This window comes from Canis lupus, chromosome 1 (assembly GCF_048164855.1).
Source record: "Canis lupus baileyi chromosome 1, mCanLup2.hap1, whole genome shotgun sequence".
Classification (NCBI taxonomy): Eukaryota; Metazoa; Chordata; class Mammalia; order Carnivora; family Canidae; genus Canis; species Canis lupus.
This window is the reverse complement of record NC_132838.1, coordinates 107,363,218-107,598,647: the sequence shown is the minus strand read 5'-3', so window position 1 is coordinate 107,598,647 and position 235,430 is coordinate 107,363,218. Positions and strand designations below refer to the sequence as shown.

Sequence of the window (235,430 nt, the reverse complement as noted above, 5' to 3'; positions counted from 1 at the left end):
GCCTGTGTCTCTGTGTCTCTCATGAATAAATAAATAAAATCTTTTTTAAAAAGTGTGAAATGTTTTAAATTGTGGTATATCCATCAGTGGAAAATTATACAGCAGCAAAAAGAATGACCCATTGCTATGCGATGAATCTCATAAACATAATGTTCAGCAAAATAAGCCATAATCAAAAGTAGTTACTTTGGAAGGTAATGATTAGGAGGTGTGAATAAGGCTTCTGAGTTGTGGACAATACTCTCTTTCTATATATAGGTGGTTTCATTAATGTATTACTCTATACAAAATTTTTTAAAGATTTTATTTATTTATTCATGAGAGATACACAGAGAGAGGCAGAGACACAGGCAGAGGGAAAAGCAGGCTCCTCACAGGGAGCCTGATGTGGGACTCGATCCCCAGATCCGGGATCACGCCCTGAGCAGAAGGCAGATGCTCAACCGCTGAGCCACCCAGACAACCCTCTATACAAAAGTTTTTAAAGATTTATTTACATACTTAAGAGAGAGAGAAAGTGCATGTGGTGGGCGGGGGGCAAAGAAAAGGGATAACAGACTCCCTGCTGAACAAGGAGCCTAATTTGGGGCTCAATCCCAGGACCTTGAGATCATGACCTGAGCCAAATCAGATGCTTTACCGACTGAGCCACCCAGGCACTCCTACTCTATACAAATTTAATTGAGCTATAGCTTAAGATTTAACACTTTATGTATGTTACAACTATATATAATTTTTTAAAGATTTTTATTTATTTATACATGAGAGACACAGAGAGGCAGAGACATAAGCAGAGGGAGAAGCAGGCTCCATGAGTCAATGGCAGATGCATTCAACCACTGAGCCACCCAGGCATCCCAACTATATATAATTTTTTTAAAGATTTTATTTATTTATTCATGAGAGACACAGAGAGAGAGAGAAGCAGAGACACAGCAGAGGGAGAAGCAGGCTCCATGCAGGGAGCTGGACGTAGGACTTAATCCCGGGACTCCAGGATCACGCCCTGGGCCAAAGGCAGGCGTCAAACCGCTGAGCCACCCAGGGATCCCCTATATATAATTTTTAAAAAAATTTTAAGTCTTATAAAATTACCCACAACTCAACAGAGGAAGAGAGAAAGGGAGGTAGGGAGAGAGGAACAAGAATACTGAAGAAATAACAGAAAGAATGAACTTACACTAATAAAGCTAAGGAGTCCACCACTTGACAGCCTGTGTTAATAAAATGCTTGGCAGGGACGCCTGGGTGGCTCTGTGGTTTGGCACTGCCTTCGCCCCAGGGCGCGGTCCTGGGGTCCCAGGATCAAGTCCCACATCGGGTTCCCTGCATGGAACCTGCTTCTCCCTCTGTCTATGTCTCTGCCTCTCTGTCTCTCATGAATAAATAAATAAAATCTTTAAAAAAAAGAAAATACTTGGCAAAAATTCTTATTGAACTCTCAAGACCCCATGAGGTGCATACTATTTGTTCCCATTTTAAAGAAAAAATTGAAGTTCAGAGAGGTGAGGTCACTTGCCAAAGTCACATAGCAGTGGCATTGGTTTTCTGATTCCCTATCTCACCCTTTTAACCACTCATCACGCCACCTGTCAAACAGGTTCTTTCCCAGACCTTATGACAAGTCACCATCTAATAGCAGTGATAATAACAATTAACAGCGATTATCACCTTAAGTGCTCAAGGAAACCTAAGAAGCAATTATTATCTCCATTTCTGAGAGGAAACCTGAGTCTCAGAGAGGGTAAGCCATTGTGCCAACAAAGTTAATAGAGCCAAAATTCAAACCCAAGAATGTCTGCCTCTGGGCTCACAGCCTTGTCATAAATTCTATACTGCCCAGTAGTTAAGAGGTTTGGATTCCATCCATTCCTTCACTTATTCATTCAACACTTTTTTTTTTTTTTTTGAGCCCTCACACTGGGCCAGGCATGTTGTAGCCCCAAAACAGCCTCCTACTGCATATAGCTCACATTCCAGTGGGGTGACAGTACACAGATATACATGTCACGTTGTGAGACATGCCATGAGGACCACTAAGAAATTGTAAGTGTTTAGTGAGAAGGGGGCCCAATGCAGCAGTGTGACCGGGGAAGGTCTGAGGACGTGACAGCTGAATGAATGATGGTGGGATGCAACCTTTTCTGTGTCTCTGCTAGCAGAAAGGCAGACGGATGGCTGGCACATCTTATGTCCCAAATCCCCCTTCTTGGGAGTCAATTTTGGGTGTAATTCTCTCTTGTCTGATGGGAAAAACAGGGTATTTTCCTCCCCCACTCTCTCCTATAAAGGATGAATGAAACGGTTTGAGAAAGACTCCTTCAGGGATTTATTAATATATGGTGTCTGGAGCCCCAGAGGGCGCGGGAGTGCTAGAGCAAGACAGGGCAGGACATCATTGTGATGGTGATGGGCAGCCTGGCACAGAACAGACGGCAAAGGGGCATGACTTAGTAGCTGATAAAAAGTAGGGGATGGACAAGAGGTGCCTCAATCCAACTCTCCCTTACTTGGGCCCATTACACTCAAGCTTGAGAGGAGAAGACCCCAGCGCAGAGGACGCAGGGACACCTCCGGTGCCCTACCCGCGGTAACCCCCGCAGCCTTGACCCGCTCGGCCAATACGCATGCGCCCGCTCCACCAGGCCGGGTGCGCGCCCCGGTAGCCCTACGCATGCGCGGCCTCGCGGTTGCAGGTAACAGACAGGAGCGAGCGCGGTGCGCGCCTGCGTCGCGAGGAGGAGCCCAGGTGGGGCGGGGTTTAGACACCACGCGCGCTCTCGGTCCCGCCCCGCCCCCTGTCTTTTCCTGGTGGCACGGCGCACGCGCACCTCCGTGCTACCCAATTGCCGTTGGTCAGTCGTGGTCTCCCGCTGTGTCCGGCCGTACGTGGGCCCAGGTGCGCCCCGGCGGCGGCGAGGTTCCCGAGAGAAGCCCTGTTGGAGCTCCTGAATCGTGGGGGAGCATCTCCGATATCAAGGCCTTCCAAAAGGTTTTCCTGAAATCCTGACCAAACACCCTCAGAAATACTGAAAAGTACTCTCCAGGAAATCCGATAGACGACGCCTGAAATCTCCTCAGAATCTTCTCGAAATTCGGTCAGACTTCTCCCTCAGAGCCTGCCGAGCTACCCCCCCCCCATACTACTATTCCTTTCCCAAATACTATCAGGGACACCCCCGCCCTGCCCGAAGTCCTGTCAGAGATCCCCAGAAGTCTCGTCAAACCCGCCAAAATTCTTGTCAGAGTACCTTCCCAGATCCTGTCAGAGACCTCTGGAATCCAGTCAGACACCCCCAGAAATCCAGAGACGCCCCAGAAACCTGCTCAAAGACCCCTTTAAGACCCAGACCCCCTTAAATCCTGCCTGTGTCCTCCTCCTGCTCTAGCCTGCCTGTCAAAGACCCTCCCTCACTCTCCCTCCTCCCCTCAAGTCCCTATCCGGGGCTACCAGTGCCAGACCTTTCACTACTCAGGCCCCATAGCCATCACCCCCACCTCCACCCCGACACCCCTCCAGCGTTGTCCAAACCTGGAGGTCTCCCTTCAAAGACCGCTTTTTCTAGGACATTCTAAAAGTTTCCAGGAAGTGTGCACTCCATGGCTGTGGAGCCGGCTGAGGCCAGGGAGAGCAGGGTGTAGGGAGCACTTGGAGAGGAAAGGGGTGACGAGCGGGTGGGGTGAGGACAGACAGGCCCTAGGTGACCTGATGTTGACCATCTGCCCTAGTGTGCCCAGTTCAGCCCCGATGGGCAGTGTTGTCCGGCGTAATTATTAATAGCACCATTCTTGCTCTTGAAAGTGTCCTGGCATTGGGACAGTAAGTCATATAGTCAAGCTGGTTATAATGGAGGCAGGACAAGTCATTGTCAGGGCACAGAGGAGGGAGTCCCTAACTGGTCCGGGGAGTCAGGGAAGGCTCCCCAGGGAGGCTGTAAGCCAGAGCAGGGGCCACAAGTGCCATAGTTGTGATGAGGGTGAGGGCCCTGGAGGTCAGCCAGAGGAGAGAAAAATGACAAAAAGAGACAAAGAATTGCAGAGAGCACTCTGTCCCACACGAGCCAGAAGGGCTAGGACTTAGTCCTGAGGGCGCTAGGGATCCATGGCAGGGATCGGAGTAGGAAAAAGATGGGGTCACATTCACATGGGAGCCAAACAGTTCCTAAAACAGGCTGATATAGCAGAATGTCAGTCACCCAGGGCAGTGTGAGAATCCAGACACAGCAGCTCATTCGGAAACATTTTCCCAGAGTAGGGGGATGTGAGCCAAGACAGGAAGGGCTGGAAAGGAGATTGTCCCAGGCAGAAACCAGGGGCGGGGGGCGGGGTGGGGGGGTGGAAACAGCCATGCCGGTGTGGGGGAGAGCATGCAGTTCAGAGCTGCTGGAACTGCAAGTGTGATTTGGGTTTGCGGAGGTGGGCAGGGCCAGGCCATGAAAGGGCCTTCGATGCTGGGTCCAGGGTCTAGGTTCTGTCCCTGGGGTACTGGGGAGCCATGGGAGCAGGAGAGGGGCAGGTCAGCTCTGGGGCCCTGTGGGGATGCATAGGAGGGGAAAGTCTGGAGACCGGGAGGCTTGGGAGGATGGGATGAGGGTCCAGGAGGAAAGGATGGGGCCTGGCCCAGAGATGTAGGGAAGGAGAGGAGTGGACAGGATAAAGTCGTAGGGCAAAGAGAAACCAGGTTAGGGACTTGACAGGAAGAGTGGAAGGGAAGCAAGGAGGGAGTGACCCCCACCCCCAGCCGCTCTTTGATCTCTGCTGCCCACTCCTCGCCCCCCCCCTTCCCCAGCCCACACCTCCAATCCATAAAACAGGTCTGAGCGGGAGCTGCTCTGGTGGAAGCAGGGGTGGGCAAACAGGTTCTGGGAACCCAGAGCGGCCTGGGGCACAGGTGGGGCGGGGTGGCTGGTCTGAGGAGGCTATGCCCATTTGTCCTTCCAGGAGCTCTCAGAGCCTTCGAGCCTTTGTCAGCCCCTCCCAGGGATGGAGGCAGACTTTTAGTTTCTCCACCACCTGCAGAGCGACCGGGGTGGCCCATGGACGTTCCAGAGGGCCAGGCAGGTGGCCCTGCTGCAAAAAGTAGGTGGCTATCCCCTTTTTATCCCCATGGGAGGATGAGGAGGGAAGCAGTTGGGGAGTGGGTGCCACGTTGTGCCTCAGGGACTTGAGAGAGGTGGCTTGGGGTGTCTGAGCCTCCACCTTGGTGCAGGGTTGGAGTGGGAGAGTTAGCTGTCATTGAAGGGCCCGCTGTGTGCCCACCTGTGTGGACACCACATCTTGTCTGCTCTGCGGAAGCTGGAGCAGAAACCTTTGCACTCGCTATATGTACCCTCTGCGAAGGGCACCCTTCCCTAAGGCTTTCCCCTCACTTCATTCAGATCTCTCCTTCCTTTGAAAAGCTTTCTTTCACATTCACTCCCCTCTCCTGCTTCTCCTCAGAGCACGGACAGACATCTGTTTGTCTGTTTTTTTCTCTCTCTCCCACTAGAACATACTTTCCGTGAGGTGAGAGTCTGTTGTATTCACTCTGGTTCCTGGTCCATAGAGCAGTGCTGCCCAACTTGTGAGCCATAATTGTGATTTTAAATTGTTAGTAGCCACATTTCTAAATTTTTAAAAAAGATTTATAGCCTTATTTGAAAGAGAAAGTGGAGGGGAGGGGCAGAGGGAGAGGAAGAATCTCAAGCGGATTCCCTGCTGAGCATGGAGCACAATGTGGGTCTCTATTCCATGACTCTGAGATCATGACCCGAGCTGAAATCCAGGAGCTGGTCGCCCCACTGACTGAGCCACCCAGGAGCCCCTAGTAGCCACATTTTAAAAAAATATTTATTTATTTGACAGAGAGAGAGAGAGAGTGCGCAGTAGGCAGAGCAGCAGGCAAAGGGAAAGGGAGACGGAGAAGCAGGCTCTCTGTTGAGTGGGGAGCCAGATGTGGGGCTCGATCCCAGGACCCTGAGATCATGACCTGAGCCAAAGGCAGACGCCTAACTGACTGAGCCACCCAGAAGCCCCTTGTAGCCACATTTAAAAGAAAAAGAAACAGGCAAAATGAACAAGAATAATTTTATTCAACCTAATATATCCAAAGTGGTATCCTTTCAGCATGTAATTAATATAAAAATGTATTGGAGATATTCCTTTGTTTTTTCATACCAGGGCTTCAAGATATGGTGTGTAGTTTATACTAACAGGGTGACTTAAGTCTCACCACAGTTCAAGCACTCAAGAACAGTGTGTGGCACGTGCCTGCCCTGTTTGGTTAGTGCTGCCCTAGAACCATGTATGACTCCAAGGAGCTCAGTTATGGTCCTTGATTGTTTGGATGGATGTACACCCAAATGGTGTGAAAGCCAGCTTCAGAAGTAAGAGGAAGCGGGCAGCCCGGGTGGCTCAGCGGTTTAGCGCCACCTTCAGGGCATGATCCTGGAGACCCAGGATCAAGTCCCATGTCGGGCTCCCTGCATGGAGCCTGCTTCTCCCTCTGCCTGTGTCTCTGCCTCTCTCTTTCTCTCTGTGTCTCTCATGAATAAATAAATAAAATCTTTAAAAAAAAAAAAAGAAGTAAGAGGAAGGGAGACACTGGGTGGTCCTCTCTAAAATTCACCTGCTAAGTGGGAGAGCTTATTGTGATGGGGGAAGAGGCTCCCACCCTAGGGGAGAGACAGGACTGCTTTCTTTGAGGCTCCCAGGGTCCAGCAGCAGGGCTTGCATCTTTTCTCCAGGCTACGGGCCTGGACTCTGGCCTCAGGAGGCTTTCCAGAGGGGAAGGTAGGAGGGAGACACCTGGGTGCAGGGACCAAGGGCAGGTGGACCAAGAGACTTGCCACAGCAGCTTCATGGACACCAGCAGAGGGCGTGCAGCCACCAAGGATCCCGTGGGCCAGGGCCAAGCCAACTGGGGAGGCTTCTGAAGGAAAGGGAAGGACACACCCGGGAGAAATGGAGACAGACCCAGGGAGGGAGGGGGCAGAGATGCTGAGACTGTCAGGCAAGGAGAGAGAAGGCTCGGGGAACAGAGAGTCACCGAGATAATGGGAAAAGAAGCCCAGAGACAGAGAAAACAGAGAGGCAGGGCACCGGAAAGAGAGAGATGGGGAGGAAGATGGAGAGAAGGAGCCAGAGAGAAAACTAGAGAAAGGCAGAGACAGAGAGAGATAGAGACACTGAGGACGGAAACAAAGAAAAGAGAACAGGAGAAGCAGTGACATGTTCCTGGGGGACCCCAGGGAGGGACTGAAGACCCGTATGGATCCCCTGAGCCAGACAGTCCCCGGTTGACTCTGGCTCCACTCTCCCTAGCTGGGCAGCCCCAGGGAGTGACCTCTCAGGCTGTGATTCTCACTGGGCCTCAGGGTGCTCCTTGGTTACCTGGGGAGCACAATGAGAGGAGCAAACAGGAGAGTTCAGGTAAAGCTCCAGCAGGGGCCCTGGTGTCCCCCAACTGTGGGTTCCTTCCCCCTTTTCCTAAGAGCATGGGTTCAAACCTGAAGGGGCTGAATTTTAGCTCTCTACAAAGAATCCCCTGAGACTAAAAAGAATTAGAGCAATCATGGACACCTGGTTGGCTCAGTCGGTAGAGCATGCGAGTCTTGATTTCAGGGCTGTGAGTTCAAGTTTCACATTGGGGGGCAGGGAGCATACTTAAAAAAAAAAAGAAGAAGAAGAAGAAGAAGGATTTGTATGTTGAACAGGTGACCTGGGGCAAATTCCTAACTTCTCTGTGCGAGTCTCCTCCTCTGTAAAATGGGGCTAATGATAACAGCCACCAGGGTCCATACAAAACCCCCAGAAGAGGAAAGGCATCCACTAACTGCTAAATAAATGTTCAGTTCTGTTATTTAGCCTCTACCACATGCCAGACCTTCAGCCCAGGGCCTTTCTAGATTTTTTTTTTTAAGAATTTTATTTATTTATTTGACAGGGAGCGAGCACAAACGGAACATGGCAGGCAGAGGGAGAGGGAGAAGCAGATTCCCCTCTAAGCAGAGAGCTTGATGAGGTCTGGATTCCAGGATCCGGGGAATCATGACCTGAGCTGAAGGCAGACACTTCACTGATGGAGCCGCCCAGGCTCCCCAGCCTTTCTAGATTTTACCTCACTTCCTCTCTGGGAGGGAGGAAACAGCCCCATTTTCCAGAGGAAGAAACTGAGGCTCGGAGAGTCTATGCTCCTTACTAGGGTTGCCTCTTGGGTCTGTCAGACTGCTGCCCATGCGAGACCTGCTGCCATACCCGGTTGTTCAAGGGCAGGACAGGGAACCTTGAAAGTCACCTCTAGTTCCAAAGACGCAGAGTCCAGTAACTCCTGGGGTGGAGGATCTCCTCCTGTATCTTGGAGCATTTATTGAGTGCTTACTATATGCCGGTACAATAGATACAGAGATGAACAAACAGTCCTGGGGACATGCACATTGTGTATCTCTGTTGGGAGGGCTGTTCCCATACACAAACCTACTGCTCCCAGTCCTGGTAAGGGAGGGAGGGGGATCAATACCCACTCATTTTACTGGTGGGGAAACTGAGGCTCCAAAGGGAGAATTGACCTGCACACAGTTGCGTAGCTGGGCTCTGAGCTCCTAACCACTCCCTGACTGCCTACCCTGCCTAGATCATTCACCCCTCTCATCTCAGGCCCGGGCTGTGGGCACCAATGACGCCAGCCTCGCCTGGGGATTCAGGTAGGAGAGAGACCCGGCCCCCTAGACAGGAGATGCAGCCGGCAGAATTGATCCAGGCTGCCCACGCCTTATTGGATTGTTCCTGGCTCCTGGGCTCCCCTTCACCCTCAGCTCCTCCCGGAATCCTCTCTTTGCCCTCCTCCGCCCCTAGCCCCCTCTGAGCAGAGCCTGGGCGGCAGGAGAAGAGAGGAGGAAAGGGCAATCTCAGAGCTTTTGTCATTCTGGGTTCCCAAGTGGCTTGGACACAAAGGATTAGACAGCAGGGGGCACCTCCTGGCCTGAAAGATGGGACCCGCATCCCCAGGGTGGGGAGCTAGGAGGCCACTCAAAGACCCTTACATTGCTGTCCCCACTAGCCCCAACTCCAGGTAGTTGGAGTTCCTTCCCTGCTGCAGGAGCACAGAACCTAAAGCCATTTCTCTCCTGCCTTCTCATGGGTGGGCAATTCCTCTTGTCTCCCCAGTGTACCTCTGGGACCAGCTGGAGGAGGGGAGCCTGGGGACGCTGCTGAGCTTGGAGGAGCAAATACTCAACTCTATGTTCGAAGCTTGTGACACCCAAAGGACAGGTTGGGAGGCTGCAAGGGGGGGCCAGGCAGCCCTGGGCCTGTAGACACACAGAATAATAAGGGATTGGGGGCAGCTGGAAACTGGGGAGCCTTAGAGAGAGGGATGGGCTAGGAACCTTTCTTGGGGGGCCTGCAGGATGAGCTGGGTGATTGTGCGAAGCTTTGGGAAGGAAGTAGGGGAAAGGGATGGAGGCCATTCAGGGCAAGGACATTAATGGAATAGGGCCTGGGGAGAGGGAGAGAGGGCAGCCCCCTTAAGCCTGATAGGGCACAGCAGGTCCTCTCTGGTCTACCTTGTGAGTGAGGATGGCTGGGCTCCCATTTCCAGGTGAAAAGGTTGACTCAGAGGAGAGGAAAGACTTGCCCAAAATGTCTCTGTTAAGCCATGGTGCTGGGGGGATTGTGGGGGGGGGCTCCAGCCCAGCCACTGGTGTCCTACTTTCAAGCTATCACCTGTCCCTACCCCCCACCTGCCCCAGAATCCCTCACATCATGGTCTGTCCCCAGGCATTGTGGCTGTGACCCATGTGCTAGCCTACCTGGAGGCTGTGACAGGCCGTGGCCCCCAGGATACACGCCTCCGAACACTGGCCTGCAACCTGGACCCCAATGGGGAGGGTCCTCAGGCCACTGTGGACTTGGACACCTTCCTTGCCGTCATGCGAGACTGGATCGCTGCCTGTCAGTTGGATGGGTAGGTCTCTGCACCTCTAGCCCTCCCCACCCCCGGAAGTCCTTCCTAAGATCTAACCTCATACCTGCTTACTGCAGCCAGCACCCTTTGGGCAAAGAGGCCTACTGTAGTTTGAAGGAGACTGAGAAGGAGAGAAAAGTGAAGAGATGGGGTTGGGAGGATGGGGTGGAGGGTCTGAAGACAAAGTTCCTGCGATGGGGGGAGGCAGAAATAAAAGGGACTGGAAGGGGGAGGAATGAGGGTGCTGGGGGGCCGGCAGAGGCCTCTCCCCACCCCTTCTCCAAACCCAGTCCTTGCCCTCTTCTGTTCTTCCATCTGGCCCTGGGTTCCTGCCATCTGGCCTTACCTTCCTCCCCATGGTGGGGCTCTCAATGCTCTTGCTCTCACCTGACTCGGCCCCTCCTGCCACCAGCAACCCTCCCTGCGAAGCGAGGCCAAGCAGGATTGGGGGTGGCTGCAGGGGGCTCTAAGCCTCATCCCTTTGATACAGGGGATTAGAGCTGGAAGAGGAGACAGCCTTTGAGGGGGCCCTGACCTCCCAGCAACCGCCATCTGGTGAGACTACCATATATAGAATAAAGCAGGCAGGCCCAGGGTCAGACAGTGGGGGGACTTCCCACCAGGGGACAGAGCCAGGGGCATGGGGTGGGACCCCTGGAACATTTGCTCTAGTCTGGAGCTGTGAGTTTGGCCTTCCAGGCATCTCTATGGCTGCCTCCCCCACCGTCCCTGAGCTTTGGGTTTTTTTTTTCTTCAGGGCTGGTTCCAAGTCCTCCTCCTAACTGCACCCCTGTCATAGAGGCCAGGGAGCCCCGGCCCACCTGTCCTTGTCAGCATAATGGGCTCCTGTCTACTCTCTAGTCTTTGATCCCACAGGCCTACCTGCCCTCCAGGGTCTTTCGCTTCTGCGATTCTCCCTAAAACTTCCCACAGCTGGGGAAGCCCCACCTAGGGAAGCCCTGGGATGCCCCAGGCTAAGGTCCCTGGCTGTCCAGGCTCACTCACAGGACTGCCTGTCTTTCCTGGAGAAATCTGACCATCTGATTGAGTCACTTGCCCTGCTATTTGGTTAGTTGAGCTGTTCCCAATTTTATCCCTAGGGCCTCACATGTAGCAGGTGCTCCATAGAAAAAGCTCTCCCCTTATACCTTACAAAAACAAAACAAAAGCAAATCTACATGTACAGTTTTCTTGACATTCCCTTGAACCTCTTCCTTTTGGGCTTGGGGGGCCATGGGAGGGGCAGGTAAACTCCGGTTGAGATAACACCCCTCCCAAGTAGGGGGAAGGTCAGGATGTGAAGGCTGGGGAGGAGGTTGTGGGTCCAGGAGGAGAAGGAGAAACCTGAGCCAAGAGAGTGGAGCAGAGTCAGGGAGGAGGGGTCAGGGCCTGGACTCCAATGGACTGTGGGGATGAGGAGGAGCGAGGGAGGGAGGACAGCCCTGTGGCTGGGTGGCTGGGTGGCTGGGTGGGAGGGAAACCAGGAAGAGGAACAGGTTTCAGGGCAGTTGAGGGGCTGCCACCGCCCATGTCAGGTGTGGTGAATCCAGGGCTATGAGAAAGATCCAGCTTGAGCTCAGGGTACCAATGAACAAGAGGCCTTTCAGATAGTGGATGTAACCATAGCCCCAGGGGCAGATGAGATGACCCAGGGCAAATGTAAGGGTGAGGCTAGTGGAGGCCAAGGCCGCAACCTGGGGGGGCGCCAAGGCCGCAACCTGGGGGGGCCCCACCGCCTAAGGTCACCAGGAGCCTACCACCCTCTGTCTGTCTCCCTCCAGGATGCCCAGAAGCCGAGGAACCAGCCAACTTGGAGAGCTTCGGAGGCGAAGACCCCAGACCTGAGATGTACCAATGCCCCCCCACCTCCCTTCCCCACTGCCCACGCCCTCCAGCCTCCACCCTTAGAGCTTGGGGTCCTTGCGGAGTGGGTGAGGGATGGGATGGGCCATGCTCCCAGAGAGCGGGGCAGTCTCTCTATTGTTTCTCTTTCTCCAGAAGAGCCTCATCTCCCCACTGCAGCCACCCCCTACCCCGCCTGGGAAGGTGGAGGGTTGTGGCCTGTGACCAGCCCTTCCCTGACCTCAGGCCCGCCACAGCTGACCTGCTGAGCAGCCTGGAGGACCTGGAGCTCAGCAACCGCAGGCTGGCTGGGGAGAACGCCAAGCTCCAGCGCAGTGTGGAGACAGCTGAAGAGGGAGCCACACGCCTGGGCGAGGAGATCACAGCCCTGCGCAGGCAACTTCGCAGGTGGGCCAGGGGCCTGTGTCCCTCTTACCGCAGCCCTACTCAGCTCGCTTTCCATGTGTTCTCCCTGCACTTCCTGCCCTGTCTGTGACCCCACACTGTCCCTTTCTGCACTTCCTCTTTCTGTCCCACCCCCTTAGTCTTTTAGGTAGAAACTGGGTCTCTGTCCCCTGCACCAAATTCCTCCCCTCCTTTCCCTCTGGATCTCTGTACCCAACCCCTAGGTCTCTGTCTAGGATTTTCTCTGTTACTTCCCGCTTTCTTGAGTGGAGCTATCTCTACGGTTTCCCTCTCATGTGGCCTACCTGCCCCACCCCCACTCAGTACCCAGCAGGCTCTGCAGTGTGCCAAGGCTGTGAATGAGGAGCTGGAGGACCTGAAGACTCTGGCCAAGAACCTGGAGGAACAGAATCGCAGGCTCCTGGCCCAGGCCCGGCAGACGGTGGGTTCTGGGCAAGGGGCACAAAGCTGCTCTCTTCCTTCCCCCTTTCTTGGAGTCTGAGCAACAGAGCCTGACCATGGAATAGAAGTTACCCTGGCTTCCTCTCTGACTCCAGATCCTGTTTGCCCAAGACTTAGGGTCCAGATCTATTTGCCACTCCTCTCATGACAGGGGGGACAGCAGGAGCCATCAGGGCTCCCAGACTCATCCTCCCAGCCTTGCTCCTCAATAACCCAGATCCAAGATGTATTCCCAGGTGTGGGAGAAGGCCAATATGGAGGCAAGGAGGCCCCAAAAGAAGCCTTTGTCCTCTCTCTGGGGTTGTTGTTCAGGAAAAAGAGCAGCAGCATCTGGTGGCCGAGATGGAGACTCTGCAGGAGGAGGTGAGCTGAGGCCTAGTGCCCATCCCCACCCATTCCCCAAGCCTCAGGACCTTCCCACTCTACCCCTGCTACCCTCAAACACCCCAGGGAGCCTACACCCAAACACCCTGATGGTCTGTAAAGGGAGATCCCAGAATCCCAATAACATACAAATGTCTCTGAGGGTCTTATCACTGCGTGTAAGTATGGCCCCGGTTCAAAAGAGTGAGGACCATGGGGCAGACTGCCTGAGTTCACGCTGGGGCTGCTTACATAAGCATGGGCCAGTACATCCACTCCCTGTACCTCAGTGTCCTCACCTATAGCAGTGGGCAAAATAACAGAACCTCCCCCATTGGGCTGCCTGAGATTTGAACAAGAGGAAGCATGAGGCAGGATGAATGGGAAGTGCTCACTGAAAGTTAACCAGTGTTGTTCATATATTAGCATTTTTTTAATGGTGGAAATTTACACAGGCCTTGAAATCAACCCTGAGTTCACATCCCATCTCTGCCACTTATAAGACAGCTTAATATCAGGCATGGGTCCTCCCTCCCTCTGGAGCCTTTGTTTTATCCTCTAAGAATGCTAGGAGGCTGTTTGGTGGGGTTGTTATAGAAATAAATGCCTGCGTTCAACCCCAGGGCCTAGCACGTGTTGTCTGAAATGGCTCAGTTCAGCCGCATGTCTGATTCAAGCCCCATCCCATCCAAGAAAGAAATATCATCTCAGTAAATCTGGGTCCACCTAGGCCTTTTTAAGTGGAACTGAAACTCCTCAATTGATGAAACTCATCACTGGCCCCCTGCAAGGTGGCATCTAAGTGTTCCAGGGATGGCAGTCCTCGCTCAATGTCTGTTCTCTCTGCTGGTCACAAGATTGATGTTGATCATCCCATCTGGTCTTCAGCCTTAGTCACCACCACACGTTGGCATCCACTGGGAGGCTGACATTGCCTCTGGTCTCTGGACATACAGTCCTCACTGCATCTGCTGGTGGTGGCCCTTGAATCCCCAACACACGAGGGCCCCTAAGGCTCTCCCTCAGCCACTTCCACACCTTCCAGGGCCACAGAGGAGGCTTGGCTGCTTTCCTGAGACTCTTTGTGGCCACAAGTGGCCTCTGCCTCCACTCCTCACACAGCCACCTCCAGTCTGTTACTCCCGGGCCTTCCTGTTTCTGAGGGCTGAGCTGAGAATTGCCACCCCCCCCCCCTTGGATTCCCAGACATCCCAGGGGTTGCATGGTTCAACTACACCCTTCCTCTCTACCCCTAGCAGCTAACCTGGGGCTTGGGGCTGATTCAGGGCCTGCTTTCCCTCAACTGCTCTCTTCTTTGACCCTCCCACAGCCTTCACTGCACTAAGGATCTCTGCCCAGTCCAGGCAGTGATACTGATTCTGTCTGATGTCCCCAAATCTCTTTGTCCTACATCTGTATTATAGCTTTTATTTTTTTTTTTTTTTTTTGTATTATAGCTTTTACATTTAAATCCCAAACTTTTCCACTGTTGTTCTCTGACTCTTATGTGAAAATTCTGACCTCTGGACGATAGGAATCTCACCATGGGATGGCTGTTATAGTGTGAGGCATGGAGTGCAGACAGGATGAGACTATATTCTTCAAGAACATCTCTTTTTAAGAACAAAGAGAAATTTTTCCCTAAAGCCCCAAGGCAGAACCTCCCCCCTTATATCTTATTGCCAAAGTGACATCATATGATTATAGCCAAACCGCTCTCTGGCATGGGTAATCCAACCTCGAATGGGCCAGAATCCTTTCAGCTCCAAGGAGAGGACCAAAGAATTGGTGGCTTCAATCCGAAGGACGCTCATTTCCTTAACAAGAGGCTTTAAAGGTCTCTGGGTTGATTTGGTGACTCAGGCTTGTTCCTCAGCCTGTGGCCTCGTGATCACAGATGGCTGCAGCACCTCCACCTTCGTGGTCTCATTCAAAGCAGGACAAAGAGGGGAAAGGGGGTCCAGTTAATGCTCCTCCCAACACCTCTTTTTTTTGTCAGAAGGAAAAGGTTTTCCAGGAACACCCCCACTATACCCATCACCCCAGCATACCTCTCTTCCATCGCACTGGCAGGAACTGGATGACAGGACACCCCAAGCTGCAAGGGAGGCTGGGAGAATACCTGACCTTCCTCAGCCTCTGGAATGGGAGATGAAAAAGGAAGAAGGGACATGAATGGCCACTGGGTTAGCTACCCAGCCAGTTCTCCTGAATCTGCTGCAAGTTCCCTCTTATTCACCCCCCAGGGTGGGGCTAGGACCTGCCTGCCCACGTGGAGGGTAGACCCCCAACAAAAGCAGAAGAAGGAATAAGCAGGGTGTATGGCAGCCAGCAGTCTCTGCCGCTTCCCAGCCCAGAAGGCCAGCTGCCAGGTCAAGTGCCTTGAGCAGCGCCTGGGACATCCTAGGCGCTCGATAAACCAGAGCTATTCTTGGTTGCCTCCTCCCCACAGCAGCCTACAGAGCATCTATAGATTGAGTTCTCAAGTTACAGTCAAATAATGCTGGAATAAGGGACACTCAGACACTCGGCTTTCCTATGGAGAATCTACAGAGTAGGGCTCGGATTACTGCAGAAGAAGGCAGGAGAGGCTGAGTAACCAGGTTCCCTGCAGGGTGGCCCAGGATCCAGCCTCCAAATCCCTGCCAGGTGGACAGATGTTGACACAGCATTCCTGGCCTGTCCTTCCTCTGCCCTTCACCTGGCAGCGCAGGCCCGCTGAGACCAAGAGGGAGGGATGGCTGATGGAGGACTTGGAGCCCAGCCAGCTGAGAAAAGGGAGGAACTGGCCTTGGTGTCCCCAGGGGGACTGGGAGGAGGGGTGTGGTGAGGAAAGTCCAGAGCCTCTCTGCCCTGAAATGCTTTTGCCCGTGGCTACTTCACATCAAATCAGGGCAAGTTGCTAAGTTTCTGGTCCCTAGAAACTCTAGTAGACTGGATTTGGGGCCATTTTATTGTTAGATCCCATTTCCTTCTTTTCTGGGATAATTCTCACCCTGGAGGACTCAAGGTGCCCCCGACCTGCCTCTTGAGGAAGTCCCTCATCCAGGCTTCCACAGGGCCCAGGCCCTAGGCCTCATCAGAGTCTACCTTCGGCATTGTTATATCTGCTTCTGTACCTGTCTCCACCTCTAGCAATGAGCTCCCTGAGGCCAGAGATGAAACTGGTTCCCTACTCTCACCCAGGGTGCGTCTGGCTCAGAGTCTGGTTGTTAGAAATGAAACCTTTAGAGTCAGATCTGGGTTTGAGTCCATTCACCATGTGACTTTGGCCAAGTTTCTCAGCCTCTCCAATCCTCAATTTCCTTTGTAAAATTAAGAGGTGGGGGAGGGGTGATGCCAATAAAAACATTAACAGTTGGGACAACCAGACATTACATTCTTCCCGAATGGTGCAATATGACGTGTACAGCACCCGTGAAATCTTCCTGCCAAAAGATTGAACGGGAGCCTGGTCAGGGCCCTGGAGCTACCCACTTCTGCAGAGGAAGTAAAGAGGTGGGAGGAATGTGGTGAGCATCCAGCACAGAGAATGAGAACTCAGGAAGCCAAATCCTAATGCACCAACTCCACAGGACAAATAACCTGATTTCCTAAACAAAAGAAGGGCCCCCAAAATGTCGGGGAGGTGAGCAACCACTGTCAGAGGAAAAGAACTGAGACATTTCAGCCAAAAACCACAGCAGACCTTGTTTGGATCCTCATGTAAAAGACTCAATGTGAAAAGATCTTGTGAGACAACCAAAATGAAAAAAAAAAAAAAAACACAAATTCTATATGCGATAGTAAGGAATTATTACTTTTGTTAAGAGTGATAGTTGGTATTGTGAGTTTGGTAAAGTAAAAAATTCCTTAAGCAGGAAATTAAAATGCCGAGAGTCGTTCCAGATAGAAATAATAGAATACCTGGCATTTGCTTTAGAATCATCTGTGAAACGAAACAAGACAAAAAACCTTGGAGGAGGGCAGCCCAGGTGGCTCAGCAGTTTAGCGCTGCCTTTGGCCCAGGGTGTGATCCTGGAGACCCAGGATCGAGTCCCACGTCGGGCTCCCTGCATGGAGCCTGCTTCTCCCTCTGCCTGTGTCTTGTCTCTGCCTCTCTCTATCTCTCTCTCTCTCTCTCCCCCTGTGTCTCTCATGAATAAATAAATATTTAAAAAAAACAAACAAACAAAAAAAACAAAACAAAAAAAAAAAAAAAAACAAACCTTGGAGGATAGGGAAGAAACCAGGGAAATGTAAATAATTACTGAAGTTGGCTGATGAGTAGTGGGAGTCCATTATACTGGTATTTTTACTCATGTGTGTGTGAAAAACATGAAGTTTTGAAAATATCTTAAAAACATGTATTTTACATTTCCTGAACATCGTTCCATAAGTGCAGGGTGCTATTCTGAATGCTTTGTGCTTAGTAGCGTGTGTTTGCATGAATTACCACCTGTATGACTTGGGGGGTGGGGAAGCAGGCGGTGGGCTAGGGGTGGAGGTTGCTCAACCTGTCTTTACCTTCACAATACTGCAGAAGAAATGAGGTAACACTTGCAAGGTGTTCAGGACAGGCTAGCAGATACTGTTACCAGCCCTGTGAAGTACATTTGTGTACCCAATGATGCACAGAGAAATCAAACTGGGACCTCATAGGATGGGTGGAGGGGTTAAATGAACCCAAACCTATAAAGTGCCCGAGGCCTGTCATGGCATGTCAGCGGTTGAGAAAATGCCAGCTGTGGGTACTAATATTCCCATTGGCTGAAGTGGACTTGACCGGTCTTTTCCTTCTTCCAGAACGGGAAGCTGCTGGCTGAACGGGATGGAGTCAAAAGGAGGAGTGAGGAGCTGGCCACAGAGAAGGAAGCTTTGAAGGTGCCACCCCTCCCTGGTGGCCATTTTATCAGTTTCAGCCCCTCTGGCCTCGTGAAAGCCGGGGCCTTCATCCAGCCATCAGGCTCCCAGGGCTCTGGGCAGCTCAGCTGCAATCCCTCTTGGGATAGCTCATGTCCAGAGACATCGTGGGAGGTTGAGAGGGGCTTGGGAGAGTTGGGTGGGCTGGGAAGGGCAGCAGCACTAGCTGAGGCCAGTCCCAGGAGGCTGGACAGATGGACAGGCTCCTTCCTTGGCAGTGGCAGCTCTGTGAGTGTGAACGCCTCATTTGCCAACGAGATGCTGTCCTCTCCGAGGTGAGAGGCCCCAGGGGGTGGTGAAGGACATTTACCTCCCATGTGCTCCCGGCTATCCCCTGCCCCTGCCCCAAGGTCTGGAAAGGGAAGTCCTGCCTGGGTCTCATCCCCTGGATAAGCAGCCTGGAGGGGTCAGAGGGTTCCCTGCACCCAGGGTGGCAAGTATGTCCCTGCAGGATTTAGAAACCTGGCGCTCTTCCCCCTGGCCCAAGCTCTTCCCTCAGACTCACCCTGCCAGTCTCCCCTAGCCCTGCCTCAGCATCTTTGCGGGGCTGGGCCCAGTCTCAGGGGGCTTTGGGCTTCTCCAGCGCACTCACCACGCTGAGGGTCTGGCCAAGACGTTGGAGGAGTACAGAACAACCACCCAGGTACCCGACTGCCTTCCTGCCCACCTGTGGCCCCCTGCCTGGCCCCACTCTTCTGCCATCTCTGTGATTTTCTGCCTCCTCTTGCCCCTGTCTCTCTTTTTCTGGAGTTGTGTGTGTCTCTCTCTCTACCTTTTCACTTGCCCTTTGTTTCCTTCCTCTCTCTCCCACCCTGCGTAACTCCATCTCGGGTCCAGTTTCATTCTCTGGGAGGGTCTTGTCACCACTGCATCTCCCCTGCTTATCTTTCTGTGTGCCTGCCTTTCTTTGATCTAATCTGTCTTTAGGGATAACTCTCCCCTCTGTGGGTTCTGAGGGTTCTGAGTCTCTTACTCCTCATGAGTCTTTTACCTCTCCGTGAATCTGTGGCCATGTATCCTGTTTTTAATCTTCCTGGCTGGTGGGCTACCCTCTGGGTTCCTGCTGCTCTCTAGCTCTCTTTGGCTTCCTGAGTTTCTGTCACTGCTCTCTTCCCCTTGTCCCTGGGCAAGACGCTTCTGGAGGAGCCCAGGGAAATCAGGGGAGTGGAACTGACTGTCAGAGGAGCCCAAGGCTGGGAGATGGAGAAGAACAGAGGGGCAGGGGTCCCCCACTCCCTCCTTTGCAGGAACTGAGGCTGGAAATCTCACACCTGGAAGAGAAGCTGAGTCAGACCCAGGAGGGGCCAGACGAGTGAGTGGAACATAAGGGGTAGAGGAGGTAGGAGGGGAGCCCCAAGGCCGGGAACCCTGACCTCCAGCCCCAAGGTGGGCAAAGTAGCCACCCCAGAGGGGGTGTACTGATGGGTAGTGGGCAGGCACAAAGAGAGCCTTCCCCTCTTGACCATGTGCCCAGGCTATCAGAAGGGGCCCAAGTGAGAAGAGTGGGCTGGACCAGGCTGCTGCCCCCATCGCTGGGTGTAGAGATTGAGGCCATTCAGCAGGTGGGCCTGGCTCCTGGGGAGCACCCCAACCCATTGCCAGCCCCGGCTCTAACCCAGCCCTGATTCTCACCGTACCCCATCCTCCCCCAACGAGGACCATCTCAATCCTTCACCTACATCATCCCCACCCCCATCCTTGGTCCTGCTGCCAAACCCTTCCCAGGCCCTGCCTCTACCCACTTCCCAGCCCAGCCTCACACCAGCCCCTTGTCTCCTCCCACCCCATGCCTCAATGCCTCAGCCCATCTCCATCCCCATCTCTCACCCGACTTTTGCCTTCACCTGGCCCTCCCTGGCCTTAGAAAGGACTTCTCCTCTCCCAGAAACAAGAAGTGGCAGCCGCTGCTCTCTCAAGCCCTCTGTGTGGAGTGTGGCAGTGGGAGGAGGTTGCCATTGAGATGGATGAGGAAGCTGAGTTTCCCTCTAAAGCCCCAACTGGGGCACAGGTGAGCATGGGAAGGGCTCAGAGACCACTGGAGTCCAGGAGCTGGGAAGGGGGCCTGGGACTCCATGTGCTAGGAGCTCGTTGCCCATCCCATGGGCACATCTTCTGGACACAGAGCCCAGGCCAGCCAGGAGACCATCCTTGCCCTCTAGGGACTGGCCCATGAGGGTAGGAGACAGGAGCAAACAAAGCAAACCCAGACTGCATGGTGGTAATTTTGTAGTTGAGAAAATGGTATCAGGAAGCACTGCATTTACAATGGTTCTGCAGCGGGAAGGTAAAAAGTGCATCCTTCTGACAAATGCCGTAAAAATACAGTAAGCTTTTACTTTTTGGATCTGAGGCACTTTTAAGAACAGCTTAGCCAGCCCACTGTGAAATCTGGAACTCAACCATAGTGGTTGTTTTAGGACTTCTGTAATTACCTGAGCAATATTTCAACATCCTTTGAAACAACTGAGACAATTCATCTTCATTGTCCACAAGAGAAAAGTGAGATTTTAATCTATCAGCACCAAAAGTCTCTGTCTCCCTTTTTTTTTTAAAGAAAATATTGCTAACAGCTCTGTAACTGCATTGTCTTGAAAATAACAATGCTTCAGAATTATACTATTTCCTGTTCTTAAAGGAGAAACTCATTCCTTTGCTACTTTCTCCCTGGGTTGAGAGAAGCTTCTGTGCTTCCCTTCAACACTAGTGCTGTCTGATTTTTTTTAAGTTATTTATTTATTTGAGAGAGAGAAAGGGAGGGAGTGTGAGTGTGCGGAGGGGCAGAGCAAGAGGGAGAGAGAGAGTCTCAAGCAGACTCCACACTGAGAACGGAACCAACAGGGGGCTTTATCCCAGGACTCTGAGATCATGACCTGAGCCAAAACAAAGAGTGGGATGCTTCGCTGATTGAGCCACCCAGGTGCCCCTGATTTGTCATTTACCTCCCCTGATATCTCTGCGAGGTAGGCATCCTCATCCCTCATCCTGTTACCTATGGGAAGCTGAGGCTCAGAGAGGTCACCTGTCTCCAGCCACACAGCCTGTGGGTGGCAGTCACATTCCTCAGAGGAGGTATAAATCAGAGTGAATTCTGCTGTGAGCTCTCAGACGTGCCATCTAGGGGACTGCTGACCTAGGCCTCTGGGGGTCACCAGCTCTCAGTCCTGGAGCTACTTTGTGGAGCCACTCAGGGCCCAGTGGGGACATGATGCAAAGGGGCCATCCCCATGCAGGGCCATGCATGTGCAGAGGTGGGGGCAGGCCCGGAGGGAGCCCAGCAAAAAGGGGACCTGTGTTGTGTGGGAGACTGGAGAGGGGGTCACAGGAAAACTGTGAGTTTATTTTGGAGAAGAGGGAGAAGTTAAGTGGTGTGAGGAAAGAGAGGCCTTGCTGGCAGCAGAAAGTACAGGCACAAGGATGTGGGGTGTGAAAGCACAGAACATGCTTGGGAAATGGAGTGGTGAATGGCTAGGGAGCGATGAGACCGGATTGTGACAGGAATTCCTTATCAAGCCGCCCAGGGCAGGCGGCTGGGGGTATGGTCAGCTTTGAATGTAGAAAGATCCCCAGGGGGACCGGCTAGAGGCAGGGAGGCCAGGGAGAAGCTGGGGCAAGAGTCCAGAAGATGAAACTTGAGCCAGGCTAGGGCCTTGGGATGGAGTGAGAGGAATATGCAAAGGGAAGTGGACAGGGGAGATGGGGCTCTGGACAAGCAGGCTGGAGGCGCAGGGTGCCCCCAGAGACGCCAATCTTATCTTGCAGCCCAGTAAGATGGGACCCTGAGGGACATCCAGTGGCTGCACAAGCCTCGTTCTTGGTTCTGCTCCTGGGGCGAGGGAGAACCAGCCCCAGGGAGGGAGTCCAACAGGTTCTAGAAGTAGGTGGTGAATTCTTGCAGGTGTCACAGCCCCGGAGACCTAACCTTTCCTTTTCCCACAGAGAAACTTCCAAGGAGAGCCAGCACACCCTCATGGAGGAAGACAGGAGCAATCAATGTGGTAAGAAGTTTGTCCCTTCCAAAGCCGTCCCCCTGCCTTGGGATGACACTACATTCTTTGACAAATTCAAATAGCCTACAAGGGTTGAAAGAGCCCCAGGGGAGTGGCAGGTCATTTACTCCTTCATTCATTCATTCCCTCACACTGAAGTGACCCTCATCCTGTGAACCTGGATGAGCCACCCCCAGCCCTGCCCTCAGTGTCTCCTAGCCTAGAGGGAGACAGACTCTGACCCAGCCGGTTCTGGGAGGACATCTGGCATTTCAGGCCACCTGCAGAGCAGGGGGGCTTCCCGGGGAGATGATGCTTGAATGGGGTCCCGTAGGAGCAGTACTCAGATAGGAAACTCCTAGACAAGAGGACAGTTGGCTAGCTAATGGGACAGCTCAATCACTTTGTCACTGTCACTGAACACACCTCTCCCAAGGCCAGGGACCCCTGGGATGGATGACTGAAACCCAGACTGACCCATGGAGAACCCAGGGAGTCAGGAGACAGTGGAGGACTCTGGACTTGGACACCCTGGGTTCAAAGCAAGCCCCAGCTTGCTTACTTCATGATGGGGGTGGTGTGAGCATTAGTGCCACATAGCCCCAGCCCTGGGATTGTGATGAAGCAGGTGCAGGCCTCTAAGGGGACCTAAACCACTGGATGTCTGGGCCCACCCTCCCCTGGGGCCTGGCCTTGGGGCCTGTGGTTTCCTGTGGTGCCTCCCGCCTGCTGCTGTCCCCCCTTCAGGCTCTCGGCTGTGACAACTAATGAGGCTGCCTGCCACTGGCCTCTAATTGGACTTGTCTGAGAAAGCTGAGATTGGGCAGGAAGGGGGCTCCAGAGCTATGACCTCCCCCTACGTCACCAGGGAAGGGAAGGGAGGGGGGCTGAGTAGCAGTGAGGGTGGGGGCTGGATCCTGAGTTTCCCAGGATCAGGGCAGTGTGACACCGGGAAGCTGGAAGCCAGGGAGGCAAATCCTGTGCCCCCTAAAGGTGGCAGCTAGGGGTGAGAGCTGTGATCTGGAGAGGGGCCGAGAGAGGAGCCCCCTGGAGCGCAAGTTGAAGTCCCAAGGGATGAGACAGCTGTGTGTCTGACTGGGCAGCAGAGGCTGGGGGCTTACCAACCTGGACACCTTTCTGGGTGCTAGTGAAGACACAGCTGTGTTCTGAGGGTGTCAAGGTACTGGCAGCTGGAGGGCTGGATCCCTGAATCCCTTGCTGGATCCCCTACAAAGGTGGTAGCCAATGGTATGACCTCTGGGTCTCTCAGGGGTACTCGATCTGGGCCGCTTGAGGTCTGAGTCCCCAGAGAGGTATTCCAGGGGCTCAGGCAGCTGCAACCCTCAGAGGGGCAGAAGTTGGCAGCTTGCACACCGAAGAGAAATGATTTGTGAGGAGAGATGTTCACAGTTGGCTTCTGGAATCTTGGTCCTAAAAGAAGACTCAATAAACCTGAGACTCACTGAAAAAGACACAAACCTCACCCCCACCCCCGCCCCGCAGGCATAAAGTGGGGGGTGGAGTCCACCCCTGCCCTAGAGTCCCGGAGAACTCTGAGTCTTGTTTGGGAGAGTAATTGAGCAGAAGCCTCAGCTCCTAGCTAGGGCATCAGCTGGAAAACAGCAGAAGAGAAAACCGGTTTGATCAAGAGACCCTCTTACCCTTTGGGGGGTCACACACTCTTTTGCTGAAAATTCCCCTGTGAAATATGCACACTGACCTACACACAGCAGTTTCCTCATGGGAGGACACCTCCAGACCCCATCCATTTAAGAACCCCTGCTTTAAAGGTTCATACAGCTCCACGGTGGGCGAAGGGGAGCCAAGCCAAGCAGTATGACTCTGTTGTCCCCTCAGGTTGCCCAGAAGCGAGAATGAGGAGGAAGTAGAGCCCCAGACCACGGTAAGCAGTCCCCACCCACTCCAGGCCCTTGAGGAGGGTGATGCAGTGACAGCTCCTCCCAGCCCTCACCCACACTCCCACTTCTCTTGAGCAGACAGAAAAATCATTTGGCCAAGAGATAACAAGGCCCTTGCTATAGCTAATGAGAGCGGACAGCGTCGTGGGGGAAGGCCTGCAGGCCAGTGGGCGGCCAGAATGTTCCCAGGGGACCCCCCAAGCGCATACATGGGGCGGCAGCCGCTAAGCCACAGGCCTCACAGACGTGGCTACACCCCCGGAATGCGAAAATGCACACGCACATGCACCCACACACAGGAAGGGGCTGGGCCCTCCCCAGCCAACCCCAGAACTCCCTGGGGCACACACCTGTCATGGCTCTCCCTCCTGGCACCACACACACCAGCAGCTTTGCGCCTCCAAGCAGCAGGGTGAGGTGCAGGTACCAGTCTCATTCTCAGGCTGGGAAAGGGAGTGAAGCTCAGAGAGGAGAGACAGGGAGCCCATAAGTCCTCAGGATGGGAATGTGGGATCCCAGGTATTTGCCGGGCATCCAGGCCGCTTGGAGTCCAAAGCATCCAAGATGGTCTCTCTGAGCAGCCTGACCGCAAAGCCCACCTCCCACTCCCCTCTACGGATACTGGGCCCCACCTCAGTTTCCTCCAAGCTGACTTGACCATGATTTCTCCCTAGTATCAGAGTGGGGGCGGGGAGGGCTAAGGGCCATGTGAAAGCCCCCATGCCCCCCCCCGCACAGAGCAGGCACACAGTAGGTAGGTGGCAGTGGTGAAGGTAGGGGCTGTGATTCAGTAGGGTCCGGTGGTCCTGTGATTCCTTATTATTGCTTTTACTGCCATCATCAGCATCCATGGGACGAAGATGTGGGTGGGAAAGCCTGAGACCAACACAGGGGGTGCCCTTTCAGAGAGACATGGGGGATGAGGTGGCCCCTGGAGGGAATATTTGGGGCTTTCATCTTAAAGCACCTGCAGGTTCTGATGCAGGCAGAGAGCGTGCCCACACTGGACTAGGCCCAGTACAGGGTTAGACTCATGGAGAAGATGGGGTCTCTGCCCCCACGGAGCTTGGATACTTCCAGAATCAGATGCAAATGGAAATAGTAGTATTGAACAGCTCACATAATTATGGAGTGCCCACTGTGTGCCAGGCACAGGGCTCTGCTCTGAGAGCCCTCTGGCTTTTTGGCTTTTACCTGCATTCCCTTCTGCAGACTCCGCTTCAGCCCTGTGAGGAGGGTACTGTCATGGACCCTGTCCAGCAGGTAAGGCAAGTGGGCCATGGAGATGTGGGGTGACCTACGGGGCATACAGCTGGAAGCTGGCAGAACTGAGAACCCAACCCGGCAGGCTGTCTCACTGTGTTCCACCCCTTTCCATGTGGTCACTTCTGTCCTGGTTCAGTGGCCTGAACCAAGGGCCTCTCCCAATCCAAGACCTGAGAGTTCCAAGTTTGTCTCCTTTGTCCCTCCAGGACAGTCTGCCTATCCCTCTGGGGGACCCTCATCCTGGAGACATCCCAGGAAGCCCTCCTGAGAGGTAAACGGGACCTGTGGGGACTGGAAGGGACTTGGAGGCACAGGAAGGGTCCAGCATGACTGCTCTGCTCTCCTTTCTGTCCAGCAGCCCTGCTGAACCAGAGCTGCAGCAAGCCCTGGTGCCTGTGGTAAAAGAGCTGGTCCCAGTCAGGAGGCCAGTCTGGGGCCAGGTCCACGGCCAACTCTGCCTGCCCACCATGTACCACCAGCCTCTCAGGTGCGCCCCAGAACGTCTCCAGAAGGAGAGTGGCAGTCACACGGTGGGGCTCTACACCACCAGCATCCCCTGCACCTTGCTAAACACTGGACTGCCTCCCACCAGGGTCCCTCGGCACCCGCTGATTCCGGTACCCGTCCTGGGCCTGCTGCTGCTGCTCCTGCTCTCCATCCTGCTGCTGGGCCAGTCCCCGCCCCCCACCTGGCCCCACCTCCAGCTCTGCTACCTCCAGCCTCCTCCAGTGTGAGGCGCTCAGAGCAAGGCCTAGGCAGAGAATCCTCGGGGGGCTCTTCCTACTGTTATTACCATTGTTGTGCCACCATGACCTGGGAGGACCCAGGTCCCGGAACCCCAGATACAGTGCTCCAGGACACACACCCCTGTATTGGGTTTTTATGTGAAGTCTTTTGTTTTTTTTTAACATCAGTGACCACAATTCTTAACAATACCAAAACACACCCAATAATGGATTAAATGCTAGGGGCTTATTTTTGAAACCAGCCTGGAGAAGAACTGTGGGTCCACAGCTCTGGATCTCCACAGCCTGGGGGTCAAGGGAGCTGGGATTCTTTATCATCCTCCTGGCCCTTCCTCTTGATCAGGAGGTGGCAGACATAGCTTCATGTGTCACATCTGCAGGAAGAAGGGGACATGTCCCTTTGTTTATAAAGAAAACCAGTAGCCTTCCCAGAGCCAACCGCAGAGCCGTGTTTCTGTCTCATTGGCTGGAAGTGTTTATTGTGACCACTCTTAGCTGCAAGAGAGGCTGGGAGACAGAGCACCTCTTTCCTCTCCTGGCAGAAAGAGGGAGAGATACATGTGGGTCCTGCACACATCACAGATGTCCACTGCAGTGCAAACAGCTGGCAGGAGATGGACCAGTGTGCCATTTGTTCACTCATCACTAACTGCTCATCCATGTGCCACAATTAGACCTTAGAAGATAAAGCTGTAGGGGCATCTGACCTCTGCTCAGGTCATGATCTCGAGGTCCTCGGATGGAACCTCACCTCAGTCTCCCCACTCAGCAGGAAGTCTGTTTGTCCCTCTGCCCCTCCCCCCATGTTTGTGTGCTCTTTCAAATAAAATATTTTAAAAATTCATTAAATTATTTTTTTTAAGGAAAATAAAACCGTAGAAAAATAGGCCCCTCCAATGCCAGCCTGAGGAGCACTGGTTTTCTCCTCAGGATAATGGGAGCTTTGGGAGATTTTATTGCTTGTTTTTTTTTTTTGTTGTTTTTTTTTTTTTTTGGTTGAGTTTTAATTGAGATGTAACAAATATAAATGGACATGCTCGCTTCATTAGCACATGTACTAAAATTAGAACCATACAGTTAAGTGGACACATCTTAGTATCAGGTGCATTAGTTTTTGCATAATGCAAATACCCACAAAACCAAAACTCAGGTCAAGATATAGAATAGTTGCAGCACCACAGAGGCTTCATTCGGAGAGTTTTGAGCAGGGGAGGGTCAGAGTCACCCTATTTAAAACCAGATAGTGATAGAGGTAGCTTCAGGCTCCAGGGGAGCCCAGAAAATGCATTAAACCCGTCCTAGGAGGATAGGAATTTTGTCCCAGTTAGGTGACATCTGCGTGCAGTCTTGAAAGATGAGTGACGTTTGTTACAGTGAGCAGGGACTGAGGAGGGTGTCATGGGCAAAGGTAATAGTGTGTGTGAAGACCAGGTGGTGGGAAAGAGCCTGTGTGTGCAGAGAGCCATAGAAAGCACCATGTTACTGAGATTTAAAAGGGGGGGAGTGTTTGGGGGCCAAGGAAAGATTTGAGGCTACAGACTGGTGAGAAGAGAGGCAGGCAAGAGCCCACAAAGCCTGAACTTTAATCCCAAGTGCCCAAGAAAGGGCTGTGAGCAGGGAAAGGGCAGTATCAGCTCTAAGGGGGCACCTGAGTGCTCAATGGTTGAGCATCTAGATGCCTTCAGGTCAGGTCGTGATCCTAGTGTCCTGAGATCAAGCCCTGCATCAGGCTCCCCGCAGGGAGCCTGCTTCTCCCTCTGCCTATGTCTCTGCCTCTCTCTGTCTCTTGTGAATAAATAAAATCTTAAAAAGAAAATCAGCTCGGGATCCTGGGCTCCCTGTATGGAGCCTGCTTCTCCCTCTGCCTGTGTCTGTCTGTCTCTCTCTGTCTTTCATGAATAAATAATCTTTAAAAAAAAAAAAAAAGGAAATCAACTCTAGATGGGGAATAGAGCTTCTGATCCTCCATGCAGGATGAATGTGAAGTGACGCAGGAGGTGGGGAGAAGGCTGGGGTCATGGTCCACATGGGAGAGGATGAGGCCTGAGCTGAGCTGAGCATGTGGATGGAAAGAAGGGGAAGGGCAGAAAGAGGCAGAGCAAGAAGGATGGAGCCAGAGACTGACTGCCGTGAAGGAGGATGAAGAAGGATGGGGCAAGGAGAGCACGTGGGTCTGACCCAGTGACTCGTAGACAGAGCATTTCCAAAACGGAAACCCATGAGAAGAAGTGGGTTTGGGGAAACACTGAGCTCATGTGGGATGAGGTAAGTGTCAGGGTTCCAAAGAGTGGTTGGAGCCCTGAGCCTTTAGCCCGAATTCTAGAGATGGGGTCCTGAATGTTATTACCTGTGGATGGTCATTGACGTTTTGGGAATTGCTGACATTTCCTAGGAAGAGGAGAGGAGAGTGGGGACGGAAGGGCTTCCAGACACCATTTTATGAAAAGCTTCAAACGCTAGGGGAGACATCTAGGGAGGAAGTATGGAAGGAGATCAGGCCAAGACACAACTACCAGGCCCTCCAGCCAAAAGCCAACAAGGCTCTTCACCAGGATGTTGTGAGGTTCAAGGAGCCCATAGGAGTGCAATATTTAGAGGAGTGCCTGGCATATAATAACTGTTCATAATTCTTTAATCTCATTTCTCCACGAGTGTAATGGCAAGATCTAGACTAGAAGTCACAGATCTGGTTCCAGTTACACTTTTGTCCTTTACTGGAGCTGACAACTTGGGGAAATTACTCTGGACTTTCAGAGTCTTACTTGCGAAATTTGGCCAACTCCAGATGGAGTTGAGGAATATAATTCCTTCAGAGAAGGAGGTCCACCCCTACAGCCTAAGGCCAACTAGGACGCCGTCCGCCTCCCAGAAATACGACTGATGGGAGAGCCTGCAGGTAGCCCAGCGACGGCCCCGCCCCTTCCCCCTCGAACCACGCCCCCAGCCCCGCCCTCCTCGCTAGACCAATCAGCGCTCGATCCGCACAGGCCGCGCCCCGCAGAGCCCTCTGCTTGCCCCTCCAGGTACGTTGCCATGGTCACCATTGAGCGTTGGGACCCAAGGGCTGGCGGAGCCGCCAGTGAGAGAGAGACGGAGATAGAAACAGAGACAGATTCCGTCGGCTGCTGCTTCGCTTCACCTGCGCCCCAGCCCTGTGCCCCCGGGAGCTTGACGCCTCATCTTTTTGTCGTCTCCTCCCGCCCCAACGTGGCGCGCCGATGGTCTCCCGGGAAGGGCGCATTCAAAAAACCCTGAACAAACTTCTGGAAGTTGCTGCTGCTGCTGCTGCTGAGAGACAGAAACCCTTTTCTAACAAAAGCCTTTTGCTTCGTGAGCGCTGTGATGAAGTTTTCTCTTGGTGCATCTGGGTTAATCCACAGATGCGGGGGTAAAAAAAGGCTCAGAGGTTAAGCAGCCCTTCCCAATACCACACAGCTAGGTTCGGGGTAACACGGTTTGAATGGCAGTTATATCTCACCCTAGAGTCACCCGCGCACACACACACACACACACACACACACTCATCTTTCGACGCAGAGAGAAGTTGGGAAGTGAGAACAGTGCAAACGGCGAAATTCGGAGAAAATGAGAGCTGGAAGAGGGAGAGGGAAACAACAAAAGAAAAGACATGAGGGAATCAGAGAAAAAAAGAAAGTGATTAAGAATGGAAGGAAGGTTGGGGATCCCTGGGTGGCTCAGCGGTTTAGCGCCTGCCTTCAGCCCAGAGTGTGATCCTGGAGTCCCGGGATCGAGTCCCACGTCAGGCTTCCTGCATGGAGCCTGCTTCTCCCTCTGCCTCTCCCTCTCTCTGTCTCTTATTAATAAATAAAATCTTAAAAAAAAAAAAGAATGGAAGAAAGAGTTTCAGAGGCAGAAAGAAAAGTAGAGAGAGGAAGCAGAGGGTTAGGAAGCCAGGAGGGTGGAAAGAGAAGTTTCAGAGACTCAGAGAGAAGGCAAACAGACACCCAGAGAGGGACAGAGACACAGAGAAGGGACAGAGACTCGGGGAAACTGAGACTTGGTTGCAGAGAAACCCAGAGAGGAGGACAGAGACCCGCAGGTGGGGTTGGAGCAGAGGTGCGGGTGGGGAGGGACAGAGGCACGGAGTGAGCGGAGGGGACAGTGCTGGGGCATGGAGGGGGCGCAGAGCAGAAACGCAGAATACGAGTGTAGGGAGGGAAAGATAATTGGGAAAAAATGGGATGAGGAGAGAATATCTCGAGAGAGGGAACTGAGGGAACGAGAGACGCCGTAGTGGCGACGCAAGCCCCGCCCCTGGATCCCGCACACACACATCCCGCCCCGGGGCGCAGGAAGGAGGCGGAGACCCGAGCGCTAGGGTAGGATCTTTATTGAGGGGAGGCGAGCGCGGCGCTCAGCGCGCGTCCAGCACCAGCAGCTTGTGCATGTACGAGTTCAGCCAGTGGCGGCGCTCGAGGGCGGCCAGCAGCCGCGCGCGCTCCCGGAAGGCCGCGTCGTCCGCCAGCGCCAGGCTCCGCCGCGACAGCGGGGTGGCCGGTCCCGCCCAGGCCCGGCCGGGGGCGCGGAGGCTGCGAGGAGACGGAGAGATGCGGTCACCGCGGGTCCCGCCCGCCCGCCGCCACCTGTACCCCACCCCCACGGTCTAACTCGCAGCCCTGTCCCTGCGCCGGCTGCAGAGCGGCTCGGTGACTGTCCCCACCATCACCACCCCACCCCGTCTCCCTCTGCACGAGTCTCTGTTCACCCGGCTCGAAGCTCCCCGAGGCAGGCGTCCCCCGCAACGCTAAGCGCGCGGCCCGACACCCACGAAGGACCCAATAAACTTTGCTCAAGGAACGAGTCCACGGCTGCTTAGGCTCCTTTCAAATCTCTCAACGCCCTTCTCGGGATCTTTTTGCACCTTTTTCCCGTGCGGATCCCCTGCCCACACTCCACCGCTCTCTACCCCTGGTTCTCTCTCTCTCTCTCTCTCTCTCTCTCTCTCTCTCTCTCTCTCTCGTCTCTGGGCCCCGTCTCTCTTTGGGTCTCTCTCCGGATCCCCGCCCCTCCCTGGGTGTCCCGGGGCGCGGCACGTACCTGAGGACCCCAGCGGGGGGCAGGGCGACTCCTGAGGCTGAGCGGTGGCCCCAGGGCACCAGCAGTAGCAGCAGCAGCAGCAGCAGCCGCATCCGGGGGCTCCTGGGCACCTGGCGGGTCTCCATCACCTGTGGAAAGACAGAGAAGAGCTCAGTGAGGCCCACGACCTGGCCCCGGACCCCAGACCCCACCCCCACCCACCTCCTGCGCCCGCTTGCAGGGCCGGCTATCGCGCAGTGGGCTCGGCCCGCCAGGCTGCAGCCCCCTTATATCGTCTCCACAGCCCCCGCAGCGGGCAGTGACGCAGACCAGGGGGCTGGGGGCGCCGGGTCAGCCCCCCCCAACCAGGCTCATTAGGAGCCGCCAGCGGTAATGAGGAGCCAGGAGTGGGGGCCCTGCCTCTGCCTTGGCAGCCACCAACTAATTGGGACCAGGAGCAGGGACCCGAGGGGAAGCAGAGGGGGAGAGACAGACAGACAAAGTGGACAGGAGGTGTGTCAGAGGGATAAAAATAGAGACCGGCAGAGGGACCGGCAGAGCAGAAGCCAGAGACACAGAGAAAGAGAGAAAGCAACAGAAGAGGGACTGTCGGGGAGAAGCAGAGACACACAGATGAAGTAACCACGAGAGGGAAGGACAAAGAGTGACAGAGGAAAGGGCCCAGCGGAAGAATGGGAGCAAGAGAGGAAGAAGGAAAGAAGAGGAAGGAAAGAGAGGAGTGGGGAAGAAGAGAAAGAACCAGCTAGAGATGGAGGGAGGAGGCTCTGAGAAAGACCTGAGATAGGACAGACAGCCAGCACAGCGATGCCCAGAGATTAATCCAGGCAGCAGGGAACCAGAAAGATAAGAGTGAGAGATGGAAGGGGGGGAATGCAGGAGAAGGCAAAGGATATGGGGCACAGGGGTAGGGGGGTGAAGGCAAATAAAGTGGCGGACAAGACTGCAAAGAGGGGAGAGACAGACCCGGGCCCCCAAGCTACCTTGTGGAGGGTCTAAGGCTTCCAGGGGAGGAGTTTGGTGGTGTTGTGAAGGCCCATCCACCTGACACTGGCTCTGAGGAGGGTGTTCTCCACACTGCGAGGGAGGTAGGCCAAGGTTAGGAAGTACCAAGGGCCAGTAGCAATCTGAGTGTGACTGGCAAGACATGGCCCTGGACTCCTAGTTCCCCAGAGAGGAGGGGCCTGGGAACCTGGGTTCCTGGATCCGAGGAAGAGACCTGGAGGCCCAGATTCCTGGATCTGGAAGTAAGAGGGCATCAGGGATCTAGACCCTTGGGTTTGCATGGAGGAGATGGCAGATAGCTTTGGACTCCTGGTTTCTTTTCTTTTCTCTTCTTTTCTTTTTTAAAGATTTTATTTATTTGACAGAGAGTTCAAGCAAGAGGAGCAGCAGAGGGAGAGGGAGAAGCAGGCTCCCGCTGAGCAGGGAACCAGACTCAGGGCTCAATCCTAGGACCCCAGGATCATGACACGAGCCTAAGACAGCCGATTAACCGACTGAGCCACCCAGGTACCCCCGGACCCCTGGTTTCAAAGAAAAGAGAGCTTGGTTGGGCCACATCCCTCCACCAAATAGATATGATCCAATCCCTAACTCCCTCCCCCATTCCAGAGATGATGTTCTTTATCTCTGTCCCTTTAAGAGCACAAGCCTGTAGCCAGGCTCCCAGGATCCCCAGGGAGAGGGTCAGGTGCGTCACCTGGTCACCTGCACCCCTGGGACCCTACCTCCTGCCGCCCCGCCCGGAGCCATTCTGCAGCGTTCATCGATCTCTGCGTCCAGCTCTGTTCACCTGCTGTTATCTTGGACCTCACTGAGCAGGTAAGAGACCCCAGGCCCCAAGTGACCTTGTCCTATCCAGATATCTGCCACCCCCACCTCCACCTCAGCACAGATGGAGGTGTCTCTGCCCCAGACCAGTCATAAGAGCCTAGGATCTCAGCTCCATCCTCAATAAACAGAGGGACCAGAGTCCTGCCCCACAGTTGCTCTCCAGGCAGAGGAATCCAGAACCCCACTCTGCTATCTGCTGAGGACCCAAGAGTCAGAATGCCCAGTTCTCTAGAGTTCAAGCCTCCGGTCTCCTTCCTCTCCTGTAATCCAGCCCCCCTAAGCTTGCTCCCTCGAGAAATTCGAGGCATCTGAGCCATCAGGCCTCTCCTCTCAAAGGAACCGGGAATTTAGACCCACAGTACCCTCCACCCTCTGGAAACTGGGGTGAACCCCCAGCAGCCTTCTCGCCCTGGTCCCAGGAGTCTCCCTTCTCCCTCAGATTAAGGCATTTCAGGGCCCCAGCCCCCAGTCATTCCTTCTGAACCTCCTCTGGTGTAAACAACTGTACAGGGAAGGGGTCCACGGAGCCCTCAGAGAGGAAGGGCTCCTGTGTCCTCTTGGAGGTCTACACCCTCTGCAATAGAAGTGGGGGAGGTCTGAGAGCTTGGAGAGGTCGGTCTTTCTCAATTTTTCTGGGACCCCCCCTCGGGGAAACAGATAAAGAAATTAACTACGGCTCCCAAGAAGCCCCGCGCCTCAGTCCCCCTTAGCTAAGGCCTTCAGGGTATTGCAGCTGGGTTCCCCTCCTTTCCCGGGCGCCATTCTGGGCAGGATTGTGGCCCACCTGGGGACCAGTGGGCGTGGCCTCCGGGCGTGGGCGTGGCCTCGGGGCTCGGGGAGGATTCCCGGGAGGCTTCCAACCTTAACCCCTTCCTTCCCGCTCCCCCGCAGCTATAAACGTCTCCCAGAGCTATGAAATCCCTCGGCGCGATCTTCCTCCTCCTCGTCTTCCTCCTCGCCTGGCTGGGTTCCAAGGCTGACCCTTCGGCCTCGCCGCTTACAGTCCCCGACTTCCCAGAGATGGGCCACCCTTCTCAGACCTCCGCTCCTGCTTCTGAGAATTCCACTCAAGACCGGCCTAACCCTGATTCTCTTGCGACTGCTTATCCTGAGCCCTCCAAATCACCTCATGCCGTTTCCCCTGAGCCTTCCCGCCTGGACTTCACTGAGACTACCAACCATGACCTCGGAGAAATCCCACACCCAGAGTCTTCTGAGAGCCCTAAATCTAACTCACTCAGCACCTCAATAGCAGACTCTCTGGAGACCCCCAAAATTAGCCCCTCCAAAATGACCCTTCTAGAACCTTCTGAGATCCCCAAACTTGACCCGACTGATATTCCACACTCAGAATCCCCTGAGACCCTCAAAACTAATCCCTCCAAAACCTCACGCCCAGAATTTCCTGAGACCCCAAGCCCTGACCCTACCCAAACTTCACACCAAGAATCCTCAGAGATTCCCAAACTTAATTCCACCAAAATCCCACATGCAGAAGTCCCTGAGACCCCACATCTTGACCCCACCAAGATTCTTCACCCTAAATCTCCAGAAACCCATAATCCTAACATCACTGAAATCCCAATCTCTGAATTTCTCCAGACTCTCCACCTGGAGTCTACTGAAATCCCCCACCCAGAATCCCATGTAACCCATAACCCCAGCCCCACTAAAATTCCCCAAACAGAATCCCCCACAACCCACTACCAAGATGCAACAGACAATCCCATGACCTCTGACCCTGAGATCTCTGCCAGTCCTCAACCAGAAATGACTACATCTTTCAAGGACAAAACATCTGCCCTAGATGAGCTGTCCTTGAGTCCCAAATCAGAAACCTCTGCAGTCACCCAGCCTGACTCCCTTAAATTGCCCACCTCAGATTCTCCTGAGGCAGTTGAGCCAAAGGCCTCCCCAAATTCTAGCTCTAAAGGGCCTGACGCCTTTTTTCCCTCAGCCCGGATTGCGGGCCCCCCTGCTCCACTGGGGTCCCCCAGTTGGCCGGCCCCTGCCACTCCACGGGCCCCCCAGCGGCGCAGCCGAGGTGACAGAGTCAGCACTATCATCGTGGTGGAACGAGTGGAGGAGACTGGTGAGGGGCCAGGACCCGGACTCCTGGGTCTGAGGGAGGAGGAGGCTGGGGGTCCTGGACTCCTGGGTCTGAGAGTGGAGGGGGCTGGGGTCGGGGCTCCTGGGTCTCCGGGAGGGCGGACTGCAGACCCGCTCCTTAGTCCGAGGCAGGAGGGTGCTGACGGCTGTCATGTGGGGTCTGAGAGTGGAAGGAGTGGGGGCCGAGTTCTTGGGTCTCGGGAAGACGGGGCTGGGAGTTTAGATTGCTCAATTCCTGGGCCCTCCTCCTTCAGGCGTGACCCTGGTGGGGCGCCCCCGGGGCGCGGCGGGCGGGGCCCTGTGCCTATTCCTCGCTGGGACCGGACTGCTGATCGGCATCTTCCTGCTGCTGTGGTGTCTCTACCGCCGGGCGGCTCGACACCGGCCCTTCGCACACCACCGCCTTCCAAACGACGGAGATGAACCGGGTGAGCGACCCTCACAACGTCCCTCCCCTTGAATGACTGCGTGTTTCCTTAACGCTGTTTCGCCTGCACCTTAGGGCGCCCTGCCAAAAAGTACAGGTCCTCCATCCAAGGTCAATAGAAGCCGGGATCCCTCCATGATCCTTCCCCCAGTTCTCCGAAATCCCTCGAAGCGGTCCAGCGCCGCCTCCAGCCCTGCTGGGAATTGCAACAGCTGGAGAGCGGAGGGTCCCCCAAAGCCCCGCCCCTTCCCCTCCTCGTGGAGTCCTACGCCACGCCCCTCCGTGGCAGGCCACGCCCCCGTGGCCCGGAAGCCACGCCCCCTCCGGTTCTGGGTGCCTCGCCCTTTGATTTGAAAACCCCTTTCCAATGAGCGGTCGGAACCTCCTTCCCGCCTCCTCATTGGCCATAGACGCAGCACAGGGAACAGGCCCGGGTCAGCCTGGGGATGACCTCGCCCCTTTGCTCCCACAGTTATGCACTTGGAAGCCCCGAAGGACCCCTACGACCTCTATTTTTATGCCCCGGATGCCTGGGTCCCTTCACACATCGCCACCAAACAGCCGCCACCCACTCCCCCGCTGCCACCCAAGCTGCCCCCGCCGCCCCGCGGAAACCGCCCGCAGAGCCTGGAGCCGCTCTCCCCCGCCACGCTACCCAACAACTTCGTGTAAGCCCCACTCGCGTCCTGCCAGACCTGCGCCATCCCCAGACGGAGGAAGGACCCAGAGGTCCTGTCCTCCTGGCATGCTATGCTACATAGTTAGTCCTCTTGGATAGGAGGTCCAACACACCAAGACGCTTTCGCTGTGACCGGAGAACACCGTTTGAGGCCGAATAAATCAAGTGTTCCCACGGCTGGGCCCCTACTCTGGCTTGCGTCCTGGGAGAGGAGGGGGCGGGGGTCTTAGGACTTTGGGGCCCAGGGAGGAGGGAGCTGGGGGCCCAGGCTCCTGTGACGGCCACCGCCAATGACGACTGAGTCTGTACACCAAAGCATTTTATTGGGAGTGGGGCAGGGCAGGATTTACAGTCACAGAGACACAAAGACACAACCCTGCTCCAGGGAAAAACATCCCTCTCCCCCAGCCCCATTCCCTTTCCTGGGATTCTGTGACTCCTCCTGCATATGCTCCCCAAATTCTTAGTCGAAACAAGGGAGTCTGAGAGGGGGAAGGATCCCAGATTTTGAGTCATTTAGCCCCTGAGGGACACAACAAATGGCCACTGAGAAAACAAGAGTAGTTCGGAACCACCCAGGAGAATAAAGTGCAAGGAATTAGGGGGAAGAGGGGCATCTTGAAACCACCACGGGGAAGTTCAATAATGGTGGCTTCACACCATTGAGTTAATGGACTTGAGCAGCCACTATTCAGACCTGAAAACGTGTCAGAAAAAGTGCATGGGGGTGGAAAGAGGCATAATGTTAAAACCACCGTCTGGTTTCCCTAGACATTGTGCTAAGCTAGGGAGAAGGTCTTGGGAAATTTGGTGCTTCAGCAGCATCTGCTGGTGGAGGGAAGGGGCGGGGGAGGTGGGGCGGGGTGGGGGGGGTTGTCTTGAAACTGCCATTCTCCCTCAGAAACGCTGGTGAAAATCGATCCCTAGAATGGCAGGGATGGACAGTTGGTTAAACCAACCTGGGAAATGCAAAATGGAATCAGGAGAGGTTTGTCATTTCTAGAGGAAGACCTTGAATGTTTCTTCTGAAAGGCGAGGAAGGCTGAGTGGTCTCAGGGGTTAGCCCGAGAGTCCCAGGGGTTCAAGGAGAGGGTGACGGAAGGGTGCCTCAAAACCACAAGAGAGTAAAAGATTGAACTGTCCATCCAAATAAAGCCCTGAAAGGAGAGATTTGAAACCACTGAGGCAGAACAAGTGGAGAAGGAAAATCTTTAGGAGAATTTGGGTATTCTCGAAACTGCCAGTCTGCAGCTTCACTACCCCTGAGAGGTGATCGGGAAGGAAAGAGGATTTGACAGCACTGGGGAAGAGGGCGAGTGCTTCTTAGGCCTGCAGCAGGACAGAGAGAACTGGGATTCCTTGACAGCCACTCAGGCCAGTGATGTGTGGAATGGAGGTCCTGGAAACTGCCATTCAGTGGGAGGCACATGGTCAGTAGTCCCGGACAGGGGGTGGGGGTCTTGGGGGCTGGACTGTGCTGTGTGTGGCCCCATAGGAAGGAGGGGGAGCGGGGGGAGCCCCAGGAGGCTCAGCCTCATCCTCCATATCGCTTTCATCGCTGCCAGCCAGCTGGTCGTGGCCAACGAAGCCACACTTCTCCTCACTCATCTCCTCAGGCTCGGCCCACGGCTGCTTCTCTCCAGAAGCGAAGACCCCGTAGAAGATGACACCCCCATAGTGCACCAGGGAAGCGATTAGGAAGACGTACTGCCACTCCTCCCGAGTCTGCGGAGGGGAGGACAGGGGGGAAGTGAAGTCAGAGGACAGAGAAACAGAAGGTGGAGCGAGAAACTGAGTGCAGAGCAAGGGAGACAGGTCCAGAGAGAAGCAGAAAGAGACCAGGAGAGGGCAGGGATGGAGGCCAGCGAGGGTGAAGCCCAAACTGGGAGGGCGAGCCGGTCGGGGCCAGCGCACGGACCTTGTGTTTGGTCATGGCCCCCACGATGATGGGGCACACCATGCCGGACAACGTGCCCACGCCGTTGGAGATGCCCATGAGGATGCTGGCGTAGCGCGGCGCGATGTCCAGGTGGTTCACGTTGAACCCTGGCGAGGCAAGTCAGAAGGCGACACTCCGACTGAGCCTCCCTCGAGTGACTCCTGCAGAGCCGCTCCTCCTCCCCCCATCGCAAACCCCACCCCCACCCCCGTCCCTCCCGCTCTTTCCAGGCCACCTTCCTGAGCCAGGAAGTTCCCCACAGAGCTGTCCAGAGTCCGCCAAGCGCGGAGGCGGTTCTCACCAGAGATGGCGAAGCCGCTGAAGCCCACCGCGAGGACCAGGAAGGAGATGGCCACGCCCTTGGAGTGCGAGTAGCCGACCACCAGCAGCAGCGTGGCTTCCATGCCGAAGCCTGCCGAGGGCCGGGCGACCGTGTCGTCTGAGCGTCGGCCGCCCCACACCGCCTCTCCTGCCCGCCTCCATCCGCCCAGGCCGCCCCCCCACACCTGTCCCTGGCTTGGTGCGGGTTCAGCCTGCCCAATCCCTCATTCTGCCCGCGCCCGCCCTAACCCCGACCCTCACCTCCCTAATCCTCCCTAACGTCCTTGACCACGTGCGCACAAGAGTCCCCACCGCCCCGGCTGGGCTCTCCTTGGCCCCACTCCCTGATGAAGCCGGGCCCTGAAGACGCAGGGTCCGAGCCCCACCCTTGCACCATACGCACCTTCCCTCGGTTCTCATTGATTAGTCACCGCGCCACCCAGACCTCTTCTCTCCGGGTGCCCCCCTCGCACAGCCCCTCTAGATTACCTAGTTCTGGTCCCGCTGCTCCCAGTCGCGTGTAGGCCCCGCCCTGCCAGGCCCAATTTGGTCTCGCTGGTGCCCCACTCGGATCGTCACACCCACCTTGCCCTTCCACCCTGCGGGCCTCGAGAGGGCAGCGGGAGACCATTCCATCCACTACCGCCTCAACCCGGCTCCGCCTTTTTGGACACGCCCCTGACCTCATCTCAGTCCTCCCAGGGTCCTGCCGCACAGCCCGGCTGCCCCGTAACCGGCTCGCGGCCCCGCCCCACTCACCTCCGCAGTTCATCAACTTGCGCACGTTAGTGGTGGACATGATTCGGCGGCTCCTCAGGAAGTCCGCGATCTGGCCGCCGATGGGCACGATGATGGTCATGACCAAGTGGGGCAACGCTGACACCAGGCCCACCTGCACCAGGAGAGTACAGAGCGAGGCTCGGAGGCTGCCGGCCGGGCCTCTCCACACTGTTCGTGCACCTCTGGCTCCTCCCTGTCCCCCGTTCCAACCTCTTGGGATCCAGGCCCGCCTGCTCCATCTCCCCCTGCAGCGCCCCCTGCCTTCCCTTCCCGGGCCCCACCTTGCTGATCTCGAAGCCGAACACCTCTTCGAAGTAGGCGGGCTGGGAGATAAGGAGTAGGTAGAACGTCCAGCTGCGGCAGAAGTTAGCCACGATGATGGCATAGACTGGCATGGACGTGAAGAAGCGCCGCCAGGGTGTGTTAAACTTCTGCAGGGCGGGGAATGGAGAGGAGAGGCCGCTAAAATACAGACGGGGGGGGGGGCGCTCTCCTCGTCCCTTCAGGGACTCAATTATAATCCCACAGAGACCCAGGATTTCCAACCTCACGGTGACACTTTAGGGCTGCAAGGGTCCGGACCCCGCGATGACCCTCAGAGACCCGTCAATGTGAGCCCAGAAATCTCTTTCCGTTCTATTATGCCCCCTAATTCCAGCCTCACTCACCCAAAGGTCTAAGCAAACTCCCCACATTCTAATCCCGATTCTGCTGGTTTAACCACGCCCCATAGTGGTTCTGGGCACTTCGCGACCTATCCCTGCCCTCAGCACCTGCTAATCCGTCCCCCCCCACCCCGCCCCGGGCTTTAGCTCCGCCTCCTGGATTCTAGCCCCGCCCACTGCGCGTCCCCATCCTGTCTCCTCTGAGAGTCCACAGGAACCCACCACCATCTACACACTGTGGAGGTTCGGAGCCCCCTTTTCTCCTGCCTCCCTGCCTGGATATCTTTCCTTACCCCACCACCCACCCCCGGCGGGCTTGGGCCCTGACCGTGACTGGGTTCATGAGTTTGGCGCTCTCGCCGATGGCGTCCTCGATATACTTGCGCTCCTCTTCGGAGATGCTGGGGTGCAGAGCCGGGGACTCATAGGAGACGAGCAGCCAAAACAGGTACCAAAAGATCCCGAAGCTGCCTGGGGGGGGGGGGGTCAGGAGGGGGATGAAAGCGAGGTGACGACCGGCCTCGCTCCGCCCCAGCGCCACCCGGACCCAGGCGTCAGGGCCCCTCACCGTAGACGTAGAACACAGAGCTCCATCCTGAGTACTGCACCAGGACCCCGGCGAGGGGCATTGCGACCACCGCCCCAGCATAGGAACCTGCGAGGGAGGACGCAAGATGCAGAACAGGCTCATCTATTCTCAGATCCGGGAACGCGGCCTCCCAGCCCCTGCCATTCTGGGACATAGAAGTACAGGTCAGGGTCCCTCCTCCCTTAGACCCGCAAGTCTGGATCCCAGCCCCTTCCTCTCACCGCAAAAGGCTGTTGTTGCCAAGCGACTCCGCTCTAAGGGCGGGGCCCATTTGCTCCAGATGCCGTGGCAGGCAGGGTACGTGACCCCCTAGGAAGGAGAAAACCAAAGTCAACGAGAAGAGGCTGAGTCAGAATAGGCACAGGATCATATGGAGCAGGGCTTTACCTCTACCAACCCCTGCAGGATCCTCACGAAGATGACACAGCCATAATGGACTCGTGCAGCCGAGGGGATCAGCATGTTTAGAGTGGATGTGGCCACAATAGCAAAGCCGAAAACCCTGGTGGGAAGAGTCCATAGTACGATAACAGGGTCCAGCTATCCCGCCAGAGCTAGGATTCTGTTCTTTCTGCCCACAGTGGGCCAGGCCTTGTGTTTCCCCAGGACCCCTGCCCCCACCTTTGTATCTCTTACCTTCCACAACCACAAGTCCCGCCTTTCTCTAAGACCCCGCCCCCGAACTCAGGCTCCTCCCACTCCTCCCTCCCAGGCGGCCACGAAATGCCAGGCCACACCTGTAGTCTACCCACACACTTGTAGCTCCCGCCCACCTCGGGACCCCAGCCCTGTACCTGTTGGCTGCGAATTTTTGGCAGATAAATCCTCCAGGAATCTGGGTGACAATGTAGCCCCAGAAAAAGGAGCCGTGTATGAGGCCAACAGTCTCTGGATCCCAGTTAAATTGAGCTTTCTGCGGGCCAAAAGGCACATCAATCCAGCGGCCGGACCCCAGGCTCTACCCCTCCACCAATCAGCGCAAAGATATTTCAGCCCTCAGCCAATCAACAACAAGGACCCCTCTTGCGCCCAAACCCCTGCCAAGTCGTCCTCCCTATTCTGCTCACCCAGGCTGCCAGGGCTGTCCTACCCTAGCAACGGGGCCTGTCGCTGCCTAAAAGCCTAGCTCTGCCTGCTTCCTTGCATCGGTGCCCCTTCTTTGAATGTGGAGGGGCCCATCAATAGGGTGGGGACTCTGTCTCCACTTACTTCTCTTAACCAACTTATCACCTGTTTGCGGAGTGACTGGGTGGGGTCTAGTCAGGGACAGGAAGCAGCCAAAGGGGCAAGGTAGGCCAGTGCCTAAATCAGACATTTTTCCTGAGGCAAGGGCACCGCCTACACGGAATTAAAATAAGGAGAAAGTGGGAAGCCTAGGTGGCTCAGTCGGTAGAGCATGCAACTCTTGATTTCGGGGTTGTAAGTTTGAGCCCCACCTTGGGCGTAAAGGTTACTTAAAATTTTTATATCTTTAAAAAAATAATAATTAAAAATAGGGAGAAAGTCTGAGATAAGGTGGGCTTTAGGTAAAGTCCAGAGCAGATGAAGCAGGATTTAGCAGCGACTAAACTTCAGAAAAGCCCGGATCAAAATTCAGGGTGGAGCCTGCGAGGGGACTGGGATTAGGATGTAACACCGGGACAGGCGTGGGTGGCAGATGGAGCAAAGTTGCTAGGAGGCCTACAATGGAACAGGGGCAGCACGTAGGAACTCTAATACCAGGGCAGAGTCTGCATTTGGAAATCAGGGACCTGAAATAAACAGGGGCGGAGCTTCATTTAGATCAGGGCCGGGCTTAGGAAGGGGAGAGCCGTGAGGCGGAGGAGAGCCAGGTGGGCGCACAGTTGCGCCGGGATGCTCAAGCTGGAGTTGGAAGGGGCTCGGCGGGGGGCCTCGCCCGGCGGAACGTGACATCATCAGCGGGAGTGGGCAGGTGGGCCCCGCGCGCCGGGCCACGCCCCCAACTACCTGCACCACCACGTGGCCCCCGCGGTGGGTCGTGCTGTTGTTGACCATGGAGACGATGGCCACGCCTAGGTTGCAGCGGATCCCGAAGCTAATGCAGAAGCCCAGACCGCTCATGATGGCGATAATGTAGCGGCGAGGGAGACCGAAGCAGGTGCAGTCCACTACCGGCGGGTCCCGGGTCTGCGTCGTCACGGGGCGCCCGTCAGCACTCAGCTCCAGCGTCTCTGCACCTTCCTGCCGCTTCTCCAGAAGGCTGCAGGGCCGCAAGAGTCAAAGACTCCCTAAGTCCAGGCCCCTGGCCCCCTCCTCCCCATGACACAGGAGTCCAGGGCTTTTCAAGACTCCTAACCCCGCACTCCCTCCTTCCCCAGGAGTCCAGCCCCTAGTTCCCATCTCCCCCCAGGATCCAGGAATCTGGACCCCCTCTCTCCATCCCCTTCAGGCCAGGAAATCACACTGCTGCAGACTCAGGTGTGGAAGCCCTCAATCCCCTTTTCCCCCAGCCGCGTTATCTCTCAACTCAGGAGTTTTAGACACTTTGTGATTCAAGGGCCTCTGCCCCCAGCCCCCACCCCGAGGCCCAGAGACTCTCTCGGGCTCCTTCTCCCATATATGAGTCTATTTGAGGAAGCAAAAGGCGCTAAGGAAATGCTTCAGCAAAGGTGTCAAAAGAACAGATGCTTCTCAGCCACGTCTGCTATATATACACCGACCGCCCTCCTCCCCTGCCCCCTGTGGCATTCCCTTCCCTGTTTCCAGGACCCAGGTGTGGGACAGACATGCAGTCAACTCCCTTTGAACACGGGAAGCCCACTCCCTGAGGGTGGGGAGAAGTCAGGCTCCCTGGAGTCCAGCAGCCCAGCCAGACAGCCCTGGGGAACCTTGAGTTCAGGCTGTCAGCTAGAGGGTAGGGAGGGGGAGTGGCAAGTGGTGTCCTGGCAAGGGACAGATGGCCCTGGTAGGGGGATTGGCTCAGTCCCCAGCGAGGCTCTCGCCCCCGCCCGTTCTGGAACCAGGATTGAGTCTGTGATGACGGAGGGTATTTGGAGAGCCACCTCACACCCAGAGAGAGGCTGCTGGGAAAAAGAGGTGCCCTGAAACAGGTGTGGAAAGACCCAAAAGGAAGAGGGCGACAGAGATGAGAGATGAGAGGGGAGCAGAGGCTTTAACATGGGTGGAGACAGTAACCTGAAAGAGAAGACATAGATGCAGAGACCCAGGACACTGAAAGATGGAGAGACCGGAGGACAGAGGAGAGACAAGCTGGGGACGTGATTTGTGAGATGCGGCCCCTCTCTGAGGCGGGTACGCAGCCAGGGGATCGGGCTGGATCCCAGGAAGGGGCTAGAACAGATGGAGGCGAGGGAGACTGGGACGGGGGAGGAAAGAACAGCCAGACGGTCTGGGGGGGAGGCGGGTGGAAGAGATGAGAGAATACAGCCACCCTTCCCATCCTAGAACTTAAGGAGGTTGGGGGGGCGGGGGGGTGGCTAAGAAACAGGGGTTGGAGAAAGAGACTGGGGGAGTGGATAGAACCTAGGAGGGAGGAGGAATGAAAGCCAGGGGTTGGTGGGAATAGATGACCCAGAATGAAAGTGCAAGGTGGTAGGGACTGCCCCCCATCCCGCATCAGAATGGGCCGCCAGTGTGATTAGACTTGGTCAGTGCGATTAGACTTTGACCCAGGCCGCTATCAGGTGCTATTTGACCCTGAAACTCAGGAGGTGATGGCAGCCCCTGAAATTTGATACTCCGTGGTTCATACTCCAGTGTGTCATATCTCTGACCAAGGCTTTGTAAATGGGATGTGGCAGGGGCTCCGGAATCCCCCATCTATAAAATGGGGGCAGGGGTAGAATGTGAGGTTACAATCAATGAGGGAACTTCCAGGTGATACTGATCATCTTGGGATAAGAGAACCAGGGAGGATGTGGCCCAAGGGCTTCCCAGAAGACAGGAACAGAGACAGGAGAGCCTGGAGGGAGGTCCTCCTGCCCTTCCTGGGTGCTGGAACTCAGGTCTGAGGACTGGAGGAGGAGAAGCTGCGCTTAGGAAGCAGTGCACCAAAATGGAGGTGTCGCAATCTCTCTGGGCCTCTGTGTTTGCTCCTCTGGGGTTCTCTGTCCACTCCCCGTTTCCCCTAGGCCTGCCTTTATGTCCCTGGGTACTCTTCCCATTATACACCTAAGGAAAAACTGAGGTTCAGAAAGCAGGAGTAGCATGTCCAAGGTCACACTCCAGAGTCGTAGTGGATCCTGATGGTTTCCTGGCCCCCAGTATTGCCCCATCCAAGGCCTGGCTCTCTGAAAGGAGGCACATTGGCTCCTGTCTCTCCTGCATCCCCCTTCCTCCCAGGTCCTGATCCCAGGTCGCTCTGGGTTAACATCTGCTTCCTGGGCTGAGAGAGTTCCCCACCCACTCTGGGATCCTGCATCTTGAGGAAACCAGCCTCGAAAAATGATGGCACTTGTATTTATCCATGGATTTCTCCCTCTTCTCAAACTAAGCCTCAGTTTCCCCAGCTTTGTCTAAAGGATTCAATGGAATCAGGGCGCTATGTCCAACATGGGGCATTCCTGTCTCTGTCCAACTATCAGAGTGAACCGCAAGGTTCAGACGCAGTGTTCTTCTCAAACTCCAGCTCTTTGGTGCGTGGCCTGGTGGGAGCTCTGAGCTCTGGGGTCTCCAGGGGCTCAGGAGGCAGCTGGAGAGGTGAAGGCACAGAGGAAAGAAACCCAGACACAGATGAGAAACTGAGAAGCAGGGACTGAGGGAGGGGGCCTGAGGCACGCATCCCTCCTGCCACCACCCTCCTTCCAGCCCCCTCCATCAGCACGTCTCTCTCCCTCTTCTGACTTCGCACTGATGTATTTTGAGAAACTCGTGAAAGGAGGCGAGAAAAAGGGTGGGGAGGGGCTGGAAGATTAGGAAGAGAAGGGGTGAGGTTATCTCCACTCCCCCCTCCCCACTGCATCATCCTCCTGCCCCCTCCCTTCTGTCCAGCTTATTCCCATCCCTCCAGTTCCTAGAGGGTGGGGGACCTATGGAGCTAGGAGGTGACCTGCAGTGAGCAGGACTAGTGTTTGTCTCAGAGGACTTGCATGGTCTAGGGAGATGGACAAAGGGTCAACTAAAGATGAGGTCGGGGCCAAGGGGACAGGGTCCGAGAGAATGGCAGCAGGGGCATGGTGCTGATGGGGCCATCTCCTCCCCGCACTGTGGCCAGATATTTTTAGGCTTCTCCGCAGCTGAGTAATTTCTCTGACTTGGAGCCAGGGATGGGGTTGGGGGTGAGAGGCTGGGGTGGGGAGGTGTTCAGACTGCCCTGGGGACACCCAGGTCACTGGGGTCATCTCCCTGGATGAAAGGAAGTCCTTCTTCCCTCTAACCTATATCCTCTGGAAAGTCTGCCATACCCCAGGAGCCTAATTTCTGGCCTGCAACTTCTTTCTCCTCCAGAGACCCAGGATACCCTGCTTCCCCTCCCAGCTTAGCTCTCCTCAAGGACAAGGACCAATGGGCCCCAATCCGCTTTAGCTTCAGATTAAACTCTCTGAGAGGTGGAAACTGAGAAGACACAGGAAGATGGAGACACCCAGGGTGGGGGATAAAAACCCAGAGCGAGGGCGACAGACATCTGAAAGGGGGGGAGGGTCAGAGACCCACAGAGGGGGCAGAGGTCCGACAAAAGGAGACAGAGTGAAGAGAAGTGAAGAGAAGAGACCCAAAAGTGGGGAAGGGGGTTAGAGACCCAAAGAGAAGGAGATAAGCAGTCCAAGGGAAAAAACGGGAAGAGTCTGGGATGGGGTGGGGCAGAAAAATGAACGAGATGATGGATGAGACCGGACCAGGGAGAGGGTACGGGAAGAAAAGAAGGGAGAAAACCGGACAGATGGGTGGAACCCCCATCCATGAGTATAGCCTGTCCATCTGTCCGTCTAGGCTCAGGTGGGAATGTGTGCCCTCCTCGGACACTCGGGCTCTTCCCCGCCCAGGACCCTCACCACGCTCACCGGTGCAGCCTCCCGAGGGCACGACCCGCTAGCTTCCGAAACTCCTCCTGACGGAACTCCATGGTGGCTGCCCTGCCGCCGGTCCCCCTGCCAATCCCCCCGCCCGCGGGCCCGGGCGGCCGCGTCCGGGTTCCCGGGGTCCGCCCCGGCCCGGCCGGCCCCGCAGCTCCGCTCGGGGGGGAAGGAGGCTGCGTGTGCTGGCTGCCTAGGGGCTGTAGCGGGACTCAGCGTCGGGGGCGGGGCGGGGGGGCTGCGAGACCCCGCCCACCCACGACAGACCACGCCCATATGGCTCTGGCCCCGCCCCTCGCAGCCCTCCAGCTCCGCTCTGGCCCCGCCCTTCCATTCCAAGGCCACGCCTCTGGGCTCTGAACTCGCTCCCGTGAGTTGCATCGCCCCAATTCTCTCCCTTCCCGGAGTTACTACCCCCGTCCTCCATCCCCACCCCCCAGCTCCTTCTATCCCTTTTCTCTCCTCCCGAGCTCTCTTGTCCACCTGAGGTTTCCCTCTCCTTTTTAGTTCGCCCTAATTTCGTCCTTGCGTTCTCGTCCCCTACGGTTCCATCTCCTGCGTTTTCATCCTCCCAGCCCTACCCCTGCGAGTTTCTGTGCCCTCCAGTTCCACATCCCGCCCCCCCCCCGATTTCCATCCCCATCCATCCCGCACCATCCTCAGTTCCAACTTCCTCATCCAGAGGGTGCTTTTCTCATTCAGGGGATTCTTTCCCTCTCCCCCCCGAAATCCGACCCGCATTTCGATCCACCCATCGTCCTCTCTAGTTCTTCCCTCATCCGGTTTCTTCCCTCTTGACTTCATTCACCTGTTTCCATCTTTTTAAAATTCTGTCCCCTTCCAGTTCTATTTCTCCTCGGGGTGCATGCCCCCCCTCCCCGGTTCCTTCGTCCTGGATTTCTTTCCCCTCTAAGTTCCAGCCCTGATAGTTCCACACCCGACCCCAGTAGCGAGCCCCATAATTCCCAACCACCCTGGAATCTGTATGGCCCTTTGGGGTTTGTCCCTCTCTCCCGAGTACTCTTCCTGCCCCTTGAGGTCTCACCCCTCCCTTGGGATCTGTCCCTGCCCTAATTTTTGCCCCCTTCCCCTGGAATCTGTCCGAGTTCAGTCTCCACCCCCCCCCCCAGGTTCTTTCCCTGCCCCCCCCCCAGTTGTATCCCCTCCTGCTGGGGGCTGGCCCCGCCCTCTTACTCCATCTCTGCCAGCCCTGCCCCTTGGGGATTGAACCCAGACTATTTCTCGGGTTCTGGCGGACAGGCAGGTCCTGCCTCTGCTCCTTTCGCCACCCCAGCCAGCCATGCTCCCCAGCGCTGAGTTCCCCTCCAGATCCAAGCCCCAGGAGGGTGCGCTGCTTTCCTCACCACCTCCCTGAGTCGGGCCGCAAATGCATTTGGGATTAAATTTTCATGATGTGGCATAAGCCCTCAAGGGGGTTGGGCGGGAGCAGCCGGCGCGGCAGGCGGGCGCCACGGACCCAATGGCTCGGTAGTCACTGCCCCACCACGGCCTCCCGTTTCACGCCTTGTCCCCGCTTGGGTCTCTTGGTCTCGCAATTTTGCCTGTTTGCGAAATCCCCGGATTCTCAGGGAGGGTGTGGCTGGGGGCTGCGACCCCAGGGTCTGAGGCAGGAGGGGCTGGAGACCCGGACTCTTGGGTCTGAGGGAGGAGTAGCCCGCGGAGCCGTCCACGAGCGCCACCCTGTGGCGGCAGAGTCCCCGGCGCGGGTGCGGAGGCGGCGGCCGCGGCTCCGGGCCAGGTGTGAAGGTGGAGCAGATGGTGAAGAGGAGGGAGTAGGAGGGGAAGCCCGGCCGCTGCCAAATCCCGGGCCTTCGTCGGAATCATCACCATGGAGACCGAAGAAGGCGGAAAGGACCCAGCTTCATACTTTTTTGGGGACCTGGGAATGAGTTCCTCGGCCTCCCACGGAGGGTCCCTGTGTGAACTACAAGTCCCAGCGGCCACTGGACCTCACCGTTTGCTTCGGAAGAGCCGCGCTCACCGAGGGCTGCTAGGAGTTGTAGTTCTGAGACACCAGGCTAAGGCTGCAAGGCGCCCTCTGGTGGACACGGCGCCACTTCGCTCCTTCACAGGTCCATCTGAGCCCTACCTTTTCACCTCCTCACCATCTACCCCTACCTCCCTACCCAATTCAGTCCGTTCTAACCTCACTGATCTCGCTGTTCTTGCAATATTTACCACAGAGGCTCCTCCATTTACCTATCCTCCCAGGACTCATTATGGAAGGAGAGAGTTGTCAATCATTGATTAATGCAACATTCACTGAGTTCCTACTAACTCTAAAGCGTCATCACACCACAGGGGCATACATACAATGAGGTAACAGTGGATACCAGACACTGATGGAGTAGGATGCTAACTCAGCCCGGGGAGATCAGAGAAAGCTCACTGAAAGGGATGACTTGGGAGGCAGGGGAGGGGGCGTCCACAGTACTTGCAGAGTCAGGAAGTGGGATACAGTTTGTGTGATGGTGATGTGAAAGCACCATCCCAGGAATGGGAAGCTTGTCAGGACGAGAGGTAGGAGAGGGTAGCGATGATGATGGCATGCATCAGATCACCAAACGGACTCAGGAAAGGGCAAGACAATTCGACGTTTCCTGGGTTTTACTGGAAGAGACAACACTGAGTAGAGGGAACAGCAGAAACTAAGAGAAGGTGCAAAACACAAATGTGGTCAGGATACCCTTCAGTGTGATGGGACTGAGTGAGAGGAAGAGTGGGAATAAATAAGGCATAGGGGTGTCTGACTTCAGCTCAGGTCATGATTTCAGAGTCCTGGGATAGAGCTCTGCATTGGATTCGCTGCTCAGCTGGGAGTCGGCTTCTCCTTCTCCCTCTGCCCCTCCTCTTGCTTGTGCTCTGCTTCTCAAATTAAAAAAAAAAAAAAAAATCTTAAAAAAAAAAAGGGTATAAAGAGGGCCACACCAAACATGCCCTGGGTGCTAGGCTGAGGTGACCTGAAGAGGAGAGGGGATGTTAGCTCTGGGACTGTGTGGGACATGAGGGGAGAGACTGGAGGCCAGGAGGCCAGAGAGAGGATCTAGAGGGGAGAGGCTGAGGCCATAGCCGGGGCAGTGATTTCTCTATGACTCCAGGACACAGTCCCATGTCCCTCTTCCCTCCCACTCCCCACATATTCCTAGCCAGACACAGAACAAAGGCAAAATCTTTTATTTCAACTTTAGAGAAGCCACTGCCAGCCTCTTCTCCACGTGGAAGCACGGAAAGAAACACAGTCAAGAAGGCACCGACAGAAGAGGCATGGCCACCATCAATTGCTGAGGAGAGGCAGGAGAAACAGAGAACGAGGATTCAGGAATCTGGGCCTCCCCAGTGCCCCCACTTCCCTGCACACCTCCTCCTATCTCCCCAGGTACCTTCCTCTTCCTATGGAAGGCTGCCTTGCTCTCCTCAGAGTTGATCCGCAGGGGAATATAGGCATCGAGATGGTAAAGCTGCTGGGGGCCCCCCATCACCAGGCGGTTCTCCCCAATCTCCAGCGACAGCCCCAGAGCTCCATCCTGGGAATATAGTGAAATAAGCCCACTCTTCCCTGCCCAGCAACAGGACAAAAATAATACAGACCAGGGACCAAAGACTCCTGTGTTGGGATGCCATATTTAAAGGATCCAATCTGGGATCCCTGGGTGGCTCAACGGTTTAGCGCCTGCCTTGGGCCCAAGGCATGATCCTGGAGACCTGGGATCGAGTCCCACATCAGGATCCCTTCATGGAGCCTGTTTCTCCCTCTGCCTCTCTCTCTCTCTCTCTCTCTCTCTGTCTCTCATGAATAAATAAATTTTAAAAATCTTTAAAAAATAAAAAAATAAAAATAAAGGATCCAATCTCCCAGGAGAAGGGTGGTGAGAGATAGGAATTACAAGTCCCCATGACTGAGGACTTAGAGTGTCCCAGGCACCCTCAGGGCAGCTCCAGATGTCAGCCTGAAAGACTCATGGGGCAGACAGCTGTGCTAAGGGGGCAGGGCTAACCAGTCTCGCACAGGTGTGATGGGGCCCCCTGCTCATTCCCCCTCAGAGACCACCAGACCCTTCTAGATCTCATTCCCCAGCACTGGCCAAGCACGCACTCACCAGTTTGGGGAGGTCAATTTCAGCCAAGAGGAGGTCAGGGGCTTCCAGCCAAAGGTTCAGGTGAGGCTTTTCGGGGCTGAGGAGGAACAAGACCCAAAGTTGAGGAGAGCCCACCAGGTCCTTGCCGGGGCTAATCCTTCCCGAAATTTCTCCCTCCTATGAGCCCCGCTGCCTTGCTGGACTTTCTCAGTGGGAGTCCTGCTTCTCCCGGTCCCCAGAGCCCCAGGATACTGCTTCCTACGGGGAGAGAGAGACAGGAGAGAGAGAACCCACGGAAGGCCCACCCTTCCTCAGGTCTCAGGGAGTCAGGAGTATACAGGTTTCCCAGCTCCTGGATCCGAGGACGCTGCTGGGAGCGGATATTTTGCTGGGAGATGGAGCCCAAGAAAGGCCGGTTCTTCAACATGCGCCACTCTGCGGGTAGGAAGTTCAAAGTCAAAGGTGGCACTGGTTAAGGGTTCCCTTCTTTCGCTTCCATAGGGGGTCTGGCATAGCAAGAGCTTCCAGGGAAAGGCTCCGCCCCTCCGAGGCAGCCAGGGACCTGGCCACACCCCGGCCTTCACAGGGTATTCTTTTTTTTTTTTTTTTTTTTCCCCCCAGAGTATTCTCAAAAAAAAAAAAATCTGTCCCCTGGAGATGCTCCTGGTTCCGCCCCCTGGCTACCCAGACCCCGCCCCTTTTCTGGTTCTTGGGCCAGCCCAACCCTCGGCCCCGTCCCCAACCTTGGAAAGTTTCCCCTTCTCCCAGTCGTCCAGAGCCTAGGGACCAAGAAAATCCCCGCCTACCCTAGCCCCACCTTTCCCAAGCCCCGCCCCCTAGCTCCCGCCGGCCAGGCCCCGCCCCTCACCTGGATTCAGCTGCAGACTGTATTTGTCCTCAAGGCCCTCCCTGGCGATGGTGACCACGAGCTCGCGCAAGAAATCGCTGTTCTAGGAGTGAGAGAGGGAGGCTGCGGGAGGGCTCCGGGTGGAGGCAGAGGCCCCGGCCCAGGCCTCACCCGCAGCCCCGCCCCCAACCTGCATCCTCCGGTAGAAGTCGCTGTTGACGGCTACGTCGTAGGCGGTACAACCCTGGCCTTCTGTAGGGAGAGAAAGGGGGTGAGACCCCCAGCCCTCCGAGGGAACCCCACCGCCGGATACAGACAAGGCTAAACCAGTAAAGGCCAGCAGCCGCAAGAACCAGGGAGACCCGGAGACAATTACAAAGTAAGGCCTCAAGACTCGCACTTGTCAAGTCTGACTCATATCACTCTTGTCTCTTCCTCTCGGGTCCTTTCCCACCACGTCCCAGCGCTGACCTCGCCCCTTCCCTGCTCACAGCCCTCCCATGGCTCTCCAGTGCTACAGATAAAGGTCAGTGTCCTTCTGCGTGGTGCAGTGTTGGAGGGCCCATGTGGTCTGCTCTCCCCACCTGGAGAGATGCTCACTCCTCTGTTAGATACCTGGTCCCTTTAAATTTCTTCTACTATCTCTCCATTACTGACCAACCTAATTCAATCACTCTCCAACCTCTAGACTTCCCTATCCCCTCTGCCTAGAAACCTCTTGTCTTGGCCTGATGAACTCCTCCTGTGCCTTCAAATCTGATGCCTCCTCCTCCAGGAAGCCTTCCCTGACCCCCCACGGTATGGGGTGAAGCGCCCCCTCCAGACCAGCACAAATCACACCATCTTGCAATCGCATCTGTTTCCTCCACCCTCAACTAAGACTAGGAGTGTCTCAATGGCACTACCCAAAGCTTGGTCCCATGAGGCTTCGGAGGGAATATGTGAGGGCATATGGAGGACATATGTGAGTTGAAAAAACGAGCATATTGAGACAAACTCAAGCGAGACAGGTGAGTCAAGGCATAGAAATAGAGATGGGAAGAAAGGTGAAGGAGCAAGATTGAGAGCTGGTCTGACACCTGCCCAGCTCTCCCTTACCATGGGGTAGGGCAGGGGAGAAGTGCCAGCTTGGGCAGGTGGGCAGAACCCAGGACTGCCCCACACAAAAGGTACTGGAAGCCCAGGAGGCTAAGTATATGTCAAGGGAAAAGGATAAGGACAGGAGGGCCAGATTTCTGAGTCCTGAGGAAGGAGTGTCCTGGATCTTGGATCCTCGGGAAGAAAGGATCTAGGGAACTAGATCCCTAGGTCCTCCAAGGGCACTGACTTGCATCCAGTTCAGCATGAGGCTCTCCCAGGCTCATGGGGATGCGAAACCCAGCTTGGTCTTCTTCCAGCATTTGAAGCAGCTCATCCTCAGTCATGTCAGCCGGAGGAGGGATGGAAGGAGAGTGACAGATGTTGATGAAAACCTTCCCTTCGGAAGAGTTGGTCTTTATGCAGAAACCTGGTAGAAATGGGTTTGTCCTGAGTGTCTACATGAATCTCGATTTCCAGCCTTTCCCTCCTCAGTCTCCATTCTTCTCTTGATCTGTTCTCTGCTTTCTGGGTCGGCTCCCTACCCCACCCCTGGGATCTCTTTCTCTCTTTGTGTTTCTGTCCTCCTAGTCATGCCTGTCCTGCTCCTCTTCCTCTCTTTCAGATCTTGGTTCCTTCCCTGCTCTCTCTGGATTTCTGTCCCAAGCCCTTTCCAAGGCCTCTGTACCCCATTACTGTGCCTCTCTCTTGCCTCCTGTGTCCCCTGCCCCCAGTCTTTGTCCACCTCTCTCTGAGATTCCATCCCTCTCTCTCTCTCTCTGGGTTTCTGCCTTTCTCACCAGGTTGAGGTTGGATCTGTGTAGATTCTGGTCTGCTTGTCTGGGCTTGTTGGAGCTCCTTGGAGGCCTGTGTAAAGGAAACAACAACCTTCAGGCATGGCGTCTGTGCTATCAGACCCTCATTTGTTCTTCAAAGTTTTAACAGAAAATTTTATGCATATAAGATACAAAAAAAAATGAAAAATAAAACATACCATGTCCCTCTCCTCCTTTGGGGACCCCTGAGAACAACCCTAGGCCCACTTGCATTTCTTCCAGAGCCTAGCAAACCCACAATCCCCAGTAAGTTGAGCATCCACAATCCCAAGTTGAGCAAACCCACAATCCCAAGTAAGTGCGTTCTGGGCATGAAGTTCCATCTCTGAGCACCCGCGGGCATGCATGTGCGTGCACACACACACACACACACACATCCCCTGAACACTCAAAGACCCAGGAGCCCATCACTCCGCACCTGCAGGAGCAGCTCCTCGAAACGCGCGGTGTCAGCACCCATCTTCTCTGCCTCGCTCAGCTCCGGCACCAGCAGCTTCGAGTCCGCCATGGCCCTACAGGAAGAGACCTAGGCGTCCTCAGCAACCCCGACGTGGCGCGGAAAGCCTCGCCGGGATCAAACTGTGGCCTGCGGCCAGACCCACAACCGACTCCCGTGACACCCACTATTCTGTATGAAAATCTAAGAATCCGTCCTGAGACTATGATTCCACTCAGCCCAGATACGGTTGTCAATCTGTTGGGAGTCAATAGTTTCAGATGCTCTCTAAGTCCTATGTGCTAAACTTGTAAGTGACAGCCAAACTTCCAGTCTGTAACCAAGGACTTGGGCAAACCACGCTTCCGTCTACGGCGAAGGCTCAGACATCAATCCCACAACTTCATTACGTCCCGACCAATCATAGTCTAAGGCTGAAGGCACGCCCCTCACTTCAACCAATCAAAACGAAATTCTGAACCTAAATCTGAATGCCACACTTCCTGTGTCGATTAAAGCCATACTTCTCTTTTCCACACATCTTGCCAAGCTACTGAGCAGTTCAGGTTGGCACACTTTTAAAACCTTAATATCAGTGTCCATCCTAAAGACTCCCTTCTGATTTCTGAACTATCGCTTCGTCCCAGAGCTCGACTAGGTTCTCTAGCAAAGGTACTTCGGACGAAAAGCTTAAATTCCTGCCCTCCATATGAACAGAGTGGAGAGAAGACACCCCAGTACGGCCGCCCTCCTAAATCTGGCGCCTTCCTATTTGCAAGGGACCCACATTTCCGTCCCGTCCCAGCTCCCCGCCCCGCCTCGGTTTGAGGACTGCGCATGCTCCAAACCACATTTCCCAGCTCGGGCGCATGGGCGGGGTCACCGGACCCAAGGCGGGATTACACTCTATCTCCTGTAGCCCCGCCCCCGGGCTGGAGGGGGCGGTGCCGCCCTTCGACCTCAAAGTTCCTCTGGGCAGAGCGCCCCGCACTCCTTGGTGGAAAGCGGCCCGCCCGGGTGATGGCTGCAACGCGTGCAAGGCCCAGCGCCCGAGAGATCTTCGCCACGCTGGAGTACGGACCCGTGCCTGAGAGCCACGCATGCGCACTGGTGAGGGCCTGCCGTTCGGCGCTGCCCATCCCCCCTCCGCAGGCCTCTGGGTCTTGTTTTGCGCGCGGACTCCCGTGATCCACCGCGGCAGCCCAGCAGCTCCGCCCCTCGGCTCCTGTGACTCCGGCCGCCGCTTAGGACCCACCCTTGAAGGGCGTTCCCTTGATCCTTTGCGGCTGCCCCCCTCTTCACCCTTGTTTCGGGGTAACCCTCGAACCCCCTGCGCCGACCTCGGGGTGGTGTTTCCCCCATTCCTCAGAGCCCCGGGAGGGGCTCCTGTGATTCTTCCGGGCCCCCGCAAGAACCTCCCGTGATCCTCCAGGACTCGGAATTCCTGTGGGGCACCCCCGCTCTTTCCAGGGACCTTGGGAATCGCCATAGACTTCCTGTGATCCCTCGGAACTTCCTGTGGCTCCTGCGCCCCACCCCGCCGAACTCCCGTGGGGGCCCCCGTGATTCATCAATACTTGCGGGGCTCTTAGGATCTTAGGAGCCCCAGGGTACCTCACAACTTACCGTCATCACCCGCAGCCCCTCCGAATATCCCCGTGGGGCTCTGGGGCTCCCATGATCCTCCAGGACCTCTTCAAGTCCTCGTGAGGCTCCTGTGATGCCTGGGGTCCCCCAGAACCTCTGTAGTTCCTGTGGATGAGTAGGGTGCTTCGCATTCTGTAATTACCGAGGCCCTTCAGAATCCACCCCAACCCCCAAGGGCTCTCCTGAACTCCCTCCTCCCCCCCTCCCCCGGGGTCTCCTAGCACTCCGGAATGAGCAGCTTAGGCTTCTCTCTCTCTCTCTTTTTTTTAAGATATTTATTTATTTATTTATTTATTTATTTATTTATTTATTCATGAGAGACACAGGCAGAGGGAGAAACAGGGCCCCCACCCACCCATCAGGAGCCTGGACTTGATTCCAGCACTTTGGGATCACGATCTGAGCCGAAGGCAGACGCTCAACCACGGAGCAACCTAGGTGCCCCCCTTAGGATTTTCTTCAAGGAGAGAAGAGGAGGCTGGAACAAGGGTCCAAGTGGAAGATGAGGCCAGAGCCTGGAGCGGACTGTGATGGATAGGAGCACCTCAGGCAGAGATAGAGGAGAAGCCGTGTGGGGGGTGGAGAGGGCAAAGCAATGTTTGGGGTCTGGCTGTCTCTGTCCCCCCTTCCCCACCGCCATTACCACCAGTAGTGAACCCAGGAGGGCAACGGTTCCAAAGAAGGGCCTTGAGCTTTATTAGCGCAAGGTGAGAGTGTGAGGGACCCGGGGACAGCCTCAGGCAGGAGTCACATGCTACTTGGGCTTGTGTCTTCACCTCTGGAGACAGGGACCTGGGAGTCCCCAGTGTAGAAAGATAGCTGAACAGTGAGAGTGAGGATCTGGGATAGAGAACAGACAATTCTCACACTTGGAGGTTGGCTAGAGATGGAATATACTGAAATAGGGATAATGTGATCGTAGCTTATATTTCCTGGGTGCCCTCTCTGTGCCAGCTTCTGTGCACAGTGTGATCTCATTTAATACCCAGAACAGCTGTGAGAGGGGATTATTGTTATTATTTTAGTGATAGCACACAGAGGCCTAGAAGGATAAGTAATGTGCTCACACTCAACACAGTTTAAAAGGGATAAAGCTGAGATTGGAACCTGAGCCCTGGGATTCCACAGCCCACAGTTCCCACACCACCTCCCAAGAAAAGGTCTCAGACTTAGAGTGTGTGGGCCAGAGCCAACCAACAAACTGTTTTCTTTGGCCTGCACTTTATTTTTTTAAATGTGAATTAGTGGTCAAGCCCCTGCAAACATCCAGATTCCAGCTTCTTTTGAAAATAAAATCCCAAAATTTGGCAATGTTTGGCTCACATTCCCTGACAAAAATCATCTGGATTCAATAGTGACTATCTTTTTAGACAAACCGTGTGTTCCCAGTTTCCACCAGCCCCTCTTCTCACACTAACATGATGTGCCAGGACTGTGGACATTGTTTTAGGGTTTTGTTTTTCTTTGGCAGGGGCAGGTAAAGTTTACAAACTTCCACAGGGTACTTAATACTATAAACTACTTCTTACCTGTCACTCAGCTTCAGGAATCACCAACATTTGGTCCAGTGTTGTCTTTTGTTTTTTTCTGGAATGATTTAAATCCCAGATGTCATGTTAGTTTCCCAGAAATATTTGAATCCCCATTTGTAACACATGAGGACTCATCTCATGACATAACTATCTAGCCTTTTTTTTTTCTTTTGAGAGAGAGAGAACACGCACCAGAGAGCAAGCATGCAAGCAGGGGTAGTAACAGAGTCTTAAGCAGGCTCCACACCCAGCACAGAGCCTAATGAGGGGCTCAATCTCGCAACTTTATCCTGAAATCAAGATTTGGATGCTTAACTGACTAAGCCACCCAGGGCACCCCTTCCTAGCTATTTCTTACTGTTCACATTAGTGGTCATTCTTTAATATCCTCCAACGGCTAACTCAGATTCATACATCCCCAACGGTTTCAAAAATGTGTCTTTCTCTGGGGATTTTTTTTTTTTTTTTTTTAGATTTTATTTATTTGAGAGAGTGAGAGAACACAAGCCACAGGGAGGGGCAGTGGAAGAGGCAGAAGCAGACCCCCTGCCTGCTGAGCGGGGAGCCTGACTCCAGGCTCCATCCCAGAACCCTGAGATCATGACCTGAGCTGAAGGCAGACGCTTAACTGACTGAGCCACCCAGGCACCCTCTCTGGGGGTATTTGGATTTGAAACTTCTGACTCACCATTTTCCTTCAAAGAAAAATGAGAGAACCAATTGGCAGGGTAAGAGGAAAATTGGGAGAATGTGGCTTTGGGATGCTAAGAAGAGAGCAATTGTAGAAGGAAAAAGTGGAAAGTGTGTCTTGGATTTTTCCAGGATTTAGGGAAGACAGGATCAAGGGGAGAAACATGGAGCAGACATGGAAGGCTAGGTGCAGTAAGATTAAGAGGAAATCCTACATGGTGCTGCTCTGAGTTTATTATGTGCACTGATGCACTTAATCCTCGCCAGAGCCCTGTGAAGTAGGGAGGGGCTGTGATTATCCCCATCTTCCAGATGGCTTAGCCAAGGCCAGGGTATTATAACACCCTGGCTAGGGTTGCACAATAGTACCAGAGCCAGGATTCAAATTTGTAGCTCTAGGGACTTCATAGCAGGCTTACCATGCCTGTGTGCTGTGCCTTGGGCTCAGGTAGACACATAACAGCCAAATAAGCTGTGCCTGGCAGGCCTGTGTCTTCTGTCCATATCTCTCCTCAAAGTGATGACTGCTAAGGGGGGAGAGAATGGCATCACACCATTGGATGCATAAGCCACCTGGCTTAAAAACCCCACCTCCCAAAAAAAGGACCTGATCACTGCCTGATACAGTGTTACGGGCAATGCTTCCAGGGTTGTGACAAGGTATGTGCCCAATCCCAGGAATGCAGAGCACTCCAGAAGGCCCCAATGCCTTGGCTTCCCACTGATATCTATGGCGTGTTCTCAATTGTCCTACTCAGGTGTGGTGGACCATTCAGGGGTCACTGATGACTGGTAATGCAGCTGAATTGTCTCAGGTTTCCTGAGAAATAGAAACCTGACCTGAGGTCATTTCTCCATGGAGGAGAAAGGGTTTTATTTTATTTTATTTTATTTATTTATTTATTTTTTTGAGAAAGGGTTTTATTAAGCCACATTTCAAAGTCAGTAGGACAGCCATTACATGTTGCTGGTGAGAGGGTAAAACTGTGCAGCCACCATGGAACCCAGTTTGGTGGTCCCTCCGTAAGTTATACATGACCCAGCAATTCCCTTCCTGGGTACATAAGCCCAAAAGAAATTGGGACGCTTGGGTGGCTTAGTGTTGAGTGTCTGCCTTGGGCTCAGGGCGTGATTCCAGATCCCTGGATTGAGTCCTGCATCCGACTTTCTGCAGGGAACCTGCTTCTCCCTCTGCCTGTGTCTCTGACTCTCTCTTTCTGTGTCTGTCTCACATGAATAAATAAATAAATAAATCTTTAAAAGAAAAGTGAAGACAGGTGTTCAAACAAAAACCTGTACATGCGTGTTCCAAGCAGTACTATTCACAGTAACCAGAAGGCAGAAACAAACTGAATATGCATTAACTGGTGATAAATGGATAAACAAAATGTGACCTATCTAGACAGTGGAATATCATATAGTCATAAAAAAGGAATGAAGCCTTTTTTAAAGAGAGAGAGCCGGGAGGGGCAGAGGGAGAGAGAATCAAGCAGGCTTCCAGCCGAGCTTGATCTCAGACTCTGAGATCATGATCTGACCTGAAATTGAGAGTCAGGTGCTTAGTTGACTAAGCCACTTAGGCAGGCACCCCAGGAATGGAGCTTTGATACAAGCAAATCATGGATGAACCTCAGAAACACTGTGTTGGATGAAAGAAACCAGTCAAAAAGTCACAGATTGTAAGGTTTCATTTCTGAGAAATAATCCAGAGTAGGCAAATCTGGAGAAACAGGAAGCAGATTAGTGGTTGCCAGGGACTAGTGTCAGGCGGAAGGGAGACTGAGTTTCCTTTGGAGGGGATAAAATGTTCTGGAACTAGATCATGGTGATGGTGGCACAATGTTGTTAACATACTAAATGCTAATAAATTATATGCTTTAAAATGAGGGGTGCCTGGATGGCTCAGTCGATTGAGCATCTGCCTTTGGCTTTGGTCATGATCTTGGGGTCCTGGGATCAAGCCTCACTTCTGACTCCCCACACAGTGGAGAATCTGCTTCTTCCTCTCTGCCCCTTCCACCTACTCATGCTTGCATGCTCTCTCGCTCTCTCTCTCTCTCTGTCTCAAATAAATAAAACCTTTTTAAAACATTTTTCAAAACTTTTTAAAAACTTAAAATGATTAATGTGATGAATTTTAGATTATAATATATTTTACACTTTTTCTTCTACACAGGAAAAGAATTAGGGGGGCAAAGGGGTGCAGGTATCCCCCTCCCAGAGGATTCTAGGTGGGAATTGAGCTCCCCCATATGCCTCCTAGAGCCCTTTCCAAACTGTCTTCACCTCCCCCAGGCCTGGCTGGACACCCAGGACCGACGCTTGGGTCACTATGTGAGTGGAAAGTGGTTAAAGCCAGAACACAGGAATTCAGTGCCTTGCCAGGATCCCATCACAGGTATGAGGTGACCCCCAGGGGGAGAGAGGCATCTGTATCCCTGGCCAGCCTTACCTCCCAGCAACCCCCCATTCCCTTTGCTCTGAAGGCAGGGTGGAGCCAGTGGGAAAAAAACGCTCTTCCTATTAGCAGTCATCCTAATTACGTTCTACGTGCCTGTCAATGCTTTTTGAGATCACTCTCTACTAAGATCCTTTCCTTGATTATGGGGGACAAGCTTTTCTGCCTTGGGGCGCACCTGGGCTCTGGAAATCTGAGCCCCCTCCAGTTCTGACATGGGATCCCCCCACTCGTCTCATCTGGGGTGCCTCCATTCATCCCCCCAGGAGAGAGCTTGGCCAGTTGCCTCCAGGCACAGGCTGAGGATGTGGTGGCTGCAGTCGAAGCGGCAGGGAAGGCTTTCGAGAACTGGAGCGGACTCCCTGGAGCTTCCCGGGCCCAGCATCTGATCAGGTGATGGAATTGAGGTTTGGACCATGGGAGGTGGGAAAGGACTTCATCCTCCATCACCCACTTGAAACTGTGAGGACCCTCTATTTCCCGATATCTCACTGAGTTACTGGGTAGCTCAGGCTCCTATGCCCAGCATGCCTTGGTGCCTTTAGCAGTGAAAACATCCATACACCAGGACTAGTAATGAAGAAGTTCTAGTTCCCAGAATATCCCTGGGGTTTATCGAGGCTCCATCTTCCAGCACACTCTTGGGCCACCTAGAGACAAACATTCCATTTTCTAGAATACGACTGAGATTAGAGGTTAAACTTCAATTTCCATGCACCATTGGGGGTTGCGGGTGGCCCATATCATCACAGGGCACCCTCAGGCTTTGTGTTTTTTGGACTACGTTTCCCATGAGTCTTTGTTGCTCTCCCCCCCTGGTAAATGACAGGGATGCCCCGGGAGATCATAAGGATTGTAGTCCAAGTACAGAGGAGGTGTTCTGGGACTGTGTGATGGAAGGGCAGTGGGAAATGACTATCCCCCTGGCTTTCTCTGCAGGCTGACCAAGATGATCCAGAAGCACCAGCGGCTGCTCTGGACCCTAGAATCCCTGGTTACTGGGCGAGCCGTTCGAGAGATTCGAGACAAGGATGTCCCACTGGCCCAGCAGCTGCTCCAGTACCATGCAGTCCAAGCATGCACCCAGGAGGAGGTGCTGGCAGGCTGGGAGCCCATGGGTGAGAAGCAGGAGTCCTGGCTCCCAGCGCCTTCCTCCCTCATGACCTAGCAGTACCTGTCCCAGTCCTCTTATTTATTCTTACAGGAGTGGTCGGTCTCATCTTGTCACCCACATTCTCCTTTCTTGAGATGATGTGGAGGATTTGCCCTGCCCTGGCTGTGGGTAATTGATGGGCTGGGTCTGAGGGAGGAGAGAGCTGGGGGACTGGACTCCTGGGTCTGAGGGATGAGGGGGCTTGGGGTGAGGACTTCCGTGTCTGAGGGAGGAGGGGCCTGGGGGCCCAAACTCCAGGGTCTTTGAGCTGCCCACTTTTTCCAGGCTGTACTGTGGTGGTCCTCGTGCCCCCAGCCTCCCCGACACCCCTTCTGCTGGCCCAGCTGGCAGGGGAGCTAGGTTCGTTCCCAGGAATCCTCAATGTGATCAGTGGCCCTGCATCCCTGGGCCCTGTCCTAGCCTCCCAGCCTAGAGTCCAGAAAGTGGCCTTCTGTGGAGCTGTCGAGGTATTTTCGGGGTTAGGAGGGGTACAGAATGTGGCTGGGAGGCCCGGAGGCCCCTCCTTCTACTGAATCTGGTGGGGGTCCTACAGGAAGGACGTGCCCTCCGGCGGACCCTGGCAGGTAAGGGTGCCGAGCTGGGCCTGGCCCTGGGGACCGAGTCACTGCTGGTGCTGACAGAGGCAGCGGATGTGGACTCCGCGGTGGAGGGTGTTGTGGATGCAGCCTGGTCCGACCGCAGCGCGGTGAGGCCCGTGCACCTGTGGGCCCCCAAGTCCTGGGACCCATGCGTGTCCATCTCCAGACCTCAAAGCATCATGTCTCTCCATTGATTGTAGTTTTTGGTTCTTTGTGTCTCATATTCTCTCTCTGCACCAATACATGTGTGGAACTCCTTATCACTTTGGGTTTCTGAATCTCCATGTCCTGGCTCTCCTGTTTCTGCAGGAGGCCCATGTCTCTTGTTCTTAAAGATTCCCTCCATTTTTCTGAGTGTGCATGTCCCTAGTTTTCCAACCTGTCTGCATTCTGAATCACCAACTTCTCTAACTCTGCCTCCTGCCTGGATGTGGGGCCTTGGTGAGTCTCTAGGGTCCCCAGCCATCCCTCCTTGACCCTCCTCTGATCAGTGGACATCCCCAAGTCTCAACCCTCTGTGGGGGCACGTTCCCTCAGTGCTGGCCCTGACCTTACCTGCTTTGACATCCCTTCTCCTGACAGGGGGGCCTCAGGCTCCTGATCCAGGAGTCTGTGTGGGACGAGACAATGAGGCGGCTCCAGGAGCGGATGGCACGGCTTCGGGCCGGTCGAGGACTGGATGGGGCTGTGGACATGGGGGCTCGAGGGGCTGCTGCACATGACCTGGCCCAGCGCTATGTGCGTGAGGCCCGGAGTGAGGGCGCACAGGTGGGCAAAGGTCACAGACTCCAAGGTGCCAGGGAAGGGGGAAATCTGACTCCTGGGTCTGAGGGTAAAAAGATTGGTGACCTGGACTCCTGGGTCTGATGGAGGAGGCTGGGGGCCTGGACTTCTGGGTTTGAGGGAGGAGAAGCTAGGGATCTTGATTCCTGGGTCTGAGGGAGGAGAGATTGGAAGTGAAGTTGTAGATCTGTTTCTTTCTCTTTAGGTGTTTCAGGCTGGTGACGTGCCTTCAGACAGCCCATTCTTCCCCCCAACTTTGGTCTCTGACCTGCTCCCAGCTTCCCCATGTAGCCAGGCAGAGGTAAGCCCTCTAGGGCCCTAGAGATCCTGTTCCATCCACCCATGTGCAGCCAGACCTGGGCAGCAACACCATACCTGCAGAGGCCCCAGTGGGGACTGGGTCTGGGGGCTGCTGATGATTGTTAGCCGGTTCCCTAATGGGTAGGGTGTTGGAAGGAGGAGCTAGCCAGGCCACCTGAGCTCCATAATCACCTCTTCCAGGTGCCCTGGCCTGTGGTGGCAGCCTCCCGATTCCGCACAGCGAAGGAGGCCCTGGCCATGGCCAACAGGACGCCCCGAGGAGGCAGTGCCAGTGTGTGGAGTGAGAGACTGGGGCAGGCCCTGGAGCTGGGCTACGGGTCAGTCAGCACCCACTGGGGCATGAGAGGCAGCCTGTGGGGGGGCCCAAGCTTCTGCTCCTTCTCTCAGCCTTGAGGTCTCCATCACATTCTCTCCGAGTCTCTGCCCACCCCAGCTCTGACTCCCAGGCCCCTATACCTTTGTTCCTGCTCATGTGGTATCCATACCCCCTCCTCCCTGCCCAGGCTCCAGGTGGGCACAGTCTGGATCAACGCCCACGGCCTTAGAAACTCTGAAGTGCCCACAGGTGGCTGCAAGGAGAGCGGGTCTTCCTGGCACGGGGGCCTCGACGTGAGTGAACCCCTCCTCCACCCCATCATCATCCCCTTTATCCACCTTGTGCCCACCTTGTGTGCTTTTGACACTACCCCTCTCACAGGGTCTGTATGAGTATCTGCGGCCCTCAGGAACCCCTGGCCGGCTGGCTTACTTTTCCGAGAGTATGAACTATGACACCTTTGGTCTCGCTGTCCCCTCAACCCTGCCAGCTGGGCCTGAAATAGGACCCAGGTGAGCTGTTCCAGGGGCTGCAACTCCCAGAATCCCTGGAGATGTGGAAGGGGAGAAGGGAAGTTATGGCAGGCTCCCTGGGGCCTGGAGGGCGGTTTGGTAACACTGTCTTGAGGGCTCCCTGGCTGCTGCCCAGAATTGCATTCTGGATCTCTTGGCTTCACCACCTGTGCCTATGAGAGCCTCAGTTCTGCTAAATGATGGACCGTGCTCTCCCAGAGGCTCACTGGGGTAGAGCATGGGGTATGAGTGGACCAGGCCCCAGGACCCACCTCCACACCTCACCCCAATCCAGCCCAACAGCCCCCTATGGGCTCTTCATCGGGGGCCGATTCCAAGCTCCTGGGGCCCGGAGCTCCAGACCCATCCAGGATTCACAAGGCAAACTCCACAGCTATGTGGCTGAGGGTGGAGCCAAGGATATCCGAGGAGCTGTGGAGGCTGCTCACCAGGCTACCCCTGGGTAAGAGGAATCACATGGGAAAACCCAGAGGTCATGGGGCATTAGAGAGGGTGGTCTGAGACCCCCAAGGACTGATGGTATATGGGGTCTGGGTCCTGAGGACTGGTGGGCTATGAGATACAAGCTCCCAAGGCTGACACCCTTGCTCCCTTCCCCAGGGAGTTGGGCCATGGGGCCAGAGCCCCATGGCAGAGGTAGCAGATAGAGGAGGGATAACTGGAAAGAGCCAGGACCAATAAGCTAACCCCTAACTTGCACTGTCTCCCCTCCACCCCGAGCTGGGTGAGTCAGTCCCCAGGGGCCCGGGCGTCCCTGTTGTGGGCCTTGGCAACTGCACTGGAGCGCCGGGAGTCTGCCCTAGCCTCGAGGCTGGAGAGGCATGGAGTGGAGTTCAAGGCCGCCAAGGTGGAGGTGGAGCTGAGTGTGAGGCAGCTTCGGGCCTGGGGGGCCCGCGCCCAGGCCCAAGGCCATGTGTTGCAGGTGAGAGGGTTCTGTGAATGGGCAGACAGGGTGGCAGTCTAGGGTAGGGGTTAGAGCAAGGACTTTGGAGTGAGGCTGACTTAGGTGGAGAGAATGAGAGAGAATACGAGCGGGAGGGCAGAGGGAGAGAGAATCTCAAGCAGAGTCTGTACTGAGTGCAGAGCCTGACATGGGGCTCAATCTCACAACCCTGAGATCATGACCTGAGCTGAAACCGAGAGTTGGATGCTCAACCACCTCAGCCACCCAGGCACCCCTTATTCCTAGGTTTTAATTCAAGAACAATGAAAGCATATAATCCATACAAGGATTTTTTTTTAAGATTTAATTATTTATTCATGAGAGACAGTGAGAGAGAGAGAGGCAGAGACACAGGCAGAGGGAGAAGCAGGCTTCATTTAGGGAGCCCGATGTGGGACTTGATCCCAAGACACCAGTGTCACGCCCTGAGCTGAAGGCAGGTGCTTAACCTCTTAGCCACCCTAATTCCTAGGTTTTAATCCAAGAACAATGAAAGCATATAATCCATATAAGGATTTACACTCAAATTTTATAGCAGCATTATTCACAGTAGCTAAAATCTGGAAGCAATCTAGCAGCTTATGGCTGGCTGAGTCAGTAGACCATGTGACTTGATCTTGGGGGTAGTGAGTCTGAAGCCCATGCTGGACATAGAGTTTATTTTTAAAACAAATAAATACAATAAGTAAAATAAAAAGCTGAAGTAATCCAAATGTCCTTTGATAGATTAATAGATAAACAGTGTGGGGCGCCTGAGTGGCTCAGTGGTTGAGTGTCTGCCTTTGGGTCAGGTCATGATCCCAAGCTCCTGGGATCGAGTCCTGCACTGGGCTTCCTGCAGGGAGTCTGCTTCTCCCTCTGCCTGTGTCTCTGCCTCTCTGTCTCTCTCTGACTCTCATGAGTAAATAAATAAATCTTAAAAAAAATTAAATAAGTAGAGTGTGCTACATCTATAACAGTAGCCTCCTACTCAGCAGTCCTACACTGTGGATGAATCTCCAAGTCACTGTGCTGAGTGAAAGAAGCCAAATAATGGGCAGCCTGGGTGGCTCAGCGGTTTAGCACCGCGTTTAGCCCAGGGCCTGATCCTGGGGACCCAGGATCGAGTCCCACATCGGGCTCCCTGCATGGAGCCTGCTTCTCCCTCAGCCTGTGTCTCTGTCTCTCTCTCTCTTTCTGTGTCTCTCATGAATGAATAAATAAAAACTTAAAAAAAAAAAAGAAGAAGCCAAATTTTAAAAAAATAGTGCAGAATATATGATTTTGTATCTAAAAAATTCTAGAAAATAGAAATTAACCTATAGTGAGTGGAAGCAGATCAGTGGTTGAGGACTGAGAGGGTTCAAATAGTCAGGAGGGAAGCATCACAAAGGTGCAGATGAAGATTTTGGGGGGTAAAGTTCATTACCTTGATTGTGGTGATGATTTCACAGATACAGATAGATGTCCAAACTTATTAAATTGAGGGCATCTGACTGGCTTAGTCGGTAGAGCATACAATTCTTGATCTCAGGGTCGTGAGGTCAAGGTGTAGAGTTGCTTTAAAAAAACTATCAAATTGTACTCTTTAAAATGTGTGTGGTTTAGTGAATGTCAATTATATTCAATAAAGGGGGTGCGTGGGTGGCTCAGCAGTTGAGTGTCTTTCTGCCTTTGGCCTAGGGCATGATCCTCAGTCTGGGGATCCATCCCCACTTCAGGCTCCCTGCAGGGAGCCTGCTTCTCCCTCTGCCTGTGTCTCTACCTCTGTGTGTGTGTGCTTCTCATGAATAAATAAATAAAAATCTTTTAAAAAATTATATTCAAAAATAAATAAAAAATAAAAAATAAATTAAAAATTATATTCAATAAAGTTTTTTTTAATAAAGATTTTATTTATTGATGAGAAGCATAGAGAGAGAGAGGCAGAGACATAGGCTGAGGGAGGAGTAGGTTCTATGCAAGGAGACTGATGTCGGACTCGATCCCGGGACTCTGGGATCACGCCCTGAGCCAAAGGCAGGTGCTCAACCACTGAGCCACCCAGATGCCCCTCAATAAAGTTTAAAGAAAAAAAATCACACACACACACACACAGAAACCAACCTGGGTCATGTTCTGAGCCCTCTACACACATTAACTTATTTCTTTTTTTTTTTTAAATTTTTATTTATTTATGATAGTCACACACAGAGAGAGAGAGAGGCAGAGACATAGGCAGAGGGAGAAGCAGGCTCCATGCACCGGGAGCCCGATGTGGGATTCGAACCCGGGTCTCCAGGATCGCGCCCTGAGCCAAAGGCAGGCGCTAAACAGCTGCGCCACTCAGGGATCCCAACTTATTTCATTTTAACAATAAATCTCTGAGTTAAACACCATTAGCCTCATTTGAAAGATGGAAAACTGAGGCCCAGAGAGGTTAAGTAACTCACCCAAGGTCACACAGCTGGTGAGTGGCAGAGCCAACCATCTGTCTCCAGTCCACTCTGTCTTGTTATCTGGTGAATCATCATTAGAGTTGTTACAGAGAAGCAAAGATGGGGAGAGGAAGAAAGGGGCAGATGATGAGGCTCCTGTGCCCAGCCCATGACCTCGTCTGCTTGTCCCTGCAGGTGGCAGAGCTGAAGGGCCCCGTGCTCCGGCTGCGGGAGCCACTGGGCGTGCTGGCCATCGTGTGCCCTGACGAGTGGCCCCTGCTTGCCTTCGTGTCTCTCCTGGCCGCCGCCCTGGCCCACGGCAACTCTGTAGTCTTGGTACCCAGCGGGGCCTGTCCCATCCCCGCCCTGGAGGTCTGCCAGGTACAATTGCTGCCTTCCTGGTGCTGCTCCCAGCAGTCCCTGGGGCAGCAGATGGGTGGAAGGTGCCCTAAGGCCTGCACTCGCCCCACCCCCTTGGTAACCGTGGTAACCCCAACCCCCGTGGTCCAAGCCCGCATTGTTCATGGACCCCGTGACTGTTCTGTCCAGGCCTCAAGCGTTCGCCAGTCATGATCCTGATCTCATTCCTTCCAGGAGCCTCAAGGGCCCTCCCTGGATGCTCATTCCTCACCCAGACTGTTGCCTCCAGGGTCTCTGACACCCTTCCCCCCACAACTCTCTCTCCCATCCCCTAGGATATGGCCACCTTATTGCCAGCAGGCCTGGTAAACGTGGTGACCGGAGACCGGGACCACCTGACCCGCTGCCTGGCCTTGCACCAGGACATCCAGGCCCTGTGGTACTTCGGATCTGCACAGGTACGCTTTGTTGTGCTGTCTCTTCAGCATCTTAAACCTCACCTACAGCCTCTTCCTTTTCTGGAAGCAGAGCAATGCCCCCTCCAAGCTCCCATTGCTAAGGAGGAGAGACTCCTTGGCAACCAGGTTCTGAGATCCCGCCCCTTTAGAGCCCCATTGCTAAGGAAGGGGATCTCCTTAGCATAGCAACAAGGGCCTGGGATCCTGTGCAGCCTAAAGACCTCATCTCATTGGACAACCCATTGCTGAGGACCACACCCCAATAGCAGAACCAGAGGCCCACAGTCCACCCTCTGATGGTAACAGGGGAACTCCTTGTCACCAAGAACATCAGGCAGGCCCCATTCCTTTGAATGTGGGCTGTTAATGGGGAGGAAATCCCCTAACCACAAAGGTCAGCCTTGTTTCCCTCAGCATCTGGAAGGTCTGCCGGTGACAGTTGAGCATTGTAAGCAACAGAACCTAGGTCAAGGGGTCAGGCCCCTCAGTGATAGTCCTTATTGTCAAAGAAACAGTTGCTTGGCAAGAAGCTTATGGAAGTGCCAATCCCCCCCCCCCTTCTCATACCAGGGCTCCCAGTTTGTGGAGTGGGCCTCAGCAGGAAACCTGAAGCCGGTGTGGGTGAACAGAGGCTGCCCTCGGGCCTGGGATCAGGAGGCCAAGGGGGCAGGCCCAGAGTTGGGGCTGCGGGCAGCACGGACCAAGGCCCTGTGGCTGCCCATGGGGGACTGATGCCCGAGTGCCACCTGCTCCATCTTGGACACGGGAGAGATGGACCCTGACAGACACCAGAAGCCTGGAACTTTCTTTTTTTATGACTCTCATGCCCTCCAATAAACTCTGACCAACCTTGGCTGTGCTTCTGAGGGGAGGAAGTGGGGGAGTAGCAACTTCTGGTCTGTTTGAGGCCATTTGAGTTCTGAATCTCGGCAGCCGGGTGGGCTGGCTCCAGTACAACACAGTGTTTGTGCAACAGATAAAGGGAACTCTGAGAAGCCCCGGGCAGGGCCCCAGGGCCTCTTGTTTCCCCTGGTCCTCTCCATCCTGCCACTCTTGCTCTTTGACTTTCTCTGCCTACGCGTTATTTCAGGACCCATGGTGTGCTGGTATAAAATAAAACACAGTGGCTCTCTGGGATAAAATAAAAGCCCTGGTAAGTAACATTTGCCAATTCCTGCAGTGTAAATGCTCCCATCATGTCCGATTGCAAGCTCTAGATGATTCAACAACAAACAAGCTGACGGAATTCCTGAATTTTTAGCAGTCACTCCATGAGCCAATCTGAGTGGCTCTGGCACATCAGTCATAGAATTCTTTTGGATGCAAGGCACCCACTCCTGCTAGCTTAGGATAAGAGGGAATTTTCTGTAAGAGACATCTTACAGAAAATAGAGCAAGACGCACATCTGAGGTGCCCCAGGTTCCTGAGAACCCAAATGTAGGCAGGAACCAGAACCAGTCTTTTGTGGGCACATGATCTTTGGGGTCTTTTTTCTTTCTTTTTCCTCTCCTTTCTTTCTTTCTTTTTTTTTTTTTTTTAAGATTTTATTTATTCATGAGAGACCCAGAGAGAGGCACAGACATAGGCAGAGGGAGAAGCAGGGAGCAGGTGTGGGGAGCCTGATGCGAGACTCGATCCTAGGACCCCAGGATCATGACCTGAGCCAAAGGCAGACTCTCAACCACTGAGCCACCCAGGCGCTCCTGTCTTTTTTACTTTCTTAAGTAATCTTTATACCCAACCTGAAGCTTGAACTCCTGACCCCGAGGTCAGGAGAGTAGGATGCTTCATGGACCGAGCCAGCTGGGTGCCCACCTCTGGTGTTTCCAAGCCCTACCTATCTGCCTCAGTCACTCCTTTCAGCGATGTGACTTTATAGGAAAACTGCTTCACTGCTCTGAGCCTGTTTCCTCATCTGTAAAATGGAGCTAATAGCTCCAACTGGACTGGTTGACTCCACGGGTACACGGGACTTGACCTGCGTAGTGTTGCTGTTAACTAGAGGTTGATTCGGTCACGAAGCTAGTGAGAATAGGCAGCCTCCTGTCAGCATCTGAGGCTGGACTGAATAATTACCCTTCCCAGGATCTGGACATTTGTTTGGAAAGAAAAGACACCGGGATGGCAACGCTGGAGGAAAATCCCTGGAAGGTTCTAGTTCCTATAGTTTGACAGTTCCCGTTAGGATCCAATGGGCTGTCTCGGTGTCCTTCCTAGGAATCCCATTGCTTTAACAAGGCAACCACCAGGGGCCACACACAACACCCTTCTCCATCCTCCTCCTCCTCCACCACTACTGACAGGTATCTGTGGAAGTAGCACGGGGAATCTGATTGGGCAGCGTGAGTCAGGCGTCCACCTCTGAGCCAATCATCTCTGGCCAGGGCAGGAGCTCCTAGTCTGTGCAGCCCTCCAATTGGACAGCAAATACCCACTGAGCGTCCACTATGAGCGAGGCGCTGTTCTAGGTGCTGAGGGGACCCCCAGGAGCAAGACCACCTGGCCTCAGGAGCAGGTGATGTCCCAGTGGGCCAGAGGTGTATCAGGCTCCTGTCGCTGCTATAACAAAGTGACTTAAGTGAAACAATACAAATGTTTATCTTGCAGTCCTGGACATCAGCCATCTGAAATGCGGCTCAGTGAGCTAAAATCAAGGTGTCAGCAGGGCTGCGTTCCTATCTGGAGCACAAGGGGAAAATATATTTCCCTACCTTTTCCAACTTGGAGAGGCACCTGCTTTCGCTGACCTGTGACCTTACGTCACTTTTTTAAAGATTTTATTTATTTGAGAAAGTGAGAGTGAGCAAGAGTAGGGGGGCAGGGCAGAGGGAGAAGCAGGCTTCCCACTGAGCAGGGAGCCCAATGTGGGACTCGATCCTGGGACCTTGGGATCATAACCTTAGCGTAAGGTAGACACTTTACCAGCTGAGCCACCCAGGTGCCCGCCCCCCCATCACTCATTGCCAGCGATGGCCGCTCCCAAGGCATCACTCTTTTTTTTTTTTTTAATTTTTATTTATGATAGTCACACACACAGAGAGAGAGAGGTAGAGACACAGGCAGAGGGAGAAGCAGGCTCCATGCACCGGGAGCCCGACGTGGGATTCGATCCCGGGTCTCCAGGATCGCGCCCTGGGCCAAAGGCAGGCGCCAAACCGCTGCGCCACCCAGGGATCCCCCAAGGCATCACTCTGACTCTGATCCTCTCGTCTCCTTCCTTCACTTACAAACACTCAATCCACAATCATCTGCCCATCTCAAGAGAAGTAGGCCATATCTGCAAAAGCCCTTTGGCCATGTGAGGGAACATTCACAGGTTCTAGTGGACATCTTCAGGGGGCCATTATTCTGGCCCCCCACCATGAGAGGAGACAGATTGAAAACAAGTGAATAATAGGGAAACGTCTCTTCAGTGTGGTGAGGAAGGTAAGCAGGCTGAACGGGGCAGCCCTGGTGGCGCAGCGGTTTAGTGCCTCCTGAAGCCCGGGGTGTGATCCTGGAGACCCGGGATCGAGTCCCATGTCAGGATCCCTGCATGGAGCCTGCTTCTCCCTCTGCCTGTGTCTCTGCCTCTCTCTCTCAATCTGTGTGTCTCTCATTAATAAATAAATAAAATCTTTAAAAAAAAAAAAGGCAGGCTGAACAGGAGGTGAGGTGCGGAGGGCAAGGGGCAGAGATGGACTGTATAACAGGATGGGTCATTCTTTGCTGCAGTAACAAAGACCACACCTCTTGTGGTCGACAATCACAAAGTTCATTTCTTGCTTCCACTACCTGCCCATCAGGGGGTGGCAGGGGCCATCTGTTCATCAGGGCCACACAGGGCTGACGGGAACCCCATCTCCATGTGGCTTCGGCCATTAGAGTTCTGCTCCCTGACCCGGTAATCCTCACCCAGAAGTGACTTTTGTCACTTCCACTCTTCTTTCATTGGCCAAAGCGAGTCATGCGACCAATGCCTGAACTCCACAGGGTGGAGTCTCAGACTCTTGCAGGAAAGGAGGGCCAGCGGATGGTGTGGACCAAGCAAGAGATTCAAAGAAGCGCAGATGTAGAAGGACCTTATAGTTTCTCATTTGCCACCTCAGCCCCCATTTTGGGGTTGAAGAGATTGAAGCTTAGTGAGGATAAGGAGCTGGCCAAGCTCCCACAGTGACCCAGCCAGAGCTAGAAATAACACTTGCCAGGCCTGATGCAATGAGACATATCCCCTGAGTCCTCTTGCGTTCCTGGCCCTAGAAGGGCAAAGCTGGAGGCCCAGAGAATGGTCAGACTCAGCAATGCAGCAAGCCCCCAGCCTGTACTGGGGAGACCCGTAATCTGTGCAACTATGGAGGGGACACTTGGGGGACCTAGAGGAGGCCTCGTGCCAGGCTGGATTTGGAGCTGAGGATTGAGGATCTTATTAAGGGTTTTGGAGGGGGGTAGGGGATGGGGATCAGATAAAGTGGACAGGGTGGCAGAAAGGCTGGAAATTTGTCCTAAGGGCAATAGGGAGCCACAGAACGTGTGTGAGCAGAGGAGAGGTAGGTTTAGCTCTGGGTGGAAGACACAGACATAACCTAAGGTGACATGTACTATAATAGAGGAAGCTTGGGGCACTTGGAGCACCCAGAGATGGCACTCTACCCACAAGTGTGTGTGAGGGAGGGTAAGAGGGGTGGCAGCCACCTTCCCAAGGAAGATGCCATGTGTGTTGAGGGTTTTTTCCAGCTTTATTGAGGTATGATTGACAAAGAGTATACATAGTTCAGTTGTACAACATGCTTTTTAAGTGTATACAACGTGATGACTTAATATACCTGTACATTGTAAAATAGTTACCACAATTAAGTTAGTGAACACATCCATCCCTTCACAAGGTTACCTTTTTGTGCCTCATGAGAACACTTAATATCCACTCTCTTAGTTCAATCAAACTGGAAACAAAATTCACATATATCCAAAAGCAAAACAAAGATAAGCTTCTCTCCTAGGGAATTTCAAATATACAATACAGTATTGATTGTTTTGTTTAGAGAATCTTCTTTATTTTTTGAGAGAGAGAGAGTGGGAGCAGGAGGCAGAGGGAGAGGGAGAGAGAGAATCCCAAGCAGGCTCCACGCCAGTGCAGAGCCCAATACCGGGCTCGATCCCACAACTCTGAAATCATGACCTGAGCCAGAATGAAGAGTTGAATGCTTAACCAACTGAGCCACGCAGGCACCCCAATACAGTATCATTAATTATAGTCACCATGCTATACATTAAATCCTCAGAATGTACTCATAACTGAAACTTTGTGCTTTTTTAAAAGACTTTATTTATTTATTCATGAGAGAAGCAGAGAGGCAGAGACACAGGAAGAGAGAGAAGCAGGCTCCCTGCAGGGAGCCTGCAGGACTCCATCCCAGGACCCCGGGATCACGGCCTGAGCCAAAGGCAGACACTCAACCACTGAGCCACTCAGGTGCCCCAACTTTGTGTTTTTTTACCAAAATCTCCCCATTTCACACACACACATACACACACACACACAACCTCTAGCAACTACTACTCTACTCTGGCTCTATGAGTCTACTTTTTTTAGATTCCATGTATAAGTGATACCCTACAGTATGTGTCTTTCTCTGTCTGGCTTATTTCACTTAGCATTATGTCCTCCACATGTTGCTACGTTGTTACAAACAACAGGATTTCCTTGTTATGGCTGAATGATATTCTATTGTGTGTAAATATCACATTTTCTTTTTCTGTTCATCTATTAGCAGTTAGGTCTTATTTTGCTGCAGTGAACATATGAGTGCAGAAAACTCTTTGAGACTGATTTCCTTACCTTGGGATAGATACCCAAGAGTGAGATTGCTGCATCATAGGGTAGGTCTCTGATTTTTGTATTTTTTGGAGGAAACTTCATACTGTTTTCCACATTAGCTGCACCAACCTACCTTCCCAGCAGCAGTACCCAGGGTTCCCTTCTCCCCACATCCTCACCAACACTTCTATCATATTTTTTTAATTTTTTTCTATCATTTTTAAAAGATTTTATTTATTTATTCATGAGAGACACAGAGAGAGGCAGAGACACAGGCAGAGGGAGAAGCAGGCTCCCTGCAGGAGCCCGATGTAGGACTCGATACCAGAACTCTGGGATCACGTCCTGAGCCAAAGGGAGATGCTCCGGCAGCCTGGGTGGCTCGGCGGTTTGGCGCCGCCTTCGGCCCAGGGCGTGATCGTGGAAACCCGGGATCGAGTCCCATGTTGGGCTCCCTGCATGGAGCCTGCTTCTCCCTCTGCCTGTGTCTCTGCCTATATGCCTCTAATGCATAAATAAATAAAATCTTTAGAAAAAGGGGGGGGATGCTCAACCGCTGAGCCACCCAGGCATCCCCACTTCTGTCATTTTGACGACGGCCATCCTAACTTGTGTGTGAGGTAATATCTCACTGGGTTTTTTTAAAGATTTTATTTATTTATTCATGAGAAACAGAGAGAGAGAGAGAGAGAGAGGCAGACAAAGGCAGAGGGAGAAGCAGGCTCCATGCTGGGAGCCTGACTTGAGACTGGACCCCAGGATCAGGCACTGGGCTGAAGGTGGTGCTAAAATGCTGAGCCACCTGGGCTGTCCCCCCATTGTGCTTTTGATCTGCATTTCCCTGATGATGAGTGATGATTGGACTGAAGCTTTATTTTAATTTTTAAAAAAGATTTATTAAAGAGAGACACATAGAGAGAGGCAGAGACACAGGCAGAGGGAGAAGCAGGCTCCATGCAGGGAGCCCAATGTGGGACTCGATCCTGGGTCTCCAGAATCAGGCCCTGGGCTGAAGGCAGTGCTAAACCGCCAAGCCACCCAGGCTGCCCTGAATCTTTTTTTTTTTTTTTTAAAGATCTTATTTATGTATTTGAAAGAGAGAGAGAGCACAAGCAGAGTGGAGGCACAGAGGAAGAAGCAGGTTCCCCAATAAGCAGCGAGCCCAATGCAGGGCTCGATCCCAGGACTCTGAAGTCATGACCTAAACCAAAGGCAGACACTTAACCGACTGAGCCACCCAAGCGCCCCTGCACTGAATCTTGAAAGGACCATGAGGCTTTTATGTGGCTGGAGAGCATCTGCAGCAGAAGGGACAGCATGTGCAAAGGCCCAGAGGTGGGAAACAGCCTGGCAGGAACTGTACTGGTTTGAATGGTGGTCCCCCGAGAGATATATCCACATCTCACCCCTGGAACCTATGAATGTGACCTTATTTGGAAAAACAGTCCTTGCAGATATAATTAAGTTAAGGACCTTGAGCTAAGGTTGTCCTGGGTTATCCAAGTTGGCCCCACATCTAATGACAAGTGACATCAAGAGGAGAGACGCTTCTAGAGAAGAAAGCCAAGTGAAGACAGAAGCAGGGATGGAGTTATGCAGATACACCAAGGAACCCCGGAGCCCCCCAGAAGCTAGCTTTGCCCACACATCCAAGGCGGAGGTGGGGCTGTGCCCGAGGGAGCAGTCCCGGAGGCCAGGGCAGAGCCGCAGCAACAAAGGCAGCAGCAGGGGGGGGTCAATGAACCCAGCTGGGGGTGGGGGTGTCCTCGGTTGGCTATGTACCTGTCACCTGCCCCCCCACCCCAGCGCCAGTCTGTCTCTCCTTTTCCAGATCCCATTCCGCCCCGGCCAAAGCACAGCCCTCCTCCTCCTGGCTCCCGTGTGCATCTCGGACCGGCCTTCCCTGTTGGAGGCGAGGAGGAAGGGCCCCAGGCTGGCCCCCTTCCAGCTGAAGGCAGCCCCCCACTCGCCTGTGTCCCAGCCTCGACTCGCCTCATTGCTCTGGGGAGCGAGTCCCGCGGAGGCGCCCTCAGCCGCGTGAGCCGCCACCTGTCACCACCAGGTGGCGCCCCATGCCTCAGCCAGATCCACCCCAGCTCTCTATCGCCCCCCAAAATTTCCTTTCGCTTTCGATCTCCGGCTGTCACCCGGCCTGGCCCCTTCCACGCCCAGCTGGGGCAAGCCTGGTGCGTGCGGAGAAACGGACTCCGGGTCCCCGAGGGGCGGGGCTGGGGTCCCCCTCCTGGCCGAGGGAGGAGGGATGGGGGTCAGGTCGCTGGGTCCCTGGCCTGGGGAGGGTTCCGGGGACCGGACGTCGGGGTTCTTAGAAGGGGAGATGCGTTTTCACCGTAACTGGGGCTCACGCAGGAAGCCCGAGGGAGTAGGAGGCGGAAACTTAGCCACATCAAGGAGTCAGGGGAGGGGTGGGGAGGTGAAGGGGCGGGTGAGGAAGGGGCTGGGGTGTGGGGGTCTGAGACTCCCTCTTCTGTCCCTTCCAAGATCTGACCATAGGCATGAGGGGCCTCCGGCCGAGATGATAGTGCTGGCGCCAGCCTGGAGCCCAACTGTGCGTATACCCGGGGGACAAGGCGGGGGACAGGCAGAGCGCTACCGAGCTGGGCAGAGCTGAGAGAGCAGACGGACAGAGGTGGGGGACGTGCGCAGGGGGGAGGGAGAGATGGGCAGGGGTGGGGACATGGGCAGAGGACCGGGACATGGACAGGAGTGGAGGACATGCGCAGGGGGCAGGGGTGAGGGACATGGGCAGGGGCGGGGGGGGCATGGACAGAAGTGAGGGAGAGATGGACAGGAGTGGAGGACGTGCACAGGGATGAAGGACACGGGCAGGAGCGGGGGACACTGGCAGGGGTGGGGACATGCACAGGAGTGGGGGACATGGGCAGGGATGGGGACATGCACAGGAGTGAGGGACATGGGCAGGGGGGACATGGGCAGGGGTGGGGTCATGGGCAGGAGTGGGGGAAAGGAACGGAGGCGGGTGGGTACACGTGGGGAAGGCAGGCCCCGGCGGCGGGCGGGGGCCAAAGCGGACACAGGGACCGAGAGGGCCAGGTGGGCGGCGGAGGGAGCCGGGCGCGCCGAGGTGAGCAGAACCGGGAGCCGACCCGGGAGCCCGGGCGCCGCCGGCCGGTGCTGAGAGCAGGCGGGGACGGGCGGCACGAAGGCAGAGAGGGAACCGGGGAGGAACCGGGGAGGAAGCGGCGGGGGCCGAGCCGGGACCGGAGGGAAGAGACCTGGAGAGGGCGGAGGGGGCAGGTGAGGACCGCGTGCGGAGCCAACAGGGGGCGCCCCCACCCCGCAGGCCTCCCTGTTGCTGCTGCTGCTGCTCAGCCCCGGCCTCCGCGGGACCCCCGACTGCTCCTTCAGCCACAGCCCCATCTCCTCCACCTTCGCGGTCACCATCCGCAGGCTGGTGAGGCCCGGTCCCAGCCTCCCCGACAGCCTCCCCGACAGCCTCCCCGACAGCCTCCCCGAGGCCCGGGTCCTGGCGCGGGGACCGAGCTCCCCTGGCTCCGTGTCCGTCTGTGCGGCTCCCTGGGCCCCCTTCTGGGTGCCTGTCCCCACCACCACCACCACCCCGGTCCGCTCCCTGTCCCTCACTCCCTGGGTCCCTGTCCCCTTCCCCCTGGGTCCCTGTCCCTCACTCCCTGGGTCTCCATAGTTGTGTTTTCTCCTGTCTTCGGCCAGGCCTCACCCTGTTTTCTCCCGCAGTCTGATTACCTGCTTCAGGACTATCCAGTCACTGTCGCCTCCAACCTGCAGGACGTGAGTCACAGATGGGAGAGGCTGGGGCAGAGGTGGAAAGGAGAGACTCTAGCACACCACCCCTCAGGGGGCCCGGCCTCCCCCGGGGCTGTGGGACTCCTAGCCCCAGCCCCTCACCCTCCCAGCCCCACCAGTCCAAGCTCACAGTCCTCTCTGCTGGCACCTCCCTTGACCCCTTCTCCCCACCCCTACTGAGCTGGGCGGTCTCTCTCCCAGGACGAGCTCTGCGGGGCGTTCTGGCGCCTGGTCCTGGCCCAGCGCTGGATGGTGCGGCTCCAGGCTGTGGCTGGATCCCAAATGCAAATCCTGCTGGAGGCTGTCAACACGGAGATACACTTTGTCACCTTCTGTGCCTTCCAGGTCAGCCCTGGACTTGGGGGACAGGCTAGGGGAGCGGGTTGCCTTCCTTAGGGCCTGAAGCTCTGCTGGACATTACTGGAGATTTCTTTTGGCTAGCAACCCGAGGGAGGTGCTCTAACCCGGTCCCGCAGGTGGTGGGGGTGGGGTGGGGGGTGGCGTTGGGATCCTGGGCCCAGTGCACCAATTCTGAGTGTATTTCCTAGCTGGACACCACAAAGAGGTCCTCCCTTCTGAGACCCAGCCCCCCCGCCCAGGGGACCCTGTAGGCGTGGCCAGGCAGGGAAGGCCCTGGCCTGAGCAGACAGCGGGGGTGATGCCCTGGTGACATCTCCCTCCCCTGCCCCCAGCCCCTCCCCAGCTGTCTTCGCTTCGTCCAGACCAACATCTCCCACCTCCTGCAGGACACCTCCCAGCAGCTGGCCGCCCTGAAGCCCTGGATCACCCGCAGGAATTTCTCCGGGTGCCTGGAGCTGCAGTGTCAGCCCGGTAAAAGCCCCACTCCCTGGGCCCCCAACCCCCACCCCGCTCACCCCTACCTTCCCTAGCTCACAGCCCCTCACGCCCTCTGCTCAGGCCATCCCAGACCCGCCCTGCTCCCTCTGGCTGTGTGGCTTTGGGCAGGTTCCTCTTAAGTTTAGGCCTCAGTTTACCCATCTTGGGCAAGGGTAATTGCTGCCTGCTTCTCCGAGACAGCCCTGTCAGATAGAAACATAATGATAGCCACGTGCTTGAGTGGAAATATTCTAGTAGTCAAGTTGTTTGTTTGTTTTTTTTTTTTAGGTAAATTCACTTTTTTTTCCCCTGGAATTTTTTTTTTTAATTTTTTTTTTTTATTTTTTTTATTTATGATAGTCATCATAGAGAGAGAGAGAGAGGCAGAGACACAGGCAGAGGGAGAAGCAGGCTCCATGCACCGGGAGCCCGATGTGGGATTCGATCCCGGGTCTCCAGGATCACGCCCTGGGCCAAAGGCAGGCGCCAAACCGCTGCGCCACCCAGGGATCCCTCCCCTGGAATTTTAACGTTCATTATTTTTGGTAGCAAATGATTGGTTGTTTTAGTTGTATTTATTTTTAAAGATTTTATTTATGTGGGGCAGCCGGGATGGCTCAGCGGTTTAGCGCCACCTTCAGCCCAGGGCATGATCCTGGAGTCCTGGGATCGAGTCCCACATCTGGCTCCCTGCATGGAGCCTGCTTCTCTCTCTGCCTGTGTCTCTGCCTCTCTCTCTCTCTGGGTCTCTCACGAATAAATAAATAAAATCTTTAAAAATAAACAAAACAAAACAAAGGAGGGTACAAAGAAACGTATGAGGAGGTCCCGGACACCCTTTCCCCAGCCCTCCCCAGCCCCAGGGTTACATTTTGCTTAGTGTTGCTTACAGCACGATAGCAAAACCAGAAATATGACATGGGTCGCAGTCCATGCATATAATCCACAGGGTTTATTCACATTTTACAAGTTATGTGGGCACACTCGCGTGCACTTGTGTGTATGTTAGTTTGTTAGGGCTCCCCTAACAAAGTACCACAAACTGAATGATCTGAACAGAAGTGTTTGTTTCACAGTTCTGGAGGCCAGGAGTCTGAAATCAATGTGTGGGTAGCATTGGCTCCTTCTGAGGCCTCTGAGGGAAGGTTCTGTTCCAGGCTTCTCTCCTTGACTTGTTGATGGCCATTCTCACGTTCACAGGGTGTTCTCCCTCTGAGCACACCTTCACATCTGGATTTCCCCTTTTTATAAGGTCACCAGTCCTATGGGACAAAGGAAGTGCCCTGATGACCTCATTTTAACTTGATTATCTGTATATATACCCTATCTCCCAATAAGGTCTCATTCCAAGGTACTGGGGGTTAGGATTTCAACATAGGAATTTTGAGGAACACAGTTCCCTTTTCTTTTTTTTTTTTTTTTTAAGATTTTATTTATTCATGAGAGAGGCAGAGGGAGAAGCAGGTTCCATGCAAGGAGCCCCATGTGGGACTTGATCCCAGATCTCCAGGATCATTCCCTGGGCTGAAGGCAGTGCTAAACTGCTGAGCCACCGGGGCTGCCCCACAGTTCCCTTCCTAAAAGTGTATGTGTGTTTTTGCAGTGTTATCACATGTGTGGCTTCTTGCAATCAACCACCACAATCAAAATACTTTACTGGATCCCTTTGTAATAATTCCCATCCCTAGCCCCTGGCAACCACGAATCTGTTCTTTATGATGATGTTATTGGACTTAATCATTTTATAATCACTCTTCATAATTAATCATTGAAATCATACATTTTTATTTAGCCAAACATCTCTTAAATAGCACTGTTTGAACACATAGCTAATATTGTATCTTTGATTTGATTCTATTTTTCTTTAATTTATTTTTATTTTTTATTTTAAAGATTTTATTTATTTATTCATGATAGTCACACAGAGAGAGAGAGAAGCAGAGACACAGGCAGAGGGAGAAGCAGGTTCCATGCAGGGAGCCCAACGTGGGATTCGATCCCAGGTCTCCAGGATCGCGCCCTGGGCCAAAGGCAGGTGCCAAACTGCTGCGCCACCCAGGGATCCCAATTTTTTTTATTTTTTAATTCATGATAGAGAGAGAAAAAAAGAGAGGCAGAGACACAGGCAGAGGGAGAAGCAGTCTCCATGCCGGGAGCCCGATGCGGGACTCGATCCTGGGTCTCCAGAATCAGGCCCTGGGCCAAAGGCAGGCGCCAAACCGCTGAGCCACCCAGGGATCCCCAGATTCTATTTTTTTTAATGTAATCCTATCCCCAATGTAGGGCTTGAATTCACAACCCTGAGATGAAGAGTCGCATGTGCCACTGACTGAGCCAGGTGCCCCTGAAAGGGATACTTAAAACCTCCCACTCTGATTTTCTCACTTTCTCCCCACACTTCCGATCATTTTGCCATCTATTTTAAGCTTCACTTGTCATTTGTACTTATATTTATGATGATGATTCATTTGACCACATTTTATTAGCCATCTCCTTGGTGCCTGGCTTTGGTGACAGGGCTCAGAACAAGACCAAGTGCTTGCACATGTGGAGCTGATTGAGGAACAAACGTATTAGCAAATAATTAACAGGAAAAAATATCTGAGTGTAATGAGTCCTATGCAGGCAAATTACAACCAGGTGATGGGAGTCATGGTGTGAGGTGAATGGCTTGAGTCACTGAAGGTTGGGAATATGAGAACACCCAGTGCAAAGGCCCTGAGGCAGAAACATGTCCCTACGTGTTTAAGGAACAGTGAAAAGGCTCATGTGGCTGGAATCCAGCAAGTGAGGGGAAGAGACAGCTGGGTGAGGGTATAGAGGGAACAGAGATTGGGAGGGATCTTTGTTTTATCTGTCCACTTGTCAACTTTTCATTTGGTCAAATATTTAGTTTATGAAATTAAGCTATTATAAAATTATGTAACAAGCACCAAGTGGTGGGTTCTGGCAATAAATAAGACAGATAAAGTTCCTGTTGCCCACGTGAAGCCCACAGCCCACTGGAGGAAAAAGAGGAATAAACAAATTGATACAGAAGCACTAGAAATAACTTTGTTCAACTGTAAAAAAAAAAAAGGCAAGGGCACCCAAGTGGCTCAGTTGTTTGGGCATCTGCCTTCAGCTCAGGTCATGATTCCAGGGTTCTTGGATCAAGTTCCACATCAGGTTCCCTGCTCAGTGGGGTGCCTCTTTCTCCCTCTCCCCCTCCCCCTGCTCATGCTTGCTTTCTCTCTGAAATAAATCTTAAAAAAGGGCAGCTCCAGTGGCCCAGCAGTTTAGTGCAACTTTCAGCCCAGGGCATGATTCTGGAGACCCGGGATCAAGTCCCACGTCGGGCTCCCAGCATGGAGCCTGCTTCTCCCTCTGCTTGTGTCTCTGCCTCTCTCTCTCTCTCTCTCTCTCTGTTTCTCATGAATAAGTAAAATCTTTACAAAAAAAAATTTAAAAGAAAAGGCAAACTTACCAGATGCCACACTGTTCTAAGGACTGTCTGTGTGGTCACGTATTTAATTTTTGTGACCACCTTATGCGGTAGGAATAATGGTTATCCCCATTTCACGGATGAGGAGACTGAGGCACAGAGAGGCCAGCAGCCCACCTGAGGTCACACAGGTTCCACCAGGCCTGCTTGGGTTTCCTCCTCTCCCCTGGCCTCACCAATCTCCTCAGTAACCCGGCCACCCTCTCTCCTCCCCTCAGACTCCTCTACATTGGTGCCCCCAAGGAGCCCCGGGGCCCTGGAGGCCACTGCCTTGCCAGCCCCTCAGGCACCTCGGCTGCTCCTCCTGCTGCTGCTGCCCGTGGCTCTCCTGCTGATGTCCACTGCCTGGTGCCTGCATTGGCGAAGGAGGCGGCGGCGGAGGTCACCCTACCCTGGGGAGCAGGTGAGTCAGCAGGTAGACAGAGGGGATGGGCAGTCTGAGGGGGTGGGTTTGACCCTGTGGTGGCCACAGGTGACCTCCGCCCCCCAGTCTCCAGGACAGGCTGCCCCTGTGGCTCGTGCAGCACTGACTCATCCTGGTGAATCCTTTGGTGGGAGGACCTAAGTCTGCCCTGGATGAGGAAGACCCCTCTGGGGCCATGACAGGGGACAGACTGGAGGCTGGGTGGTGATCCAGGGAGAGAGGACAAGGCCTGAGTCAGAGCCAGGATGAGCACCATAGGGAGGCCGAGGAGGCGACAAAGTCAGGGGTCAGGGATCAAGGACAGGGCTGGAAGGGCACCTGGCTGGCTCAGTCAATAGAGCAAATTACTCTTGATCTCTTGGCTGTGAGTTTGAGCTCCACATTAGGTGTTGAGATTACTTAAAAACGAAATCTTAAAGGACAGGGCTGGAGACTGACAGGCTTGGGCCAGTGACACAGATGACCCTGGGTCTGGCCCAGTGGGAAATCTGGGGGAGGATGGAGATTAAGAAAAGGTGAGCTCAGTGGGGACCTGGGGGCATGAGGGGGGCCAAGGGGAGGCATTTGGCTATAGGAGTCTGCAAGCCAGGAGACAGTAGTCTCCTGAAGCAGGGGGAGAGGACCACCTTTGCAAAGCCCTCCAGGTGTGAAAAAGCTCTGGGTGTTCCAGTAACTTCATTGAGCCTGGGGAGGGTGTGAATGTGGGTGCGAAAGATCTAGGCCTCAAACACCAAGCAGGGGAGCTGGGACTTCCTGCCCAGGGCAGCAGGGAGCCAGGGGAGGTGAGTGATGGAAGAAAGAACTGGGGGGGAGGTCAGGGGAACAGGTGTGGAGGCAGGAGGCAGGTGGCCAGGAGGGAGGAAGTTGGGGAGGCCCTATTGGGTTCTTGATGGGCCCAGTGTTCTTACAAGAAATATTTTGCAGTAATTGCTCACACATATAAGGCCTCAGTGATACAGGCCTTATGCTAGGGCTTTCTACAAATTAACTTAATTGAGAAGCTGGTACCATTATTATCAAATTTCATAGAGGCTGAAACCAAAGCACAAAGAGGTAAATAATTTGCCAAAAGTCATACAGCACATGAGTGACAGAACCAAGATTTGATTCTGGGCCTTCGGGACATCCAAGCTTTTCATTCTTCTGCCTCAGTTTCCTTATCTTTATAAAAGACTCTAATAATAGTCTTCCTACCATAGAGTTGTCTGGAGGTTAAGTGATGCAGGCAAAGGCCTTAAAGTGAGGCTGTCCAACAGAAATAGAACACAAGCCACACACGTCATTTAAAACTTTCTAATATTGGGGCACCTGGTTCTCTCAGTTAGTAAAGCATGCGACTCTTGATCTCAGGGCTGTGAGTTCACGCCCCACATTGGGCACAGAGATTACTTAAAAAAATAAAAAACTTTCTAGGGGCACCCAGATAGCTCAGTTGGGTGAGCGTCCAACTCTTGCTCTCAGCTCGGGTCTTGATCTCAGGGTCATGGGTTTGATCTGCGCTGGGCTCTACAGTGGATGTGAAGCCTACTTAAACAAACAAAAAATTTCTCCACATATTTAAAGTTCTTGAAATTTACATTTGCAAAAAAGTAGATTCACCTGCTCAAATTGTTCCAAACAAGTTTCCAAAAAGGGGCAGCCCGGATGGCATAGCGGTTTAGCGCCACCTGCAGCCCAGGGCGTGATCCTGGGGTCCCGGGATCAAGTCCCGCATCAGGCTCCCTACATGGAGCCTGCTTCTCCCTCTGCCTGTGTCTCTGCCTCTCTCTCTCCCGCTCTGTATCTCTCATGAGTAAATAAAATAAAAATCTTAAAAAAAAAACAAGTTTCCAAAAAGAAACAAGTTGTTTTTGCTATTTTTTTAAAGATTTTATTATTTGAGGGATCCCTGGGTGGCACAGCGGTTTGGCGTCTGCCTTTGGCCCAGGGCGCGATCCTGGAGACCCGGGATCGAATCCCATATCGGGCTCCCGGTGCATGAAGCCTGCTTCTCCCTCTGCCTGTGTCTCTGCCTCTCTCTCTCTCTCCCTGTGACTATCATAAATAAATAAAAATTAAAAAAAAAGATTTTATTATTTGAGAGAAGACAGAGCACCCTCAAATGGGGGGAGGAGCAGAGGGAAAGGGAGAAGCAGACTCCCCACTGAGCAGGGAGCCAATGGGATCATGACCTGACCTGAAGGCAGACACTTAACCAACTGAACCACCCATGCACCTCTCCTTTTTTTCTCTTTTCTTTTTGATAAAGAGCAGGGAGGGGGGAACAGAGGGAGATGGTGAGAGAGAATCTTAACCAGTCTCCACTTCTACCATCAAATTGACTGGGGACTTGATCCCCTCACCCTGAGATCAGGACCTGAGCCAAAATTAAGAGTCAGATGGGGTAACTGACAGCGCCTCCCGCCCCCCCAGCCCCAGGATCAGTTTCTAAGTTTATTTTTAAAGATTTTATTTATTTATTCATGATAGTCACACAGAGACTTTTTTTGTTTTGTTTTGTTAATTTTTATTTATTTATGATAGTCACAGAGAGAGAGAGAGAGAGGCAGAGACACAGGCAGAGGGAGAAGCAGGCTCCATGCACCGGGAGCCTGACGTGGGATTCGATCCCGGGTCTCCAGGATCGCGCCCTGGGCCAAAGGCAGGCGCCAAACCGCTGCGCCACCCAGGGATCCCTTTTTTTTTTTTTTTTTTTAAGATTTATTTATTTATTCATTCAGAGAGCCCGATGCGGGACTCGATCCCGGGTCTCCAGGATCACATCCCAGGCTGCAGGCAGCACTAAACCACTGTGCCACCGGGGCTGCCCGGGATCCCAGTTTCTAAGTTTAAATAATTTTTCACTTTAGCACTTGTTTTTGTACAATAATTTTTCAAAACAATTTTTAAAGATTTTATTTATTTATTCATGAGAGACACACAAGAGAGAGGCAGAGATGCAGGCAAAGGGAGAAGCAGGCTCCCTACAGGACCCCAGGATCACACCCTGAGCTGAAGGCAGACCCTCAACTGCTGAGCCACCCAGGCTTCCCTTGTACAATAATTTTTGTTACAATTTTTTTTGAAAAGGTAATCCACTGAGAAGTTTTCGTCCTGTTCTTGCTTCTGTCCACTCGGTTTTCCTGCTCTCCTAATAAACACACTACCAGTTAAGTTTAAAGTAGGTAAGATGTAAAACTCAGCTCCTCAGTTGCACTGGGCACATTTGGAGTACTCGGCATTCACCGTGGCTGCTCTGCGGCTGTGTGGGAGCGCAGGGATCTCACGGTCTCCATCTTTGCAGAGTTAGTTCTCTTGGACAGTGATGCCCTAACACACAGTGGGCACTCACTGGAAAGGGAATTGTTCTCAATACTGAGTCTGTGCCGAGCACTGAGCTTGGTGCTCTCCTTCCTCTCTTCTGTCCACGGATCCCCAGACAGTCCACTGAGACAGACACATCTCTCATCCCGTTTTACAGAGGACACTGAGGCCCAGCGAGCGGAGCCATCTGCCCGAGGACACAGAGCTGGGACCTGGAGGGAGTCAGCTAGAGACTGGTCCCTTCCTCGACCACGCAGCCCCGCTCGCTCCCTCCCCAGGATCAAGGCAACGCCCGCCCCCAACGCCCCCAAAGCCAGCCCCAGCCCCACCTCTCCCCCTCTGTACAAAGTCCTTGCCCCCAAGAAATTGTATATAAATCATCCTTTTCTACCAGCTGTCGCCAGGCCTGTAGATGGGACAGGATGTGGACGGGGCAGTTTGGGTGCGGATCCTGGTTTTTCGGTTAATGCAATGCTTCATTCAGTCCCTGCTCTCTGAGGCCGCCTGGGGTGCAGAACCAGTGCGCGGCAGCGCCGAGACCCAGTCGGGGGAAGTCAGGACCCGCCGGCCCGGGGCTCCGGATCTGAGGGGAACAAGACCCTGGGCGCCTCGGTGCAGCGGCTGCAGTACAGGCCCTCGGAGCCCGCGGCGAGTACGCGCCCCGGCAGCCTGAGATCCCGGGGGGCGCCCTGGAGGAGAGGACTCCTCCGCAGGAAAGCACTGGGACTGTGACAGTCTGAGGCTTCAGAAGGTGGGGCTGGAGGGGAGGACATCCGAGGCCAGGGACGCAGCCGAAGCGAAAACCTCGAAGCCGCCTGGTAGTCATTCCCTCGTACGCTCTTAGAGCTCAGAGGGCAAACTATTTCCATCTGTTTTACAGACGGGGACACTGAGGCCCAGACAGGGTCAGGCGGGGGCCGGGGGGTGGGGGGGTGGGGTTCGGCCAAGTCACTGGGAGGCGGAACAGCCACTGGAATCCAGACCTTTAAGCCTAGACTGCGCGATGAAGAGAGAGCCCACTGGCCCCCTGCGGGCCACCGCGTGCCCTGCAACCTGCTGTCGCTTCAGCGAGTGACGGCGCTTCCCTCCGCTCCCCGCAGACACCCGACCAAGCCCCCAACGCGGAAATTCGCAGCCCCTCAAAAATATGGCTGCCGAGGCTGGACAGTCCCGTCCCAGCGGAGCCGCATCATACCCCACGTGATCTCTCGCCCAGCACAGCAATGGCTGCTTAAGAGCCGACGAGAAGGACTGGACGCGGATTGGACAGTTAGAAGACGACCCGCCTTCTAGCGGCTCCCTTTGCGCACGCGCAAAACACTCTAGCCAATGAAAAGACGGAAAGCTGCCCGTACAGCCCATGCGGCGTCACTTCCTCCGCCCCTGTTTCAAGGGATAAGAAACCCTGCGCCGAGGCTTCCTCCTTTCCCAGGCGGCTGCCGAAGATGGCGGAGGGGCAGGTGCGGGCTCTTCGCGGGCCGGGGAGGCGTGGGGCCGGGTGGGTTCCAGGCCGGAATGGGGTAGGGCCCTCTTTGCCCTCATAAGTGTGTTGTGAAACCTAAACTCGATAATTGAACGAAAGGAGAAGCTTTCGGCCTAAGGAATCTGCAACGGGGAAACAGGAGATAACTAGGATGGCTTCTTTTTGTTCGGGAATGGCTAAAATGCGGCATTACCCCTTTTCTCTTAGGGGCATAATGGGGGCTCCCAAAATAGAAAGCTACTTTAAAAGTAGGGCTCGTTTGTCTTCCTCTCGGCCAAGCCTTGGCCGAGTTGGGCCCGTGTGTCCTTAGCGACGGAAAGCACGCGGAAAGCGCCTGGGCTGTGAGAAGCCAAGGATTGGCCAAAATGGAGGGCGCTACCAGCCTGCTCGAGGCGCGCGTCCCCTCACCCTCGTGGGAGTTCTCACCCGCCGCCTGCAGCTCTGGACGCTTTCGTAGGAGGTCTTAGGCGGTGGGTCCAGAGCGTTCCTGCCTACTGGACGTCCAGGAACGAATTGCTCTTTTCGTTGCTCCTGGAGCAGAGAACTGATGAAAGGCTCCGCTGCCCATGGCCACCTGAGGGACACCGCAGAAGCGGCGGACTCCTTGTCTTGATTTTTTTAAATATGAAAGCGAGGATGGTTCCGGAAAGGGTGTCCATGTGAATTTATGTAATGAGTCTGAGCGGTAAGGGGAGGAAAAGGCACGTTTGTGGAGTCCGGAGAGGTGGTAAGGTTCTCTGAACACGTGTTCGCGCAGTCAACTGTGCCTGGCACCATTGGGTTTATATTTAGTGTAATACGGTTAACATACCATAATGTTCCTGAGGCAGATATTGTTATCCCCATCTTCCAGGTGAGGAAGCTGGAGATTTTTAGCCAAAGTCACATTGTCAGGAAGTCTGGCTTTAGATTCTGTATCCTTCTGCCTTCCAACAATCACAAGTATATAACAAGCACTGGGTAAGAGTGGGGACTTGACTCGTGGTGAAGAAGCTAAGGATTTGACTTTGAGAAGTTCGCCCAGGGATGCTGAGCTAAATTCGACATAAGATCTGGCACCAGCTCCTGACTACTCTGCAGAGCCTCTCCCACTGACTGGATCAATGGACAGACTGTTGCCAGCCTTTGTTCAAATCCCAGCTCATCCTCTCACCCTTGAATGTAATTGGGGCTTAAGACTTCCTGCCCTTTAGGCAGCTGAGATGTGAGGAAAGGCCTTTGTTTTAATTCTGTTCACGGAAATCGTGTCAACCTTTGGTTTCTTGGCCACATCTGTTCGGTGGGCCTCGGGTCCTGGTTTTCAGGCCTGCTAGTGGATAGGGCACTCTGGGGGATAAGGTGACAAACCAGCAGCACTAGTTGCTTTGGGTGGGGAGTCAAAGCTGAAGATGCATCTAAGCCTTTTTATCCTATCTCCACCAGGTCCTGGTGCTCGATGGCCGAGGCCATCTCCTGGGCCGCCTGGCGGCCATTGTGGCCAAACAGGTGCTTCTGGGTAAGTCTGCTCTGCCCACGGTTCCTCTGGGCATGGGTCCCATCCAGCGGTCAGTGATGAGCAACAATCACCATCTTTCGTTTGAGTCTCACGACCATGAGATCAACCCCATGCACCGCTCTGAGACCTACTAGCTACTCCCTCTCCTGGGGTCTGGGAGTTCGAGATGGAAAATTTTCAGTCAGGCTGTAAATATAAGCATAAATCAAGTTCTTCTTGGGGCAAGAGGTTCCCCTGCAAGAGGCCTTGGCTTTCTTGTACGTTGTGGTCAGCTCCACACAGAAGGATCCATGTTCCAGGGTCTTCAGGAGGTGGGTGGTAACCAGTTTATATGTAGAGCCGCTTGTAGCCTTTGTTCGCACTTTCCTTTTCCTCTAGGCCGGAAGGTTGTAGTCGTGCGCTGTGAAGGCATCAACATTTCTGGCAATTTCTACAGAAACAAGTGTAAGTTAGGACCTGGGAGGAGGGCTGGAGGGTGGACCTGGGAGATTCGCAGTCTTCATTGGCTCCAGGGGCGAGCCCACTGGTGGTGGGAAGTGCTCATTTGCGTTCCCGAACAGGCCCTTGGGAGCATGGATGTGTGTTGGAAGAAGTTAGCCTTTGGCTGGGGGCTGAGGTTTCACACCCTCTCTCTCCCCAGTGAAGTACCTGGCCTTCCTCCGCAAGCGGATGAACACCAACCCATCCCGTGGCCCCTATCACTTCCGGGCACCCAGCCGTATCTTTTGGCGGACAGTTAGAGGTGAGCGGGGCCTGAGGACTGCAGGTGGCGAGGGGATGGGTGGCCAGTGATGAGGACTTCTCCCACTTGTATTCGAGTTTCCTGACTATGAGATGACTCCACATGCACTACCATCTGAGGCCACCACTGTGACCGTGGGGTTGGGTGGGGTTGGGGGCAGGGTCCTCATGAGCCCCACTGAGCAAGTCTGTTGGTCATCCACCCACAGGCATGCTGCCCCACAAGACCAAGCGAGGCCAGGCTGCCCTGGACCGCCTCAAGGTGTTTGATGGGATCCCACCACCCTATGACAAGGTGAGCTCCACAGCCTCCTGTACAGCATTCATGTGTCTGGCGTCCATGATGTTGCACAGTTGTACCTACATTGTTTGATCCTCATGAGAACAGCATTGGCTGAGACGCTGTCCCAGCAGCCTTCTTCCCTGTCTGTCCCTTATTCCAGGGCTCTTAAGCTCCTCTCCTTCTCTAACAGAAAAAGCGAATGGTGGTTCCAGCTGCCCTCAAGGTGGTACGCCTGAAGCCTACACGAAAGGTGAGTTCCAGGTTAGGCTGGGTACTCTGACTAGGGGGCAAATCTGAGGTCCCTGAAACTGGCAGATGATGGCTCTTTCTCACGATGGTCTGCGGATGCCACAGTGGGCAGTGCCGATAATGCCAATGGCTCAGCTGATGCCAGCAGGAGCAGGGAGCCCCTTGGGGTGGCTGTATCTTTAGCTGAGACCTGCTGAGAAAATTTGGGTCCTCCAGGACAGCTTGCCACCCTGGCTCCACTTGGCTTAGAACTTTCTTCTCCCCTCCCACACAGTTTGCTTACCTGGGGCGCCTGGCTCACGAAGTTGGCTGGAAGTACCAGGCAGTAACAGCCACCCTGGAGGAGAAGAGGAAGGAAAAGGCCAAGATCCATTATCGGAAGAAGAAACAGCTTATGGTGAGGATGGGCTGGAACCAAAGGGTACCGTGTTCTTGGGCAGGGCCTTGAGGATGATCTCTCTGGACAGAGTGGTCTTTGTTCAGCCCCAGAGGCCTCTGCCTGAGGCCCGACTTGGCAGGGAGTGGAATTGGGCACCTAGGATGAGGAAGGTCTTGGGCAACACCCATTGACCATTGTCTGTTCTCTTACCCCACAGAGGCTACGGAAACAGGCCGAAAAGAATGTGGAGAAGAAAATTGACAAATACACAGAGGTCCTCAAGACCCATGGACTCCTGGTCTGAGCCCAATAAAATTGACTTATTCATCATGCTTGGCCTGGCCTGCCCTTCCTCCATCGCCGCCCTAGGATATGGGGGACTCCCAGGGGCTGCTGCCCTCATGCCTCAGGCAACCTGGGGCTTACAGTACTGGGAACACAAGGCTTTAGTCACTACTGTTAAGAAAGGTCTTCTAAAAAGTTAAAAAAAAAAATTCTTAAGAGTTCTGAGGCATAAGTGCCTGTGACTCATTCCTGAGAGTTATTAGTGCCATTTCACTGTAAGCAAGAAAGACCTGGAAAATGGAGGGGAGCCCTTCGTTGAGAATGGGGTGTATTTAAACTTGTCATGCACAGTCAGGCGCTATACTCTGTAGCTGTTAGGGTGTGAGGATGCTGGGGGCCAAGCCTGGTGTACAGAGGTAGTTCCAGATCTGTAGATGGGGAACAGCCAAGGGGTCACAGGCTCTACCCTTGTGCTATCCCTGTAATTCTGTGATCCAAACCTAATAAATTATTTTTAAAGAAACTTGGCGTCTTGCAGTGTGTGTCTGCTGTGGAGGCAGGCCCAGGGGAGTGAGGCCCTCAGCAAGAAAAGGGGCTGGGAGGATAGGACTGGCCATGCTGGAGTCCTTCCCACAACAGTTGCATAATGACCTATTCTTCATGGAAGAGCTTCTGCCTACCAAGGAATTTTGAGTCCTATGTAGTTGAATTTCTCAAAACCATCATGGTTGCCCAGCAGATTGTCTAATTCAGCTGCAAAGTATGAAATTGTCACTTTTTAAAAATTTTATTCCTAACAACAAAAAAAATAATTTTATTCCTGAGAGGCAGGTTTCTCTACAAGGGGCCAATGTGGGACTCTTCCCTGGGATTGGAATTCTCAACCCCCCTCCCCGAGCCACCCAGGCGTCCCTAAATAGTCCTCTTAAAACCAGTCTCATCACTGGCGGTTGGTCTTGGGCCACAGCAGGAGGTTCAGGAGACCGGAAACATTGAAATTAGCATTAGCCACGGAACTAGGAATATGAGATCTAAAGCTTTTATAAAGCTAGATTTGGGAGGGGGTGGAGGGAGATGGAGAGTCTTAAGCAGGCTCCACACCCAGCATAGAAAACAAGGTGGGGCTCCATCTCACAACCTGACCTGGCCTGAGCCAAATCCAAGTCATGCTTACCTACTGGGCCACCCAGGCGCCCCTAAAATTACAATAATTCGATCTGGAAGGCTGAAGAGCTTTGAGCAGATACCAAGCTTCCCTAGTCACCTGTTCTGTGCTGACCTTGGGATTAGTGGGTAATAATACTTGGAAATTTTAAGATTTTACTTATGAGAGACATGGAGAAGCAGGCTCCATGCAGGGAGCCGGATGTGGGACTCCCAACCCAGGACCCTGAGCTGAAGGCACTCAACCACTGAGCAACCCAGGGGTCTCAATACTTGGAAATTTCTAATTTAGGAGTTAAGTATTCAAATGTCTAACGATGCAAAAAAAAAAAAAAAAACCTAGTTGAATGTGATACATATTTGACTGTAATTCACAGGGCATTCCACTTTTTTTTTTAAGATTTATATATTTATGATAGGCATAGAGAGGTAGAGACACAGGCAGAGGGAGAAGCAGGCTCCATGCTGGGAGCCCGACGTGGGACTTGATCCTGGGACTCCAGGGTCACGCCCTGGGCCAAAGGCAGGCACTAAACCGCTGAGCCACCCAGGGTATACCCTCCACTTTCATTTAGGGGGCAAATTACAACTCACATGTTCTGTCATTCATTTCCCCAAAGTGTCCAAGATACCATGGTGACATGTTTTCTCTGAGAATCCATTAATAAATGGGTGCTATCTTAACCCCTTCTGGGGCTCCCCCTCTACCACAGGAGCTGCCTCCAGAAGCAGCTAAAATTAAACACTTAAAATCTAACAAAACTGCCTGTTAAAGCAGCATAATATAGTCCCACCCAAAGCACAATCCCTCAAAAAGATAAATTCAGCTTTACAAACACGTAAAAACTTCCCACTTCAAAAACAAACCACAGACTGAGGAAATATTTGCAAGGACTACCTCTTTTGAAGAACTTGTTTCCTGGGTATATTAAAAACAAAAAATATTCTCAAAACTCCACAATATGGATGGATGCCTGGGTGGCTTAGTGGTTGGGCGCATCTGCCTTCAGCTAGGGCGTGATCCTGGAGTACCGGGATCAAGTCCTACATCGGGCTCCCTGCATGGAGCCTGCTTCTCCCTCTGCCTATGTCTGCCTCTTTCTGTCTTTCATGAATAAATAAATAAAATCTTAAAAAAAAAAAAAAAAACTCCACAATAAGGAAAACCAAGTAAAGACTGGGCAAGAATTTGAAGAAATAGTTCACCAAAGAAGATCCACAAATGGCCAATCAGCACATGAGAAGGTGTTCAACATTGTTCACCATTAGATGATGCAAATAAAATCTCTGGGCACCCCCTTAACCCTTCCTGGAGGGCAAATATGGAGACTCATAGAGCCTCTGATCACTAGCAGGAACATTTTCAAAGCTCCACCTTGCGCCTTACCCAACTGCCCACCACCGAACCACCCTCCCAGTGACCAGGTATGCCTGGCCCATCTCTGCCTCATCATCCAGGGATTTTAGCACCTCTTCCCACCCTGGTCCATGGGCGGGGCACAAGGGAGGGTCTTACTTTGCTAGGCATCAGAGTGCATATGGGAGCATGAGCTTCTCCAGGTCAACCAGGGCTTGCGTACTCTGACACTGCAGGGCAGAAAATCAATGTGGTGGGTTGTAACCAGCCTTAAAATTATAACGAAATTGAGTAGAAATGAAAAGAAAAAAATCAGTGTATTGCAGGAAGGAAAGGAGAAAGTTGAATTAGAAAGCAAGAGGAAGAGGGTGCCTGGATGGTTCAGTCAGAAGAGCATGTGGCTCTTGATCTGGACTGTGGGTTGTGGTCATTAAAAGTTGTGGACCTAGGGACACCTGGGTGGCTCAGTGGTTGAGTGTTTGCCTTCAGCTCAGGTCGTGATCCTGGGGTCCTGGGATCAAGCCCCACTTCTCCCTCTGCCTATGTCTCTGCTGTGTCTCTTATGAGTGAATGAACGAATAAATAAATAAATAAATAAATATTAAAAAAAAAAAGCTGTGGACCTAAATATCTCCAAACTGGCCCCACCCTTCACGGTGAAGCAGTATGTATTTTGTTTTGCTTTTCCCTTATCATCAAAATCTCACCAGCTATTCTGAGCAATTTGCAAAATACTGAGCATTTTAAAAAACAGAGAGGAAATAACACCTAATCTCACCACCTGGAGATGCAAACCACTAGGGGAGTGTCATACATTTCCTTCCAGGGTTTTTTCTAAGTCATCTTTGTACATAGCACACATTCCAAATAACAAATGTGGGGCCTGCTGTTTTTGTTTTCTTTTTCTTTTTTTTTTTAAACTAAATACCATAAATCCTTACCAAGTCGTTCAAAAACTCCAGAAATTACTTTTTTCTTCAAAATAAAGCTACTACAAGGTCAGTGGGGTGGGGGGAGACATAGAAGGTTTTAAAACAGAAAAATGAAAACTCCTTCCCTCTTAACACTACTCCCAAAGCGACTGATGCAACTACAATTAAAAATGTTTCATTCCGGGAATCCCTAGGTGGCTCAGTGGTTTCGCACTGCCTTTGCCTCAGGTCATGATCCCAAGGTCCTGGGATAGAGTCCTGCATCGGGCTCCCCACAGGGAGCCTGCTTCTCCCTCTGCCTAGGTCTCTGCCTCTCTGTGTTTCTTATGAATGAATAAATAAAAGATCTTAAGAAAAGAAAAGAGGGATCCCTGGGTGGCGCAGCGGTTTGGCGCCTGCCTTTGGCCCAGGGCGTGATCCTGGAGACCCGGGATCGAATCCCACGTCGGGCTCCCGGTGCATGGAGCCTGCTTCTCGCTCTGCCTCTCTCTCTCTCTGTGACTATCATGAATAAATAAATAAAATCTAAAAAAAATAAAAATAAAAAATAAAAAAAAAGAAAAGAAAGAAGAGCCAGTGGTTGGAAACGCCAGGGCTTAAACTCAGGGATTCCTAAAAGCCAAACATGGACTGTCTCACTGAACTATACCCTGTCACACAATTTGAATTTAAATAACCACGTGTAACTATTGGCAACATTACTGAATAATAAAGTCTGTGATACCTACAAGGATACAGTCCACAATTACATCATGTAAGGAAATTTTTTAGAAAGGCAGTCATCCTGGGATCCCTGGGTGGCGCAGCGGTTTGGCGCCTGCCTTTGGCCCAGGGCGCGGTCCTGGAGACCCGGGATCGAATCCCACGTCGGGCTCCCGGTGCATGGAGCCTGCTTCTCCCTCTGCCTGTGTCTCTGCCTCTCTCTCTCTCTCACTGTGTGCCTATCATAAATAAATAAAAGTTTAAAAAAAAATTTTTTTTAAAGGCAGTCATCCTAAATAAATAAATAAAAAGGGGATCCCTGGGTGGCGCAGCGGTTTGGTGCCTGCCTTTGGCCCAGGGCGCGATCCTGGAGACTCGGGATCGAATCCCACGTCGGGCTCCCGGTGCATGGAGCCTGCTTCTCCCTCTGCCTGTGTCTCTGCCTCTCTCTCTCTCTCTCTGTGTGTGACTATCATAAAAAAAAAAAAAAAAAAGGCAGTCATCCTACAGATTGCCAATAAATTTTTTTTAAAGTTTTATTTATTTATTTATTTATTTATTTATTTATTTATTTATTTATTTATTCATTCATTCATAAGAGACACAGAGAGATAGAGAGGCAGAGATACAGAGAGGGAGAAGCAGTTTCATGCAGGGAGCCCAATGCGGGACTCAATCCCACGACTCTGGGATCACGCCCTGAGCCCAAGGCAGGTGCTCAACCACTGAGCCACCCAGGTGTACCAATCAATCAATATTTTTTGAATAAATGGGTCGTATTATGCCTTCTGTTCCACAATTTGCTTTGTCCACGCACAAATTCTACCAAAGGTAATATAGTGTGAAGGACACATTGGAAACTAACAGGATGACAGCAGTGGCTTCTGGAGAGGTAATATTGGGTGTGGGTGTCTGGGGAGAAGAGCAGGAGGGAGGTCTATTCACTTTAGTACTTTTTGAATTTTGCACCTTGGGCATGAAATACCTATTCAGAACTAACTACAAAAAACATATATTTTTAAAGAATTTATTTATTTGACAGAGAGAGAACACAAGCAGGGGAGAGGCAGGCAGAGGGAGAGGGAGAAGCAGGTTCCCGCCCCAAGCAGGGAGCCCAATGTGGGGCTGGATCCTAGGATCCCAGGATCATGACCAGAGCTGAAGACAGGTGTTTCACCGACTGAGCCACCCAGGCGCCCCACTAATTGCAAATTTAAAAATGAAATATGGCCTGCAATCTTTTCATTGATCAATTGATCTACCTAAAAAAAAAAAAAAAAAAAAAAGATCTACCTAACGTCCATTAACCACTTGCATAGTATTCCATGGTGGGGCTATGGCTTGATTTATAGAGCTGCCTGTAAGGATAGACATTTTGGTATATCCTAATCCTCTGTTCATTTATTTGGTTATTTAGTCAATTAGAAGAAATTGGGCACTTACATGACAGCTGCCAGAAGCCCTGGAGAGAAAGCAGATACAAATTCCTGCCTTCATGGGATGCCTGGGTGGCTCAGTGGTTGAGCGCCTGCCTTTGGCTCGGGGCATGGTCCTGGAGTCCCAGATCGAGTCCCACATCGTGCTCCCTGTGTGGAGCCTACTTCTCCCTCTGCCTGTGTCTCTGCCTCTATTCTCTGTGTCTCTCATAAATGAATGAATAATTAATTAATTAAATCTTAAAAAAAAAATCCTGCCTTCACTCTAGCGGAGAAACGGAAACAGGGTAAGTAAGAATACACCGGCATGTTAAATCCAGCCAGCTAGCAGAGCTATGAAGGAAACCTCACGCTCTTAATAGTGGGTCACAGTGTGGATCCTGGGGGGCAGTTTCCATGGGAGCCTGAGAGTAGGCTCTGAATAAATAATTGAGGGAACCACAAGTTGAAAGGTCCCAAGGCCAGAAAAATCTACATGTTTTAGAAGCCGCAAAGAAGGAGGAGAGGAGATGCATTCAGATGTAAGAATGTAAAATAGGGGCACAAGGGAGGCTCAGTGAGTTAAGCATCTGCCTTCAGCTGGGGTCATGACCTCAGGGTCCTTGGATCCAGCCCCACATCAGGCTCCCTGCTTAGCAGTGTGTCAGTCTCCCTCTCACTCCTTCTGTGATCTCTCTCTTTAACACTTTAATTTTAATCTTTAAATAAAATCTTTTAAAAAATGTAACACAGAGCTGCATCACAAAAGAGTAAGGCCTCTTTTTAATCTTTTTTTTAAAATATTTTATTTTTATTTATTGAGACACACACAAAGAGAGAGAGAGAGAGAGAGGCAGAGACACAGGCAGAGGGAGAAGCAGGCTCCATGCTGGGAGCGAGTAAGGCCCCTTTAAAAAATTTTTTTTAATTTACTTATTCATGAGAGACACACAGAGAGAGGCAGACACATAAGCAGGGGAAGAAGTAGGCTGCGGAACTCGATCCCAGGACCCGAGATGATGCCCTGAGCCCAAGGTGGACGTTCAACCACTGAGCTACCCAGGTTCCCCTGAGTGAGGCCCTTTAAATGTGGTCTGTGCACCAGTGCCCCATGCTACAGGATAAGTACACAAATTGAGAGGGAGCATTTGGACACTTTGATAGTAATTCTTTATCAGTTGAATCTATAAACAAACAAACAAACCTTTTTTTTGGGGGGGGGAAGAGATTTTATTTATTTATTCATGAGAGACACAGAGAGGCAAAGACACGAGCAGAGGGAGAAGCAGGGTCCCTGCGGGGAGCTCTATGCGGGACTCCATCCCAAGACCCTGGGATCATGACCTGAGGTCAAGGCTGACGCTCAACCTCCACCCAGGCGTCCCAGTTAAATCTAATAACGTTAAACAGAAGGCAGCCCGGGGGCCTCAGCGGTTTAGCACCGCCTTCAGGATCGAGTCCGAAGTCAGGCTCCCTGCCTGGAGCCTGCTTCTCCCTCTGCCTGTGTCTCTGCCTCTTTCTCTCCGTGTCTCATGAATACATAAAATCTTAAAAAAAAAAAAAAAAACAAACACTAAACAAAGTTAAAAATTCAGGTCCTGTCTCATGCGCATTTCCAGTGCCAGCTGCATCCGTGTCTGATGGCTCAGATATAAAACATTCTATCATTGAGGGAAGTTCTACTGGACGGTGCTGTTACAGACAGAAAACCAGCAGAAGGGTTTTTTTGTTTTTTCACTAAACCATTGGGGCTGAAACAGGGCATAAAGGACAACAAACTTCATTAAACTTGAAAAAAACTCATGGTCAATGCCGGCCCCTCACAAATATGGCGGCGCCATTGCTCATGCTCCTAAGACCTTCCGAAAGGCCGCCCCGCAAAAAGATGGCCGCCACCACATCCCTTTTGGATTCCGCAGAAACACAGCCACGCGGTCCCCCTACCCCCACGTGATCTTCACTCCACCGAAAGATGCCCGCCTTCCTATAATTCTCGCGATAACGCTGGCCTCGCCTTCCCAACGTTTACTAACGGACCCAGCGCGTTCACGGCTTGACTTTCTCCAGAGGGTGTCGGCGGGTCGCGGGCTCCCGACCCGCGACCCTTCATCCTGTGCGGCGTCCGCTTAGTCTCCGAATCGAGTGCGGAGTTTGGGCCGCACCTTTATCACAGTCGCGCCCGAGGCTCCAAACCGCGCTCCCGCCCCCTTTCGTCACTTCCTCCCTTGCCCCTGTGCAGTCGATAAGGAAACCCGGACGCCCTTCCGGCTTTCCTTTTTCCAGGCGGCCGGGAAGATGGCAGACATTCAGGTTCGTGCTCGGGGCCGGCGCGGATGCTTCGGGACCCACCCCCGGCCTCAGGGGCGCGTCCGGGAGAGAAGGACGCCCGATCCCCAGCGTGGGGTTAATCCCAGGCAGCCTAGACACCCCAGGCCTTAATGCGGGAGCGCGTGTGTTTGAATTAAACTAGGTTAGCGCCTCCTAAATCCCGGGGGCTCCCCTTAGTGGAGGCTCAAACCTCTTAGGAGTTATTTTCTTAAAACTCAAGGTTTACGGGGTGGTTTTTCTGGAGGCCTTGGGCCATCGAGTTAATCCTGTTAGAACGGAGCCCTAAGGGCTAATCCAGGGAGCCCCGGGTTTGGTATTTATTTCTGAAGTCGCCTACGTTACGTAAGGAGAGAATTCTGGGGGGGGGGGTGTCCTTATGGCTTGGAGAAGAAGCATTGCTGTAAGGTGTCCAGGTTAGAGGAGTGATTGTGCCTGGGTTTTAAGGAATGACTTCTGCAGGTGATGGGACGTATTTGGGTGCACAAATGCTGAAGTAATTCTGGCTCATAATTCGGACTCCGCTCAATTTCAGGGAGTGTTTTAGATGGTAATTATCCAGGCTCGGGAGGCTGCCGTTTGGGGACCAAATGCTGGAGAGGATGGGGTCGGGGTTTCTGGGAAGGTTTCCAGGCCAGGTTGCCCGCCCCAAGCTCACCAGCTTCCTCCTTGTCCACCTAGACCGAGCGTGCCTACCAAAAGCAGCCAACCATCTTTCAAAATAAGAAGAGGGTCCTACTTGGAGAAACTGGCAAGGAGAAGCTCCCGCGGTACTACAAAAACATCGGTCTGGGCTTCAAGACGCCCAAGGAGGTATGGGGGGGACGGTATTCTGGGAAGGAAGGAGACCCCTGTGCCCCAGCACACGTGTGCCCAGACCGGGTTACCCTGCTGGCATCTGAGTGACTGATCCTGGGGCTGATGGGAATTGTAGTTCCTGTCCCTGAGCACCACCACCCCCGCGGTGGTTTCAGGAACAGCTTGTTCAGGGCTCACTCCTTTTTCTCCCTTACTCAGGCCATTGAGGGCACCTATATTGACAAGAAATGCCCCTTTACTGGCAATGTCTCCATCCGAGGGCGGATTTTGTCTGGTGAGTGAAGGCTCTGGGAGCTTGGGTTCAGATTTTTGGGTCTGAGGGAGGATGGACTGGGGATGCTCAGATTCCTGGGTGAGGGGGAGTTGGCAGCTTTCTGGGTCCAGAGGGCACTGGCAGATGATGTCTTTTCACGATGGTCTTCAGATGCCCACCGCGGGCACTGCTGAAAAAACCACTTGGCACAGCTGATGTCAGCGGGGCTTGGGATCCCTCCTTGGCAGCTCCCAATTCCCAGCATGCTCTGGAAGTGCCCAAGGCTCCCCTTCCCCAGGGGCTGACCTGCAATCCATGCCTTCTCCCCAGGTGTGGTGACCAAAATGAAGATGCAGAGGACTATTGTCATCCGCCGAGACTACCTCCACTACATCCGAAAGTACAACCGCTTTGAGAAACGCCACAAGAACATGTCGGTGCACTTGTCTCCTTGCTTCAGGTGAATATGGTGGGCCCTCAGGTTCCCAGGCCAAGGGGAAAGAAGTGGTCTGTCCCCGGGTCTGAGGGACATGGAACCTGGCTTGGGTTGACAGGGCTCTCTGGCTGCTGTGTGGGTAGTAAACTATTGGGAGACAGTGTGAGGAGACTGGTGTGACCAAGCAGATAATTCTCAGGAGCCTCCAGTCCGTGTAAAGTGGAGGGGATTGAGAGAGGGTTTCTTTTATTAAGATTTTTTATTTTTTATTTATTTATACATGAGAAAAGCAGAGGGAGAAGCAGGCTCCACGCAGGGAGCCCGATGCAGGACTCAATTCCAAGACTCCAGGATCACACCCTGGGCCAAAGGCAGATGCTAAACCACTGAGCCACCAGGGATCCCTGAGGGAGGGCTTCTACCCTGAGAAGTCGCCAAAGGGGCTGGAGTATCCTCTGTAGAGCTTTGAGTGTGATATCTTGCACAGAGTTTGTGTCCAATAAATAACGACCCAGGGAGGGGATGGCAGGTGGAAGTGGAAAGTGGAGCGTGGGTAGGGTTTAGTGGAGCCAAAGCAGAGGCCTCAGCCTTTAGTGGCCTGCGTGGGACAGTCCAGCCTGTGACAGCCTCTGCCCAACTCCACAGGGATGTCCAGATCGGCGACATTGTCACAGTGGGTGAGTGCCGCCCTTTGAGCAAGACTGTGCGTTTCAACGTGCTCAAAGTCACAAAAGCTGCTGGCACGAAGAAGCAGTTCCAGAAGTTTTGAGGCAAGACTTCTGTCTACACCCCTGAAGAAAATAAAACTGCCTACACCCCTGAAGAAAATAAAACTGTCTACACCCCTGACTCCCAGGTCTCAAAAACTATTTTCCCAGTTTTGGGCTTGGCCCAGTGTACCTGTACTTTTGCTAGAGGGAATTTTTTTTTTTTTTTTTTTTTTTAAGATCTCATTTATTTATTCATGAGACAGAGGCAGAAGGAGAAGCAGGCTCCTCGGGGGAAGCCCGATGTGGGATCAGGACTCCTTGAGCTGAAGGCAGATGTTCAATCGCTGAGCCACCCAGGCATCCCTTTGCTAGAGGGATTATTTCTGGGAGTTGAATGGGGTTGATGCAAAAGATGGGGTTTTCTTTCATCCTCTGGACCCCCATATAAGGGTGGGGCTGGCTGGGTGCTGCCTCCTTTCTGTCTTTTCATCTCTGAAGATAGGAACCTGTATTAAGACACTGCTCCTTCTTTGGGTCTCCTTTTGATCCACGTCACATCTTGGTGTCAGAATAAGTAAGCCCTTCTACCTGGTGTTGGGGCATGCCCTCAACTCCCCCAGTCTCTGGGGAGGAAGTGAGTGAGGGCGTAGGCTCCTGCGTTCTCTCTCTCAACTCTGGTGTAAGCCTTCTTGCCTCCTTGGGAGGGTGAAGGAGAAGCAGCCATCTCAGCCCAGCTAGGGGCACTGAATGGGCTTGCAGGGTTCTGTGCTGTCTGGTGGGGTCTTAATCTTCAGCCTGGGCTTTCCTGTCTCCCCTGACAGTGGAGGAGTGCACCAGGGAAGCCAGACAGCCAGCCTCTCCAGCCCCAGCACACACCCCCACCCCTTCCCCTTCCTGAGCAAGCACCAGTCTCCTTGGCAAACCCATCTGAGGGGACAGGTTCTCCCGTCCGTGAGGAGCTGAGCTCTAGTGGTTTCCTTTGCCTGAAAATCCAAGGAAATTGGCTTTGAAGGCACGTCACATAGTGAAGCCAAGCTGGAGCCAGCCTGGGACCCACCTCTGTAGCACCTGATTGCAGGCTGCTCAGAAGTAGGTTAGGAAGACCCTGGAAGTGAGACTTCCCAGCCTTGGAAGCAGAGAGGAGTGGGGACAGGGTCAGGCAAAGAAATTCTGGGGAAAAGCTTTGTGACCGGGCCAGTGACCCTGAATGTCAGAGGAAAATGTGAGGAAGGGCAAGAGATTGACCCTAAAAGTGGAAGGCTTTCTGTTGGAGAAAACCTGGGAAGGAGGGGGCAGGACCTTGAGCATCCCTTTCAGAGATAAGAACAGAGGGCTCAGCTGGACTCTGGAAAAGGTCAGAGACCACAGGTAGTGACAGACTGGCAGATTTCTGAGAACAATGGACCTTGAGAATGAAATCAAGTTCCGAGATGATAGGCCAGCGGAGGGTGGGGGGGAGGGCAATGGCTTTTAGAATCGAGAGAGACCCTCACCCGAGTCACAGCAGGCAGAGACGGAGGTACTTGCTGGCTTCACCTCACCCTTCGGGGCCGGTGCTGCTGGGGGTCCCCAGGTCCCTGCCCCCCATGCCTGTACCAGGGACTGAGGCACAGCACTGGTACAAGGGTTGGGAGACAGGGCCGAGAGGAGAGAGGAGCTGCTGCCTCCAGGGGACGTGCCGACTCCGGACGGACTCAGCGACTCCTTTTGACCCAGACCTGGGGAGGGCGGGGGTTCCTGTCGGAGGAAGTGGGGCCGCATCAAAGAGGCCAGGAAGGAGCAGGGACGGGTCTGAAGGGGCACCGCCCCGGAGTTTCAACCTGTGAGCCTGCCCCACCCGGTGCTGGAGGGCAGAGAGCCTGAGGGAGGGGACTGGGACCCAGAAAGGGTTCTGAGGCTGCTCCCGGAGGCCCCCCCACCACAGGTGTTTCCGTTTGGGGTGGGGCTGCCATGTTGACAACAGCAGCCCAGCTCCCCTGTTCGCTCCCAGCAGTTGTTGGGGTGTCTCCTTGGCACCCCACTGTTAGGTTACCTAGTCATGGGTGGGGCACCTCCCTGGTGTGTGTTGGGGTACACCTCTGCTGGGCCCAGTGGGTCAAGTGGCAAAGACCAAGGAGAAATACCCTGGGTCCACACCACTTGTGCCTGGAGGGAGGTGACCACTGTCACCTTTTAGAGTACGGTGACAGCCAGAGACCATTCCTACGTCCATCACAAGCTCTGCTTGTCTTCTGCCCTCTGCCCACCACTCCCCCTTCCTCAACCTGCCAGCGCCCACCAGACCTGCTCCCTCTTCTGAGCCTTCGCACTGGCCCTGCCCACTGCCTGGCAGCTCTCAGCTCAGGTGTCCACCTGGCTCCCTCCTTCATTTCCTTAGGTTATAATGCTCACCAGCCTCTTGTTCCTGTTTTTCTGTTTTTTTTTTTTTTTTAAGATTTTATTTATTTATTCATGAGAGGCACAGAGAGAGAGAGGCAGAGACACAAGCAAAGGGAGAAGCAAGCTCCATGCAGGGAGCCCGACATGGGACTCGATCCGGGTCTCCAGGGTCATGCCCTGGGCTGAAGGCAGACACCAAACTGCTGGGACACCGGGGCTGCCTTTTTTTTTTTTTTTTTTTGTAAGATTTTATTTATTCATTAGAGACATACAGAGAGAAGGCAGAGACATAGGCACAGGGAGAAGCAGGCTCCCTCTGGGGAGCCCGATGCGGGACTTGATCCCAGGACCCCAGGATCACGCCCTGAGCCAAAGGCAGACACTCAACTGCCAGGCCACCCAGGCGTCCCCACCAGCCTCTTTACATCTGGCAAAACCTCCTGTCCTCCCAACTGCCCTTCCCAGCTTTATTGCCCTACAGAGACAGACGAAGCCCATTTCTTGCATATTTGTAAGTTTATTGTAGAAATCTGTGTGACATTGCATGTTTGCTAACCTGGGGGCCGCTGGAATGTGAGCTCTGCATCCCTAGCATGCGGACATGTTGTAAGCTCTCCATATATGTTTATCACAGTAAATGAATCAAAGCTAAATCCCCTCATTCTCAGAGGGCAGGAATGACTCCCAGGTCTCAAGTTCTGGAATAACCAGAAGCAGTGACCATGAGCAGATATCTCCCAAATGGAAGCATTATGACCACAGACTCTTCTGATTTCTAGCTCTGCTGCTTATTGGCAGGTGACCACCCCTTCACCCGCCCCACCCCAACCACAGAGCCTTATAATCTGTAAAATGGGTTTGCCTCATTTCCCCCGTGGGAGGATGAACAATGGTTACATGTGTTAATGGAGTAGTAACTCAATTACTAATTCTAGTAAATAATATTCCTGATGGAAGTTAATTTTTCCAGAGCCCTGAGCCTATTAGAGAAGCCTTGAGGTAGCTTAGTGTAGGAGGCCCTGGGTCCCATCAGGAAGTCCCAAGGACAAGAGTCTTGCCAAGGGCCCCTAGAGGTATTCAATATATGGTTGTGGAACTTGCATCTATTACAGCAAGCCCTGGTGGGCTGGCATGGGACTTTGAATCTATTTTAGCATGCTTCTAGAATATTCTGTTGCATGCCTCTAATAGGAGGTCCCAGTGGCATTGCATTTTTCTCAGGGAAATTAGCTGCAGGCACAGTTTCATAGCAGGGTCCTTGATTTATGATGACAGCAGGGGTCAGGCCTATTACATGAAAAGAGGGCAACTCTTGGTGGTATCACAAGGTATCATGGCCCTGCACCGATTATAGCAGGCCACTGGAATATTCTATAGCTACACTGGCAGTCATTGTTGCAGCCCCCAAGGTATTCTATTATAGCAGGACCTCCAGTAGCAAGCACCTAAATTCATTTAACTGGTCCAGTCTGGAGGTCTGTCAGTTGATTCTAGGGAACTTGAATTGTAGTAGCTTCCATGTGTGTTTGAGCAGCCCTGCTGCCATATTTTGGCACTGCCCTGAGCCCATTATGGGAAATTCCTGGGATCTAACATTCTAGTAGGTCCCAGTTCTATTACATATTATTACAGAAGCCTACAGTATAGATTCTGCTAGAACGTTCTAACAGGACATCAGAGCCGTTCTAGAAGAGTTTTAGGGGCACATCAAACCAGCCCAGGATCATACATTGTTGCTGTTGTTCATTCTACCAATATCTACTGTGCTGGCCCCTGGGAATGCAAGAGTGAGCAAGACAGATTCAGGGCCTGGTGTTTGAGATGCCCAGGACCCTAACAGCAGCTGGGAGTGGAGGGAACATTAAGAGGAACAAGTGTTACTATTATGCCCTACCATGTGCCCCATGCCAAACCCTTGACTCGCTGAATCCTCTCCTCTGAGTTTGGCACAATTATTATTCCCATTTTATAGATAAGGAAACCAAGGCTCAAAGTCCAGCCGGCCTGGAAGGGGCAGGATTGGGTTTTGAACTCAGGTGTGATTATTACCTCCTGGAGTCAGTAGGGGGCACCACGGTCCAGGTGCAGAGGGGAGGGGCAGAGGTTAAGACACCAGGGCGGGTTTTTTTGTTGTTGTTGTTTTAAATAATTTATTTATTTATTTATGAGAGACACATAGAGAGAGGCAAGGACATAGGCAGAGGAAGAATCAGGCTTCCTGCAAGGAGCCTGATGTGGGACTTGATCCCCAGACCCGGGATCACACCCTGAGCTGAAGGCAGATGCTCAACCACTGAGCCACCCAGGTGGCCCAAGACACCAGGGCGTTTATAGTGCACAGTCCCCAGGGCCAAGGTAGCTTCATGGACCAGCTCCCCATGAGGTTGAAGCCCTGGTTCAGAAGGGACCCATTCTGAGTTCAATGCTCTGTTTGAGGGATCCCTGGGTGGCTCAGCGGTGGCTCCGAAGGGGGATATTCTGATAGGGACAAGAAGGGCATCCTTCCTGACTGCGGTAGGCTGGATAATGGTCCCCCCAAAGGTTAATGCCCTAATCCCCCAAAACCTGCAAATATGTTACTTCATATGATAAAAAGGACTTTGCAGATGCGATTCAATTCAGAATTCTGAGATGGGGAGATGATCTAGGATTATCCAGGGGACCAATGCAATCCTGAGAGTACTGAGAAGAGGGAGGTGGGGACTGAGTGGCTGGTCAATTGGGTAAACCGTGACACTGACAACACCAACCTTGTGGGTTTGCTCCCCCAGCGGGCCAAGAAAGGCATTAGTTCTCATGTTTAATCAAAATTAATTTAAAAAAAAAAAAAAGAGGGAGGTGGGAAGGTCAGAGTCAGAAGGAGATGTGAGGATGGATGGATGGATGGATGGATGGATGGATGGATGGCTGCATACACACACAGAGGTCAGAAAGGAGAGAAGATGCTGGCTTTGAGGCTGGAAGAAGGGGCCTGGAGCTGAAGAGCACAGGCAGCTTCTAGAAGCTGGAAAAAGCATAGAAACAGATTCTCTTCTCAAGCCTCAAGAAAGAACCAGCACCGTGGACCATGTTAGATGCCTGACTTCCAGAACCAGATCAAAAATTTGTGTCATTTTAAGCTTCCAAGTTTGTGATTATTCAGTACAGCAGCAGTAGGAAACCAGTGTGGTGATCGGGGCTGCAGTGGGTGGTCCCCAAAACAGCAACCTGGACACTTGGAGAAAAGCCTGTGTTACATGGGCGACACTCTGATGGTTCTTGGGCACACAGACTAGCACCTTGGAATGTTGTGTGGGACCCTAAAGACTTCATGGTAGAGCTAGGAAACATTCTAAAAGGACCCTGGCAGGACTCTGAGAATTTAGAGGGGTCACCCTGTTGTCCTTCTGATGACTGTCAAAGCCACATGAGTACCCATTGTAGCAGGATCCAGAGGACTTCCTGAGGCCTCAGGGGAGAGCATGTAGGTCCTGGGGACATTTTATCTGGAACCAAAAACCTTTTTGGTGGGACCCAGTGCATATTAGAATAGGGTCCTGAGAAGTGTGGCAGTGACCATTGATGGGACATTGTAGCAGGACCTAGAACACCCAGAGGAGACAGAGAAACAGAGTAGGGTAGAGAAGGAGCTGAAGGACAGCTGGGCAAGATGTAAACATAATGAACAAGCCCCAGGGACAGTGCCCTAGAGTCCCAGGAGCACCATGGCAGAAAGCCAAAGGGTTGTCCCCAGAGCTCTAGTGGCAGTATTTAGGGTCTTGGGCTATAGAGAAGAATCCGGGGGTAGGGAGGGGGGTGGAACGTCTTAACCAGTCCAGTAGGACCCAGGGTACCTACAGGAGAGACACAGTGCCATTTCACAAGACCTCAGGGCCCCTTATACTGGGTCCCCGGTATCTGGAAGGTGGTTGCCTCCTGGGCGAGGGAGCAAAAGTCTAACTGGTAAGGGGACATGGGAAGGGCCTGATAGCAAGTCCCTGAGAAATGCAGGAGGTTGGTTGCTAGCAGGAATGTTGTAGCAGAGAGAAGGGCCTGGGGCTGAGGCCCCTCTGTGGCAATCCAGCAGTAGTCACGGCAGGGGGAGGGCTCAGGACTGGTTTAGCAGGATCCCAGGAGTGTGGTAGCAGACTGAGAGAGAGAGAGAGAGAGAGAGAGAGATTAGCCGAAGCTGTTGAAGATATTATTGCCAGGCCTCAGGATTCTATCAGGGGACCCAAGGAGTATGGGGGTGGGAATATGAGTTATCAGAGACCCAGGACCAAGTAGGGGCCTCTGGTGACAGTCTTGCAAGACACCAGGGAAGCTAGTTATTGCAGCACAGCTGTGAGCTGTGTGATAAGGTCCTAGGGGTGAGGCAGCAGGGTGCTGGCACCACCATGGGAACTGGAGACTACCTTCATAGTCCAACAGACCTCAGAGTGGGACTATGGGGGCATTAGGGTAGGGCTCAGGGAGCATTTAGATGAGTCCTGGGGCATCTTATAGTAGGGCAGAGCAACGACCCCAGGGGTATGGTGTACAAGCTCCAAGGAAAAGTAAAGCAGGGTCCTGAATAGAACACTGTCACAAGACATTGGACATTTTATTCCCAGATCCAAGGAACGTCACAGTACTGTCCTGAGGATTTTGTTTAAAATAAATTTTTTTAAGATTTTATTTATTTATTTGAGAGAGAGACAGAGATAGCGGGAGTGGGCTTCCTGCTGAGTGGGGAGATCTATGTGGGGCTCGATCCCAGGACCCTGGGATGGCAGACGCTCAACTGGCTGAGCCACTTGGGTGACCCAGTCCTAAGGACTTTAGAATAAGAGTCTCCGGGGCTGATGGAATGGTCCCATAGAGACATAGCCAGATCCCTAGGGACACAGAAGGGACAGCTGGGTATGTCCCAGGTGGGTTCCTCAGAGTATTTTAGGACAGAACCAAGGGTGTTAGAAGAGGACTCGTGGGACGTAAGAGCAGGATCCTCCAGCATCATTAGAGACAGGCCCTCAGGGCAACCTGGGTGGCTCAGAGGTTTAGCGCTGCCTTCAGCCCAGGGCCTGATCCTGGGGTCCCGGGATTGAGTCCCACGTCGGGCTCCCTGCATGGAGCCTGCTTCTCCCTCTGCCTGTGTCTCTGCCTCTCTCTCTCTGTCTCTCATGAATAAATAAATAAAATCTTAAAAAAAGAGAGAGAAAGACAGGCCCTCAGGATGGATCTCAGTGAATATTCTATTTTTTTAAGATTTTATTTATTTATTTATTTATTTATTTATTTATTTATTTATTTATTTATTCATGAGAGACACACACAGAGAGAGGCAGAGACAGGCAGAGGGAGAAGCAGGCTCCATGTAGGGAGCCCGATGTGGGACTCGATCCCGGGACCCCAGGATCACACCCTGAGCCGAAGGCAGACGCTCAACCACTGAACCACCTAGGCGTCCCCTCAGTGGATATTCTAGCAGGACCAGGGAGAGAAAGGAAAACAAATACAGTTTCCTCACTAAGTTGAACACAGATTTACCATGTGCGGTTACTTTCAGGTGTCTACTTGGCGGGGTGGGGCCCCAGGCCCCAAATGGTGGGTCAAACATCACTCGGGATATTTCCACGAGGGTGGGCTGGGATGAGATTTACGCTGAAATCAGTGGGCTTGGGGTAGAGCACGCTGCCCTCCAGAGTGTGGGTGGGCTACTGCCCAGCAGTTGGAGGCCTGACCAGAAGAAAAAAAACAACTGACCTCCACTCAAGGGAGAACGAGCTCTGCCAGCAGATCGCCTTGGGACTCCATCTGCAAGAGCAGCTCCCCCAGATTCTCCGGCTTGCTGCTCTGGGACTTGACCTGCAACACTTTACCTAGTTCCCAGCCGGCCAGCCACCCCTATCAAATTTTAGGCTCGCTAGGCCTAAATCACGTGAGCCGATTGCTTAAAATAAGTCTCCTTTCTATATATGAATATACGGGCGGTGCACAACATTCCAGCATAATGGAGGCATTGTAGCCACAGTGTGGGCTGGGGGGGACTCGAGGGGGCCTCTAAGCCTGAGAGCAATATATCCTGGGACCGTGTTATTAAGGCCATATCAGGAGACACTAAAGAAGTGGAAGGGACACACTTAGGGAACGGGTCCCAAGGAGGAAATTTAGAGGTGTCTGGAGAACTTTCCCTGTAGCAAGGGCTGGTGAAGGGGTGCGGGGTGGGGAACGTTGTATAATGAAGTAAAGCAGGGGACCCACTGAAACCTTCAAAGTTTGGACTCCCATAGTGTTGGGCTCTCAACTCTGTCATGAATTCGCTGTGGCTGACACCTCAAAATCGGAAAACAGGGAGCAACAGAGAAAGAGGCAAAAAAAAAAAAAAGAAAAAAAGAAAAGAAAAGAAACAAAGAAAAAAGTTTCAGGACCCAGTGTGAAACAAATACTCCAGGAGGCTGGGCGCTGGGCCTGGGGTGTGCCCTGCAGCTGGGGGGCGGGGTTGGATATTCCCGAAGTCAGGGAGCAGTCTCCGGACAGGATGTGAGAGAGGAACTGGGGTCTCCAGTCACGGGAGCCAGCTAGGGCTGCAGGAGGGAAGGGAACTTCGCTGTGGTGAGCAGAGCTGGGCCCCAGCTGAGGGAGGACGGGCAGGGTTCTGGGCTTCTGGGTCTGAGGGAGGAGAGGTCTGGGGTCCTACACGCTGGGTCGGGGCTCTCAGATCTGAGGGGGGTGGGGGCAGGATTCTCTGCTCTTGGGAGGAGAGACTAGGGGCCTGGACTCCTGGGTCTGAGGGAGGAGGAGGCTATGGGCTCCCACTTCTGGTCTTGAGGCAGGAGGGGGCTGAGGGCTTGGACTCTTGGGTCTGAGGGAGGAGGGGGCCAGGGCTCTTGGATCTGAGGGTTTGGGGGCGGGATTCTCGGCTCTGAGGGAGAAGACACTAGGGGCCTGGACTCCTGGGTCTGAGGGAGGAGGGGCTGGAGGCCCTGGACTCCTGGGTCTGGGGAAGGAGAGGGCTGGGGGTTCCCACTTCTTGTCTTGAGGGAGGAGGGGGCTGGAGGCTTGGACTCTTGGGTCTGAGGGAGGAGGGGCCTGGGGGCCTGGACTCCTGGCTCTGGGGAAGGAGAGGACTGGGGCCCGGACCCCTGGGTCTCAGAAAGGATGGGGCTGGGGGTCCACGACTCCAGGGTCTGAGGGAGGAGGGCTGGAGGTCCGGATCCCTGAGTCTGAGAGAGGAGGCGGCTGGGGGCAGGACCTCTGGGTCTGAGGGTGGAGGGGGCTGGAGGTGAGGACTCCTGGGTTTGAAGTTGCAGGGGGCTGGGGGGCAGGGACTCCCGGGTCTGAGGGAGGAGGGGCTGGGGCTCGGAATCCAGGGTCTGAGGGAGGAGGAAGAGACGGGGCGGAGCTCGGAGACAGGACTCTCAGCCTATCCAGGCTCTGTAATTAATTAACCCAAAAGGACCAAATGAAGGGGTGAAAGTTCGCGGAGGAGGAGGCAGGGAGGCCAGCCTGAGTCGCGGAGCCCCGGGGCCCCCAGGCGGGCGCGCGTGCTGGCCGAGCCCCTCGGGCGCTGCGGGAGGAGGGGGCGGGGCGGGGGTCGGAGCACTCACGCGCCCCCTCCCGCCCCAGGTCTCCCGCTCAGGATGGGGGTCCCTCGGCCTCGGTCCTGGGGGCTCGGTTTCCTGCTTTTCCTGCTGCCGACCCTGCGCGCAGGTGAGGGGCCCGCGGCGGGCGGCGGGGAGGGAGGCGCCGGCGGCCGGGAAGGGGCGAGGGAAGCGAAATCGGAGGGTTCACTGTGGGCGGGCACGACGCCTTCCCGGAGCGTCGCTCTGTCGCTCTTCTTCCTCCCTCGGTGGCTGTGTCTGCGGGCCACCTGTTCGCTTCTGTCCGGGGGACTGTCACCCCCCCCCCCCCGCCCGGGGTCTGTCCTCCTCTCTCTGGGTCTGTCCCCACTTCTGGATCTCCTTTTCTTTTCTTTTCTTTTCTTTTCTTTTTTCTTTTCTTTTCTTTTTTCTTTTCTTTTCTTTTCTTTTCTTTTCTTTCTTTTCTTTTCTTTCTCTTTTCTTTCTTTCTTTCTTTTTTATTTATTCATGCGAGACACACACACACAGAGAGAGAGAGAGAGAGAGAGAGAGAGACAGGCAGAAGGAGAAGCAGGCTCCCTGCAGGAAGCCCGATGCGGGACCCGATTCCAGGACTCTGGGATCAAGGCCTGAGCCAGAGGCAGATGTTCAGCCACTGAGCCACACATGTGCCCCAAGGGGTCTGTCCTTTCTCCCTGGGGTTGAGTCTTTCCTCTTTCAGGGCATCTGTCCTGCTCCCAGTCTAGGCCCCCGCCCTCTTCACCTGTCTTCCTCCAGCAGACAGCCATCTCTCCCTCCTGTACCACCTCACCGCTGTGTCCGCTCCTCCTCCTGGGACTCCTGCCTTCTGGGCCTCCGGCTGGCTGGGTCCCCAGCAGTATCTGAGCTACAATAACCTGCGGGCCCAGGCCGAGCCGTATGGGGCTTGGGTCTGGGAAAACCAGGTGTCCTGGTATTGGGAGAAAGAGACCACAGACCTGAGGACCAAGGAGGGGCTCTTCCTGGAAGCTCTCAAAGCCTTGGGGGATGGAGGTAAGATCCCCTGACCCCTGGGTCTGAGCAGGGAGGGTGCGGGGCTGCTGCTCCTGGGCCCTGCTTACCTGTATGTGGGCACCCCAGGACCCTACACCCTGCAGGGCCTGCTGGGCTGCGAGTTGGGCCCTGACAACACCTCAGTGCCTGTGGCCAAGTTTGCGCTGAACGGCGAGGATTTCATGACTTTCGACCCCAAGCTGGGCATCTGGAATGGGGACTGGCCCGAGACCGAGACGGTCAGTAAGAGGTGGATGCAGCAGGCTGGGGCAGTCAGCAAGGAGAGGACCTTCCTGCTCTACTCCTGCCCCCAGCGGCTGCTGGGCCATCTGGAGAGGGGCCGTGGAAACCTGGAGTGGAAGGGTGAGCAACCTTCAGAAGATTCCCTGATCTCCAGGGAGCTTTCCATCCCCACACCCCCACTATAGGCCTCATCTTCTTCCCCCAGCCTCTTCCCCGGGCTCCTGGCCCCGACTCCTCCCCAACATGTCCCCAGAGCTGTCCCCACTCCCCTCCCACACACAGCCCTCCCCTGGCTCTTAGAGACCTCTGGACATAGCTCATGTTCCTCGTTCTGGGCCTGGAGGCCCGAGTACCAGTGGCCTCTGGCCCTCTCCTCTGCCTGCTTCACTCGGCCCGATGGGCTCACCCAGCGTTTGCTGAACCATACTGGCCCTCCCATTTCTCTACCTCTGCCATCCTCCATCAGTTCCTCTGGTGTCACAGCCAGGGAGATTTTCTTTGACCTTCCTCCACATGTCAGGTTCTTTTCCTCCTTAGGGCTTTTGCACCTGCTGTGCCCTCTGCTTGCAGTTCTCTTCCTTGGGATCCTGGCATGACTGGGTCCTTCTCATGCTTTAGGTTTGACCTAGGATGTCAGACCTAGGTCCGTGTCTTCAGCAGGGTCCTCCTTGATCACCCTGGCTACAGTGCGTCCCCATACCACCCCCATTACTGTCTCCCATGCCATTGCTTTGTCCATTCATTCACTATGGTGTCTTTGTTTTTTCTTTTTTATTGAGCTGTAACTCACCTATCTAAAATACATGGCTCAGTTAAGTTTAATGGAGGCCCATAAACCTGCGTGTCAAGATCTAGAACATTTCCAGCACCCCACAAGACTTCCTTGTGTCCCATTCCATACTTCCCAAGGTTAACAAGTGACCTGATTTTTATCACCATGCCATTGCCCAATTTTGAACTTCAGATGACTGTGACCGTGTGCTGCTTTGTATATTGTAGTGTAGGCACCAGATTAGTTTTAGTAGGTAGTGCTAGAGGCTTTTCTCAAAGGGGTTGAACCCATTTCATAATCCCACCAGCTGTGTAGGAGAACTCCAGCTGCTCCACAGACTTGCCAGAATTTGATATTATCTGCCTTGAATTTTTTTTAAGATTTTATTTAGGGGATCCCTGTGTGGCTCAGTGGTCTGTCTCTCTCTCTGTGTCTATCATAAATAATAAATAAATAAATAAATAAATCTTTAAAAAAAATAAAGATTTTATTTATTTTTTCATGAGAGACACAGAGAGGCAGAGACATAGGCAGAGGGAGAAAGCAGGCTCCATGCAGGGAGGCTGACGTGGGACTCGATCCTGGGTCCCCAGGATCATGCCCTGGGCCTAAGGCAGGCACCAAACTGCTGAACCACCCAGATATCCCTGCCTGCCTTCATTTTAACCATTCTGACGGGTGTGTGCTGGTATCTTACTGTGATGCGTTTTTCATTTCTCTGATGATAAGTGAGAATTGGGTCGGGATTTCAGGGTCATAGGATTGAGCCCAGCGTCAGGCTCCATGCTCAGAAGGGAGTCTGCTTGGGATATTCTCTCTCCCTCTCTCTATGCCCCTCCCCTCCCACTCTTTATCTCTCTCTCTCTCAAATAAATATATATATTTTTAAAGATTTTTATTTATTTATTCATGAGAGACACGCACACAGAGGCAGAGACACAGGCAGAGGGAGAAGCAGGCTCCATGCAGGGAGTCTGATATGGGACTCGATCCTGGGACTCCAGGATCACACCCTGGGTGGAAGGCAGGTGCTAAACCGCTGAACCACCCAGGGATTCCTCTCAAATAAATAAATCTTAAAAAGAAAAAAAAATCAGAGGGGCACCTGGGTGGTGCAGCCAGTTAGGTGTCTGACTCTAGGTTTTGACTTAGTTCATGATCTCAGGGTTGTGGGACTGAGCCCTGTGTCAGGCTCTCAGCTCAGCATGGAGTCTGCTTGAGATTCTCTCTCTCCCTCTGCCCCTTGGGCTCAGGCTCGAGCTCTCTCTGAAATGAATAAATAAATCTTAAAAAAAAAAATCAGGGGGATCCCTGGGTGGCGCAGCGGTTTAGCGCCTGCCTTTGGCCCAGGGCGTGATCCTGGAGACCCGGGATCAAATCCCACGTCGGGCTCCCCATGCATGGAGCCTGCTTCTCCCTCTGCCTATGTCTCTGTCTCTGCCTTTCTCTCTCTCTCTCTGTGTGACTATCATAAATAAGTAAAAATTTAAAAAAATAAGATAAATGAGTTGATGACTAGTGATGGTGAGTACATTTACATATTATTGGCCAGTTGAACATTCACTCTTTTGGAGTGATTGAGTGATTTGCCCATTTAAAAAATGTATTTATTTATTTATTTATTTTTATTTTTATTTTTTATTTTTTAAATTTATTTATTTTTAAAGATTTTATTTATTTATTCATAGAGACACACACAGAGAGAGAGGCAGAGGCACAGGCAGAGGGAGAAGCAAGCTCCATGCAGAGAGCCCGATGTGGGACTCTATCCAGTGTCCCCAGGATCAAACCCTGGGCTGCAGGCGGCGCTAAACCACTGCGCCACCAGGGCTGCCCGTGCCTATTTTTTTTTTAAGATTTATTTATTCATGATAGACATAGAGAGAGAGAGAGAGAGGCAGAGACACAGGCAGAGGGAGAAGCAGGCTCCATGCTGGGAGCCTGAAGCGGGACTCGATCCCGGGACTCCAGGATCGTGCCCTGGGCCAAAGGCAGGCGCCAAACCGCTGAGCCACCCAGGGATCTCCTGATTTGCCCATTTTTAAGCTGCATTTAAAAATATATATATTTTAATTTTTTATTCATGAGAGACACACACACACAGGCAGAGACACAGGCAGAGGCAGAAGCAGGCTCTATGCAGGGAGCCTGATGTGGGACTCGATCCCTGGCCTCCAGGGTCACACCCTGAGCTGAAGGCGGACTCTCAACTGCTAAGCCACCCAGGCATCCCTGAACAAAAGTTCTTAATTTTAATGAACATCAATTCATCCATATTTTATGTATAGCTCTTATGTGTGTGTGCTCTTTAGGAAATCTTTCCTCTTTCAAAGCTATGAAGGTATTATTTTATGTCTTCTAGAAGCTTGGTTGATAAGTAGCTTTCGTATATAACTGTGTGATCCATCTTGAGTTAATTGTATGTAATGTGGGATCCCTGGGTGGCGCAGCGGTTTGGCGACTGTCTTTGGCCCAGGGCGCGATCCTGGAGACCCGGGATCGAATCCCACGTCGGGCTCCCGGTGTATGGAGCCTGCTTCTCCCTCTACCTGTGTCTCTGCCTCTCTCTCTCTCTCTCTCTCTCTCTCCCTGTGACTATCATAAATAAATAAAAATTAAAAAAAATAAAATAATCTTAAAAAAAAAATTGTATGTAATGGTGTGAGGTAAGGGTTCAATGTTCCTTTGTCCTTCATGGATCTCCAGTTGATGCAGCATCATTTCTTGCAAGACCACCATCCTCTCTCCTCCACTGGAGATCCGAAGTAGATGGATCCCACATTCCCTCCCCCCAAATTAGATGTAGATCTGCTCTTTGTTGTTGTTGTTGTTGTTTTTTAAGGTTTTATTTATTTGACAGAGAGAGCACAAGCAGGAGGTGTGGCAGGCAGAGGGAAAGAGAGAAAGAAGCAGGCTCTATGCTAAGCAGGGAGACCAATGTGGGGTTCGATCCCAGGACCTAGAGATTATGACCTGACCTGAAGGCAGACACTTAACTGCTTGAGCCACCCAGGTGCCCCAGTTTTGCTTTTTTTTTTTTAATTTTTAAATTTTTTCCCACCCCCCCCCAAAAAAAAATTTTTTTTTTAAATAATTCACAATGAATGATGTCACCTGGACCTGGACTTTTACTTGTCGAAAAATTTAAAATCATGGATTAAAATTGTTAAATCACTATAGGACTACTCCAATTTTTTATTTCTTGTGTCAGTTTTGGAAGGCTGCATCTCCCAGGCATTTGTCCAGTTCATTTAAATTTCAGATGCACTGCTATATTTTTCATACTATCTGCCTACCGTCTTTTTTTTTTTTTTTTTAATGTTTATTTATTTATGATAGTCACAGAGAAAGAGAGAGAGAGAGGCAGAGACACAGGCAGAGGGAGAAGCAGGCTCCATGCGCCGGGAGCCCGACATGGGATTTGATCCCGGGTCTCCAGGATCGCGCCCTGGGCCAAAGGCAGGTGCTAAGCCGCTGCGCCACCCAGGGATCCCTGCCTACCGTCTTTTAACAATAGGGTCTGTCTTATTTACCTCCTCACAACACTTTCACAGTCTATTTCTTTTTTATTTATTTGGACACTGATAGTGGTCTCTCTCCCCTTGTTAGAACCTGGGCTTCTTGAAGACAGGGACTTCTGTCTTGTTCACTGCTGTGTGCCTAGAAGGGTGTCTGGCACGTGGTTACTGATGCCCCGTATGTGTCTGCTGTAGGAAGGAATGGGTGAGAGGTGGATACCGTCACTGTAGATTGGTGGGGTCTCTATCCCCTTAGGTCAGTCCCTTTACATTTCCTACTATATTCTGCAGGCTCAGCACAGTGTAGGGCACATGGTGGGAACTACTGGGTATAGTGGAAGGAATGGAGGCTTCTGTATGTCCATATCTGGCCTTCACTAGATCTGACCCTAGGGGTTCATGGGCTTGGGGCTCAGGTCTGTCTGCCTGTTTGTCTGCAGAGCCACCCTCCATGCGCCTGAAGGCCCGACCCGGCAGCCCTGGCTTTTCTGTGCTCACCTGCAGTGCCTTCTCCTTCTACCCACCGGAGCTACAACTACGATTCCTCCGGAATGGCCTGGCAGCTGGCTCTGGTGAAGGGGACTTTGGCCCCAATGGCGACGGCTCCTTCCATGCCTGGTCTTCACTGACAGTCAAAAGTGGCGACGAGCACCACTACCGCTGCCTGGTGCAGCATGCAGGGCTGCCACAGCCCCTCACTGTGGAGCTGGGTGAGGTCCCGCTGAGTGATGACATCCCCCGTTTCTGGTTGCCTTTCATCCTTCTTGGGTCTGACCACCTTCCACCCCACTGCTGCTGGTCCTCCTTGAGTCTGCCTGCCTTCCATCCTGCTGCTGCCAGCCTCATTGAGTCTGACCAACCATTAACTGTGGAAAGTCCTCCCTAAATTTCACCACTTTCCCTGCTGCTGCTGCTACTATTCTGATCATTCGTTGTCTGCTGCTGCCGGTTGTCACTAAGACTGACCACTGAATGGCTCAGCTAGCCAGTCCCCTGCAATCTGACCTACTGCTCTGTGCCCGCCCTTCCTCTCCGGAGTCAGAATACCTTGCACCCTGCTGCTACAGGTCCCTTGGCTAGTGTGACTGAGACTCATCTTGCTGTGGCTGGTTCTTCTAAGCAACATGGGGGCATTCTGCACAGACCCAGAACATCTGCTGATGGGCTTTCCCTCTGCCCCCCACCCATTCCCCAGAACCTGATCTTGGGAATCTCTGAGGCTGGGAGGGACTGACCACCCCCAGTCTCCTGCCCTGACTCAGATGGGCTGGGCAGTCCCTTCAGCATCTCACATCATTCTCTGGCTGCAGAATCACCAGCCAAATCCTCGGTGCCAGTGGTTGGAATCGTCATTGGCTTCTTGCTGCTCACGGCAGTGGCTGTGGGAGGAGCTCTGCTGTGGAGGAGGATGAGAAAGGGGCTGCCAGGTGCGGAGCAGGAAGAGGGAAAGAACTGGAAACCTGCAAAGAGAGGGAGACACAGACCTGGGGGTGGGCGGCACATCCAGACCAGAAAAGGACAGAGATGCAGAGAGGTGGAGGACTGGAGGGATGAAACAGAGACTCAGAAGGGGACAGAAGCCTTGGAGTAGGACAGAGACGGGGAAAGACAGGACCTCTCATGGAGACACGTGTGGGGGAGAGGCAGTCAGGAGCCCAGAGGACTTCAGATTCTGATGACCCACCCCCTTCCTCTTTCCTCAGCCCCTTGGATGTCTCTCCGTGGGGATGATGTAGGGGCCCTCCTGCCCACTCCTGGCGTGCCCAAGGATGCTGACTCTTAGGATATAAATGCATTCTCAGCAGCTGCCTGATGATCATCCCCTATCCTGGCTACTATCAGCTAATGTAGTCAGGCTCCTTTCATGCTGTGAGACCTCCTGGAATCCTGGTATTTCTGAGCCTCCGGAAAGAGTCCTGGGCCCAATGACCTTCTGGATTTCTCCTGTGGTCTGCCTCAGTTTCCCCTCCTGATGATCATGGCTCTTTTCCACCTCCACATATAAAACACGAGTTTGGGCCCAAATTATTGTGTTCTTATCATTTCAACTTTTAGGCAGGGGGCAGTAGGACAACAAGTGGGGGGAAGGAATAGCTAAATCCTGAGCTTCAGATCTCTCCAGAGGCTAACATATTGCCGTCTGGGAATATGCCAGTTTTATATACCAAGTCCCGTCTTTTTCATTCGTAAGCTTCACAGATATTTACCAAATGCCTACATTGTGCCACGCATTTTGAGGAATTCCTGGCTGGAGTCTGAACTGACTCCTTGGGTGGAGCGGAAGAGAAGCACTGTTCCCTTGAGGGAAGGAGATGCCTGGCCCTTGGTTCCCGTCTTTCTTAAAACCATGCTGACAAAGAGAAAGATAAAAATACACCTCCCCGGCTGCCTGGCTGGCTCAGTCAGAAAAGCATGCGACTCTTGATCTTGGGGTCCTGAGCTCCAGCTCCACCTTCGGTGTAGAGATTACTTATTATTATTATTATTTTTTGAGATTACTTAAATAAATAAACTTAGAAAAAAAAAAATCTCCCCCCTCCAAAAAAAAAACAACACCCAAAACACCTCCCAAGACGCTTCGGAAACACAACTGCTGGAGGTGGTCGGTGGTCTGCAGGGCGCTCGGATGCCTGCCGGGAGTTGTAGTTCTGGCATCCGCGGCTCTCCGGGGCCGCCCACCCGCCTACCGGGGGAAGGGGCGGGCCGAACCTCGGGGGCCGCGCTCTTCTCTGTGGACGTGGCGTGGGGAGCCCGCCGCCCGCCCGGAGGTCACCGGCCCCGCCCCCTGGGGGTCCTCTTGAGCGCTCATTGGCTGGGGGCGGGGCCTCTGCGCCGCTGGAGGCGGGGCCTAGCTGGACCGCCGCCAAATTGGGCATCTTTTTCGGAGAACGTAGAGCCGCCTATGTAGAGCGAAGTGAAGCTGGATAAACTGGTAAAGGGAGGCCAGGGCGGGTGGCTTGTCCCGGGAGGACGGCTCGGGTTCTGTCGGGTCGATAAATTGGGTCCGGGCTGCAAATAAGCCTGGGGGACCTGCATTTGCTCTCTGGCCACGACCCCGCCCCATACTTTGCGTGGGAAGTGTGCCACGTCTCCCGCTTGAACCCCCACCCCCCTCCACTAGAGGCTCTGGGACCCGTCTGGGACTCTCAGGAGCTTCCCAGTCCCTTACCTCTGGCTTTGCCTCTGAGAAGCTCGCCCCCCCTTTTCCCATCCCCGGCTCTTGAGCCCTAAACTTTGCAGCCAACTGTCTTTCTGTTTTGTCTTAGGTCTCTCCGCCTCCCACCCCCATTCTCCCATCCTCTCTCTATTCTTTTTCCCGTGACCCCTAACTCCTAACCTCCACCGCTCCCTAGGGACCGATGATGTGGCGACCATCCCTTCTGCTGCTGCTGTTGCTGCTCAGACGCGGGACCCAGGGCAAGCCATCCCCTGACGCAGGCCCTCATGGCCAGGGCAGGGTGCACCAGACGGCCCCCCTGAGCGAGGCCCCTCACGATGATGCCCACGGGAACTTCCAGTACGACCATGAGGCTTTCCTGGGACGGGAAGTGGCCAAAGAATTCGACCAGCTCAGCCCAGAGGAAAGCCGAGCGAGACTGGGGTAGGAGAGATGGAGAGGAGGATCAGGGTTGTAATTTTAAACAGGGAGGGGAGGGGAGGCCTCAGTGAGAAGGTAAAATTCGACCCATGTGGATATATGGGGAAATAGCATTACAGGTGGAGGGAACTGTAAGTGCAAAGGCCCTGAGGCAGGAGCAGGCCTGATATTTGAGGAACAGTGAGATTCCTGTGGCTGCAACCTAGTGAGTGAAGAGGAGAAGGTGGAAGGTGATAGAGAAGGAACAAAGAAGTCAGGACGTTTTAGCGTTTCTCTTAGGGAGGCCAGAGCCATGGGAGGGCTCTAAGCAGAGGGAGGATGTGAGCTGGCTTAGATTTCAACAGAATCCTTCTCATTGCCTTTTGGGGAACAGGCTATAGGGAACAAGAAGCAGGGAGCCAGTGAGAAAGCAACTGCAGTAGTCCAGATGGGAGACAGGAGACAACGGTGATTAGATCGGAGTGGAGAGAGTGATGGTAACAGGGTCTGCTGGGTCAGAGTTTGTGCACAGATGGCACTGGGCAAAAGAGGGAAGGAGGAGGAAAGGCAGAGTGATTGGCTAATGCATTTGGCATAAGATCGCTACAATGCCTGGCATTGTTCTAAGTGCTTTACAAGGGTTAATTTATTTAATCCCTACAACCATGCTGCAGGGTAGGTTCTGTTATTTATCCTCCATTTTACGGAGGAGTAAACTGAGGCACGGTTTTTTGTTTGTTTGTTTGTTTTTGTTTTTTTAATAATTTTTATTTATTTATGATAGTCACAGAGAGAGAGAGGCAGAGACACAGGCAGAGGGAGAAGCAGGCTCCATGCACCGGGAGCCCGATGTGGGATTCGATCCCGGGTCTCCAGGATCGCGCCCTGAGGCACGGTTTTTTAAAAATGTTTGCTTTCTCTTTTTTTCAGATTTTATTTATTTATTCATGAGAGATGCAGAGAGAGAGAGAGAGAGAGAGACAGGCAGAGGGAGAAGCAGGCTCCATGCAGGGAGCCTAACGCGGGACTCGATCCAGGGTCTCCAGGATCACACCCTGGGCTGAAGGCGGTGCTAAACCGCTGAGCCACCCCTTTGTGTTTGTTTGTTTGTTTTGTTGTTGTTGTTTTTTAAGTGACTTGTCCAGGTCATAGAGCCAGCAAGAGGAGGTGGCACGATTTGAACCCAGAATATCTGGCTGTGGAGCCCACTCTCTTAACAACTTGAACCTCAGGCTAGGGTGTGAGTCCAGGGACTCCGGCTACCCATCAGAGTAGAGAGAGCCTGGCACGGGACAGGGCAGCGACCTGGGCAGGGCCACCTCAGAGTTGACCCTGGGAACTGGGTTGGGGGCTTAAGGACTATGACCTAGAGGGTTCTGTGAGTGGTTGGGTAAGGACCCAAACCGGTGGCGGGGAGTGGTCGGGGGAGTGGGGAGGGGGCCTGGGAGCAGACAGGGGCGTCCAGAGAGAGGGTGCAGAGGAAGGGCCTTCAGGGACTTCGTAGGCGACGACAAGGTGCACAGGATCCGGCCGGCGCATGGGGAGGGGAGTGTGGAAGCCAGGCCCGCGGGGTTGCGGGTGATGGCCGTAGGGCAAAGCCCGAGACAGTCTGGAAAAAGTAGGGGAAAGGGGCGGGACGCAGCATAGGGTGGGGCTGGAGGGGGCGGGCCCTGAAATCGCCCGCGCAGCCAGGCAGGCGGGGCGGGGGGCGGGGTGAAGACTTGCCTGGGAGACTGGCCGGGGTGTGTGCGGCGGTGACCACCAGAGTTCAGAGAGTCTTGGGATAGGGGGCCTGCGGGCGAGGGGCGCGGTGTAACACCTCCTCCCTGTCCCCACCTCAACTCGGACAAACGAGATGGAGCTAGTAAGGGTCGAGGGGTGGAGTCAGAGTGGAGAGTGTGGCCCTGGATTGTCGTAGGTCCTTCCCCCAACCAGGGCGTGTGGAGGACCGCAGCGCCCGCCAGGGACCCACTGGGTGTGGACTGAGGGGGCAGAGCCCTGCGCTGGGCGCGACCCCGGGGTTGACGGGGGTCTCCCCTCAGTGTGAGGGCGGCCCCGGGACCGGTGATTTCTACCCTATATGGGGGTGTGTCTTGAGTGGGGGCGTGATTCCCGCAGGAGGGGTGGGGCCTGGACGGAGGCGGGTCTCTGGGTGGGCGGGGTCCGGGACTGACTGTGCCCCGCCCCGACTCGCAGGCGCATCGTGGACCGCATGGACCGCGCGGGGGATGGCGACGGCTGGGTGTCGCTGGCCGAGCTCCGCGCTTGGATCTCGCACACGCAGCAGCGGCACATCCGCGACTCGGTGAGCGCCGCCTGGAACACGTACGACACGGACCGCGACGGCCGTGTGGGTTGGGAGGAGCTGCGCAACGCCACCTATGGCCACTACGCGCCGGGTATGCGGCGAGACCCTGCTCCTGCTTCCCTCAAAACACACACGTGGTGACCCTGACCTTTTTGACAGCCTTATCCTGAGAAGCTTTATCCTATGAAACAGAATCCCTAACCTTTGGGGCGCCTGGGTGGTTCAGTGGTTGAGCATCTACCTCTGGCTCAGGTTGTGATTCTGGAGTCCTCGGATCGAGTCCCACATCGGGCTCCCCGCGGGGAGCCTGCTTCTCCCTCTGCCTATGTCTCTGCCTCTGTGTGTCTCTCATGAATAAATAAATAAAATCTTAAAAAAAAAAAAGAATCCCTAACCTTCTACTCCAACTCTTTTTTTTTTTAATTTTTTTTTATTTACTTATGATAGTCACACACACACACACAGAGAGAGAGAGACAGAGAGGCAGAGACACAGGCAGAGGGAGAAGCAGGCTCCATGCACCGGGAGCCCGACGTGGGATTCGATCCTGGGTCTCCAGGATTGCGTTCTGGGCCAAAGGCAGGCGCCAAACCGCTGCGCCACCCAGGGATCCCTCTTTTTTTTTTTTTTTTTTTTAAGATTTTACTTATTTATTCATGAGAGACACGGAGAGAGAGGCAGAGATACAGGCAGAGGGAGAAGCAGGCTCCATGCAGGGAGCCTGATGTGGGACTCGATCCCGGGACAGTGAGATCACACCCTGAGCCAAAGGCAGGTACTTAACCGCTGAGCCACCCAGGCGTCCCTCTACCTCCAACTCTTTTTTTTTTTTTTTTAACCTCCAACTCTTTTTTTTTTTTTTTTTTTTTTTTTTAAATTTTTTTTTTATTTTTATTTATTTATGATAGTCACAGAGAGAGAGAGAGAGAGAGAGGCAGAGACACAGGCAGAGGGAGAAGCAGGCTCCATGCACCGGGTGCCTGACGTGGGATTCGATCCTGGGTCTCCAGGATCGCGCCCTGGGCCGAAGGCAGGCGCCAAACCGCTGCGCCACCCAGGGATCCCTAACCTCCAACTCTTGATCAAAGTCTACCCACTTCTAGTACCCCATCACCCTGAAACTCCCAGTCCCTGATCTCTGGCTTCTCACTCTGGCGTCCACGACCTCTATAACCACAGCTGGGGGATCCTTGACCAGGGACATCTACCTCCCATGCTCTGTCTTCCTGACCATTGATCTCTGATCTCTCCTCCTGAGAACCCCAAATCCATTTACTCCATCTCCTAACTGCATTCCCTCCTGTCTATTCTCATGCCCTAGCCCTGCAACCCTCCGCAGTTCTTGTTCTCTTCCTCCTAAACCCTCCCTCCACACCCCTCCTCCAGCCTGTCCCTCATATATCCCCAGAGGGGTCTTTCCACCCCTGCTCATGGCTTCATGGCTCCCCAGTACCTCCAGAGGAGACTCTCAGTTAATCAGCTCTGGCTTTCTTTTTCTGCATTTTCCGGCCAGCCATATGGATCTCCTATAGTTTCCCTGAACTCAGTGAGCTATTCAGACCTCCACATTCTGCTCATACTGTTTTCTTTGTTGACAGAAACCTGTCCTATAACCTGAGTCTATATAACTTACTGCACCAGAGGGGATCTTGAGGCCCAAAAGGCCCGTGTCAACTCAGAGTTCACCATTCCTGGCTGCATGACTTTGGGCCAGTTATTTCCTGTCTGTGGGAATCCGTTTTTTCCTTCATAAAGTGAGAATAAATAAAAGAACACTCTTGACTTGCATTTTGTGATAATCAAATGCAATTCTGTACATAAAGAGCTTAGCATTTAATAAACTCTCAGGACAAGGTTGCTAATATATACAATGAATATATATTATTACTAGTTCTGGGGAGGCCTTCCTGCCCTGACTTTACTGAGTTGGGTCCTTTGTTATCTTTTCCCTCAACCTGCTTGGTGTTCCACCATGAAAGCACACCTGACCAAGATCCCCCCTTCCGCAGGTGAAGAATTTCACGATGTGGAGGATGCTGAGACCTACAAGAAGATGCTGGCTCGGGATGAGCGGCGGTTCCGGGTGGCGGACCAGGACGGGGACTCCATGGCCACTCGGGAAGAGCTGACAGCTTTCTTGCACCCAGAAGAGTTCCCGCACATGCGGGACATCGTGATAGCTGTGAGTGAGGGCCCGAGGGACCTGCTCTCCACTTCCCACCTCCTCCTTGGACCTGGGCTTCTGATGTCAGGGCCACCTTCCAGTGCTTACCTTGGGGGATCCAGTCTCCTGATCCTCCAGCACCTTCCCCAGGGAACCCAGCCTGCAAACAGATCAGTGGAGGGTAACCTCTCCTTTGCCCAACAGCTGACCTCCCATTGTCTGATCACTCTTGGTCCTGCCTTACCCTTCCTGTGCTCCCATTTGGAGTTGGGGCGCCAGCCTGAAAACACATCCCCCAGAAATGCCTTGGGGAACCCCAATCCTGGCCAAACCCTATCTTAACCCCATACATGGAGTATCTACTCTGAGGCCATTTCTGCTGGCCTCTGTCTTCTTATTCCAGTATAATTTTTTTCACCAATTCCTTTTTTTTATGATTTTATTTATTTATTCATGAGAGACAGAGAGAGAGAGAGAGAGGCAGAGACACAGGCAGAGGGAGAAGCAGGCTCCATGCACCGGGAGCCTGACGTGGGATTCGATCCGGGGTCTCCAGGATCGCGCCCTGGGCCAAAGGCAGGCGCTAAACTGCTGCGCCACCCAGGGATCCCTAAAGATTTTATTTTTAAGTAGTCTCCACATCCAAGGTAAGGCTTGAACTCACAACTCTGAGATCAAGAGTCACTTTCTTTGCTGACTGAGCCAGCCAGGCACCCCAGAGCTTGATTTTTAGAGCAGTTTTAGGTTCACAGCAACACTGGGCAAAAAGTCCACAGATTTTCCATATTCCCCTCTGCCCCCACACTCACAAGCCTCCCCTACATCAACATCCCCCACCAGAGTGGGACACTTGTTACAATGGATAGACCTACAATGACACATCTTCACTACCCCAAAGTCCACAGCGCACATTAGGGTTCACTCTTAGTAGAAGGATTTATATCCATTTCTACCATGCCTAACTTTTTGCAAATAATTTTTTTTAAAGATTTTATTTAATTATTTTGAGAGAGAGAGAGCACAAGAAGTGGGAGCAGTGAGGGAGAGGGAGAAGCAGACTCCTGATGAACTGGGAGCCCGATGTGGGGTTCAATCCAGGATCCTGGGTTCATGACCTGAGCCGAAGGCAGATGCTTAACCAACTGAGCCACCCAGGTACCTCTTTGCAAATTATTTTATAAGTGTAATTATATGTACATCTAAAATGGCTACATATTGATGTGTTTAAATGCCCAAAGGATGCAAAAAAAGGTGGATAATCCTCTGCCCTCCTCATCTCATCAGTCCTATCCCCCAACCCCATCCCCACAGGTAACCCCTTTCGTATGGCTCCATTTCCAGAGTGGGTTTGAGGGTCTGTGGCAAGCCTGTTAGGATCAAGGGCTCTCAGGCCAGAAGGCCTGGGTTCAAATCCCAGCCCTGCAGCTTCCTGGCTTTGTGACCTTAGGCAAGTTATTTAACCTCTCTGGATCTGTTCCTCATCTGTAAAATGGTGGTACTGATAATTATCCCTACATCAAGGCTGGTTATAGGGCTTAGATAAGTTAGTACATGTAAAACTGCAAAATTGACTGGTGGTAAATGTTCATTGTGTCACTTTATACACACACGTCAATATAGCTACAGGATAAAACTTCTAGCAGTGAAATCACTGGCTCCACTGGGATGTTCATTTGCAATTGTTTTGGATATTTTGTTTTGTTTTAGATATCTCTAAGGCATTTTACTGACTTGGTGTGTTCACCTTTGAGGTGGGGTTTCCAGCTGGTTCTAGAGATGACTATGATCTACGGAGGAGAGATGTTGTTAACCCAGCCTCCTTGAACCAACTAGACTCCCCATCCTACAAGGCCCTATGTCCCTCTTTGTAGCAGATAATGTCGTACTGCCTCTTTACTCTCCTGAGTTGAGATTTTTTTTTTTTTAAGATTTTATTTGACAGAGAAAGCACAACCAGGAGGAGCAGGAGAGGGAGAAGCAGACTCCCCACTGAGTAGGGAGCCTGATGCGGGACTCGATCACAGGACCCTGAGATCATGACCTGAGCCGAAGGCAGATGGTTAACCGACTGAGCCACCCAGGTGCCCAAGATTTTTTTTTTTAAGATTTTATTTTTTAAATAAATTTAAACAGACTTTAAGGGCGCCTGCGTGGCTCGTGTTTGAGCATCTATCTGCCTTTGGCTCAGGTCGTGATCCCGAGGTCCTGGGATTGAGTCCCGCATCAGGCTCCCTGCATGGAGCCTACTTCTCCTTCTACCGGTGTGTGTGTCTCTCTCTGTGTTTTTCATTAATAAATAAATAAAATCTTAAAAAAAAATTTTAAGTGATCTCTGCATCCAATGTGAGGTTCGAACTTGCAACCCTGAGATCAAGAGTTGTGTGCTCTACTGATTGAGCCAGCCAGGCAGTGAGAATATTTAACAGGTTTTTTTTTTTTAATTTATTTATGATAGTCACAGAGAGAGAGAGAGAGAGAGAGAGAGAGAGGCAGAGGGAGAAGCAGGCTCCATGCACCGGGAGCCCGACGTGGGATTCGATCCCGGGTCTCCAGGATCGCGCCCTGGGCCAAAGGCAGGCGCCAAACCGCTGCGTCACCCGGGGATCCCTATTTAACAGATTCTGATTGAATGTGCCCTCTGTGGCAGGGGCATCGTGGTAACACCCTTACCTAGGCATTAGCTTGATTGAATCATCATGGCAACCCTATGGGAGTGGGCTCTGCTCTTCATTTTACATAGGCAGACACCTAGGCATAGAGAGGTGAGGTGACTAGCGTGAGATGACCTGGAGGTGAAGTGGCACAGCCTGGATTTGAAGCGCAGCAAGCAGTTGAATCCATGGCCCGCACCAGGGGTCAGAAAACTAACCTGCAGCCCACAGCTTGTTTTTGCAAATAAAATTTTATTGTAGTGTGGCCACACCCTTAAGCTTTCATGTGCCACAACCACAGAGAGTTGAGTCAGTTCAACAGAGACTCTACAGCACCCAAAACCAGATCTGTTTCCTCTGGCCCTTTATGGGAAAAGTTTGCCAAGCCCTTGTCTAAACTCTGCTGTCCTCTTTCACATTCATGGATATCCAGTGTAATCTCCCCACACACAGGATTTCAAAACATTACTATTTGCCCCGACTATCTTGTATAAAGCGGAAACTAAGGGAAAATCACTTATAGGGGTGTCTGTCTGGGTGGCTCAGTCAGTAGAGTATGTGACTCTTGATCTCAGGGTCATGCATTCAAGTCATACATTGGACATGGAGCCTACTTAAAAAAAAAAAAGACAGTTACTTAAAAGAAATAACGAATTTTTGGGCTTCTGGGTGGCTCAGTTGGTTAGGCGTCTGACTCTTGATTTCAGCTCAGGTCATGATCTCAGGGTTGTGAGACTGAGCCCCATGTTGGGCTCTGTGCTCAGCGTGGAGTCTGCGTGTCACTCTCCCCCTGCTTGCTCTCTCTCTAATAAACAAATAAAATCTTTAACAACAACAACAACAACAACAACAACAAAAAACAAAAAACCAGGAATTTCAATATGTTAGTGTTGTAGAGTTACCAGATTTATCAAATAACAAAAGGCATTCAATTGTACTTGAATTTATAACAAATAATATAAAAAATAAAAATATAAAAAATAAATTTTATATATCTCACACAGTATTTGGGACATACTCATGTTAAGAAATTCTCTGAAATTCAAATGAACTTTGTCTTATAGTATAAGTATGTTCTAAATTTCGTGTGGGGCCATACTTATGCTAAACAATTACTAGGGGATGCCTGGGTGGCTCAGAGGTTGAGCATCTGCCTTTGGCTCAGAACGTGATCCTGGAGTTCCGAGATCAGGTCCCACATCAGGCTCCTGCATGGAGCCTGTTTCTCCTCCCTCTGCCTGTGTCTCTGCCTCTCTCTGTGTCTCTCATGAATAAATAAATAAAATCTTTAAAAAAAACCCAGAAATATTAGTTGTTCATCTGAAAGTTGGATGTGAGTGAGCATCCTATATTTTTTTCTGGCAACCCTAAAATGTTGGAGCTTTCTTTCCAAAGAAGGCGTAGTGGAGTGTCAGGCCCTACACCATCTTAAAGTGAGTGAGTTTGAGCATAAAAGTGGGAAACAGAAGCTATTTGCTCAAGAAGTGGAGAGAGAACCATGAGCGGAGGTATTGTGTGTGTCACAATGGTCCACCAAGTATGTCATGCTCATATGCAAAATGGAGCTGGGGTCTGGGTTCTGCTCAATGGGAAGAGGCTTCTGCCCTTGGAGAGTGTTTGCTGTGGGGTGTGAGAAAAGTAGGGATGCAGGACAGGTCTCTTTCTGTGGAAGCAGCCTGTGCATCACAGGACATCTGGGTTCCCTGGCCCCCATGCACTAAATAGGGGCCCATTACACACCCCAGAAAGCCACCCAACCCCTACCCCCACCACAGGACAGGTTGACCCCATTGAGACTGCTCCCAAGCCTGGTCACACAGTTGAGCCAGAGCCAGATTCCCAGAGGGAACCTCACATCCCAATCCCAGAGGGCCAGGCTTCCTCAGGAGCCAGCACCAATGCCTGTCTTTCCCCAGGAAACCCTGGAGGATCTGGACAAGAACAAGGATGGTTACGTCCAAGTGGATGAGTACATCGGTGAGTGAGACCTGATCCCCTTCCTGAGGACGCCTGTCCTCCCCCAAACAGCCCAATGTATACACCCATAAGAGACCAATGGCCATCCTAAAGTGGGGGCAGGGGCATTGCTTGAGTTCATGTAGCCACCAAACATTAATGGAGCACCTACTGTTTGCTGAGCCCTAAAAGTATTTATCCATTACCCACCGTCTGTCAGGCCCAGCAAACATTTATCGAGTACATATATTTGTTGGGTCTAGCAAATCTTTACCAAGCACCTACTATGTGCCAGGCCCAGGAAACATTTATCCAGTACCTCCTGTGTGCCAGACCCAAAAAAGCATTTGTTAAGCACTCATGGTGTGCTGAGACCAGGAAACATGTATTGAGCACCTATTGCATGTTCATGGTTGAGGATACAGCAGATATCATAGACCAGGTTCCTTCCTGGGAGGGTCTGGAGTATCTAAAAAATCGGGCCTCAGCGGCTGCATTAATTAAAATTTAGAAATCAAGGAGCTTGTCTTGAGCCTGCCTTTGCACAGCAAAGGCTGTGTCTCCTGTTACTCAGAATTTGGTGGGGGAGGCTTGTGACACGCCCAAATTTCCTCTTGGCCATGCCTCTACCCCTGCCTTCAGGGGTAAATAACTTTTTTTTAAGTTTTTTTATTTATTTATTCATGAGAGACAGAGAGAAAGAGAGGGAGAGAGAGAGAGAGAGGCAGAGACACAGGCAGAGGGAGAAGCAGGCTCCATGCAGGGAGCCTGACGTGGGACTCGATCCCAGGTCTCTAGGATCAGGCTCTGGGCTGAAGGCAGCGCTAAACTGCTGAGCCAGCCGGACTGCCCAGGGGGTAAAGAATATAGTTGAGGAGAAAGCTGTTAAATATGGATATTTTTACAAGTTTGAAAACATTTTTCTTTCTTTCTTTCTTTCTTTCTTTCTTTCTTTCTTTCTTTCTTTCTTTCTTTCTTTCTTTCTTTCTCCTTCCTCCCTCCCTCCCTTCCTTCCTTCCTTCCTTCCTTCCTTCCTTCCTTCCTTCCTTCCTTCCTTCCTTCCTCTCTCTCTCTCTTTCTTTTCTTTTCTTTTCTTTTCTTTTCTTTTCTTTTCTTTCTTTCTTTTTTATTTTATTTGTGAGAGAGAGACAGAGAGACAGAGATAGTGAAAGAGAGAGAGAGAGCACAAGGAGGGAGGTGAGGAAGAAGCAGAGTTCTCGCTGAGCAGGGAGGCATACACGGGGCTCAACCCCAGGACCCTGAGATCATGACCTGGGCCGAAGGCAGATGCCCAACCAGCTGAGCCACTCAGGCACCCCTGAAAACATTTTTCCATAGCATGTTTTTATGGAACAAACCCTCAGGCAAGACATTTTTATTTGAGCATAATTTATCTTTTTTACATCAGTGAGGAAGATAGAAGATAGAAGTCTTTTTTTTTTTTTTGTAAGAAAGAATTCAGGCATCATCACCAACAAATGGCGCAATGTCACGTACCACATGCTAGACTGTTCTGAGTGGTTAACAACTTTTAACCCGACAAGATGGGTATCAGTCCTACAAGATGGCTATTTTTTTAATGATTTTATTTATTTATTCATGAGAGACATACAGAGAGGCAGAGACACAGGTAGAGGGAGAAGCAGGCTCCCCGCAGGGAGCCCATGTGGAACTCAATCCCAGGACCCTGAGATTACAACCTGAGCCAAAGGCAGACGCTCAACTACTGAGCCACCCAGGTGCCCTAAGATGGGTATTATTACCCCATTTTACAGATGAGGAAGCTGAGGCCCAGAGGGACCCAGTTACTTGTCTGGGGTGGAGCAGGATGACAGTCCAGGGTCCCACCCTGACCTCTAGGCTGCTTCCCTTCCCTCTAAGGGGTCTAGAGAAACAGATGCAGGTGGGACCCCAGGGTTCCCCAAGAAAACGTAATTTGACATCTGTTGAATGGTAGATGGAAGAGCATGAGTCAGGAGAATGGAAGGGGCACCTTGGGCCCTGACCCAGGCTGGGGGACAGGTGGTGTGTCAGGGAAGGTGGGAGGGGTGGGGGTGCATTGTGTTCAAGGTGCATTCTGCTCACTCTGGAGCCTGCGTGCTTCCCACCTGCCACCTTCCAGCCATGGGCCCGGAAATGAGTTCCTTGACCTTTCTCAGCCTTGGCTTCCTTACCTTTAAAGGCAATGGTAGTAGAGCAGCCAAGAGATAGAATAACATCTAGTCAACCATGATGCCTGTAGCCGATGACTGCTAAAGGGGAAGGTGGTAGAAGTTATTGAGCCATAAAAAGGGAGGAAGTACTCACACAGGCTACAATGTGGGTAAATCTTCAAAACAGTATGCTAAGTCACCAGGTCCCACACCTGAAATGAATGTAACATTGTGTGTCAGCTACACTTTAACAAAAAAATAAAAACACTAAGCCAAGTAAAAGAAGCCAGCCAAAGGGGTCATGATATTCTTGTATGACTCCATTTATATGAAATATTCAGGATAGGAAGATTCATAAGAGACAGGAATTAGATTACTAATTGCTAGGGGCTGAAGTGGGGGGGGGATGCAGAAAGGAGTCACTTCTTCTTTAATTTTTTTAAAAAAGGTTTTATTTATTCATGAGAGACACAGAGAGAGAGGCAGAGACACAGGCAGAGGGAGAAGCAGGCTCCCTGCGGGGAGCCAGATGCAGGACTCTATCCTGGGACTCCAGGATCATGACCTGAGCTGAAGGCGGCGCTAAACCGCTGAGCCACCGGGCTGCCCAGGGAGTTGCTTCTTAATGGGAAAAGGGTCTCGCTTTGGGGGGATGGAAATGTTCTGGGTGGATGTGGTTGCTGCGAACACTGTGAAGATTCTAAATGCCACTAATGGTGGCTTTATGTTATGTGCTTTTTACCACAATTTAAAATTGTTTAAAGCTCATTTATTTATTTAAATCTTTAAATTTTTATTTATTTATTTAAGTTATCTCTCCTTCCAACATAGAGCTCAAACACACAACTACCACCCCACCCTTCAATCAAGAGTCAAATGCTAGGATACCTGGGTGGCTCAGTGGCTGAGTGTCTTTCTGCTTTTCCCCGCAGGGAGCCCGCTTCTCCCTCTTCCTATGTCTCTGCCTCTCTCTCTCTCTCTCTCTGTGTTTCTCATGAATAGATAAAATCTTTAGAAAACAACAACAAAAACAAAGAGTCAAATGCTCTTCCAACAGAGCCAGCCAGACACCCCTTATTTTTTGTTTTTATTTTTTAAGCTTACGTTTTGAATCTTTGTAAGTTTTTCTCCACAAGTTAAAAAAACCTACGACAGCTCCCGTCTACTGTTGCCATCACTTCCTGGAAGAAAATATGACTTAGAACCACTAAAAAAAAAGGGGGGGTGCTCTGCACTCACTGTTCTGGAAAGCTTACTGAGTGTCCAGCACCTGCTCTGTCTTTGGTGACATCCTTGTGACAGCTGCCTGGCCTGGTCCCTGAGGAGAGGAAGGCATTCTGTACTTATCATGGTCTTGGATCTGGTATAGAGACCTTCATACTTTTTATTGGGTGGTAATGTCTTCCAAACCCATCTGTGGGCTGCTTTCTCCCAGACAGCCCCTAGCGGCAAGGTTAGGGGAAGAGTTTTTCAAACGTTTACAAGTAACTGAAACAAATGAGAGGCTCCAACAATCCTGAGTGAAGTTCTTATTTATTTATTTATTTATTTAAAAATTTAAAAAATTTTAAAAGATTTTCTTTATTTGAGAGAGCATGAGAGAGAGAGAGAGAGAGAGCAAGCGCATGAGAGCCATGAGGGTCAGAGAGAGAAGCAGACTCCCCACTGAGCAGGCAGCTGGATGCGGGGCTAGATCTGGATCTGGGGGACTCCAGATCACGCCCTGAGCCAAGGGCAGCTGCCCAACCAACCAAACAACCCAGGCACCCCGATTTTTTTTTTTAATTTAAGTTCAGGGTCACCTGGGTGGCTCAGTGGTTGAGTGTCTGCCTTTGGCTCAGGGCGTAATCCTGGGGTGCTGGGATCAAGTCGCACATCAGGCTCCCTGCGGGGAGCCTGGTCTCTCTCTGCCTGTGTCTCTGCCTCTCTCTGTGTCTCTCATGAATAAATAAAAAGTAAAATCTTTAAAAAAATTTAAATTCAATTTGCCAACATATAGTATAAGACCCAGTGCTCATCAACATCACGGGCCCTCTGTACTGCCCAGCACACAGTTCTTAAAGTGGGGTGAGCTGTTCTAAGGGTTGGGGTGTGACTGTGTGCACTGCACAACAAGGGACACGCAGCATTTCCTATGTGTTATCAGGCCAACTGACTGACAGCTAGTTGAGGAAATGATCCATCAGTCAAGTAATTTTCCTTGTGGCAGGGCGATCACCTGTCAGTCCGGTGTCACTATCAATCCCATTCAAACAGAAGAGGGAACCGAGGCGAGAGAGAAAGCAAAGGGGGCAGCCCGGGATTCTGGGGTCTGGGATGGGGTCTGGGATTCGGAGGCGTCAGGGCAGGGACAGAGCCCCGGGGTGCCCACCAGAACTGCCTGACGTCGCCCCTTCTTGCCTGGCCCAGCGGATCTGTATTCAGCCGAGCCCGGGGAGGAGGAGCCGGCCTGGGTCCAGACTGAGCGGGAGCAATTCCGGGACTTCCGCGATCTGAACAAGGATGGGCGGCTGGACGGCAGCGAGGTGGGCCACTGGGTGCTACCCCCGGCCCAGGACCAGCCGCTGGTGGAGGCCAACCACCTGCTACACGAGAGCGACACGGACAAGGTGCCCCAGGGGGCTGCTGTGCAGAAATGCCCAGACCTGGGCCCCCCAGACCCAGGATGGGGGTAGGGATGGGGGGGAGGGGGCCTGTTAGGGCAGGGATTAAAAGAGGAATAGAGAGACCCAGGGAGGGAGTGGAGGAAAGGTAGGGGACAGGGACCCAGAAAGCCGTGGGCTGGAGAGGTTCAGAGAGGAGTGTCACAGGCAGGGCCCCTTGTCCCCCCTGCTGACCTGTGACCCTCCCTCCAGGATGGGCGTTTGAGCAAGGCCGAGATCCTGAGTAACTGGAACATGTTCGTGGGCAGCCAGGCCACCAACTACGGCGAGGACCTGACACGTCACCATGATGAGCTCTGAGCCCCAGGCCCCAGGGCGCCCACTACGAGCCTTGTAGCCCCACAGGGTGACCCAAGGAGGGGCCCCCGTGGCCAGGCCCCCCTCCCCATCTGGACCTGTAGCATGTGGACACCTCTATCCACCCTGTGTCCCTCTGCCCGAGCTCTCAGGGACACAGCAGGTCAACTTCTCCAAGATACTGCAGCACCCCCAGCCCTTCCCACCCCACCCTCAGGAGGCTCAGAGACCCAAAGGGTAAGTGAACATCTGTTTCTCATTGGCAGAATCATCCAGCCCAGCCCAGGGCTCCCCCCAATACCAAGCTCAGCCTCCAAGAGCCTCCACTGAGCACCCCAGCTCCAAATCTGAGCCTCAGATCACACAGCAGAGAAACACCCCCCCTCACTGGCCTCAGACTCGCCTGCCCCCCGGCCCTGCCCCCAGGATGCCTCCTCTCTGCCAGGGAGGCAATAAACTCCAGTGCTGGGGCCTCGTCTCTGTGTCTCTAAGGGGGCGACAGGGGCCTTGGGGAGGAATTGGGGGCTGTGGCTGGGGATGGAGGGGCTGTGGACTGCAGGGTTCAGACATTCGAAGAGGGGGTTAAGGGGGTTGGCAGGATTTGAGGGCATTCCTGGAGACAATAAAACTAGGCAACCGGACTCAGCGGGGAACAAGCCAGACAGACGGCTCTGCCCTCTGGAAAGCACAGGATGGCAGTGCTCCGTTGAGTGGCCAGGAGGGGCCTTACTGGTGAGCAGAATGAGGAAGTAAGCCCTGGGGAGGCCTGGAGGGAGAGCCAGAGGGCAGAAGGAACAGCAAAGGGCTCTGAAGCCAGAGTGTGCCCCGTGTGTGTGCTCAGATCAACCAGGAGGCCAGTGTGGCTGGAATGGAGTCAGCAAGTGAGAGAGGAAGGGAGGTGACCGAGATTAGGTCATACAGGGTCTTAAGGAGAGGAGTAGATGTGAGCCACCTTGCTGCTGAGTTGGGACAGAAGGACAGGATATTATGGGCCCTTCTGCAGCCCCATGAGACCTACTCGTTAAATTTTCCTCTAGAAGGGAGCTTGGGTGACTCTGTTGGTTAAGCGTCTGCCTCCAGCTTAGGTCATGATCCTGGGGTCCTGGGATTGAGCCCCATATTGGGCTCTCTGCTCAGTAGGGAGTTTGCTTCTCTCTCTCCTTCTACTGCTCCCCTGCTTGTGCTCTCTAGCACTCTCTCTGTGTCAAATAAAATCTGCAAAAAACAAAACAACACAAAACCTAAAAAACACAAACCCTTTCAACATATTCTCCTGAGGGCGCCTGGGTGGCTCAGTCAGTTGAGCATCTGACTTAACCTCAGCTCAGGTCTTAATCTCAGGATCATGAGTTCAAGCCACATGTTGGACCCCATGCTGGGTGTGGAGCCTACTTAAAAAATAAATATATATTCCCCTGATTTTTAAGGCAATGAAATGATTCTGTATGATACAGTAATTCTGGGTAAACGTCATCATACTTTTATCAAAAGCCCTAGAATGTACCCCCAAAAGAGTGAAACCTAATGTATTTATGAACTTTAGTTAATCATAATGTATTGGGGCACTTGGGTAGCTCAGTGGGTTAAGTGTATGACTGTTGATTTCAGTTCAGGTCATGATTTTGGGGTCACGAGACCAAGCCCCAGGTTGGGCTCTGTGCTGGGCATGGAGCTTGCTTGAGATTCTCTCCCTCTCCATTTGCCCATCCCCCATCTCTCTTCCTCTGAACAAAAAAAATGTTGGCTTACTAATAATAACAAAGTACAACATTAAGCAAGATGCTAATAAGAGGAGAATCTAGAGGTGGGATAAAGGGGGTATACATAGGAACTCTCTCCCTCTTTTCTTTTTCTGTAAACCCAAAACTACTCTAGAAATAAAGCCTATTAGTGAAAAAAATCATAAACAACTAAAATAGAAAAGAAAATATAAATCAAGTCATAAATCCCCTATATTTGGTGATTTTTGTTTTCTTTCTTGATGAAAGAGCTGGAAGTAATCCAGGGTGAGACTGTAAACCTATAGACCAATGTGGGGAGAACTGGCATCTTAAGAATATATTTTTCCAATCCATGAACATAGTATATTTCTCTAGAGATACAAATGTTGGCATTCTCTCAGCAGTGTTTTGTAGCTGTCAGAGTAAAGGTCTTAAATCTGTTTTATCAAATTTCTCTCTAAGTATTTTCTGGCTTTTATGGTATGGTAAGTGAATTTCTTTTGAAGATTTTATTTATTCATGAGAGACACAGAGAGAGGCACAGACACAGGCAGAGGGAGAAGCAGGCTCCGTGCAGGGAGCCCAATGTGGGACTGGATCCTGGGTCTCCAGGATCACACCCTGGGCTGAAGGTGGCGCTAAACCGCTGAGCCACCCACGCTGCCCCAGTGAAGTTATTTTTAAATTTAATGTTCCAATTTCTTGCCTCTACAAAATAAGATACAATTATTTCTGTATATTAACCTTGTATCCTGTGAACTTGCTAAATTCATTTATTTTTTTTAGAGATTTTATTTATTTATTCATGAGAGACACAGAGAGAGGCAGAGACACAGGCAGAGGGAGAAGCAGGCTCCCTGCACAAAACCCAATGTGGGACTCAGTTCTGGAATCACAGGATCATGCTCTGAGCCAAAGGCAGGTGCTCAACCAGTGAGCCACCCAGGCGTCCCACCCTTTCCTGTTTTATTATCAACTTCCCTCCAGTTTCTGGCTGCTTTTGTTCACTTTCTAGTGCCTTTAGGTAATTGTTTTCTGTTTTATCCAGAGTTTATCATGGTTACCTATGATGGGATTGGAATTTGAAAACCCAAGTGTGAAAAAAAAAAAAAAAAAAGAAAACCCAAGTATGTGTGAATCCAAGCTTTTAGTTATGGTTATATACTGCCCCCTAGTGGCTGGATGTGGAGAACTGGTTTATGAAAGGATAAATTTGTAGATCTCTGGGGGCTGCATGTTTGAAAACATTTCGAATTTTAATTTTTTTCTTCTTTTCAAATTTTTGTTTAAATTATAGTTAGTTAAAACACTTTTAGAAATCAAAGTAATATACACAGCAACAAATTAGTTGTATGGAACAGCTTATGACAGCAGTCCGGCATCTTGTCACCATTAGTGCCTCTCCCTATTTTGTTTTTTTGTCTTTTGCACATTTTGTTTATTTTTAAGTTCTGGCAATATACTCATAGGATACAAAATTCTAAATGTGCAGGATGTTATATGCTAAGAACGAATCCTTCTTCCACCAAGTTCGCCTCCTCACAGGCAGCCATTGTTTTTTTCCAGGGAGAATTTGCATAGATCTAGGCAAATGTGTACAAACTGTTTTTGTTTTTAATAGGAAGAATACCAGATGACTAACAATATTTTTTACCTTTGTTTCATGTAACAATTTTTTTAGTCAGAATCCTGATTTTTTAAGGTTTTATTTATTTATTCATGAGAGACACAGAGGCAGAAACAGGCAGAGGGTGAAGCAGGCTCCCTGCAGGGATTGGGGACTCGATCCCAAGACCCTGAGATCATGACCTGAGCCAAATGCAGACGCTCAACTACTGAGCTACCCAGGTGTCCCTATAATTTATTTTGTATTGAGGTAACTAAGAATGTATATTTATACCTAAGTAACCTCTGCCCCCAACATGGGACTCAAACTCATGACCCTGAGATCAAGTCACATGTTCTTCCGACTGAGCCAGCTGGGGGCCCCAAGAATATATCTTGAAGACTATTCAAATCAGTCCAGTGGGATCCCTGGGTGGCACAGCGGTTTAGCGCCTGCCTTTGGCCCAGGGTGCGATCCTGGAGACCGGGGATCGAGTCCCACGTCGGGCTCCCGGTGCATGGAGCCTGCTTCTCCCTCTGCCTGTGTCTCTGCCTCTCTCTCTCTCTCTGTGTGTGACTATCATAAATAAATAAAAATTAAAAAAAAAAACATTCCAGTAAGATTCAACTAGTTCTCCATTTACCAACATTGAGGATATTTCCAGTCTTTTCTAAACGATGTTGTACAGAAGGCTCTAGCATGCCTGTAATTTTCTAGGAGTTTAATTGCAGATAAATTCCTAGAAGTGGGATTTATGAATTTGGTAGGCGTTGCCAAATTGCCAAGCACACCTCTTTGTTATTGCTGTGAATTTCGGTAAATTTTATGGGAGTATAAAACACATAACATGCACACAACTCAAGTGCTTGGTGTAATGAATTTTCACAAGCTGCGCACATGCATTGGTAGCTGGTATTCAGGTCAAGAAACCAAATATTATCTGGTCAGTTCCTAGCAGGACCCAGACTGTGGCCTCCCCAGAGAACCACTATCTCCCCGCCCTTTTTTTTTTTAAGATTTATCTAGGGACGCCTGGGTGGCTCAGCGGTTGAGCGTCTGCCTTTGTTTCAGGGCGTGATCCTGGAGTTCTGGGATCAAGTCCCACATCAGGCTCCCTGCATGGAGCCTGCTTCTCCCTCTGCCTGTGTCTCTGCCGCTCATGAATAAATAGATAAATCTTTTTATATTAAGGATTTTATTTATTTATTCATGAGAGACAGAGAGAGGCAGAGACACGGCAGAGGGAGAAGCAGGCCCCCCACAGGAGTCCGATGTAGGACTCAATCCCGGATCCCGAGACCATGACCTGAGCTGAAGGCAGCCGCCCAAGTGCTGAGCCACCCAGGTGTCCTGAGAACCACTATGCTGATTTCAAACAGCATAGTTTTGCCACTTGACTTTAGAGAAGTGGAATCATGCTGCATGGACTCCTGTACTGGGCAGATGGTTTCTTCCTTCTCACTCCACTGTACATGGCGCACAGTTCATCTGTTCTGCTGTTGATAAGCTTTTGGGTCATTCCCAGCTACAGGCATTAGAGACAGAGCTGCTGCGAACATTCTTTTTTTTTTTTTTTTTTTTAAAGATTGTATCTTTGGGGCAGCCCAGTGGCTCAGCGGTTTAGTGCCACCTTCAGCCCAGGGCATGATCCTGGAGATCATGGATCAAGTCCCCTGCATGGAGCCTGCTTCTCCCTCTGCCTGTGTCTCTGCTTCTCTCTCTCTGTGTCTCTCATGAATGAGTAATCTCTACACCCAAAGTGAGGCTCGAACCCATGAGATCAAGAGTCATGTGCTCGTGGGCCTGGGCCGGCCAGATGCCCCAGACTGTGAGGACTGCCATCTGTGTTTTCTTGAGCATGTTTGTGTGTCTGTTGGGTGTGTGGGTCCGTGGACTGAGATCACGGGGCCATGGGGCCTGCATATCTTTAGCTTTTACCAGATATCGCCTAATTACTGCTCCAGTATCCACACCTAACAGTGTGGTAAAAGAAAAAAAAAAGAGGTCTAGTTTCTCCACGTCATCACCAATACTCACAGAAGAACTTCTGAACTCTTCTGCTTTCCATTCTTTCAATGGTGACACCTCCAGAAATGCACCTCACACCTCCAGATCGATGTGCATTAAATCCACATGCTTTTGAGAGCCAGGCTGGGGAGAAGTAACTAGGTGGGGTCTCTGATGATGTCAGAGCTTTTTTTTTTTTTAATATTTTATTTATTAGAGAGAAAGTGAGCAGGAGGAGCAGTGAGGAGTGGGAGCCGGAGAGAGAAGCAGACCACTGACTGAGCAGGGAGCCAGATGCAGGGCTGGATCTAGGATTCTGAGATCATCACTTGAGCAGATGCTTAACTGACTGAGCCATCTAGGTGCCCCCATGTCAGATCTGATTAAGAAAAAAATTGGGGAGGGATCCCTGGGTGGCGCAGCGGTTTGGCGCTGCCTTTGGCCCAGGGCGCGATCCTGGAGACCCGGAATCGAATCCCACGTCGGGCTCCCGGTGCATGGAGCCTGCTTCTCCCTCTGCCTGTGTCTCTGCCTCTCTCTCTCTCTCTCTCTCTCTCTCTGTGACTATCATAAATAAAAAATAAAAAATAAATAAATAAAAAAATTGGGGGGATCCCTGGGTGGCGCAGTGGTTTAGCGCCTGCCTTTGGCCCAGGGCGCGATCCTGGAGACCCGGGATCGAATCCCACGTCGGGCTCCCAGTGCTGGAGCCTGCTTCTCCTTCTGCCTGTGTCTCTGCATCTCTCTCTCTCTTTGTGTGACTATCATAAATAAATAAAAATTAAAAAAAATAAAATAAAAAATAAAAAAAAATTGGGGAGGCAGCTGGGTGGCTTAGTCAGTTAAGCATCTGACTCTGGGTTTTGGCTTGTGTTGTGATCTCAGGGTCCTCAGATCAAGGCCCATGTTGGGCAACATGGTGGGTGTGGAGCCTGCTTGAGATTTTTCTCTCCCTCTGCCGCCACCCCCCCCACCCCGCTCTCCAGTGTGCACGCTTCCTCTTAAAAAAAAATCCGAAAGATTAACTCACGTACTATAAAATAAACACTTTGAAGTGCAAAATTCACTGACTTACACAGTGGGGTGTCCATCACCATTGATTCCAGAACATTTCCACTCCCCCCGACCCCTAGTAAACCAGGACCTTTTCATTATTCACTCCCTATTCCCTCCCCTCAGCCCCTGGCAACCACAAATTTCCTTCCTGTCTGATGAATTTGCTTATTCTAGACATTTTATGTAATAGGGATTGTATAGTATGTGACCTTTTGTGTCTGGCTTTTTTTTTTTTTTTTAAGACTTATTATGGGGGGAGGGGGAGAGAGAGAGAGAGAGAGAGGGAAAGAGAGAGAACAAGAACAAACAGGGGGAGCAGCAGAGAGAGACAGAGAAGCAGGCTCCCCGCTGAGCAGGCAGCCAGACATGGGACTCAATCCCAGTACCCTGGGATCATGACCTGAGCTGAAGGCAGACGCTTAACCCACTGAGCCCTCCAGGCGCCCCCTTGTCTCAGTTTTTACTTAGCATACTAGTTTTCAAAGTTTGTCCACCTGGTAGCAGGTATCAGCACTTCCTTATCTTTATGACTGAATAATATTCCGCTGTATGAACATGCATTTTTATTTATCCATTTCATCACTTGATGGACATTGTGTTGTTTCTACTCTTTGGCCCATAGAAGTTTTTGCATGGACAGGTTTTCAGTTTTCTTTTTCTTTCTTTCTTTTTTTTTTTTTTTTTTCTTTTTTTTTAAGATTTACTTGAGGGGCACCTGGGTGGCTCAGTCACTTACTTAAGTGTCTGCCTTCAGCTCAAGTCATGATCTCAGGGTCCTGGGATGGAGCCCCACATTGGGCATCCTGTTCAGAGGTAGGTCTGCTTCTCCCTCTGCCCCTCCCCCACTTGTGTACTCTCTAATAAATAAAATCTTAAAAAAAAAAAGATTTGAGAGAGGTGCGGGGAGGGAGAGGGAGAGAGAATCTCAAGCGGACTCCCCATCACCTGCCACACAAGGAACCAAATGCAGGGCCCAGGCATGATCCCTCAACCCTATTATGATCTGAACTGAAATCAATGCTCAATCGACTGAGCCACCCAGGTGCCCTACTAAGTTGAATTTTTAAGAGAGAAATGGAAACTACTCACATGAAATCCTTTTAAGATTTTTTAAAAATTTGGGGCACCTAAGTGGCTCAGTCGGTTGAATGTCTGCCTTCAGCTCAGGTTATGATCTCAGGGTCCTGGGATCAAGCCCCATATTGGGCTCCCTGCTCAGAGGTTAAGTCTTTTTCTCCCTCTGCCTTTCCCTGCTCTGTTCATACTCTCTCTCTCTCTCAAATAAGTATAAAAATCTTTAAAAAAAATAAAAAATTTAAATTTAACTCCCATAAAGTCCACTTTTTGGTTACAATTCTGTGAATTTTGATGAATCAGTCATATAACCACCTCTGCAATCAAGACACAGTTCTGCTGCCCCTCCCTAAAGTCTCTTGCTCTCCTGTCCTTCCTTATCCACCCATCCATCCCTCACCAAGGATTTGCTCCCTGCTGTAGAGTCTTCCCTTTCCAGAATAAACTTCCCTATTTAAAAACCTTAAGAATAGCAAGAACACCTGGGTGGCTTGGATTAAGCGTCGGACTCTTGATTTTGGATCAGTCATGACCTCAGGATTACGAGATGGAGCCCTGCATGGTGCCCAGGGTTGGAGCTTAAGATTCTCTCTTCCCCTCTCCCTCTGTTCCTTGCCCCCTGCCACCTGCCTGTCTCTCCCTCTTAAGAGGGGTAAAAAAAAAGTGCAGTTTTCCATGTGCTCTCTAGGAGCCAGTTGAGGCTGGAGCCCCTGCAGGTACACCCTGCTGGAGCTAAGCCCTGTGTTGCCTCTTTCTGGCTCAGCTTTAGATCAGTATCTACGGAACCTCTGTGGAGAAAAGGCAAGGTTTGTTTCCACTTCCTTTGCTCCCTTCTGCTGCTGTAGCTGAAGCTGTGGTTAGACTCTTGTTTCCTCTCCTTGTCGCCTTTGAAACCTCAAAGGAAACTACTCTCTTTGGAGCGGGGACGTTGATATGCACCCCGCCAGCTCCCCACACAGCGTGTCTCGAAGGGCCCGTGAATCGTGGGATTTAGGTTCCTTGTGGGAATAAAGGTGCAAGATTGGGAATCCTTGAAGCGTTTATTGGGGAGGGGGGGTGTTCTGAACAAACATGAACAAGACTGGAGTCCTGGAGTGGGCTGGGAGAGATCGGGAAGGACCCAGGGGTGGTTGTAGACTCTTGAGAAAGGGGCTGAAGATTGGGGGCATTCTAGGGATCAAGGGGTGACCTGAAACACTCTAGGTGGAGTTTGCTAAGGGGGAGAGGTCTATGGGGTGATAATGTGGGAATACCTGTGGGAGGAGAGGTACAGATAATGGAAGGAAGGGCAGGACTGGGGGTGGGGAGGTCTCTGGAGGTGGTTAACTTCTAGGTGAACTTGGCTTTCTGCTACAGCTTTGAGTAGTGACTTTGGGCAAGTGTGTTTTCTCAGACTCAGTGAGCTGTTCTGTGAAGTGGGTACAAGCATCCTTCTCCCAGGATTGTGGCCAGGACTCAAGAGGATTATAGATGTACAGGCCTGGAGGGCAAGGGCTCCTTGAATGCCAGCTGCCACTGGGCCAGTTCCCAGGGATTGGGGTCCCAAGAATCAGGTGTGAGAGCTCTTCAGAACAAAAGGAAGGTTCTAGGGATCCCTGGGTGGCGCAGTGGTTTGGCGCCTGCCTTTGGCCCAGGGCGCGATCCTGGAGACCCGGGATCGAATCCCACGTCGGGCTCCCGGTGCATGGAGCCTGCTTCTCCCTCTGCCTATGTCTCTGCCTCTCTCTCTCTCTCTCTCTCTCTCTGTGACTATCATAAATAAATAAAAATTAAAAAAAAAAAAAAGGAAGGTTCTAGAAGTATATAGGGGAGCAAATTCTGGGTTCCAGGGGCTCTCCAGGGTGCAACGATGAGACTGTCCACCCCTTGCTACAACCTTTCTCTGAAGCCAGATGTACTACTACGTCCTGCACCAGACAGGGGCTCCACCGAAGAAGAGCAGTGAAGCATACTTCCTCGTTCTTTGAATCAGGTCTGGGCATTAGATGAGACCTCTTAGTTTTAGAGAAGTGAAAAGGTAGAGATTGTTCACTGAACAGAACAGTATGTTCCGTGGAGTGAACCTGGGAGGAAGACCTGGGAGGGCAGAACCTAGGTATCCCTTGGGGAGGCAGGAATGTTAAGTCTTTATCTTTCTGATCTTACCCCAGCTCTGTATGCTACTTTGCACACCGTCCAGGGCTGCTATTGTGAGCCAGTGGTCATGACATACAAAGCTTTTAAAAGCTGCCCCTGTGCTCCAAGACAAATGCAGGCAGGCCCCCCAGACCCCAGGCTCTGCAGCCTCCTTGTCCCTGCAGGCTCTGCTCCTCACACCTGCCAGGTACTGTGTCCCCTCCAGCAGTCTATGCAAGCCATTGGACAAGGACTTTCTTCTTGCTCTTGGCCTCCCGGCAGTCAGGTGTCAGGGAGGAGGGCTCCTGACTGCCTTCTCTAGACTGGGTGGCAGCTGCTGGCTCTCACCGCATTTTGTTTCCGTTGGGTGTTTTACCACACTTTACTTTTAGAGAGGTATTCCGGGACATCGAATCTGGCATAACTCAAAAAGATGCGAGGGGGTTTCTACTTAGCCTGTTAAAGTGGTGCCTTCCTGTGGTCGCGCTTCAGATTTCGGCTTCTGGCCCAACGTTAACGCTGCCAGTGTGCATTCAGTTCGGATTTTACTCTCAACATAATAAGCCCACGCCTTCCGATTCCAGTCGCTGCAGCAGGTACAGGTGGAGGGCAACCTGGGTGGCCCCAGGGCTCTGGCGCAGCCAATGAAGGGACCACAAGGCCAGTGAGTCCAAGCCTGTTTATTTGGTCTTCCGTGCGCTCAGGCCTGCATCACCGGCCTCGACTTTTCAGCCTGCAGCTTCACGCCGGAGCCCGCGAAGCCTGTGCCGCCCTGGGGAGGTGGGAACAAGGCCACCATGGAGGCAGGTCGGGCCGCGGGGGCGGGGCGCGGAGGAGGCAGGCCTCTCCGGAGAGGGCGGAGCCAGGAGGGACGGGGCATGCAGCAGGGGCGGGGCCTTGAGAGCGAGGCCTGGGCATGGGTCAGTGCTCACCCGCTGCAGCACGATGATGTCGCGGTCTGTCAGCTTCTCCCCGTTTACCGGGTCTACCATGTCTTTCCGAATCAGCTTCTCCACGCATTCCATGGTGACCACAGCCCCACTACAGTGAAGGTGAGGGTGGGAGGGGCCACGGATCAGAGACCCCGCCCTGATGAAGGTAGCCCCACCCCACCCAGCCCTGCCTGGCCCCACCAGCCCTGGATCCTCTCCAGGTGACTCACGAGGGCCGCAGCACCGCGCAAGGCGTGGCGTTGCTCAAGCTGTCGCGGGTCACGGCACACACGTAGCGCTCACTGCGTGTGATGAGCCCCACGCGGTCCACAGAGCTGTCGAGCGGCGTGAAGCGCACAGGTGTCAGGTCCGACATACGCAATGGCTTCCCGGACATGGGGCAGGTCACGGTGCGAGACTGCGATGGGCAGAAGGGAGGCAGGGTTAGCAGGCCAGGCTGGGGCCAGGTGTAGGGAGGATTGGGGCGTCCCAGGCAGGAAAGGGGGCGCTCAGGATCCTGGAGAACTCTGGCCCTCTGGGTCCTAGTGGGCACAGAGTGCTGGGGATGCTCACAGGCTTCTCCAGCTTGGTGGCCTTGGCCTCGGGGGTCAGCGACGGGATCCAGAAGCTGGGCAGTGCTTTATCCTTGTCCTTGCCCGTAGGGCCTGCACTGGACCCAGGTTGGGCATCATCTGCAGGGGGAAAGGGGTGTAGATGCCATGCCCAGGAAGGCGCCCGGCCCCGCAGGAACCCCACTCACTTCCAAGTCTGCCTCTCCTCACCTGAGGTCGTCCCAGAGGCGGCCTTCGATGTGAATGGGTTGAGGGGCCGGCTCACGATGGCTGCCTCCTTCTCCAGGAAGCCCCGTACCTGGTCCTGGGCCGCAGCCCGCTGCAGCTCTTTCTGCTCCTCACGCCGGGCACCACGCTGCTTCTCATAGGCCTGTGGACAGCCAGAAAAAAGTGGACCATGCATCTCTCTGTGGGTTGTGACTCTGAGGGTGGCTCTTCCCATTTCACAGGTGGGTAAACTGAGGTCTACAAAGGGGACCATCCCGGCACTGCTCATAGAGGCTAGTGGCTGCCAGTGTGTGATGCTTTAATCTGCTGTGATCCATGGTGTGGCTCTGCTGTCCTTGCTGGTCCCTTCCCCTATTGCAGGGCACGAAGGTCACTTCTCATTTAGCTGGTTTGGGACTCAGTGGCTTCTCCACTCCAGCAGAGTGGCCAGCAGCTTGGCAGGAGACAGACGCCCAGACATAAACCTTGTCTCTGTCAATGATGAGCTCTGTGGCTTCCAGTAAGCTGTGACTTCTCCTGGCCTGTTTCTTCATCTGTAAAACTGGCTAACGATGGTGACCTACCTCAAAGGTTCACTGGGTTATACGGGATGATTTTTGGAAACGCTTAAAACCTTGACACATACCTGACACATAGTAAGTGCTCAATAAACGTATCTGTGGGCCATGTTTTTTTTTTTTTTTTTTTTTTTTTTGTGGGCCATGTTATATTTTACAGCATATGTACTGTGTGTAGATCCTCTGTCCCATTCTCAGGCAAGTTCCAGGAGAGTAAGCACCCAGGCAGCCACTAGACCATGCAGAGGTCATGGACACTGGGGAAGCCACTTGCTCTAGACAGAAAGCTCTATGAGAATCTCACCCTCAGTGAGTTTCCGGAATGCTGGGAAGCCTGGCAGGAAAAGGGAGGGAGGGGGGCCAGCTGTACCTCAAACACGATGATAAAGGGTGTCCTTCCTATCCATGAAATGAGTTCACCCATGAAGAGTGGACGTGGCTCCACATAAATGCCTCAAGAATCCTGCACTGGGAGAATCTCCCACATGCCCTGCAGCTGATTTGGCCCTGTCCGCCCATTTTATTTATTTTATTTTTATTTATTTTTAAAGATTTTATTTATTTATTCATGAGAGACACAGAGAGAGGGCAGAGACATAGGCAGAGGGAGAAGCAGGCTCCATGCAGGAACCTGATGCGGGACTCAATCCCAGGACCCCAGGAACACTCCCTGAGCCAAAGGCAGACACTGAATTGCTGGGCCACCCAGGCGTCCCGGTGTCAGCACATTTTAGAGCCAATGAAACCGAGGCCCAGAGAGGTGAGGAGACATCATTAATTCAACATATATTCATGGAGAGCCTAGGGCCATGGGGTGGTTAAGAGTTTTGTTCCCTGCCCCTGGGGCCTGCTGTCTAGTGGGCATGAGTTGGCCACATGCAGAATCATAACAATGACAAATGTCAAGACAAGAGGTGACAAGGGGCAGATCCCTGGGGTCTCTGGACTAGCAGGAGGTCAGTGGAGGCAATGCCTGGGCTGAAGTCTAGAGGAGGGTTTAGCCAGAAGTGGGAGGGGACAGTGCACGCGACAGAGGGAACAGTGCTAGCAAAGGCCCAGAGGGAAAAGGAACTCAGCTGGGAAGCCTAGAGTGGCCGTGCTTGTGAGATCAACATCAAAGCCACCTGCCCTGCCTGCGCCCCCATACCCCCATCCCCATCACCTTCATCTGCCGGGCGATCTCCTTCTTCTGGTGCAAGATATACTCTAGGATTGCCTCACGCTCATACAGGTAGCCATCTGGGCTGTAAGGACAGGATGGGTTGAGAAGTGTCAGCTCCCTACCCTGGGCACCCACTAAAGCGTCTTGCAGACAACAGGCCATTCAGTGCTCAAGTGTGGCTCCCTGAGGTGAACCAAACCATTTTCACTCTTCTGGCTTTATAATCTGCTCTGGTGTGTGTGTGGAGTGGGGCGGGGGGGGGGGGGGAACCTTGTGCAGGCAAGGGGTAACTCAGCAGGCCCAGGTGATCCAACCCCTGCACATTCCAGAGGACTGGCTCTTGACCAGCATCCAGGAGGGAACTAAGCCCCTGGATTGTGCTGATTGATAAAAGTATCTTAGTTCACCTGGGACAGGGTGAGGGCTTAGGCTGTGTGGTCTCAGATAGATCTCTGGAGGGATTGAAGACCAGGTCAGCCCCATGGAGGTCAGCCACGCCTCCAGGACCAGCCTCTAATATAATCCCTAGACACTGGGGCTCGGGTGGGCTTCCCTGGTGAGCAACACTCCTGCGTGTTGTCACACGTTGTGGGGAGACCAGCGCTGTCCGTGTGATTCTATCAGGAGAGAACAACTGGAAGCTCGCTCCTATTCCCTCCTGGACTCTGCCCCACGTGTCTTCTCCCCTTGCTGACTTAACCTCCACCTTCGTAGTGGAACAAGCTGTTACGGACTAGAACCAACTCTCCGAGTTCTATGCATCCTTCTAATGAACCCCTCAACACAAAGGTGGCCTCAGGGACCCTTAACCACAGTCCGCTCTCATCACTCTCTGCAAAATGTACCCGTAAACTAAGCCCATATCCAGTCACTGGACTAAGCACTTTACACCCATTCTCGCTGAAGCCTCTGCCAGGCCGTGAGGCAGGTAATGGTAAGCGCTCCACACACGAGCTGTTATTATGCGCCCAGCCATGTTCTGAGGGCCCTACTCTCTATCCTTTTCCACACCCCATGGAACACATTAGGATGACGCCCATGTCTCAGCTGAGCACACAGGCTCTGAGAGGTTAAGGGGCTTGTCCAGACGCCCCACCCCTGCATGCAGCGCCCTCCATGCGGCTCCCCAGCTCACGTGACGACAGGATCATGGCAGGGCTGCAGAGAGAGGCAGCAGCAATCGAAGTCCTTGACGGCATCCCGGCTCAGTCGAATGTTCTGGGTCCCATAGCCTGAGGCCGCTGGGGATGGAGACAGACAGAGGTGATGGGGGGACAGGAGATGTGCCCCTTGCCAAACCCAAAGAGAAAGGCACAGAGAGAACTTGGGGGTGGTGGTGGTGGTGGGGAACTCAAAGAAACAGGGAGTCAAGAGCTTGGGCTGCGTGTCTGTGTTAGGAGCAGGGGCATGACCCACAGGAAGGTGTTAATCCAGAGGGTAAGTGACAGGCCCTGTCACTGAGGCAGCTGGGTAGAGAGGCTCACCGCTGACTCCCCTCTACCACCCCGCCCCCCCCAAACCACTCATGGGCCTGTATGGACTCTGGGCCTCAGTTTCTGCCTCTGGAATGTGGCCGTGACAATGTGATTCCTTCCTCAGTGGGTAGTTGGGAGTCTTGGATGAGTTCACATACAGAAGTGCCCATTGCAGGGGTGGGAGCGTGTGGGATTGCGCAGGCTCTTCCCCATAAGGTCAGGACCATCAGTCAGAGCAAGGCAGGGGGAGAGGGGAGAGACATGCCCAGAAGGCACAACCAGAGGTCCAAGGGGATGGTGACTTCAAGATACACCTGTTCCCCTGCCAAACCCAATACCTGTGTCCTTCTTCTTCTCGTGGTAGGTATAGACGGCCCCTGCCGTGCAATTCTTGCCATGTCGTGTCATCCTGAGGGAAGGAGGGAACAGTTGCAGGGCTGTGGTGGGGGGGAGTCCACAGGAAAGACGGGCCCTTGGAGCTGGTCTGCCCCTACCCGCCCCAGATACAGAAACTGGGGGTGGGTCAGGGGAGGACGGTCTTACAACATGGAGTGGGAAAGCAACACCCATACACTCCAAAAATGAAGTTTTTTTACTTTGCAAGTTTTTTGACCTTTTAAAAAACATTTTATTTACTTATTCATGAGAGATAGAGAGGCAGAGACATAGGCAGAGGGAGAAGCAGGCTCCCTGAGGGGAGCCTGATGCAGAACTTGATCCCAGGACCCCAGGATCATGCCCTGAGCCAAAGGCAGATGCTCAACCACTGAGCCACCCAGGTGTCCTGACTTTTTCACTTTGAAGAAAGATCTATGCTTTGTTTGTGGAAGCAGGCCTTGGAATGGGTATACCCTGTGAGTTACTCTGAGATGGTAGAAGGAGGGTTAACTGAAATCCAAGAAAATTCTAGCAGCAGGTGAGGAATGCTGTGGCTCCTTATGCACAGGGGGGAAGTGGGGGTTTTGGAGATGTTCTGCTCGGGGTGTGTGCACATGTGTGTACCTACCGGCTCATGGCAACTGAGTGCAGTTCTTTGGGTTCACCTACTCTATCTCCTGGGTGGGTGAAATCATCCGTAGTTGAAGTGAAATCCACATCATGGTGGAAGTGTTGCCTAATGTTTATCAATGGCACTGGAATAAATTCGTGTTTTTGAAACGAGCATTCTAGCAGAACTAACTGTACACAGAACACTGGCCAATCAACAAGAAGAAAACCTAGCTACCCAGACAAGAAAGGGAGCAAAAGATGTGAAGAAGAGGCAATCTATAGAAGCAGCAGCTCAAAGACTAAGGTGAGTGTGGAGAGACATTCAAGGGCAGCCTGGGTGGTTCAGTGGTTTAGTGCCGCCTTCAGCCCAGGGCCTGATCCTGGAGTCCCAGGATTGAGTCCCACGTCGGGCTCCCTGCCTGGAGCCTGCTTCTCCCTCTGCCTGTGTCTCTGCCTCTCTCTCCGTCTCTCATGAATAAATAAATAAAATCTTAAGAAAAAAAAAAAAGAGAGACATTCAAAATTCTCCTCAGGTGGAAACAATAGTAAGATAGCACTCGATAGGTGCCTGGGTGGCTCAGTGGGTTAAGCGTCTGCCTTTGGCTCAGGTCATGATCTCAGGGTCCTGGGACTGAACCCCATATCTGGCTCCCTGCTCAGCAGGAGCCTGCTTCTTTCTCTCTTCTCTGCTCATGCTCTCTCTTGCTATCTCTCTCTCAAATAAATAAAATCTTAAAAAAAAAAAAGACAGCACTTGATACCTATCATCAGGCTGGCGGGAGAAAATTTGAAAGCTGGGTAAGACCAGGGCTTGGGGAGGACACGTGGTCAGTCACAGGATCCTTGGGCATCTCAGCGGGGAGTAGCTAGGGTCAGGCTCTTGGAACACAAGCTCATGGAAGTTTAGCAAAATAAGCGCAGGTGATTCTGCACTTGGGTGATGTGCCCCAAAGACATACTTAGAGACATCCCCAAGGGAACATACCCAGGGATGTCCACAGTGGGTTAGTTATTCCAGAGGGGAGTCAAAGGCACCTGGATGTCCCTTCCTGGGAGAATGGGTGGTAATGGCCTAACCTGGAGACTACCCAGCTGTGAGAAGCAACCCGCTAGATGTGTGCAAGGCATCACAGGTAGATGTTAACACAATACTGGGTATAGAAAGTAAGGGGAGAAAAGGGGAAGAAATGAAACAGGATCGCTAACCAATCTATTTGTGCCCAAGATGGTACATATATTTTTTTTAATTTTATTTATTTATTCATGAGAGATACAGAAAAAGAGAGAGAGAGAGAGAGAGAGAGAGAGGCAGAGACACAGGCAGAGGGAGAAGCAGGCTCCCTGCAGGGAGCCTGACATGGGATTCAATCCCAGGTCTCCAGGATCAGGCCCTGGGCTTAAGGCGGCGCTAAACCACTGAGCCACCCGGGCTGCCCCATATATATTTTTTTAAGATTTTATTTAGGGGGATGCCTGGGTTCTATAAATAAATATTTTATTTTATTATTAATAAAGGTTTAATAAATAAAGATTTTATTTATTTATTCATGAGAGACACAGAGAGAGGGGCAGACACAGGCAGAGGGAAAAGCAGGGTCCCTACAGGGAGGCCCATGTGGGACTCCATCCCAGGACTCCGGGATCAGGCCCTGAGACAAAGGCAGATGCTCAACCACTGAGCCACCAAGGTGCCCCAAGATGGTACATTTTTTTAAAAGTTCATACAAACAAGAGGGTATGCACTGTGCATACTAGAGTGGTTGCCCATGTGTGAGGTGGGGACTGACCAGGGGCTGGAGATATAGGAGGGGGCTGTAGGTTACAGGGATCAAGGATTGGGCAAGATGACCTTTAGCCTGGGCTTGAGTCCAGGCTTGGCCCTGCACTGGCTGTGTGACCCTAGGCTGGCCATTTCCTTTCTCAGAGCCTTGGTCTGATTTGGCAAAACATAACCACGGGATCTAGTTGACAGAATTGGATTGTTGTGAGAACTGAATGAGTCCTGCCTGGAGCCTCATGGCACATGGGGAGTGTTTGGGAAATATTCTCTCTGGCTCTGTGGCTGCAAGAAAGATTCAGAAGGCTGAAGTGGGGGTGGGGCGCAACCAAGGGCTCCCCAAAATGTAAAAAGCAACTTTGTCTTTATTCCCCTCTTCTGGTCATCTTCCGCAACTTTCCTTTCCCATTCAGTATATGTGCTGCCTAAGCGAGAACTTTCTTTCCCATTCAGAATTGAAATGCCTATCTCTTGAGCCACGGATCTCGTTCTCCCCCTACTGGCGTCTTCCCTCAAAAGCTGATTTTTGGTCTCCTAGGTACATTGACAGACTAGATGCAGACCTTAAGGATGCAGTTTGGTGCATTTTGACAAATGTATATGCCTTTGACCACCACCCCAGTCAAGACCCAGGACACTTCACCCCGGTGGTGGCCGCTGTGCTGCTCACAGAAGCTAACCTTTCTGAACAGCCTAACTTGACCCACGGAATGTCCTCCAACTTTCCCTCAACCCCCAAGCTTTTGAGCAGATGTCCAGCACCTGCTGTCTCCCCTGGCTCACCTGCCACCCCCTCCTCCCCCGGCCCTCTGGCTTCCGCCCCAGCCCCCCAGCTGCCACACATGAAGGTCGCACTGACCTCCTCCTAGACAAATTCTCCACTCTATTCTTAGTTGTCAACTGCCTTGACCCTCTGTGGTATTTGGCACCGGGCTGCTTGTCTTGTGGCCAACAACAGGGGTTTCTGCACTCTTTGGCTTCTTGGCCAGGGACATTTTCCCTCCAAGAGTGAGCAGAGAAGCTACAGAAGGAGCATTTTTTTTTTTTTAAACTTAGCCAGGCAATAATGGGAAAAATCCCACAGAGCAGTTTGATCCCTGACCCCATACCAACTCTGCGCCCCCATCTCATCGACTGTCCAACCTCAACCACTCTCTGAGATCTGTCCTGTCACCATCTCCATTTTGCAGATGGGCAAATTGACACTTGGAAGTGAAGTTGCTGCCTAGGGCAGTGGTCCTCAAAGTCAGGTCTGGGGACCCTAGGGGGGTTCTCTAAAAAGCTTTCAGGGCAGCCACAAACCATTTCCACAATATTACTAAAATGTGTTTGCCTTTGTTACTCTTATTCTCTCCGAAGTGTACAGTGGAGTCTTCCAGAGACTGTGTGACACGAGAAGATGTCATTGCTCTGACCGCTGACTCAATGTGTGCTTGCGCATCCTTGGGTTTTAAACATTTTAGGGGCATCTGGCTGGCTCAGTTGGGATAGTATGCAACTCTTAATCTTGGGGTCTTAGGTTCAAGCCCCATGTTGGGTGTGGAGCCTACTTAAAAAAAACTATTTGGGGGGGGACTGAGTGGCTCAGTGGTTGAGTGTCTGCCTTTGGCTCAGGTCATGATCCTGGGATTCTGGGACTGAGTCCCACATCAGACTCCCCACAGGGAGCCTGCTTCTCCCTCTGCATATGTCTCTGCCTCCCTCTGTGTCACTCATGAATAAATAAATAAAATCTTTTAAAAAATTAAAAAAACAGAGCAGGGGCGCCTGGGTGGTTCAGTCGGTTAGGCATCTAGCTTCAGCTCAGGGAATGATCTCAGGGTCCTGGGATCAAGCCCCACATCAGGCTCCCTGCTCAATGGGGAGCTTGCTTCTCCCTCTGCCTATGTCTCTGCCTCTCAATCAGTGTCTCTCATGAATAAAACAAAAACAAAACAAAAACTGTTTTATTATGCTAAGTGAAAGAAATTTGGCATAAAAGGCCATATATTATAGGATCACATGTATACGAAATGTCAGAATAGGCAAATCCATAGAGACAAAAGTGGATTGGTGGTTGCCATACGCTGGGAGCAGGGGAAATGATGAGTAACTGCTGATGGGTACAAGGTTTCTTTTTGGTGAGATGAAAATGTTCTGGAATCAGTAAATGGTGATGATTGCACAAAATAGTGAATATACTACTTTACATTTTTTAAAAAGATTCTTATTTTTAAGTAATCTCTACACCCATTGTGGGGCTCAAACCCACTACCCCAAGATCAAGAATCGCACACTCAGGCATCTGAGCCAGCCTGGTGCCCCACGAACACATTATTTTAAATGGATGAAATTTGTATTATGTGAATTATATCTTAGTAAAACCCTTTTTAGCATCAGTCTTAATTTCTGATGCAGCAAATATTGATAGGTAGGATTCACATAAATGAAAGTTCTTCAGAATCCACAGTAACTTTTAAGAAACTGAGACCAAAGAGTTTAAGAACTGCTGGCCAAGTGTTGAAGGGCTGGCAGGTGGCAGTGCCAGGATTTCTCTGGAAGTTGAGCTTTCACCCACCATACTGTATTGTCTCCTCATTAAGGCCAATTTCTTTCTTTTCTTTTTTCTTTTCTTTTCTTTTCTTTTCTTTTCTTTTCTTTTCTTCTTTTCTTTTCTTCTTTCTTTTCTTTTCTTTTCTTTTCTTTTCTTTCTTTCTTTCTTTCTTTTTCTTTTCTCCTTCCTTCCTTCCTTCCTTCCTTCCTTCCTTCCTTCCTTCCTTCCTTCCTTCCTTCCTTTCTTCCTTCTTTCTTTCTCTTTTCTTTCTTTCTTTCAAGACTTTATTTATTTATTCATAAGAGACAGAGAGAGAGGCAGAGACATAGGCAGAGGGAGAAGCAGGCTCCCTGTGGGGAGCCTGATGCAGGACTCGTTCCCAGGACCCCAGATCACGACTTGAGCCGAAGGCAGACAGATGCTCAACCACTGGGCCACCCAGGCATCCCAAGGCCAATTTCAAAACACAAAATAGAACTATTGGGGATCCCTGGGTGGCTCAGTGGTTTAGTGCCTGCCTTCGGCCCAGGGCATGATCCTGGGGCCCCGGGATCAAGTCCCGCATCGGGTTCCCTGCATGGGGCCCGTTTCTCCCTCTGCCTGTGTCTCTGCCCTCCTCTCTCTCTGTGTGTGTCTCTCTCATGAATAAATAAATAAAATCTTAAAAAAAAAATAGAACTATTGCCATCTGATGTCACTAGCGTTTCAGGGAGGAAACATCCAAAACAAGAGCCACATATTGTCAACCTACTTTACAGAGGAGAAAACAGGCTCCCAGAACTCCCCAGCTAGGAACCACAAGAGCCAGGGTTCAAACCCAGGCAAGCAGGGTGTGGAACTGCCCTCTTAACCACATGGCAACTGTGAGTCCTCCCAGGAAAGTTACTACCTGAGAACATAGGCCAATCCATTCCTTTTTTGTATGAAGGCTTCAAAATCCAGAGTGTATTTTCCTCTTTCAACCCATTTCAATTCAGACATGAAATTTTCACTGGAGATGCTTTAGGTTTTGTGATATACCACTGCAAAGGTACATTTATATACCCCATTTGTTCTGAGAAAAGTTTTCCAATAACCGAATCAAGTATTGGTGCCTAAATTTAAATTAATTAAAAGGAGGAGTGCCTGGGGGTTCAGTCAGTTGGTTGGCTGCCTTCAGCTCAGGTCATGATCTCATGGATCCTGGGGGTCAAGCCCCGTGGGCTCCTTGCTCAGTGGAGAGTCTGCTTCTCCGTCTCCCCACCCCCCAACAAATACACACTTAAAATCTTTTTTTTTTTTTTTTTTAGATTTTATTTATTTATTCATAAGAGACACACAGAGAAAGAGAGGCAGAGACATAGGCAGAGGGAGAAGCAGGTTCCATGCAGGGAGCCTGATGTGGGACTTGATCCTGGGACTCCAGGAACATGCCCTAAGTGAAAGGCAGACGCTCAACTGCTGAGCCACCCAAGCATCCCACCTAAAATCTTTTTAAAAAATTAATTAAAATGAAAGAATTAGAAAAGTCAGTCTCTCAGTCAAACTAGCCACTTCTCAAAGCGCTCCACAGCCTCTTGGGACTAGGGGCTCCAGCTCAAACAGCACCGCGACAAGATGGGACTTTATAAAACCATGACCATGATGCCATCAAGTGAATGATTTCGTAACATCTACTATCGTCTGCTGTTCAAACTACTGATTCTCTCCCGACTGTCTTTTTCTGCAGTTGGTTTGCTTGAATCCTGAACCAGTGGTACCTCACCTTTTGGTGGGACCAGAGATCCCTTCGAGAACCTAGAGAATGCTACCCACCTCTCTCCTGAAAATGGTGCATGCCAGGCCATTCTGGGGGTACAGAAGCTTTTGTGTTAAAGGAAAACCAAGGGACTAAGTACATTCAAGGAAATTAAAGACAGAAACAGGACATGATGTAAGCAGTACAGAGAGAGTTCCCTAAGAGCCAAAGTGTACATTTGAGACACTCTATTAATAATGGCTGTTAAAAAAAAAAAGCCACCCCCCCCATCAAAACAAGGCTGATGTTTAAGAGGTCTGATGAACCTAGCCCTGTCTGAAGCATTTTACACATATTGAGTTCACTGAATCCCACAACCACACACAAATGGTTGCTACAAACAAGGAAACTGGCATAGAGAAGGTGCCCAACATCCTGCAGCAGAGGTCTAACCCAGGCATCTGAGTCTGTGGCCTTCACCATCAGCCTGAGGAACTGTGCTTGACTCTGAGCGAACAGTGAGACAGCTAGTGTGTGCCTTGCTCTCCCCCTGGAAATTCTGCCCTCTTTTTCCTTCTAGGCTCCATCCAGGAATCCACTCCCATGGGAAGCCTGTCTCTCTAGGCTGAATGAGGTGATCCTTGTACTCTGATAATGCCCTGAGTTACCTCCAATATAGCGGCCACTTCTCAGGATTTTCCACTCCAGGCTAGGAGCCCCTGGATGGATGGGCCCAGGAAAGACCCTAGTCTGGGTCCCAGAACTGTCTGGCACCTGGGTGGGCTCGGATATGTCATGAGAGGATCAGTTAGCTGCTGCTGACTCTTGATCTCAGGGTGGTGGGTTTGGGCTCTGTGCCAGGGATGAAGCCTAGAAAGAAAAGAAAAGAAAGAAAAGGAAAGAAAGAAAAGAAAGAAAAGAAAAGAAAAGAAAAGAAAAGAAAAGAAAAGAAAAGAGGAGAGGAGAGGAGAGGAGAGGAGAGGAGAGGAGAGGAGAGGAGAGGAGAGGAGAGGAGAGGAGAAAGAAGAAAAGAAAGGAAAGGAAAGGAAGGGAAGAAAACCAGGGGTGCCTGGCAGGCTCAGTGGTTAGAGCATGCAACACTTGATCTGGGGGGTTATGAGTTTGAGCCCCATGCTGGGTATACGGATCACTTAAAAAAAAAAAGAGTTGCAAAACCATTTTGCATCCATTGATGACATAGTTGATTCGGGAAGGGGAGATGCCATTCAGAGAAAGGTTGAAGAAACTGTAATATCGCAGGGCACTAACACCCCGTAGCAGAAAAGAGAAAAATATAACAATGGAGGTTGGGGCTCTTCCTACCTCTTATTAGTCAGCTAGGGCTGCCAAAACAAAATATCACAAGCAGGCTGGCTCAAACAACAGACATTTGTTTTCCGGAGACATTTATAGTTCTGGAGGTTGGAAGTCCAAGATCAGGGCGCTTGCATGGTCAGATTCTGGTGAGGACTCTACTCCTGGCTTACAGATAGCTAGCCACCTTCTTGCTGTTTTCCCAGGTCAAAGAGTATGCTCTCTGGCATCTCCTCTGGTAAAAACACCAACCCCATGGGGTAGGACTCCACTCTTACAACCTCATTTAACCTTAATTAAATCCAGAATGGCCTATCTCCAAATAGTCACGTTGGTGGCCAGGGTTTCAACATATAAAGGGAAGGGAGGCGGGGGGGGGGTTGCACATTCAGCCCATAAACACCACTTGAAGCCCCTGATCAATCTCATCAACCATATCCCGTCTCATGTCCTGTTGAAAGCGGGCAGGACAACCCAGCGTTAGGCAACGTGAAGCTACTAGCTCTAAAATAGTCATGCCAAAATAGCTGAACCTAAATCTCATCAAGGCTTGAGATTTAATTCTCTGATTCCAGGAAATTCAAAGGATGTAGTAGGAAACGACCAAAAAGGCTCAGACAGTAAAGATTTTTGACTTTGTGGCTGACAGGGCCAAGTCACAACTACTCAACTCTGCTCTTGTATGGCAAGAGCAGCCATGGATATGTGTAAATGAATAGGCATTGCTGTGTTCCAATAGAAGTTCCCTTATGGACACAAGACATCTGAATTGCATAAATTATCATGGGTTACAAAATATTATTTTCCTTTTGATTTTTTTCTAGTTGTTCAAAAATGTTAAAACCTTTCTTTTAAAAAAATATTTTATTTATTTATTCATGAGAGACACACAGAGAGAGGCAAAAACACAGGCAGAGGGAGAAGCAGGCTCCCCATAGGGACCTGATCCCGGGACCCCAGGATCATGACCTGAGCCAAAGGCAAGATGCCACCCAGGTGCCCCTGTTAAAACCATGCTTAGTTTGCAGGCTACACAAAAACAAGTGGGAATTGCAATCATATGTCTGATAAGGGAATTGTATCTAGAATATACCAAAAACTTACATCTCAGTAATAAAAAGACAAATAACCCAGTTTAAAGATGGGTGAAGAAGGGTGCCTGGCTGGCTCAGTGGGTAGAGTATGTGACTCTTGACCTCGGGGTTCTGAGTCTGAGCTGAGTGTTGGGTGTGAAGATTACTTAAAAAAATAAAACCTTTAAATAAATGGGGGCTCCTGGGGGGAATCCCTCGGTGGTTCAGTGGTTTAGCGCCTGCCTTTGGCCCAGGGCGCGATCCTGGAGTCCCAGGATCGAGTCCCGCGTCGGGCTCCTGGCATGGAGCCTGTTTCTCCCTCTGCCTGTGTCTCTGCCCCCCCCCATGTCTATCATGAATAAATAAATTAAAAATAATACTAAAAATAAATGAGGGCTCCTGGGTGGTTCAATCAGTTAAGCATCTGCCTTCAGCTCAGGTCATGATCTCAGGGTCCTGGGATCAAGCCTCATGTTGGGCTCCCAGCTGAGCAGGGAGCCTGCTTCTCCCTCTCCCTCTCCCCCCTGTTCCTGTTCTGTTAAATAAATAGATAAAACCTTTAAAAAAATTAATTAAGGGATCCCTGGGTGGCGCAGCATTTTGGCGCCTGCCTTTGGCCCAGGGCACGATCCTGGAGACCCAGGTTCAAATCCCACATCAGGCTCCCGGTGCATGAAGCCTGCTTCTCCCTCTGCCTATGTCTCTGCCTCTCTCTCTCTCTCTTTCTCTCTCTATCATAAATAAATTTAAAAAAATAAAAAATAAAAAAAATTAAAATAAAACTAGGTAAAGGATCAGAATAGACATTTCTCCAATGACGTCTGACAAATAGCCAATAAGCACATGAAAAAATGTTCCACGTCATTAATTATTAAGGAAATGCAACCGAAAAACCACAATGAGATACCAGTTCACGCCCAGTAGGATGATTACAAACAAAAAGGTCAGGGCACCTAGGTGGGTTAGTCGGTTAAGTGTCCGACTCTTGGTTTTGGTTTGGGTCCTGGGCTTGGGTCCTGATCTCAGGGTACTGGGATCCAGCCCTGTGTCAGACTCCATGTGCATGGAGCCTGATTAGGATTCTCCCTCTCCGGGATCCCTGGGTGGCGCAGCGGTTTGGCGCCTGTTTTTGGCCCAGGGCGCGATCCTGGAGATCCAGGATCAAATCCCACGTCAGGCTCCCGGTGCATGGAGCCTGCTTCTCCTTCTGCCTATGTCTCTGCCTCTCTCTCTCTCTCCCTGTGTGACTATCATAAATAAATTTAAAAAAAAATTTTAAAAAAATTAAAAAAAAAAAAAAGGATTCTCCCTCTCCTTCTGCCCCTCCCCTCATGTGCTCTCTCACTACAAAAACAAAACCAAAACCAAAAACAAACAAAAGTCGAGGGAGAACTACAAGGGTGGATAAATTGGAACCCTGATGCATGAACAGCAGGAATGGATGCTGGGGCAGCCACTTTGGCAAAGTCTGGCAGTTCCTCAAGAACTCCCATACAGAGTTATCGTCTGATCTTTTCCAACAGAAATGAAAATATGTCCTCACAAAAACCTAGAAACAAATGTTTGTAGCATTTAGAATAGCCAAAAAGTGGAAACAACCCAAGTGCCCATCAACTGATGAATGGCTGAACAAACTATGGTATACCTCAGACAAAAGAATATTATGCAGCCACAAAAAGAATGAAGTACTGCTACATGCTACAAAATGAAACATTTTGCTAGGGGCGCCTGGGTGGCTTAGTGGTTGAGCATCTGCCTTTGACTCATGTCCTGATCCCAGGGTCCTGGGACAGAGTTCCGTATCTGGCTCCCTGAAGGGAGCCTGCTTCTCCCTCTGCCTAGGTCTTTGCCTCTTTCTCTATGTCTCTCATGAATAAATAAAATATTAAAAAACAAAAAAAACCATTATGCTAAGTGAAAGAAGCCAGTTAAAAAAACAAACAAACAAACAAACAAACAACAAACAAAAAACTTGGTTTATGTGAAATGCCCAGATTAGATATACCCATAGAGACACAAAATATAGGGCAGCCCAGATGGCTCAGCAGTTTAGCGCCACCTTCAGCCCAGGACTGATCCTGGAGACCTGGGATCGAGTACCACGTCAGGCTCCCTGCATGGAGCCTGCTTCTCCCTTTGCCTGTGTCTCTGCCTCTCTCTCTGTCTCTCACGAATAAATAAATAAAATCTTTAAAAAAAACCAAGAGAGAGACACAAAATATAGTAGTGGGTATTAGTGCCGGAGTGGAGATGAGAGTGGGGAGTGATAGCAAATGGGTACTGGGTTTCTTTCCAGAGTGACGAAAATATTCTAGAACCGACTGTGGTGATGGTTGCACAACTCTGTGTATATACCAAAGACCACTGAGGGGTGCCTGGCTGGCTCAGTCAGTAGAGCATCCAACTCTTGATCTCTGGGTATTGAGTTGGAGCCCCACAGCGGGTGTGGAATCTACTTAAAAATCAAAAACCAAAAACAACAAAACCTCACTGAGAGGGGACCCCTGGGTGGCTTGGTGGTTTGGAGCCTGCCTTTGGCCCAGGGCGCGATCCTGGAGTCCTGGGATCGAGTCTCGCTTCGGGCTCCCGGCATGGAGCCTGCTTCTCCCTCTGCCTGTGTCTCTGTCTCTCTCTCTATGTCTATTGTGAATAAATAAATAAAATCTTTAAAATAAAATAAAATAATTTTTAAAAACCTCACTGAGTTGTATACTTTATTATTTATTTATGAATCATTATTATTATTTAAAGGTTTACTTACTTGAGAGAGACAGCAGGGAGCAGGGGCAGAGAGTCCCAAGCCAACTCCAGACTAAGCACAGAGCCCAATGCAGGGCTCAACCCCATAACCCTGAGATCAGGGCCCCGAACTGAAACCCAAGAGTCAATTGCTCAACCAAGTGAGCCACCCAACTGCCCCTATTTTATTATTATTATTATTATTTTTTAAAGATTTTATTTATTTATTCATGAGAGACACAGAGACAGACAGAGACACAGGCAGAGGGAGAAGCCACTCAGGCGTCTCTTTTTATTATTAAAGATTTTATTTATTTGAGAAAGAGAGAGCATGAGCAGGGGGGAGGGAGAAGGAGAAGCAGACTCCCCACCAGGCAGGGAGCCCAATGTGGGGCTCTATCCCAAGACCCTGGGATCATGACCTGAGCCAAATGCAGAGGCTTAATTGAGTAAGCCACTCAAGCACTCCTATTTCTTTATTATTTTTTAAAGATTATGGGGATGCCTGGGTGGCTCAGCGGTTTAGTGCCTGCCTATGGCCCAGGGTGTGATCCTGGAGTCCCAGGATCGAGTCCCACCTCGGGCTCCCTGCATGGAGCCTGCTTCTCCCTCTGCCTGTGTCTCTGCCTCTCTCTGTGTCTCTCATGAATAAATAAATAAAATCTTAAAAAAAAAAAAGATTATATTTTTAAGTAGTCTCTACATCCAACACGGGGCTTGAACTCATGACCCCAAGATCAAGCTCTGCATACTCCTCCAACTGAGCCAGCTAGGCGCCTCTGAACTGTAGACTTTAAATGGGTGAACTATATAAATAAACATAAATAAATCTGATTTTTTTTTTTTCGAAAGAAGGAAGTCAGCAGGATTTGGGTTTCGCCTGTTGACCCTTGGCACGGAGGCATAACTGAAATGAGATTACAAGGAAACAAAAAGACAAATTCAAACCCAGAGAGGATGATCAACAGAGTAAGTAATCCAGTTTCTTTAATAAATCAATTATGCCAAGAAGAATAAAGGGTGGGTGGAGGAGACTGTTCTAAATTAGGAGGAATTTAAGATACATAACAGCAATGACTTGACTGGATTCTGATTCAAACAAATCAAACTTTCTTTTAAAGGCATTTTTGACATGCAAGATTTGATTATACCAAGTAATAGGTACTATCCTAGAATTACAATCGCTTTTGTAAAGCATGATAATGGTAATGCGGTCACGTTAAGATAATATCTCTTGTTTTTTACACATGCGTCCTAAATTTTTAGGGATGAAATGTCACGATGGGTAGGATTTGCCTTATGTATTTATTTAATTAAAATATGCCAAGCCAGTATGGCAAAAATATTAATAATTGGTAATTCTAGGTGATAGGGATTCTTATATTATTCCTTAACTTTTATGTTAGGTTTAAACTTTTTTTTAAGGATTTTATTTATTTAAAAAAAAAGGATTTTATTTATTTATTCACGGGAGAGACAGAGAGGCAGAGACATAGGCAGAGGGAGAAACAAGCTCCCTGTAGGGAGCCTGATGCGGGACTCTATCCCAGGACCCTGGGATCACGACCTGCGCCAAAGGCAGATGCTCAATCACTTAGCCACCCAGGCGCCCCCAAGTTTGAACGTTTTCACAATAAAACAGTAAAGTAAAACCTTTCGAGGCCCAAGTTCACACCGACTCAACAGCAGCATCGGGATGAGAACCTAGACCAGCCCGACCTCAAAGCTCCACCGAGGAAAAACCCTACACCAACTCCCAGGTGCAATGGGCTGTCAAAAAAGGTGCAGAGAAGGCGGCGGTGGGCGGCGCACAATCTCCTCCGCCCTCCCTGTCACAGTCTGGGAAACTGAGGCAGGAAGGGGGTGTCCTTCTTCCTCAACTCCCACTCCCTAGACCCCCTTCCTCCCAAGAGTCTCAGTCTCTCCTTCCCCTGGGACCCCCACCCCGTCCCGCCGCCCTCTACAGTGCAATATCAACTCTCAAGAAAACTGCCGGAGAGGCGGGGCTATCTACAGAGGATGCTGGGAGACGTAGTTCAGCTTCAAACTTGGGGCGCATGGAGTGCTCTATTAATGATTGACAGGGAGTCGGGAATTCGAAACCCTGTGCCTGTCTCCCTCAGGACCCCAGGAGTCTAGCCTGCGGGAAAGCGATCTCAGTAATCCATCCCGCCACCGCCCAGGACTCACCTTACAAACGACTCCTCGTTCCTTCGTCGCCTCTTCAACTGTGCCCCTACACCGGAAAGGAGGGCTGTTTTTCCTCTCCGCTTCGCCCACTTCCGCCCGGCGGAAAAGACCGGAAGTAGAGCTGCCCCTAGCTGCCGAGATACTTCGCCTGACTTGGTAAGTCCTCCCTTCTTCTCTCCCTCCCTCCGGAAACGTGAGTAGCAGCCTGAAGGTTCCGGTTGGTGCAACTGGCGCGAATATGGGACACGCTTAGTATACGCTAGGCATCTCCCCGGGCGGGAGAGTTCTTGCTTATGCCGAGGCTTTGCGTCTCTCCAAGTCCGAATTCGAGGACTTAACCACATCATCTAGAGATTGGGAAGCTCACTTCCCCAAGTATATCAATCACTTGCTCCATGTTGAGAGACAATTGAGAAGGGACACTTCTGTCCCCAGTTTATAAGCAGAGCAATTGAGAAATCAGAAGTGAAAGACCTTTAGATCACATCAGGAAACAGGAATTTACTACAGCATCGTCCACCTATCCCCAGGGACCACGGCATACATTTCCTGCCAGTTTTTAGATATCTAGCTATCTGGAGACATTCATTTTGCTGGCTCACCCAGGGAAGCTTCCATCCTTGGGAGGCAAACAAGGGAACAGGTGCATATCCAATCCCCTGGGTGCCTCCGCGGTGTCGGTGTCTGGTGTCGGAGACCCTGGCTTCCCTACAAGGCCCAGAGACCTTAGGCCCTTCATACTAAGGTCCCTTTAAATACTTTGTCCCTTACCTGAGTCCCGCCCAGGGCAGGTAATCACAAACCCCGCCCCTCTGCCAGAGGCCGGGATCATCTTCATTACCGGGAGAGGGGCACCCCTCCTTCCTCTCCCCTCCCCTCTCCCCTGCCCCCCTCCCCCCCCATTAACAGCTGGCCGCAGCTGGCAAAGGAAGCCCCGATTACAGAGGAAGGGAAAGTGCTCACAAGTCTGGGCAGGTAAGTGAATGTCCCCTGGGGCCAGAGTCTGGCTTGGGGACCCTGGCCTCCTGGCTCCCTGCCCCTCTGGGACTCAGCCATTTGGGTCCCCCAACACCAGGAGTCCAGGACCTCCACTCCCTTCTCCCCCTGGACCCAAGAATATAGGCTGTTTGCCTCTCCTGCCCTTCCTTCTACTGTAATCTTTGATCTCAGTGGGTGGATGTGGCAATGGGCATAGGGAGAGGCAGGTATAGGAGAGGCAGGTATAGGTGGACATTACCAGGAAGAAAGGAATCCTGATCACTGATGAACATATTTATGAGCACCTACTATGTGCCAAGATTCGTGCTGGGTGCTGCAGACAGGGTAGAGAAAAAGAGAAGCTCCTGGCTCTGGTCTCTGGAGGCACACTACTTTCTTTCTTTTTTTTTTTTTTAATTTTTATTTATTTATGATAGTCACACGGGTGGGGGGAGAGAGAGAGAGAGAGAGAGAGAGAGGCAGAGACACAGGCAGAGGGAGAAGCAGGCTCCATGCACCAGGAGCCCGACGTGGGATTCGATCCCGGGTCTCCAGGATCGCTCCCTGGGCCAAAGGCAGGCGCTAAACTGCTGCGCCACCCAGGGATCCCTGAGGCACACCACTTTCACTCAAATCCTGCTTCACTCAAATCCTGCTTCTGAATTGTGCAAATTGTATGACCTTGGGCAAGTCTTTTCCTTCTCTGTGCCTCACATTCCTCAACTGTAAAATGGAGACATAGGGATAATAATAGCACTGCTGTGAAAATTAAACTGAGTTGATATGGTAAACTACCTTAAACAGTAGTCTAACTACCTGGCTCAGAATACAGGCGACATGAGTGTCAGCTATGATTGTTATCATGGACCACAGAGTCCAGTCCGGGTGACCTTGCCTCCTTCCCCAGGGGCTGAGGCGCTTGCTGTCTCTCCCACTCATGGTTTCAGGTGTTCATAAAATATGAGGGGGTACCCCTTTCTGCTGCTGCTATATCTAGGATTGACCACTTGCTTGGACACCTCGCCTGGTGAGGAGAAAGACCAAGGTGAGCACTTGGGGGGAGAGCTGGTGTCCAGACACAGACCTCCACCTTTCCCTGACTCCAGAACTCTTGCTGCTAGTCCCCTCCCTCCCCAGGACTCCATCCTTTTCCATCCCATCAGGTTCCTGCATGTCCCCAGTCTTAGAGACTCTCCATTTTTTCTTCCTGTCCTCCGTGTCCTTTGGGCGCAGAAGTCTTCCTGGACTCCCCGGAGGCCCAGAGCTTTCTAGGAAGCCGTAGCCGGATTCCACGAGCCAATCACTGGGACCTGGAACTGCTCACACCAGGGAATCTGGAACGGGAGTGTCGTGAGGAGCGGTGTTCCTGGGAGGAGGCGCGAGAGTATTTCGAGGACAATACTCTGACAGTGAGAGCCTCTCCAGGCCCTGGGATGTCCTGGCCCACACAATTCCCTCTACCCTGGGTCTCAGAAATGAGGGCGGTCTGCTGTAGGGGTGAGGAATCTCCCAGTTGATGTGCTGCCATTCCACCTGTTCTACTCTCTCTTCAAGGAGCGCTTTTGGGAGAGCTACATCTACAATGGCAAAGGAGGTGAGTGGGGTGGGGGTCCCCTTTTGTCCCATGCAGCTAAGGCAGCCCCTTCCTCTGCAGGTTGAACCAACATCCCCTGTCCCAAATTTGCCTCCTTCAAATTAACTCCATGCTCCTGGAGGTGGTTAGTTATTAAAAGAGTCCCCTCCTTTGAGACTAGAGCCCCTTCCTGAGGAACCCACCACAACTTTTTGGGAGGAGGTTTCATGTCCTTCGGAAGGAGGAAGTGCCTGTGTGTGGGGGGGGGTGGCGGTTACAGCTCTGGGGCCTATCAGGCTGACCTACCTGAGCCCCCTGCCCCAGTCCCCGCTTTGGAGTCCAGAGTCCCAGCCCCTTCTGTAGCTTAGTTGCTAGAGGGACTGCTCCCCATCAACAGCGCCTGGCCAGGCCAGGCCAAGGTGGTGGAAGCCTCTGTATCCTCACCTGACCAGGCTGCCCAGCCCCAACCCTTTCTGTGAGTTCTAAGGCCCCACCATGGCTGTAGTCTTGTTGCTAAGGGGGGACTGCTCCTTAGCAACCAGGCCTGGCCATGCCGGACCAAGGAGGCCCCCAGCACTCAATACCTGGCTGGCTTCCCCTCCCCCACAGCCCCATCCCGGCCTTGGCCTGGTTACCAAGGCGGCCTCCCTAGCAACCACACCTAGCCAGGCTAAGGACCCAAGGCCCACTGCCCAGGGAGGAGCCCCCTCCCTGTAGCAGATGCCCCACCCCCTCGCAGCCTGGTTGCTAGGGGGGGATGCCCTTAGCAACAAGCCCTAGGTCTGGGCTAGAGGCCTCACATTGGAGCCTGGTTGCTAGGGGAGGTAACTACCTCACTGCAGGCCTAGAGAGGCTTGGTAGCTCCTTGAATCCACCTGAAACATGTCAGAACCCGAGGGCCTGCCTTCTCTGTGTGCTCTTTGCTCAGGGGGTTAAAAGCCTGGGGTTTGCTGTTTGAGGAAACTGCATGACCCAGCGCTAAGGGAAATCTCCCCAGTGGCAAGACCCAGGAAGGCCTCACAGAGCTAAAAGATTGCTAAGCGCCTAGGGTCCTGGCAAAGGGTCCACCTGAGTTCTAGATGCTCAAAAATGTGTTACTGGGGAGGGGGGCTGGAGGCCCCGAAATTCCTGCATTGATAAATGAATTTTTCACAGCTTTCTGGTCAATTAAAAAACCTTCCTGCAGATTCTACTCTTCCTTCAGAGTTGAGCTCTCGTCCTTCAGTAGCCTGGTTGGCAAAGGGACTATAGTCCAGAGTGGGGAGGTTGCCAGATAAAACACAGGGACCCCTCCAACCAGTTAAATTTGAATTTCAAATATACACGAATAAGTTTTTTATTTTATTTTATTTATTCATGAGAGACACAGAAAGAGAGGCAGGGACATAGGCAGAGGGAAAAGCAGGCTCCCTGCTGGGAGCTTGACGCAGAACTCTATCCTGGGACTCCGGGATCATGCCCTGAGCCAAAGGCAGATGCTCAACCACTGAGCCACCCAGGCGTCCCACACATAAATAAGTTTTTTAGTGTAAGTATATTCTAAATACTCCAAGGGACATTCTTACACTAAAAATATTCATTGTATGTTTAAAATTCATATTTAAGTGGGTTCATATATTATTATTTGCTAAATCTGGTAATGCTCGGTTGGGGGGGCCCTGAAATTGCCCATCTGAGTTCCCTATCTTACCTTCAGTGTGTCCACCGACCTCTTAGCAGATGGATTTTGCTCAAGAGGGATGAGCCACACTGTGTTCAGGAAGGGTCCTCTATCACCGTAGGGATACAACTGCCATATTTTTGTCCCAGATGAACTACCAGACCCTATATGTGTTTGATCTCAATGAGTTTTCACAACCATTGGGGGGAGTCATCGTTACCATTTTACAGAGCAGTAAATGGAGGCTTAGAGAAATGAGTGTGTGGAGTTGCCTGGAGTCACACACCTAGGAAGTGGTCCCAGTTCTACTTTGGTTCTTGGCCTATACTCTTCCCTCAGGGGGGAAGGCATAGGGTTGTGTGTGGTGGGGAGTGACAGCCTCTGACAGAGTGCCTCCCCCCGCCCCCCCCCCCAGGGCGTGGACGAGTGGACGTAGCAGGCCTGGCTGTGGGGCTGACATCTGGCATCCTGCTCATTGTCCTGGCCAGCTTGGGAGCCTTTTGGTATCTGCATTGCCGACGGGGTGGAGGCCAGCAGCCCTGTCCCCAAGAGTAAGGGGGATTCAGAGAGAAGGGGCCCTGGGTGGTGGTGGTGGGGGAGCTGGAAAGTGGGATGAATAGAGGAAGGAGGAAGGGTGGACCTAAGGAGATGAGGCAAGGACCTAAGGAGACAGGTGGGTACTGCCTAAGGATCTGAGGAGACGACCACGTGGCCAGTTGGTCTGTGAGACTGTGTGTGGACGATTAGTACCTGGCTCTGCTCAGTACCTGGCACACTGTAGGAGCCCAATCAGTATCTGCTGCCCATCTCCACAGTCCCAGGTTCCTGTGTAATCATCACTCTGTTGTATCTGGTGAGGCTGTAGCGTATGGTCCCTGGGTACGTGTAATATGTCAGTTTCCATCTGACAGGCTGTAGCACGTGTGTGCACCTTCTGAGTTGTCTAGACTTGTCCTTCTCGGTGGGTCTAAGAAAGTGCTTGAGGGTCAGTCTTTTTTTTTTTTTTTTTTTTTTTTTTTTGAGGGTCAGTCTTGAAAGTATGGTGGGTCCGGGGTTTCTTGGTACAAGTGGCCCTTGAGTGACCTGGCGTATCTCTGTGTTCCGTCTGTTTCTGTGTCTGCCTCTCTGCAGTGCTGGCTTTTTCTCCACTGCTCCCTGTATCTAGGAAGGCATGTGTGTCTGTGAATAAGACTATGTCTCAGCAGTTGGTGTCTGTGTGTCCATCCCTGTGTGTCCACTGGGATGCTGGGGTGCTTTTCTGTGTGGAGGGTCTGGCTGCAGGTGACCCTCTTTCCCCCCGGTCTTTCTCCCTTCCACTCGTGTCCGTCTGCCACCCTCGGAGTCTGTGTCCCTAAGTCTTCCCGCCTTCTCCCAAGTCGCTCCATCCTGTAGGTTTCCACCGCTAACACTGTACTTTCTGTCCCCAGGGCTGAGCTCATTAACCCCCTGAGTCCCCTGGGTGATCTAGCCCCGCCGACGCCCCTGCCTCCACCCCCACCTCCACCCCCAGGCCTCCCCACCTACGAGCAGGCGCTGGCGGCCTCTGGGGTGCACGACGCACCTCCGCCCCCCTACAGCAGGTACTGGGCTGGGCTTCTACCCGGGGGTGGGGCACAGAGGAAGGAGGGGCGTGGGCTCAGGGGGCGGGACTTGGAATTTTGAGCTTATTATCCGGGGCAGGGCTTGGAGCGTGGGGGCGGGGCCCTATGCAATTGTCTGGGGGCGTGGCCCAGTGTTGTCTGTGTGGAGCCTAACGGGAGGGTGGGTCTTGGGCTCAGAGGGTCTGCGATTGGCTGAGACGCCCGCGGGCGGGTCGGAGTGGTCTTGCTTGAGGGGGGAAAAACAGCCGGGTCTTTGACTCCCGGCTGTGCCCCTCCCCTTGCAGCCTCAGGAGGCCTCGCTGAGGAGCTGCTTCGGAGCCGAGGTTCCCCAGACTCACAGCGGATTCCAGAGCCCCCAGGCCTCTTAAACTACAAAGCTGAGCTCGGGGAGTGGTGGGAGTAAGGGGGTCGTCCTGCCCGAGGCCTACCCTGGCACACGTGTTTCCGCCGAATACGGACGCAAGCATATCCCCCGCCAACGTGTTCCCTCGTCCCGGCTACTCGCGGGCCCCCCCACGCTTTGACTGTGGGGGTACCCGCCAGCCCCCAGGGTAGGCGTGCGTGGAAACTCGGACCCCAACGCATAGGTTGGGTATACCCACTCGCGTGAGTGAGCAGGTGTGACAAGGCCATCTCCCTTCAGTGCCACGGGCCACGCACACGCAGGGCCCTGCTTATGCACACATATGTTTTCGTACGCTCTCGGGCGCCCTGCAACCCAGGGAAAGGGTGGGGGGCACATTTGCAAGCGTGCTTTTCGGGGGCGAGCTCTCATTGCACCGGGAGACGGGAGTTGAGCTCCTCTCGTAAATGAAAATCCTTTGTAAAAGAGACACAAAGTGAAACAACGCAAAAAAATAAAAATAAAATGAACTGAATTGCATTCCCGGGCGCATCTGCGCGCGGCGGAGTTGGCTTTCTGTACAAACGCTGCGCCCTACACCCCCAGGCCCTGCTAGCGCTCTGTATCTCTCTCTCTCTCTCTCTCTTTTTTTTTTTTTTTTGCATTTGCACGGGATTGTGGGAGGAAGCGGAGCGCAGCCAGACACCCCGCCGCCCGCCCCCCCTTCCCCTCCCCCCTCCCCCAGCCGCCTTGTGCAAAGATGGCTGCACCGTGAGCGCAGAGGAGGAGGAGGCGGCGGCGGCGGCGGCGAGAGAGCGAGCACCCAGCGCCCGCACCCACCCCGGGGCCGCCCGGGACGCCCCCTCCTGAGCGCGCGCCCTCCCTTCTCTCTTGCAAGCGCCGGGGCAAAGGCGGAGACAGCGGGGTCCCTCCTACCCCCCTTTCCCTCCAGGGGGAACCCCCCTTCCCCCCTCCTTGGCTCGGCGGCTGCACCCCCTCCCTTGCCCGCCCCTCCGCCCCTGCCCCCTCCCTCCCCAGCCCGGGGCCTTCCCGGGCCTTTCGGCGGCTGCAAAGAAAAAGAGAGAGAGAGAGAGAGAGAGAGAGGGGAAAAAAAAGCAGCAGCGGAGGGAGCGGCGGTGGAGGAGAGCGCGCGCGCGCCCCCTCCCTCCCTCCCTCCCTCCCCCTCCCCCCAATTTCCACCGCGGCCAATTCATGGACAGGAACTACCCCAGCGCCGGCTTCGGGGACCCGCTCGGCGCCGGGGCGGGATGGAGTTACGAGAGGTCAGCGAAAGCTAGGTAAGGAGCCGAGGGTGGCCTGGAGGAAGGGGCCAAGGGGTGGGGGCCCAGCCGGGCCGGGCCTGGCCCGCCTGGCGACGCGTGCATCGCAAACTCCCCGCCGGCTTGCAAGGGAGCGGCCTTCCTCGGTTTGCAACAACGCCGCCGCCCCAGTTTGCAAATTGCAAACTCCGCCAAAGCCAGCTCCGGCATGCAAAGGGAGAGATGCAGCGGGAAAATGGGGGTGCAAAACAATTTCGGACGGAAAGGCCCTGGGAAGGTGGGAGGGACTGGCGAAGCAAGGCCTGGATTTCCCCCCATCCTTGGATTCCCGGCTTGCTGATCCCTCGTCCCTGCGCCGGGGGCTCCGCTCTTGCAAAGGTGGGATGGAAAGGAGAATTAGAACGCAGACCTGGGGGGCACCCCCCCTCCCGTCCTATTGTTCCGGGACTGCGCGAGGCCGCGCAACTCGGCCCCCCCCCCGAAATTCCGCGCGCAGAGTGGGCACGGGGCCCCGCCCCCTTCCCAAGCTGGGGTTCTGTGTGTGTAAGGGGGGGGGGTCCTGGAATCTGAGACACACCCCCTTTAGCTCCCCCACCCCCAAAGGCAGAGAATCCTAGCTGATGGCGGGGAGTGGAGTACTTGACCTCTTGAGTCCGAGCCATGAATTGGGGCCTTTGCAAGGGAAGATTCAGATGTTTCCCTGGTGTGTGGTTGTGTGTGTGAGCGTGGGCCCTGTTCGTGTTTAGTTGGTAGACTGCTCACCTGCGAATCAACCCCTTTCTTGCTGTTTATGTCCTGCCCTCACTCTTCACCTGTCCCCTACCCCTCCCCCGCCCCCTGGGTTTCCCACCTTGGCTGGGCATGACCCCACATGTGTTAGGATTTTCCATTTGGGACTTACCGCTCTGTATGTTTCCTTCCCCACGGGTTAGCTGGATAGTCGTTTGCACACATACCTGGCTTTGCGAGGGCCCATGCATTTGAACCTCAACCCCAGGGGATGGACGTTGTTCATGTTCGCACTTGTACCTGGTACTTTCCCTTAGTCCTATCCCTTCCCCAACCCCCATCCCAGCAGTTTGGGGAACAGCCTATCTCCTGCTCCAAACTCAGTTTGCACCACTCTGTGAGGTTCAGGGCCATGTGTTCCCACGTGTCTGCAGTAGAGTGGGCGTCCTTATGCACCTCTCAGGTTGACCCTAGGGCCTTGTGTCCTGGGGCAGGGGGTGGGCTCGGTAGGAGGTCCATACCTTTCACAATTTAAACTTGAGGCACTTCCTCTGACTCTTCACCCTCTTGTTTGTCTCGTCGCTGTGCTTGGCTGTTTGTAAACGTGAGACTCTCTGGCTCTATTCATGGGGGACTCGAGTGGGGAATGTTTCATTGCTCTTTTCGTTGGGTACCCCGATTGCCTTGCCTTCTTTCCTTTAGGGTCCAAAGTTCCTTAGGATAACCCCCAGTCAGCTGGAAGATTTACCCCCAACACCCCGGGGGATTTGCTGAGTTCCCTTCTCCTAGGGTAGCTTCGGAGGACACCCTAACATCTCTCCCTTCCCCCTAGCTTGGTCTATGGCAGCTCCAGGACCTCGCACCCCGAGACCGACATCTTACACCGCCAGGCCTACGCGGCCCCCCACCCACTGCAAAGCTATGCCACCAACCACCACCCGGCAGGTACGGCCCCCGTCCTGCCCCGTCTGGGCTGGCCCTCCCTCCGAGGCAGCTGGTTGGCTCCTGAAAGTTCCACCCCTCCTAATTGGCCGTGCCCTGCGTCTTGTCCCGCCCCTTGCTGCCTCTCCTCTGATTGGCTGCCTCTGAGGCTGCTGGTCCCTGCTCAATTTCACGCTGGATTCGTCCACCCTTGTCTCTGGCCCCGCCTCTTTCTCTCCAATTGGCCCCGTCCCCCTCAGCCCCCAAATCCCACCTTCTCTTCCAGGCTTTTCCTCCTATCTATCCCACCCCAATCCTTTCCCTCTGGGTTTGCCCATCCTCTTGGCTCCTTGGTTCTCTGAATTCGTTCTTCCTGATTCCTTTTTTGCTGATTGGTTGTAAGTCTTTGGACCCCCCCCCCTTTTTCCCCTAGATTTACCCTCCCCATCAGTTCTTAACCCCTGTAGTCCTTACCTCTTTCGCTTCTGATTGGTTCCCTTCTTCCTGGGTGAGCCTGCAAGATTATATTGTCCCATTTGATCTTTAACTTTCCTGAGTGGCTCCTTTCCTTTTCTCCTTACAATTTTTAATTTTTCCCCCCTCCCTGGATCCTCCTTCTTTGACTCAACCCCTTTCTGCCTGTCCACGGGTCCTTCTAAGCGGCCCCGGTTACCCCATCCTTTCCCCTTCCTTACTAGAATTGCCCACATCCTTTTGTGTCTCCCCCGCCCCCCATAAGAACTCTGTCCTGTTGCACCCACTTCCTTCGATTCTGTTTTTTTGTATTTCTCTGCCTACCTTTCCTCTCCTGGGCTCCTTTACTATTGGAGTGCACTTCATCCTGCTTCTTGGCTGCCTTTTCCCTCATTGTCCTCGGCCCTGTTTCCTTAGCTTGGCTGTTCACTTTATCCTCTTTGAATCTCCCCCCTTTACTTCTTTGCCCTGACCCAACTTGCTTTTGACCTCTTCCTTTTCCCTTTCAACTGTGCCTGACAGCCCACTTAGCTGACTCTACCCCCTTGTCCTTGGCCAGGCCTCTCTGGACTATTCGACACTGGCCTCCACCACGCAGGGTCAGCAGGGCCAGACGCCTCCGTCATGAACCTCATCTCAGCCCTGGAGTCCCGGGGCCCCCAGCCTGGCCCCTCTGCCTCCTCTCTCCTCTCCCAGTTCCGCAGTCCTTCCTGGCAAACAGGTAAGCCCAGTGTCGGCCCAGAAGGACCAGGGTGGGGCTGGCATGTAGTCCACCCTGACCTATGGTCTTTTTCATCATCCCCAGCCATGCACACGCCAGGCCCCACGGAGCTCTTCATTTCAGGCGCCCTGCCGGGTTCCAGCACCTTTCCATCCTCCTCTGCCCTGTCAGCCTACCAGCACCCGGCTTCCTTCGGCAGCCGCCCCTTCCCAGTACCCTCATCCCTCAGCCTCCAAGACCCCCCGTTCAGTCCCCCAGCTAATGGGCTCCTGTCCCCTCATGACGTGTTGCACCTGAAGCCCTCACAGGCACCCACGGTGCCATCCTCGCTGGGCTTCGAGCGCCTGGCGGGGGGCGGTGTCCTGGGGCCCGCAGGTCTTGGTCCGGCCCAGACCCCTCCTTACCGCCCCGGCCCCCCAGACCCCCCTCCACCTCCCCGCCACCTCCCGACTCAGTTCAATCTGCTGGCTTCCTCTTCCGCTGCTGCCGCCGCTGCCGAACAGTCCTCCCCACAGCTGTACAACTTCTCGGGTGCTGCCCCAGGCCCCCCGCCGCCCGAACGGGCCCTGCCCCGCCAGGACACCGTCATCAAGCACTACCAGCGGCCAGCCAGTGCCCAGCCCCCACCGCCTCCGCCACCAGCCCATGCCCTCCAGCACTACCTGAGCTGTGGAGGCAGCTATCCCTCCATGGGCCACAGGGCTAACCTGGCCTGCAGCCCCCTGGGCGGTGGGGAGCCCTCCCCCGGTGCTGGTGAGCCTAGCAAGGCTGGGCCCAGTGGGGCTACGGCTGGGGCATCGGGCCGGGCTGCGGGCCCTGAGGCTGCTGGAGGAGGTGGAGCAGGGGGTGGTGGTGGAGGTTACCGTCCCATCATTCAGTCGCCCGGTTACAAGACGGGCAAAGGCGGTTATGGAGCAGCTGCGGGCGGTGCCAACAGGCCCCCACCACCCCGTTCAACTGCCACACCCAAATGCCAGAGTCTGGGTGGGCCGGCAGCAGCCTATGCCACTGGGAAGGCCTCTGGGGCTGGTGGGGCAGGGGGCCAAGCCTATTCCCCTGGTCAGCCCCAAGGGCTTCTAGGACCCCAGGCCTACGGGCAAGGGTTTGGAGGGGGTCAAGCACAGGACTTGAGCAAAGGCCCTAGCTACTCAGGGGGGCCCCCACAGCCTCCCAGTGGTCCGCCGCCTCCTGGCCTAGCCACGTGTCAGAGCTACTCCCCGGATCAGCTGCAGGGGCAGCTGTATGGGGTTCAGGGTGAGCCATACCCAGGGCCAGCTGCCCACTCCCAGGGGCTGCCCACAGCCAGCCCCTCGCTCAGCTACAGTACTGGCCATTCCCCAGCGCTCTCGGGTCATGGTGGTGGCTGGGGGCCCAGCTCACTGGGGGGTGGTGGAGAGGCCAGCCCTTCTCACATCATCCGCCCACTTCAGTCACCGCCTGCCCCCGGCCGCCCGCCTGGAGTCGGCTCTCCAGGAGCCCCTGGCAAGTACCTGAGTTCCGTCCTGGCCTCAGCCCCATTCCTGGCGCCTCCGGGAGCCGGCAGCTACACAGCCGGAGCAGGTGGCTACAAAGGCAAAGGGGATGGCTCGGAGCTGCTGGCTGGCCCTGGAGGGCCTCCTGCCGAGCGCACAGAAGATGAGGAATTCCTCATCCAGCATCTCCTGCAGGCACCTAGCCCCCCGCGGACCTCAGGGGCAGACGGCCTGGTGGGTGAAGATGGGGCAACGGATGCCTCCAAGGGACTTGGGGGTAGTGGTGGGGCCGGGGGACCACCGGGCACACCCTATGAGCTGGCCAAGGAAGACCCCCAGAGGTATCACCTGCAGAGTGTCATCCGTACTAGTGCCAGCCTCGATGAGGGTGCCACAGCAGCCCTGGAGCTGGGCCTGGGGAGGCTGAAGGAGAAGAAGAAGGGGCCAGAACGGGGCGGTGAGACCCCAGAGGGGCTGGCCACCTCAGTTGTCCACTATGGGGCAGGTGCCAAGGAGCTGGGGGCCTTTCTCCAAAAGAGCCCACCACCCCCACCTCCCACAGCTCAGCCTGCCCAGCCCACACCCCACAGCCTCCTCCTGGAGGCTGGGGGCCCTGACCTCCCACTGGTGCTGCCTCCTCCTCCTCCCCCGCAATTGCTCCCCTCAGTCCTCAGCCACGCCCCCAGCCCCTCTCCCAGTGCCCCCAAAGTTGGTGTTCATCTCCTTGAGCCAGCTACCCGTGACGGGGCCCCCCAGCCGCCACCGCCACCGCCCCCACCCCCGCCACCCATGCCCCTCCAGCTTGAGGCCCACCTCCGAAGCCATGGCCTGGAGCCTGGTGCCCCCAGCCCCCGCCTGCGACCTGAGGAGAGTCTGGAGCCACCAGGAGCCATGCAGGAATTGCTTGGGGCCCTGGAACCGCTGCCCCCGGGGCCTGGTGACACTGGCGTAGGCCCACCTAATACCGAGGGCAAGGATCCCTCAGGTGCCTATCGCAGCCCCAGCCCGCAGGGCACCAAGGCTCCCCGCTTTGTGCCACTCACGTCCATCTGTTTTCCTGACTCCTTGCTCCAAGATGAGGAGCGCAGCTTCTTTCCCACCATGGAGGAGATGTTTGGCGGTGGTGCAGCGGATGACTATGGCAAGGCAGGGCCACCCGAGGACGAGGGTGATCCCAAGGCGGGTACTGGGCCGCCTCCAGGCCCCCCTGCCTATGACCCCTATGGGCCCTACTGCCCCAGTCGGGCATCTGGAGCTGGGCCTGAGACGCCAGGCCTGGGCCTGGACCCCAACAAACCACCTGAGCTGCCCTCCACAGTCAATGCCGAGCCTCTGGGCCTGATCCAGAGTGGGCCACACCAGGCGGCCCCTCCGCCCCCTCCACCCCCGCCGCCGCCGCCGCCTGCCTCAGAGCCCAAGGGAGGCCTGACCTCGCCCATCTTCTGCTCTACCAAGCCAAAGAAGCTGCTCAAGACGTCCTCTTTCCACCTACTACGGCGCCGTGACCCACCCTTCCAGACACCCAAGAAGCTGTATGCTCAGGAGTACGAGTTTGAGGCGGATGAGGACAAGGCCGATGTGCCCGCTGACATCCGCCTCAACCCTCGGCGCCTGCCTGACCTGGTGTCCAGCTGTCGCTCCCGCCCAGCCCTCTCACCCCTGGGTGACATCGACTTCTGTCCACCCAACCCAGGCCCTGATGGCCCCAGGCGCCGTGGCCGCAAGCCCACAAAGGCTAAGCGTGATGGCCCACCCCGGCCCCGGGGGAGGCCCCGGATCCGCCCTCTGGAGGTCCCTACCACTGCAGGGCCAGCCTCAGCCTCCACGCCCGCTGATGGGGCCAAGAAGCCTCGGGGCCGGGGCCGGGGCCGGGGCAGAAAGCCTGAGGAGGCAGGGGGCACACGGCTGGAGCCCCTGAAACCACTTAAGGTGAGGGGGATTGGGGTCGGGGTGGCTAAAATTTAGAGATAGCAAAGGCCTGGGGCCACACTCCTTGGGTGCAGTGGGGGCTGTGGTTTATATTCCTGAAACTTTGAGGAGATTCCAGGCTCCTGCCATTGGAGAGCTCTGAGAATTGAGACTTCGGGGTTTTAGAGGGAGGCAAAGGGTTTTGGAGCTTGGGCCTTAGGTTCTAGGTCTTAAATGACTAGCGATTGCGGGTTTCTGGATTCGTGGGTTTTGTGGGAGGAGAGTCTGGAGGCTGAATTCCTGGGCTGGAAGCAGAAGGATCAGTGAGTGCTGAGGGAGGAATTCCAGTCCTATCCTGCTAGAACGTAAGGGAAGGGGTCTGTCGGCTCAAATTGTGGGGCTCCACAGGCTGAAAGTGTGAATTTGACCTAGGTCTTAAGTAAGGGTTTGGGTCCTGTGCTCTGGCTCTGAGCAGGGAGGGGACTCGGGGACCCCACTGTAGTGGATCCTGACTCCCTTCTGCCCCAACATCTAGATCAAGCTGTCCGTGCCGAAGGCCGGCGAGGGCCTGGGAGCCTCATCCGGCGATGCCGTCTCTGGCACTGACCACAACAGCCTGGACTCCAGCCTGACACGGGAGAAGATCGAGGCCAAGATCAAGGAGGTGGAGGAGAAGCAGCCAGAGATGAAGTCCGGCTTCATGGCCTCCTTCCTGGACTTCCTCAAGTCAGGCAAGCGTCATCCACCACTCTACCAGGCCGGCCTGACACCCCCACTCAGCCCCCCCAAGAGCGTGCCGCCCTCAGTGCCAGCCCGGGGCCTGCAGCCGCAGCCTCCTGCCGCCCCCACTGTGCCACACCCGCCTCCTGCTGGAGCCTTTGGGCTGGGAGGTGCGCTGGAGGCGGCTGAGAGCGAGGGGCTTGGGCTGGGCTGCCCTTCGCCCTGCAAGCGGCTGGATGAGGAGCTGAAACGCAACCTGGAGACGCTGCCCTCCTTCTCCTCGGATGAAGAAGACTCCGTGGCCAAGAACCGGGACCTGCAGGAGAGCATCTCCTCAGCCATCTCTGCGCTTGACGACCCACCCCTCGCCGGGCCTAAGGACACTTCCACCCCAGATGTGCCCTCCTTGGCAACTGAAGCTGTGGTGCCAGGCCCCCCCCCTCTCCCGGGGCTCCCTAGTGCCAGCAGCAATGGCACACCCGGTGAGCTCTGGGAAGACACTTTGGGGCCAGGCTGGGGCTTTACTGTTATTGAGGCTGCTGGGTACAGTTGTGCAGGTTGTGCTTTGTTTAAGAGGCATCATTCACGTTGTAGATGAAGTTGTTTTGTGTTTACAAAGGTAATTTGCCAATTGAGGGCAAACAAGTATTTTGAGAAAGGCATCATTTTCTAATTTGCCCACAGATGCTAAGTGGGCTAAGGTGCCCTGAGGTGGGATCTGGAGAATGCTGAGAGACAGAGCAGGTTAAGTGATGGGGACAGGTGGATGACATGGTGCTGAGAGAGCCTGTAAAACCAGCAGGTGATATGGGGCCTGAGAATGAGCTAGGGTTGAGAGAGGTATGGTAAATGGCAAAAAGATGTATTGGGGGCTGTAGGGAGAGACTTGGGGAGGAGGATAGTTTAAAGAGAGACTGGAACATTAATTAGTAGGGGTCTTTTGTGGTGGTAGAAGGGAAAGGCTGGGGGTACAGCAGGGTCTGGATGCTGTCCTGAGAGAGCCTTTGGACAAACCTTAATGTTCTTTGATGGGCGTGGAATAGAGGCATCGATTAGGAGAAGGGTGTTTGAGGCAGTTAATGAGGGGGCTTAAGGGCTCCAAGATGTTCTAGGGAATGGAGAGGACTTCTAGGAGATTGTAGAAAGTGGAAAATGGGGAGCAAGGAAGCCAGAGGGTGCGAGCTGAAGGGAGGCGTCAGGGCAGCAGTAAGAAATGCTGGGGGCTTCTGAACAGAGTATCAGGATTTGCTGAAATGGGAGCGAGCATTGGGTATAAGGACCTTGGAAGGGTCAGTAAGGCTCATAACTAAAAACACTGGGGTGGAGAAGAAGCGGTTTTAGAAGTTAGGAGGTACTTTAAGACGTTAGAGGGGCATGTTAATAAAACCCATGGGGAGTTTATGGGAAGCAGAGGGCATAAATGAAGCCTAGAGTAGAGAGTGGTTGAAGGAAAGGGCAGGGAAGATCTTGGATGGAGGAGGACAAGACCCCTGAGCAGGAAATGGGGAGGTAGAGGCGCAGAGGGAATGATTGGGGAATTGGGAGGGAAGATAAAAATTGGAGGGGAGAGTCAGCAAGGGCTTTGAAGCATCTAGGAGGTGTTCTGGGACTAAACTGGACATCAGGCACAGGTTTCCAGGTTACAGGGACTCAGAATTACCACTGGAGCTGGGAAGGGGTCTCAGGGAGGGACGTTGACGCAGCAGAAGGGTTTTGGGTGAGTTGAGGGGCTATTGGCATAGAAAGGGACAGGAGAAGAGGTGCTAGGGATGGTGAATGGCACTCAGAGACTAGGAGCCAGGGCAGGGCAGGGAGCTTTGGAGGGACTTGGGGCGACAAGGAGGAGATAGACTGGGGTGGGACACGTTGAAGGATGTGGTGGGATGAGGGACAACTGATTTTGATGGAGGGACATCAAGTCATGGTATTAGACCACAGTAAGGGACAGAAGGGGACAGTATGTAGAGGTGAGGAAAAGATGGGGAGGGCAGAGCACCATATCTGGGTAGGGAGGCTTATTAGGACATTGGAGAAAGAAGTTAATGGAACGTGGGCTTCCTGTGGCTGTCTGGGGACAAAAGTAGGTATGAAAAGTCTGGGAAGGCTACAGAGCCTGGCTGGCTCAGTCCGTGGAGCATGCTACTCTTGATCTAGGGGTTTGTAGGTTCACATCCCACGTTGGGTGTAGAGATTACTTTAAAATTTTTCAAAAAAAAGGGGGGGGAGGGGATGGGACAGGTGATCAGGGTCAGACATGAACTTTGATAGGACCAAGTGCAACAGCAGAAGAGTAAGAAGGGACTGAGTGGCATTGGAAGCACAGATGGGTGTTGGGGTGTGAGTTGAAGGAAAACAACTCTGGTTGATCCAAAGGGATGCGGGGGTGCAGAACAGTAAGAGGACTATGTTGGGGCCCTGGAGAAGAGAGGAGCCCAAAAAGGCTGGGAGCAGACACTGATTGACATTGGCCGCAAACCTTGGGGCCTCGGGGACCTCACTGTGGGGTCTGCCCTGACGTCCCTCTCGCTTCCCCCCACCCTCGCCAGAGCCCCCGCTGCTGGAGGAGAAGCCACCACCCTCGCCGCCCCCTGCCCCGACGCCACAGCCGCTACCACCGCCCCCGCCACCCCCTCCGCCAGCCCTGCCCTCGCCGCCTCCGCTGGTGGCCCCGGTCCCCAGCTCACCGCCAGCCCCACCGCCCCTGCCCTCGCCTCCGGCCCCACCGCCACCCCCGGCGGCTACCACCGCCCCCGCCCCCGCCGTCGTGCCCGAGGAGCCCGCAGCCCCGTCCCCCGAGGAGCCGGAGCCGCCCGACGCCCGGCCCCTGCACCTGGCCAAGAAGCAGGAAACGGCGGCGGTGTGCGGGGAGACCGACGAGGAGGCTGGCGAGAGCGGCGGGGAGGGCATCTTCCGGGAGCGAGACGAGTTCGTCATCCGCGCCGAAGACATCCCTTCGCTCAAGGTGAGTCCTCTGCGCCCAGTCTGAAACCGGGACCCCGTGGCGGCCGAGGGGGGCGGGTGATGGAGCACCTGCCATCAGGTGCTCCATCTGATGGAGGCCCGGTGCTGGCAGAGGAACCCCTCCTGAGTTCGCAGGCTGATGGGGCTGGAACGTGCAGAGCATGCGCGAGGCTCAGAGATTGGGGGGCGGGGGTAGGTCCTGTAAGAAAACTGCATTGCTGGCGTGTATTACAGATATTCTGGGTGCTGGGGTTCCAGTAAAGAACAAGGCAGGTGCTGGTTGCAGTGAAGCTTGTAATTTAAGCCCACCAGCCAAGAGAAGGAGACTACTTTGCAGTATATGGAATAATGGTGAAACGTGAAACATTGTTAAAATGTATCTGTGGATACACGTACACACGCATAATCTGGAAATTTAGTAGCCAAGGATTTGAGACTATCAGGCCACATCTTAAACTCTTTTTGCAGATCAGCCCATTCTTTGCATCGAGTTACTCTCTACTCCAAGGGTTGGCAAATTGTGGCCTTCCTGGGCTGAATCCAGGCACTATTTTTATAAATAAAGTTTTATTGGCACACAATTCATGCCCATGCATTTAAAATCTTCTAGGGCTGCTTTTCCCATGCGATGGCAGAGTGAGGTAATTTAGGCAGAGCCTAGCTGACCCACCAACCCAAAAATCTGATCTGCTCCATTACAGAAAAAGTTTGCTGACCTCTGCTGTACTTGGTTCATTGGACAGATAGATTTGGATCAGAGGATTAATAGCATAGCACAGGGGTAGGTGGCATCAGGTGCGTCTCCCAAAACACAAAGCTGAGCGAGTGCATGGTAGGTTGGCAAGCCATTGTCACCTTTATGGTGACACCAAAGACTAGGGCCTTTCTTTATATTAGTCATGGTTGTGGATTGGGTATTGACTGTGGGCCAGGAACATGTTTGGCCCTTGAAATACATTATCATGTTTAATTTATTTTGGGGTATTGTTTCTTCAGATGGAGGTATCATGAGATGGATAATTATAAGGTTAACAACTGTTGTTATGCTTTGTTACTTGGTATGTTCTGTGACATGAACTTAATGTGTCTTTTACTATGTGATGTTTAATCGCTGTCTTATTGTAGAAAAAGCAGAGCAAATAGAATAATAGGACTGTATCCATTACTTAGCTTCCACCATCATCACCTCTGTGGCTAGTCCTGCTTTGTTGTTCTGGCACATTCTGCCCCCTGCCTTACCCTACCAGTTCCAGACATCATGTATTATTATCCATACCTTGTCATTTTTTTCGCATGGTGGTTGCTTCACCCAAAAGAACACTGGTAAAAGGTATATTAGGGAATTACAAAGTGAAATGCTAGGGTGAATAGACATGTTCCAAATACCCCACACAGCAATCACAAGACTCCCTGGTCCCTCCTTCTGTATCCCTAATGGTCCTTCTCACTCCCATAGTATATCTTGTGTACATTATTTCCTTTTTGGAGGGAGACAGGGGAAAAAGTCTTTATTTTAGAGAGAGTGGGAGAGAGAGTGCACAGCAGTGAGGGGCAGAGGGAGAGTGAGGAAAAAAATCTCAAGTAGGCTCTGTGCTCAGCATTGATGCCAGGCTCAATCACACGACCCTGAGATCATGACCTGAGCCAAAACTAAGAGTCAGACGCTTAACTGATTGTACCACTCTTGCGTCCCATGTTGTTTCATTTTAACTTTGTGACTTCTGAGGCTGTATCATCAACTGGGACGAGAGAGGAAGATATTGAATGAACAGCAACGATAAGAACAGCTTCCAACTCCCCAAGACAGGATTTGGGACACATCACAGTCAGAATTGAGTTTGATCTTTTTCTTTTCTTTTCTTTTCTTTTCTTTTCTTTTCTTTTCTTTTCTTCTTTCTTTCTTTCTTTCTTTCTTTCTTTCTTTCTTTCTGTCATTCTTAACTTTTTAAAATTAATTTAAAAAAATTTAGGGACACCTGGGTGGCTCAGTGGTTGGCTCAGGGCATGATCCTGGGGTCCTGGATTGAGTCTTGTGTCGGGCTCCCTGCATGGGGCCTGCTTCTCCCTCTGCCTGTGTCTCTGCCTCTCTCTCTCTCTGTGTCTCTCATGAATAAATAAATAAAATCTTTAAAAAAAGAAAGAAAAAAAAGAGAGTCGCATGCCCTACCAATCGAGCCACCCAGGTGCTCCCCTCCTTTTTTTATTTTAATTGTAGTAACCCTTTACACACCCTGAAATTTATCATTCTGACCATTTTTAAATGTATCATTCAGTGGCATTAAGCGTATTCGCATTGTTGTGCAACATTCACTGCTGTCTCCAAGTTTTTATTTATTTCTTGTAAGATTTTATTTATTTGAGAAAGAGAAAGCATGAGCATACACGGGTACGCACTCTCATGTAAGTAGAGAGAGAGCGGTGGCGGGGGGGTGTAGAGGGAGAAGGAGAAGCGGGCTCCCTGCTGAGCTGGAAGCCCAACGTGTAGCTTAATCCCAGGACCCCGCAATCATGACATGAGCGGAAGGCAGAGGCTTAACCAACTGAACCACTCAGGCATCCCTAAATTTTATCTTTATAATCACCTTTAGTGATAGGGATTACTCTTCCCGTTTTACTGGGAAGGAAACTGAGGTGCAGAGAGCTAAAGTAGCCTTCCTAGACTTTCATGGCTCAGGACCTGTTGGCCCCAGGATCCTGGGCTCTAGGCACCAGATTTAGCCTTTCTCTATACATTCTTTAAAAAAAAAAAAAAAAAGATTTTATTTATTTATTTTGAGAGACAGAGAGAGAGAGTCAGAGACATAGGCAGAGGGAGAAGTAGGCTCCCTCCTATGAGGGAGGGATGCGGGACTCGATCCCAGGACCCCGGATCATGACCTGAGCCAAATGCAGATGCTCAACCGGTGAACCATCCAAGGGTTCGTCTCTGTGTACATTCTATCAAACATTGACAATGGAAGTGGCAGATGTGGCTGGGCATCCAGCACTGGGCTAAAAGAACAGGGCTTTTACAGATGAGGAAATTCACGTCCAGAGAGAGGGACTCACTCGGCTGGTGGGTGCTGAACTGGGATTGGAGCCACAGCCATCTGACACCACCTCCCAGCTGGCACAAGGCCGGGGCAAGGACTCAGATGCTTAAAATACAACACGAGTATGTATTACAATGGGGGGAAAACACAGCCCCAGGCCTGAATTGCTCCTGTACACATTGAAGACTCGTTTGTGTGCTTGGGGTCAGGGCAGGCTGGTGGCATTGTTACCAAGAGCCCAGTTTTGGCGTTAACCTGACTGGATTAAATCCCTGCTGTTTCTGGGCTGGTGTCGACCCTTCCTGATCATTGAATTTCCTTATTTACAAAATAGGGGTGATCATATTAGTACCTCCCTCAGGTAACAGGAGGATCCAGACATTAAAGCTTGTTGAGTGCTCCGAGGAACCTTGGGTGGCACATAGTGGGTGTCCTATAAGCATTGCTTTGGTTGTTCATCTCTGCAAAACTTGTGAATTTTTTTCTTTTAAGGGCCGGCTAGTCAATATTTTAAGCTTTACTGGTCACAGGGTCTCTGCTACATATTCTTGCTTTGTTTTTATAATCCTTTAAAAATTAGGAACTGTTCTTAGCTTATAGATCTGTGAAAATGGGCAACAGGTCATAGTTGGTTCTAGAACAGTGGTAGCTAAATAGAAACATCATGAGCTGTATACATCATTTTGAACTTTCTTGTATCCGTGTTTAAAAAGTCAGAGGCGCCTGGCTGGCTCAGTTGGTAGAGACACAACTCTTGATCTCAGGGTCCTGAGTTCAAGCCCCACATTGGGCGTGGAGACTTCTTAAAAGACCAAAAGAATAGAGAATTTAAAAAGTTTAAAAATGGGGGAGATTAGCTACAGCAGTGTATTTTCTTTAACACAGCTTATTTGAAACAGTCATTTGAGCATGTAATCAACAAGAAAAAGCTAATGAGATGTTTTACATTCTTTGCATATCAAGTCTTTGAAATTCTGTGTATATTTATTTTATACTCATGGAACATATTCAAGGCAGCCGAATTAGCACAAGGCTAGTCTCCTCTCTGCTTCAGCTTCCTCACCTATAAAATGGGACATATAATATTAACTCCCAGTTCTTGGAGATGTGGAAGATTTAGCAGGATGTAGCGTGTAAGAGGTTGTTGGGTGGAGAAAAGTAGAGGGAGGGCAGTTCAGGTGGAGGGAACATCGTGCAACGTTTGTGTTGTGAACAAAAACACGGTGTACTTGTGATGTGTAGGGATTCAAGAGGTTGAGTGGCTGGATGGTGAGCACTGAGTCTGGGAAGATGAGCAGGTGCCAGGTCATGCTGGGGTGAGATCAATGGGCGCCTGCTTGAAAGTCCTCTTTCAAGGCAGAAAGCTGGCAGCTGCTTGGGCCCCTGGCCAGCAGGGAGGTGGCTGGGGAGGTGTCTAGGCCTGATTGCAGTCTACCACTGCAGTCCTGTGGTACTGACTTCCTCCTGGGTTAATGGACCATGAAGCTTTTTTTTTTTTTTTAAAGTAGGCTCCATACCCAGCATGTAGCCCAACGCAGGGCTTGAACTCACAACCCTGAGATCAAGACCTGAGCTAAGATCAAGAGTCAAATGCTTAACGACTGAGCCACCCAGGTGCCCCAAAGTTTTCTTACTACTATCCCACTAAGTGCTTCTAGCTCATTCACATCCTGCTGCTTAACTGCCCTTGGTCTCTGGTTCTCAAGAATTCAAATTCCCAGAAGAGAATCTGATTGGTCCAGCTCAGCATTTGGGGCCAAGATGGGATTAATGATTTGCCTGTTGATTGGCTGTCTGGTCATATCTCCTCCAATCAGCTGTGGCTTCCATGGGGCAGGGCCTGTGGGTGGCTTAGCTTCCCTAGTGAGGGGGAGTGGGTGTGGCCAAGGATATGATTGACAGGAGAGGCGGGAGGGACAGCCTGAGGACTAACTGGCCCTGGTTGGAGATCAGACAAGGATGATGCCAGAGGTTGGGCCTGATGACTGCAGGGAGGAAGAGTGGTTTTGGGAAAACCACCAAATTCAGTTGGGATGTGGTGAGCCAAGGGGCCTGAGTACAGCTAGAGAATCTGCCAGTTCCTTAGAGGAGGCCAATTGGGTAGTGGGAGGAGACAGGGGTGGAGTTGGTCTCCCCTGGCTGGGAGAGTTACTCTGATGGCTTTCTCACAGGCTTCTGAGACTAGAATGGGGAAGGTCATAGTAACATTGAGATGGAAAAAAGCACCCGCTTTGTGGGGAGGCAGCACTGCAAATGCAAAAACCCAGGGATCAGAAAGTCTGGGGTTTATCTGCTGAACTAGGAGGGGTCTGGATGGCCTGCCGGGCAGGGGCAGGAGAAGAGAAAGGAAACTGAGGCAAAGTCTCACTGTGTCAGACTGTAGAGTCTGTACTAGGGGCCTTGGAAGGTTTCGGAGCAGAGCAGGATGTGGTCTGAAAGGAATTTCTCAATCCTTGGGCCTCTGACCTGGCTCCCTAAGGTCACCAGGAGGGAGGACTGGGAACTGTATGGTGGCCTGGAGGAAAGGACTTGGGGCCAGGGCACCTGCAACACTGTCTCATCCTGCCTCTTGAAACGTAAACCAGGAACCTTTTTAGACCTCATTGTCATCAGGTTATTGTAATCCCTTCTTTTCACTCCCCTCGTTGATCTGAGGGACACAGAGAAAATTGTGGATGTGAAAACAACTAACCCAAACTAAGAGTAGGCAGTGGATAGTTGGCACACAGACCCCAGGGTTACAGCTGCTGCCAGTGGCAGACATCATTAATTGATCTCTGCACTTCTCCTGCTGAGCCTGGTGTTCAACCATGACCAGTCAATTGGAATTGTCATCTGAATCCTGTTTATCACTTGAATGTAATTTCCTTGAATGCCAGGAGTAACTTTCATTCACCTGTAGGTTATCACAATACCTGGTACACATTTCTTGCTGCATCTTTTTTGTTTTTAAGATTTAATTCATTCATTCATTCATTCATTCATTCATGAGAGAGAGACTGCATGGGGGAGTGGGAGGAAGAGCAGAGGGAGGGATAAGCCAACTCTGCACTGTTTTGTTTTATTTTTAAAGATTTTATTTATTTATTCATAGAGATGCAGAGAGAGAGAGAGGCAGAGACACAGAGGGAGAAGCAGGCTCCATGCAGAGAGCCTGACGTGGGACTCAATCCAGGGTCTCCAGATCACGCCCTGGGCTGCAGGCGGCGCTAAACCGCTGCACCACTGGGGCTGCCCTGCACTGAGTGTTGAGCCCGATGTGGGGCGTGATTTCATGACTCAGAGATCATGATCTGAGCCAAAACCAGGATGCTCATCTGACTGAGCCACCCAGATGCCCATCACACGATTTACTGTGTTGTCCTTTGTCATTCCTTAGCCCCCTCACAGAAGACATTGTCCTTCCAGGACTTACTCAGATGTCACGTCTTCTAGGAAGCATTCTTGGATTCAGATTGCATCTGAGGTCCTTCTTTGAGGCTTCGGTAGTGTCTGGGGGTCTGCTGTTAGTGTGCCCATTACCTGGGATGTCATTGTGCCGTGTCTGGCTCTCCTGCTACTCCCCTTGCTCCCCAGATTAGACGTGGGGTCTGTCCCATATCCTTCAGTTTCCAGTGTCCAGCTGGGGGTCACACAAGTCTCTCAGGGTGGGGAGGTTATCTGAGTGTTGGAATGGAGATGGGGGAGCCTCATATTACTGTGCAAGCCTAGTTGTAGAGAGGTAGATGAAATAAGTGGTCTCGGATAAATTGTCACCTGCCTATTCTTGGCACAAGCCACAACCTCACCCTGTTTTATTTGCTTGTCTGTCTTGTCTCTGTAACAGAGACCTTGGCCAAGGCGATGTCAATCTCATTCACCACTGTCCCCACTGTCCCTGGGGTCCAGCGCAGTATCTGGAAAATGGTGGCTGGGTGCTCAGGAGCTGTCATTACTTTAAATCACCACAGAGGCCTGGTGCCGTAAAGTTGTGATAACTAAAACTTGGTAGCACAAGAACACACGGCTTGTTTGAGAGCATTGGGTAAGCCACGGGAGGACATGGCCAGATGCCAGCGGCCTCCCTGGGACTGAGAACATCATAGGGCCAGAAGATATGTGCCTGCCAGTATTCATTGATATTTGTTCGTGAGAATGCCCTTTTCTCTAAGAGGATAGAGAAAGGGGGACCTCGGATCTGGAATTGGGGGCGGGAAGGGCAGGAATGAGGGCTGACCTTGCTGGCCTCACTGCACCCCTCTTCAGCTGGCATTGCAGACGGGGCGGGAGCCCCCACCCATCTGGCGAGTGCAGAAAGCCCTGCTGCAGAAATTCACTCCAGAGATCAAGGACGGGCAGCGGCAGTTTTGTGCTACCAGTAACGTAAGCCTGCAGGGAGTCATGAGGACTGGGGGAAGCCTAGAGGGAGTGGTGGCCAAAAGCCCAGGGTCCCCCATCATGCATGGCTGTGATTCACCCCTAGTCTAGGGGGCATCCAGAAGGGGGTTTCCACATCCAGCAGGCTCTGGCAGCTGCTGTCCGGGGTCGGGGTGGGGTTGGAGGGGAATCTTAGGTATCTATCAGCCTGCCTGGCTGCAATGGATGAAGGTATTCCTCACGTACCTCTTTCTCTCCATAGTATTTGGGGTACTTTGGGGACGCGAAAAACCGGTATCAGCGCCTTTATGTAAAGTTCCTGGAAAACGTCAACAAGAAGGATTATGTGAGGGTCTGTGCTCGGAAACCCTGGCACCGGCCCCCAGTGCCTGTCAGGTACTGTGGGGGCTGTGGGGCAGGTGGTGTGCAGGGTGAACAGGCACAGAGGGGGCTGGAACCTTCCAGAGACAAAGTAGAAGCCCGCAGAGCGGACACAGGGTGTGGGGAACAGAAAGACCCAGGTCTGGGGCTGGGGGAGACAGACACTCAGCAGAAACAAAGGGCAGGAAGTCAGGCTGGTTCTGTGCTCAGAGCTGTGGGCTAGATGGGGATCTCAGGAGGAGAAGGTGGGCTTCTTAGGGCTGCTGACTGCTTGCTGTCCCTCCTGTGTCCCCTTCCAGACGCTCCGGGCAGGCCAAGGGCCCCGCGTCTGCTGGGGGCAGCTCTGCACCTCCTCCCAAGGCCCCGGCACCACCTCCTAAGCCAGAGACTCCCGATAAGACAATAAGCGAGAAGCCCCCAGAGCAGACACCCGAGACAGCTGTGCCCGAGCCCCCTGCTCCTGAGAAGCCATCTCCACCGCGGCCTGTCGACAAGGAGAAGGAGAAGGAGCGGGTGACCCGTGGGGAGCGGCCACTGCGGGGTGAGCGGAGCGCAGGTGGGCGGCAGACTCGGCCTGAGCGGAGCCTCACTGCGGGACAGCCTGCCACCTCCCGGCTGCCCAAGGCCCGGCCCACCAAGGTGAAGGCTGAGCCGCCCCCCAAGAAGAGGAAGAAGTGGCTGAAGGAGGCTGCAGGCAATGCCTCGGCAGGCGGGGGCCCACCTGGTAGCTCCTCGGACTCAGAGTCATCCCCAGGAGCACCCAGCGAGGATGGTGAGGCTCTGGGCAACCACAGGGCAGGTGGGGAAGCATGGGGAAGGGAACCCGGGGCATCAGGAGGAGGTGTGGGTAAGTGCAGTCCACAGGCTTCCAGGCAGTGTTGGTGAGATAGCAACCAAAATTGGTAAATTAAAATAATAATACTGTCAATCATATGGCCCTAGCTGGGGTGGGCATCTTCTCTAAGTTCTTTACCCAAATTAACTTGTGTAATGTTTATAGCAGGGCTACAGAGTAGATGCTGTTATTTCTTATTTTTTTAATTCTTTTTAAAAAGATTTTACTTAATTGAGAGAGAGAAAGGGAACATGAACAGTGGGGAGGGGCAGAGGGAGGGGAAAAGTAGACTCCCCCCTGAGCATGGGCACCATCTCACAACGCTGAGACCCTGGGATCATGACTCCAGCTGAAGTGGAGAGCCGGGCTCCCAACTGACTGAGCCACCCAGGTGCCCCAGGGGTAGCTCTTTTAATGGGGACTAAGCATGAAGGCAGTCAAATGAGAGCAAGAGAGTTCTCTTTCCATCAAAGCCCTAATGTAAGTGTAAGTAGTGGTTTCCTAGAAATAAGAGCATCTTCTCCAGGTTGTCCAGGGTCCCAGGTTTCTTTCTTCTTGTTGCTCTGTCTTCCCCCAGCGTGCTGTCCTCAAGCACCTGGTCCAAAGCAGCCCAGCAGGCCCAAAGCCGCAGTCCCTGAGTCCAGTGGGAAGGGACTCAGGGACCAGGGAATGGCTGGACCTTTCTTTTAAGTCACCAGGTCTGGGAGTAGCCCATATCCTGTCTCTCCTGTCCCATTGAACATAACTTGGTCACTTGACCACACCTGGCTGCAAGGGAGCCTGGGAAATGTAGTCTTTTAACTGGGCAGGCAGATGCTAAATCAGGCCAGATGGAAACCGTTAAAGGCAGGTCTAGAAAGGCCCAGATTTGCAGGTCTTTCCTTCTCTGGCCCTCAATTTTCTTTTTCTATTTCTTTTTTTTTTTTTTTTTTTTTATGATAGGCACACAGTGAGAGAGAGAGAGAGGCAGAGACACAGGCAGAGGGAGAAAGAAGCAGGCTCCATGCACCGGGAGCCTGACGTGAGATTCGATCCCGGGTCTCCAGGATCGCGCCCTGGGCCAAAGGCAGGCGCCAAACCGCTGCGCCACCCAGGGATCCCTCTTTTTCTATTTCTTAAGTGATTTACAAAGTTAAGTTTAATTAACATGCTGTGTAGTTCACCTGCTTACAACATAAAATTCAGTGGCTTTTTAATTAATTAATTTTTAAAAAATACTTTTATTTATTCATGAGAGACACAGAGAGAGAGAGAGACAGAGACGCAGGCAGAGGGAGAGGCAGGCTCCACACAGGGAGCCCGATGTGGGACTCGATCCGGGGTTTCCAGGATCATGCCTTGGGCCGAAGGCGGCGCTAAACCGCTGGGCCACCCAGGCATCCCATCAGTGGCTTTTAGTAGAGTCCTAGACTTATCTGTCCACTTTGGCAGTCAATTTTAGAACACTTCAATACCCCAAAAAGAAACCATGTATCAAAAAAGAAAAAAACATGTATCATCCATTGGGTATCACTCCCCATACTCCCCTCCCCCCAGCCCTAAGTGACCTGTCATTTACAATCTCTGTGGATTTACCTGTTTTGGACACTATGAGTAAGTGAATCATACAACATATAGTCTTTTGTGATTGGCTTCTTTCACTTAGCATAACATATTTTAGGTTCATCCATGTGAGATGTATCAGGGCCTCCTTCCTTTGTTTTGGCTGAATAATATCCCACTTTGTGGATAGACCACATTGGTTTTTTGTTTTTTTTTTTAAGATTTTATTTATTGGGCAGCCCGGGTGGCTTAGCGGTTTGGCGCCGCCTTCAGCCCAGGGCCTGATCCTTGAGACCCAGAATCGAGTCCCACATCGGGCTCCCTGTGTGGAGCCTGCTTCTCCCTCTGCCTGTGTCTCTGCCTCTCTCTCTCTCTCTCTCTGTCTCTCATGAATAAATAAATATTTTTATTCATGAGAGACAGAGAGGCAGAGACATAGGCAGAGGGATAAGCAGGCTCCCTGCGAGAAGCCGGATATGGAACTCGATCTCTGGGTGGGGATCACCCCCTGAGCCAAAGGCAGATGCTCAACTACTGAGCCACCTAGGTGTCCCTGAACCCCATCTTCTTATGGGAGCAGTTACCCTACCAAGGGTCAATATGGGTCTGAGACTGTCTGCCCTCAGCCCATTCAACCAGGAGCTCTTCTAGGGCAGGATGAGCATGACTCATGCCTGGATGTCCTAAAGCCTTCATTCAGCCCAGGAGCCCTTAGAACTAACCCTTTTGGTTGTCTGAGAGCAGTGACCCTCCATGTGCCAGAAGCTGATGCTTTCTCCTTTCTTTTATTCATGATAGAAGTTCTAGAGAGACGTTGTAGTGACCTTCCTCTCTCTTCCTCTTGTCTGCTCCCATTTGGCTCTGTGAGCCCTTTCAGTACATATTTATTGAGTACCTACTTCATGCCATGAACGAGGTTCCAGCAGTGAACAGAATAAGCAAAAATATGTATCCTCATGGGAGCTTACAGTCTAGCTGGGGGAGTCTATCAGATAAACATGTTATGTAACAAGAACACAAAACAATGTGAAAAATTGTCAGCGTAAGGCTGGCCAGTCTTAAATGCAGTTAAGAAAAAGCATTTCTGGTGAAGAGGGTCCAGGTGGTATAGAGGGTGATGTTTTCAGGGGGTGGGGGATTTGGGGAAGGCTTCTGGAAATGACACTGGAGCAGAGATCTGAGTGCAACAGGGTTGGGGTTGGGTGACTGGGAGAGAGAACATTCCAGGCTGGGTGTGTCTGGGGATCAGGAAGGAGGCCAGTGGCTGGAGCAAGTGAGTAAGAGGAGAGGGTGAGAAGTGAGGGCAGAGGAAGAACAGGACCAGATCTTGGAGGGACAAGAGGCCTGGGGCTTTGTGGTCCCACTGGAAGAATTTTACCCTGAGCCAGACATGAGCCATAGGAGGGTTTGGGCCAAGGCCTGGTGGGGTGTGATTGCCACTGACAAGTGGTCACTCTGGCCCCTGCAAATGGCTGTCACCAAGGACCCTCTGTGAGGATAAGTCAAATGGATATTTCTCAGGCCTCTTCCTAGGGGATGTTTTAGGGCCGTTCATGGCTGTTCTGCTTCTCTTTTCTCCCTGATGCTCCTTCTTGGGTTTTGTGTGAGTGTCCCTCATGTCCTGACCTTGGCCTTGTGGCTTCACCTCTCACTTGGCAGTCTCAGCTTCCCAGTGAGCCTCACTAGTTTCTTTCCCCTAGCCCTCGCTCTAGATCCCACTGAGTTCCTTGTCCTACTTTCCCTACCTCAGGGCCAGCCCCACTGACTACTCAGTTAGCAGACCAGATCTCTAGGTCTCTTTGCTCCCTCATCTCCACAGCTGAGAAGTCCCCGGCTCTGCGCCCTCCCCATGCCCTGACTGTCCCCAACTCTCTGCTCTTTCCCGCAGTCCCTGTCAGACACTGGCCTTCCTATCTTCCTGCTCGTCGATCTCTGGATCCTGTCCCTTATGGTCCTGCTACTTCCTTATCCTTTTTTTTTTTTTTAAGATTTATTTATTTTTAATTAATTAATTATTTTTTTAAAGATCTTATTTATTCATTCATGACAGAGAGAGAGAGAGGCAGAGACACAGGCAGAGGGAGAAGCAGGCTCCATGCAGGGAGCCCGACCTGGGACCCGATCCCAGGGCCTCAGGATCACGCCCTGGGCCAAAGGCAGGCGCTAAACTGCTGGGCCACTGGGGCTGCCCTATTTTTTTTATTTTTTGTTTATTTTTATTTATTTTTATTTATTTTTTATTTTTTTTATTTTTTATTTTTAAAGATATTTTTTATTTATTTGAGAGAGAGAGAGAGAGAGCAAGCAGAGGGGAGAGGTAGAGGGAGGAGGAGAGGCAGACTCCCTGCTGAGCAGGGAGCCTGATGTGGGGCTGTATTGCAGGAGCCTGAGGTCATGACCTGGACCGAAGGCTGACGCTGAACCGAAGGCTGACACTGAACCGACTGAGCCACCCAGGCATCCCCAAGATTTATTTATTTCTTTGACAGAGATTGCGCACAACCGGGGGGGCGGCAGGCAGAGGGAGAGGAAGTTAGCAGGGAGCCTGACTCAAGGCTAGATCCCAGGACCTAAATGAACCTAAACTGGAGCCAGATGCTTAACCAACTGAGAGGCCCAGGCACCCCCATCCTTATCCTTTCCTATTGTGGTCCATTACACTGGCCTCTGGTATCCTCCTCCTGATCCGTCCCCTACATAGTCTCAGAGGCATCTTTTTACACTTAACCCTTGCTCCTTTCCTCCTCATAGCTCTCCCATGGCTCCCTGGTACCCACCGCAAAAGCCCCCGTCCTCTCCACCTCATGTTGGAGGCTTTGTGTGGTCTGACCTACATGGACCTGTGCAGTCTCACCTCTCACCTCCCACCTCCTCCCTCAGTCTTGCTCTTTGTGATCTGCTCTCTCTGAGTGGATTCACTGGTTTGGAAACCAATTATGCTGCTTCTTTAGACTTTACTGAAGCTACACTGAACTAGTCAAACGTGAGGTTCACTGGCCCGGAATGCTCTTTCCTATCAGTTAAGACTTAGCTCTTGTGTGACCTTGAACCAGCCTCCCCTGGATTGCCAGGCCAAACTCATTACAATCAATGCCTGTGACTCCACCATTACAGCATATCGCGTTGGTACTTGTTGGTCTTCTCCTGTGGACTCAGAGCTCCCTGAGCAGCGATTTCTCTCCAGCCCTGGTACTTAGAACACCATCTGCCACCCGTTCACTCAGATGGACTTGGAATAATGAGCTCATGTCCCATCTCTCCCCCCAGAGCGGGCGGTACCCGGGCGTCTGCTGAAGACCCGGGCGATGCGGGAGATGTACCGGAGCTATGTGGAGATGTTGGTGAGCACAGCTCTCGACCCAGACATGATCCAGGCCCTGGAGGACACACATGGTGAGCTGAGGCCTGGGGAAGGAAGGTCCCCTACTCCTCCTTGGCCCCCATGCATTGCAGGGCTTCAGCTCTTCTGATGCCCCTCCTGGTCTTTCAGACGAGCTGTACCTGCCACCCATGCGGAAGATTGACGGCCTCCTGAATGAGCACAAGAAGAAAGTCCTGAAGCGGCTGTCGCTGAGCCCAGCCCTGCAGGTGCTTGTGGGGTCTGGGCTGGAGGGGTCTGGGGCCCAGTGGTCAGAGATGGGAGAGATGGGTATAAGTCAGCCAGGGAGGTCCTCTCAGAGCATCAGGCCCTGGAGGGGGCAACCATTGGAAGGATTGGGCTTGGCCAGGAGCAAAGTTGATTCCTAGCACCCTTGCACACCTACATGGAAGGGATTTGGTGGATGTGGAGAGGTCTCGGGGGTGGGGGGGCAGCTAGGAAGGTCCAGCAGAGTTTACGGAGCACAAGTTTACAGAAAATAGCTGGATGAGGCCTTGCTGGGGGGCAGGGGCAAGCGGATTCTGATGGCTTCCCTGTCGTAGAATGGGCTTTTTAACATCTCAGGCTTCAGTATTAAGTCATCCGTAAAATTTCCTTTCTGGAATGGCCCAGGATTCTGGAATGGAATATTTGGGCAGCTTTGAAAATTCTGATGGGGACCGTTGTGTGGTGCTGAGAATTAGAAGATAGAGTGTGAGGGCAACAGAATTCTGGGATGGAATGTGAGTCTAGGCTTAAAGTTTCCAGATGGATTTTGGTCTGGCTCTGGGAATTCCGGGATGGATTTTAGGCTGACTCAGAAAATTCTTGGTGGGATGTTAGTCTCTCAGACAACGTGGGATAAAATATCCATCTGGTTCTAGAACTCTGGGTGAGATGTTGGGATAACTGAGAATTCAGGGATTGAGAGTTGAGTCTGTTTCTGAGAGGTCTGGGTGGGATGTCATCCTAGGGTTCACATTTCTGTAGTAGACTATCAGGATGAGGGCAGCCCCAGTGGCTCAGCGGTTTAGCACTGCCTTTGGCCCGGGGCCTGATCCTGGAGGCTTGGTATTGAGTCCTGTGTCCGGCTCCCTGCATGGAGCCTGCTTCTCTCTCTGCCTCTGCCTCTCTCTCTCTGTCTCTGTCTCTCTCTCCATGTCTCTCATAAATAAATAAAATCTAAAAAAAAAAGAGAGAGAGAAAAAAAGAATATCAAGATGAATCTGAGAAATTATGGGATGGTTTAGAATTCTGAGATTGTCAGCCTGGCACTGGGGATTCTGGATTTTAGGCTATCTTTCAAAGTTTTGAATAGGATATTAAGCTGGGGCTGAGAATCCTGGGTGGAATATTAGGGCTCTCTGAGAATCTTGGGCTGAGTCACAAAGCATATTATAGGGGTCATGAGACAGTCCGAGGCTCCTCTGCCTGAGTCTGAGATTCCCAAGTATCTCCTGATTTGTAGCCTGAGGGAAACTGAGGTATCTGATCATTTGGTAATCTGAGAACTGAGTGGTGGATTTGGAGTGTGTGGGTCCAGGGGGACGTCCCACTGACCGGTCGTCTTCCCACAGGACGCCCTGCACACGTTCCCCCAGCTACAAGTGGAGCAGAGTGGGGAGGGCTCCCCTGAGGAGGGGGCTGTGCGGCTGCGGCCAGCTGGGGAACCCTACAACCGCAAGACGCTCAGCAAGCTCAAGAGGAGTGTGGTCCGAGCCCAGGTGGGGCCGGGAATGGGCGAACTGTGTGGGCAACGGGGGTGGGGTGGGGAGCGATAGGGGTAGGGGAGGGCTGCCCTATGCTGGACAGTGGGGTGAGGCTTTTCTGCTCCATCTGTCCAGGAGTTCAAAGTTGAGCTGGACAAGTCAGGATACTACACGCTCTACCACTCACTCCACCACTATAAGTACCACACTTTCCTGCGCTGCCGGGACCAGGTAAGCCCATCTGTAGCACGCGTCACCCTGGGACTCCGCCCCACAAGCTCTGCCCTGGACCCAGGGGCCCGAGCCCGTAGCACCTCCTCCCTCAAAGCAAGGGTCCAGTCCCCGCAGCCTTTCCTCTCTCACACTCAGGAGCCCAGGCCCACAGCCTCCTCCTCCCCCAGACCCAAGAGTTTAGCTCCCAGCCCCCTTTCCCTGGAATATTGATCCCTAGACTCCCCAGGCCCTGGTAGCCACTTGCCCCAGCTCTGTTTACTGCCCTGCAGACCCTGGCCATCGAGGGCGGTGCTGAGGACCTGGGTCAGGAGGAGGTGGTCCAGCAGTGCATGCGGAACCAGCCATGGCTGGAACAGCTCTTCGACTCCTTCAGCGACCTGCTGGCCCAAGCACAGGCCCACAGCCGCTGCGGGTGACCCTTCCCAGCCTGGGGGAGCCACCGCTTCCATGAACGGAGAATTGGGACAGAACTGTGTCCTCAGGAGCTAACCCCTAGGCCCCTGTCGCCAGGGAAGGGGGGGGGTCATTGGTCAGGGTGTGTCCATGCTGCCCCCACAGGGCAGGGTTCAAAGTTCGACTCCTCCCCTCTCCCACGCTCCTTCCACTCCCTCCCCAGCCTCCCCCTGTCCGGTGTACAGAGAAATTATTTATATATATGTATAAATGTCTATTTAGTAACGGTTTCCCTCCCCATCTCGCCCTGATCCCCCCTCCACGGCCACAGCCCCGCCCCCTCCACCTTGTACATAATGTATAGGAAAAGTCTATGTATGGTTGAGGGGGGTGGGGTGGCTTCAGAGAGCTGGGGGACCCCCTCTCCCCCAACCCCCCCCTCACAGGCCAAGATCTTTGCTAAAGGCCATTCCCTCCCCAGGGCATTCGGCATCGGGTGGGAGGGGGGAAGACGCATCTTGTTAATTATTTTTAATCTTATTTATTGTACATACCTGGGGCGGGGGGCTGGGGAGGTGGAGGGGGTCCCCTCCCTTTGGCCCTCCCGCTCCTTTTCTACTGCGATCGTCTGTGTCTGCCCCCCACCGTCCTATCCCCTTGTCGTCTGGATGTGGTTCTATTTTTTATCCGTCTCCTCTCCCCTGCCCCTCTCTCTCTAACCCCTCTGCTCCTACCTCCCGACCACCCTCTGTCTCTTGCTCTTTCTTGGGCTTCTGTACAACTCAACTTGTATACACTGTGTACACACAACCAGCCAAACGAAAACCCAACAGCAAACACTTTATCGGCCGGCTGGAGTGCCTCTGTCCTGCGGCGTCTGGGTGGGTAGAGGGGTGGCACAGGCACAGCATGTCTGGAACCGGGACATGGCCTCTCTGGGGCCCTAGAAGTGGCTGGGCAAGGGTGGTTGTTTCCGTTACGTCTTGCCGTGTAAAATGAGTCCACCCTCGAATGTAGTGACTTACAACAAGAATTGTTTATCCTATGGTTTCTGAGGATCAAGAATTGGGGAGCAGGTCAGCTGGGTGGTACCATCCAGGGTCTGTTGTGAGGGTACACTCAAGTCTGCCAGAGCAGCAGTCCTCCAGGGACTGACTGGGGTTATAGGATCTACTTTCAAGGTGGCTTAGGTTTGTTTTTTGTGGTTTTTTAAAAGATTATATTTATTTATTTTATTATTATTTTTTAAATATTTTATTTAGTGATTCATGAGAGAGACAGAGAGAGGCAGAGACATAGGTAGAGGGAGAAGCAGGCTCCATGCAGGGAGCCTGATGTAGGACTCAATCCCAGGACCCCAGGATCATGGCTTGAGCCAAAGGCAGGTGCTTAACCACCGAGCCACCCAGGTGCCCCAAGATTGTATGTATGTATATATGTATTTATTTATTTATTATTATTTTTTAAATATTTATTCATGAGAGGCACAGAGAGAGGATCAGAGACACAGGCAGAGGGAGAAGCAGGCTCCCTACAGAGACCTGATGCAGGTCTCTATCCCAGGATCCGGGATCATACCCTGAGCCAAAGGCAGATGCTCAACCCCTGAGCCACCAGGCGTCCTATATATATATATATATTTTTTTTTTTTTTTTTTTGAAAGAGCAAGCATGAGCAGGGGAGAGGGAGAGGGAGAAGCAGACTCCCCGCTAAGCAGGGATCTAGATTGGGGGCTCGATTCCAGGACCCTGGGATCATGACCTGAGCCAAATGCACTTATCAGACTGAACTACCCAGGCACCCTAAAGTGGCTTTTTTAAAGGGTGCTGATTGGCTGTGGGCTGGAGTCCTCAGTTCCTTGCTATGTGGGTCTAACCATGGGGCAGCTTGTGTGTCCCCAGGACATGACATCTGGCTTGCCCCAGAGCAAGTGGTCCCAGGGAGAGAGCAAGAAGTCACAAGAATTTTATGTCCTAACATACAATTGCCTCCTACATACTTTTCATTGTAAGGGAGTCATTAAACCCAGTACCCATTCAAAGGGGGATTTAGCTGTGCTTCTAGGAGGGAAAAGCAAAGGAATTTGTGGATCTATTTATTTATTTTTAAGATTTCATTTATTTATTCATGAGAGACCCAGAGAGAGAGAGAGAGACAGAGACACAGGCAGAGGGAGAAGCAGGTCCCATGCAGGGAGCCCGACGTGGGACTCGATCCTGGGGCTCCAGGATCACTCCCTGAGCCAAAGGCAGACCGTTTGTGGATGTTTTTAAAGTGGTACAGGCTGTGGCAGGTGTCAGGGAGTTGACCAGCTTTTTCTTGGCTGCCTAATGTAGACTCAAGTGTGGATCACTTGTGGTTTTGAACCCTGAAACTACGAGGTCATGTGCAGACTAGCAGTTGAGAGGCCAGCACATGGGGCTGTGGGTGAATTCCTGTGTTCTCAAACTTGGTGCTGCTCAGAATGTGCCCCAGGGTTGCTGCCCTTGGGAGTTCTGTCCATTGCTTACCCCACCCCTCTGCAAGAGCTTGTAGAAATGTAGACTCTGGGCTGAGTCTCCAATGTGCTGAGTCAGAACCCACTTTTGAGCAAAATCCAGGAAGATTCTAATGCACACTCACATTTGCGGAGCAGTGTCGTAAAGTAAGAAGTGACAATCTGGAGGTCAACTGCAACCCAACGTGTAGGCAGTGATTAAGCTGTTGTCATTCTAGAGACCGGAGTGTTATAAAAAATGGACTATTGGTATTCTAGAACCCTGGCTTCGGCACTGATGATGGTTGGTCAGTACGTACTGACCCAGTGTGAGATTTAAGGGTAGACCATCAGAATTCTAGGTAGATTCTCTTCCTGGTGAAATTGAGGAAGAGCCCCCATTGTCCTATAACCTTGGATGTTGTCTGGACCAACACCAGTGTTAATGACTCTAGAGCTCTGGCTTTATAGTAACATTTAAGGATCTTCATGGGAGAGTCAATGATGGATGATAGGCTTTTAAAATTAATGGGAGTTCAGAGGGGCGAGGATGAACCATTGGTATCCTTGAACCATGGCCTGTAGCACATTGGGATGCAGCCTCAGAGGCAGTGACATGTTCAAAGTTCTGGCACGTTCAAAGTTCTGGTATGTCAAATTGTAGCCAAAGTTTTCACCATCAGTGTTGCCTCAGATAGGAGCTCTTCTATAGCATGTGGGTGGCTTGTTCAGAAGGTGGGCGGCAGGGCAGTATCCTCCCTTTGGGGACCAGGTAACCTGGTGGTGGATTTTGGAATCCAACTGCCCAAACTTGAATCTCCACTCTAGCACTAAGCAGGTGGGTTGGATACCAGCCCATATCCTCAGCTTTGTCATTTGTAAGATGGGCTTTTGTCGACATGCAGGAACACCAAATGTTTGAAGCACTTAGCACTGTCTGGCTTTTAGTGCCTGTTAGCCATAGCAAGATACCCCAAGAGGCTTATTGGAGGTCCAAGATGTGGCAGAAGGAGGAGAGAGTGGCAAAGATGGATAAAGAGAACCCTCAAAACCCTGAGGGACTTTGAATCGTTGACAGGGCCCACCAGAGCCTCGAGGAGAGCAGGAACCAGAGAGAGGTGCCCATGGACCTAGGGAGATGCCAAGTAGGCCACGCCAGCCCCCTACACCGCTCTCTGATGAGCTCTGGGTAGGTGGTGATCGCAAACCATCCAAAAATGGCCTGCCAAGTTGTGTGGGTTTGTACGTGTGCCTTTTCCTGAGGGTAAGCAGTAGCTTTCATCACCTCTGCAAAGTGCATATTTGTCCTTAAGTGGGGTGTCCCAGCCAAGAACTTGGCCCGGAGAGACAGTGCAAAAAAGACAGGCCTTCTGCCAGAGCAGCGTTGCCAGGGGGACCCAGGGAGAGAGACCTTGGCTTGGGACTCCACTGACCCCTGAGAGTGCCTCACCTCCGGCTGGGGTTAGGTGGAGATGTCAGACTTTGTCTGGAAAGTGGTAGAACCCAACCTCCTCCCACTCCCTCTCCTGCAGGGGTTGGGCCCCAAGTGAGCAGAGGGAGTGAATGGGGAGCACAAAACGTTGGAGCCACGCTTATTCCCAGGACGGAAGATTGAACACAGGCCAAGGATTCTGTGATAATGAAACCCGGAAAGGGATATTTAGCTAATCATTGTTCTAATCTGGAATACAGAGGGACATTCATGGTTCTGGGGCAGGAGGAGAACAGTGGGGCCTCGGTCACTGATAGAGAGTGCTTAGTATATTGCAAATGCTGTTTGTCTTCTGGGTGCAGATCTCTTGCTAAAGGCCTCTCGGAAGTAGCTCTGTGATCACCCCCGTTTTACAGCTGAGAAAACAGAGGCACTTGACTGAAGTTGGCAGAACTGCTGCCAGGGCCATCACTTACCCTTGAATCAGGAAGTGGGTTCTGTGGTGGGTGAGGGGATGGGTCAGTTTGGGTCCAGGGGCCCACAGATTTTTGCCCAAATGTAGCAGATGTGGGAGTAGGAAGATAGATCAATTGGTGACAGTAATGGGTGCAGATCAAAATGCCAGGGCATGGGGACTGAGGCTGAACTTTTTGACCTGCTGTGTTGACTAGGTGTTGGGGTTCAGGGATGCCTGTCAGGCTTGGGAGATGGGCGAGCGGTGGTCTCCCAGTCTGGCACCAGCCTTCCAGGTTAGCAGATTGCAGAATTGGGGTTCCTGGGTTGAACATGGGGGACTCCAAGGGTTTCCAGACAAGCGAGTTAGCAACTATTTGGGGTGGCCATAGGATGACTCCACCCTCTGCCAGGGGAGAGGTTCAGACGGAATGTGTCTACACTGGCCACGAGTTGGATTAAGGGTTTGGACTCAGATGTCAGCCCAATTGAGAATTTTCTGGAAATGGGAACTTGCCAGCCACCTGCTTAACACCATTCCGCCCACCTGTCCCTTCTCCCTCCTGTAGCCAAAAGGTCTGTCTTCAATACATATTGGAAGTGAGAAGGGGCAGGCAGGGGCTATAGCATGGGCCCGTTTCCAAGATCCTGGAGACTTCTAGAACACCACTACCCAATAAATTGAAATAGCCATGTGTAGCTTCTGGCTATCTTAAGTGAACAGTGCAGTTATAGAACTTTCCAGCAAAGAAAAACTTTTTTTCAGGTGTTCCACCCCTATCCCAGCAAAATGCCCACTGAAACACAACAGGGCAGAATGGCCCTGTTGAAGGTGAAACGGGTCCAGACACCTGGCCTGTCTTGTCTTCTGAACCCCCCCTCACCACCTCCCTACCGAGTCAAGGGTTCAAGATCCTATGGACAGAGGTGGAGTGAGGCTTTACGTGTTTGTACCCAGTCCACCCACCACCCTGGAGCCACTTTTCCCTTCTCAAGAAGCACTTTCTGACATTGGCAGTGACGTTTATTTCCCTGGGGGTAGAGAGGGGAGTTATATACAGCAGTGACCCAGAAGCCCGGGAGCCCCTCACCCAGGGGCTTGGGTGGGGAAGGAAGGCTTCGGCAGAAGGCACACAGTGGCGATGTCCTGGAGAAGGCCAGGAATTTGGGATGGGGGTGTAGTGTATCCTGGGAAACCCAGAAGGGGAAAGAGCTCAGTGAAGGCAGCTGGTCCCGAGAGCTCATGCTGGCTGCTCCTTTTGCACCCGGGCTAGAGGAGGACGCAGGGACAGCCTCCGTCTTTCTTCCTGGGGGCACTGGGTGGGCTGGGCGGGAGCTCCTGCTCCTGGTACTTCCTGTGGGGAGAAGCTGGTGAGTCTGGGTCACAGGGGCCAGGGGCATGGACAACAAGGGAAGGGCGCTCTGCTCACCGGACAGCCCGCACCAGCTGCTCAAAGGCCTCGTCCACATTGAGGCGCAGTTTGGCTGAGGCCTCGAAGTAGGCCACGTGGTGGGAGGCGCCAAAGGCAGAGGCTTCAGATCGGGGGACCTGGGACAGGGACAGGAAACAGGGAGGAGAGGTATCAGGTGTCTGTGCTCGATGCGGGAGGGGGGGGGATGCAGCTGTGGGACGCACAAAGACACTATGCTCTAAAGGGGGTGACAGTGTGGGGGTCACATAACAGAGTTGAAGTTCCAAGGAGATCATGGGGAACATGCTAAGGAGGCTCGGCACCATTAAGGAGTCTGGGAGGGCACCACAGACCTTTGCACTTCTGAACATCTACATCAGATAACTGAGGTCACGCCACACTCCCACCCGCAGAGAAGTCAGGGTGCTCCCTACAGAGGCCTGAGCAAAGGTCCCAAGGCTGGAAACCCCCCAAAGGCTTCATTTGAAAGATGAGTTCTGTTGTGGCAATCACCATAGTCTCTGTGTGTAGGAAGTGCTGAGAGCAGAGAAAGGAAGGGACAAGACCTGGTGGGAGTCGAGTGCCAGGTGGAAGAGCTGGGGAGCCCTTTGTCCCATCCAGCCATGGTCTTCCAGGGAAGACCCAACTTGGAGGATTTAGTGATGTGCGTGACAACAGAAAGAGCAGGACCAGGGGAGCCAGAAGAGGATGCTGCAGTGAGGACACAGAATATGCACTGAAAGAAGCCTCCGAGGCTGAGATGGGGCCCCCTGGTGTGGCGCCAGGGGCAGGGAGTGGGGGGGATGGGGTATCCCAGACCTGGCGCTGTGTCTCCAGATCAGCCTTGTTCCCAACCAACACGATGGGGAAATCGTCTCGGTCCTTGACTCGGAGGATCTGCGTGAAAAGCTTGCCCACCTCGTTGAAACTGCGGAGGAAGCCCGAGGGTGAGGTCTAGCCAGCCGATCGGCGCGGTCTGCCCTGCTCCACCACCCTCGCCTCCTCTCACCTCTGCCGGTCATTAATAGCAAACACCAGCAGGAAGCCGTGGCCAGCGCGCATGTACTGCTCCCGCATGGCACCGAACTCCTCCTGGCCTGCGGTGTCCAGGACTGCAGATGGGGAGAGGGGCCGCTGTGGGGATGAGGCTCCCAAAAGCCACTCCAGGGAGCCCTCAGCCCCACCACGATCCCCAGCCCTCCCCCACCTCCCCCTGGGTCCACTCCCTGCTGCCCTCACTGTCGAGCCGGGCCGGGACACCATCCACCGTGCAGATCTTCGTATAGGAGTCTTCGATGGTGGGATCGTAGTCAGACACAAAGTAGGACTGGTGGGGCAGGGAGAAGATACTGTTACTGCAGCTCCTGCAGGACCCGCAGTGCCCCAGGAGAGATGATGTAGCCCTGCTCCTGGACTCTGTCTCCCCCTTCATTCTGGGTCCCTGTTCCCCTCTCTGTGGGTCTCTCTCTATCCCTTCCTCCCGCCCTACCCAGTCTCTCCTTTTTCTGAGTCTCTCCCAATCCTCAATCTTTCTGGTATAAAACACATCTCCTACATGGTGATTACATCCTGGCTGTGTGGCACTGAACAAATCACTTCCCCTCTCTGAACCTCAATTGGAAATTAAGGATAAAAATAGAACTACACTTAATCTAGCGTTTGTGAGATTCCCGGGAAATCCCTGTTAAGCATTTAATGTATGGCCTGGATATAGTAAGTGCTCAGTTATTGGGAACTCTTATTGTCCAGAATATCTGCCTGTCTGTATCTCTCCCTCCACCTCCTCCTCTTCCCTCTTTTTTTCTCCTTCTTCTTCCTCCTCCTCCCTCTCCCCCTCCTTCTCCTCAGGCAGCTTCTTGTGTCTCCTCCCAGGGGAAGGTCCCAGTTCCAATCCAGCAGCAGAGAAGCTGCCCCACCCGCAGGCTGGGCCCCTCCCTTCCTGCCTGGGTCACGCCAGCCTCCAGCCAGGCCTTTGGCCAACTTTGGGTCTGCCCCTGGGTGCAAGGGGCCCAGGGCTGGGGCCTTTTTCTGTTTGGGCCGGAGCTCCCATGCAGGCACTGGCTGGGGTCTCTTGAGGGGTCTGGGGCTCAGCAGTAGCATCTCAGAAGCAGACACCTTTCTAAGGTTTCTTTAAGGTGGGAGGGTTCCCCTTGGGAATGGGGTGGAGGTTTCCTGGGCAAAGGGTGGATTTTCGGGAGAGAAGGGGTAATCTGGTAGCTGGGGGTCTGAGAGCTGCATCCTGTCTGTTAGGGGAGGGATGCTTGGTGAGGGCTTGTCCTGAAAGGAGGGTACAGGGATCACGCCATGGGGGGGATTACTGGCATGTCTTCAGAACACATCTGGAGAAGTAATCAGGGTGAGAGCTGGGGAGAGCCCAAAATGCACACTTGGGAGGTCTGTCATAGAATATAGGTGCATGTCTCAGATACCCTGAGATGCATTTATAGGGTCAGAGAAAGTCCTAAGAAATGGGTCTCTCTGGGGGTGTCAAGAATCTGAGGGCTTCTTCATGGAGGTGATTTGGAGGCTAGCCAAGGTTTCTGAGAGGCGCTCAAGGAGTTAGACTGAAGGAAAACTCAACATGGAGGAGTGAGTGGTTTTCCCTGGGGGAGGGTGGAGATCTGGGTCTGGTGGGATGGGGGCTCCTCAGGACAGGACGTGTGGTCTTAAGAGTCCTCTGGAAAGACCGAGGGGCAGGATCTTTCTGAAATCTCTTGGGTCTGAGGGGGTCTCCCTCAGGACCAGATGGTCCTGGATGGGCCCCAGGCAAAGTCTGGGCACAATTTCTAGATTCTCGGAGAGCTAAGTATCTAGACTGTGGTAATCTCCCAGTTAGGCTTTGGGTGGCTAAGAGAGGAAGCTGGGATCTGGGATCTGGGGGAGATGGGGCCCAGGGTAGGGGGAAGTGACACCAGAGGGGTGGGGGCCTATGAGAGCGCTTAGGATCAAAATGGGGTGACTTCTGGACTTAGGTGCTCCCAGGAGGTGCTCAGGGTCAAGTCAGCAGGGAAGCGGGGTCTTGGATACTGGTGGGAGGAGGGATGGTGGGTTTCAGGATGCCAGTATAGGAGGAAGGTCCCTAGTGTAGGGGGTGGAGGCCCTGGAGGGGAGGGGACTCGGGGTCACCATCTGAGAGGACTTTTTTAAGATTAGAAGGTCTCATAGGAGGGTCTCAGTGATGGATCGAGAGGAAATCGGGGTCTCAGGGATCTCCCAAAGGGCTCAGTTCTGGGTCCCGGGGGCACCCCCCCGGGTGAGGGCCCACTACCTGGATGAACTGGATGGTCAGCGCGCTCTTGCCCACGCCGCCGCCGCCCACGACCACCAGCTTGTGTGTCTCGCTGGGTGGGGGGTCCCCGGGCCCCGGCCCCCCGCCCCGGGGCCGCCCCCGCCCTGTCCCGGACGCCGCCCCGCTGCTCATGTCGCCACCGCTGCCGCCGCCGCCGCTACCGCCTAGGGGGGAGCCGGGCGGGGCCTAGGGGGCGGGCCACACTAATAAGGCTACTGCATAATCATGAGCTCCGGAGAGAAGGACTCGAGTCTCCGGACACTTACGAGGCCAGGCCAGGGAAAAGGAGGAGCTATGCTAATAAGGGTAGGGGAAAGGCTTTCGTTGCGAAGGGGAATTCCGAAAGGGGCGGGAATATGCTAATGAAAGGACTCTGCTCGCCCTGAGCAGCGCCACGCGCTCTCTGCCGGCGGGCCGTCTGGGGGCGTGGCTATGCTAATAAGCGCTCTCACTCTTGCAGCAGACAGGTCGGGAAAAGTGTTCGGAGAGGTGCTATGCAAATGAGAACCCCGGAGACACCTCTTCTCAGGGCACCACCCCAGAGGCCTCGTCTTAATAGGCGGGGCTGGTCGACTCGCGCGCGGCCGTATATAGGCGCGCTCCGAGGAAGGAGCTGGTCTTGAGGGAGGCTCCACCTCCGTCCTGGGATCTCAGCCAAACTTCCGACCCGGGCGTCTAGGCTGGACGCTGGAGTCTCCGCCCGCTAAGGGACCCAGGCTTCCGGTTCCCGGAGTCCCTGCCAAGCGGAAGACAGACTGGGAGGGGAGATGGGGCCCTGGAGGGGGACAGCGGGGTAACGGGACAGGGAGGGGCCGTGAGATCACTGCATTCCTAATCCCTGAGCCAGCTCGCCCAAGCCGGGGTAGCTGGGTCATGAAGGGCCCAGGGCCAGGATTTCTGAGTCTTGAAGGAAGAAGAGGCTGAGGAACCAGATTCCGGGGTCTCTCGGAGAGAATGATTACTGAAGGCCTGGACTCCTGGGTCCGGGGGAGGAAGGGATCTGGGAGTCCTTACTACTAGGTTCAGTAAAGGAGGGAGCTGAGGGCCCAGACTCTTGGGTACAGGGGTTGGTGAGGCCGGGAATTCAGAATTCTGGATCCGAGGGAATTCGAGTTGGGAACCCCAACATTTGTGTCTGTGTAAAGAACGAGCTTGAGACCGGGAATGGTCTGAGGAAGGAAGGGCCCTCAGGCCCGACTCAGGGTTGTGAGGAAGTCAGGGTTGAACTCCCAAGTCCCAGGGAGGAGGAAAATGGGAGTCTGGACTCCTGCTAAGTGAGAGGAAATCGGAATTTGGACTTTTCCATCCTAAAGGAGGAGGTTGTAGGGTCGGGCTCCTTGGTTCTAAATTTAGAGGGGACTAGAAGACGGGGATTCTGGGATCCCCAGAAGGTGGGCGGCGCAACTCCCAGCCAGTCCAGCTTTTTTTCTACTGTCCACTCTTCAGAACTACAATTCCCTTGCAGCGGCCCTGCTGAGTGCTCTTACGTCACTTCCTGTTCCGCAGCTCTTTCCGCGCGCGCGCAGGGCACCGTGGGGCCTTGTTGCGGGCTACCACAGCCCCGCCCACTTCACCTCTCACCTCATTGCTGTCCCCGCGCGACGGTGGCGACGTGCGGACTACGCCTCCCGGCGTCCGTCGCGCGCGCCCCTGCCTAGGTGCCCCATTGACTTCTGGGAAACTGAGTCCGGAGCCTTCCCACCAGCCTTCACGGCACCGTGCTCGGTACTTGAAGTCCCGGCAAGCTCGGCGGCGTTTTAGCTCCGCCCCTCTCCTCCCTCTGCTCGCGAGCCCCCCCAGCCCGCCCCGCCCCGCGCCGGGGCCGGAGCCGCAGCCCGAGCGGCGGGGTAAGATGGCGGCGGCAGTCTGGGCCGCGGGGCTCGGGCCTATCGGGGTGGGCGGGGCGGAGTCGGGTCGCTAGTTGTCCCGGGGTCCTCCCCGCACTCCGCGGGGCCTGGAGGACTTAGCGGGGCGGCCTCGGGCCCGGGAGCGGAGACGGAGCCTGGCGCCGAGCGGGGGGCCTTCTCAAGGCCCCGGGACGCGTCTGTGGGTTCCGGGGGGCATCTGCGGGGCGTCCCCGTGAGGACTGGGGACGTCCACCGGGACTGGAGCCTGCCCTCCATCACTTAGCTGACCTGGGTCATTTCTCTAGACACTGTTGATCGTCTTTATGGGCTGACCCGAGGTTAGGGTCTGTTGATAGGGTTCTGGGGCCATCTTGAGATCTTGAGATAATGTCCCAGGGTGAAGGAGGTCTGCAAGAGCTGAGGAGTATCTGCAGAACCATCTCTAGCGCCCGGGGTATGTCTGTTAGGGCTGGGAGTGTCTACATGGGCTGACTTGAGGATGCAGCTTACCTGCATGGGTCTGGGGCCATTTAGCGGGCCTGGAAGAACTGTTCGAGGGCTAGGAAGTCTTTTAGGGCCACCTAGAGGGGTGGGATATGCCCACCAAGGGAGGGAGGCAAATACTGAGATGTACTGAGAGGCCAAGGTGGGTCTCTAACATCTGAAGAGTGTCTAATCTAGGTGACAGGAGGCTGGAGGCAGTTAGAAGGACCTGGAACCATCTAGGTGGCTTTCAATGTGACTGCAAGAGTGCAGTCTTTATGCCTGGAGCAAATTCAAATGCCTTTTGGGGCTGGATAATTGCGTGGAGAACAAGACAAAGGAGAGTATTGGAAAATTTGCCCAGCTCTTATGTACTTGCACTTATGAATGCAGTTCAAGTGAAAAATGTTTTTAAATTCTGTATTGTCCTGGAACTATAGAGATTAGAATTAGTCCACATTAGGGTGGGGGAAGTCTGTAGGATCCTCTAGAATCACTTAGTGCAATGCTTTTCGAACTATTTTGACCTTGATCTATACAGTAAGAAGTACATTTTTTTTAATTGAGACCCAGTGCATACTGATACAGGTACTTAATACCAAAGTCCCATTAATTAGTATCCCATTTAACTACTTGTGATATACTGCGAAGAATTTTCTACTGCGTTCAATTTTTTTTTTTTTTTTTAAATAACAAACTATTTGTGAAGCACCATACTGCTATCAGACTGTAGTTTGGGAAACAGTGTTCTAGAGGGACATAGAATGTCTGCAGAACCTTTTCATGTTGAAAAGATCTAAGGAGCCATGGGCGTGTCGGCAAAGTCTGGTGCTTGTCTAAATGGGCAAAGGAGCATCTTCATACACTGCAGAGGGCTTGGAGATCTGTGTGTCTGTACTTAGCAGATCTTGATTAGGCTTCTGTTAGGTGACAGTCACTGTAGCATGTGCTTCCCCCAGAGGTGCTGGAGAGCAGCTCCAGGGACTGGGAACTGTCCATAGGGGTTTATAGGCAGGACATGTTAGTGGGAGTTAGGGAAGGAACCACAGGCTCACAGCTGGAAGCTTTGGCTTGGCTTGGAAATCTATGGTAGGAGTGAGACCCGGGACCTGGGTGTTTGCTTTGCAGGTAGGCAGCTGGGAGAGCGGAGGAGATAACCTGGGCTTCTGAAGACAAATAATGCTAATCATTGTTACTTTGTATCAGGCACCTGAGCTGCATTAACTCTGTGGGGAAAGTTGGTCCCCTTTCATTTCTCACAGTCCTTCTTGGAGGTAGATATTTCAGTTGTGCCCATTTAAACACAAGTTGGGTGGGGGGTGGTTGTGGTTTCAAAGCTCTCTGGGAATTCTGAGACTGGATATTGTTTCCAAAGTAGTAGATTTGATGGTTACAGGGAAGCCTGCCTCTGAAAGTTATGGGTTCTGAAGCCCTAATCCAGACACCCACCAGTCTGAAGGATAATCTTTCAATTTTAGTATAATCTAAGAATTTCTGTACTATCACGAAAGCTTGAGCCATGCTTTCATACAATGGGCAGATGGGCAAGAGGTAGATGCCCTCCATGGGGTCAGGTGGACAGCATGTCTTTCTGAAAGTAGTGTTTTCAATTCAGTTCTGGTCTTGTACATCACCCTATTGTAGTTCCATCTTTTGTCTATAAATAAAATTTTTTGGTTCTGTGCTACTGAGGAGAATTGATGCTCTGGGAAGTTGTGTGATATTTGAGGTGCACCCAGCACACTGGCACACATCTCGGTTTGGGAAAGGAGGGTATACGAGACTATGGGACACAGTGTTTGAAGTCACAGCTCAACCAAAAAAAGTCTTGGCATTGGGTTGGCTCTTAAAGGATGGTGGGCAGTGAGGTCTTAAAGCTTGGTCATGGGGGAAACTGGGGAATTTGGGAACATGGTGTTGAAATAGGAGGCTGGGAAGCCCTCCCTTCCACAGAGAAGGCAGCAAGCTGAGATCCAGGCAAGGGAAGAGAGCCTGATCTGGTCCCTCTGATGTCTGCACTGGGCCTGGGACTCACCCAAAGACTGGAGTGTGGCGGAAGAGGAGAGGGATGCCGGACAGCATGCTGATCAAAGCAATGTTGGAGGCCCTTGAGGTCTTTGTGTCCATTTCTTGCTTCACCCCTGCCCCCCGCCGGCCTCCACTCCACACTCTCACCCCTTCAACCACCAGGTGACCATGGAGGAAGAAGATGAGTCTCGAGGGAAGACAGAGGAGTCGGGTGAGGATCGGAGTGATGGTCCACCAGACAGAGACCCTACGCTTTCTCCTTCTGCCTTTATCCTGGTAAGGCTGCTAGACACCTGGGGCCAAGGGAGAGATGGGCTGCAAGTTTGGATTTCAGGGCCCAGGAGTTGGGGAGGAGGGGCTGGGGGCCTGGACTTACGGCTCCGCTGAAGGGTTCCAGTATGTTTGTATGGGTGTCTGGAATGGCTGTCTCCCAGGAGGAGAGCTTGTGACCATTTGCACGAGTTCCCTGACTGTCCTTTCTTTCCATCCCGTTCATCCTCCACCTTTTCTCTAGCGGGCCATTCAGCAGGCTGTGGGAAGTTCCCTGCAGGGGGATCTGCCAAATGATAAAGGTATGATGGGTTCTGATTCCTCTTAGCCTCCTGTCCCATCTCTGTGTTCTTTATCCTAACTTCATTCAGAACTGCTTTTCTGAGGTCTCCTGGGTACCACCCTTGTGCTGGCACAGGGAGCCAAAGATGGGTCAGACACCACAGCTGCCTCGGAGGGACTCCCATCTGGTGGAGGGGAGACCCTGTCACAGCAAAGAAGTAGCCCAAGCACTATGAGAGGGCAGGAGGCCCGGTGAAGCTAGCGTGGGGGGCAGGGGGGAAGATGGGGTCTGGTAAAGCTTCCTAGAGGGGGAGACAGGTGAACTGGGTCCCTAAGCATGTATTAGGGCTGCCTGGTAAAGAGGAAAGTTTGGTAGGCAGAGGCACCCAGCAGGCACCCAGCACCAGGGCATGTTGCAGGACTGAGTTGTGGTTCTCTGGGGCTGGTGGGCATGGAGTTGTGAGCAGGAGGCAAGGCAGGAGAGCTCTGTGGGGACTGGGTCACAGCAAGGCTCTGATGCCAAGCTGACTTGTCTGGGCATCATCTTGAGGGCAGCTGGGAGGATGGATGGGTGAGAGTGTTGATGCCTCAGCATGCTGTTGGGGATGTCCTTCTGGGACCCAAGCTGGGACATGGTGGATGAAGGCAGGGAGAGCAAGCAGGAGCTTGGTTCCCTTGACGAAATCTAGGGCAAACTCCTCTTTCCCCTGCCCCACGAAGTCTCTGCAACTAGTCCCTTTTTTCCAATCCCCCATGCAAATCTCTCTCCAGATGGCTCCCGGTGTCATGGCCTTCGGTGGAGGCGCTGCCGGAGCCCACGGTCAGAGCCCCGTTCCCAGGAGTCTGGGGGGACTGACACAGCTACTGTGAGTAAGAACAGGGGGCTGGGGTCCAGACTCTTGGGATGGGGGGATGAAGGTCACTGGGGCCTGGATCCTAGAGATGGGTTTGGGGACCCAGACTCCCGGGGCTGGGGTTGATCAGCAGTGGTGTTGGAGGATCTGAGGGCATCATCTGTAGGGGTGAGCCTGGAGTCCCAGAGGCAAGTCAGGGTGAGGGAATTGGTTGGATCCCTGCATTTTCTTGGGGTTTCTCATGTTTGGGTTCCTGAGAGTTTAGGGCCTGGGGAAATGGGATTTGTGGGTCCTCACATGAGCAGGGTCAGGTTGGAGCCCCTCCTGACCTATTCTAGGTGTTGGACATGGCTGCAGACAGTTTCCTTGCGGGGCTGGTGAGTGTTCTGGATCCCCCAGATACCTGGGTTCCTAGCCACCTGGACCTGCGGCCTGGCGAGTGAGTAGTTGGGCAGCCGGAGTGGGGGAGGCCTTTGGCATGGGAGCCAGAAGCTTCCCCCAGGTTCACTCACCCCCTTTCTTCTGCCCTGCAGAAGCGAGGACATGCTGGAGCTGGTGGCCGAGGTCCGAATCGGGGACAGGGATCCGATCCCTCTGCCCGTTCCTAGCCTGCTGCCCCGTCTCAGGGCCTGGAGGATAGGCAAAACGGGTATGTGGGGCCAGGGTAGAGCTGAGCAGGTGGCCTCAGAGTTGTGCGGGAGTCGGCTGTTGTTGGTAGTAATAGTAGCTAGCCGTCATGTCACTTAGACAAAATCTTTAGGTCTTTGCCTGTTAGACCAAAATAAAGGCTGTGCATACATGCAGACTTACGTAGAGCAAACACTGATGTGATCACCAGCACATAGGAGTAGTTAGTGCGTGTGAAGCACTCGGTGTCTAGGGCTCTCCGTGGCAGTGTAACTGCACTAGAAATTCATTTCCCTGAGACCTGGGGACTCTTAGCATCTCTGTCTTCCAGAGGAGTAAAGTCTGAAAATCATTTGTTGAAGGTGGCACAGCCAGTTGCTTAGCAGTGGTCCTGGGTTCTGAACCCCGAGCCCAGGTCTGTTGGAGAGAAAGCCCAGGTTTTTGACTTCTGTGAGGACAAAAGGAAAGTCTGCTCCCCAGTCCCACATGCAGTGTGAGGCTGGTGAGCAGTGTAGAGCAGTGCTGCTCAAAACCTGGGTAGGTATGAGAATCACCAGGACAGGCTAATACACAGGTTGCTGCACCTACTCCTAGGGTTTCTCCTGCAGTGGGTCTGGGCTGGGGCCTGGGAATTTGCATTTCTAACCAGCTCTTCTTTGATGCCACTGCTGCTGGTCCCCAGGACCTGGTGGGAACCCAAGGTTTATACTTCCTTTTTTGCATGTACATCCACAGTTGGGATGGGTGAGGAGGAGAGGAAGGCTCAGTCAGCTCAGGTACAGGAATAGGGCAGCCGGGAGTCCTCTTCTGCAGCGGACAGTGGCTCACCCATGCTGTGCCAGTTTATGTTTCCCTTGCCCTTTCTTTATAGCTGTGGATTGATTTGTCCATTTGGCTCAGGGAACACTGTACCTAGGGCCACCACACGCTAGGGGGCCCACAAAAATATCTTCATTTCTTTTCAAATTAGAAGCCATAGAGGATAAGTAAACACATGGACATGGCAGTGTCCTAATAAAACTTTATTGACAAAGACAGATGGCCTGGGGGATTTGGCTCCAGGCCTTAAAGTGATATAGATGTATCTGGAACCTAAGAGCTGTTTTGCAGGGTGGGGAGGGGCGGGTTGCTTGGGTTATTCTCTTATTGCAGGCAGTTTCTTCCTCCATTTGGAAATTCTTAAAGACTTACGGAAAAAAAACAAAACTCATCTGTAATTTTATGTCATATAAAAATTAAATAAAGAGGCAACAAGTCTTACAGTTCCAGACCACTCCAGCCTGAGGACTGTTTTGTACCTCTGGTGGTAGTAATAATTCAGAAGCAGGATAGTAAGAGCTCATGATCACTGAGTCCTTGTGCCGGGCACAGCACCGTTCATTCCACATAGCTGCTTATCTGGTCGCCTTGTTCTTATGAGGTGTGAATGCTATCATCACCATCCTTTTTTGTTCGTTTCCTCTCTCTTATCTCTTTCTTTCTTTCTTTTCTTTTCTTTCTTTCTTTCTTTCTTTCTTTCTTTCTTTCTTTCTTTCTTTCCTTACTTATTTTAAAGGGGTGGGGAAGGGCAGGGGGCTCGATCTCACAGCCCTGAGATCATGACCTGAGCTGAAATCAAGTCAGTCGCTTAACCAGTTGAGCCACCCAGGCACCCCCTGCCCCTGCTTTATCTTATTCCACAGCCCTCAGCGGCTGGTGCACTTTCTGTGTGGCTCATTGAGATTTCTCTCCCTGCTCAATGTGAGCTCCTTGAAGGCAGGGTCTTTGTCTCTTGTGTTCACTGTTCTGTTTGTAGTACTCCAAATAGCTCTTTGCACAAGATAGGTGATTAGTAAAAATGTACTGAATGAGTGAGTGGACCTCCATTGTAGAGATGAGGAAACCAAGGCAGGCAGAGAGGTTGAGTTACTTGTCCTTGGTCATGTCACAGTTGAGGGGATGGGATTGAGAGGTGGCTCTGGGACAGCCCTCTTAAGCCCTTGCCTTCCTGACATTGTCCACCTGGCCATCCTGATGTCTTAGCTGTCGCAGGGTCCCTATGGTATGTGGTTGAGAGGGGCATCTCTGCATCCCAGTGTGTGTGTCCAGAGGTGCAGCCCTGGTCTGTTGTCTCCATGTGTGGGATTTATGGCCCTGAGACATGTCTTCAGAAAGCAGAGGAGGGAGCACAGGAAAGCACAATTACTGGCTGATAGGAAGAGGTGAACGCTGCTTGTTCCTGTCACCTGTCAGGGGTGTCTCTGAGGCCTGAGAGAGGTAGCCCTTTGGATGGGGCTTGTTACAGAGTGAAGTTCGTGAGTGAGGGCTCAGGTGTTCAGGGCTTCCCAACTCTGCCACTTTCTGGCTCTCCGGGGGGAGCTTTCGCCTTCACAGCCGCACACTATTCCCTCAGAAAACAGGATAAATTTCCACAAGAGGCAGCTAGAGCACCAGGCTGGAGCTTGGCCTCCAGGTGGCCTTAGGTTCAAATCCCAGCCGCCCCCACCATGGCCAGTGTCTTCTGCGGTAACCCCAGTCAGGGGCTTCTTGGGCTGCAGACCAGGGGCTATTTCAGGTTATGGGGGCAACTGAGTTATGGGGGTGACTGAGTCTGTACTCCAGCTTCTCCCGGCCATGTGTCCTTTGGGAAGATACTGCAGCTCTCTGAACCTCCACGTCCTCCGGTTAGGACACAGTACCTACAGTGGGGGTTTTGAGGAGTATGCTGTGTTATGAGCCCTGTACAGTGCTGGGAGCAGTACCTGCTGGCGCAACGAGGGCTGCTGGAGGGGGGCAGTGGCTGGGGGGCCGTCCTGCTTGTGGCCCCCCTCTTGCAGACCCCAGGAGGAGGGTGTGCACCTGACTTGCTCTCCGTCTCCGCTGTTCTTTGCAGTTTCTCCACAGCCCCACTCTTCTCGACCTTCCTGTGCCCGCCACCTCCTTACCTTGGGCACTGGAGACGGAGGCCCGGCCCCACCCCCTGCCCCTTCCTCTGCCTCCTCCTCGCCCTCCCCTTCCCCATCTTCTTCCTCCCCTTCCCCTCCCCCACCTCCACCACCCCCAGCACCCCCGGCCCCACCTGCCCCCCGATTCGACATCTATGACCCCTTCCACCCCACCGACGAGGCCTACTCCCCACCACCTGCTCCAGAGCAAAAGTACGACCCCTTCGAGCCCACTGGCTCCAACCCCAGCTCATCAGCGGGGACCCCCTCGCCTGAGGAAGAGGAAGAAGAGGAGGAAGAGGAGGAGGAGGAGGAAGAAGAGGAAGAAGAGGAGGAGGAAGGTTTGTCTCAGAGCATCAGCCGCATCTCGGAGACCCTGGCAGGCATCTACGATGACAACAGCCTGAGCCAGGACTTCCCAGGTGACGAGAGTCCCCGCCCGGACCCCCAGCCCCCACAGTCAGCTCCAGCCCCTGGAACGCCGCCGCAGGTGGACTCCACCCGGGTTGACGGAGCCACCCGACGGCGTGTCTTCGTGGTGGGGACCGAGGCCGAAGCCTGCCGGGAAGGCAAGGTATCGGTGGAGGTGGTGACAGCTGGTGGAGCCGCTATCCCGCCAACCCTGCCGCCACCAGGCGACTCAGAGATCGAGGAGGGCGAGATCGTCCAGCCGGAGGAGGAGCCCAGGGTGGCGGTGTCCCTCTTTCGGGCCAGTGGCCGGGCAGCTCGACCCCCTCCTGCAGCCTCAGCGCCCCCCGCGGCCCAGCCCCCGCCCCCGCCGCCTGCCCCCCGGGCCCCTGAGGGGGACGACTTCTTGTCTCTGCACGCTGAGTCGGATGGTGAGGGTGCCCTGCAAGTGGACCTAGGGGAACCGGCCCCTGCTCCCCCGGCCGCCGACACGCGCTGGGGCGGCCTGGACCTGCGCCGCAAAATCCTGACCCAGCGGAGGGAGCGCTACCGCCAGCGCTCACCCTCCCCGGCTGCCGCCTCCACCGCTGCTGCCACCACCGCCGCCGCCGCCCCCGCGGGCCCCCCCACCCGCAAGAAGTCGAGGCGGGAGCGCAAGCGGAGTGGTGGCGAGGCCAAGGAGGCTGCCTCATCGTCTTCGGGTGCACCGCCCGCCCCGCCAGCCCCGGCCTCCCCTTGGGACTCCAAGAAGCACCGCTCCCGGGACCGCAAGCCAGGCTCGCATGCCTCGTCGTCCGCCCGCCGCCGTTCGCGGTCCCGCTCAGCCCGCCGCCGCTCGCGCAGCACTGACCGCCGCCGCGGGGGCAGCCGCCGGTCTCGGTCCCGGGAGAAGCGGCGACGGCGGCGGCGCTCAGCCTCCCCACCCCCGGCCACCTCCTCATCGTCGTCCTCGAGGCGCGAGCGGCACCGCGGCAAGCACCGAGACGGCGGCGGTGGCGGCGGCAAGAAGAAAAAGAAGCGGTCGCGGTCCCGGGGTGAGAAGCGGTCTGGGGACAGCGAGAAGGGCCCAGCGCCCACCCAGCCTCCTTCTGGCTCTGGCTCCGGCTCCCTGGGCGCAGAGCGCGACAGCCGCCGCCGGGGGGCCGTGCCACCTTCCATCCAGGACCTCACGGACCACGATCTCTTCGCCATCAAGCGGACCATCACCGTGGGCCGGCCTGACAAGTCCGACCCCAGAGGCCCCTCACCGGCCCCGGCCTCGTCGCCCAAGCGCGAGGTCCTATACGACTCAGAAGGCCTGAGCACCGAGGAGCGGGGTGGCAAGAGCAGTGAGAAGGACAGGCGCCGCTCTGGGGCTGCCTCCTCCTCCTCTTCCTCCCGGGAGAAGGGATCTCGGCGGAAGGCGCTGGATGGGGGGGATCGGGACCGAGACAGGGACAGAGATAGGGACAGGGACAGGTCATCCAAGAAGGCTCGGCCTCCCAAGGAGTCAGCGCCCTCCTCGGGGCCCCCGCCAAAGCCACCGGTCAGCAGCGGCTCAGGCTCTTCGTCGTCCTCATGCTCCTCTTCCTCCCGGAAGGTGAAGCTGCAATCCAAGGTGGCAGTGCTGATCCGAGAAGGTGTCAGTAGCACCACGCCTGCCAAGGAGGCCGCGTCTGCTGGCCTGGGCTCCATTGGAGTCAAGTTCAGCCGAGACCGGGAGAGCCGTTCCCCCTTCCTCAAGCCTGATGAGCGGGCCCCTGCCGAGGTGGCCAAAGCAGCTCCGGGAAGCACCAAGCCCAAAAAGACCAAGGTCAAGGCCAAGGCTGGGGCCAAGAAAGCCAAGGGGACCAAGGGAAAGACCAAGCCGTCCAAGACAAGGAAAAAGATCCGCAGTGGGGGCAGCGGCGGGAGCAGTGGGGGCCCAGTGACACTAAAGAAGTCCAAGGCTGATAGTTGCAGCCAGGCAGCGGGGGCCAAGGGGGTGGAGGAGACTTCCTGGTCCGGGGAGGAGCGGGCGGCCAAAGCCCCCAGCACCCCACCCCCAAAGGCAGCCCCTCCACCCCCTGCGCTCACACCGGACTCACAGACGGTGGACAGCAGCTGCAAGACACCTGAGGTCTCCTTCCTTCCCGAAGAGGCCACCGAGGAGGCTGGGGTCCGAGGGGGGGCAGAGGAGGAGGAGGAGGAAGAGGAGGAAGAAGAGGAGGAGGAGGAGGAGGAGGAGCAACAGCCTGCCACCACCACAGCCACCAGCACAGCTGCAGCGGCCCCAAGCACTGCCCCTAGCGCGGGGTCCACAGCCGGCGACTCAGGGGCAGAAGATGGACCGGCCACCCGTGTCTCCCAGCTGCCCACGCTGCCCCCACCCATGCCCTGGAACCTGCCTGCTGGTGTGGACTGCACCACCAGCGGTGTCCTGGCCTGTGAGTGTGCCCAGGGATGGGGTGGGGTGGGGCAGGCAGAAAGGATCGAGGGTGAGGTCATGTGGGGACGGACTGAGAGGCAGTGGGGATGCCTCAGAAAGGGTAGGTGCAAGTACATAGTGACCCCCAGATTGTGAGGGGCCTGGGTGGGTGAGGGTTGATTGGGATCTGTCCAGAAGGCTCCTAGATGTCAGTGTGCTGGAAGGGAGCAGGCAAATGAGTGTGGGGGGTGGCTAGCCCAGTACAACCTGGAGGGGCAGGCCGTGTCCTGGGGGCCACCTAGAGGCAGTTGAGGCTAGGTGTAGCAGAAGGACCAGAAAGAGCAGGGCGAGCAAGGAGCAGTGTCCCTTGGGGGGATAGCAACGGGCCACAGGGGGCTTGAGTCAGAATCTCCCCTCCACCACTACCTTACTCCGAGTGACCTGGCTGTGTTTCCCCCTAACCACACACATATCTAAAGTACTGAGAACATGTGGGGGTGCAGAGTGGTTTCCTGGGGTGGCCGGAGCCCCCTTTTCCCAGCTCTGAGCTCGGGACCTATAGCTTTTCCAGCATCTTCCAGGGTGGGAGATGGCAACGGGGGGCCAGGCACCCTTCACCGGCTCCTCTTGTGTTAACTCTTGATCTCCTTGTCCTCAACACTTTGCTCCTTGCAGTGACTGCACTTCTCTTCAAGATGGAAGAAGCCAATCTGGCAAGCCGAGCAAAAGCGCAAGAGCTGATCCAGGCCACCAACCAGGTGGGCTCCCTAGGGGAAGAGTCCTCATGGTCCCTTCCCTCATCCCCTGACTCCGGTTAAGCCAGGAGAAGAACTGCAAATCCCAACAGGCCTTGGGACAAGGAAGGGATTGGCCAGAAGAAAGCCTCTGCCCCTGGGACTGTCGGGAAATCAGGGTGGGAATAATGGGGGTGCATATTCCCTCTTCCCTGCCCCTCCGTTTGTACATCATCTCCAACTTCTTCCCACAGATCCTCAGCCACCGAAAGCCACCCTCTAGTCTGGGGGTGACACCGGCTCCTGTGCCCACCTCTCTGGGTTTGCCCCCTGGCCCCTCTAGCTACCTGCTCCCTGGCAGCCTCCCCTTGGGAGGCTGTGGCTCAACCCCTCCCACCCCCACTGGGCTGGCTGCAGCATCTGACAAGCGAGAAGGCAGCAGCAGCTCCGAGGGACGCGGGGACACAGACAAGGTGAGCTGGGCTTGGGGGAAGTGGGTGGACAGTGGCAGCTTTACAGAGAACAGGAACAGATGCTGAGATGCAGGGACCCGAGGAGAGTAGGAGACTGCTGCCAGCAAGCGGGAATGTAGAGAAAACCACAGTCATTAAACTGTAAGGAACTAAACTTTCACTCCCAAGAGATGAGTGGGAGATGGGCACTGGGCGCATATATATATATATATATATATATTTTTTTTTTTTTAAATTACGTGCCCACAGAGAGGGAGAAGGAGGTACAGAAATAAGATGTAAACACACCCACGTGCTGACAGACGTCCCTACGACTGTGGACTTACTGGCTTTTTGTGCAAGAGGGAGGGTGGTTTAGAAAAGGATGGATCAAACGTCTATTCCAGGGCAGGAGGCAGAGTGGTTGCCGGGCAGATTCAAACAGTTTTTCGTTCAGCTACGTCTGGCTCCTGCTCCTGGGCCTCCTTTTGGTCAGGCTTCGTTCGGTGCCTTTTGTCATGGTCCCAACAGCCCAGGAGGTGGTATGCTGCCCCACTCTGTCTTCGCTTTGTGTAAATTTTTTTTTTTTTTAAGATTTTATTCATTGGGGCAGCCCTGGTGGCGCAGCGGTTTAGCGCCGCCTGCAGCCTGGGGTGTGATCCTGGGGACCCTGGATCGAGTCCCACATCAGGGCTCCCTGCATGGAGCCTGCTTCTCCCTCTGCCTGTTCCTCTGCCCCCCTCTCTCTCTGTGTAAATAAAAAGATTTTATTTATTTATTTATTCATGAGAGACACAGAGAGAGGCAGAGACTTAGGCAGAGAGAGAAGCAGGCTTCACGCAGGGAGCCTGATGCGGGACTCAGTCCGGGGACCCTAGGATTACGCCTTGGGCCGAAGGCAGGCGCTGAGTCATCCAGGCATCCCGCTTCATGTAAATTTTGTACGGGCAGTGGACACGAGTATCCTGGTCCCGGCCACCAGGGACCACTCAGGGTCCAGCCTGGTGGATGCTCAAGTAACACTCAGAGGCCCTGCCCAGCCTGTAGTCTGGGGTGACTGCAGCAGGAGGAGCACAGGGCAGACCCTAAGCCGGACTTCTGCTTCCAGGAGTAGCTGGATGGTTGGGGAGGCTGAGCTGGCAGGCAGGGGGCAGGCAGGCCAGGGGTTCCTGCGGGAACTCATCTGGCCTCTGCCATCCGTTCTTCCCACTCCATCACCACTTCGACCAGTACCTGAAGAAGCTGCACACACAGGAGCGGGCAGTGGAGGAGGTGAAGCTGGCCATCAAGCCGTATTATCAGAAGAAGGACATCACCAAGGAGGAGTACAAGGACATCCTGAGGAAGGCTGTCCACAAGGTGGGGCCCAGAGGGGAACAGATCACAGAGGTGGGGAGAGGATGAGAAGGAGACGGACGTGCGCGGACAGATGTACACAGACGGGGAGCCGGGAATGGTGGGTCCGCCTGGAAGGTGAGGAGGGTGACAGGAGGGCCTATTCGGCTGGCCTCGGGGGTACAGGCAGGGGCGTTGGCCTGAACTTGGGGGGGTGGCTCCCATTGTGCCAAGCAATGCTCAGCAGTCCCGGTGGAGGGGACCCTGGGGGATGGGCAGTGACCGCAGCTGCCCCTCACTCCCTAGATCTGCCACAGCAAAAGCGGGGAGATCAACCCAGTGAAGGTGAGCAACTTGGTGCGGGCCTACGTCCAACGCTACCGCTACTTTCGCAAGCACGGCCGCAAGCCAGGGGATCCCCCAGGGCCCCCACGGCCACCCAAGGAGCCTGGGCCCCCTGACAAGGGTGGCCCCGGCCTGCCCTTGCCCCCCCTCTGAGACCCTCAGCCACCCCTTCCCTCCTTCACCTCTTTGGAATTCTGGACGTATTTATGGCTCCACCTCCCCACTTCCTTCCCCCCATCAGTGGGATGATGGAGGGAGGGTTGCTGCAGGGAAGAGGAGAGCCCCCTGCCCTGCCCAGCCCTGTGCCCCTTGCCCCCAGGCCTGTCCCCATTGCCCCGCCCTTCTGTTTGTGCCCCTCCCCCAATTTCATTAAAGATTTCATGAAATGTTAGCCCCAAGCCCCATGATTTTTGCCCTTTCTTTTCAGAGTGGTTTGGGAAAGGGTTGGGAAGAGGTACGTAGGAAGTCTGGCCCAGTCTGAGGGTGGTTATAGCAGGCTGTGACGGGGGCGGGGGGTTGGGGGGCAAGTGTACTAGCCGTGCTGGGCCTCGGTCTCCTGATCGTTGTAGCAGGTGTTGGAGGGATGAAGACACAAGCAAGTGAGGCACTTAGAACCATACCTGGTACATGGTAAGCCGTTGCTATTGACAGGAAGTGGTGGGTGGGAGGTTGGGGGTCCCAGGTCCCCCCCTGCTCTGTGTCTTCCAAGCTCAGGGCAACTGAGTGCTACTTGTCTAGGCCTGGACTTGCCCCAGCAGTAGGATTTTTGTCTTTCATTGAGTTGGACTCTCTTTACCAGTCCTATGGGGTTGAGGTGATATTATCCACTCTCCTGAAGTAGAGAGGGAAACTAACAGGGGCCACACAGTGAGTCAGGGCCACACTGGCCTCCACACCATCCCCATTACCCAGAACCCAGACATAGTGAGGAGAGGTGGTAGCATCAGGGGTGCAGGAGAGGATGGGCTTTGAGGCCGGGACACAGAACTCCTTTACAGCTGCCTGTTCCAGCCCCATGCAGAGGGGAGCCCACAGCTGGCTGGGACCGGAGGACCTGCCTGAGGTCACCCAGCAGGAGCTGGGAGGGGGCCTAAGTCCCCCCCCCCCCCACCAGCCAACAGGCTGATCCAGCTTACTGGACTGAACAATCAGTGGCCTCAACTGTTCATAGCCAAAACTGGGGTTCTAGATTCTACCCTGGGGCCCCGATCAGAAAGTAGCAACCCTGCAGTCAGACTGGATTCTAACCCATCTTGTGTCTCCTGTCTTGCTTTATAACCTTTGCTCTTCTCTAAGCATCAGTGTCTTGGTCTGTAAAATGGAGGTGACTGTCCCCTCCTCACCAGGTCCCTGGAAGGAGGTCAGGAGGTGACAGGTATCAGCGGCTCCCTGCAGTGTCTGGTCCTCATGCTGTAAGCATCTGGGTTGTGAGTTGCTTGCCAAGGAATAATGCCTAGCCCACATCAGGGCTAGCCTGGACCTAGCTAACCCCTAACACCAGGCACACAAGTGGTAACAGTGGCAAGAAACAGTTTATTGGCCAGGGTGAAGGCACAAGAAGGCAGCACCGGTGAGGAGGGGTCAGACCTCCCCAGTGACCCAGAAATCCATGTCCTCAACCAGGTCCTGGAGGTACGCCTTGTACTGGTCCGAGGTGAGAGTGAGTGGGTAGCTGTTGGAAATGTGCAGGTCCACAGTGTTCTCCAGGGAGGAAGCGCCCTCTAACCGTGCCATTTCCAGCAGGGCCCTAAGGCACGTGGGAACAACCTACAGGAGGTGGGGGGCAGAAATAAGGTGGGGTTGAGTGGACTACAACTTCCAGCAGCCCCCACCATAAACCAGGAATAACCATTAGGCCTAGGGCTGCTGGGAATTATTGTTTTCTCTGTAACTCCCACCATGGGAGGCCTGGTAAGTTTACTAGGGCTGAGATGCTGGAGGGGTTCCTGGAATGTAGGGATCCCACTCAGCAGCTGTGGTCAGAAGGACCCCTTAAGAGCTGTAGTTCCTTAAAAAGGCTGCTAGGACTTGTATTCCACTGACTTCCACATGGTTTTGAGAGTTCAAAACAGGTTTTGGGGGTGAGGGGCCATGAGAAGGACACCCAGAAGCTCCTGGGGATGAGGAACTGGTGGTTGCAAAGACTCTTGGAAGTTGTAGTTTCCCAGAGGGGCTTCTAGGAATTGTAGTTTCTCTTCCCTTTGTTAAGATCCACCCCTTAGCTCCAGGAGCCCAGAAATGCTGCACCTTGAGCATCACCAGCTTCTTGGTCCACGGCTGGTCTTGGGGCCATGGCTCCCCCACACAGAACCAGAGGGTGTAGCGTGGTGAGTGTCGGCTTCCTTTGATGAAGGCAATCAGATCTGGGGGTCCGAGATCCTAGTCAGGCATGGGAAGAGGACCCTCCACCTGCCCCTCCCTGCCCCCAAACTTGACTAACAGCCTCACCTTCTTCCTTGACCAGAAGCCCAACATGCCTACAACACCTCGACCAGATGGCTGCTGATCTAAGAAAAGTCCTGGCATAATCTTAAATGTTTCCCCCCATCCCCGCCCCCCCCCCCCCCCACCATTTGGGATAGGAGTACACTCCCTACAAGGATGTCCCCTGATTCTGGAATACAAGGTAGTTGGCAGTTTCTGCTCTTTAACCCCCTAAGGCCACAATCTCCTGATAGTGGCCACTAGCCACTGTGGCTATTTCCATTTAAATGGTAATTAATTAAAATCAAATAAAAGTTCAAACTCTCTTCCTCAGTTGCATTGGCCTAAGTACTCAATAGCCACACGTGGCTGGTGGATACCACACCGGACAGTTCAACTCTAGAGCATTTCCATCCCTGCAGAGATATTTACTGGATAACAAAGCCCTAAAGGACTTCTCTGTCCTGCATCTGTCTATCCACCCTACTAACTGGTAATAATGAGGACGATGGCAGTTAATTCCTTGAGCACCTTCTGTGCACTGGGCCCTGTGCCTCCTACCAGCTCTAGCAGAGGAGACAGTCCTCTGACAGACTCAGAGCAGTCCATCTCTTGCCCCAGGTTATAGCACAAGCAGAGCAGCAGGGTCTGAATTAGAACTCTGGGGTTTGGGGGATCTCTGGGTGGCTCAGTGGTTTAGTGCCTGCCCTCAGCCTAGGGTGTGATCCTGAAGTCCTGGGACTGGGTTCCGCATCAAGCTCCCTGCGTGGAGCCTGCTTCTCCCTCTGCCTGTGTCTCTGCCTCTCTCTGTGTGTCTCTCATGAATAAATAAATAAAATCTTTAAAAAAAAAAAAAAAGAACTCTGGGGTTTGGAGGTTTGAAAATTTTTTTGTTTTTAGAGAGAGGAGGATGTAAGGAGAGTGGGGACCAGGGGGAGGCAGAGAGCGAGAACCTTAAGCAGGCTCCACACCCAGTGCAGAGCCAGACTCGGCTTGATCTTGTGACCCTGAGGTCATGACCCAAGCTGCTATCAAGAGTCAGATGGTTCATCGACTGAGCCACCCAGGCACTCCCAGACCCCAGAGTTCTTAACCACCGTGACCACCTCTTTCTACAGCAGAGCTAAGGCTTTGCCTCCTCACCTGACACGAAGGGCCTCAGGTCGAACAGGTCTCCATCTTCATCCTTGGGGACCTCGCCGCCAGGCCTGGGACTGCTGTCAGGGAGAAGCTCCTCGCCCAGGGCCCAGTATGTGTGGCAGTGCCCCAGCCTCCGTGCCCAGAGCTGCTGTCCTGCCCTCCACAGAGCTAGTCCCCCACCCAAGCAGCTCAGTACACGCCTCACGTAGCCCATCACGGTCTTGTCTGTTACCAACACCCCGGGGTCTGGCAGTATTATTGGCTGTCCAGGCAGCATCGTGTCCCCTCCTGCTGCTGCCACCAGCCGCAGGCCCCTTGGGCAGGAGACTGTCTGCTGGAAGACTTGGCGGCCCCGATAGAAGGCAGTCACCTCGAACTCCCACTCTGGGCAGTGGCAGAAGTGACATGAAGAGGGAGTGAGATTGAGAGGGCATAAGGGGCCCTGTCACCCCAGCACATCCCACCCCAGAGCTGCCACTCACCTTCATCAGGCACCAAGAGCCGCTTCAGCGGGTTTTCAGGGGGTTCTGAGTTTGGGCAGGGAGCGGGGAGGTCTATGGTGGGGCTCAGCAAGAGTGGAGGCGTCTGTTCTGGGACCACCACCAGGCTCGAGGGCCCCTCATCTGGGAATGGGGTCAAGACCATGTCACCCAGTAACTCCTCTAATGTGTCTTCCTGGAGAGAAGCAAAAAGAAAAGGATCTGGGCATTTCTGTAGCCTTTTCCGGAGACTTCATGTGGACCAGGCCTTGGGACCCAGAGACGAGTCAGATCTGAGCTCTGCCCTCAAGGGGCTTCCAGGGGGATCCCTGGGTGGCTCAGTGCTTTGGCATCTGCCTTCAGCCCAGGGTGTGACCCTGGAGTCCCGGGATCGAGTCCCACATTGGCTCCCTGCATGGAACCTGCTTCTCCCTCTGCCTTTGTCTTGGTCTCTGTCTGTCTCTCTGTGTCTCTCATGAATAAATAAAATCTTTTAAAAAGGGGGCGGGGGCTTCCAGTTGGGGCTGGCAGGGAGGTGGGGGATAGGAGGTAGGTAGACAAGCATGGGCACAGATGACAAAATATATGCTCTGGTATATGATGGATGCTACTATTGGCCCAAGGGGAACAGCTAGTTCCAGCCCAAGGACCTGGCCCTGGGCAAGCAAGACCTGGGCAGAGAAGGCTGGACACTATTTCAGAGGGGACCTGCCCTGGCATGGACGTCAGCAAGACCAAGGATAGGGTGGTTCTGGGTTCCCAGGAGGCTGAGGGTACTCTACATAGCAAGAGAAACTGTGAAATTCTAGAAAGGTGTATTAGGGCCCTAAATGCCTTGGTGAAAGCTCTGCATTTTTTTCCTGAGACACTGGAAGCATCCATGGAAGGGCTCGCTATGAGCAGGAGAGGGACAGGGTCATCTCTAGATGAGTGGGTGGACAGCCCACAGGGGATAGGATGGAGGCTCAGGAGGAAGATTTGATGTGATGGTCCAGGGGGAGGAGAGGAAGCCTGAACAAGGCTGTGGGGACACAGAAGATGGGTCATCCTGAGGGCAGGAAGGATGGGGTGCATTCTTGCCTGGGTATCCGAGGTACTGTATCTGCCATTGGTGTCTGGAAAGGTGTCCAACTCAGGCAAGTTCCCAGCTCCTGCCAGGGAAGGTGGTGAGTGGAGCAGAGTGTTGGGGATGCTCAAAATCCCATCCCTCCACATGGAGCCCCACTTCTGGCACACCTGAGATCACAAACTCATAGACCTTGTGTGGGTCGTGGGGGTCTTTGCTCCGATCTTCAGCTACACGCAACTCCTCCTTCCGGTTCAGGGCAGATCGGAAATTCCTCTTCCAGGTGGGCAGATCAGGTTTATCCTTTCCAGGAGTGTAGGCACCGCTGACCTCGGCCCACGCCTGGGGATCCAGTTGGTACCAGGATGGTGAGGATGACTAAGACCCCGGCCCAAGGGCGCTCTCCCCTGGCACGTTCTAACTTGACAAGGATCCATCCCCAAACTCTTGGACTCTGCATCGTAAGCACCCTCCCACCCCCACCCCCCCCACCCCCCCGCTTCACCTATTCAAAAACTTTGCTTTCTAAGCCAACCTTCCAGGTCCTACTGGGCGTCTAACTCTGCCAGCAACCTGCCCCAGGACAGGTTGTAATGGCCCCGCCCCCTCGTACTCGAACTCGGGTTACCACCACTGGTGTATCCGAATTTGGTGGGAAATCACCTCAGCTTTGGGGCCAGGTCTCGCCTCGAAGGTTCCAAAACCAGCCCTCAGAATTCTACGACCCAAAGCCCCGCCCTCTGCGAGCCCTCAATCCCCAGTTTGCATTTCTCTCGAGTTCTAACCCCGCTTTTCCGGTTCTTTTTCCGGAACCTGGCCGTTCCAGCCGTGCCCGCCTTGCGACATCCGTCCGCTGATCCTCCTAACCCTGCCCAGTCCTGTCCTAACTCCACTCACCTCCACCTGCCACCGTCAGCGCCGGCCGACCCTACGCAGGCTAACCCCTCCCTCTCGGCTCCGCCCCCTGGGAGTCCACCCCTCGGGTAGGTTAGCTCAGGGCTCCCCGGCGGCACGAAGCTCTCGCACCTGGAAGATGCCGAAGTCCTCCTGCTGGGCATCCTGCCGCAAGCCATGCTTCCAAGGGATGCGAAAGCGCGTGCGGCGCTCGTCCAGCCAGGCCACCCCCTCCAGCTGCCCTAGGTCCAGCTGTGACACCAGCCAGGGCAGGATCCGCGGTTTTGGGGTTCCCATGGTCCGGCCTGCGCTTAGAGGGCAGTTCGTGGGCGCGGATGGCCTCTTAGCTACCCGCCCCCACCCCCGAGGGTTCCGCTCCCAGACCTTCCTCTCATGGGGCGGCGGTGCAGCGTCCCTCACTTATATTTTCCTGGGGTATAAAACAAGACAACTCCTCTTTTCACCTCCAGACAGTCCCCCAAGTCAACGAGGACTTCCCGCCCAATCCATTTGAGACGGCCCGTCTTTCCCCACCTCCTCCTGAGCAGATCCTCTACCTCCCCAACTCAGCCAGGGTAGATTCTTCCCTCTTCCGTTGTAAACCCTCTCCTCCCCTCCCCTCCCCCACATCACCTAAGGCAGTCACCTCCGCGTCCAAGGTAGAGACTCCCCTGGTTATTTCAGGGCAGACGTTATTACCTTGTAGATCTCTACCTCCCGCACTTATCTGTGTTGCGGACTCCTACAGAAGAGCCCCTCACCCATTTCCACGGTGGACCCTCCATCCACCATCCTTCCCCCCAAACAGCTTCCTTCCTCTAGGGCACCCCCCCCCCACACATACTCTATAGAGTGGACTGCCTCCCATTTTCAGAGTCTGCTCTTCTCTGCCTTAGATCCCCCCATGCAGACGCCTCCCCCCCGCCCCCGCTACTACTTTTTATTTCACAGCCGACCTCCGGCAGCGGCCATAGCTTCACTTTTACTCGAACTCTGCTTCACCTTCCCTAGAGTACACCTTGCTCCTCTAGACTCAGGGCAGACCCAGCACGTCTCGCGTTTCTCGCCCCGGGCGCCACCAATTCCCCAGATCTTCCCAGTTACCTACGTAGAGGGTCGGGGCGCTCAGGGTGCTAGAACCCGCCCCTGCCTTTGGGGTCCGATAACTCTCGAACTTGCAGCTGCACACCCTACTTCCCGTCAGCTGAGCTTCAGAGAAAGAGGGTTTTCTTTTCTATCGATTTCATAAAACAAAAACAACTTTATCTGCGATTGGTTGACAAGACTCCAGAGCCAAAGAGGCGGCACCAAGAACCCGGACGCCCCCGGTTCTCCCCTCCCCCCCCGCTATGCCCTTTATAGGTCTTCCGGCCAAAGGCATGCTGGGAACGCCACATGCAAATCAGATGGGTATCCAGCGCTCCGCCCCTCCCACTACGGGGCTGACACCAACCCGGCCCAGTGCGCAGGCGCGGGAAAGTTGCACTAATAAAAGTTTGCTCAAGTTCGGTGAAGGAGAGGGGGTCGGCGGCTTCCCGGCCCCAGGTAAGCTGGGCTTTTGTGCAGGCTGGGGCGAGAAGGGAAAAGGACGGGTCTAGGAGCGGGCACCTCAGTCCCGCTTCCTGGACATCTATGCACCCCGGGTCCCCAAGATTCCAGCGTGGGTCAGATAATGGAACTACACTTCCCAAGGAGGCTGCGCGGCGCACAAGTGCGGACCGAGGGGAAGGTTTGCCATGAAGCCTGCTGGGATTCGTAGTTCCTGATTCTCTAAGAGCATGAGCGGCTTGGCGTTATGCCTCCAGAAACCAGAAGTCGTTGCCCCAAGTTCCGTTCTTTCTCAGACTCAACAATTCAGATCCTCCAGCCCCCTTCTCCAAAAAATCTTCAGAGTCCAGCCCCCAGTCTTTTGACCCCAGGAACCCGGGTCCCTAAGCCTCTTCCTCTCCAAGGATCAAGGAGTCTTCGGCCTCATCGCTCTTCTCCCTCTGAGAACTCAAGAGTCTGGGTCCCCAGACCCTAACTCCCCTAAAGGATTTAGGAGTTGAGACTCTCACCCCCTTCTTCCTTCGGGAATTCGTGGGTCCTGGCGCCCTCCTTATTCAGGGACTAGGCATTTGGGCACCAATCCTCCACTTCAGTTCAACCCTGGAGCCCATCCCCCAGCTCCCTTTTTCACAGGTGCCCCCATGGCAGGCTCAGAAGAGCTGGGGCTCCGGGAGGACACGCTGAGAGTCCTAGCTGCCTTCTTTAGGCGAGGTGAGGCTGCTGGGTTCCCCAGCCCTACCCCACCCAGGTAAGAGGAGCTGCCTTCTTTCCGCTGGGGCCTGCATTTGGGGTGGGGCCCTCTCTAACTTTTGTACCTGGTCTCTGTCTGCGTTCCCCTCTTTTATATCTGGCCCTTTATCCTTGTCCCTGGGGTTGCAGTGACAGGCCCTCAGTGGGAGGAAGAAGGGACTGCTTGCAAGGGGCCTCTGCAGTCATTCTCTGAGGTCCCCTTCCCCAGGAGTCCTGCCCAGGAGGAGCCAACAGATTTCCTGAGCCGTCTTCGAAGATGTCTTCCCTGTCCCCTGGGGCGAGGAGCAGACCCCCCTGTGTCCCCTCGGCCTTGCTCCTTGCCCCTCCGCCCATGCTATGTTTCAGAGCCTGGTAAGAGATTTTCCTAGATCACCTGGACACCGGCAGGGCCAAAACTTTGAACCTTTTTTTTTTTTTTTTTTTTTTTTTTAAGATTTTATTTATTTATTCATGAGAGGCACACAGAGAGAGGCAGAGATACAGGCAGAGGGAGAAGCAGGCTCCCTGCAGGGAGCCCAATGCAGGACTCGATCCTGGAACTCCAGGATCAAGGCCTGAGCCAAAGGCGGATGCTCAACCACTGAGCCACCCAGACGTCCCCAGGAGCTTTGATTCTCAAAGCATAGAAAGGAGAAGGAGCTAGTCCAAGATCACTCAGCTAAGACAGGAGCTAGGGTGAGGACTCCCCTCACCACTCTCTGATCCCCCACCTCCACCCCCAGTTATTGCTGTCTCTCAATTCTGTGAGCTGGCTTCAGGGGGCTTTGTCCTTTTCTGCTTATCTCTCCTCCTGTGCATGCTTCCCTACTTCTAGGACTTTATTGCCACTAGTATCCCCCCATCATCCTAGGGAGGCAGGAGACCTGGTTTTCGGTCACGGATCCCTGGCTGTTCGGTTACACAACTCAGGGAAATTCAATTTCTTTTTTGCTCCTATGCTTCCTCAGAAGTAAAGTAGCAATGTGTGCCTATGTGTGCATGTGAGAGTGGGAGGGGGTGTTGTTGGATTCCATTAAGAGTAACCAAAAGGAACTGAGAGTAACCAAAAACTCCTATGTAAGCCTCCATAGACTAGGAATGGCTACTGGGAGTGCTAGCTTGAAAAGAAAAGGATTTCACAGCAGGGAGGAAAGATCTGTGATCAATTGATGAGGCCTGAGAACGGCAAGGGATACCGTGGTAATAGCTGGGGTGCCCTGTGTTTGCCTTTCTTGGATAGGATATTCTTTTTTTTTTTTTTTAAGATTTTATTTATTTATTCATGAGAGTCATACACACAGAGAGAGGGAGAGACACAGGCAGACGGAGAAGCAGGCTCCATGCAGGGAGCCTGACGTGGGACTTGATCCTGGGTCTCCAGGATCACACCCTGGGCTGAAGGCAGCACTAAACTGCTGAGCCACCGGGGCTGCCCTAGAATATTCTTTCAAGGTCTAGTTCACCTCTAACATTCTAAGTCTAGTTTGGGCAACACAATAAAATGGGAAGTACAAAGCCCTTTGGCAAGTGCACTCACTGCCTCAGTTTACCCCATTAGGAAATGGAAATCAGTGCTCCCTGGCAAGATGGTTGGGACAAGAAGAGAATCCATGGGTTCCTGATGTCCCAGAGACCCATCACTGGCTCTTTTCACTCCAGGCCCAGCCACTTCCGATTTCTATGCTCTGGTGGCCCAGCGGCTGGAACAACTGGTCCAAGAGCAGCTGAGATCCCCACCTAGCCCAGGTGAGATACAGAGGGGCCCCGGAGAAGGGTGAGGGTGGAAGGGTTGGCAGGGTTCTGCCTCCAGCTGAATTCTCTCCTGCATCCCTAACCCCCAGAGTTACAGGGTCCCCCCCTCACAGAGAAGGAAGCCCTACTGCGGAAGCTGGTTGCCTTGCTGGAGGAAGAGGCTGAAGTCATCAACCAGAAGGTACCAGGCAGTCTGTTCCATCCCTTAGCTGGGATAGGGATTGCGGGATGGTTGAGCTCTGGGATCAGAACCTAGGTCTGCATTCTCATTAGATGGTCAGGTGAGGAGACGGTGGGACTCGGCTTCTATGAAGGGTCTGTAAGGGGCTCCAAGCTCATTCTGCTTGCAGCACCGTGGGTCAGGAAGTCAAGAGGCAAGATGTTGGGGTAAGGAAAGTGATTTTATCTGGAAAGCCAGCACACTGAGGAGATGGCAGACGAGTACTGTCCCAAAGAACCATCTGCCCCAGCATGAGATTGGCGTTTCTTTTATGTTAGGAATGCAGGGGAAAGGGGAGGTAGTTGGAGTCACAAAGGTTCCTGACAGTCTGTAGACAACAGGGGAAGATTGTGTAACTTCTTTTGTCTTTGGTCAGTTTTTTAAAGAGGTTTTATTTATTTATTTATTTATTTATTTAAAGATTTTTATTTATTTATTTGAGAGAGTCAGAGACAGCCTGAGCAGGGAGGGAAGGGCAGAGAGAGAGGGAGAAGCGGACTCCCTGATGAGCAGGAAGCTCCCAGCAAGCCTGGATCCCAGGTCTCTGGGATCACGACCTGAGCGGAAGGCAGATGCTTAACCCACCGAAACACCCAGGCACCCCCTCCTTGGTCAGTTGATCTTTGTGTACAGGTCATGTCGTTCCTGTAAATCTTAAACAGGGGCAGGCCGGGTGGCTCAGCGGTTTAGCGCCGCCTTCGGCCTAGGGCATTATCCTAGAGACCCGGGATCGAATCCCACGTCAGGCCCCTTGCATGGAACCTGCTTCTCCCTCTGCCTGTGTCTCTGTCTCTCATGAAGGAATAAATAAAACCTTAAAAAAAAAAAATCTTAAACAGAGCATAGTTATTTCTGTAAGTACTTCTTTATATCCTCCAGCGAGGTGGATTTTGGGTAGAATAGAAGTTTTTGCGAGTCTTCGCAGTAATATGCCTATGTGCGGGGCTAAGCAGAAGTTTCTAAGCTATTGGTCCCAGCAGTAAGGGAAATAGAAGCAGTATGGAGCCAGAGTGCTGGGATCCCTGGGTGGCGCAGCGATTTGGCGCCTGCCTTTGGCGCAGGGCGCGATCCTGGAGACCTGGGATCGAATCCCATGTCGGGCCCCCAGTGCATGGAGCCTGTTTCATGGAGCCTGTTTCTCCCTCTGCCTGTGTCTTTGCCTCTCTCTCTGTGTGTGTGACTATCATAAATAAATAATAAAAAAAAAAAAAAAAGGAGTCAGAGTGCTAAGCTTCTCCCCTATAGGTTGAGGGACAGAGTTCTGGTTAGGGTAGTCCCTTAAACAGGGGCTTACATTCCCCGTAAGAGGGGCGTGGTTTAAAGATCGGGGGTGTGGCCACCCAAAAAACTGGGAAACTCCCTAGGACCAGTTGAGGAATTAGGGACTGCATGCATGGTGGTGAGAGGGGGGGTTGGTTTTGAGAGGGCTGTCTAGAATCTGAAGCCCTGCTTAACTGTATGGGGGCATGCCCTATAATGTGGGGGGAAATTAATCTGGCTTATGATGATGACTTGGTTCTGGAATTCGATGGGCTCAGGAGCTTGGACAAAGTGTCTGATCCTATAATATTAATAGTAGAGTGGAGGGAACCCTGGGTGGCGCAGCAGTTTAGCGCCTGCCTTTGGCCCAGGATGCGATCCTGGAGACCCGGGATCGAATCCCATGTCGGGCTTCCGGTGCATGGAGCCTGCTTCTCCCTCTGCCTATGTCTCTGCCTCTCTCTGTCTCTCTCTCTCTCTGTGACTATCATAAGTAAATAAAAATTAAAAAAAAAAAATTAAAAAAAAAAAATAGTAGAGTGGAAGGCGAGGTTGTTGTAGGCAGGAGCCTGACCTCTGCGGCCCTCGGGGAACCCGTAGGGGGCGTGGCTATAAGATCAGTAGTCTAGAACTCGGCTAAGTAGAGCATGGCCCTCATTGGCTGTCGAGGCCTTCCCTTCTCACCCTGCCCTAGGAATAGTTTGGCGGAGACCAGAGTCTGGTCTATGATTGGCTGGTGTGATGGATGGGGCGTGGCTCTGAGCATCAGTGTCGGAAAAGGTTCTACCAGAAAGCCCCGCCTCCTAGCCCCCGATTGGCTGGCCGCGGGGCCGTGGCCGACCCAGCCTCTTGTCTTCCTCACCCCCAGCTGGCCTCGGACCCCGCCCTGCGTGGGAAGCTGGCCCGCCTCTCCGCCGGCTCCTTCGCCCGCCTGGTGGAGCTGTTCTCTAGCCGGGAGGACAGCCCTCTGCCCAGCCGTCCACGCCCCTCCTTGCCCTGCCCAGGGCCTCCACCGCCTTCCCCGGAGCCCCTGGCCCGCCTGGCCCTGGCCATGGAGCTGAGCCGCCGCGTGGCTGGGCTGGGGGGCACCCTGGCCGGACTCAGCGTGGAGCACGTGCACAGCTTCGGGCCCTGGATCCAGGCACACGGGGGCTGGGTGAGCTGCCAAAGCTTCTCTGGGCCTCCCTTTATCCAGTTGTAACTTGTGCCTGTGTGGTAGGGGGTTGGCGTCTTTGGCTTCTTTTCAGACGTGATGCGTGTTCTCCTAGCCCTACCACTCATCCTTTCTGTGTTTATTGAGCACCTACTGTACACCGGTAGGTAATCGGTGCAGACACTATGCCTGGCTTAAACCATTCTGGTGGATACTGACAGTTATGAGTGGGAATCAAGTGAGACCTCTTCCTGGGCCTCTGTTTCCTTATCAGTCAAGAGGGAAGAGGAGAAGTACCCATCTCAAAGGGTTATTGTAAAGATTAAAATGGAATCACCTCTGTAAGTCCTTGGCATCCTGTGGGCATTTGCATAGTTATCTTGTGCCTGTCTGCTTCTCTGACACTGCCTGCCAGAATGCGCTTGCCCAGGTATCCCCCTGCCTCGGTTCCTCTGCTCCATTCGGGTGTCACTCCCAGTGAGACCTCCCTTGGTTCCCATATAAAACCGCAGCCACCTGGTACCCTCCCACCCACTCCTTTTCCCTCTTCATCGCTTTACTTCCTTCCATAATACTCTGCACCTTCTAATACACAGCTTCTATCAGATGGTAGGATTGACCTGCTTTACTTACTTGTTTTTGGGTTTTTTTGCATGTTCTCTTGCCCCTGACCTATCAGTTTCACAAGACCAGGGAGTCTTACCAAGCTCGCTCACTGCTTTATTTATCTGTCATTTATTTATCTGAGGGAGAGAGCACAAGTTAAAGAGTTAGAGAGAGGGAGAGAGAGCACATGAGAGCGCAAACGCAGGGGGAGCAGCAGAGGGAGAGGGAGAAGCAGGCTCCCTACTGAGCAGGGAGCCCAACACAGGGCTCAATTCCAGGACCCTGGAATCATGACCTGAGCTGAAGGCAGACACTTAACCAGCTGAGCCACTCAGGTGCCCCACCCCCCTTTTAAAGATTTTATTAGAGAGAGTATGTATATACAAGTGGGGGTGAGGGGACATAGGGAGAAGCAGATTCCCCACCGAGCAGGGAGCCTGTTGCAGGGCTCCATCCCAGGACTCCAGGACCTGAGCCTAAGGCAGACGCTTAACCACCCTGAGCCACCCAGGCACTCCTTGCTCACTGCTTTAAATCCAGTGCCAGGCTCAGAACTTGATTGGGCTCCAGAGTACTGACAGTGTGACCTTGGCAACATCCCCAGCTAGCTGAGCACCAGTCTCCCCCAGCCCAACGGGCACTGTTCACTTCCCTGCCTGGTTGCTGTGGGGATTTGGTGCTCTCAGGTTGTGAGTGTTGCTTCACAGGCTGGCAGGAGCTGGCCAGGTGTGTTTGAGGAGCAGAGTGGAGGCCAGTAGGGCTGAAGCAGGGTAAGCGAAGGGGAGAGGGCGAGAGATGAGGTCAGGAAGGGCGGCCGGCCAGATCGCGTGGGACATTGTGAAAGTGAGAACTTGGACTTTGACTCTGAGCGGGCCTGGAGTCCCTAGACTAGCTCTCTCTGCGCCAGGGGCAAAGTGAGCTGACTTAGGTGTTGACTTGCGCCCTCTAGCGGCCGCATGGGGGAACACTAGCGGGCGAGGCGGAAGTGGGGAGTTGGGAGGAGGTGTCCGCTCTGGTTCAGGGAGGGAGATGAGGGTGGATCACACCGCGGTGGAGGCGGTGGAGGAGTCCTCCAGTTAATTTAGAGGTAGAGTTGACAGATTTCGCTTATGGAGTGGATTACGAGTGCTATTTATGAGTGCCGATGAGGGGAAGACAGGAGTCAAGGATGCTGGCCTGAGCACCTGGAGGGCCGCATCTGGTGCTCCCTGAGATAGGAGTGAGGAGCAGGGGGAGCACGTTTGAAGAAGAGTCAGAGATGATTGGAAATGGTCCAGTTAGGGGGAGAGATGACCTTCAGACCCCAAAGGGAGATGAGGAGGGGACAGTGGATAGACGATGTGTCTGGAGCTCTGTGCAGAAACTTGTTTATTGGTGAAAATGTTTTTCTTTTCGACCACGTGCATAGCCAAGGACTTAGGTGGAATGATTCCATTTAAATCCCACAACCACCTTATGGGATTGGATATTATCCCGATTTTATGGAGATGGATGAAGGGTCCCCCATGCAGAGGATTGGGATCAAGACTTTGACACAGCACCAGAGCTTTGCATCCTTAAAACCCCAGGACCCTGTTCCCTTTCTCTGGATCTCTCTTCCCTGTCTCTCTGTCTACCTGCCACTGGTGCTCTGCCCTCCACCCTGGAGCTTTGTCTTTCCTCCCTTTTACCAGGACTCTGGCCCCATCCACCCGTGGGCCTCTGATTCTTTCTTTAGATCTCCATCCTCCCACCCCATCCCTGTCTGCCTCCCTTCTGTGGTTCCTTGCCTCCCCTGTCTCTGCTCTCACTGGGCTGGTGGAGATGCCACTGCGAATGGAGGACAGGCTCTTACTGTGAGCGCTCACAAGCTCTTCCACTTTTCCCTTCCAGGAGGGCATCCTGGCCATTTCACCTGTGGACTTGAACTTACCCCTGGACTGAGATCTTCCTCAGAAGCCGCTACAAGATTAGACCTCATGTCTCTACATTCTTTGTGTGCTTTTCCAAGCCTTCCTTTCTCTACTCAGGGTTTTGGGGTGGTGGCTGCCCTCCCTGTGTTTGCCAAAAAGAAACTGTTTAAATTTTTTTCATATTAAAAACTTTTTCAAGTATTTGTTTCTCCTTTCTCTCGAGAACTAAAGTTCTAAGTAGGAGATTTGGCTCAGATCTCTCTCTCTCTCTCTCTTTCTTTCTTTCTGATTTACAAAGTGAGGAAAGAGCCAGTTCATTCACTCTAGAAATATTTATTTGGAGCACTCCTTCTGTTAAGTCAAATGGAGCTCGGTTGGTTCCTGCTAAAGTTGAGATAAACTCTATTATGATTTATCAAGTGCCTATCTCCTGAACATACAGCATACTTGAGGATATCTGTAGATACAATTTCAGCTAATCACATTTTTCTCACCTGTTGCATGATTTATTTATTCCAGCTTATCCTGTGTTGATGGTCCTGGGGTCTTTCCAGCCAGCTCCAGAAGAAAGCAATG

General features: G+C 53.0%; 18 protein-coding genes and 5 non-coding genes across 63 annotated transcripts; 17 read left to right on the top strand and 6 right to left on the bottom strand.

The window, feature by feature from the left end:
• Positions 1–2,832: 2,832 nt before the first annotated feature.
• On the top strand, positions 2,833–26,683 carry KASH5 (KASH domain containing 5). 8 transcript variants are annotated; one of them, XM_072771548.1, is made up of 23 exons: positions 2,833–3,098; positions 4,942–5,079; positions 5,489–5,505; positions 8,612–8,681; positions 9,145–9,249; positions 9,757–9,943; positions 10,434–10,498; positions 11,725–11,791; positions 11,942–12,193; positions 12,515–12,632; positions 12,965–13,015; positions 17,801–17,878; positions 18,136–18,192; positions 18,501–18,560; positions 19,165–19,229; positions 19,392–19,479; positions 19,803–19,925; positions 21,854–21,912; positions 23,761–23,806; positions 25,035–25,085; positions 25,295–25,359; positions 25,444–25,575; positions 25,681–26,683. In XM_072771548.1, exons 2-23 carry the CDS (start codon positions 5,037–5,039, stop codon positions 25,820–25,822), a joined length of 1,941 nt encoding a protein of 646 aa, XP_072627649.1. In that variant the 5' UTR covers positions 2,833–3,098; positions 4,942–5,036; the 3' UTR covers positions 25,823–26,683. The 8 variants fall into 8 exon arrangements, with proteins under 8 accessions (XP_072627649.1, XP_072627646.1, XP_072627644.1 ...); XM_072771545.1 differs by having other exon boundaries at positions 19,782–19,925; positions 25,447–25,575; XM_072771543.1 differs by having other exon boundaries at positions 19,782–19,925.
• Positions 26,684–30,185: 3,502 nt separating this feature from the next.
• PTH2 (parathyroid hormone 2) lies at positions 30,186–32,187 on the bottom strand. The gene is made up of 3 exons (XM_072811118.1): positions 31,873–32,187; positions 30,893–31,020; positions 30,186–30,384 (listed from the first exon to the last, which is right to left on the bottom strand). Exons 2-3 carry the CDS (start codon positions 31,015–31,017, stop codon positions 30,210–30,212), a joined length of 300 nt encoding a protein of 99 aa, XP_072667219.1. The 5' UTR covers positions 31,018–31,020; positions 31,873–32,187; the 3' UTR covers positions 30,186–30,209.
• A 75-nt stretch (positions 32,188–32,262) lies between these two features.
• GFY (golgi associated olfactory signaling regulator) lies at positions 32,263–36,116 on the top strand. The gene is made up of 5 exons (XM_072811036.1): positions 32,263–32,401; positions 32,535–32,713; positions 33,617–34,817; positions 35,089–35,262; positions 35,734–36,116. The coding sequence occupies exons 3-5, from the start codon at positions 33,638–33,640 to the stop codon at positions 35,931–35,933; spliced, it is 1,554 nt and encodes a 517-aa protein (XP_072667137.1). The 5' UTR covers positions 32,263–32,401; positions 32,535–32,713; positions 33,617–33,637; the 3' UTR covers positions 35,934–36,116.
• Positions 36,117–36,242: 126 nt separating this feature from the next.
• SLC17A7 (solute carrier family 17 member 7) lies at positions 36,243–46,423 on the bottom strand. The gene is made up of 12 exons (XM_072771541.1): positions 46,216–46,423; positions 42,203–42,455; positions 41,029–41,147; positions 40,622–40,736; positions 40,456–40,543; positions 40,214–40,300; positions 39,974–40,116; positions 39,262–39,411; positions 38,960–39,092; positions 38,181–38,291; positions 37,859–37,986; positions 36,243–37,665 (listed from the first exon to the last, which is right to left on the bottom strand). Exons 1-12 carry the CDS (start codon positions 46,275–46,277, stop codon positions 37,372–37,374), a joined length of 1,683 nt encoding a protein of 560 aa, XP_072627642.1. The 5' UTR covers positions 46,278–46,423; the 3' UTR covers positions 36,243–37,371.
• Positions 46,424–49,406: 2,983 nt separating this feature from the next.
• Positions 49,407–55,205, bottom strand: PIH1D1 (PIH1 domain containing 1). Of its 7 annotated transcripts, none has more exons than XM_072771458.1 (10): positions 55,147–55,205; positions 53,503–53,596; positions 53,049–53,115; positions 52,499–52,678; positions 51,362–51,423; positions 51,193–51,274; positions 50,630–50,759; positions 50,346–50,421; positions 49,629–49,772; positions 49,407–49,529 (listed from the first exon to the last, which is right to left on the bottom strand). In XM_072771458.1, exons 2-10 carry the CDS (start codon positions 53,590–53,592, stop codon positions 49,488–49,490), a joined length of 873 nt encoding a protein of 290 aa, XP_072627559.1. In that variant the 5' UTR covers positions 53,593–53,596; positions 55,147–55,205; the 3' UTR covers positions 49,407–49,487. The 7 variants fall into 7 exon arrangements, with proteins under 7 accessions (XP_072627559.1, XP_072627533.1, XP_072627539.1 ...); XM_072771432.1 differs by lacking the exon at positions 55,147–55,205 and adding an exon at positions 54,861–55,004; XM_072771438.1 differs by lacking the exon at positions 55,147–55,205 and adding an exon at positions 54,776–55,003.
• Positions 54,370–68,562, top strand: ALDH16A1 (aldehyde dehydrogenase 16 family member A1). The gene is made up of 17 exons (XM_072771414.1): positions 54,370–54,630; positions 59,685–59,787; positions 60,114–60,240; positions 60,787–60,965; positions 61,052–61,129; positions 61,286–61,467; positions 61,554–61,706; positions 62,182–62,367; positions 62,588–62,683; positions 62,884–63,020; positions 63,207–63,312; positions 63,401–63,531; positions 63,827–63,994; positions 64,273–64,474; positions 67,087–67,272; positions 67,587–67,709; positions 68,280–68,562. The coding sequence occupies exons 1-17, from the start codon at positions 54,541–54,543 to the stop codon at positions 68,439–68,441; spliced, it is 2,409 nt and encodes an 802-aa protein (XP_072627515.1). The 5' UTR covers positions 54,370–54,540; the 3' UTR covers positions 68,442–68,562.
• A 6,990-nt stretch (positions 68,563–75,552) lies between these two features.
• Positions 75,553–85,746, top strand: FLT3LG (fms related receptor tyrosine kinase 3 ligand). Of its 14 annotated transcripts, none has more exons than XM_072771522.1 (8): positions 75,553–75,690; positions 76,004–76,070; positions 76,827–76,937; positions 77,237–77,290; positions 77,507–77,650; positions 78,052–78,136; positions 81,845–82,029; positions 85,511–85,746. In XM_072771522.1, exons 2-8 carry the CDS (start codon positions 76,038–76,040, stop codon positions 85,727–85,729), a joined length of 831 nt encoding a protein of 276 aa, XP_072627623.1. In that variant the 5' UTR covers positions 75,553–75,690; positions 76,004–76,037; the 3' UTR covers positions 85,730–85,746. The 14 variants fall into 14 exon arrangements, with proteins under 14 accessions (XP_072627623.1, XP_072627618.1, XP_072627622.1 ...); XM_072771517.1 differs by having other exon boundaries at positions 77,998–78,136; XM_072771521.1 differs by having other exon boundaries at positions 77,213–77,290.
• Positions 85,747–86,718: 972 nt separating this feature from the next.
• RPL13A (ribosomal protein L13a) lies at positions 86,719–90,313 on the top strand. 3 transcript variants are annotated; one of them, XM_072771526.1, is made up of 9 exons: positions 86,779–86,813; positions 87,690–87,997; positions 88,259–88,331; positions 88,710–88,775; positions 88,972–89,073; positions 89,282–89,367; positions 89,546–89,605; positions 89,879–90,001; positions 90,201–90,313. In XM_072771526.1, exons 5-9 carry the CDS (start codon positions 89,001–89,003, stop codon positions 90,285–90,287), a joined length of 429 nt encoding a protein of 142 aa, XP_072627627.1. In that variant the 5' UTR covers positions 86,779–86,813; positions 87,690–87,997; positions 88,259–88,331; positions 88,710–88,775; positions 88,972–89,000; the 3' UTR covers positions 90,288–90,313. The 3 variants fall into 3 exon arrangements, with proteins under 3 accessions (XP_072627626.1, XP_072627627.1, XP_072627630.1); XM_072771529.1 differs by having other exon boundaries at positions 86,782–86,813; positions 87,690–87,796; XM_072771525.1 differs by lacking the exon at positions 87,690–87,997 and having other exon boundaries at positions 86,719–86,813.
• On the top strand, positions 88,378–88,461 carry LOC140608952 (small nucleolar RNA Z195/SNORD33/SNORD32 family). Its single transcript, XR_012010944.1, has one exon. It is a non-coding gene; the product is annotated as a small nucleolar RNA Z195/SNORD33/SNORD32 family (small nucleolar RNA).
• On the top strand, positions 89,113–89,197 carry LOC140608946 (small nucleolar RNA Z195/SNORD33/SNORD32 family). The gene has a single exon (XR_012010941.1). It is a non-coding gene; the product is annotated as a small nucleolar RNA Z195/SNORD33/SNORD32 family (small nucleolar RNA).
• Positions 89,405–89,477, top strand: LOC140608956 (small nucleolar RNA SNORD34). The gene has a single exon (XR_012010952.1). It is a non-coding gene; the product is annotated as a small nucleolar RNA SNORD34 (small nucleolar RNA).
• Positions 89,666–89,752, top strand: LOC140608976 (small nucleolar RNA SNORD35). The gene has a single exon (XR_012010974.1). It is a non-coding gene; the product is annotated as a small nucleolar RNA SNORD35 (small nucleolar RNA).
• Positions 90,314–97,833: 7,520 nt separating the features above from the next.
• RPS11 (ribosomal protein S11) lies at positions 97,834–100,520 on the top strand. The gene is made up of 5 exons (XM_072771534.1): positions 97,834–98,148; positions 98,845–98,976; positions 99,181–99,256; positions 99,566–99,695; positions 100,317–100,520. Exons 1-5 carry the CDS (start codon positions 98,134–98,136, stop codon positions 100,438–100,440), a joined length of 477 nt encoding a protein of 158 aa, XP_072627635.1. The 5' UTR covers positions 97,834–98,133; the 3' UTR covers positions 100,441–100,520.
• LOC140608977 (small nucleolar RNA SNORD35) lies at positions 99,375–99,460 on the top strand. Its single transcript, XR_012010975.1, has one exon. It is a non-coding gene; the product is annotated as a small nucleolar RNA SNORD35 (small nucleolar RNA).
• Positions 100,521–109,204: 8,684 nt separating the features above from the next.
• Positions 109,205–117,891, top strand: FCGRT (Fc gamma receptor and transporter). Of its 3 annotated transcripts, none has more exons than XM_072771355.1 (7): positions 109,205–109,333; positions 110,348–110,431; positions 111,082–111,333; positions 111,421–111,696; positions 116,307–116,576; positions 117,177–117,293; positions 117,570–117,891. In XM_072771355.1, the coding sequence occupies exons 2-7, from the start codon at positions 110,362–110,364 to the stop codon at positions 117,647–117,649; spliced, it is 1,065 nt and encodes a 354-aa protein (XP_072627456.1). In that variant the 5' UTR covers positions 109,205–109,333; positions 110,348–110,361; the 3' UTR covers positions 117,650–117,891. The 3 variants fall into 3 exon arrangements, with proteins under 3 accessions (XP_072627456.1, XP_072627454.1, XP_072627465.1); XM_072771353.1 differs by having other exon boundaries at positions 111,079–111,333; XM_072771364.1 differs by lacking the exon at positions 111,421–111,696 and having other exon boundaries at positions 111,079–111,333.
• A 770-nt stretch (positions 117,892–118,661) lies between these two features.
• On the top strand, positions 118,662–134,106 carry RCN3 (reticulocalbin 3). Its single transcript, XM_072771379.1, has 7 exons — positions 118,662–118,798; positions 119,220–119,467; positions 121,640–121,842; positions 123,761–123,933; positions 128,483–128,543; positions 133,085–133,284; positions 133,531–134,106. The coding sequence occupies exons 2-7, from the start codon at positions 119,226–119,228 to the stop codon at positions 133,636–133,638; spliced, it is 987 nt and encodes a 328-aa protein (XP_072627480.1). The 5' UTR covers positions 118,662–118,798; positions 119,220–119,225; the 3' UTR covers positions 133,639–134,106.
• Positions 134,107–142,120: 8,014 nt separating this feature from the next.
• NOSIP (nitric oxide synthase interacting protein) lies at positions 142,121–162,628 on the bottom strand. The gene is made up of 9 exons (XM_072771342.1): positions 162,474–162,628; positions 148,479–148,549; positions 147,801–147,906; positions 146,666–146,747; positions 144,929–145,088; positions 144,720–144,838; positions 144,377–144,564; positions 144,147–144,255; positions 142,121–143,986 (listed from the first exon to the last, which is right to left on the bottom strand). Exons 2-9 carry the CDS (start codon positions 148,546–148,548, stop codon positions 143,915–143,917), a joined length of 906 nt encoding a protein of 301 aa, XP_072627443.1. The 5' UTR covers position 148,549; positions 162,474–162,628; the 3' UTR covers positions 142,121–143,914.
• PRRG2 (proline rich and Gla domain 2) lies at positions 162,445–169,163 on the top strand. Of its 2 annotated transcripts, none has more exons than XM_072771401.1 (7): positions 162,445–162,629; positions 164,399–164,496; positions 164,685–164,860; positions 165,006–165,045; positions 167,100–167,235; positions 168,112–168,264; positions 168,570–169,163. In XM_072771401.1, the coding sequence occupies exons 2-7, from the start codon at positions 164,412–164,414 to the stop codon at positions 168,586–168,588; spliced, it is 609 nt and encodes a 202-aa protein (XP_072627502.1). In that variant the 5' UTR covers positions 162,445–162,629; positions 164,399–164,411; the 3' UTR covers positions 168,589–169,163. The 2 variants fall into 2 exon arrangements, with proteins under 2 accessions (XP_072627502.1, XP_072627493.1); XM_072771392.1 differs by lacking the exon at positions 162,445–162,629 and adding an exon at positions 163,316–163,448.
• Positions 169,164–169,542: 379 nt separating this feature from the next.
• PRR12 (proline rich 12) lies at positions 169,543–196,498 on the top strand. Its single transcript, XM_072771260.1, has 14 exons — positions 169,543–169,926; positions 171,470–171,582; positions 172,592–172,753; positions 172,838–176,154; positions 176,669–177,335; positions 179,400–179,815; positions 187,092–187,208; positions 187,465–187,598; positions 187,883–188,355; positions 193,228–193,353; positions 193,451–193,548; positions 194,896–195,042; positions 195,163–195,258; positions 195,531–196,498. The coding sequence occupies exons 1-14, from the start codon at positions 169,841–169,843 to the stop codon at positions 195,675–195,677; spliced, it is 6,099 nt and encodes a 2,032-aa protein (XP_072627361.1). The 5' UTR covers positions 169,543–169,840; the 3' UTR covers positions 195,678–196,498.
• A 4,519-nt stretch (positions 196,499–201,017) lies between these two features.
• On the bottom strand, positions 201,018–204,892 carry RRAS (RAS related). Its single transcript, XM_072771337.1, has 6 exons — positions 204,696–204,892; positions 202,667–202,754; positions 202,437–202,539; positions 202,247–202,355; positions 201,446–201,564; positions 201,018–201,370 (listed from the first exon to the last, which is right to left on the bottom strand). Exons 1-6 carry the CDS (start codon positions 204,846–204,848, stop codon positions 201,286–201,288), a joined length of 657 nt encoding a protein of 218 aa, XP_072627438.1. The 5' UTR covers positions 204,849–204,892; the 3' UTR covers positions 201,018–201,285.
• Positions 204,893–206,427: 1,535 nt separating this feature from the next.
• SCAF1 (SR-related CTD associated factor 1) lies at positions 206,428–220,082 on the top strand. 3 transcript variants are annotated; one of them, XM_072771276.1, is made up of 11 exons: positions 206,428–206,563; positions 209,237–209,350; positions 209,589–209,646; positions 210,398–210,492; positions 210,819–210,919; positions 211,014–211,129; positions 213,980–216,844; positions 217,501–217,583; positions 217,814–218,032; positions 219,242–219,370; positions 219,653–220,082. In XM_072771276.1, exons 2-11 carry the CDS (start codon positions 209,243–209,245, stop codon positions 219,842–219,844), a joined length of 3,966 nt encoding a protein of 1,321 aa, XP_072627377.1. In that variant the 5' UTR covers positions 206,428–206,563; positions 209,237–209,242; the 3' UTR covers positions 219,845–220,082. The 3 variants fall into 3 exon arrangements, with proteins under 3 accessions (XP_072627377.1, XP_072627387.1, XP_072627398.1); XM_072771286.1 differs by lacking the exon at positions 206,428–206,563 and adding an exon at positions 206,877–207,017; XM_072771297.1 differs by lacking the exons at positions 206,428–206,563; positions 209,237–209,350; positions 209,589–209,646 and having other exon boundaries at positions 210,398–210,496.
• Positions 220,083–221,204: 1,122 nt separating this feature from the next.
• On the bottom strand, positions 221,205–227,038 carry IRF3 (interferon regulatory factor 3). Of its 6 annotated transcripts, none has more exons than XM_072771300.1 (8): positions 226,803–227,038; positions 225,827–225,999; positions 224,971–225,142; positions 224,815–224,885; positions 223,738–223,930; positions 223,259–223,639; positions 221,939–222,054; positions 221,205–221,458 (listed from the first exon to the last, which is right to left on the bottom strand). In XM_072771300.1, the coding sequence occupies exons 2-8, from the start codon at positions 225,989–225,991 to the stop codon at positions 221,273–221,275; spliced, it is 1,284 nt and encodes a 427-aa protein (XP_072627401.1). In that variant the 5' UTR covers positions 225,992–225,999; positions 226,803–227,038; the 3' UTR covers positions 221,205–221,272. The 6 variants fall into 6 exon arrangements, with proteins under 6 accessions (XP_072627401.1, XP_072627410.1, XP_072627419.1 ...); XM_072771309.1 differs by having other exon boundaries at positions 226,799–227,031; XM_072771318.1 differs by having other exon boundaries at positions 225,827–226,004; positions 226,803–227,026.
• A 4-nt stretch (positions 227,039–227,042) lies between these two features.
• On the top strand, positions 227,043–235,055 carry BCL2L12 (BCL2 like 12). Of its 3 annotated transcripts, XM_072771326.1 has the most exons (7): positions 227,086–227,239; positions 227,876–227,990; positions 228,201–228,343; positions 229,631–229,717; positions 229,813–229,904; positions 232,072–232,359; positions 234,835–235,055. In XM_072771326.1, exons 1-7 carry the CDS (start codon positions 227,101–227,103, stop codon positions 234,883–234,885), a joined length of 915 nt encoding a protein of 304 aa, XP_072627427.1. In that variant the 5' UTR covers positions 227,086–227,100; the 3' UTR covers positions 234,886–235,055. The 3 variants fall into 3 exon arrangements, with proteins under 3 accessions (XP_072627436.1, XP_072627427.1, XP_072627431.1); XM_072771335.1 differs by lacking the exon at positions 232,072–232,359 and having other exon boundaries at positions 227,043–227,239; XM_072771330.1 differs by lacking the exon at positions 228,201–228,343 and having other exon boundaries at positions 227,876–227,953.
• The last annotated feature ends 375 nt before the right edge of the window (positions 235,056–235,430 follow it).

What these genes read in the sequence shown, in the direction of transcription:
- FLT3LG (XM_072771490.1), top strand. An exon ending in TCACCTTCTGTGCCTTCCAG is followed by an intron (nt 77,651 to 77,997) that starts GTCAGCCCTGGA and finishes CCCTGCCCCCAG; the next exon opens with CCCCTCCCCAGCTGTCTTCG. An exon ending in CACCCTACCCTGGGGAGCAG is followed by an intron (nt 82,030 to 85,510) that starts GTGAGTCAGCAG and finishes CCCGTTTTACAG; the next exon opens with AGGACACTGAGGCCCAGCGA.
- ALDH16A1 (XM_072771414.1), top strand. Translation starts at nt 54,541, where the DNA reads ATGGCTGCAACGCGTGCAAGGCCCAGCGCCCGAGAGATCTTCGCCACG. An exon ending in GGCAGGCTGGGAGCCCATGG is followed by an intron (nt 60,966 to 61,051) that starts GTGAGAAGCAGG and finishes TTATTCTTACAG; the next exon opens with GAGTGGTCGGTCTCATCTTG. An exon ending in GCCCTGGAGCTGGGCTACGG is followed by an intron (nt 63,021 to 63,206) that starts GTCAGTCAGCAC and finishes CTCCCTGCCCAG; the next exon opens with GCTCCAGGTGGGCACAGTCT.
- PRR12 (XM_072771260.1), top strand. Translation starts at nt 169,841, where the DNA reads ATGGACAGGAACTACCCCAGCGCCGGCTTCGGGGACCCGCTCGGCGCC. An exon ending in CAGCAGCAATGGCACACCCG is followed by an intron (nt 177,336 to 179,399) that starts GTGAGCTCTGGG and finishes CACCCTCGCCAG; the next exon opens with AGCCCCCGCTGCTGGAGGAG. An exon ending in AGGAGCACCCAGCGAGGATG is followed by an intron (nt 188,356 to 193,227) that starts GTGAGGCTCTGG and finishes CTCTCCCCCCAG; the next exon opens with AGCGGGCGGTACCCGGGCGT.
- RRAS (XM_072771337.1), bottom strand. Translation starts at nt 204,848, where the DNA reads ATGAGCAGCGGGGCGGCGTCCGGGACAGGGCGGGGGCGGCCCCGGGGC. An exon ending in TGTCCCGGCCCGGCTCGACA is followed by an intron (nt 202,540 to 202,666) that starts GTGAGGGCAGCA and finishes CCCCATCTGCAG; the next exon opens with TCCTGGACACCGCAGGCCAG. An exon ending in ATCTGGAGACACAGCGCCAG is followed by an intron (nt 201,565 to 202,246) that starts GTCTGGGATACC and finishes TCCCTGTCCCAG; the next exon opens with GTCCCCCGATCTGAAGCCTC.
- NOSIP (XM_072771342.1), bottom strand. Translation starts at nt 148,548, where the DNA reads ATGACACGACATGGCAAGAATTGCACGGCAGGGGCCGTCTATACCTAC. An exon ending in TGCCATGATCCTGTCGTCAC is followed by an intron (nt 146,748 to 147,800) that starts GTGAGCTGGGGA and finishes CTGTCCTTACAG; the next exon opens with CCCAGATGGCTACCTGTATG. An exon ending in CGCCTCTGGGACGACCTCAG is followed by an intron (nt 144,839 to 144,928) that starts GTGAGGAGAGGC and finishes TTCCCCCTGCAG; the next exon opens with ATGATGCCCAACCTGGGTCC.
- RPL13A (XM_072771525.1), top strand. An exon ending in TCCCACCACCCTATGACAAG is followed by an intron (nt 89,368 to 89,545) that starts GTGAGCTCCACA and finishes CTTCTCTAACAG; the next exon opens with AAAAAGCGAATGGTGGTTCC. An exon ending in GCCTGAAGCCTACACGAAAG is followed by an intron (nt 89,606 to 89,878) that starts GTGAGTTCCAGG and finishes CCTCCCACACAG; the next exon opens with TTTGCTTACCTGGGGCGCCT.
- PIH1D1 (XM_072771468.1), bottom strand. Translation starts at nt 54,882, where the DNA reads ATGGGGGAAACACCACCCCGAGGTCGGCGCAGGGGGTTCGAGGGTTAC. An exon ending in CAGTCTGCAGCTGAATCCAG is followed by an intron (nt 50,760 to 51,192) that starts GTGAGGGGCGGG and finishes TCCTACCCGCAG; the next exon opens with AGTGGCGCATGTTGAAGAAC. An exon ending in CCTTCCATAGGAAGAGGAAG is followed by an intron (nt 49,530 to 49,628) that starts GTACCTGGGGAG and finishes GCCTCTCCTCAG; the next exon opens with CAATTGATGGTGGCCATGCC.
- PTH2 (XM_072811118.1), bottom strand. Translation starts at nt 31,017, where the DNA reads ATGGAGACCCGCCAGGTGCCCAGGAGCCCCCGGATGCGGCTGCTGCTG. An exon ending in CCCCCCGCTGGGGTCCTCAG is followed by an intron (nt 30,385 to 30,892) that starts GTACGTGCCGCG and finishes GTCTCCTCGCAG; the next exon opens with CCTCCGCGCCCCCGGCCGGG.
- KASH5 (XM_072771543.1), top strand. Translation starts at nt 5,037, where the DNA reads ATGGACGTTCCAGAGGGCCAGGCAGGTGGCCCTGCTGCAAAAA. An exon ending in GCTGCCTGTCAGTTGGATGG is followed by an intron (nt 9,944 to 10,433) that starts GTAGGTCTCTGC and finishes CCTTTGATACAG; the next exon opens with GGGATTAGAGCTGGAAGAGG. An exon ending in TGGCCCAGGCCCGGCAGACG is followed by an intron (nt 12,633 to 12,964) that starts GTGGGTTCTGGG and finishes GTTGTTGTTCAG; the next exon opens with GAAAAAGAGCAGCAGCATCT.
- SCAF1 (XM_072771276.1), top strand. Translation starts at nt 209,243, where the DNA reads ATGGAGGAAGAAGATGAGTCTCGAGGGAAGACAGAGGAGTCGGGTGAG. An exon ending in GGGGGACTGACACAGCTACT is followed by an intron (nt 210,493 to 210,818) that starts GTGAGTAAGAAC and finishes GACCTATTCTAG; the next exon opens with GTGTTGGACATGGCTGCAGA. An exon ending in CTGGACCTGCGGCCTGGCGA is followed by an intron (nt 210,920 to 211,013) that starts GTGAGTAGTTGG and finishes TCTGCCCTGCAG; the next exon opens with AAGCGAGGACATGCTGGAGC.
- FCGRT (XM_072771353.1), top strand. Translation starts at nt 110,362, where the DNA reads ATGGGGGTCCCTCGGCCTCGGTCCTGGGGGCTCGGTTTCCTGCTTTTC. An exon ending in CAAAGCCTTGGGGGATGGAG is followed by an intron (nt 111,334 to 111,420) that starts GTAAGATCCCCT and finishes TGGGCACCCCAG; the next exon opens with GACCCTACACCCTGCAGGGC. An exon ending in TGGAAACCTGGAGTGGAAGG is followed by an intron (nt 111,697 to 116,306) that starts GTGAGCAACCTT and finishes GTTTGTCTGCAG; the next exon opens with AGCCACCCTCCATGCGCCTG.
- IRF3 (XM_072771300.1), bottom strand. Translation starts at nt 225,991, where the DNA reads ATGGGAACCCCAAAACCGCGGATCCTGCCCTGGCTGGTGTCACAGCTG. An exon ending in AGGACTTCGGCATCTTCCAG is followed by an intron (nt 225,143 to 225,826) that starts GTGCGAGAGCTT and finishes CTGGATCCCCAG; the next exon opens with GCGTGGGCCGAGGTCAGCGG. An exon ending in AGAAGCTGGTGATGCTCAAG is followed by an intron (nt 221,459 to 221,938) that starts GTGCAGCATTTC and finishes CACCTCCTGTAG; the next exon opens with GTTGTTCCCACGTGCCTTAG.
- RCN3 (XM_072771379.1), top strand. Translation starts at nt 119,226, where the DNA reads ATGATGTGGCGACCATCCCTTCTGCTGCTGCTGTTGCTGCTCAGACGC. An exon ending in CTATGGCCACTACGCGCCGG is followed by an intron (nt 121,843 to 123,760) that starts GTATGCGGCGAG and finishes CCCCTTCCGCAG; the next exon opens with GTGAAGAATTTCACGATGTG. An exon ending in CCAAGTGGATGAGTACATCG is followed by an intron (nt 128,544 to 133,084) that starts GTGAGTGAGACC and finishes TGCCTGGCCCAG; the next exon opens with CGGATCTGTATTCAGCCGAG.
- BCL2L12 (XM_072771326.1), top strand. Translation starts at nt 227,101, where the DNA reads ATGGGTATCCAGCGCTCCGCCCCTCCCACTACGGGGCTGACACCAACC. An exon ending in CGGCGGCTTCCCGGCCCCAG is followed by an intron (nt 227,240 to 227,875) that starts GTAAGCTGGGCT and finishes CCTTTTTCACAG; the next exon opens with GTGCCCCCATGGCAGGCTCA. An exon ending in CCCAGCCCTACCCCACCCAG is followed by an intron (nt 227,991 to 228,200) that starts GTAAGAGGAGCT and finishes CCCCTTCCCCAG; the next exon opens with GAGTCCTGCCCAGGAGGAGC.
- PRRG2 (XM_072771401.1), top strand. Translation starts at nt 164,412, where the DNA reads ATGAGGGGGTACCCCTTTCTGCTGCTGCTATATCTAGGATTGACCACT. An exon ending in TCGAGGACAATACTCTGACA is followed by an intron (nt 164,861 to 165,005) that starts GTGAGAGCCTCT and finishes TCTCTCTTCAAG; the next exon opens with GAGCGCTTTTGGGAGAGCTA. An exon ending in CAGCAGCCCTGTCCCCAAGA is followed by an intron (nt 167,236 to 168,111) that starts GTAAGGGGGATT and finishes TTCTGTCCCCAG; the next exon opens with GGCTGAGCTCATTAACCCCC.
- SLC17A7 (XM_072771541.1), bottom strand. Translation starts at nt 46,277, where the DNA reads ATGGAGTTCCGTCAGGAGGAGTTTCGGAAGCTAGCGGGTCGTGCCCTC. An exon ending in AACTCATGAACCCAGTCACG is followed by an intron (nt 39,412 to 39,973) that starts GTCAGGGCCCAA and finishes CCCGCCCTGCAG; the next exon opens with AAGTTTAACACACCCTGGCG. An exon ending in GGGCCATGACCAAACACAAG is followed by an intron (nt 37,666 to 37,858) that starts GTCCGTGCGCTG and finishes TCCCCTCCGCAG; the next exon opens with ACTCGGGAGGAGTGGCAGTA.
- GFY (XM_072811036.1), top strand. Translation starts at nt 33,638, where the DNA reads ATGAAATCCCTCGGCGCGATCTTCCTCCTCCTCGTCTTCCTCCTCGCC. An exon ending in GGAACGAGTGGAGGAGACTG is followed by an intron (nt 34,818 to 35,088) that starts GTGAGGGGCCAG and finishes CTCCTCCTTCAG; the next exon opens with GCGTGACCCTGGTGGGGCGC. An exon ending in AAACGACGGAGATGAACCGG is followed by an intron (nt 35,263 to 35,733) that starts GTGAGCGACCCT and finishes TTGCTCCCACAG; the next exon opens with TTATGCACTTGGAAGCCCCG.
- RPS11 (XM_072771534.1), top strand. An exon ending in GCTTCAAGACGCCCAAGGAG is followed by an intron (nt 98,977 to 99,180) that starts GTATGGGGGGGA and finishes TCCCTTACTCAG; the next exon opens with GCCATTGAGGGCACCTATAT. An exon ending in CACTTGTCTCCTTGCTTCAG is followed by an intron (nt 99,696 to 100,316) that starts GTGAATATGGTG and finishes CCAACTCCACAG; the next exon opens with GGATGTCCAGATCGGCGACA.